General features: G+C 44.2%; 12 protein-coding genes and 1 long non-coding RNA gene across 25 annotated transcripts in view; 4 read left to right on the forward strand and 9 right to left on the reverse strand.

Annotated features, from left to right (window-relative positions):
- Positions 1-21: 21 nt before the first annotated feature.
- On the reverse strand, positions 22-5,275 carry LOC124032095 (testis-specific Y-encoded-like protein 5). 2 transcript variants are annotated; one of them, XM_046344192.1, is made up of 8 exons: positions 3,829-5,275; positions 3,648-3,725; positions 3,432-3,543; positions 3,107-3,261; positions 2,828-2,904; positions 2,417-2,601; positions 2,095-2,160; positions 22-1,610 (listed from the first exon to the last, which is right to left on the reverse strand). In XM_046344192.1, exons 1-8 carry the CDS (start codon positions 4,807-4,809, stop codon positions 1,444-1,446), a joined length of 1,821 nt encoding a protein of 606 aa, XP_046200148.1. In that variant the 5' UTR covers positions 4,810-5,275; the 3' UTR covers positions 22-1,443. The 2 variants fall into 2 exon arrangements, with proteins under 2 accessions (XP_046200148.1, XP_046200149.1); XM_046344193.1 differs by having other exon boundaries at positions 2,095-2,145; positions 3,829-5,271.
- A 2,575-nt stretch (positions 5,276-7,850) lies between these two features.
- On the forward strand, positions 7,851-26,614 carry si:ch211-167b20.8. The gene is made up of 4 exons (XM_046344194.1): positions 7,851-9,038; positions 14,826-14,872; positions 15,123-15,208; positions 23,935-26,614. Exons 1-4 carry the CDS (start codon positions 8,191-8,193, stop codon positions 25,777-25,779), a joined length of 2,826 nt encoding a protein of 941 aa, XP_046200150.1. The 5' UTR covers positions 7,851-8,190; the 3' UTR covers positions 25,780-26,614.
- A 6,815-nt stretch (positions 26,615-33,429) lies between these two features.
- LOC124022534 (probable G-protein coupled receptor 173) lies at positions 33,430-38,087 on the forward strand. Of its 2 annotated transcripts, none has more exons than XM_046337406.1 (2): positions 33,430-34,316; positions 35,607-38,087. In XM_046337406.1, the coding sequence occupies exon 2, from the start codon at positions 35,811-35,813 to the stop codon at positions 37,011-37,013; it is 1,203 nt and encodes a 400-aa protein (XP_046193362.1). In that variant the 5' UTR covers positions 33,430-34,316; positions 35,607-35,810; the 3' UTR covers positions 37,014-38,087. The 2 variants fall into 2 exon arrangements, with proteins under 2 accessions (XP_046193362.1, XP_046193363.1); XM_046337407.1 differs by lacking the exon at positions 33,430-34,316 and adding an exon at positions 34,421-34,771.
- Positions 38,088-40,726: 2,639 nt separating this feature from the next.
- On the reverse strand, positions 40,727-45,704 carry LOC124022560 (histone-lysine N-methyltransferase SUV39H1-like). 3 transcript variants are annotated; one of them, XM_046337409.1, is made up of 7 exons: positions 45,490-45,704; positions 44,941-45,128; positions 44,242-44,574; positions 42,209-42,535; positions 41,872-42,018; positions 41,599-41,728; positions 40,727-41,355 (listed from the first exon to the last, which is right to left on the reverse strand). In XM_046337409.1, the coding sequence occupies exons 1-7, from the start codon at positions 45,506-45,508 to the stop codon at positions 40,934-40,936; spliced, it is 1,566 nt and encodes a 521-aa protein (XP_046193365.1). In that variant the 5' UTR covers positions 45,509-45,704; the 3' UTR covers positions 40,727-40,933. The 3 variants fall into 3 exon arrangements, with proteins under 3 accessions (XP_046193365.1, XP_046193366.1, XP_046193367.1); XM_046337410.1 differs by lacking the exon at positions 45,490-45,704 and adding an exon at positions 44,736-44,821 and having other exon boundaries at positions 44,941-45,079; XM_046337411.1 differs by lacking the exon at positions 45,490-45,704 and adding an exon at positions 44,730-44,821 and having other exon boundaries at positions 44,941-45,079.
- Positions 45,705-46,086: 382 nt separating this feature from the next.
- On the reverse strand, positions 46,087-52,492 carry LOC124032097 (WD repeat-containing protein 13-like). Of its 4 annotated transcripts, none has more exons than XM_046344196.1 (10): positions 52,433-52,492; positions 51,741-51,835; positions 51,163-51,394; positions 50,695-50,804; positions 50,398-50,528; positions 50,004-50,311; positions 49,623-49,803; positions 49,344-49,485; positions 48,225-48,343; positions 46,087-46,910 (listed from the first exon to the last, which is right to left on the reverse strand). In XM_046344196.1, the coding sequence occupies exons 2-10, from the start codon at positions 51,779-51,781 to the stop codon at positions 46,726-46,728; spliced, it is 1,449 nt and encodes a 482-aa protein (XP_046200152.1). In that variant the 5' UTR covers positions 51,782-51,835; positions 52,433-52,492; the 3' UTR covers positions 46,087-46,725. The 4 variants fall into 4 exon arrangements, with proteins under 4 accessions (XP_046200152.1, XP_046200153.1, XP_046200154.1 ...); XM_046344197.1 differs by having other exon boundaries at positions 51,741-51,838; positions 52,428-52,471; XM_046344198.1 differs by lacking the exon at positions 51,163-51,394 and adding an exon at positions 51,595-51,636 and having other exon boundaries at positions 52,433-52,451.
- On the forward strand, positions 52,407-57,453 carry LOC124032099. Its single transcript, XR_006838206.1, has 4 exons — positions 52,407-53,337; positions 53,908-53,939; positions 54,028-54,097; positions 54,357-57,453. It is a non-coding gene; the product is annotated as an uncharacterized LOC124032099 (long non-coding RNA).
- LOC124032098 (protein-serine O-palmitoleoyltransferase porcupine-like) lies at positions 56,164-66,808 on the reverse strand. Of its 3 annotated transcripts, none has more exons than XM_046344199.1 (15): positions 66,661-66,808; positions 65,683-65,861; positions 65,302-65,494; positions 65,113-65,156; positions 63,182-63,363; positions 62,962-63,092; positions 62,711-62,731; positions 62,432-62,446; positions 61,725-61,850; positions 60,517-60,617; positions 60,201-60,277; positions 60,064-60,127; positions 59,731-59,816; positions 56,922-57,029; positions 56,164-56,780 (listed from the first exon to the last, which is right to left on the reverse strand). In XM_046344199.1, exons 2-15 carry the CDS (start codon positions 65,819-65,821, stop codon positions 56,679-56,681), a joined length of 1,389 nt encoding a protein of 462 aa, XP_046200155.1. In that variant the 5' UTR covers positions 65,822-65,861; positions 66,661-66,808; the 3' UTR covers positions 56,164-56,678. The 3 variants fall into 3 exon arrangements, with proteins under 3 accessions (XP_046200155.1, XP_046200156.1, XP_046200158.1); XM_046344200.1 differs by having other exon boundaries at positions 66,530-66,808; XM_046344202.1 differs by lacking the exon at positions 66,661-66,808 and adding an exon at positions 66,314-66,520.
- Positions 66,809-74,610: 7,802 nt separating this feature from the next.
- Positions 74,611-76,819, reverse strand: LOC124022596 (myeloid zinc finger 1-like). Its single transcript, XM_046337412.1, has 2 exons — positions 76,693-76,819; positions 74,611-76,163 (listed from the first exon to the last, which is right to left on the reverse strand). Exon 2 carries the CDS (start codon positions 76,138-76,140, stop codon positions 75,295-75,297), a length of 846 nt encoding a protein of 281 aa, XP_046193368.1. The 5' UTR covers positions 76,141-76,163; positions 76,693-76,819; the 3' UTR covers positions 74,611-75,294.
- A 28,188-nt stretch (positions 76,820-105,007) lies between these two features.
- On the forward strand, positions 105,008-142,432 carry LOC124032100 (PDZ domain-containing protein 4-like). The gene is made up of 8 exons (XM_046344203.1): positions 105,008-108,183; positions 131,058-131,111; positions 135,510-135,826; positions 136,152-136,242; positions 136,394-136,492; positions 136,576-136,638; positions 136,750-136,851; positions 139,076-142,432. Exons 1-8 carry the CDS (start codon positions 108,124-108,126, stop codon positions 141,053-141,055), a joined length of 2,766 nt encoding a protein of 921 aa, XP_046200159.1. The 5' UTR covers positions 105,008-108,123; the 3' UTR covers positions 141,056-142,432.
- Positions 142,433-142,671: 239 nt separating this feature from the next.
- Positions 142,672-164,356, reverse strand: LOC124032101 (lysine-specific demethylase 5C-like). Of its 4 annotated transcripts, none has more exons than XM_046344206.1 (28): positions 163,677-164,356; positions 161,977-162,124; positions 161,666-161,743; positions 161,391-161,513; positions 161,028-161,198; positions 160,684-160,815; positions 155,500-155,559; positions 154,332-154,455; positions 153,936-154,207; positions 153,336-153,494; positions 152,331-152,450; positions 152,050-152,208; positions 151,672-151,853; positions 151,301-151,463; positions 151,072-151,191; positions 150,758-150,952; positions 150,327-150,508; positions 150,103-150,227; positions 149,818-149,965; positions 149,621-149,705; positions 149,113-149,486; positions 148,818-148,956; positions 148,396-148,575; positions 148,036-148,155; positions 145,870-146,722; positions 145,479-145,678; positions 144,081-144,269; positions 142,672-143,923 (listed from the first exon to the last, which is right to left on the reverse strand). In XM_046344206.1, exons 1-28 carry the CDS (start codon positions 163,679-163,681, stop codon positions 143,915-143,917), a joined length of 4,815 nt encoding a protein of 1,604 aa, XP_046200162.1. In that variant the 5' UTR covers positions 163,682-164,356; the 3' UTR covers positions 142,672-143,914. The 4 variants fall into 4 exon arrangements, with proteins under 4 accessions (XP_046200162.1, XP_046200161.1, XP_046200160.1 ...); XM_046344205.1 differs by having other exon boundaries at positions 153,936-154,204; positions 160,684-160,818; XM_046344204.1 differs by having other exon boundaries at positions 160,684-160,818.
- Positions 164,357-165,396: 1,040 nt separating this feature from the next.
- On the reverse strand, positions 165,397-231,514 carry LOC124032102 (IQ motif and SEC7 domain-containing protein 2-like). The gene is given in 16 exon segments (XM_046344208.1): positions 165,397-170,261; positions 170,699-170,748; positions 171,128-171,319; positions 171,548-171,709; positions 171,935-172,034; positions 172,210-172,335; positions 172,533-172,672; positions 173,019-173,185; positions 173,334-173,456; positions 174,023-174,184; positions 174,356-174,681; positions 174,806-175,015; positions 175,017-175,403; positions 175,586-175,906; positions 176,071-176,377; positions 229,529-231,514. Coding segments are annotated over 16 exon segments (4,632 nt in total). The 5' UTR covers positions 230,011-231,514; the 3' UTR covers positions 165,397-168,884.
- Positions 231,515-257,342: 25,828 nt separating this feature from the next.
- LOC124017792 (membrane-associated guanylate kinase, WW and PDZ domain-containing protein 2-like) lies at positions 257,343-275,713 on the reverse strand. Its single transcript, XM_046332999.1, has 11 exons — positions 275,710-275,713; positions 275,058-275,225; positions 273,233-273,977; positions 271,046-271,610; positions 270,874-270,937; positions 270,315-270,731; positions 265,720-265,920; positions 265,440-265,516; positions 265,138-265,284; positions 264,830-264,968; positions 257,343-257,795 (listed from the first exon to the last, which is right to left on the reverse strand). Exons 1-11 carry the CDS (start codon positions 275,711-275,713, stop codon positions 257,599-257,601), a joined length of 2,724 nt encoding a protein of 907 aa, XP_046188955.1. The 3' UTR covers positions 257,343-257,598.
- Positions 275,714-281,296: 5,583 nt separating this feature from the next.
- LOC124017796 (membrane-associated guanylate kinase, WW and PDZ domain-containing protein 3-like) overlaps positions 281,297-288,358 on the reverse strand; it is a 25,780-nt gene continuing 18,718 nt past the window's right edge. Inside the window, exons 3-5 of the mRNA XM_046333010.1 lie at positions 286,011-286,130; positions 281,524-281,689; positions 281,297-281,321 (exon numbers count right to left, since the gene is read on the reverse strand). Coding sequence (XP_046188966.1) covers positions 281,297-281,321; positions 281,524-281,689; positions 286,011-286,130 — 311 coding nt within the window. The remainder of the gene's footprint in view (positions 281,322-281,523; positions 281,690-286,010; positions 286,131-288,358) is intronic.

A 288,358-nucleotide genomic window follows, 5' to 3' on the forward strand; every position in this document is an offset into this window, starting at 1 on the left:
ACAAAAACCAGAAAGCAAAAATAAATAACTTGCTATTTAATTAAATTGGATTCAAAATGCAGACATTATATCTTAAAAAACAAAACACGTTTTCTTCAGAACTATAGCATACTATAAAATAATTCAGCACACAAAATATTACTTTTTGTTAATATACCGTATTTGTCAAATTCCAGATGGCTCCTGGTAATGATTTAAGCTTAACAGATCCAAACTCTGCACACAAAGTTAAGTTTAAATATGTACATGCCAATGCCATCAGTCTGTGTGGAAAAGAAACAACATAAAACCACTAGCTAGCATTGTTACAGTACTTTAAGAGCTGCCCTGGGCTACAGTTCTGTTACTTTGTCGGACCACACTCATCAATGCCTTTGAGGCAACAGTCACTGCAAATATTTGCTCTATACAGAATCTTTCAAACTGTTAAAGGTCATCATTCTGACTTACTTTGATAGACACTTATTTATTTAAAAAACACAAAAATGTGACGATAACAGATTCTAAAAGTGACACAAAAGCAAAAAATGTTGAATGCATTCATGTTACAAAAATGTGGGATTCCACCCAAATAACTCAATGAATGTTAAAATATACTTAAAGAATTGAAAAACATAAACATGTGTGAATATTAATTAATATGGGTGCACAGCTACACACTAAGTTTATGATAGGAAAGGCGTGAAAACACAGAAAATATTACCTATATTTACCTTATTAAAATAACACAAACTACTGTAGAGTAAACTTATTTTACACAGATACACCCAAACAATGGCAGGAGTGTGAGAAAACATTATATAGTATACGGTTTCCTTCCATGAAAACACTCACGACTAGGTCATCCCTGAGAACAAGATTTGGTTCAGTAGGAAGTGCATCCGAGATGTGTTGGGAATAATATTACAACCTCTCCGAAAATCTCCCTTTTACCTCGTCAAAGATCAGATTTACAATAGGAAAAGTCCAAGATAAATTGAGTTGAAGACGTGATCACTGATACCTGTCAGTAAAATATATAGTATTGTTTTATTGGACCATTTGCAACAAGAGATTCTACCAAATCTTGGCAGTATTAACAACATTCAATCAGGGGTCTCAAATCTCGTAGAATATTATTGTACTGGTATTATTTTCGTTTTGTGTTGAGTAGCCCTAACAATAAGAGTAAACTGAATGAATGAGTCAAGATCTAATGCATGATTAAGTTACAATCCTTCGAATTTGAGACCCCAGTAATAAAGAATCTTTACCAAAATTTTTTTTTTTTTTTCTTTAAATCCAACAAAGATTACAGTAAAATATACAGTCAAAACATGGTGTCCTGGATTTTTTTTTATTTACCCTGATTTTAAAATGCAGTCAAGCATTTAGAATTTATTAACAATAATTGATATTTTGTGCATAATAAGAAAAAAAGGAAATTGGAAAGAACAAACGATCTTAGCCCTCATCCTCTTCTTCGTCCACCTCAACATTCTCCTCTTTATCTTGGTCTCTGACATCGCGACCTCGTGATTCATCCACGTCTTCCACGTCCACCTCTTCATCCTTCTCTCCATATGATGAGTCCTCATCCTCTCTGGCATCCTGGTCGCTGTCATCAGAGCCTGGGGAATGGAGATGATCAGACCTTTTATAATGGGCTTCCCACTCTGAGCCAATGGGGTGATTAGTATGGGATATAAACAGAGGGGTTTAACACTGGATTATGGTGAAAGCCCAGGAGTAGGAATATAATTCTGTTGTGCAATTTTGTGTGAATGGTGAAAACAGTAAGTGGTGGATTGAAGTATCAGGTAACCAAAATGGATACACAAATAGACAAAGCACCCCTTAATCCAATAATCTTCCAAAATAGAACTTCCAATGATTGTACAAAACGGCTCTTGCATTTAAATTAAAAACAGTCCTTGAATTTTTTGCAGAATATGCTGCTGAGTTGGCATTTCAAAATCACAGTCTTCCTGAACCATTGAAATAAATAGACTTTCATCTAAACAATGACTTCATGTTCTGAACTGAGCTGCAAAGCCGAGCAACAGATCCAACAACCCTCCATAATAACATTTCTGCTCGTGGATAATGTCTTACCGTCTATTGCAACCTCTCCGTCATCATCCTCCTCTGGGCTTTCATCTGATTCTGAGGACATATTCGCTGTTTATTCAGTTTCACCTGGATTACTCATACAAGGACATCTTACTACACACGTATACATATTTCTCAGGAAGCAGAGGTAAACCAGCAGACACTGTGGCCCTAAAGGACTGGAATCATAGCATATGTTGTGTACATCTGTGTTGGAGCATAAAACCTGACTCATCACATTGTCTTTTCTGTAAACCAGCAGACAGTGTAGCCCTAACGGACTGGAATCATGGGCTTCTAAAGCTCTATTACAGTACTGACTAACCTGCATCTCGGCCCCCATGCTCCTCGTCCTCATCCTCATCCTCATTCTCCTCTTCCCTGCTAAGACCTCGTCCAGACTTAGCCTGCTCTTCTTCATCATCATCATCATCATCATCATCATCCGAGTCAGAGATCACCACACAATCCTCCCTGTTGCTGTTGTCAGCTGGCTTGGGCCCACTGGTGCTGTTGGAACCATATGTTGTGATAGTTAGAACAATCAAAAGACCTCCCATTTCTTTTTCTTTTACACAAAATGCTTAATAATAAAGGGTTATAAAAGTGTTTGGCAGTGTTTTAGGCTACATTACAGCACATAATAAAGTGGTAATAAAATGGTAATAGTATCATGAAGATGGAAAGTCCTTATTGAGCTAAGTTCCACGACAATAGGTTTTGTTGGGCTGCTTACCTGCCATTCTGCCTGGGTTCCCACAGTGGAGTCAAATAGTATCTGAGAGGATTTCTGAAAAGGTCATCTTTCAGAATCTATAGATTCACACGGAACAAAGAGAGAAGAAGAGTGTGTTGGAATAGTGCAGTAACCGTAAATGCTATATACAGAGCCTAAAATAAAGTCAGTTGTGTGATCACCAGTGGATCTGTGCAATGAGTCTTTGCTGGATTACTCCATGCATGTTAGACTGTGCACCAGCACTCAACCTATGCCTGGCAGTGAGCATGCCGTTACCTGTGCGATGTCGTCCCGGCCAGGACTGGCGTGGTCGCTGAACCAGCTAAAGAAGGTCTGATAGATGCCGCGTCCCGACCTCCTGGGCTCACTGTGAAGCGTCAGGTTCTGCCCGCGGTGCCACAGGATGGTGTTGGAGAAAGACACTGGAGATCCTGTGAGAGGACATATAACAGGGGAAGGATATAATCATAATTGGCCTCATTTACACCCGATACCTGATTACACCTCTACATCTACACCTGTCAAAGATGTAGGGACACCTGGCCCATGTAAAATGTGGCATCCTAGCAAGATAGATATGACAACTGGATCTGTCCCTCACCTGTCATTCCAAGGTGGAGCTCCTTCACGATGATGTTGTTCTGGAAGTAAGGATTCCGTTTGAAGTGGAACCCGATTCTGTAACCAAGCTTGTTGGTCTTGAAGGATTCAATCTAAGGAGGAGACAAGAATACATTTTCATTTCAGGGGAGCAATAGAACATTTATTCAGAAGACTTTAAAGAATCATTACATTTTCGCTGTGATTATTTACTTACTTCAAGGTTGGTCATGTAACTGAGAGCGCCTTCATCTGTTTTGTCAATGTGAGCAGAGAGATGAGGGTGGTTCAATAACTGTTGAGCTTTGAGCCAAGGGAAAAATAAATGTGACATACCAACACACTCACAATCAACAACATACGTGTGTGTGTGTGTGTATGAGTATTCAAAAGGATACTGCCGTGACCCAGAAGCCAGGGATGGCCTGTATGATGGAGCTACGCTGGTCCACGTGTGGACGGCGCTGGCGGCTCAGTTTCAGCTCTAGCCGCTGGTGGAGCCGCGCACCTTTCTTCTCCAGAGCGTCTAGCCTCATCTGTACCTGCGCCAGAAGGGCCACTGACTGTCGGATCTCCGGGGCCATCTTCACTGACACTATAGCGCACTCCCCGTCATCATCATCATTATCTGAAGGGAAAGAGGAACTCGGTGTGGATGAAGATCCGGGTATTGAGTCGTCTTCCTCATCCGCATCGGGCACGTCCTCGGCATCCTCCCTGTCAACGCCACGCAGTGAGGTAGAGCTGTCTGCCGCTGCTGCCTGTGTGTGAAGACCCCTTTCAGGTTTTGATCGTTCCTTTGAGGACTCCTGGTCACCACGCTTACCTTTGTGTCCCATTCTCTCATAATGTCCAACTTTTTTTGAGGAAAATGACTTTTGTTTAACCTCTTCACCCCTAGCTGCTCCTGTGAGACTAGCAAGTGCCTCGGCGGCTGCTATAGCGGCCGAATCAGACTGGTCCAGTGAAGTTGAGGGTCGGCAATCTCCAGCACCAGCACTTCCCAGGTTTTTTACTTCCTTTGCATCGCTAGAGACTGGTGCACCCGAAACAAGAGCACTGTTGACGGCGCTGACATGTGCATCAGCGCTGGATGGGTTATTGGCAGTGACAGCTGCACAAATCCCCCCACCGGGTCCCTTTTTCAGATCTAGTCCACTCTCCTCATTCCCATTCTTCTCTTCTATGGCTGGTACTTTATCGCCATCTTCCCCATTTTTGTTTCCATGAGAATTCGATGGTAATTCACTGGACACCTCGCCGTCCACTTTGGCTAACTTACTTGGAAGAGGGGACTGGCCAGCCTGCTCGTCGGACTGACATCGTTTCTTCGGTGCGGAGTCTGCAGACTTTTTGCTGTACCTCGTTTTTTCGCTCATTTTTGCCAATTAGTCTGCTGCGCTAGCTAACGCAATAGCCTACAAATTAGTTAACTAGCCTAGATGGTAACGTTAGTGGAAGTGTTTAAATAGCTAGATACAACTAGCTACCTTGTTCGTTGCACAAATTACTAGCTAGCTACTACGAGCGTATTTTCTATAAACAGTTAGCAAGTTCCTTTTCCGCGTAAATTTAGCTAGAGGCCTACAGTACTGTAGCGCGAGCTAGCTAGCTAGCTTACCTTGTTACAACTAGGTCCCGTTCTCTTAAAAGCAATGTATTAATTTAGCACAAATTGTGCATTATTTAATTTTTTAAAAGTATTATATTGAATAAAATCCGGGTTTATAATTCCATAGAGTCCTGAAATGTTTTACATTTCTCCTTTCCCTCACTATTTCTCCGGCCGCGATGTTTATTACGTTACGAGATAGGAAAACAATCCGCTGATTGGTTACAGTACGCCGCGCTGAAACATATCCACCAATCATACAAAGGAGGTATGTTTGAGTGAGTCAGCTTTACCAACAGAAGCTGCGCTGCATATTTACAGTACTAGGGAGCGCGCACGTACACGTACACTGACATTGTATGCAGTACCCCGACACTCGATCTATTTTCATAGGATTATTTTTTTTCTGGCCTACAATGTAGCCTTACCTTGAAAAACACGTTGGGTTAGGAATCATTTTGCACTTCATTGTAGGCCTACCAGCAATTTAAACTTGCTCATTATTACCGATTATTAAAATATAGTATATGGAGAAACAATGTCAAGTTGCATGTGCTGCCTGCTCGAAAGATGAGAGGCTGATTTTCGAGGACAGAGAAAGGAAAGCAATATCAAATTCAACATCAATTTATAACACCGGCTTCCCCTTATCATGCTAAATGCTTGCACATGGCACCTGACAAGGGAGTATAGTTACATCAATGTCATGACAACAATGTTATCACTGTAGTAACTTAAGTGTTATAACGCAGGTATCGAGCAACTTGGCCCTGTTTTTGTTCCAGTCCATGTTATGGTCTCTGATAATATTGAATATGATCAAGTTGATAAGAGTCTTGTACCAATGATGTTCTCTTTAATTACATTATTGCATAGCCAACCTACTAGCTTTCCATTCATGTAGTCAGCACTTCATGTAGTCAGCACAAAATTTGAAATAGGCCTATTATTTTTGCCTGACGATTCAACCTGAACTGCATTCAGTTGCTCAGGTGGCAGAGCAATGTGGATGGATAGCCAGGCAACTATTATTGGATCATAAACAGAGACACAAAGGTGAATGGCAGCATTACTTATGCCACCTAGTGGATCAGATGGAGTAATGATCCAAAACAAGGAGTCTATGGAGTATGAGAATGATAACCACACCATTCATTTACCATCAATAACTGAGCACAAGACAGTATATTATTTTGTACTAGGAAGGTCTACAATATGCTTGATTATCCACATAGGCCTAGCTATGATTATTTAGATCAAACATGTCATACAACCTACACACACCGGCACTTTTATCAGGTACACCATCCCATTCACGAAAATGGTTTGCTCCTACAGTGAGTCATGTGGCCATGGCTCTATAAAGCAGGCAGACAGGCATCGAGGCATTCAGTTACTATTCGATTGAATGTTAGAAGGGGCAAAACGAGTGACCTAAGTGACATTGAGCGTGGTATGATCGTCAGTGTCAGGCGCCGGATCCAGTATCTCAGAAATAGCAGCACTCCTGGCCTTTCACACACGACAGTGTCGAGGGTTTACTGAGAATGGTTTGACAAACAAAAAACATCCAGTCAACGGCAGTCCTGTGGGCGAAAACAGCTCGTTGATGAAAGAGGACGAAGGAGAATGGCAAGAATGGTGCAAGCTAACAGGTGGGCCAACAACAGACAAATGACGGCGCAGTACAACAATGATGTGCAGAACGGCATCTTGGAACGCACAACTCATCGATCCTTGTCCTGAATGGGCTATTGCAGCAGACGACTAGAAGAAGCAGCTACAGTGGGAACGCGATCAACAACACTGGGAGAATTGAGAAGTGGAAAAACATTGCCTAGTCTGTCGAATCTCGGTTCCTGTTGTGTCCTGCTGATGGCAGAGTCAGGATTTGGCGTAAGCAGCATGAGTCCATGGACCCCTCCTGCCTGGTACAGGCTGGTGGCGGTGGTGTACTGGTGAAGGGAATCTTAATTGGACCTATATTGTCACAGCAAAATAATCCTGCTGTAACAGGATTTGAACGTTTAGATGTTACTTGATCGGTGGTTAGGCTATTAGCTGGCCAAAAGTAGGCTACATGAAAAATGCAATACTGTTATAACCATGTGTTAGCATGGGTTTTCAGTGAATTTATGTCAATCACAAAGCTCATCTGCATTTCAAGAAAATTCTCAGCAACAAAAGAATGATCAAATACAAATTCCTGTAGAATTATGAAATTAAAATTCCCTACGTATTATATTGTAACCTATAGCCTACCCTGGGTTATGTGCTTATTGTCGTATGTTTAAATACAACGATGTAATGGAAAACATGGCTATTTGAGGAAGAATCACATTATGATAGGCATCCCAAGAGCCCTTTAAATACACTGTAGCCCATTGTGACACAATGTGACGTTACATAATCAAAAAGAACACGATGTGACATCATGGGAATATTCCATTCACAGAGAGTAAAGGACTGAAAAATCATAATACAACAACAACAAACATCCTGTGGTTCGATCAGAAGGGAAACCCTTCAGGTAATGTAAAGGAACTTAAAAACACATCTAACATTGATGTACAATACTGTTGTAATTTGTTATGGCATATTACATAGCCCAATAATAAGAATAATACAGAAGAAAACGTTAGGATTGACCATAATATCCTTTTGCACTGTTTAGGCGTGGTTGATTTCCGTCTAATATGAGTTATGAATATTAAAGCATGTTTCCGAACAGAGTGTAGTAGCCTGGAGGTGGGCGTGTACGTTCTCGGCAAACCGAAACAGAGGGTGGAGTCGCCAGTCCAGGGTTGTACCAACTTCAATAGCAAATTTGGAGCAGGCAATACACAGCTAAAATTAGACGGTTATTCCTCTGGGAATAAGACCTAACTAAAGTTCCAGCTAAGGTCTTCTAAACAAGGAGGACTACCCTGTACGAGCCACAAATGTTGGTATTATAGAGACTAGCACATGCTCCTCAGTGCTCCATTGCCGCCATGCTGTACAACACGTTCTGAAACTCAGGATAAGTGGCAGTTCTGTTCGTAACGCTGGGTTAAAGCTGTACAAACCCATACCACTTGATTCTATTGGATTCTATCCTCTGACCGGTGCTGTTGACAGTCGACTCGAAGGGTGAATAGCCTAGAAAATGTCTTTTTTAACCATACCATCCCAGGAGGGTCTTTTCACCAAGGTGAAGAAAGAGGGGTCATCCGGAGAAGGAGGGTGTTATGACGAAGGCCAGTGTAATTCGGATGAAGAATACGAAGACAGAGAGGAGACAAACGTGCGTCTCATCCCCAGGTGCTCTCCTATCCCAAGGAAACGCGGACGGTCCATCTATGATGAGACCGCAGAGTATCTGAAAATCAAAGATGCAATTCCCAGCAGGAGAGTGTCGTTTGCCGATACAACAGGTAGAGACCTAACCGATGTTAAGGAATTCGTCCAATTTGATTCGGATGATGAGGATGATGCCAGGTGGGAAGAAGAGGAGGCAAAATACCGACCGAAAATCCGTGAACCGACCTACCGCATAAACCCGGAGTGGACCATTCCCACTGCGGCTGCCCTGACGAAAGCAGTACACATTAATAAAGTAGAGGTGGAGAGTGTGTCACCTATTGAAGACGAGCCCTTGGCATTTATCGTGTTTATCCGAGTGCTTAATATTTCATTTAACAAAACTGTGTGCATTCGATCAACTATGGACAGCTGGAGCACCTACTTTGATTGTCCAGCAGATTATGTCCAGGGCGACGGTGAGACTGATAAATTTTCCTTCAAGCTCTCCTTCTGCCCACCGTATCTTCACCATGGGGCTCGCATTGAGTTTGTTGTCCGTTACGAAACTCCAGATGGCGATTACTGGGCGAACAACTCGCAATTGAATTACTCGGTAACTCTTCTCGTGTCCTACGAAGACGATGTAGCACAAGCTAGCCCTTTTGATATGCCAGACCTTACAAGTATCCTGAAAACTGAAAGCAGTTACAGGTAAATTCCCTTGATCATCATCCAAGCATCCTATCAATCTGTTGACGTCAAACAAAATAGACATAGGCCTACTTACTGTAGGCTATGTACAGTAGGCCTATAGCCTAAGCCTAAGGAATGCAAACATGGAAAGGAATGGAAGATAATAGCAAGCCTATAATAAGATGATAATACAATCTGCTATTACACTTTCACATGAATCACATTTGATAATAGTTTTGAGGGACTACTGTGGTTGCTACTACAGTGAGGAAAGTTGTCTAAGGGGTTGTGAGGAAGTCAGGGTGAATGGTCTCAGGACCACTTCTTCCAGGAACACTTGTTCTAGTGCACTGTAAAAATAGAAATACTCAAAACACCATGATTGTGTGATGAAACCATGAGAAGAAGTGCATATTTCCTGAGAACTTCAATTGCTAGGGGTCTGCCACACGTGAGGGAAAATGGCGCAGAACAGCTTCCAGAAAAAAACATAGCTTCCAAGCTAATTGAGGTACACAGTGATTCTGCGCAGAGATTGTGCATGTATGAACTACACATTGACACATCCAGCCCAAAGCGGGAGGTTAAAAAAAGATGTATTTATCGCCAAAGTTCCGGAGCATGTCTTTAATAATAATTAATTCAACTAATTTCAATGATTTCTTAATTTCATTTTACCAAATAAATCATCCAACTTAATATCTTTCTCAAAATGTAAGTAGATTTATTTATGAGGATAAACGAAGATAGAGAACATTTAGTGATTGAACTAATTAGCCGTCTGGTTTTAATCTCCTTGCATTTCCTATCTTGCCGAATCATGGATTGTGAGTAATATATATATAGTTTTACTTTATGATTATTTTACACAATGTTGTATGCACGTTTGAAGAAAGAAAAGTATACTTATATATTACTATTAAGCAGATTTTTTTGTCATGAGGTGTAATGGATCATGATTAAATTATATCAAAACCCTCAGGCAAAATGATGATCAATAATGAGACGTCCCATTCCCACATTTCCAACTTTTAATGGTAGAGGCAAATACAGTATCCTGCAATCCTTGCTTTAAAACCTCCAGCTACTGCTGGTGGATTGAGCACTGTGCTCAGCAGTGCCTGCGAAAATGGGATAAACTGGCAAATGATCAGATACATTCATCAGCTAAAATGCTCCCGAAGAAGGTATCTAATTCTGCGCTAGACAAGATGTGAAACATCATAATATTGTTTTGAAGCTTTAGAGAGAGGAAATGGCACCAAAAGAGAAGGGATCTAATTCTGAACTTAACAGAATTTGAAATACCAACACAGTGTTTTCAACCTTTTCTGGTAGTGCTCCCGGTCCTGGCAAGGTGTTGCACAACACTTGATTAAGTGAAGTTACAACACACCCCATGTCATGTTTCAAAACATCTCAGGATGATGTGTCTCAATACACCTGCAAAGGTAAAGGGATACTTCGGGATTTTGTCAATAAAGCCCTTCATCTACAATACTACAGAGGTAGTTTTGTGAGTCAATGCTAACTAGCATTAGACGCATTGACTGGAAGTCTATGTGTGTACTAGCATGCTAGCAGTTACCATAGACCTCCAGTCATTGCGCTAATACTAGTTTACAATTGCACTAATGCTGCACGCAGAGACAAAAATGGTATCCACAAACTCATCTGACTGTGGGAAAGTAGATTGCCAGAATCCTGAAGTATCCCTTTAAGGTTTGTCCTCCTTTGAGTGAGTGGCTGCTCAGTTATCACTAGTTTTTACAAAGCACCTCATTTTAACAGAGTGGTTGGTTGCAGACAGTGACTTACATTGCAATATAATTGGCCTACCCAACCAGTGCAGTTACGCAAAATCAGATTGGTTTGCATCAGTGGTTTTTGTGGGACAATCTCATAATATTTCAACCAGGTTATATTTTGTGATCCAGTCTCCAGTACATTGAAGGGGGGCGGAGATGGCAGACACATGCACACACACACTCTCAGAATGCCAGCAATCCAGGGGTGTATGAGCTGTGAGGGGGATCGAAATAGCTTGTACAAGGCAGGTGTCACTTTCAGCCCCGCCGTTCTCTGACACTTACCCCTGACCTTTCAATGGAAAACCACAGTTGACATCAACCCAATCCGGTTTCAATGGAATAGGTCATCTCTGAGGCTCTACCTGACTCTTCCCCTTATTGCTCTTTTTGGCCTTATTCCTCCAAAGCAATCTGATCGTCTGCAGGGCTCTCCTTTTCATTGACAGGATCATTTCATTCACAGTGTAGCCTGATAGATAGGCTAGATGGATAGATAGAAAGTGCCCTTCTCTCATAAATGACCAATTGTCTAATTCACACCTCTATTCTTAAAATGATGGTTGTTGCACTCGTATTTGGCAGTCAATTGTGCATCACAGTGTATGCATCAACTGCCACCATGTGATCAATGGAAAACATCACCCCATCATTAAACCCCAAGGCATAATATAAAAACAGTATCTAGATTTCTGTAGTTTTCCACTGCCTCTCAACACTTGGCATCTGTCTGCAATGGCGGTTTGCCATTGAGAAGGATGGGAACATAGGCTACTGAGTTATTGTTTGGCATCTCACACTCACAAGCATGGAACACATGATGAAACTTGTGATCCTGGGGGGTCATCTCCCCCTGAAAACCCTTAAAAAGACTGTATTCCTGGGATATAGGACATAGATGGATCCAGTCACCTGGGTCTTCATTACTCCTGTATGCAGCCTTGAGAGGAGAAAAGGTGGGACAAAGAAGTGAGGCAGCGAAAAAGGTGTTTGGTGGGGGGCACGGAAAACCCCCCTATTAAAAAATGGGTTCCGTAGTTAACTAAACGGAAACCTTTTGAGTGAAATCTGCCATCCTATGCGGGATGTTCGGGAAGTAAGTAAGTAGCCTTGTCTGAGCAACAGCTATAGGGCAGGATTCTATCTCCTATTTCTGTAGCTTTAGGCAGCTTGATATACAAGTACACCCCCTGGACAGGAGAGTCATGAAGAGAATCTCCAAAATAGCTTGCTTTATCAAGGTCATTAGGCCACAGCATCAGTTACCAATACACTTGTGGCTGTTATTTTCCACCTCCTCTGCCAGTTGTTTTGTCACAATTTGTTATATGCAATATCTTATTTCACTACCCCCTGACACTGGAGACCCTTGCTAATATCAGGTTTTCTGCCAATGTCTCTAAATTGATTTTGACTGAATGATGAAGCTAATTTCAGAAGTGACTTTTCGGGGGCCTCCCGAGTAGCACAGTGGTCTAAGGCCCTCCATCGCAGTGCTAGCTGTGCCACTACAGATTCTGGGTAAGAGCTCAGGCTCTGTCGCATCCGGCCGTGACCGGGAAACCCATGGGACGGCGCACAATTGGCCGAGTGTCGTCCGGCTTAAGGGTAGGGTTTGTCCGGCAGGGATGTCTTTGTCCCATCGCGCACTAGCGACTCCTGTGGTGGGCCGGGCACAGTGCACGCTAACACAGTTGCATGGTGTACAGCGTTTCCTCCGACACATTGGTGCTGCTGGCTTCCAGGTTAAGTGGGCATTGTGTCAAGAAGCTGTGTGGCTTGGTTGGGTTGTGTTTCGGAGGACGCACGGCCCTCAACCTTCGCCTCTCCCGAGTCCGTACGGCAGTTGCAGCGATGAGACGAGATTGTAACTACCAATTGGATACCACGAAACTGGGGAGAAAAAGGGGTAGCAGGTTAGGAGAATTTACGTGGCAGGTTTGGAGAATTAGGTTAAGATTAAGAAAATAGTTAGGGTTAACTAAAATGTGAAAATTCACCCAGATGCGACTCGAACAAGCAACTTTTGACGTCACTTTGACATGAACTGCATCCCTTCTAGCCGCGATCCTCTAACTCATGTCAAACCCATTCCACAGAGGGCCAAGTGTCTGTGAGTTTTCACTTCATCTTTGTACTTGATTGATCAATTAAAGTCCCTAATTAGTAAGGAACTCCCCTCACCTGGTTGTCTAGGTCTTAATTAACACCCCAAACTCTTCAGAGAAATGACAAGTGAATGGTAGGTAAAGGGAAAACGCGAAGATCAGGAGGAAGGCGTATCAACTCGCATTTCCAAGAGTGATCATGAGGTATATGTCTTGTGCTATAGTATAAGATTATCTTGGCTTCCATCTTGTAGGCTATGACTCAACAAGTAGTGACCAACACTCCACTCCACTAATGTGTGAGAGTAAGGCTCTGTGAGAACCATGCTTTCTGTAGGCCTACAGTGCATTTGGAAAATATTAAGACATTTTTCCACATTTTGTTACGTTAAAGCCTTATTCTTAAATTGATTCAATTGTTTTTTCCCTCTCAATCTACATACAATACCCGATGATTACAAAGCAAAAACATTTTTTTAGACATTTTTACAAATGCATAAATAATAAAAAAATTCACATTTACGTATGTATTCAGACCCTTTACTCAGCACTTTGTTGAAGCACCATTGGCAGTGATTATAGCCTTGAATCTTCTTGGGTATGACGCTACAAGCTTGGCACACATGTGTTGTGGGAGTTTCTCCCATTCTTCTCTGCAGATCCTCTCAAGCTCTGTCAGGTTGGATGGGGAGCGTCGCTGTACAGCTATTTTCAGGTCTCTCCAGAGATGTGCGATCGGGTTCAAGTCCAGGCTCTGGCTGAGCCACTCAAGGACATTCAGGGACTTGTCCCAAAGCCACCCCTGCATTGTCCTGTTGGAAGATGAGGTTTTCATCAAGGATTTCTCTGTTCATCTTTCCTTCAATCCTGACTAGTCTCTCAGTCCTTGCCACTGAAAAACACCCCCACGGAATGATGCTGCCACCACCATTCTTCACCGTAGGGATGGTGCCAGGTTTCCTCCAGACGTGACACTTGGCCTTCAGGCCAAAGAGTTCAATCTTGGTTTCATCAGACCAGAGAATCTTGTTTCTCATGGTCTGAGAGTAAATTTTGACAAACTCCAAGTTTGTCATATGGCTGTCATATGCCTTTTACTGAGGAGTGACTTCCGTCTGGCCACTCCACCGTAAAGTTCTGATTGTTGGGAGTGCTGCAGAGATGATTGTCCTTCTAGAATGTTCTCCCATCTCCACAGAAGAATGCTGGAAACTTGTCAGAGTGACTATCGGGTTCTTGGTCACCTCCCTGACCAAGGCCCTTCTTTCAAACTTCTTCCATTTAAGAATTATGAAGGCCACTGTGTTCTTGGGGACCTTCAATGCTGCAGACATTTTATGGTAGCCTGCCCAGATCTGTGACTTGATACAATCCTTTCCCGGAGCTCTACGGACAATTCCGACCTCATGGCTTGGTTTCTGCTCTGACATGCACTGTCAACTGTGGGACCTTATATAGACAGGTGTGTGCGTTTCCAAATAATGTCCAATCAATCTACAGGTGGACTCCAATCAAGTTGTAGAAAAATCTCAAGGATGATCAATGGAAACAGGGTGCACCTGAGGGTCTGAATACTTATGTAAATAAGGTATTCTGGTTTTTATTGTTGACACATTTGCAAAAAGTTCAAAAAAACAGTTTTAACTTTGTCATTATGGGGCATTTTGTGTAGGTTGATGAGGAAAAATAAGTCTGTAACGTATCAAAATGTTGATTAAGGGAAGGGGTCTGAACACTTTCCGAATGCACTGTATGTCTCGTGTTCTGAAAAACATTAACATAAGATCATGCTGATCAAATGTATATTTACATTTATCTTTACAATAGGATCATGAGTGTCTTCATTGCAGTGCCATTGGTTAACAGTCATGTTCTGTCTTTGCTTTCAGTATGGAGGATTCTGACTACTTTGCACAGTTCCCAGAGAAGGGTGAAGGTAAAGCAGGAGTGCTGCATATGACTATCACACAGAGTTATTACAAAGTTGTAAAAGGATGAAACAAAAGAGAGAGAGTAAGGAGACATTTTTCTATCCCTATTTTGACTCTCGCTATATTCACTGTTTCAATCATACTGTTTCCTCTCAGGCCAGTCCAATGCATACAATGTACGTACAGAGTTTTACATGAAAGTGTACATTTAGAATAATGGGTAGTGTGATTAACTGTTGACCTTTGTTTTTGAAGATGAACCGGTGACTAAGCCAGTGCCAGACATGTTGAAGCCCAGTCCTCAGTGTCCAGTCATTCTTCAACCAGAGCTTGACATAGAGGTAACGGTGGAATAACTCATCAGTATTTCTTACCAGTTATCTTTGAACTTGTATTCATATATTTGTACTACATTCTCTATGTTGTACATTTAATCTTGGTACATTTAGGGATGACACACTCTCGGGTTGTGAAAGTGTAGAGGAACACTTTGTGTACAGTTAAAGGAATTCAGTTTTCTTGAACTGTTCAGTCAATTCAGCACCTGGAAAAGTTCCATTGGATATGCACATCTTAGGCCTCATACGTGTTTGGAACAGTTTGTCATCGCCAGGACGAGGATTTAATGGGGCACACACCATCAGAGGCATTGTTGTGATAACATGTTAGTACAATGTTGATGCTAGTATAATAACAGGGTTACCGTACAGTTACAGCAACTTAATATGAAGTGTAAACCGGTAGATACAGTATAACAGAACTGCAGAAATGATTTGTAAGAATGGTCGTAAATATTTTCATCAGCTAATTGAATAGAATGGCAATATGGATATGAATGAATATGGCACATAGCTAGCAGAGCCATAGATGTATGAATCTGTAGTTAATGCCTTCCCCTCAGCAGATCGGCTGAAGTCATAAACTTCACTGTAATTTCTATGCATTCAATCTCATGCATGTTTAGCTATCTCCTTATTGAATCCCAGAGTGTGTTGGTTAGTGTTACAGTTTAAAGTTTCAGGTTAAATAACTAGACTATGTTATTTTATTCAATTATGGCTGAATCCTAACTTGAGAACTGTACTTCCAGTTAAAACTTTCACATAAATCTCCTATTGACATCAATGCATGATTTTCAGCGAAACTGCAAATTCATTAGATCTTAGGTTTCAGCCCATATTAGATTTTTCGTTCATTAGGGCATAAAATAATTATATTAGAATTGTTCTTAATTTGACATGCGACAACAAGTAGTGGCAAATATGTTCTGTTCTTAAATATGGGTGAATTGACTAATAAAGTGCAATAATTTTCAAACTAATATTTTTTTTCTCCAATGACAATTCATTTCACAGCTCATTGAAGCTTCAGCCACAATTTAGGTAATGTGCACGCTTGATGGCCACAAACTGCATGAGCTGTTTTTACTACTTGTATCATTTGTATTTCAGTTCTTATTAGGGTTGAATAGTGGTAACCCAGTTACCAATATTTACTGGAATTTACCACTCAAAACCACCACTCCCTTTTCCCAGGATAAATAACTGGGATAAATAACTGTGAGAAACTGGTAGATTATAATCAAATCCAATCAAATTGTATTTGTCACATGCGCCGAATACAACAGGTGTAGATCTTACAGTGAAATGCTTACTTACAAGCCCTTAACCAACAATGCAGTCTGGGTAGCCATTTGATTAGCTGTTCAGGAGTCTTAAGGCTTGGGGGTAGTGCTTGCCAAGCTGTAGCAGAGAGAACCGTCTATGTGTAGGCTGGCTGGAGTCTCTGACATTTTTTAGGGCCTTCCTCTGACACTGCCTGGTATAGAGGTCCTGGATGGTAGGAAGCTTGGCCCCGGTGATGTACTGGGCTGTTCGCACTACCCTCTGTAGTGCCTTGTGGTCGGAGGCCGAGCAGTTGCCATACCAGGCAGTGATGCAACCCGTCCGGATGCTCTCGATGGTGCAGCTGTAAAACCTTTTGAGGATCTTAGGACACATGCCAAAACTTTTCAGTCTCCTGTGTGGGAATAGGGTTTGTCATGCCCTCTTTGCGACTTTCTTGGTGTGCTTGGACCATGTTAGTTTGTTGTTGATGTAGACTCCAAGGAACTTGAAGCTCTCAACCTGTTCCACTACAGCCCCATCGATGTGAATGGAGGCGTGTTCAGGCCTCCTTTTCCAGTAGTCCACAATCATCTCCTTTGTCTTGATCACATTGAGGGAGAGGTTGTTGTCCTTGCAACACACGGTCAGGTCTCTCACCTCCTCCCTGTCGTTGTCAGTGATCAGGCCTACCACTGTTATGTCATCAGCAAACTTGATGATGGTGTTGGAGTCGTGCCTGGCCGTGCAGTCATGAGTGAACAGAGAGTACAGGAGGGGACTGAGCACGGACCCCTGAGGGTCCCCGTGTTGAGGATCAGCGTGGCGGATGTGTTGTTACCTACCCTTACCACCTGGGGGCGGCCCGTCAGGAAGTCCAGGATCCAGTTGCAGAGGGAGGTGTTTAGTCCTTAGCTTAGTGATGAGCTTTGAGGGCACTATGGTGTTGAATGCTGAGCTGAAGTCAATGAATAGCATTCTCACATAGGTGTTCCTTTTGTCCAGGTGGGAATGGGCAGTGTGGAGTGCAATAGAGGTTGCATCATCTGTGGATCTGTTGGTGCGGTATGCAAATTGGAGTGGGTCTAGGGTTTCTGGAATAATGGCGTTGATGTGAGCCATGACCAGTCTTTCAAAGTGTTTCATGGCTACAGATGTGCTACTGGTCAGTAGTCATATAGGCAGGTTACCTTAGTGTTCTTGGGCACAGGGACTATGGTGGTCTGCTTGAAACATGTTGGTATTACAGACAAATTATAAGAATGTATTTATAGCAACAGCATGGCGTGAAATGGAACTGTTAAATGATATGCAATGCCTAAATCTGTCTACGGCCTCTGCATGATGAATCAACGCTCAGGGTCAACTCATCTTGATAACTTTATTCATTGTGATAGGTAGGCATACATTTGCTGCAGTATAGCCTATTTTACACTAATATAAAGACAGAATCCGTGTCTAATTTACCCATCTACATCTGGCATTGTTTTTTAATTGTAAAGATGATTATGTTTTTTATTGCAGCTCCAGAATTTAAAACAGCCTTTCACTTGAATATTGTTGCTTTAAATCAGTGCACGAGGGAGCAGTCTCTCTCAGTCTTTCTCGCTCTCCATCAACTCCATTCATATTGCATCCAAATAGATAATTATGTTCTATATTGATATATACCCTATATATAGATTTCCTAGCCTACCTCTTTTAGGTAACACATTCAATGCAGTATTTGCATTATATTTAGCTAAATAATGATGGGTTATTCATGAGAAGCGTCTAACTTATAGCCTCTGTCTCTGCGCAATATGCTAGCACCTGTGCCTCGCTGGCCTTTCCTTAAAAAAAACGCTCCTTAGCTCTTGGAGTCCAATGCAGGACAAGCTAGACTAGAATAGCTTGTTGGACATACAGTGGCACGAAACAGTATGTGAACCCTTTGGAATTATCTGGATTGCTGCATAAATTGGTCATAAAATTAGATTGGATCTTCATCTAACTCACAACAACAGACAAACACAGTCTGCTTAAACTAATAACACACAAATTATTGTATTTTTCTTGTCTATATTGAATACATAGTTTAAACATTCACAGTGTAGGTTGGAAGAAGTATGTAAACCCCTAGGCTAATGACTTCTCTAAAAGCTAATTGGAGTCCGGAGTCAGCCAACCTGGAGTACAATCATTGAGACGAGATTGGAGATGTTGGTTAGAGGTGCCCTGCCCAATAGAAAACACTCACAAAAATTGAGTTTGCTATTCACAAGAAGCATTGCCTGATGTGAACCATGCCTTAACAAAAGAGATCTCAGAAGACCCAAGATTAAAAATGGTTGACTTTCATAAAGCTGGAAAGGGTTTCCAAAGTATCTCTAAAAGCCTTGATGTTCATCAGTCCACAGTAAGACAAATTGTCTATGAATGGAGAAAGTTCAGCACTGTTGCTACTCTCCCTAGGAGTGGCCATCCTGCAAAGATGACTGCAAGAGCACAGTGCAGAATGCTCAATGAAGTTAAGAAGAATCCTAGTGTCAGCTAAAGACTTACAGAAATCTCTGGAACATGCTAACATCTCTGTTGACGAATCTACGATTCGTAAAACACTAAACAAGAATGGTGCTCATGGGAGGACACCACGGAAGAAACCACTGCTGTCCAAAAAAAACATTGCTGCACATCTGAAGTTCGCAAAAGAGCATCTGGATTTTCCACAGCGCTACTGGCAAAATATTATGTGGACAGAAGAAACTACAGCTGATTTGTTTGGAAGGAACACACAACACTATGTGTGGAGGAAAAGAAGGCACAGCACACCAACATCAAAACCTCATCCCAACCGTAAAGTATGGTGGAGGGAGCATCATGGTTTGGAGTTGCTTTGCTGCCTCAGGGCCTGGACAGCATGCTATCATCCTTGGAAAAAATAATTCCCAAGTTTATCAAGACATTTTGCAGGAGAATGCAAGGATTTCTGTCTGCTAATTGGAGCTCAACAGAAGTTGGGTGATGCAACAGGACAACAACCCAAAACACAGAAGTAAATCAACAACAGAATGGCTTCAACAGAAGAAAATACGCCTTCTGGAGTGGCCCAGTCAGAGTCCTGACCTCAACCAGATTGAGATGCTGTGGCATGACCTCAAGAGAGCGGTTGACACCAGACATCCCAAGAATATTGCTGAACTGAAATAGTTTTGTAAAGAGGAATGTTCCAAAATTCCTCCTGACCGTTGTGCAGGTCTGATCTGCAACTACAGAACACGTTTGGTTGAGGTTATTGTTGCCAAAGTAGGGTCAACCAGTTATTAAAACCAAGGGTTCACACACTTTCCCCACCCTGCACTGTGAATGTTTACACGGTGTGTTCAATAAAGACATGGAAATGTATAATTGTTTGTGTGTTATTAAGCAGACTGTGTTTGTCTATTGTTGTGACTTAGATGAAGATCAAATGCTATGACCAATTCATGCAGAAGTCCAGGTAATTCCAAAGGGTTCACATACTGTTTCTTGCCACTACATTTGTTTTTGCATTTCTTATACCAATAGACTATTCCAAGAGGGACGCAAGCTCTTTTTTTGCTGAACGTTAAATACAGCAGCCAATAGAACGGGTAGTTTGAAAGAAAAGCGAACGTGTGATGGCGGAAGGCTATGTCAATTATTTATTCAGACCCAAAACCATTCAATCTTCGTGAAGAGAAGTGAAAGCCTTCTGCGTCTAATTCTAGTCCTATATTTTTCAAGGATGTCATTAGAATGATGAAAATAAGGAAAACGAAATGTATTAAATTTAACTGTTGAAAGCGAGGAAAGAATGAAGCAACAATAGAGAGAAAAATGAGGTAGGCTAATAACATTAGGGGGAATGCTATGTCAGCTTACTAATTATACAAATATTATATTTCTAAATGAAAATCAAATTCGCTAGTCTATACTTGTAACTTTGTAGGTCGAATATGCTCCACCAGAATCACATGTTGTCTTCTGCTTTATCATGGTTTGAACAATGTTTTTTATTTTTTTATTTTACCTTTATTTAACTAGGCAAGTCAGTTAAGAACAAATTCTTATTTTCAATGGCGGCCTAGGAACAGTGGGTTAACTGCCTGTTCAAGGGCAGAACGACAGATTTTGTACCTTATCAGCTCAGGGATTTGAACTTGCAACCTTTCGGTTACTAGTCCAATGCTCTAACCACTAGGCTACCCTGCCGCCCCGATGTGTGTTAGTCCAGTCCATATAATAAAGTATAATACAGTACAGTAATGCAGTTCACACTCAAAAAGACTAGCCTACTGGAGCTAGTTTAATTTATTTTCCCAAGAGCGCATATAGCTAGCTACATCTATGGGCTTTTATGTTTTTCTGTCGCAGGTAATGTGCAGTAGCCAATATCATATATGTATTGGATAATGGCACAATCATTTAGGATATTTTGGTCTCGGGCTCATTAAATGTTGTTAATGTCGGACTCATTAAATGTCGTTAATATATGGCTCATCAGGGTCAGGTAGCATCAGGTTTTACATTTCAAAGCTGATGAAAGCTCTAATCAAATCCAGACATATTTACAGTTGAAGTCGGAAGTTGACATACACCTTAGCCAAATACATTCAAACTCAGTTTTTCACAATTCCTGACATTTGACCCAAGTAAAAATTCCCCCTCTTAGGTCAGTTAGGAGCACCACTTTATTTTAAGAATGTGAAATGTCAGAATAATAGTAGAGAGAATGATTTATTTCAGCTTTTATTTCTTTCATCACATTCCCAAGGGGTCATAAGTTTACATACACTCAATTCGTTTTTGTTAGCATTGCCTTTAAATTGTTTAACTTGGGTCAAACATTTTGGGTAGCCTTCCACAAGCTTCCCACAATAAGTTGGGTGAATTTTGGCCCATTCCTCCTGACAGAGCTGGTGTAACTGAGTCAGGTTTGTAGGCCTCCTTGCTCGCACACGCTTTTTCAGTTCTGCCCACACATTTTCTATATGATTGAGAGGTCAGGGCTTTGTGATGGCCACTCCAATACCTTGACTTTGTTGTCCTTAAGCCATTTTGCCACAACTTTGGAAGTATGATTGGGGTCATTGTCCATTTGGAAGACCCATTTGTGACCAAGCTTTAACCTACTGACTGATGTCTTTTGATGTTGCTTCAATATATCCACATAATTTTCCATCCTCATGAGGCCATATATTTTGTGAAGTGCACCAGTCCCTCCTGCAGCAAAGCACCCCCACAAAATGATGCTGCCACCCCCGTGCTTCATGGTTGGGATGGTGTTCTTCGACTTGCAAGCTTCCCCCTTTTTCCTACAAACATAACAATGGTCATTATGGCCAAACAGTTCCATTTTTGTTTCATGAGACCAGATGACATTTCTCCAAAAGTACAATTTTTGTCCTCATGTGCAGTTGCAAACTGTAGTCTGGCTTTTTCTATGGCTGTTTTGGAACAGTGGCTTCTTCCTTGCTGAGCGGCCTTTCAGGTTATGTCGATATAGGACTCGTTTTACTGTGGATATAGATACTTTTGTACCTGTTTCCTCCAGCATCTTCACAAGGTCCTTTGCTGTTGTTCTGGGATTGATTTGCACTCTTCGCACCAAAGTATGTTCATCTCTAGGAGACAGAACCTGTCTCCTTCCTGAGCGTTATGACAGCTGTGTGGTCTCATGGTGTTTATACTTGCGTACTATTGTTTGTACAGATGAATGTGGTACCTTCAGGTGTTTGGAAATTGCTCCCAAGGATGAACCAGACTTGTGGAGGTCTACAATAGTTTTTTTGAGGTCTTGGCTGATTTCTTTTGATTTTCCCATGATGTCAAGCACAGAGGCACTGAGTTTGAAGGTAGGCCTTGAAATACATCCACAGGTACACCTCCAATTGACTCAAGTGATGTCAATTAGCCTATCAGTAGCTTCAAACGCCATGACATCATTTTCTGAAATTGTCCAAGCTGTTTAAAGGCACAGTCAACTTAGTGTATGTAAACTTCTGACCCACTGGAATTGTGATACAGTGAATTATAAGTGAAATAATCTCTCTGTTAACAATTGTTGGAAAAATGACTTGTGTCATGCACAAAGTAGATGTCCTAACCGACTTGCCAAAACTATAGTTTGTTAACAAGAAATGTGTGGAGTGTTTAAAAAACTAGTTTTAATGACTCCAATGTAAATGTATTTAAACTTCCGACTTCAACTATATATGCTTTATAATGCGTTTAATGACACTTCCAGATTTGGTGGGAAATACCAGGTTACCTGGCAGAAAAGTGATTTATTCTCGGGATGGAACATTTGTAAAATACCGGGACATTTTTCAACCCTAGTTCTTATTCACCATGTGCATGATTTTGCATCAGAGTTTGAGTGTTTCATCATTTGCCACCTATTTCTTAATAACACAAATGGCTCAGTCATGACAGACGATCTTTCTGTAACAGTAGCCATTCTATTGTAGTATATCAGTGGCCTACCAGTGGAGGCTGCTGAGTGGACGACAGCTGATAATAATGGCTGGAATGGTATTGATGGAATGGTATCAACAAACACATTGTTTTTATGTGTTTGATATCATTCCATTCACTCCATTCCAGCCAAAAGACTCTGTTCCAATGTCCGTCCTCCCCTCAGCAGCCTCCACCGTAGCCTACATACAATATATTTACTGATATTCTTATAAAGAATATCAATCTAAGGGTATCATGCCTTAGAAAATTTGAATTAGCAAATGATCCATCGTCTTGGTATGGATGTTTCAACAAGTGTCATGTAAGTGTTTACTCAATCTAAAACATATGACGTCCATATGGTTTTATCTATACAGCCTGTATATGTGTGTGCGTGTTTCTTTAGAAGCCATATATGTAATGTTTCATCCTTATCATCCACTGTCCTTCGAATGAACAATTGCCATATTTTAATGTCTAAGATCATTAGTAGTTTTTTGGGGGGGGGAGAGTTGCACAGTCTTCCATTGAGGGTAAGTGTAATTGTTAATTTGGTACCATTTATTTTGGATGAACAGATAAACACAATTATTTTGGATTTAAGATTGATAGATAATTATTGGTTGTTGATTGCTGTCAGTGTATTTTGTCTCCTACATAAATGCATGGGTCATGTAAACATACATTTGACCTTTTATGATATGTCCTCCACAATGTTTTATAACATCAGCATGGATTCCAAACGTTCAGTATGCATTGAGTTGCTTTTCCTCTGTGGTGATATTAGTGTTCAACACAATTTGTGACTCGTCCCTGTGCCTCAAAGCTAGCCTGGTACCAGATCTACAGTATTTGTGCTGTATAGCTAACTCTTAGATTCTTTGTCATGTCAAACAACAACCTTAGCAGTTGGCTGTACAGAAAAAAACAGATCTGCAACCATTCTACCCAAAAGCTCCCATGGTGGTCACTGTTATTTCTTTATTTTTGTGTTATTCCTACAGACTGCCGATGACATACCCAGTTCTCCTCTCCCAGCCAACCTAGACATTCCATTAGCAGATGGAACACTGTCCAGTGCCACTGTATCCCTGGGTAAACAATCACCTCATGTGTTTTCCACATCCACAACACAAGCCAATGAAGTACTATCCAAACCTGTAGCATCTGAAGCCAACCAACTGACAACTGAACCAGAGCCTTCACAGGAACTGGACTGTGAATTACTAAAACTGGATTGTGAAATACCCAAACTGGACTCTGAATTAGAAGAACATGTTCCACCACCACTCCACATCAGCATTGCTGAAGCATCAGATGGCAAGAAGGAGGAAAAGGGAGGAACCTTCCAGGTGGAGCCCAAAGATAGTAGTCAACCCACACCTATGCATGTTCCTTCACCTCTCCCCAGCAATATGGAAGAAGTCTTAGATGGTGAGAAAGAGAAGGAGGAGGATAGTAGTCCCTCTACACACCTGCACATTCTAACACCACCTCATGTCAGCATTGCTGAAGCATCAGATGACAAGAATGAGGAAAAGGGAGGAGGAACATCCCAGGAAGAGCCCACAGACAGTAGTTCTTCCACACCTCGGAGCTCGTCTCCAACACCTCTCCACAGCAGCATGACTGAAGCCTCAGATGTTGATGAGGAGGGAAAAGAGGAGGAGGAGGGAGGAGCCTTCACACTGGAACACACAGAACCACACTCCGAACTTGACCCCCCTCTTACGGAGATCCAAGCCAACATGCCTTCTTCACTGGAAGATGTTTTATATCAGAGTGTGCTTTCTGCAACACCAAATGTAGTGGTGGGGAAGTTGGTGGAGGAGGAGGAGGATGTTGAGGAGGTGGAGATCGAGGTGCCGGAGCATGGGTCAAAGGTGGAGGAGGATCCAAGGCAGGAAGCAGAGAAAGATGCCGAGGAGGAAAATGAGAAGTCCTTCAGAATTCAGGAGACAAGCACCAGCTCCTCAAGTCGCCTAGAACATCCCTCAGATTCCACCCACTGTAAGCTCAGCAGAGCTGAAGAGGGTAGCAAATCCCAGATAAAGGTTTTCTCTGAGGCCTCCCCATCTCTCTCTGAAGAGTCTGATGATAAGCAGCTGACATCAATGGATGACGGCATGGCCAGAGAAGATGGAGTCCTGATGCTAGAGGCTGTTGGGCCCAAGCTAGAGAGCTTCCAGGCAGGTGGCGAAGTAGGTGTAGTTGTAGATGTAGTAGCCATCTGTCCGTGGCACCCTCCCATGGTGCCCGTGACACACCTTGGGCCCACAGGAGAGGACAGAATGACCCAGAGTCTGGCCAGCGACACTGCTGAGCTGCCCAATGACATCTCACAGACATCCCACCCTGTGTCTCACCAGCGCTTCAAGCGAGGGGTGGCAGCCGGCCTGAGCGAGCTGGCAGCTGTGCTCTCTGAGGACTCAGGCAACTCTAAGCAGCAGGATGACATCACTGCTAGGGAACACACCACTCCTGGGTTGGAGAGCCAGACACCTCTGGGAGTTCAGTGCAAAACCTTATATTTTGCAGTCACAGAGAACATCTCAGAGTCATCCATGACCATGACCCAAGATGGTACTAGCAGTTCAAATGAGGAAGACGCTACTTCGGCTGACGAAGAGGAGGAGACTTTCCAGGTTTCCTCAGAAACAGGTCTACCAAGCAGATCATCAGAGGCTCAGATCACCAAGCCCCTAAGCCCCCAGGCTGAACCGACCCTGGACAGGACACTGATCCCATCCATCATATTCCTGAGTGTGGCTATCGGTCTCGTCGTCGGGCTTCATGAACCCAGCACCTTCCTCTTCATGGGACTATTCCTTGTCTCCCTCTGTTTCTGAGGTGTTTTGAGGGGTTCCTCCTTTTAAAATGTGTGAAGTGACTTAACCCCTTTTTAAGTGCCTTTTCATGTTACCAAACAATGTTGTATTATGTGCACAATTGGTTCCTGGTGTTTTATTTTAAATGTGTGCCTGTGGAAGTGTGTATATTTTTGTTTGTTTTCACAAAAGAGAAGGGATCTTGTTCGTTAAAAGTAGCGAGAAGTTAATTGGATTTCCAGTGTAACCATGCCAAGAGTTAGTCAAAAAACTGTTTGAGTTCGTTAAAACATAGCCATGCAAAACTAAGGCCTAATTTTGTTCTTAAAGGGTTTGATTTTGTGTATAAAACATGGAAATCCAAAGAATTGTTGAGAAGTGTGACTGTCGGCTGTTTGGAATGGGAATGTATGTTCTAGATTGGGCTGGGAGACTGAAACTGGTGAAGCAGTAGATTGTAAGGTAAACACAGGTTCCTTGGGTAAGGACAGTAGCTACAAGATAAAGTATGTTTATATGACTGCCTAATGCAAAATGTTGTCATTTGTGCTCTGAGAATTGCCAGTCCTCACATTTTAGAATAGTGGTGTGCTGTGGTAATCCTTTTACAGTAGTCTACTGTTGCTGCTACCAGATGGTAGTTCATGCAAGTTAAAGCCTACACAGTTTCACAATTTATCTAGCCACAAATCTAGATAGACAGAAATAAGACTGACTTAGTTTTAACAACTCTTCACTGTGATGATACCTGAAAGGATGTTTGAAGTGATTTATGTGTTTGCAGTGTGTGTATGTCTGGGTATGGTGCGTTATGGTTCCCATAAAATCAGATGAATAAACTATGTGCTGATCTTTATTTCTGTCTTATCTCTTTCTTTTCTTCTTTCTTTCTTTCGCTCTGTTCTAATTAATATGATTCTAAATACTGACACACAAAATCACACCTGTACTCATTTTGAGGTAAGCCATTTTCATCCACAGTCACAAGACAAATTACTAACTGATAAAAATCTACCACGCATAAAGTTGTGACAAACATTAAAGACACTTTTTGATATAGTATAAGACTATAGTTTAACAATAATATGTTTTATCAGCCTCTAGCTCAGGGATCATGATCTAGATTCAGCCGTGGGCTGATTTTTCTTGAACGGATGGTCAGGGGGCCGGAACATAATTACAAATCATTTGTGGACTGCAAATTGACTGCAATTGAAGCCCAAATAGAATCATAAAACACGGGACGAGATGTTAAAAACTGTCCATTGTGCCAATAGATGGAATGCACTCGCATGAGATTTGCCGTGATGTTGACAGAGTGGCATGGGAGGTTTATTTCTTAGACTGGGGTAAGATGTCAATTTTTGGGACACATCCTCAGTAGTGTGCCTTCGAATCAGTGGGTGTTTCGGCCTTTAATCACTAAACACCCTCATCAAAGGTGGCCAGCTAAAGGGTGATCAAGCCTTAGCTTGTGTCCCATGCCCAATTAAGATGTCCCACAGGACTGTGCAAGGCAGGGGCGTCCTCTTCCCTGAGCCAGCCATACAGCTGACCGCATACCGCATATGCCCTCCTCAAGTTGGAGGGATCTGAATTGAGTTCTCAGGTGGGGGTGAGGGGTCATGAAGTTATAGCCCAGCAAGTGTCCTTCCGTTTGATCCAGATCCACTGGCTACCTCTTTCAGCTTCTTGAGAAACTGCTCTGACGGTCTGCCGCAGAGCCTGTCCATGGATTCCAAGTTCTTTCAGCAACCTGATGATGGAAGAAGCCACGAATCCTCTGCATCCCACTTCAACTGGCCAGACTTTTGCATTCCAGCCACGCTGAGTTGCGTCTGCTGCCAACTCTGTGTAACGCAGTTTCTTACGCTCTTAGGCCTCTTCAACAGAGTTTTCCCACGGGACTGTGAGCTCTATGATGTACACAGTCTTTCGTGAAGGGGACCAGAGTACCATGTCTGGCCTAAGGTTGGTAGAAGCAATCTCAGGGGGAAAAATGAGTTGCTGGCCAATATCGACAAGCATCTTCCAGTCCCGGGCCATGGCTAGGTGTCCAGTTTCTGGCTTTGTAGGAGGATACTTGGGCCTTTTCTGTCCCTCCCGGATGAATGTTGTTGTTTTGACGGGATTGCTTGTTTTTGGAGGTAATGAATTGGTTGCACTCCTCTTGGTCTCAAGTGCTGCAGCCAGGCTCTTGAGGACCTGATTGTGCCTCCAGGTGTAGCGGCCTTGTGAGAGGCTGGTCTTGCAACCTGTCATATGCCTGAGAGTCGCTGGAGCTGGGCAGAGGGGGCAGGTCGAGTCATCGCCATACCATTGATGTAGATTTTTTGGTGATGGAAGCACATCATAAACAGCTCTTATGATGAAGCTGATGTTGCTTGCCTCCATTTGCCAAAGCTCACTCCAGTTGATCTTTCTCCTCTCCAGGCCTTCCCACCGCGTCCATTGCCCTTGTTTAGCAAGAGAGACAGCCTTTGTACTTCTTGCAGTCTCCTCCTGTCTGCGCACCTCCTCGACCACCAGCTTCCTGCGTTCAGATGTTGTTGTCTTATGGAACGTTGGTTTGCTTGCTGCCAGGCCAAAGCCTCCTCTTCCATGCTGGATATTCCCCACAATGTCTTGGTGTCTCAGGGCTGATGTTGCTTGCTGCACAGCCTTGGATGATGTCCATTTCCGTCCAGTTTGTAGGGGAGGTGCAGCCTTGCTAATGGTCTGGTCTTTGGAGTCCTTCAATGTCATCTGAAGTCTTACTTTAGAGCACTTGTACTCCTCCGTTAGACTTGTAAGAGGTAGTTCAAGGACCCCTTTGCCATAGAGGCCGATGTTACTCAGGCATCGTGGGACACCCAGCCATTTCTTCACGTATGAGGTAATGGTTCGCTCCATCTTCTCCACTGTTGTTATTGGGACCTCATAGACGGTGATTGGCCACATTACCCGGGGGAGAAGTCCAAACTGTAGGCACCAGAGCTTGAGCCTCCCAGGCAGTAGGGTCTTGTTGATGTTCTCAAGACCGTCGGCGATGTCCTGCCTTACTTGCTGCACTTGATCTTTATCCCGGAGGCTTTCGTTGTACCATCTACCCAGGCTCTTGATGGGTTGCTCAGACACCGTTGGTATCGGGTCATCTCCAATGCAGAACCTCACATCTTTAAGCTGTCCCTTGACTATGGAGATGCTTCGAGATTTGCTTGGCTTGATTTTCATCCGTGCCCACTTGATGTTATCCTGCAGTTTTGCAAGTAGCCGCCTGGTGCATGCTGCAGTGGTGGTCAGTGTAGTCATGTCATCCATGTATGCTCGGATAGGTGGGAGACGGAGCCCTTCCTTAGTTCTCTCACCGCCGACCACCCATCTCGATGCCCTGATGATGACTTCCATGGCCATAGTGAAGGCCAGAGGAGAAATTGTACAGCCTGCCATTATGCCTACTTCCAAGCGCTGCCATGTTGTTGTGAAGTCAGGTGTTGTGAAACACAATTGCAGATCTTGGAAATAGGCCTTTACCAGTGTAGTGATGGGTTCTGGTACGTGGAAAATGTTGAAGGATTCCCAGAGGAGTTCATGCGGAACTGAGCCAAAGGCATTGGCCAAGTCGAGGAAGATGACATAGAGGTCTCTCTTGTCCTTCTTAGCTGTTTGGATCTGGTGCCAAATCATACTAGTATGTTCCAGGCAACCAGAGAAATCAGGAATGCCTGCTTTCTGTACAGATGTATCAATGTACTTGTTCCTTTCCAGATAAGTGGACAGCCTCTGTGCTATTATACTGAAAAAGATCTTCCCTTCGACGTTGAGAAGGGAGATTGGTCGGAATTGACTGATGTCTGTCGCATCCTTCTCTTTCGGGATTAGCACACCACCAGCCCTTCGCCATGCCTTTGGTATTATTTCCTTCTGCCACACTATCCTCATGAGCCTCCAAAGAAAGCGTAGAACATCCGGGGCGTTCTTGTAGAGCTTGTATGGTACTCCATTAGACCCAGGAGCCGAGGCCGCTCTTGCTCTTCGGACAACGTTCTCTACTTCCCTCCATTTTGGAGGGTCAGTGTCCAGATTGAATTCTGGTGGTTGAATATGTGGGATGTCATGTGGGATGATTATCTGCTCATGCCTTTTCATGTCCTGGTGGACCTTTTCCAGATGTTCTTCCAGTTCAGGCTTTGTAGTTTTTAGGATTATGCACTTTTCCTTTGCGAAGAGATCTTTGACAAACTTAAAGGGTTTTTTATAGAACCGTGTTCTTGAGTGTTCCTTCTTCCTACGAAGTTTCCTTAAGTTTTCCGCTCTTCGCAAGGTTGCCAGCCGACATTTAATGTCTGCTTGGAGTAGCATGAGACCTTCTCTCTCTGCATCAGAGGCCTTCTTCCACTGCTTCCTCAGCTGCCTTCTCTCTCTGACAAGTATCTCGATCTCCTGCTGTCTCCTAGATTTGGCTGGCGTGGGAGGTGTCTTGCCACTTCTCCTTTCGTTTACGCCAAAGCGCTCTTCTCCATAGTAGTAGATAATGTCTCCCATCCTTTCAAGCTTTTTCTCTGCTGTTCCTACCTGTTGTTCCAAGATTTTTGTCAGGTCGTTGTTGATTGTTTCCCACTCTCTCTTTTCAACGGCTTTGGGCCACTTCACACTCGGTCTGTGCCCTTTGATCTTTTCCTCTTTTAGAGGTCTCTGTGGTTGGGTGAGTTCATCCACCGGCATTTCTGTGCTTGTGTTATCCTCCTCAGTTACAGGGGTGCTGATGCTCTGCGAACTTTGGTTTGCGTCCCGTCGCTGTGCTTCATTCGACTGATTTGACTGGCTGCTTCGTAAGAAGTACTGGTCAATGCGAGGTCCCTGTCTCTGCTTCTCTAACAAGCACCTTTTCCTCCCTTGATGGATCCTTAACCCCCTTGCCGATGTTACTCTCTCCCAACCACAGCTGCACACCTGAAGTGTGTGTCCTGCTGCTGTTATGGTTGTCTCATGTGCTGTGTTCCTACTCGTAGTCGTTTCCGTTCCTGGGTCCGTAACCGTGTGATCAGTCGTTGAGCCATCTTGCGCCCCAGCTCTCGCAGGCTCTAGGGGTATGTTCCTTTGTTGACTTTCAGTAGCACTTAGCGGGTGTCTCCAACATACTGAAACAGCGTCGGAGACTGCCAACATGGGTAGCTAACCCATGACAGCCCCAGTGGGGTCTATTCCCTCCGGTCAGCTGTCTCTCCAAGCTGTCACACAGACTTTCCTATGTTGTCAGCTGTCCTTTCACAGCAGTCACTGGACTGGTCCAGATAATCAGAATCATAAAACACGGGACAGATAGACAATTTGACTAATTCATAATCATTTAGGAAATCCAAGTGATTTTAATTAAGGAAAACTGTTCCCAAGTATTTCCACGCATGTGATCATATACAAATGCAAGCAAGGTTTGAAATGATTATGTCTTGTGTCCAACAATGAAAATTCACAAGAAAAATATATTAAATATAATGTTTTGCTCAGAATAATTGGGGAACAAAATAAAATCACCAGTGGGCAAAATTCAGTTGGGGAACCCTGCTCTAGCTGATTGGCCAGCTAGAACAGAGGGTAATCACAAAGTGTCTCAGGCCTGGATCAAATGGAAATATCCCCAGGCAACATGAGCTGCTAATATTACTGAAAAGGTCATGCATTGCAGTGAAGTCACGGTGTCATGCTACAGAGGCCAGAGCCGCCATTATAAACTGAGATCAGTCTTTAAAGGTCGATAATTTGCCAGGGTAGCCCCCCAGCGAATGTTGTTGACTACACAGACAAAAGTGATGGCAGTCTTGTCCCTTTTTGGCTTGTTAACATACAGTATGTTTGTATAGCTATAAAATATCTAACCTTTAAGATATTTTACTCTTATAGAGGTGTTTTATAATCACTGTTGGTCTTTGTAACCGTTTCTATGACACATAGGTTGTTCAGAATTGATTATAGTCACAATGTATTTCCACTCCGAAGTCCTGATGTTTGATCTTTCACACATACCGTGCCTTCGAAAAGTATTCAGACCCCTTGACTATTTACATTTTTTTGTTACATTAAAGCCTTATTCTAAAATGTATTAAATCGTTTTTTCCCCCTCATCAATCTACACACAATACCCCATAATGACAAAGACAAAACTTTTTATTTTATTTTATTTTTTTAAATGTTTGCACATTTATAAAATATCAAAAACTGAAATATAATATTTACATAAATATTCAGACCCTTTACTCAGTACTTTGTTGAAGCGCATTTGGCAGTGAATACAGGTAGTCTTCTTGGGTATGATGCCACAAGCTTGGCACACCTGTATTTGGGGAGTTTCTCCCATTCTTCTCTGCAGATCCTCTCAACCTTTGTCAGGTTGGATGGGGAGTGTTGCTGCACAGCTATTTTCAGATCTCTCCAGAGATGTTCAATTAGGTTCAAGTCCGGGCTCTGGCTGGGCTACTCAAGGACATTCAGAGACTTATACTGAAGCCACTCCTGCATTGTCTTGGCTGTGTGCTTGGGGTCGTTGTCCTGTTGGAAGGTGAACCTTCGGCCCAGTCTGAGGTCCTGAAGCGGTCTGGAACAGGTTTTCATCAAGAATCTCTCTGTAATTTGCTCCATTCATCTTTGCCTCGATCCTGACCAGTCTCCCAGTCCCAGCCGCTGAAAAACATCCCCACAGCATGATGCTGCCACCTATGCTTCACCGTAGGGATGGTGCCAGGTTTCCTCCAGACGTGACGCTTGGCATTCAGGCCAAAGAGTTCAATCTTGGTTTCATCAGACCAGATAATCTTGTTTCTCATAGTCTGAGAGTCTTTAGGTGCCTTTTGGCAAACTCCAAAAAGTGGCTTCCGTCTTGCCACTCTACCATAAATGCCTAATTGGTGGAGTGCTGCAGAGATGGTTGTCCTTCTGGAAGGTTCTCCCATCTCCACAGAGGAACTCTAGAGCTCTGTCAGAGTGACCATCGGGTTCTTGGTCCCCTCCCTGACCAAGGCCTTTATCCCCTCCCTGACCAAGGCCTTTATCCCCTGATTTCTCAGTTTGTCGTGCTACTCAATCCTGTCTCTGAGCTCTACAGACAATTCCTTCGACCTCATGACTTGGTTTTTCCTCTAACATGCACTGTCACAGTGGGACCTTATTTAGACGGGTGCAAGCCTTTCCAAATCATGTCCAATCAATTGAATTTCCCACAGGTGGACTCCAATCAAGTTGTAGAAACATCTCAAGGATGATCAATGGGAACAGGATGAACCTGAGCTCAATTTCAAGTCTCGTAGCAGAGGGTCTGAATACTTATGTAAATAAGGTATTAATGTTCTGTACTTTTAATACATTTGCAAAAATGTATAAAAAGCTAAATTTCGAGCCTCATAGCAAAATGTCTGAATTCTTATGAAAATAATGTATTGCTGTTTTTGTTTGTAATACATTTGCAAAAATTCCCCCAAAAATGTTTTCGCAATGTCATTATGCTGAATTGTGTGTAGATTACTAAGGATATTGTTTTATTTAATCAATTTTAGAATAAGGCTGTAACATAACAAAAATGTGGAAAGAGTCGATGGGTCTGAATAGTTTCTGAAGGCACCTTACAAGGGAAAATCATGAGTTGATAGGGATTAGCCCCCCATCCAAGAAATACCAAACATGAGTTAATCACTTTTTTTCAGGTGTTTATCTAAATGATTTTTAATTTATCGCGTTGTATTTCATAGATTTAGTTATGACCCTGACGCTCTCAGTCTCTCTCTCTCTCTCTGACGCTCTCTCTCCCCTACGAATAGAACCGACGAACTCCGCGAATAGGCGAGCAGCATCCACACAAGCAGCCATTTAATTAATTGGGATTACTTTAAAATCATTCATTTAAATACTCAACCTTTTTTAGTTTGACCGTAATGCGATAGGAATTCCAATAATTATAATTTTCAATATGCCAAATCAAATGCGGTCCGCTAGAATTAGGCAGACAAATGCAATGTGGACCTTCACCTGACAAAAAAAAACAGACTGGCTACAAATGACGGGGTTAATAAATGCACAGCGTTCACTTCTAAATAATGAAAATAGAGATTCATCGAGGTTATTTTGAAGACGGATGGATGGAAATGCATAAACAAGGAGCGTCAAGACGTTCATCAAGGGAAACTCGATATTTCACCGCTATGAAAATCTTAGATCTGACGATATAGAGGAAGATAGGTTGTATTGCAGGCTACATAGAAGCTAGCCGCCTACGTGCTGTAACCTCTCCTAAATTGTCTTTAGACTCTATATTTACCTCGACGTGACAATACATCCGAAGATCGTACAAATTACATGGAATGATGGACACGAAAATTGGACACAACCTTTGTCTGTGTGAAACTTATGTTTAAGAGGCTCAGTGAACATTAGGCTACCTGTGGCCGAATCGTATCATCGCTCAGAGGACAGACATAGCCTATCTTGAGTGTGGTCGTTTCAATATTGACTGAAGAATGTGTTAATATCAGTGTCAGTGTCGCCTCTCTGACTGAGGTTTCCCGCATCTTTACAAATCCCAGAAATCGAAGGTAAGTTATTTCTGTATATGAATCAAATTACCAAATGGAACATGATGATCCACCTGTTTATATCTCTTTCTCATGCTGGATGCTCACGGGGCATTACTTAAAACATATAAAAAGTCAACGCATTGATTAAGTGATTTGAGTTAATGCAGAAATATGTTTCTAATCAAAGCTAGTCATTAGTAGCAAGGCCTATGATTAAGATTGCATAAATCCACAGTCTTATTTGGGATGAAAGCAGTATTGCAATAATCTTCCATTTATTTAGGCCTCCCTGCAGACCCAGCTCCAACAACAGGTGCGTCCTTATCGTTATATGAGTTGCCTGGGCGCGGCGCTGTTCAGTGGCAGTGGTGCTGATAAATCTGCGATCAGTCCTTTGTTTTAGTTCGCGCTGGTGTGGCGCTGTCCATGGTGCTAAATGCTTGAGTGCTGGGCACAACAAAGAATTCCCGAAGGTCAGTTAGTTAGATTTCTTTATTGTACCTGCGGCTTCTACAATTAAGTTACAACATGTTTGGGTTATGGTATTCTAATATGCAAAAAATAATCTAGTTTCCTCTTCAATGCCCTGCATGCAATGTAAACATTTCCTTGCTATATTGGTATTACGTTTAGGCCTACATTGTTCATGGCCTATGTATTCAAATATTAGGGTATCGTTTATATTCTATGAAGTCAACAGGTTAATCAATCACTCTCAGATATACTCATAGACCCACATCTGCTTCCCAACTCCTTTGTTCAGCTGTAGGCCCAAATGGAATCTTTATTTCCATTTTACAGTGTCTTTTTAATCACATACAATCAATTTTAAGTACCCTTTTTTGGCACAAACACTATTTTCACATTTAGAATGTGAATTAGTTGCTCTATTGTGGTCTGTCTTATTGTACCTGATTGATTGTCCTCTGCTCCATCCCCTATACACCCCCATGCATGCACTCAAACACCTACACTCCTGAACAAAGTATGTGAGCTGTTGTATCTTAGCAACAGGCAAGGTAATTATTGAGAGCGCCAAGGAGCGGGCATGCTGGAGAACTGCTGATTTGATCCCAGCAATAGAAAGACAGGAAGGTGGAGTTATCCTCACTGTTGCCCAACACACGTTTCTGGAAGCCATGTTTTAGTTTTCCATGTTGTTTTTATGGATCCGAATCGGTCTGACAAAGGTATGAGCCAAGGCTGCCTGTTTTACAGATGATTGCTCTCTGGTAAATGTATAAATATGTTAGCTATGTCCTCCTGGAGTTAGTGTCAATGCACTGTCTTCTGTTCCTTTGTTCACAGGTGCTAAATGTAATGGAGACAAATGAGCCTGTTATCTAGAATGGATCCTCACATATCCCTGTAAGAGGCGGGACAAAGGAAGAAAACCCCAGGACGGACGATAGGAGGGCTGCCGTACCATAGGCGGAAGAGTGGCGTCGGTCCGAGAGAGAGGGGGTAGAATTACCCTCGCACCCCTACCCCTAGAATCAGAGAGTTGAAGGCATGTCTAACCAGACCCAGATCTTTGGCATAGATGGCCCAGGGAGCCTGCTGGCAGTGTTGGCCTCACAGAGGGCCAGTAGTATTAGCAGCACCAGCAGTGAAGGAATCTCAGCTGCGGCCGTGTCCACCTATATCAAGTTGGTGTTCCTGGGCCTGATCCTCTGTGTCAGCCTAGCAGGCAACCTGCTGGTGTCTCTGCTGGTCCTCCGAGACCGGGCCCTTCACAAGGCCCCCTATTTCTTTCTGCTGGACCTTTGCCTAGCTGATGTCATCCGTTCTGCTGCCTGCTTCCCCTTCGTCCTGGTGTCTGTCCACAACAGCTCAGCATGGACCTACAGTGCCTTCAGCTGTAAGCTGGTGGCCTTCCTCGCTGTGCTCTTCTGTTTTCATGCTGCCTTCATGCTGTTCTGTGTGGCTGTGACCCGCTACCTGGCCATCACCCACCACCGCTTCTACGCCAAACGCATGACGGTCTGGACCTGCGCTGCCATCATCTGCATGGTCTGGACTTTGGCCATTGCCATGGCGTCTCCGCCTGTCTTTGACGTGGGGACATACAAGTTCATTCAAGACGAGGACCAGTGCATTTTCGAGCATCGCTACCTTAAGACCAATGACACTCTGGGCTTCATGCTCATGCTGGCCATAGTGGTCCTGGCCACTCACGGTTTCTACACCAAACTCCTGCTGTTTGAATACAAGCATCGCAAGATGAAGCCTGTCCAGCTAATGCCAGCCATCAGCCAGAACTGGACCTTCCACGGCCCGGGTGCCACGGGTCAGGCAGCAGCCAACTGGATCGCAGGCTTTGGCCGAGGCCCAATGCCCCCCACCCTGCTGGGCATCAGGCAGACTTTGCACAACCAGCAGCAGCAGCGCCTGCTGGGCATGGAGGAGGTCAGATCTGAGAGGAGGCTAGGCAGGATGTTCTACATCATCACCCTGCTCTTCCTGGTGCTCTGGGCTCCCTACATAGTGGCCTGTTTCTGGAGGGTGTTTGTCAAGTCCTGCTCCATCCCTCACAGGTACCTCTCCATCACAGTGTGGATGAGCTTCGCCCAAGCAGGAGTCAACCCTATCTTCTGCCTCCTGCTCAATGAGGACTTGAGGAAAGTGCTGAGGGCCCACCTGCCCACCTACAGCAGGACTAGACAACACCAACAGCTGCACCGCCATGAGCTGTTTGTGTTCACCATCACATGATGCACTACTATATCGTGTGATTGGGGTGTTTTGTTTGTAGCATACAGAAATGCCTATCTGACCTTTTTTTGTAAAGAGAATGTTTATCAGACGCTACTATTTTTGCAAATGTATTATGACTTTGTTTCATTTGTAATGTGCAGATGATGTGTGTGTGGAGACATGCAGTATGAGAAGCAGGTTTGTAGTAATACTAGTAAGTACATTCTCAGTAGATTATCTCATTAACATGTTAAAACTGATTTTCTTTAGTTCAATAGAGGGGATTGCAACGTCACCATGAATAGCAGGATATACTGTGTACAAAACTTTTGAGTTGCACTCCCCCATATTACCCTCAGAACAGCTTCAATTCGTCAGGGCATGGACTCTACAGGGTGTCGAAAGTGTTCCACCGGTATGCTGGCCAATGTTGACTTCAATGCTTTCCACAGTTGTGTCAAGTTGGATGGATGTCCTTTGGGTGGTGGACCATTCTTGATACACACGGGAATCCGTTGACCATAAAAACAAACAGCAGCGTTGCAGTTCTTGACACACACAAACTGGTGCGCCTGGCACTTACTACCATACCCCGTTCAAAAGGCACTTCAATCTTTTTTTTTTTACTACCATACCCCTCAATGGCACACATACACAATCGAGGTCTCAATTGTCTCAAGGCTTAAAAATCCTTCTTTAACCTGTCTCCTCCACTTCATCTACCTTGATTGAAGAGGATTTAACAAGTGATATCAATAAGGGATCATTGCTTTCACATGTATTCAACCGGTCAGTCTAGGAAAACCTGCTCTTTCCATGATATGTTTTGTACACTCAGTGTAGGTTATGATCAACTGCAGTCTAGACTGGAAAGAATCTCATGTGCATTGGAACAAGATCCATTTGATTTTGTAGTTTATTTCACCATCATGGAATGTTTGAAATTCAGTGTTAATTAGTTCTGACTTGAAACCTCTACAGGATCGGCGGGTCCCCCACGGGACGGTTGAGCTAACGTAGGCTAATGCAATTACCATAAGGTTGTAAGTAACAAGATTATTTCCCAGGACATAGACATATCTGATATTGGCAGAAAGCTTCAATTCTTGTTAATCTAACAGCACTGTGTAATTTACAGTAGCTATTACAGTGGAATAATACCATGCTATTGTTTGAGGAGAGAGCACAGTTATGAACTAAAAAATGTATTAATAAACCACTTAGGCACATTTGGGCAGTCTTGATACAAAAGGTTGAAAATAAATGCAATGGTTCATTGGATCAGTCTAAAACTTTGCACGCATACACTGCTGCCATCTAGTGGCCAAACTCTAAATTGCAGCTGGAATAATACATTAAGGCCTTTCTCTTGCATTTCAAAAGTGATGGTACAAACAAAATACAAAAAAGCATGTTTTTTTCTTCGTATTATCTTTTACCAGATCTAATGTGTTATAGTCTCCTACATCCATTTCACATTTCCACAAACATCAAAGTGTTTCCTTTCAAAAAGTATCAAGAATATGCATATCCTTGCTTCAGATCCTGAGCTACAGGCAGTTAGATTTGTGTATGTCATTTTAGGCAAAAAAAACTAAAACTGAGAAGTGAACTGGGGTTGAAGATTAGGGGCCTGGCATTCTTTTGTAATATATTATCTTGTAGAGCATTTGAAGTGGCAGTTGTTTTTCCACTCACCAATAAAGTCTACTTTTGATGCATTTTGATCTGGCTTCTGAGTGCTGACTTCAAGTTTCAATAGGACCCATATCCTTAGCAATTAACGAAAGAAAAACAACTTGAGGTCAACATTCAGTGGGTATAATAAAATATAAATTTAGCTAGTTTTACTCTTAAAAATAAAAAGGACATTTATTTACAGAATGATCTGGACCAAGATGAGTAGCATGCTCAATATACAGTGTAGCTTTGGCAACTGAATGACATCCTTTATGGAATGTCTGGTCAAATTACATGACTGGAATGCACACTGGGAAGAGTTCCGACAATTGGAATGTGGCCTTTGTAACATATTGCAACCTCAATGAGGGGCGGTAGCTCCATCCACCAATGAAGGAGGCCTCAAACAGTGAGAGACAGGCCTACAGCGTATAATTGATGCCTTGCCAGCCTATTGCAACCCAGTCATAAAGCACTTTCCAAACTCTATCAATGGCTCCTGTTCCTAAGAAGCCGTAGGACACACCTTTTTAACTTTCACACGCCAGTGTTGTACAACACATGATTACATGAAAAGGAAGAGTAGTTATTCAGCATGTATATGCATTTCTATATACACACTACCATTCAAAAATGTTTGGGGTCACTGATAAATATCATTGTTTTTGAAAGAAATGCACATTTTTTCCATTAAAATAACATCAAATGGATCAGAAATACAGTGTAGACATGGTTAATGTTGTAAATGACTATTGTAGCTGGAAACGGCTGATTTTTTATGGAATATCTACATAGGTGTACACAGGCCCATTATCAGCAACCATCACTCCTGTATTCCAATGACACATTGTGTTAGCTAATCCAAGTTATCATTTTGAAAGACTAATTGATCATTAGAAAACCCTTTCTCAATTATGTTAGCACAGCTGAAAATGGTTGGGCTGATTAAATAAGCAATAAAACTGGCCTTCTTTAGACTAGTAGAGTATCTGGAGCATCAGCATTTGTGGGTTCAATTAGAGGCTCAAAATGGCCAGAAACAAAGGACTTTCTTCTGAAACTCGTCTATTCTTGTTCTGAGAAATGAAGGCTATTCCATGCTTGAAATGGCCAAGAAACGTAATATCTCGTATAACACTGTGTATGACTCCCTTCACAGAACAGAGTTCCTCTGTCCAGTGTGTGTGTTCTTTTGACAATCTTAATCTTTTCTTCTTATTGGCCAGTCTGAGATGTCTTTTTGTTTGCAACTATGCCTAGAAGGCCAGCATCTCAGTCGCCTCTTCACTGTTGACATTGATACTGGTGTTTTGCAGGTACTATTTGATGAAGCTGCCAGTTGAGGACTTGTGAGGCATCTGTTTCTCAAACTAGACACTAATGTTCTTGTCTTCTTGCTCAGTTGTGCACCGGGGCCTCCCACTTCTATTCTGGTTAGAGTTTGTTTGCGCTGTTCTGTGAAGGGAGTAGTACACAGCGCTGTACGAGAGCTTCAGTTTCTTGGCAATTTCTCAAATGGAATAGCCTTAATTTCTCAGCACAAGAATGAACTGACTAGTTTCAGAAGAAAGTCCTTTGTTTCTGGACATTTTGAGCCTGTAATTGAACCCACAAATGCTGATGCTCCAGATACTCTACTAGTCTAAAGGAGGCCAGTTTTATGGCTTCTTTAATCAGCCCAACCGCTTTCAGCTGTGCTAACATAATTGCAAAAGGGTTTTCTAATGATCAATTAGCCTTTTAAATTATAAACTTGGATTAGCTAACACAACGTGCCATTGGAACACAGGAGTGATGGTTGCTGATAATGGGCCTCTGTAGATTTTCCATTACATTTTTAAAAATATAAATCTGCCGTTTCCAGCTATAGTAATAGTAATTTACAACATTAACAATCTCTACACTGTATTTCGGATCAATTTGATGTTATTTAATGGACAAAGTGTTTTTCTTTCAAAAACAAGAACATTTCTAAGTGACCTCAAAACTTTTGAAAGGTAGTGTACATTCAATGAGATCGGATAGCAAACAAATTGGATTTGAGTGTTGTATACTAAAACCAAATAACTTTCTTTTATTTTTTTAAACATGTAAGAAACAAATAAAAGATGCCCCAAACACTAATGAATAGATTATGATCAAATAGGGCAAAATATTCACAGACATCATAGTATACATTTAAAATGCCAGAAATAAATTAATTGTCATGATGACAATCGTGGAAAAGTCAAATGTATAAATTTGTCCTTGCTGCAACCCTAAAACAAGTACCCCCTGCAATTGTCTGTCCCACACTTGCACTCCATGCGCGCACGTTTTTTTGGTGTTCCAGCCATGAGAGGATCCTTTTTGGGTGATCCAATCATGAGAGGATCCTTTTTGGGTGATCCAATCATGAGAGGATCCTTTTTGGGTGATCCAATCATGAGAGGATCCTTTTTGGGTGATCCAATCATGAGAGGATCCTTTTTGGGTGATCCAATCATGAGAGGATCCTTTTTGGGTGATCCAATCATGAGAGGATCCTTTTTGGGTGATCCAATCATGAGAGGATCCTTTTTGGGTGATCCAGTCATGTGAATCTTCTTGGGTGATCCAGTCACAAGAGAAGCCTTTTTGGGTGAAATAGTCATGCTGAAATTGGAGTCCATCTTTGTACTCTCCACATCTATTGGATCAACTAGAAAAAGAACAGAAGACAGACAAATTATAGATTGTGTTATCTTGAAACAGGTTGCTCTATGACCTAAATGGGTGGTCCTTAGTCTTACCCTGAGTCCTTTCCATCTGCTCTATATCAGGCATATGAATTCCTACTCCATTTTGTATCCTCTCAAAAATGCAGTTCTTCACTGTATTTCCATATCTTTAATTGCAGTGATCTTAGGATCTGTGGAGATATGATATATCAGATGAAACCTACTCTGCATATTGTAGTCGAAGGTGAGCTCTTCCCCAGCGCTGATACCACGGTTTGAGAAGAAAGCCAGACGTGGCAGTCGCTCATCCAGGTTGTCTATGAATACGTTATACACCTGCAGGTTAGGGTTGCACTGTGGGATAGAGGTAGGAAAGGTGAAGATGATTTTTAAATTTATTTTAGGACACTCAAACATAGCCTTATCACAGAGAAATTCCAATCTAGCCTATGTACTTGTGCCTACAAACGCCAATAAATGGAACTTGAACTACTCACACTGTGGTTGACGAAGTGGGATACATTTCCATAGTGAGCAGCATCAATGGTGTACTCATCCTCCACATAGTCCAGGTCAAACAGGTACGTTGCTCCCTGTCTGTCATAGACCTGACCCCGCCTCTCTGCCTCCTCTGTAGTGATGATCTGGATGGAACACAGCACAGCCAATCACAAGAGAGAACCACCCTACACTATAACACAGCCAGGATACACCAAGTCCTGCATGAGATGAAATCTACGAGTTAGTATGTTGATGTTCGCTTGTCAAATGTTACTGATAATAGAAACCAAGCACCAAATATGTGGTCTCTATAACCAAAGTTGTCTTTTTTACCTCTCCAACATACTCCATGACAAAGGAATGCCTTCTGATACGCTCAGAGGTCCGTACTCCCCACCCCCGCCCGTTGTCTGTTTTGAAGATGCAGAGGATATGCTGGATCCCTCTCTGTACCACTCTGTTGGGGCAGTTTGGTCCACAGCGACACATATTGTTGCACTCATAGATGGGCTCCCCAGGCTTAACCTTCACCTGCCCACACTCGTTGTAGGCAAAGCCATGTCCCGATACTCCTGGGCAGCAACCACCCACAGGGTTCTCCAAACAGTTGGTACACTCACACCCCACTGCCATCGTCGTCATCGAAATGCCCTCACCCACCTAGGAAAAAAGCTTTGATTTCTATATACACTACCGGGCAAAAGTTTTAGAACACCTACTCATTCAAGGGTTTTTCTTTATTTAAAACTTTTTCTACATTATAGAATAATAGTGAAGATATTTAAACTATAAAATAACACATATGGAATTATGTAGTAACCATAAAGTGTTAAAAAAAATATATATATATATATATATTTTTAGATTCTTCAAATAGCCATCCTTTGCCTTGGTGACAGCTTTGCACACTCTTGGCATTCTCTCAACAAGCTTCACCTGGAATGCATTTCCAACAGTCTTGAAGGAGTTCCCATATATGCTGTGCACTTGTTGGCTGAATTTCCTGCACTCTGCGGTCCAACTAATCCCAAACCATCTCAATTTGGTTCAGGCCCAGGGATTGTGGAAGCCAGGTCGTCTGATACAGCATGCCATCACTTTCCTTCTTGGTCAAATAGCCCTTACACAGCCCGGAGGTGTGTTGCGTCATTGTCCTGTTGAAAAACAAACGATAGTGGGACTAAGTGCAGACTAGATGGGATGGTGTATCGCTGCAGAACGCTGTGGTAGTCATGTTGGTTAAGAGTGCCTTGAATTCTAAATAAATCAGACAGTGTCACCAGCAAAGCACCCCCACACAATCACACCTTCTCCTCCATGCATCATGGTGGGAACTACACATGCGGAGATCATCCATTCACCCATAACGCGTCTCACAAAGACATGGCAGTTGGAACCAAAAATCTCAAATTTGGACTCCAGACCAAAGAACAACATTTCCACCAGTCTAATGTCCATTGCTCATGTTAGTTGGCCCGAGCAAGTCTATTCTTATTATTGGTGTCCTTTAGTAGTGGTGGTTTCTTTGCAGCAATTTGACCATGAAGGCCTGATTCACACAGTCTCCTCTGAACAGTTGATGTTGGATGTGTCTGTTACTTGAAATCTGTGAAGCATGTATTTGGACTGCAATTTCAGAGGCTGGTAACTAGTTAACTTATCCTCTGCAGCAGAGGTAACTTCCATTCCTGTGGTGATCCTCATGAGAACCAGTTTCATCACAGTGCTTGATGGTTTTTGCTGCACATGAAACTTTCAAAGTTCTTGACATTTTCCAGATTGACTGACATTCATGTCTTAAAGTAATGATGGACTGTCGTTTCTCTTTGCTTATTTGAGCTGTTCTTGTCATAATATGAACTTGGCCAAAATAGGGCTAGCTTCTGTATACACCCCCTACTTTGTCACAACACAACTGATTGGCTCAAACACATTAAGAAGGAAAGAAAATCCACAAATTAACTTTTAAGAAAGCACACCTGTTAATTGAAATCCATTCCACGTGACTACCTCATGAAGCTGGTTAAGAGAATGAATACCAAGAGTGTGCAAAGCTGTCATCAAGGCAAAGGGGAGCTATTTAAAGAATCTCAAATAAACACCATTTTGGTTACTACATGATTCCATATGTGTTATTGCATAGTTTTGATGTCCTCACTATTATTCTACAATGTAGAAAATAGTAAAAAATAAATTAAAACCCTTGAATGAGTAGGTGTTCTAAAACTTTTGACCGGTAGCGTATATTTTTTATATTTGTACTCCATTGCTGATGCATAATACCGCAGGCATAAAGAGGGCAACATCACTACAGTTGAAACATGTCATTGATACAAAGTACTGGATATATACAAGCCCTTGTACACCTTGTAGTTGTTGATGTAGGTGAAGTTATTCGGAGGGCCCTCCAGGTCCACACGGTTGCGGACCAGGATGCGTTTGGTGAGGCCTCCAACACTGTTGATCTGGGCCTCCCACCTCTGCAGGCTCTGCCTATGCCTGGCCCTCTGCTCCAGGTAAGAGGATAGCTCTGTTTCAAACCGGTTGGGGACTACAGTCTTTTTCTGTCTCTGCAGCTCCAGGAAGACATCGTCCCAGAACTGACGTAGAAGCTCCACACACCGCAGGTTTTTCCTCTGCTCCCAGGTGTTCATGTGATCTGGGTAACCCTTCCATTTAACCAAGTAGAACTCTCGCTCCTAGGAAGAAAAACAGCAGTTGAAAGGAGTCATACTGAACTCTGGCGCCCCTATGACAAGGTAGACAAAGATCACTTTAGACCTCCAATTGTACACAAGGCCAACAGAAATGTGACTTCCGGCTTTATCCCAACCACTCCGAAGGACACACATACACATACAGGTTGGAGGTTGGAGCAGGGGAGCAGTTCTCTCTCTCTCAAGTACAGATGGATGCTTTCAGTGACAGCACCACATCAGTTAAGAACTGAAAAGAACAAGTTCATGTTGCCTGTGATGTCCGTCAGAGTATAGCACTGCAAGCTGGATCAATTGAATATCTAGCTACCAAAATCAATCCAAAGTTTAGCTAGAACTTGTTCTAACCTTTGGTACTCCTGTGGCATTGGCTCTCTTCCTACCAGGAACAAGTGTCCTCTTGTAATCACACAGGTACTCCACTTCGAAGTTGTGCATTTGTTTCCTGATGACCCCCAGATCCAAGCACACAATCCCTTCATGACGACAGAGTGTCTGCAACTGGCTCGTTGTCACTTTACATACAACTTGGCACCCTGCAGTGAGTGACAAGCCAGTTAATTAACGTTAGCTAATGTTACACAAAGAACACAACTGTGGTCGCTTCGATCATCAACTATCATAACTCCATTTAGTTATCAACATGTTCAACATTATGTATGTGCATAACGTTAAGTAGCAAGGTTGCTAACTATTTAAAATGTGATAGTAGATAGTCACTATTTTATCAATGAAAATCAAACAATCAGCATGGCATAGCTACGACCACTGTGGTGCATCATCATTTCGCTAATCAACTCCGCGTTATATGGTATTTAAAAAAAAGCGTGATTGTCGTATAACCGCTATTGTTACGGAAGGAAAATAAGCAAAATACAACATTTTCCCTAGAATTACCTTTTAAATCTTCCGCCATGTTTACTCCACCGCCAAAATCCCAGGAAGTCTAGCTAGCCAATGGTTGGATCCGATTATAGAATGACAGGCAGCCCAAATGACCAATAGACTTCTAGCGCACGTGTGGAAAAACATAAACATTTATACTTTGCTACAGAGCAATAGTAATGGCGTCTTTTTTGTAGGCACTAACTCTGCCATGGTTCTTTGGACAAAGCCTATAGGAAAATGTTTTTGTAGGGTTTTAGGATAAACGCGGAAAATAAGGTCTATGGTAAAAACAGGCGTAGAGCGCTTTAACGTGTTGTTCCATGAGATCATCATAATCAGCGAACGTCTTTTTTTTGTGAATTTTGAAGCATTTATGTAATCAGAAAAAGCAAAGGCTTCATAATGGTCAGGTTAACTGATATCTAATAGAACCAAACGTGTAAGAGCTCCTAAACCTGTCTTAACCTCACACCTTATTTTCGGCGTTCTTCCCAACACCCTATTCTTTCCCCCTTTGTAAAGGTTGTATGATCCAGGGGTAACTCATTTCATTCTTTTTAAACTACAAGCTGTCTAGCTCTATTGTAACACTAACACTCAACTCTGTGATATATACAGTGGCTACTTTATTCAGTATGTGCATATCATAAATATATTACATTTCTTTGCAACCATGACATTAAAATGACACCACAGGCACATACAAACACACAAATTCTCACAAACACACAAGGTGTTCTTTTGAGTTTCCATCAAGTTTTTTTGTGTTAAATATATACACACACACAGTAGTTATTCCAATATGTCAGTACTGATTTCTATGATGGGTTCTTGATAGAAAGCCATGCACATCACAGTAGAACAATAAACATGTGAATGATTGAAGGAAAATGGGCAACTTTAAAGGAACAAAGCTGTCATTTAATACTACTGTATTGCATTTTGCTATATTAATGCTTTACAATAAGTAGTTAGCACTATTACAGGTCCTACTTGATACATGCAAACCTCTCAGGACCCTCCGTGAGGAGCAGTGCTCCCTTAGATCGCACTTTGTTGACTATATTTAAAAAGGCTATTTTCCTGCGTTCACGGGTACCACACTCACAGTAACCACTAAATCCCAGCCTTAAAAACACAGATATCCTTTCCCTGCCCCTTGTATTTAGCATTCTAGTGATTGGATGGTTCAAAGTGGTAGTTGCTTTTTTTTGTAGTGCATGGAAGGAAGCTTTTGGTGGTTGGTCACTTCTGCTCCCGCCTCCAGATGATAACCATGCCAGTGGAGTCTGCAGAAGCCAGCAAGCTCTCGTCACAGTTGAAGCTGACATCCAGCACTGGGCCACCGTGACCCTGCAGCTTGTTGACTATGGCCTTAGTGTTGCGTTCCACGTCGAAGAAGTAGACACAGGCATCCTCACTGCCAGTCACTGGGATACAGAGTGGAGAAAAGGCGTGGAAGAGAAAAATAGGGAAGAGAGACGAGAGAGAGAATACTTGTGAAAACCAATCTGTTATAACCAAAGTTCCCTCTAAACTGCACGCTGGGTAGGTAAACTGTTGTGAATTTTGAACCATGTCATGTGTCTGAAGGTACAAACTCTGCCTTCCAGGCGGGCCCAGAGAGCAAATCAAGTGCACTATAGGCCTACCGCTGGCCAATCGGATGGTTCAGATTACCATGTCTGCAGTAACGTAGCAGGCATAAAAGAAAGCTACAGAAAAGTTGATACTGTGAGATTTCAAAACGTTAAAAGCCATGATTAGTGAGATACGGTCAACAAATACAACAAAGAGCTCCTGTTTTTGCTTGTGAGTTCATTTTGAAGTTTGTATTCAACACTTTTATAAGCCATAAAATTATACGTTCTTCCCATTTCCACTCAGTGCTACAACAAGCAGTCCAGCAGTAACACTGGGCCAATTGTGTGTCTCCCTATCGGACTCCCAATCACATAGTGAATTATTAGCCCAGTTATAGATCATTTGTAGTCAGCAAAAGTGGAGTGATTGCTTCAAGCACAAAATATCTTTGAAAAGCCAGTCCGGTAAAGTGGCAGTGTTGTATTTTGAGACAGTATTGAACAAGCTAAGTAGCCAATATGCAGAGGGTAGTATAATTTGTTTGATTCTCTGTAATAATGGTATGGGAATAATAATGCATTTTATTTTGTAAAGTGGTTTCTTGCATAAAAGAAAACATTTTCAGTCAGCTCCTTGTCTGAAGGACAAGTGGATTAACAGGTTACTGTCAAGCCCTGCATGTTTTTTTCAAGTCTCATGGAATGTAGGCCTACATTGAACACCACACATTGGCTGCTACTGTAGTCTGGATTATAGAACAGCTATTTCCATGTTAAAATGTTATGGGATGCATTTCCCCATTGTTTTTGATGGTATACATTATGATCAAATAGCGACGGTAACCGACATGGCCACTGTTCAAACTGTAACTTAAAGTGGGTACAGCCTCAATGTTCACAGTAAACGCATGCTGGAAATTGCACAGAATTCAGCAGACCTGAAATTTGCTCAGTGGTTAGAGGGAACATTGGTTATAACTGATTGTTATGACCTGCTATAACTGAGTGAAGATGGTTACATATAGTAACTACACCATGGCTTCAGTGAGTTGACGTACTGGCAACCAGTACACAATCAATATTCTTAAGTGTGGTGCACTTTCATTTATCCCATTTATAGCAGATAGAGTGAAAGTCAGAGTAAGGCTGAAGGGCTCATACCAACACAGGCACCCTGTCTGAAGGACATGAGAGGGCAGAAGATGCTGTGAAGGGGCTGAGAGCCATGCTTGATGGGGAAGCTCCTCTTAAGCTGCAGAGTGCCTTCATTATCCACCACTCTATAAAGACGAGAGGAACAGAGAACCAGTCAATCTCAACTCAGCATGCAATGTGCAGAGTGGATCATGCTCTCCTTGTTCAATCAACAGCACATTAATGGTAGAACATACACACATTCCAGAGCACGACACAGTAGTTAATCAAGCTATACTGAACCAAAATATAAACGTAACATGTAAATTGTTGGTCACATGTTTTATGAACTGAAATCAAATATCCCAGAAATGTTCCATATGCACAGAAAGCTTATTACTCTCAAATTTTGTGCAGAAATGTAAATCTCTGTTAGTGAGCATTTCTTTGCCAAGACACTCACAGTTGTGGCATATCAAGAAGCTAATTAAACAGCATGATTACAAAAGTGCACCTTGTGCTGGGGACAATAAAAGGCCACTCTAAAATGTGCAGTTTTGTCACACAACACAAAGCCACAGATATCTCAAGTTGAGGGAGCATGCAATTGGCATGCTGACCGCAGTAATGTCCAACAGAGCTGTTACCAGAGAATTTAATATTAATTTCTCCACCATAAGCGCCTCCAACTTCGTTTTAGAGAATTTTGCAGTACATCCAACCAGCCTCACAACCTCAAACCACGCGTTACCATGCCTGCCCAGGATCTCCACATCCGTCCTTTTCACCTGCGGGATCGTCTGATCAGCTACCCGTACTGCTGATGAAACTGAGGATTATTTATGTCTGTAATAAAGCCCTTTAGTGGAGAAAACTCATTCTGATTGTCTGGGCCTTGCTCCCCAGTGGGTGGGCCTATGCACTCACAGGCCCATCCATGGCTGTGCCCCTGCCCACTCATGCGAAATCTATAGATTGGGACCTAATTAAATAATTTCAATTGACTGATTTCCTTATATAAACTGTTACTCAGTAAAGTCATTGAAATTGTTGCATTTATATATTTTTGTTCAGTATATGTATAAGCATTTTGAGCATTATGGAGCTAATGGAGCACGAGTAGCTCTCTGGCTCTCTCTGACAGACCTGTAGAGTAGCAGTTTGTTGACACAGGCATTGATCAGCAGGGAGGGGTCTCGAGCCTCTCTGCTGATCCAGGAGCGGGCAGATATGCTGCAGATTGGGCTGCCCTCACTCACCACAAGCCGCTTGGCTTTGGTCAGCTTCCCTATGAGTTGAAATTCAGAGTTGTCACACACACACACAAACACTTGTCTGTCCCATACTTGTGGCCTAGCACTTTGGGTTTCATTAATACAATTATTATGAATTAATCAAAAGTAGCCATGTTTTTCCTCAGTATACCTGTGGCCATGTCAAACAGGAAGGAGAAGACGCTGCCCCTGTCGTCCCCGGCCCACAGGATCCTCCCAGGGGCATCAAAGGACATAGACAGTACCCGTCCCGTCAGCTTACTGGAACCCCCCTTCACCTTCTTCCCAGTGGAGATGTTCACCACCTGCAGGAGGTGCTTACTGTTCCCTACCTGAACAGAAGTCAGAGTGAGCATTGGTAAAGGTCAGGAAAGCCATAAGGAAGAGAGTTTGGTCATTGTAGGGACAGCTAGCATACCACTTAGAATAAAGCAATGTATTGGCCTTGGCCATGTATTCTAAGTGATATGCTAGTGTGGATATTGTGTGGGTATGAGTTAGAATCTTTGTCTGAGCTTCTATTAGGACTCACCACTGTGAGGTTGTTATTCATGGGCTGGAAGGTGCAGCAAAGCAGTTCGCTAGATTCCGGGTCTCTGACCTCACGGATACACCTCCCATCTTCCGTGTTCCAAATACGCAGTGTTCCATCCTTTGATGTTGACACGATGACGTCGTTGCTAAGGGACCAAGCAAAGTCGGTGACGGGACCTGCATGACCCTTCAGGACGACCTTCACACTGGGCGGGGACGGGGACAGGATCATGATGGATAGGGTGCCGTCCAATGAGCAGCAGGCTAGGAGGTGCTTGTCATCATTAGCAAACTGCAGCCGTGGAACTAGAAAGGAGGGAACCCAACAAAATTTGAGAATAAGACACAAAAATACTCACTCCTTGCAGTCACATACTGTACTTTCCACTCACCTGCAGAGTCCACATGTTGGTCGAATATGTGGTGCATGCCAGCAAAAGCATAGTTCTCGCTCAGAGTGGTGTCCCCAGCCATGGCACGGCTAGCTTCCGCCACAGAGGTTGGCACCAAGGCACCTGGGGTCCTGCACACCCACATTTCCAATCAGGGAGAATAATTTATTACAAATCGGACCATCACTCAAGGAAATTCTGTGCTAATAAAGATAAAAAAACAATGCAGTGTTTCAAAAGCAGTGACGAAAATATGAATGGGGTCAGTAGGGTTGAGCGAGAGGTTGCTGGGGTTACCTCTCATCATAGACTGCCCTGTTCATCTGGGCCTGAAGCTGGTAGGAGCCTCTGCTCACAGATCGACGGTGACCACGAGCCCCCTGAGCACGGGGGTCCTCCTCAAAATCCTGTCAAGAAAGAGGGAAGTAGAGAAGGAGAAATAGGGAGATAGAAAACCACAAGTAGTGAGTGTGAGGAACTTGCCGTCCATATAAAAAACAAATAATCTTAGCCAGAAACAAAAGTAGGCCTATATGAACTCACCAACTCTTTGAAATCCATCTATTCCTCCCAACTAAAGTGGTCAGTTTAGTGTGCCTACTACGCATCCTTATTAGTGTCAGTTACACCATCTGTCTGCCTCCAACCATCTCAACTGACCTAATGTGTATTGACAGTAGCCTATTGTCTTTGTTTGTCTGTCTGTCTGTCTCTCTCTCTCTCTCTCTCTCTCTCTTTCCCTCTGCTCCTTGCTCTCAGTCTAACCTCCATGCGGTCCAGTGTGGTGCGGGAGCTGCGCACACTGCTGGCCCTGAAGCTGCTCTGCTCAGACAGTGGCCCGTAGCGCAAGGCTAGCAGCTGGCTGCGCAGCCTCAGGTAATGCCTGCGCAGCCCCGGCTCAAAGCCACACTTGGCGTTTTCCCTGAGTAGCTGGCTGCGCCGCCGGATGTATTGCGTGCGGAACTGTGGGAACGTAGGCGTGCGGTATGCATTGTACCTGTGAAAGGGATTGGGGGAAGTGAGAGAGAAACAATTCCTTAGATTTGTTTTGCCTGGACAGCAGACTGCTGTATAAGCTCTACATAACATGGAGTCATTCATTATTCAAGTATCACTTTTTACTAATACAAACAGCAGTTAAATTACAATCAAGGTGCTTGGCAAGCCTGGTTTAACCAGACTGACTTCTGCACTCACCATTGTTTCAGCAGCGGTCAGTCTGGTTTATCCAGGCTAGCCCTAGACAGCAATCAATGCAAGATGTGTATCAGTAAACATATTTGTATCAGTACTGTGAGGCCACCAGGCAATGCCATGCCACCAGTTTATTGAATGAGACTTACCTTGCGTCCACTGCCAACACCTGCTGCCAAACTGCAGCCATTCCACAAACAGTCAAGGTAGAGGGGAAGCCACGGCCAGGGCAGATGTCAGCTATCTATAAACACATAAACATACCTATATAAATGGTAGGGGAGTAGGCTACACGATGGCTAATATTTTTTACCTTAAGAGTACAGACAGTCGAGTTATTGGCTGGTACAGAACACTGCCAGCTAGATCGACATTAATCAAGCGATGAATGTCTCAAAGAAAGCCTGCATTGGGTAGTGTAATGTGTTCAGAGGGTAGCTAGTTACTAAGTCAGTCAACTAGCTAGCAACAGACGCCATCATCAGAGATGGAGCCTGCTAGCTTTAACAGTGAGAAAGAAAACGGCGTTAGCTAGCTAGCTACCTTGCTAGCCATGTCTTTGAGACATAATTGGACGCCCAGCTCTCAAATGTTACTTAGCAAACTGATTTTGTTTAATTCTCTAAATGCAATTCAAACCACGTCATTTTCCATTACGTGTGTAAATAAAGACGTCAAAGAAAACGTCAGCAACAGTCTATCTAAATGACAATATATCTATCTATCTATCTATCTATCTATCTATCTATCTATCTATCTATCTATCTATCTATCTATCTATCTATCTATCTATCTATCTATCTATCTATCTATCTATCTATCTATCTATCTATCTACCTACCTTCCTTCCTTCCTTCCCTCCTTCCTTAGCTTCTTGCCATCGATGTAATTGGTCGAACTGTCAAATCATGACACTATTGATCCCGCCCACGTGCGCAGCTACGCTGACTTGTATAACATGTTTGATGCAGCTTTATGTTTAAACCTAATCAATATGATTTACAAATCAAATAACATGTACGTACACCAAAGATGTACGCAGAGTTTGTCCAGTCTTTGATGAGCCAGGAAACTATGGCAACTATGGCGTATTTCTAAATAAATATACTGTCCCTGATAATGATAAACAACGACAATGAAATGTTGCAATGTAATGACGCTCTGTTGGAAACAGCCTAGCCAATGTTCACTCATATTAATAATTTAACGAAACACGGTTGAGGACATCAACTGCCTGGTTTGAATGTAGTTGCAACATTTAGAAACTTTTATAAATCACATTTGGAAATAAAACAATATATTAAGGCAATCTTCAGCTTTAAAAACGTCTTGCAAAAGATAGGCAAGAGAGATTATGCCAACTCATACTTTACACAACTCACACACGCGCACATGTACGCGCGTACCCACACACACATATAGTCTATGATGAAAACTCTTTATTGTTGTTGTACTTGAGAACAATTAGATCTACAGCGCATTGTCCATACAATGATGGGATTATGAGTTTGGGTCGAACATTCAAACGTTTCGCCTGAGCTCAGCAAAGGCCAGAAGGACCATGTCCCTCTCGCGCAGCTGACGGGGCTCTTTGCTTGTTCACCGCGCTTTTTCCCGAAAGGGCTCTGGAGACGGGACCATTCAGGAGCCGGAACAATAAATGAGCGAGTTGGACGCCTCATAAGCACTGAGTTTTGTAAAAGACACACAGACTATGGAGCGCAGCCAAAATGCCAGGAACAAAAGGTATTATTTGTAAAGTTAAATTTTATGATTTGGTTAGCCTATATATTTTTTAATTATAGCCTATTTTTTATATATAAAATAAATATTATCATATATAAATGCTTTTCTCGGGGTAGTGTATAATGTAGTGAATTCATGCCTGTGTGTCTTTTTATTCTATTCAGTTAAAAGCTGAATATGGGACTATCCATCTAGTTGGGCTAAGACAATGTATCTCAGTGCAAGAAGTGTCACTACAGTACCTGGTTCAAATCCAGGCTGCATCACATCTGGCTGTGATTGGGAAGCCCATAGGGTGGCGCACCCTAAGCATTTGTTCTTAACTGACTTGCCTAGTTACATAAAGGTAAAATCGTGTGTTATTTGTGCCCAGTCACCTCTACAGTCATACATTGCCTATATGAACATTACAGTGGAGGCTGAGGGGAATCCATTTGTTGTATTTAATGTCATTACCACGAGCCCATCCTCCCCAGTTAAGGTGGAAAATAAAATACACCATCCCTTTTCCTGGATCATGGGGAGTTATTTTTAAAGACTAATAAATCAACATCCGTTCATCGTTTGTAGGCAACAAATCTGACAAGAAATCAGCCACCAAGGTAAGAACAAGAACTTCTCATTCATTGTAGATTAAAACATTCAAGTTTGAGTTTGTCTAAGTTATTTCCCCCCAATGAATCTCCTCAGCAACCTCAGAGTCCTAAGGAGCAACCGAAGAAAGCTGATCAGAAAGGAGATGACAACAAAAAGCAAGGAGGTAAGCATTAGAGTAAGAGGATTGAGGTTAGGAGGATGATGCTCTAAAACAGCCTCATGTATATGAGTTGTCATTTTCTAAGTTTAAGTCAACTCAATCCAGTCCTTGCTCTCCAAATGATTGAGAGCTGGACCAAGTAAATTGTAGTCGGCTATTTCTTCCCACCCAATGCTACAGTATGTGATAAGCAGGGTCTTGTCTACTTTGCATGTTGTGTGTCTGCATTGAAGGTATCTTTCGGTGTTCCATCCCCTCTTAGGACAGCCGAAGGGAGAGAAGCAATAATTTCCAGGTATTTGTAAAGATGGCTCTGGAGACTCTGCTGAGATCCTGCCATCACAAGCATGGGGGTCCTTGGGGTAGACAAGGCTGAAGAACCTCCCTTGGACCTGCAGACAGGCCATCGCTACACAACTACGCTCACCTCTTCTCACAAGGGCAGAAAGTGACCCACATTTCCATCCGTGATCCACTGGGTATGCCCTTTCTTCCCACCCTGTTTCCCCTCCCTCAGTCTGCTCTGGATTGTAGGAAGCTTGGAAATGGATGGTCACGAGGTCAAACTCAGCCAATGATCTGAGCTTCCCGAGAAACTGAGACCTTCATCTACCCAATTGTTCTCTCTTCCCACCCAAAGTTCCTTATTTTGATCAACTGTAACAGTCCAAACCATTCTTGTAAATAAGCAAAATAACTATTTCCTAAAACAGTCGTTACATGTTCACACAGTATATGTTTTTGAATTCTATGTAAGAACATGTCTGCTTGGCAGAAATTGCTTACTCAAGGTAGCTTCCTTTAACAGTACTTCACATAAACTTGAACCAAAGATGAATAGCGATTCAGGTTTGATACAAAATGTATTAAAAGGTATCACATAGCTCCCCCAGTAGCTTCACACATATTGTATGTAAAAGTTTGACAAAACAAACCCTTGAGATTAATATTTCACTAGGACAGTGGTGAAAGGTGGTGTGCTAAGGCTGTGCACTTGTGCCACAGATAGAATAACGAGACAGATATTTCACCAGATGTATAAAGGTGAAGTATCCGTTAGCCGTTTCCACTCACTACCAAATATGGTAGAGAGGAAGCCCAGCGGCCAGCAGTGGGAGAAGATGGAAGGAGATGGCCATTCTGCAAATTAAACATTTGATCAATACAGTTCTGCTACAAAAACTATAAATCAGTTAAGAACAAAGTGGACTAAGTTTTGTAGACTTTCCCGTTTATCAAAGTAAAATACAAAAAAAATGCTTTGTTTAGGTGTGCAAAGGCAAATTGAGTTATTGTACACTTCAGAGTACGCATTCCCTAACCGAAATGTGCAGATGCATGCTAGAACAGGCCAATAGGATCTCACTAGCTCGTGCTTGGCTCTGCCCACCTCCTTGCTTGTTCTGCCCACTATGACTAATTTGTTTACATTGGAAACAGGCTGTGGTCTATAAAAATATTTTATTGTGCATTGCAATGCAAATGAGTTGAACCTTGTATTCTACAGGAAAGCCTACTAAATTATAGTATATTTAATATCTCGTGGACAGATGTACGTAAATATAACAGATACTGTAGAATCTGTCGGTAAGGAATGGGATGTGTGGGATAACCAGCAGCAGTACGATTCAGTTTATGTGCAGTGTTCAGGAGCAGTATGCATTCCATTAAAAATAAATTTCCTTAAAAGGCATGTTTTTTAAAAAAGAGCAGGATATAGAAAATGACCAAAGCCTTTAGTTACTGATGCAACTTCAAACATCATCTTAATTTTGCATCGAAAACAGGAAGTTATGTATTTTCATAATCTGCTTTACAGCAACATGAAGAACTCTGACTGACCAAGTAAAGACTTTAGTATTCCTTCTTCACTGAACTACAATAATTTGTAAACTATATCACAGTTACATAGTTATTAACAGGACAATGGGAAAAACTGGCTAACATTTGGCACTGATTGACATGATTATTTCCATAAATAAAATAAATTATATTTCTACTAAAATCCACAAAAGGAAAGTTGCTGCCTAATAATTATGTTTTGTGCAGTCATACAAACAGAAACTTTCTTAATCTCCAACCTGGGTTTTATTTACATACTATACAGATGTAATAACTAATTAGGTTGTATTAGAAAAATATATAGCCTAATATAGAGAAACAGGAAAACAATACTTAAATGGCATATTCTGGAATCACTTCTGAAAACGAGTTCTTAGCAGTCCATAAGAGTGAATGAATGACCACTGCCATGCTGACAGGGTGGGTATCGATTGAGAATCACAGTGAGATGTCAGATAGCAGATCCTGATCAGTCTTTCCACAAGGGACGAATGCAGCAGCTCAAAGAAAATGTGATTAAAAACAAAATTAAGCGATTAATGAAGAGTGGGGCATTATTTTAAGAGTATCAAAAATAGTTTGTCACCAGCAGGTTACAGTAAGTAGATAGCCCAATCTCTTAGGCGGTGTCCTGAGCACTGCATGTTGGTCTTGAGTAAAATAGTTTCTATACTGTACAGAGGGGTGGTTCATTTCTCTCCACGTCTCTATCCCCAGCTCGCTCTCTCTCACAGACACACATTTAGAGGATGATGCGGTAGAGCACCCAGCAGCCAAACGTCACCCAGTGGCTGGCCCAGCTCAGCTCCGACCACTTCTGAATGGTGTGGTTGGCCACGTCACTCTGTAAAGGGAGAGAACGTAGACATGGGTTTGAAATGTCTAACTCAACCATAATGCTTCGTTCTAAAAGATCTGACGATGACGCAAAGTCATGTATGCATTTGACCATCTTAGAGACTGACACCATTTAGTAAATAGTTACCTTTTCATCCATGTAGTCAACACTGGAGTTGAACAGAGAGCCCAGGTATGCCAGGTGGAAGACAGCCAGGGTGCTGAAGGCTACGTTAAAGACGTACACCCACAGGACCTGTGTGGATGGGCGGAGCAGAAGAGATTGCAAACATTCTTATTGGTGATTTTTTGGCATTGGTTAAAGGAAAGGTTCACCCATTTTGAACATTGTGTTTTTGTGCATCTTTGAGTGATGTTCCCTGGGTCATCATTTTTATTGGCGTTCAAGCAGGCAGACATCCTTGCTGCACCCTGACAGTCGCTCTCACTACACTGGAAGGTAACAGGAATACAACTTCTAGATTATGACAGACGTTTTCACACGTCATATTTCAATACTGGTCGATGTCAGAACTCCGGAGGACATCTTTCGAATGAGCCATTGATCATATTTTTGCGATATTCCTACCTTGAGAAATACAGTGGGGTAAAAAAGTATTTATTCAGCCACCAATTGTGCAATTTCTCCCACTTAAAAAGATGAGGCCTGTAATTTTCATCATAGGTACACTTCAACTATGACAGACAAAATGAGAGAAAAAAAAACAGAAAATCATATTGTAGGATTTTTAATGAATTTGGAAATTATGGTGGAAAAAAAGTATTTGGTCACCTACAAACAAGCAAGATTTCTGGCTCTCAGACCTGTAACAACTTCTTTAAGAGGCTCCTCTGTCCTCCACTCGTTACCTGTATTAATGGCACCTATTTGAACTTGTTATCAGTATAAAAGACACCTGACCACAACAAACAGTCACACTCCAAACTCCACTATGGCCAAGACCAAAGAGCTGTCAAAGGACACCAGAAACAAAATGGTAGACCTGCACCAGGCTGGGAAGACTGAATCTGCAATAGGTAAGCAGCTTGGTTTGAATAAATTAACTGTGGGAGCAATTATTAGGAAATGGAAGACATACAAGACCACTGATAATCTCCCTCCATCTGGGGCTCCACGCAAGATCTCACCCAGTGGGGTCAAAATGATCACAAGAACAGTGAGCAAAAATCCCAGAACCACACGGGGGGACCTAGTGAATGACCTGCAGAGAGCTGGGACCAAAGTAACAAAGCCTATCATCAGTAACGCACTACGCCGCCAGGGACTCAAATCCTACAGTGCCAGATGTGTCCCCCTGCTTAAGCCAGTACATGTCCAGGCCCGTCTGAAGTTTGCTAGAGAGCATTTGGATGATCCAGAAGAAGATTGGGAGAATGTCATATGGTCAGATGAAACCAAAATATAACTTTTTGGGAGAATTCATATGGTCAGATGAAACCAAAATATAACTTTTTGGTAAAAGGTCAACTAGTCATGTTTGGAGGACAAAGAATGCTGAGTGGCATCCAAAGAACACCATACCTACTGTGAAGCATGGGGGTGGAAACATCATGCTTTGGGGCTGTTTTTCTGCAAAGGGACCAGGACGACTTATCCGTGTAAAGGAAAGAATGAGGCCATGTATCGTGAGATTGAGTGAAAACCTCCTGCAAGGGCATTGAAGATGAAACGTGACTGGGTCTTTCAGCATGACAATGATCCCAAACACACTGCCCGGGCAACGAAGGAGTGGCTTCGTAAGAAGCATTTCAAGGTCCTGGAGTGGCCTAGCCAGTCTCCAGATCTCAACCCTATAGAAAATCTTTGGAGGGAGTTGAAAGTCTGTGTTGCCCAGCAACAGCCCCAAAACATCACTGCTCTAGAGGAGATCTGCATGGAGGAATGGGCCAAAATACCAGCAACAGTGTGTGAAAACCTTGTGAAGACTTACAGAAAACGTTTGACCTCTGTCATTGCCAACAAAGGGTATATAACAAAATATTGTGATGAACTTTTGTTATTGACCACCATAATTTGCAAATAAATTCATTAAAAATCCTACAATGTGATTTTCTGGATTTTTTTTTCTAATTTTGTCCGTCATAGTTGAAGTGTACCTATGATCAAAATTACAGGCCTCTCATCTTTTTAAGTGGGAGAACTTACACAATTGGTGGCTGACTAAATACTTTTTGCCCCACTGTATAGTATTTAATGGAGGGTCTAGCACAGTTTTCCTATTTAGTTCAGGGTGTATTACATGGTGCCATTGCCAGAGATATTATAGAAAGGAGATAGGAATCCAATGAATGAAGGAATGTATAACACCCCACCCAGCAAACTGTCAACCAATCGCGTTCACGTTATCATGCTGCATCAGGCGGTTGCTAAGCTAATCGTCACGCAATCCCTTCTCAAAGTCAGTGTATGTTGAGAAAGGTGCGGATTTTCCTCGAAAGTACGTAATGTCACGATCCCAAAGCTATGCGATATCACGGATAGCAAGTTAATTATCTCACATCTCGGGAAATATTTGTAATGTGTTACTTCTTGTTGACGGAATTGGTGCTAATGTTGAGTTTTGAACTAGCGCTCAATACTCCCATTTACTCCTTGCAGGAGAGAACTCCTTGTCCCAGAATGCACCGCACGGCCCATTGACCTAGCATGGGCAACGTCTCCTCAAAAGTATATCTGCCATTGCAAATGTTTCTACCAACCTTATAACGTCAAAATGAAACATTTGTTGACAAAAAATATTGTTCTCAGTGTTATTAAACACTGTAAATTACAGGACTGAATGGATTTGGGTATATTTTTCCTTTAAGTATAAGAGATATTGTGAAATGTTGAATGGACCATTTGCATGGAGACAATATTGACACATTTTTTAGACTTTACATATGAAAATTCCATTATGCATAAATATCACACAAATAAAATATTTAAACCATACCTTATTGTTCTTGTGAGAGCAGTTTGGCTGGCATTTCTTTGACAGAATACACGCATTAAAAATGGCTGCCAATCTCTTCCGCAAAACTGGAACAGAGGAAAATAAAATTAGTCTCAGGCAGATCAAATATAATTCATCCTGTCATACATACTCAGCATTTGCTGTGCTACAAAGCCAAGTTAATTCATTGTTCATTAGTAATAAATCAACTATGTCACCAAAGGTTATTCTCCAGATGTAAATAGGTGTTATTATTGAAAGGTAACGTGGAACTTAAATAAAATTAGCAAAGGGCCATTTTTGAATAGCAGGCCATTTATTTTATAGACATACCATGCTCAATATACGTGATGAACCCGAGAGACAGTAGCACTGCACCCAGGTGGAAGCTGAGACCCTAAAGGCCAAAGGAGACAATGGTAAGAAAATCTCTTACACACCTGCACTCACACCTGCGTGCCCATACTCACATGTAGAAGTGCACTGGCTGTGTATGTCACTAGGATGGCTGAAAAGGTTCCAAGGTTGCGAGCACTGGTAAAAACATCTGGGTGATCAGACAGAAACAGTTATAGGAATCAAGTTTGTATTCCGGCTCAAATGGAGTAATTGAGTTGGGATTTTCACTGCTTTACATTTAAAATTGTAGAGAGGCAACTGAAGTTTATTAAATGTATTTTTAAAATATAAATAACAGTGGTATTAATTGTGTATTTGGTTCAAAGTAAGTTTTTTTTAGGCAGAGTAACAATGCTGTAAATGTGTTCCATTTCACAGAAAGCTTACAGGTGTGGAGCCATTTGGACATGGGCAGATTCCACGAGGTGGCCACCTCCACCATAGACCTGGGAAACTCCACATGCAAGGGCCTGGCAATCGTCATATCCCTGGAGAATAAAACATAAGCATTTCAGTTGGGCTGTTTGAAGGGGGAAAGAGAACTAGGAGGGGGCCAAATAAGGTATTTACAGTGCATTTGGGAAAAATAGAAATCTTATTTACACAAGTATTCAGTCCTTTAGCTATGAGACTCAAAATTGAGCTCAGGTGCATCTAGTTTCCATTGATCATCCTTGAGATGTTTCTACAACCTGAAATTGATTGGATATGATTTGGAAAGGCACACACACCTGTATATATAAGGTCCCATAGTTGACAGTGCATGTCAGAGCAAAAACCAAGCCATGAGATTGATGGTATTGTCCGTAGAGCTCTAAGATAGGATTGTGTCGAGGCACATTTCTGCAGCATTGAAGGTCCCCAAGAACAGTGGCCTCCATCATTCTTAAATGGAATAAGTTTGGAACCACCAAGACTCTTCCTAGAGCTGGCCACCCGGCCAAACTGAGCAATCAGGGGAGAAGGGCCATGGTCAGGGTGGTGACCAAGAACCCGATGGTCACTTTGACAGAGCTCCAAAGTTGCTCTGGGGAGATGGGAGAACCTTCCAGAAGGACAACTATCTCTGCAGCACTCCACCAAATCAGGCCTTTACAGTAGAGTGGCCAGACAGAAGCTACTCCTCAGTAAAAAGGCACATGACAGCCCGCTTGGAGTTTGCCAATAGGCAAGATCAGGGTAAGATCAGGCCACGTTAAGGTTTATGGCCCATATCACCTAGTGCCCTGGCTAGCAGTGATACAATATTTGTTCAGATGTGTAGGAGACTCAGCCTAGGCGGAAGGGTTAAATATCAGTGCTTGTGTGAAAATGTGTTTGGCTAATGCAGCTATATTAATCCTCTGAAGAATAAACTTGGTTAATCTTTCATAGTGTCCATTGAGTTTTTTTACTCTGAGAATTAGAACCTAACAGTCATTATGGGGCATTGTGTGTAGATTAATGAGGGAAAAAAACAATTTGATTATTTTGAGAACAAGACTAACATAACAAAATGTGGAAAAAGTCAAGGGGTCTGAATACTTTCCAAATGCACTGTAAATTATGGCACGTCTATGCCAAGCCTAGTCACCATGATGCTTTAATGCCCTGACCATTTCAGGTTGTCTTTCTCCTCAGTAAAGCCTGCTCCAGCCAGAGTGGTGGTAGTCTCACTCAGGTAACCCACAAAGTAGTTGCTGAAGTGGAATGAGAGTGCATTCTCATAGGCCAGGAGCCACCTAGAGGTCAATGGAAGAAGGTTAGATTAAAAGACACCTGTCAAAATAAAAGCCTCAAATCACACTTCCGGTATTATCCTGTGCTGTATATATTTCCACACTGAGGTTGGTCTAATACTGTGAAATTGTTTTAAATATTTGATAATGCCCTATTAGTGTAAGAGCTGTTTGGTGGGATGTAGTTTTGGCCTGCCTGGTAATGTGGTAAATAGACCAATAAGAAAGTGTTCCCAACCTTTCTGCCAATAACAGCTAGTTCTCCTCCCCACTCAAATGTTTACTTGTTCTCCCACCAGATTCCCCAACCAAACGCATTTGATGTGAGCAGAGGTGCATACGAGCACTTCTTTCCCACTGTCGCACCTTCACACTGCACTTTTCCACCTTAAATCCATTTTTATTTTTCTTGCTTGAGAAATTGCTCTTCTCTAGGTTACTTTCTGAACATTTAATTGAAAACAATCACAGTAAGGAACTTAATTGTTAAGCAGAAATGATTTAATATTGAGATTAAAACTACTGCATTGGACCTAAAAATAATACAATTTTCCATGGTAATATAAATACCGTTAAAAACATACCTTGCCACAGAAGCTCTGCGCAGCAAACAATTGAAGGAAAATGTTAATCAGTTATCACCATTTATTTTATTTAATACATTTAACTGATACACACTCACTCTTAAGTCTCATGGCATGAGTGGGCAGGACAGAGACGCGGTTGTAGGAATGATGGGGATAAAGAGGTACAGGTGTCAGGAAGGTGGAAGAGCTGGTGAGTTAGAAATGGACATGCAACAAAATAAATTACAGAGACAGATGGAGGATGTTGTATCGTCATTAAATCGGATAAATATTTACCTAATCTTCCGTTTTGTTTTGCTGGGGATAGAGCCATGGCAAGGGAAGAACATTTATTTCACGGGAGAAAAAGAAACAAATAAGAACGTGCACATTACACTACAGAAAAACATTACTCAAACATCTTTCCTACAAAAAGACATTTACGTTGCACTCGTCTTTGAACGATCACACATCAATGTCTGTGGATGCATTCTATGACCTACAGTAAATCATTACAAGAGCAATAAGAGGTTAGGTCATCCACTTACTTGCGTAGCAGCTCGTCTCCGTAGATGGGGATGAAGTAAGGGAAGAGGTAGGGAGCAACACAGTTAGAGGTGATCAGACACAGCTGGCTCTTCACCCAGCTGACACACACTTTCCATATCCAGGAGAAACTCTGAGGAAGACGAGGAGAATCTCTCAATATCCTTCACCCATCTTCTTCCATATCCCTCCGCTCTAGACAGGACTTAACATTGAACTTACCAGTTTGCGGCCCTCTATAGCCTCTCTGTAGCTGTTAAAGCTGATCCAGGGCCCAAATATGATCGTCCCAACAAAGTAGATATAGCCCATGAACTCCACAGGAGAAGGCACATTAGCCACCACACCCCGATCCAGGTCAAAGGCTAGAGAAATGGCCTTCATGGCAACCACCATCTGGGAACCTGCAGATACAGAACTCAGTGTGACTTGAAAACATTAACAATGATATTTCATGTACAACACAATAGCTGTAACCTGTTAATTAATCTTTCACTGAGTTTTGGGGGATACACAGTACCAGTCAAGTTCAGACACCTATTAATTCAAGGCGTTTTCTTTATTTTTACTATTTTCTACATTATAGGACAATAGTGAGGACAAAAACTGAAATAATATAGTTGAAGTCGGAAGTTCACATACACTAATTAAAACACGTTTTTCAAACACTCCACAAATTTGTTAACAAACAATAGTTTTGGCAAGTCAGTTAGGACATCTACTTTGTGCATGACAAGTACTTTTTCCAACAATTGTTTACAGACAGATTTCACTTAATCACAATTCCAGTGGGTCAGAAGTTCACATACACTAAGTTGACTGTGCCTTTAAACAGCTTGGACAATTCCAGAAAATTATGTCATGGCTTTAGAAGCTTCTGATAGGATAATTGACATCATTTGAGTCAATTGGAGGTGTACCTGTGGATGTATTTCAAGGCCTACCTTCAAACTCAGTGTCTATTTGCTTGACATCATGGGAAATTCAAAAGGAATCAGCCAAGACCACAGAAAACATTTTTTAGACCTCCACAAGTCTGGATCATCCTTGGGAGCAATTTCCAAACACCTGAAGGTACCACGTTCATCTGTACAAACAATAGTACGCAAGTATAAACACCATGGGACCACACAGCCAACATACTGCTCAGGAAGGAGACGCGTTCTGTCTCCTAGAGATGAAGTTACTTTGCTGCAAAAAGTGCTAATCAATCCCAGAACAACAGCAAAGGACCATGTGAAGATGCTGGAGGAAACAGGTACAAAAGTATCTATATCCACAGTAAAAAGAGTCCCATCTCGACACAACCTGAAAGGCCGCTCAGCAAGGAAGGAGATCATTATTTTTGGAGAAATGTCTGAAATAAAAATCCGGTCTGAAATAAAAATCCGGTCTGAAATAAAATAGAACTGTTTGGCCATAATGACACGAGCAATGGACATTAGACCGGCGGAAATCTGTCCTTTGGTCTGATGAGTCCAAATTTGAGATTTTTGGTTCCAACCGCCGTGTCTTTGTGAGACGCCGTCTGGGTGAACGGATGATCTATGCATGTGTGTTTCCCACCGTGAAGCATGGAGGAGGAGGTGTGATGGTGTGGGGGTGCTTTGCTGGTGACATGGTCTGTGATTCATTTAGAATTCAAGGCACACTTAACCAGCATGGCTACCACAGCATTCTGCAGCAATACACCATCCCATCTGGTTTGCGCTTAGTGGGACTATCATTTGTTTTTCAACAGGACAATTACCCAACACACCTCCAGGCTATATAAGGGCTATATGACCAAGAAGGAGAGTGATGGAGTGCTGCATCAGATGAACAGGCCTCCACAATCACCCGAAAAGCAGCCAACAAGTACTCAACATGTGAGAACTCCAAGATTTTTGGAAAAGCATTCCTCATGAAGCTGATTGAGAGAATGCCAAGAGTGTGCAAAGTTGTCATCATCGGCAAAGGGTGGCTACTTTGAAGAATATAAAAATATTTTGATTTGTTCAACACATTTTTGGTTACTTCATAGTTTGTCTTCACTATTATTCTACAATGTAGAAAAAAGTAAAAATAAAGAAAATCCCTTGAATGAGTAGGTGTCCAAACGTTTGACTGGTACCATATATATAATAAAAACAAATTACAAAGTATGAACCAACCTCTCATTTTGTGCCAGGTGGTGGTGTCCATCATATGCAGCTCTCTGGTTGGATAAGTCAACAGTAGACCAATTAGAGGCTGTTTACTCCACTAGGAGCTAAAAGGACTAAGTTAAGTTGTTTATCATCAAGCATCTTTGCTTAAAAAGGTTGTATGATGTTGCCTGGTAACAGAGAAGGCCTACCTACCCCATGAACAGGTAGATGAGGATGGTGATGGATAGGAAGGTGGCCCGGTTACTGGAGTGTCGACAGAGGAAGAGGATGAGGTAGCACAGTAGACTGAGCAGTACCACCCACACCATGTGGAGCTCAAAGAACAGGTACAGGGTGTAGAACCCTCCTGCCACAGTGCTCAGGTGTTTCACATAGGATGGGAGGCCTGACCAGGCCAACAAAACAGAAGAGAATAAGAGCATGTAGTTGTAGACAGTCATAAAACATGCATGTAGTTCTTCAGTACTATATAATCTTTTTTCAAAAATGTAAAAGACTATCCTATTACTCATCATGTCTGCGACAATGAAATTCCGAAAGTGACGTTTCAAACAAAGGAATGTGAAATCTCACCCAGAATCCAGAGAAGTCGGCATAGAAGGCAGATGACCAGAAGCTGCCAGACCTGCTCCAGGCCCTGCTGAGCGGTGGGCAGAAGACAGCCCTCCACAAGCTCATGGAAGAACTCCTGTCGGCTGAAGGACCCCATCATCCTATTCACAGAACCTTGGAAGGTTCACTCTTCGTGCATGCTGACAAAGTAAGCAGAGCAGGGTTACTGGCTAAACTATATTAACTTTTTAAATGCAAGTTCTTTAGCAGATGCTGTTATCCAGAGCGACTTACAATTAATACATTAATCTTAATAGCTAGGGGCACAATCATATATTACAGTCGTTCCTCAGTAAAGTAGTTATCAAGTCTGTGATAGTAGGAAAAGACAAGCACTGTTTCTCTTTTTTTTGGGGGGGGGGGGGGGGGGGGCATCTGTGCATCAACAAAATGCATATGATTTGCAGGCAGCTGTGTGCGTTCATGGACAACTACAGACAGTACCAGGCAAGCTGTTCTGCTATATCAATATATCGTACATTTAATCTATAAGTGGCCCAAATGGTCTTCCACAAACGGACAGGTTTATGTTGTTTCCCAAGCTACAACACACAACATTAATTTGCATGCTGGTTTACAAGGCACAACTCACAAATAGCTAGCTAGCAGGCTGGCGCCATACAAATCCGTCCTAATCCGCAGTGCAGTTGTCTTCACACTGACGTCAGCTGCGGTTTGCAAAGGTCGTAGCAGTACAGTCTTCCATTATTGTGCTCACTTGATAACGATAGCTATCCGCTATTAATGAAATTCGCTGACCATGCTTTCTCACCAATCATCGACCATGATCAGATAAGGAAATACCTACACACAGTGGTGTCTGGATTGTCAGCCGAGCCCAACACGCTACACCGCCAGAGGGAGAAAGACGCTTTTTCACGAGACGCAGCATCATTCCAGATTTGCTTATATTTTTGAGAGGAAAATTATGTGTTTTACCTCCAAACCCTTCAGTCAGTTGTTCCCTCAAATGGGGTTACTTGTCGGTTTCTTCTATCTGTAACCACTTGACACAATGTTATGAGCTTCATGCACCGCCGGTCCAGATGTAGCGTGACGCCGAAACCAAGCACCAGGTCATAGCATCAGCAGCAGTTGCTTTAGCAATTATATGCAGCCAGTGCTACTATACAAACGGATTAACCAATCAACTGCGTCGCTTTAGAGGAATCAGCCAATTATTGGAGTTGGTTACCCCGATACAGTTAGTTAGCAAATCAACTGCAACTGTTACCAGTGGTGGCGTTGACTGTATGCCCAATCACAAAGGGGACATACGGTACAAGTATTATGCGACCAATGGGACGCAATACAGCGAAAAATACGCTCCGCCTGCAGATATCCTTTTGGTCATGGATTCGCAAATGCGTTCCAGGGAGCATAGCTTTGTCTCAGACAAACCATATCGATAGATAATAGATCAATTGATTTGCAAAAAAATCTAACAAAGTTGATCAAATGTACAAATTAATTGTGAGTAAAGTAATAACTCTACTGTGGCTTTGGGAGACCAGGGAATTTCAAATTAGTGACAATATCTATGGTCTATGTCTATATACAGTGCATTCGGGAAGTATTCAGACCCCTTGACTTTTTACACATTTTGTTAAGTTAAAGTTATTCTAAAAATGGATTCAATTCAATTGTTCCCTCAATCTACGCACAATACCCCATAATGACAAAGTGAAAAAAGTTTTAAAGATTTTTTTGCAAATGTATTCTTTGGTACAAGTCTCAATGACCATGAGTGGCCCAGCCAGAGCCCAGACTGGAACACGATCAAACATCTCTGGAGACTTGAAAATAGCTGTGCAGCTTGAGAGGATCTGTAGAGAAGAATGTGACAAGCTTGTACCATCATACCCAAGAAGACTTGAGGTTGTAATCGCTGCCAAAAGATGCTTTAACAAAGTACTGAGTAAAGGTGATATCTTTTACTGAGTAAAGGTGATATAAATGTGATATCTTTTTTGTTGTTGTATACATTTGCAAAAAAAATAATATATGTTTCTTTGTCATTATGGGGTATGGTGTGTAGATGGGGGGGGGGGGTTTAATCCATTTTAGAATAAGGCTGTAACGTAACAAAATGTGGAAAATCAAGGGGTTTGAGTACTTTCCGAATGCACTGTAACTAAGAAACTTGGGCTTAAAAATAAATAAAAAATACTAATTGGTATTTTGATCAATCAGATCAGCTCTTTAAAAATTCTGATGTGAAAAGATCTGATGTGATTGGTCAAAAGACCAATTAGTGACAAAAATATCAGAATTTGTCTGCCTTTGTAAACACAGCCTAGTTTACATTTACCACATGAATAGTACTTCAAACTCAAAGTAGAAATTCAGTTTAACCAATATTTATATGAGATATAGGAATCATTAGCTGCTGCCAAGGCAGTATCTACTCTTCCTGGGGTCCAGCAACATTAAGGCAATTATTACATGACATTACATTTTATAACACCTTTCACCTCAGCCCACATATCTATGATAAAAAAATCAATGCGTGTGTCTGTGTCTCTTCATTGTCCCCGCTGTTCCATAAGGTGTATTTTTATCTTTTAAAATAAAAAAATAAAACTATACTGCTTGCATCAGTTACCTGGTGTAGAATAGTTCCATGTAGCCATGGACTATTTAGTACTGTGTGCCTCCAATAGTCTTTTCTGGACTTTGGGATTGTGAAGAGACCTCTGGTGACATGTCTTGTGGGGTATGCATGGGTGTCGGAGCTGTGTGCTAGTAGTATTAATAGACAGCTTGGTGTCAATAGTGCAGATGCGATAAAACTAGGGCCTGTAGGACCTGCCTTGTTGATAGTGCTGTTAAGGCAGAGTAGAGCTTTATTATGGACAGACTTCTCCCCATCTTAGCTACTGTTGCATGAATATGTTTTGACCATGACAGTTTACAATCCAGGATTACTCCAAGCAGTTTAGTCTCCTCAACTTTCTCAATTTCCACATTATTCATTACAAGATTTATTTGAGGTAGAGGGTTTAGTGAATGATTTGTCCCAAATACAATGCTTTTACTTTTTGAAATATTTAGGACTAATTTACTTCTTGCCAGCCATTCTGAAACTGACTGCAGCTCTTTTTTAAGTGTTGCGGGGATTTCACTCACTGTAGTAGCTGAGGTACATAGTGTTGAGTCATACATAGACACTCAGAGCCAGTGACAGGTCATTAGTAAATATTGAAAATGGTAAGGGGCCTAGAGAGCTGCCATGGGGAATTCCTGATTCTACCTGGATTATGTTGGAGAGGCCTCCATTAAAGAACACCCTCTGTGTTCTGTTAGACAAGTAACTCTTTATCCACAATATACAGTGGGGCAAAAAAAGTATTTAGGCAGCCACCAATTGTGCAAGTTCTCCCATTTAAAAATATGAGAGAGGCCTGTAATTTTCATCATAGGTACACTTCAACAATGACAGACAAAATGAGGGGAAAAATCTAGAAAATCGCATTGTAGGATTTTTAATTAATTTATTTGCAAATGATGGTGGAAAATAAGTATTTGATCAATAACAAAAGTTTATCTCAATACTTTGTTATATACCCTTTATTGGCAATGACAGAGGTCAAACGTTTTCTGTAAGTCTTCACAAGGTTTTCACATACTGTTGCTGGTATTTTGGCCCATTCCTCCATGCAGATCTCCTCTAGAGCAGTGATGTTTTGGGGCTGTTGCTGGGCAACACAGACTTTCAACTCCCTCCAAAGATTTTCTATGGGGTTGAGATCTGGAGACTGGCTAGGCCACTCCAGGACCTTGAAATGCTTCTTACGAAGCCACTCCTTCGTTGCCTGGGCAGTGTGTTTGGGATCATTGTCATGCTGAAAGACTTGAAAAATGCCCTTGCTGATGGAAGGAGGTTTTCCCTCAAAATCTCACGATACATGGCCCCATTCATTCTTTCCTTTACATGGATCAGTCGTCCTGGATCCTTTGCAGAAAAACAGCCCCAAAGCCTGATGTTTCCACCCCCATGCTTCACAGTAGGTATGGTGTTCTTTGGATGCAACTCAGCATTCTTTGTCCTCCAAACACGACGAGTTGAGTTTTTACCAAAAAGTTATATTTTGGTTTCATCTGACCATATGACATTCTCCCAATCTTCTTCTGGATCATCCAAATGCTCTCTAGCAAACCTGGACATGTACTGGCTTAAGCAGGGGGACACGTCTGGCACTGCAGGATTTGAGTCCCTGGCGGCGTAATGTGTTACTGATGGTAGACTTTGTTACTTTGGTCCCAGCTCTCTGCAGGTCATTCACTAGGTCCCCCCGTGTGGTTCTGGGATTTTTGATCACCGTTCTTGTGATCATTTTGACCCCACGGGGTGAGATCTTGTCTGGAGCCCCAGATCGAGGAAGATTATCAGTGGTCTTGTACCTCTTCCATTTCCTAATAATTGCTCCCACAGTTGATTTCTTCAAACCAAGATGCTTACCTATTGCAGATTCAGTCTTCCCAGCCTGGTGCAGGTCTACAATTTTGTTTCTGGTGTCCTTTGACAGCTCTTTGGTCTTGGCTATAGTGGAGTTTGGAGTGTAACTGTTTGAGGTTGTGGACAGGTGTCTTTTATACTGATAACAAGATCAAACAGGTGTCATTAATACAGGTAACGAGTGGAGGACAGAGGAGCCTCTTAAAGAAGAAGTTACAGGTCTGTGAGAGCCAGAAATCGTGCTTGTTTGTAGGTGAACAAATACTTATTTTCCACCATAATTTTTGCAAATAAATTCATTAAAAATCCTACAATATGATTTTCTGTTTTTTTTTCTCTCATTTTGTCTGTCATAGTTGAAGTGTACCTATGATGAAAATTACAGGCCTCTCTCATCTTTTTAAGTGGGAGAACGTGCACAATTGGTGGCTGACTAAATACTTTTTTGCCCCACTGTAGCTGTGGGTTTAAAGCCATAACACAAACGTTTTTCCATCAGCAAACTTTTATCAATAATGTCAAAAGCCGCACTGAATTCTAACAAAATAGCTTTTTAATCGACAATTTATCTCAGCCATCAGTCATTTGTGTAAGTGCCGTGCATGTTGAATGTCTTTCCCTATAAATGTGCTGAAAGTCTTTTATCAATTTATTTACTGTAAAATAGCATTGTATCTGGTCAAACAATGTTTTCCAAAAGTTTACTAAGGGTTGGTAACAGGCCGATCGGTCAGCTATTTGAGCCAGTAAAGGGGGCTAACTATTCTTGGGTAGAGGAAAGACTTTTGCTTCCCTCCAGGTCAGAGGGCCCACACTTTCATGTAGGATTAGATTGAAGATATGGGAGTGGCAATAGTGTCTGCTATTATCCTCAGTAATTTTCCATCCAAGTTGTCAGACCCAGGTGGCTTGTCATTGTTGATAGACAACAATAATTGTTTCATTTCTTCCACACTCACTTTTTGGAAATCAAAATTACAATGCTTGTGTTTCATAATTTGGTTAGTAATACTTGGATGCATAGTGTCGGCATTTGTTTCTGGCATGTCACGTTGCTGGCATGTCACGTTGCTGGCATGTCACGTTGCTGGCATGCCTAAATGTACTAATCTTGCCAATGAAAGTCATTAACGTAGTTGACAGTATCAATGTGTTTTGTGATGAATGAGCCATCTGATTTAATGAATGATGGAGCTGAGTTTGCCTTTAAGGGGCTCCAAAGCTTTTTATTATCATTCTTTATATAATTCATCTGTTTCATAGTATAGTTTCTTCTTTTTATTCAGTATAGTCACATGATTTTTCCATTTGCAGTACTTTTGCCAATCGGTCGTGCAGCCAGACTTATTTGCCATTCCTTTGACCTCATCCCTCTCAACCATAATTTTTTAAATTCTTCATCAATCCACAGGAATTTAACAATTTTCACAGTCATTTTCTTAATTGGTGCATGCTTATTAGTAACTAGAAAAAGCAATTTCACAAATGTGTCAAGTGCAGCGTCTGGTTGCACCTCATCACACAGCACAGACCAGCAAATATTATTTCCATCATCAACATAGGAATCACTACAAAATGTATTGTATGACCTCTTATACACTATATTAGGCCCAGCCTTTGGAACTTTGGTTATCCTAGATATGGCTATTATATTGTGATCACTACAGCCGATGGATTTGGATACAGCTTTAATGCAGATTTCGGCAGCATTAGTAAAGTTGTGATCAATACATGTTGATGATTTCATTCCTGTGCTGTTTGGTTGACTGACAACCTGAACCAGGTTGCTGGCACTGGTTACAGTTTGAAGCTTTTCATTGAGTGGCCAGCTTGATGAATGCCAGTCAATATTAAGGTCACATTGAAATGTTGTTGATATCACATACATTATCAAGCATTTCACACATATTATTCAGACACTGACTGTTAGTACTTGGTATATAGCAGCTTCCAAAAAGAATGGGCTTTAGGTGAGGCAGGTGAACCAGTAGCAATATTACTTCAATAGTATTTAATGAGATCCTCTCTAACCTTTACAGAAATGTGGCTCTGTATATAGGCCGCAACACCTCCCCCATTGGCATTTCTTTTGATGTTATAGCCATGTACTGCTACCACTGTATCACAGGTATTATCTAAGTGAGTTTCAGAGATAGTCAGAATACGAATGTCATCTGTTACTAGCAAGTTGATTTTCTGAACCTCGTTTCTTAGGCTGTTTATGTAGGCTATTTTTCACACTTTTCTGGGATGCTTTGTTGTATTTATTGCTTTACTGGGAGGCTTATCAGAAGTAGACATGAGAATGTTATTTATGTTGGAGCTGATAGTGCAGGGTGAGCTGCACACAGTGGACTTCCTACTAGGGCACACCATAAGAACATAATTACTGTATACAATAGCTGTAGGATCGACAGAGGCATTCAGGGGAGTTAAGAGGGACATAAACTAGGTTACTTACATTGTGAGTGCTACCGCCCCTGGGATAATGTATATTTGCTGCAGCATTACTACAACTCAGTGACACAATGGTATCGGAGCTGGGCTTGGGTCATTGATAAGTCATTGTCTCAACGCAGCCTTGAAATGCGTGGACAGAGTCCAGGAGCCAAGATGATTTAGATGTACTCTGTCATTCCCGTAGAGCATCTTCTGTTTCCAGGTGTCAAAGTTATCTATGAAAGTTATTCCAACAGAGCTATAGTAAACGTTACTCCGTCCATATCTCTGGACGATATCCAAACAGGGATCTAACTAGAGCTAGTCAAGCTCATAACCCAGAACTAGATCCATAACAGTTGGTGATGGTAATAACCCACTTCTAGCACTGCTGATGCATATCAAATGTTATGTTTCACATAAGCACAATTTAGTGTTTACATGTTGTTGCAAGACAAGCATAATATAGCGAAGCAAGATGGGTGCCTCTAACCTTTTTTAATACTGAAGATAAGTGATAGACATGTCTGCTGTAATACAGAGGCTGATACAAAGTACTTTACAGTATTTATCACACCAGTATTTTATGTTAGCTGAGCCAATATTTCTAAGCATGCCTACATTCACTTTAAGGGGAGTCTCGTGACATGATAGAAAGAAAAACAAATACACTACATGACCAAAAGTATGTCGAACATCTCAATCCAAAATCATGGGCATTAATATGGAGTTAATTAATTAATATAATATTCATTATAAATAATTAATTCAATTATTAATTAATTATTAATAATATTCATATCTCCCTTTGCTGCTATAACAGCCTCCACTCTTCTGGGAAGGCTTTCCACTAGAGGTTGGAACATTGCTGCAGGGACTTGCAGCAATGCAGAGCATTAGTGAGGTCGGGCGATTAGGCCTGGCTCGCAATCAGCGTTCCAATTAATCCCAAAAGTGTTCGATGGCGTTGAGGTCAGGGCTCTGTGCAGGCCAGTCAAGTTCTTCCACACCAATATCGACACAGGGGCATTGACATGCTGAAACAGGAAAGGGCCAACCCAAGCTATTGCCACAAAGTTGGAAGCATAGAATCATCTAGAATATAATTGTGTGCTGTAGCGTTAAGATTTCCCTTCACTAGATCTAAAGGGCTTAGCCTGAACCATGAACAGTCCCAGACCATTATTCCTCCTCCACCAAACTTTACAGTTGGCACTATGCATTGGGGCAGGTAGCGTTCTCCTGGTATCCACCAAATCCAGATTTGTCCGTTGGAATGCCAGATGGTGAAGCGCAATTCATCACTCCAGAGAACGCGTTTCCCCTGCTCTAGAGTCCAATGACGGCGAGCTTAACACCACTCCAGCCGACGCTTTGCATTGCGCATGGTGATCTTATGCTTGTGTACGGTTGCTCAGCCACGGAAACCAATTTCATGAAGCTCCCGATTAACAGTTCTCATGCTGATGTTGCTTCCAGAAGCAGTTTGGAACTTGGTAGTAAGTTTTGTAACCCGAGGACCGACGATTTTACACTCTTCAGCATACGGCGGTCCCGTTTGGTGAGTTGTGTGACCTACCACTTTGCTGCTGAGCAGTTGTCGCTCCTAGACATTTTCATTTCACAATAACAGCAGTTACAGTTGACTGGGAAACTCCAGCTGGGCAGAAATTTGACAAACTGACTTGTTGGAAAGGTTGCATCCTATGATGGTGCTATGTTGAAAGCGCTTCAGTAAGGCCATTCTACTGCCAATGTTTGCCTATAGAGATTGCATGGCTGTGTGCTCGATTTTACACGCTTGTCAGCAAAGGGTGTGTCTGAGGTAGCGCGATCCACTAATTTGAAGGGGTGTCCACATCATTCATTTATATATATAGTAAAGTGTTATAGCAAGAAATTAGTAAACCCATTATCAATTTTTTTAAAAATACATATTTACAATCTACAGCCTGAGGTAGTTATGCAGAACTCAAATCAGAGACAATATATCATTTCATAGCAGTTTGACAGACTCTGGAACTTTAATTGTTTCTCCAATTCAACAGAATTATTCACTTAACACGGACTATAGATATTCCTAATTCATAAACAAAAAAACTCAGGATTATTTACATGTACATACATTGGTGAGGGCAATTTCTGGACAATTTAATGGTTGAGAACCAGCAAGAAACACTACAGGCCTATGATTGTAATCTAAAAAGTGGATGAACATGATTTGTTATAAAAATGAGTTTTGAATGTGTAACAGAAGATTGTCTCTACATTAAATGACTTGCTGTTAAACTGTCTAATTAGCCCTTTCTTCACAATGGATTAAGTATAATTGAATGAATCATAAACCAAAAAATATAGACACTAAAGTAACACCAACAAAAACTTGTTACGATCTAAGGCAAAACCATAACATTTCAGAGGACTGTTAACCATTTTAAATGCTTGACAAAATATTTTCTAATCATTATCACTGGGGAGAGAAAGTTCTTATTTTCTCAAACTCAATGAAGGAATAAATACCAAAATCATGATGTGATGCAAAACAAGTGTTTAGGTATAAGTCCTTTTATGAAACAGTGCATCCACATGGGTGGAGAAGAAACAGAACAATGTTCATATTGTTTAAAAAAAAATCATGATCTAACTGATTATCCCATTTGTTTCATCATGCAGGATCAAAGAATAACCTCGATGTCATACGCAACTTTTTGCAATTTTTCTCTAGTTAACAACACAGGCCAAAGTTCCTCTTGAGGCACAGAATGTACTTTCTCTGCTGTGCCTGGATGCTTGACTCTCCTCTTTTTCTTTTTCTTCTTAGAATGATCATGTTTGGTTGAGAGATTATGGCTCTTCTTGTTAAGCTTCTTAAGCTGCTTGGGTGTGAGTGTGACCTGAATGGGAGGTGTGGGTTGCATCGTGGGCATTGATTCGAACCCAGGTCGAGGCTCGAGGTCAGGTTGAGGTATGCCATTGGGGTACTCGTGACGCTGGCAGAAGAGTACGCCACACTTTCGGCAGCGGTACGCCTCCTCTTTGGCATGGATGGTGTGGTGACGCTTTAGGTTGTGGTGTGTGGTGAACGAGCGCTCACACTGGTCGCAAGGAAAGGGGCGCTCCCCAGTGTGAACCCGCTGGTGCTCAGTGTAGTGGCTGCGGCTCAGGAAACGTTTCCCACACACACCACAGGGAAAGGGCCTTTCTTCGTCGTGGAACTGTTTGTGTCTCACCATCTGAGGAAAAGAGAAGAAGTTCTGGCCGCACACCTCACAGGTAAATCCTCCAACTGGGATGGCATGGTGCGAAGGTGGCATTAGCAGAGTGGGGGGCCGCTTGTATGGTTTTAGGGAAGGTTCTGGTACGATAAAAGGAGTCGATGGGACACTCCGTTTTTGTACTTTCAGGTTACCAGTAGATTCTGTTTGAAGAATAGCCATTGCAGCCTCACGCACTTTGAAAACTGCAGCACCTGCTGCAGCCCTCTTGCCCAACCCAACGGGCCCAATTTCTTGGTCAGCCATGTCTACCTACTCCACCCAAAACCCTGGCAAAAAAAGATGAGTCAGACAAAATAAATTAGAGGTAAAAGGACAGAAAACTCTAAAGTACAGTAAAAAAAAAAGAAAGAAGTTTGATGTTAACAATGAAACATGTGCCCATACCATAGGACAAATATAGGATATATATTTAGCCATTTGTAATACTGCAATGTAGCTAACTAACAGTATTAAGATATTGTTCACCTAGCTAGTTACCCAGTGTATCTTCGTACCTTCAAACAAACTTACTGTAAACTGAAATGCGTGTCAAGTACAGAACGACACTGCGACTGGTTGTAACTAACTATCAAGAAAGAGCGTGGATTGTAGCTAACGTTAGCTTCCTATGATAGCTTGCTAGAATAGCTAATAACATTTGTGTTGGCTCGTTGTAGCTAATCGTTAGTTAGCAAGCAGCTAAAGCGACGAGGCAGATTTTTCAAGAGGGTTGCTGGACCATCAACATTTGCACGTCTGCAATTCATATACACATATGTTATACAAAGAGGTGGCAGTTAATTGAAAAATACTTACAAAAAATAACGTTTAAACACTATAAAGGTGTCAGATGAAATTACACAAACGACAGCAAACTATGCAACTTTCATGGCAGTGTCGAGCGCTTTTTGTATGTTAGGTGCATCACTTACACACTCCCCCAGAAACTTAAGCACCCAATTTTGGTCCCCGTGTATGGCTGTAATGGTTCCGTTCCTACAGTACGTAATGGCTGTACTGGTTCCGTTCCTACAGTACATGCATACGCCTTTAAAAATATCGATGTGGATCTATTATAACAAGTTACAATATGATGATATCTATATAACAGGTTTTGCGTAGTTTTTTTTTACACGTCAACACACCTGCAACTAGCCTAAACAGCCGATAGAGGTCACCATTGATCTGTTTCTAGACGGCTCACTATAAAAAATAGAAAATAAACGACAGGTAAATAACGACCACTAGCGCCTGTGCAGGCTAACTTGCAACCTGGCCGTGAACGTGTTGTCTTTGCTGTGTTTGAGAGCATCAATTCTGCGAGCATCAATTCTGCTCAGGCGTGAAAGTAAGATGTTTTTAAATCACATCTGTGTGTAGACTAATATAATTGAACAAATAATTTAAGAACCATTTTTTAAAATTCAGTCTCCCTCACAAGTTGGTGCTTGATGCAGTTCTTCGAGTATTTCGCCAGGTGTCACTGTTGTCTGAACAATACAAATGGTTGTGAAAAGATTTATACTCCCTATCATTTAGGATTACACAAATTGCTTAATTTTTGACCCAAATAAGCCGAGAGGAAGCACACCATTTTTAAAAAACAAGGCATATCAGTTAAGAACAAATTCTTATTTTCAATGACGGCCTAGGAACAGTGGATTAACTGCCTGTTCAGGGGCAGAACGACAGATTTGTACCATGTCAGCTCGGGGATTTGCACTTTCAGTTACTCGTCCAACGCTCTAACCACTAGGCCACAATAAAGTGTCTATAAACATAGACATAACCTATCGCTGGGGAATTCATATGGTATAGTCATAACCAGCACTGCACAGCACAAAACATCAGAAGGCAGTACTGTTCACACATTTGTTTGTTTGTTTGTGTGTGTGCATGCCCGAGTGTGTGCTCGAGTGTGTGTGTGCATGAGAGAGAATGATAGGAGTAGTTTAACACCACCCCTCTGCACCTATGCCCCTGGGTGATCTTCACAGTACTGTTCTGGGTGAATGCAACTGGGACTTCTGATAGACTGCACTCCAGACACAAGTGTGAAAATTGATCTATCATGCTGCTTCTGAAAGTTAAATCAATATATGTTTCATTTTATTCTCATTGTCATGCTGGGAGAAACAGCAGACCCCTACTAACACTAGTCTAGAACAAAACTGTGTCTTAAACTACTGTAACATTCTGTGTAATACATTATCTATTGAATGTGTTTGGAGACATAGCTGTGGAGATGCATAGATAATCTGCCTCTTGTAGAGTATGTTGTGTGTGTGTGTAAATATTTATTCAATTGTGTTTACATAACAATCCAAACCAGAATTTGGTTCAGTGGCTCATTCAAAAAAGGACTGTTGTGTCAGCTTGTATCTGAAGAGAAACAACTAGGCAGCATTAACCCCTCCTCCCTCTATCTCAAGGTAACACTTCCATCTGCCCCTTCCTCTTCTTGCCAATCTAAAAATTCCCTCAATAGCCATGACTCTGTTATCCTTATTGTTGTTCTGTGATTCTATCTCCATCTCTCTATCTATCTCCTCCTTTTAAAAAAAACATCCCCATCTGTCCCTCAATACCTAAACAGTGGTCTGAAAGGTATTTCAAATAACCAATATTTGATCTCCATTTCCCATCTGGCCAGATGGCACCCCGACTCTGTTGTTTTATTGCGGCATTTTTCATGCCATAGTCAAGGTGATTTCCCATCTGGCCAGATGGCACCCCGACTCTGTTGTTTTATTGCGGCGTTATTCATGCTATAGTCAAGGTGATTTCCCATCTGGCCAGATGGCACCCCGACTCTGTTGTTTTATTGCAGCGTTATTCATGCCATAGTCAAGGTGATTTCCCATCTGGCCAGATGGCACCCCGACTCTGTTGTTTTATTGCAGCGTTATTCATGCCATAGTCAAGGTGATTTCCCATCTGGCCAGATGGCACCCCGACTGTTGTTTTATTGCGGCGTTATTCATGCCATAGTCAAGGTGATTTCCCATCTGGCCAGATGGCACCCCGACTCTGTTGTTCTATTGCGGCGTTATTCATGCCATAGTCAAGGTGATTTCCCATCTGGCCAGATGGCACCCCGAATCTGTTGTTTTATTGCGGCGTTATTCATGCCATAGTCAAGGTGATTTCCCATCTGGCCAGATGGCACCCCGAATCTGTTGTTTTATTGCGGCGTTATTCATGCCATAGTCAAGGTGATTTCCCATCTGGCCAGATGGCACCCCGACTCTGTTGTTTTATTGCGGCGTTATTCATGCCTTAGTCAAGGTGATTTCCCATCTGGCCAGATGGCACCCCGACTCTGTTGTTTTATTGCGGCGTTATTCATGCCATAGTCAAGGTGATTTCCCATCTGGCCAGATGGCACCCCGACTCTGTTGTTTTATTGCGGCGTTATTCATGCCATAGTCAAGGTGATTTCCCATCTGGCCAGATGGCACCCTGACTCTGTTGTTTTATTGCGGCGTTATTCAGGCCATAGTCAAGGTGATTTGCCATCTTTCTTTTCTCTTCCAAGTGTGATCATTCATACATGGTGTTTCCCTCCATTGCTCTCTCCATCTCTCAAAACAGTCTGGTCTCATATACTAAATGTAACATAGTAAATGTAAATTCGGGACACTCAAACTAGTATGATATGTTAGGTTTGGTGTGGTGTGGTTACATAACAGAAGGTTACTGAAGGTAAAAAGGAACGTAGGGTGGTTGGTCGGGGTGGATGGATGAGCATATAATGTGATCATATGAATCTCATCATGGACAACTTTTGCATTTTATCTAATCAGCAACTTTGCAACTAATTACTACTTCTTAGCAACTTTACTACTACAGTGCCTTTGGGAAGTATTCAGACCCCTTGACTTTTTCCACATTTCTGTTACGTTATAGCCTTATTCTAAAATTCATTCAATTGTTTTTTCCCCTCACCAATCTACACTCAATACCCCATAATGGCTAAGCAAAAACAGCCCCCCCCCCCCCAGAGCCGTGTCTTGACACAATCCTGTCTCGGAGCTCTACAAACAGTTCCTTCGACCTCAGTACTTAATTTTTGCTCTGACATGCACTGTCAACTGTGGGAACATATATGGACAGATGTGTCCCTTTCCAAATTATGTTCAATCAATTTAATTTACCACAGGTGGACTCCAATCAAGTTGTAGAAACATCTCAAGGATGATCACTGGGAACAGGATTAACCTGAGCTCAATTTCAAGTCTCATAGCAAAGGGTCTGAATACTTGTGTAAATAAGGTATTCATTTTTGTACTTTTAATACATTTGCAAAAATGCATAAAAATCTGTTTTCGCATTGTCATTATGGGATATTGTGTGTAGATGGCTGAGGAACTGTTTTTATTTAATCAATTTTAGAATAAGGCAGTAACGTAACAATATGTGGAAAAATTCAAGGGATCTGAATAGTTTCCGAAGGCACTGTACTTAGCATGTTAGCTAACCCTTCTCCTAACCCTAACATTAACCATTTAACCTAACTCCTAATGTTAACCGTAACCCTAATTCCTAACCTAGTTAGCATTAGCCACCTAGTTAACGTTAGCCTTAGCCACCTAGCTAACATTAGCCTTAGCCACCTAGCTAACATTAGCAACAATAAATATGATTTCATAACATATTGTACGTTTGTAAATTCGTAACATATTATTGTCACACCCTGATCTGTTTCACCTGCCTTTGTGATCATCTCCACCCCCTCCAGGTGTCACTTATTATCCCCGGTCTATATATCCCAGTGTTTCCTATCTCACTGTGCCAGTTCGTCTTGTTTGCCAAATTAACCAGCGTCTTTCCTTGCTCCTATTGTTTCCCCCATTCTCTTTTGTTTCTAGTCCTCCTGGTCTCCTCTTGCCTGTCCTGACTCCAAACCCGCCAGCCTGACCACTCTGCCTGTTCTGTCTTCAAGCCTGCCTATTTTTAAAATGTTATTTTACCTTTATTCAACTAGGCAAGTCAGTTAAGAACAAATTCTTATTTTCAATGACTGCCTAGTGGGTTAACTGCCTGTTCAGGGGCAGAACGACAGATTTGTACCTTGTCAGCGTTGGGGTTTGAACTTGCAACCTTCCAGTTACTAGTCCAACACTCTTACCACTAGGCTACCCCCTATTCCCCTATTCCCTTGTATTGTTTGGACTCGGATCTGGTTACTGAACCCCTGCCTGGCCTGACCTCGGGGCTGTTGGACTCGGACCAAAACAGAGTTGATGAACTCTTGCCTGTCCTCGACCTACCTTTTGCCTACCCCTTGGATTAATAAATATCGGAGCTCAATGACTATTGTAGCTGGAAACTGCAGATTTTTAATGGAATATCTAAATCAGTGTACAGAGGCCCATTATCAGCAACCATCACTCCTGTGTTCCAATGGCACATTGTGTTAGCTAACCCAAGTTTATCATTTCAAAAAAGGCCAATTGATCATTAGAAAACCCTTTTGCAATTATGTTAGCACAACTGGCGAATTCATTAAATAGTCCCCGCAAAACACAAGTCTCAACATCAACAGTGAAGAGGCGACTCATCCACCTCTGGCCTGCTCGCCTCCCTACCACTGAGGAAGTACAGTTCCCGCTCAGCCCAGTCAAAACTGTTCGCTGCTCTGGCCCCCCCAATGGGGGAACAAACTCCCTCACGACGCCAGGACAGCGGAGTCAATCACCACCTTCCGGAGACACCTGAAACCCCACCTCTTTAAGGAATACCTAGGATAGGATAAAGTAATCCTTCTACCCCCCCCCTTAAAAGATTTAGATGCACTATTGTAAAGTGGCTGTTCCACTGGATGTCATAAGGTGAATGCACCAATTTGTAAGTCGCTCTGGATAAGAGCGTCTGCTAAATGACTTAAATGTAAATGTTAAATGTGGATGCTGGCCTTCTAGGCAGAGTTGAAAAAAAAGCCATATCTCAGACTGGCCAATAAAAAGAAAAGATTAAGATGGGCAAAATAACACAGACACTGGACAGAGGATCTCTGCCTAGAAGGCCAGCATCCCAGAGTCGCCTCTGTCATGTTTGTCATTTATTGTCATGTCTTGTCCCTGTGCTCCCCATGCTATTCGTTTCCCTCTGCTGGTCTTGTTTGGTTCTATCCCTCTCTCTCCCCCTCCCTCTCTCACTCTCTCGCTCTCTCTTCTCTCTGTCGTTCCGTTCCTGCTCCCAGCTGTTCCTATTCCCCTAATCATCATTTAGTCTTCCCACACCTGTTCCCGATCCTTTCCCCTGATTAGAGTCCCTATTTATTCCTTTGTGATCCGTTCCTGTTCCGTCGGTTCCTTGTATTGTATTCACCATGCCGTGATTGCGTTTCGCCCTGTCCTGTCGTGTTTTTGCCGTGATTGTGTATCACCCTGTCCTGTCGTGTTTTGTGCCTTCATCAGATGCTGCGTGTGAGCAGGTGTCTCAGTCGACTACGGCCTGCGCCTACCCGAAGCGACCTGCAGTCTGTGGCCGCTTCTCCAGTTGTTTCCCCTCTACAAGTCTAGAGGAATTCTGTTATTCCGTTTTGGACTTTAATAAACTCTGTTTCTGTTAAGTCGCTTTTGGGTCCTCTTTTACCTGCATGACAGAAGGAACCGACCAAGGAATGGACCCAGCGACTTCAGACGCTTTACACTGCCGTCGAGATCCAACCATGCTCGGCAGACACGAGCAGGAATTGTCTGCTGCTCGCCATGCCGTGGAGAACCTGGCCGCTCAGGTTTCCGACCTCTCTGGACAGTTCCAGAGTCTACGTCTCGTGCCACCTGTTACTCCCTGGCCTGCCGAGCCTCCAGAACCCAGGGTTAATAACCCACCTTGCTACTCCGGGCAGCCCACTGAGTGCCGCTCCTTTCTCACGCAGTGTGAGATTGTGTTCTCTCTCCAACCCCACACATACTCTAGAGAGAGAGCTAACACTCCTTACTGGCCGGGCTCGAGAATGGGGCACAGCTATCTGGGAGGCAAGGGCTGATTGCTCTAACAGATTCCAGAACTTTAAAGAGGAGATGATTCGGGTTTTTGACCGTTCAGTTTTTGGTGGGGAGGCTTCTAGGGCCCTGGCTTCCTTATGCCAAGGTGAACGGTCCATAACGGATTATTCCATTGAGTTTCGCACTCTTGCTGCCTCTAGTGAGTGGAACGAGCCGGCGCTGCTCGCTCGTTTTCTGGAGGGACTCCCTGGTTAAGGATGAGATTCTCTCCCGGGAGGTTCCTTCAGATGTGGACTCTTTGATTGCTCTCGCCATCCGCATAGAACGACGGGTAGATCTTCGTCACCGGGCTCGTGGAAGAGAGCTCGCATCAACGGTGTTTCCCTGCTCCGCATCGCAACCATCTCCCTCCTCTGGCTTTGAGACTGAGCCCATGCAGCTGGGAGGGATTCGCATCTCGAATAAGGAGAGGGAACGGAGGATCACCAACCGCCTGTGCCTCTATTGCGGAGTTGCTGGACATTTTGTTAATTCATGTCCAGTAAGAGGCCAGAGCCCATCAGTAAGCGGAGGGCTACTGGTGAGCGCTACTACTCAGGTCCCTTCATCTAGATCTTGTACTACTATGTCGGTCCATCTACGCTGGACCGGTTCGGGTGCTACATGCAGTGCTTTGATTGACTCTGGGGCTGAGGGTTGTTTCATGGACGAAGCATGGGCTCGGAAACATAACATTCCTTTCAGACCGTTAGACAGGCCTACGCCCATGTTTGCCTTAGATGGTAGTCATCTTCCCAGTATCAAATTTGAGACACTACCTTTAACTCTCACAGTATCTGGTAACCACAGTGAGACTATTTCTTTTTGATTTTCCGTTCACCGTTTACACCTGTTGTTTTGGGTCACCCCTGGCTTGTATGTCATAATCCTTCTATTAATTGGTCTAGTAATTCTATCCTATCCTGGAACGTTTCTTGTCATGTGAAGTGTTTAATGTCTGCCATCCCTCCCATTTCTTCTGTCCCTACTTCTCAGGAGGAACCTGGCGATTTGACAGGAGTGCCGGAGGAATATCATGATCTGCGCACGGTCTTTTCCCGAAAACCGGTCGTTGATTGTAGTATTGATCTCCTTCCGGGGACCACTCCTCCTCGAGGTAGACTATACTCTCTGTCGGCTCCCGAACGTAAGGCTCTCGAGGATTATTTGTCTGTGTCTCTTGAACCATAGTGCCTTCTTCTTCTCCGGCCGGGGCGGGGTTCTTTTTGTTAAAAAGAAGGACGGTACTCTGCGCCCCTGCGTGGATTATCGAGGGCTGAATGACATAACGGTTAAGAATCGTTATCCGCTTCCCCTTATGTCATCAGCCTTCGAGATTCTGCAGGGAGCCAGGTGCTTTACTAAGTTGGACCTTCGTAACGCTTACCATCTCGTGCGCATCAGAGAGGGGGGACGAGTGGAAAACTCGTTTAACACTCCTTAGGGCATTTTGAGTACCGGGTTCTGCCGTTTCCCAATGCGCCAGCTGTTTTTCAGGCATTAGTTAATGATGTTCTGAGAGACATGCTGAACATTTTTGTTTTTGTCTATCTTGACGATATCCTGATTTTTTCTCCGTCACTCGAGATTCATGTTCAGCACGTTCGACGTGTTCTACAGCGCCTTTTAGAGAATTGTCTCTACGTAAAGGCTGAGAAGTGCTCTTTTCATGTCTCCTCCGTTACTTTTCTCGGTTCCGTTATTTCCGCTGAAGGCATTCAGATGGATTCCGCTAAGGTCCAAGCTGTCAGTGATTGGCCCGTTCCAAGGTCACGTGTCGAGTTGCAGCGCTTTTTAGGTTTCGCTAATTTCTATCGGCGTTTCATTCGTAATTTCGGTCAAGTTGCTGCCCCTCTCACAGCTCTTACTTCTGTCAAGACGTGTTTTAAGTGGTCCGGTTCCGCCCAGGGAGCTTTTGATCTTCTAAAAGAACGTTTTACGTCCGCTCCTATCCTCGTTACTCCTGACGTCACTAGACAATTCATTGTCGAGGTTGACGCTTAGAGGTAGGCGTGGGAGCCATCCTATCCCAGCGCTTCCAGTCTGACGATAAGGTTCATCCTTGCTTATTTTTCTCATCGCCTGTCGCCATCTGGAAACAACTATGATGTGGGTAACCGTAACTGGCCATCCGCTAGCCCTAGGCGAATGGCGACAGTGGTTGGAGGGGGCGACCGTTCCTTTTGTCGGGACAGACCATAAGAACCTTGAGTACATCCGTTCTGCCAAACGACTTAATGCCCGTCAAGCTCGTTGGGCGTTGTTTTTCGCTCGTTTCGAGTTTGTGATTTCTTACCGTCCGGGTAGCAAGAACACCAAGCCTGATGCCTTATCCCGTCTGTTTAGTTCTTCTGTGGCTTCTACATCCCGAGGGGATTCTTCCTTATGGGCGTGTTGTCGGGTTAACAGTCTGGGGAATTGAAAGACAGGTTAAGCAAGCACTCACGCACACTGCGTCATTAACCTCCTTTTCGTTCCTGTTTCCACTCGTCTGGCTGTTCTTCAGTGGGCTCACTCTGCCAAGTTAGCTGGTCATCCCGGTGTTCGAGGCACTCTTGCGTCTATTCGCCAGCGCTTTTGGTGGCCGACTCAGGAGCGTGACACGCGCCGTTTCGTGGCTGCTTGTTCGGACTGCGCGCAGACTAATCGGGTAACTCTCCTCCTGCCGGTCGTCCCAGAAAACCCCATTCCTTCTCGACCATGGTCTCACATTGCCTTAGACTTCATTACCGGTCTGCCTTTGTCTGCGGGGAAGACTGTGATTCTGACGGTTGTCGATAGGTTCTCTAAGGCGGCACATTTCATTCCCCTCGCTAAACTTCCTTCCGCTAAGGAGACGGCCAAATCATTATTGAGAATGTATTCAGAATTCATGGCCTCCCGTTAGACGCCGTTTCAGACAGAGGCCCGCAATTCACGTCACAGTTTTGGAGGGAGTTCTGTCGTTTGATTGGTGCGTCCGTCAGTCTCTCTTCCGGGTTTCATCCCCAGTCTAACGGTCAAGCAGAGGGGCCAATCAGAATTGGTCTCTACGCAGCCTTTCTTTCAGAAACCCTGCGTCTTGGGCAGAACAGCTCCCCTGGGCAGAATACGCTCAATCGCTTCCTTCGTCTGCTACCGGGTTATCTCCGTTTCAGAGTAGTCTGGGTTACCAGCCTCCTCTGTTCTCATCCCAGCTTGCCGAGTCCAGCGTTCCCTCCGCTCAAGCGTTTGTCCAACGTTGTGAGCGCACCTGGAGGAGGGTGAGGTCTGCACTTTGCCGTTACAGGGCACAGACGGTGAGAGCCGCCAATAAACGCAGGATTAAGAGTCCAAGGTATTTAGATGTGGCTTTCCACTAACCTTCCTCTTACGACAGCTTCTCGTAAGTTGACTCCATTGGTCCGTTCCGTGTCTCCCAGGTGTCAATCCTGTCGCTGTGGTGACATCTTCGCATCCTGTCTTCCATGTCTCCTGTGTTAAGCCCTTTCTTCGCACCCCGTGTCTTCCCTCCCCCTCCCGTCCTTGTCGAGAGCGCACCTATTTACAAGGTACATAAGATTATGGACATGCGTTCTCGGGACGGGGTCACCAATACCTAGTGGATTGGGAGGGTTACGGTCCTGAGGAGAGGAGTTGGGTTCCGTCTCGGGACGTGCTGGACCGTTCGCTCATCGATGATTTCCTCCGTTGCCGCCAGGATTCCTCCTCGAGTGCGCCAGGAGGCGCTCGGTGAGTGGGGGGGTACTGTCATGTTTGTCATTTATTGTCATGTCTTGTCCCTGTGCTCCCCATGCTATTCGTTTCCCTCTGCTGGTCTTGTTTGGTTCTATCCCTCTCTCTCCCCCTCCCTCTCTCACTCTCTCGCTCTCTCTTCTCTCTGTCGTTCCGTTCCTGCTCCCAGCTGTTCCTATTCCCCTAATCATCATTTAGTCTTCCCACACCTGTTCCCGATCCTTTCCCCTGATTAGAGTCCCTATTTATTCCTTTGTGATCCGTTCCTGTTCCGTCGGTTCCTTGTATTGTATTCACCATGCCGTGATTGCGTTTCGCCCTGTCCTGTCGTGTTTTTGCCGTGATTGTGTATCACCCTGTCCTGTCGTGTTTTGTGCCTTCATCAGATGCTGCGTGTGAGCAGGTGTCTCAGTCGACTACGGCCTGCGCCTACCCGAAGCGACCTGCAGTCTGTGGCCGCTTCTCCAGTTGTTTCCCCTCTACAAGTCTAGAGGAATTCTGTTATTCCGTTTTGGACTTTAATAAACTCTGTTTCTGTTAAGTCGCTTTTGGGTCCTCTTTTACCTGCATGACAGCCTCTTCACTGCTGACGTTGAGACTGGTGTTTTGCAGGTACTATTTAATGAAGCTGCCAGTTGAGGACTTGTGAAGCGTCTATTTCTCAAACTAGACACTCTAATGTACTTGTCCTCTTGCTCAGTTGTGCACCGGGGCCTCCCACTCCTCTATCTATTCTGGTTAAAGACAGTTGTGAAGGGAGTAGTACACAGCGTTGTACGAGATATTCCGTTTCTTGGCAATTTCTCGTATGGAATAGCCATAATTTCTCAGCACAAGAATAGACTGACGAGTTTCAGTAGAAAGTCCTGTGTTTCTGGCCATTTTGAACTTGTAATTGAACCCACAACTGCTGATGCTCCAGATACTCAACTGGTCTAAAGAAGGCCAGTTTTATCGCTTCTTTAATCAGAACAACAGTTTTCAGCTGTGCTAACATAATTGCAAAATGTTTGTCTAATGACCAATTAGCCTTTTAAAATAATAAATGTGGATTAGCTAACACAACGTGCTATTAGAACACAGGAGTGATGGTTGCTGATAATTGCTTCTGTACGCCTATGTTGATAGTCCATTGAAAATCAGCCATTTCCAGCTAAAATAGTCATTTACAACATCAACAGTGTTTACACTGTATTGCTGATCAATTTGATGTTATTTTAATGGATGAAAGATGTGCTTTTCTTTCAATAACAAGGACATTTCTAAGTGACCCCAAACTTTTGAACGGTAGTGTACCTTTACAATTTACATACATTAACATGTAGTGTGTGTTTATTTAAAAAATATATATTTCACCTTTATTTAACCAAGTAGGCTAGTTGAGAACAAGTTCTCATTTACAACTGTGACCTGGCCAAGATAAAGCAAAGCAGTGCGACACAAACAACAACACGGAGTTACACATGGAATAAACAAGCGTACAGTCAATAACACAATATAAAAAGTCTTTATACAGTGTCCAAATGGCGTGAGGTGGTAAGGAAATAAATAGGCCATAGTAGCAAGTAATTACAATTTAGCAAATTAACACTGGAGTGTGCAGATGATGTGCAAATAGAAATACTGGTGTGCAAAGAGCAGAAAAGTAAGTAAAAACAATATGGTGATGAGGTAGGTAGATTGGATGGGCTATTTACAGATGGGCTATGTACAGCTGCAGCGATCGGTTAGCTGCTCGGATAGCTGATGTTTAAAGTTAGTGAGGGAAATATAAGTCTCCAGCTTCAGCGATTTTTGTAGTTCGGTCCAGTCATTGGCAGCAGAGAACTGCAAGGAAAGGCGGCCAAAGGAGGTGTTGGCTTTGGGGATGACCAGTGAGATATACCTGCTGGAGCACATGCTACGGGTGGGTGTTGTTAACGTGACCAGTGAGCTGAGATAAGGCAGAGCCTTACCTAGCAAAGACTTATAGATGACCTGGATCCAGTGGGTCTGGAGACGAATATGTAGCGAGGGCCAGCTGATTAGAGCATACAGGTCGCAGTGGTGGGTGGTATATGGGGCTTTGGTGACAAACGGATGGCACTGTGATAGACTGCATCCAGTTTGCTGAGTAGAGTGTTGGAGGCTATTTTGTAAATGACATGGCTGAAGTCGAATATCGGTAGGATTGTCAGTTTTACTAGGGTATGTTTGGCTGCGTGTGTGAAGGAGACTTTGTTGCGAAATAGGAAGCCGATTCTAGATTTAATTTTGGATTGGAGATGTTTTAATATAAGTCTGGAAGGAGAGTTTACAGTCTAGCCAGACACCTAGGATTTTGTAGTTGTTCACATATTCCAAGTCAGAACCGTCCAGAGTAGTGATGCTAGTCGGGCGGGCAGGTGTGGGCAGCGAACGGTTGAAAAGCACTAGTTTTACTAGTGTTTAAGAGCAGTTGGAGGCCACGGAAGAAGTGTCGTATGGCATTGAAGCTCGTTTGGAGGTTTGTTAACACAGTGTCCAAAGAAGGGCCAGATGTATACAGAATGGTGTTGTCTGTGTAGAGGTGGATCAGGGAGTCACCCACAGCAAGAGCGACATCATTGATGTATACAGAGAAAAGAGTCGGCTCGAGAATTGAACCCTGTGGTACCCCCAAAGAGACTGCCAGAGGTCCAGACAACAGGCCCTCCAATTTGACACACTGAACTCTGTCTGAGAAGTAGTTGGTGAACCAGGCAAGGCAGTCATTTGAGAAACCAAGGCTGTTGAGTCTGCCGATAAGAATACGGTGATTGACAGAGTCGAAAGCCTTGGCCAGGTCAATGAAGACGGCTGACGGCAGAACAATCTTTTATCGATGGCGGTTATGGTATCGTTTAGCACTTTGAGCGTGGCTGACGTGCACCCGTGACCAGCTCGGAAACCGGATTGCATAGCGGAGAAGGTACGGTGCGATTCGAAATGGTCAGTGATCTGTTTATTAACTTGGCTTTTGAAGACTTTAGAAAGGCAGGGCAGGATAGATATAGGTATATAACAGTTTGGGTCTAGAGTGTCACCCCCTTTGAAGAGGGGGATGACCCCGGCAGCTTTCCAATCTTTAGGAATCTCAGACGATACGAAAGAGAGGTTGAACACACTGGTAATAGGCTTTGAAATAATGGCAGCGGATAATTTTAGAAAGAGAGGGTCCAGATTGTCTAGCCCAGCTGATTTGTATGTGTCCAGGTTTTGCAGCTCTTTCATCTGCATCTGCAATCTGGATTTGGGTGAAGGAGAAGCTGGCGAGGCATATCTGTTCTTAGTTCTACATTTTTTTGAAAGGCGTATGCTTATTTAAGATGGTGAGGAAATTAATTGTAAAGAATAACCAGGCATCCTCGACTGACGGGATGAGGTCAATATCCTTACAGGATACCCGGGCCAGGTCGATTAAAAAGGCCTGCTCACAGAAGTGTTTTAGGGAGCGTTTGACAGTGATGAGGGGTGGTCGTTTGACCGCGGACCCCATAGCGGATGCAGACAATGAGGCAGTGATCGCTGAGATCCTGATTGAAAACAGCAGAGGTGTATTTGGAGGGCAAGTTGGTCCGGATAATATCTATGAGGGTGCCCATGTTACGGATTTAGGGTTGTACCTGGTTGGTTCCATGATAATTTGTGTGAGATCGAGGGCATCTAGCTTAGATTATAGGACTGCCGGGGGGTAAGCATATCCCAGAATGAACTCTGAAGATTGATGGGGGGCAATCAATTCACATATGGTGTTCAGGGCACAGCTGGGAAGGGGGGGTCTATAACAGGCTGCAACAGTGAGAGACTTATGTCTGGAGAGATACATTTTTTAAATTTGAAGCTCGAACTGTTTGGGCATAGACCTGGAAAGTATGACAGACCTTTGTAAGCTATCTCTGCAGTAGATTGCATCTCCTCCCCCTTTGGCAGTTCTATCTTGACTGAAAATATTGTAGTTGGGGAGGGAAATCTCAGAATATTTGGTGGCCTTCCTAAGCCAGGATTCAGACACGTCAAGGACATCAGGGTTGGGGGAGTGTGCTAAAGCAGTGAGTAAAACAAACTTAGGGAGGAGGCTTCTGATGTTGACATGCATGAAACCAATGTTTTTTTGGTTACAGAAGTCAACTAATGAGAGTGCCTGGGGACACGCAGGACCTGGGTTAACCTGGGTTAACCTCCACGTCACCTAAGGTACAGAGTAGGAGTAGGGTGAGGGTAGGGCTAAAGGCTATCAAAACTGGCTGTCTAGTGCGTTGGGGACAGAGAATAAAAGGAGCAGATTTCTGGGCATGGTAGAATAGATTCAGGGCATAATATACAGACAGGGGTGCGGTGTGTGTGAAGGGAGTCCATGCACTCATGGCTCTGCATAATACTATACGTTTCTTCGAATTGATTCTGGACCTGGGGACTGTGAAAAGACCCCTGGTGGCATGTCTGGTGGGGTAAGTGTGTGTCAGTGCTATATGTAAGTTGACTATGCAAACAATTAGGAATTTCCAAGACATTAATGTTTCTTATAAAAACAAGAATTGATGCTGTCAAGACAGACTCATATGCATAATATTAATATTAGAACAAGATGTGCTGTTCTGGTCAGCTGCAGCTTAGCTAAGTCTTTCTTTGCAGCACTTGACCATATGACTGGACAGTAATCAAGATACGTTCAAACTTGTATAAGGATACAAGGCGAGTCCCAGATGCAGACATGGGAGGCAGATGGTTTGAGTCTTGATATTTGTTAAACAATCCAAAAGGGGTAGGCAAGAGAATGGTCGTGAACAGGCAAAAGGTCAAAACCAGTTCAGGGGGTATAGAGTGGCAGGCAGGCTCGAGGTCAGGGCAAGCAGAATGGTCATGCAGGCAGATATGGAGTCCAGAAAACAGGCACGGGTCAAAAACCGGAAGGACTAGCAAAAGAGAACAGAAGCAGGAGTACGGGAAAACCACTGGTTGACTTGAAAGGCATACAAGACGAACTGGCACAGAGAGACAGGAAACACAGGGATAAATACACCAGGGAAATAAGCGACACCAGGGGGGGGGGGGTGGAGACAATCACAAGACAGGTGAAACAGATCAGGGTGTGACAACTAGAACCTGCAGGACTTGCTTTGTGGAGTGTGTGTGTGTGTGGTAATGTGTAAGGTAACAGGAGGGAGGACAATCATCCTCTCCATGCTATTGTTCCCTCATTGCTGCCACACTCCCCACTTGCCTGGCTGATTAAGTCAGTATTTCCCTTCTCTCTTGTGCTTTACGGTTCATTTCATCAACCTTACTCTTTCCAGTCAATGACCGAAAGGACCCCAATTTATATAACACCTCTACCTATGAGCCATCAATGACCTTTGTGCTTATTCTCCCATTACCTGTCTGCCATGCAGTCTAGAGGTGTTGTTACCTCGTTGTTATGTTAAAGTATGTTGACAGGCTGTTGTGTTTACACAGGCAGTCCCACACAGCCCACAGGCTCAGCCTCAGCCATGTCTGCCCCGCCAGGAGAGACTGAGCTGTCTGCCACGCCATCAGTCAGCCATGTGCTGAAGGGGTTAGCCACTACAATGCAATTACAAATTCATTTCACCCAGGCAAGGCAGGCAGTCTTCCCTCCCTCTCCATCACTCTCCTCCATCTCCCTCCCTACCTCCTTCTCAGGCACCCCTGTCTTCCTCCACTGCACACAGAAATCCTCTCCATTTCCTCTCTCTTTTTGCCTCCTCATCCCCTTCCCCTCTGCTCCCTCATCTCTCATTTTCCCTCTTGATTTCTTGTTAGCCTCTCCCCTGTCAACTGTAGGTTCAGAGAAATCCACTTAATGCAGCATAAAGGCCAACAGTGGAAAGGAGAGGTAGAGCATGAAAGAGGAATAGAGAAGATATCAAAGGGGAGGGGAGCAATAGAAAGAAACCTGAATAAACATGAACTGCAGGGGAGGAAAGACATGGAGAGGAACGCGCGAGGAAGAGGAGGGGTTTGATATTGCCGAGCTTTCTGGGGTCCCCTGAATGAGGAATGAAGGGTTGTAATTTGGTGCATGTGACGAATAACATTTGATTTGATTTGCTTTGAAGCAGAGGCTGGCGCTAATGATATATTGATCTGACACAGCCTGGGGTCACATAACTCTGACTGTGGGACTGGCTGAGAGAGAGAAAGACAGATGTTTATTTTCCCTTTTGTACTATTTGCACATAATGGACATCTGAAATGTGTGTAATGTTTACTGAATAATTGGTTTATTTTTATTGTTTATTTCACTTTTGTTTATTATCTATTTCACTTGCTTTGGCAATGTAAACATTTCCCATTCTAATAAATCCTTTAAATTGAATTGAATTGAATTGAATTGAGAGAAAGAGACAGAAAAAGCTATTTTTTAAGAAAAACAGAATGTGTAATTTAGCCTATTAAACAAACACAAAAACAATGTTTCAAGTGAAAAATAAGCAGGTCTGATGCCGAAAAATGAAGTCAAATTCTTGCCTTCTTCACCCATATTTTATTTTTGTACCGCTACATGGCATCAAAGTAATGAACTACTGAAAACACTACCTAGATTTAAATTGAGTTCAACTCCCACCAAGCTACTACTAAATGTAGTTCAATTACTATTTGAAATACATGTTCACTACTCCCCAATACTGCAATTGACATCCCATCATGCTTAGGGTCATGTATAAAAAGGCCCAGGTGTCTGTTATTTTGCTTACCATGGCTAGTAGAAGAGATCTGTAACTTTGAAAAAGGGGTCTCAAATGAGCATAGGAGGTTTAAAGAGTGTGTGTGTGTGTGTGTGTGTGTGTGTGTGTGTGTGTGTGTGTGTGTGTGTGTGTGTGTGTGTGTGTGTGTGTGTGTGTGTGTGTGTGTGTGTGTGTGTGTGTGTGTGTGTGTGTGTGTGTGTGTGTGTGTGTGTGTGTGTGTGTGTGTGTGTGTGTGTGTGTGTGTGTGTGTGTGTCTTAGTCACCAGATTTCAACCCAATTGAACTCTTATGGGAGATTCTGGAGCAACGCCCTGAGGCAGCGTTTTCCACCACCATCAACAAAACACCAAGTTATGGACTATCTCATGGAAGAATGGTGTAACATCCCTCCAATAGAGGACCCGACACTTGTAGAATCTATGTCAAGGCGCGTTGAACCGGTTCTGATGGCTTGTGGTGGCCCAACGCCCTATTAAGACAATCTATGTTGGTGTTTCCTTCATTTAGGCAGTTACCTGTATGAAGGTAAGCGAGTTAAACCTTTTACCCTGTCAAACATTCAAACATAGAGAGAGGGAGGTCATGACCAGATGAGCTCCCACATTTTCCAGTAGGTTTTGTGCTGCTACCATGTTGTGTTATATTGTCTTGCTACCATGCTGTGTTGTCATGTGTTGCTGCCTTGCTATGTTGTTGTCTCAGGTCTCTCTTTATGTAGTGTTGTGTTGTCTCTCTTGTTGTGATGTGTGTTTAGTCCTATATTTATTTATTTATTCTTATTTTTAATCCCAGCCCCCGTCCCTGCAGGAGGCCTTTTGCCTTTTGGTAGGTTGTCATTGTAAATAAGAATTTGTTCTTAACTGACTTGCCTATTTAAATAAAGGTAAAATAAAAAATAAAAAAACACCCATTGGGTTGTTAACAGCCTGCTGTTTGACTGAGAGCTGAATTACTCTGGTGTTCTGTTGTCATGCTGTCAAGCGCTCCAGCTCTTATGCTACACTAACAATCTGTACTAATATTATGGACCCTCAGTTTGACAGCTACTCAGTCTCCACCCCCACCATGTATTTGGCTCAAGCTAATAGTAGAGCCTTTCAAATAACATGACATTTTGTCTGAGGCATGGTGTAGGCCTATGCTGCAGTGAATTAAAATTAGTCCATTTATGTTGCAGTGAATTGAAATGAGTTCAGGGTCCAGGTCTGTGTTCAGTATCATTAATATCAGAGCAACTCCCTGCAAGAGCTGGAGATCAGGCATTTAGGAGGAGGAGAGTGTCTGGGGAGCACATTAAGGTGAGATCACTGTAAAGGGAGAGAGGGTGGGGGAGAGGGGATTAATGGTATATTTTTTCTCAAGGTTCCCTCTTCATGTGCCGGTGTGTGTGTGTGTGTGTGTGTGTGTGTGTGTGTGTGTGTGTGTGTGTGTGTGTGTGTGTGTGTGTGTGTGTGTGTGTGTGTGTGTGTGTGTGTGTGTGTGTGTGTGTGTGTGTGTGTGTGTGTGTGTGTGTGTGTGTGTGTGTGAGAGAGAGAACAGCAAATGTATTCACCAGCAGAGGTGTTGTCATCAGAGTATTGATTCTGGAACCCTCTGCTGAAATATAAATGAAACAAACAGATTGGAAAATACATCAGTCTACAGAGGCGATGAAGAGATAGACTCTTTAAGAGAAGATGTCATCGGAGTTCCTGAAGTCGTAGACGTGTTTATACACTTAGATGAGTCTGGGGTCACAAGGTTCTAGGTCTCCCTTGGAAATCTAATGAGCTATTCATTTAAATAGTAGCTGTAGTTCATTTCATAAAATGATCCCCTCCTATCCTCCAATTGTGTCCATAGAACCTGATGTGGTCGTACCTGTGGCTGTTTCTTAGGGTCTATGTGGTTCCGGATACTGTGAACAGGGGTCAGAGTAGGGATTAATCCAAGCATAGGAGTTAAAGACTCTTGCATGTTGTGGTCCCTCTAAGCACTTCCTTTCATTAGTCATTTCTCTCTAAGCCCTCATCCTTTTGCCTGCTACTAGTAATCTCTATCCCCACCGGAAGGAGAACTCTAAAGCTGCCACCTCCTTACTTTCCACTTTTCACTTTTCTCTCTCTGTCTCGTTGTTTTTTCATGCTGTGCAGTCTTTGCCATCCACAAACATTCTCTCACCCCGCTACTTCAGTCTCTCCCTGCTCCTGTCCACCCACCTCTCTTCCCCTCTCTCATGGTCTCACTCTCCGCCCTCTCAATTCCCCTCTCTCATAACTTCTCACAGTACTTCTTCCTCTTTCTTTTCCACTTTCCTTCCCTCTCTGTGCTAAGATGCCATGAGCAGTGTTCACAGCTGGGTTCTAATTTAAGGAAATGTGGTCATATGTACTACATATTGGATATCACTCATTTAAAAGAACTCTGAAAACCATATTTCTCTCACCTCTCTCTCTCTCTCTCTCTCTCTCTCTCTCTCTCTCTCTCTCTCTCTCTCTCTCTCTCTCTCTATCTCTCTCTTTCTATCTATCTGGCAGAATCTTGATACAATCAAAAAAGGCCCGTCTATCCCTTTTCCCTCATTTCTCCTGTCGACCCCCCCCCACCTCATCCCCCCAGAATCCTGTAACCACGTTACATCTGTTGTGACACAATTATTAAAATGAGATGGGAATAGGGGACTGGGAAGAGTGGTGATAAACAAGGAATGGAGAATAGTGATGGATTGGCAGTAGGGAATAGTCTCCCCCTCTGTTTTGTCTCTCAGACTAATTCAGTTGGCTTGATGGGCATGCAAAGCTATTAAGTGGAGCAAAAACATTTACATGACCCAAACAACAGTCTCTTCATTTTGCAGTGATACACATGAATAATCCAATTTCTCTCTGTCTGATGCCACTCTACTGTGCTCTCTCTCACACACTATCTCTACAGTATCATCTGTCCTCTCCTCCTCTATATCAACAGTGTGACTCTGAAATAAGATCACTCTCTCTGTTTCAGGGAAGTAACTGTTCTTAGACCTTTGCTAGGCCCTCTTAGAAATGAATGACATCGTAAAGACTATAACCATTGAACTGAATCGGATTGAATAACTTCTTTTGAAAATGTGTTCCTTGCCTGGCATGAATATATAACATTGTCCTCTTTCCCCAACTTCCCATATTCACTGACTGACTGGGGCTTTGCCCTGATCTTCTCTCTTAAACTATTAATCAATAATAGATCCTATTTCCCTAGACAATTAATTACTGTGAATCCTCCCATCTTCTGTCCAAAGCTTCCTCTATTCAAGGTGGATTAAGCCAATGTACTCTGGACCCATCTAAGAGGTAGATTTCCTCTCCTTGCACTTCACCATTCATCTTGACTCTCACTTCATCATTCCTCTTTTTCTCTCTCTCTCTGTCTTTCTCTCTATCTAGGTGGCAGGTAGCCTAGTGATTAGAGTGTTGGGCCAGTAACCGAAAGGTTGCTGGATTGAATCTCTGAGCTGACAAGGTAAAAATCTGTCGTTCTGGCCCTGAACAAGGCAGTTAACCCACTGTTCCCCGGGTGCCGAAGACGTGGAAGGTGATAATGGCAGTCCCCTGCACCTCTCTGATTCAGAGGGGTTGGGTTAAATGCGGAAGACACATTTCTACGGAAGATGCATTCAGTTGTCAGTTTAGGTATTGTCATGCCCTGATCTGTTTCAGCTGTCCTTGTGATTGTCTCCATCCCCTCCAGTTGACACTTATTCTCCCCAGTGTATTTATCCCTGTGTTTCCTGTCTCTCTGTGCCAGTTGGTCTTGTATGTTAGTCAAGTGAACCATTGTGTTTTTCCCCGTACCCCTTTTGCTATTCTCTTTTTGATAGTCCTGCCGGTTTTGACCCCTGCCTGACTCTGGACTACCTTCCCACCTGCTTGATCATCCTGCCTGGCCTGACCTTGATTCTGCCTGCCCTTCGGTACCTTTTGGACTTGACCCTTTTGCCTGTACACGACCATTCTCTTGCCTTTCCCTATTGGATTAATAAATATTGTAAGACTCCAACCATCTGCCTCCTGTGTCTGCATCTGGGTCTCATCTTGTGTCATAATAGTACGAACTGGCCATGACAGGCCCAGCAGACTTGGACCAGCTTTGCCACACTGTCTCCCTGCAGGGAGCCACCATTAGGAGACATGAGGAGTCAGTTCCTTGACGGAACACCACAACCATGGGTTAAAGGCTATTATGGAGCAAATCAGGACTTAGCTCAGAGGCTGCCTGCCACCTCTGAAAAACCTCAATCACCCAGTAATTTATATCTGTGGTGAGTTTGTACAGCCTATCCCGACTTCCCGTGAACCCTGCTTACCTCCTCCAGAGCGATATTCGGGACATCCTGGTACCTGCCGGGGTTTTCTTTCTAAGTGCTCGCTTATTTTTGAGCAACAGCCATCTTTTATTTACACTAATGTTGGGAAGAGTGCTCTCCTGGGCTACGGCAGTTTGGGAACAATAGTCTGCCATTTGCGGTCATTTGGAGGAATTCATGGCAGAGGCGAGAAGTTTTTGAGTCTCCAGTATCCAGGAGAAAGGCAGCCAGCAAACTGCTTGACTTAAGTCAAAACTCCTGTAGTGTGGCAGACTACGCGGTGGACTTTTGCATGTTGGCTGCCGAGAGTGCCTGGAATCCAGAGTCTCTTTTCGATACCTTTCTGCACAGATTATCTGAGGAGGTAAAAGATGAGCTAGCTACTCGGGAACTGCCGGTGGACCTCGACTCCCTTATCGCATTAACTATTCAAATTGATGGACGCCTAAGGGAATGCAAGAGTGAGAGGAGGTCTGGTCATGGGCACACTCATGCACCCGATATGGCACGTTCACCTCCTATGGAGTCCGGAAGTTTCCGAAGGCAGCTCTTCCGACAGGAGTCGAAGCCACCTGAGCTCTCTCGTGAATCTACGACGGGTGAGTTGGTGTTATGGGATTTATTTGAATAATGACTAAATTATGTATACATTCAACGTAGAACTAAAACTAAACAGAATACTACCCTGTCACTGTATGATTGTATGAATCTTATTATAATCATAACACTGAATATAAAGTTTGTAGTTTTAGTCAAGAATTAGAACAAGGACTTTCTGTTCCTTGCTAGAAACGAATGGAGCTATCGTCAGACCGGCTGGAATACTGTGTTTCTTACAGGACATTCTGTCCAAACCCAGGGAGGGGAGAGACCTTGGGCTTGAGGTAGATTGTTTAACAGGTGGCCGACAATGTGAGAAGGCTTGTGAACTATATTGCCATTGTATCTAAGAGGAGGAGGGACATTTATGACGAAATGTGAGGTATATAAACTAATGTACATGGTATTATGAGCGGAGCTCTCGAGAATAAACGCTATTGGTTAATGTTAATGACTGGTCTCTGTCTATTTTATGTAAATAAGAACCTTACAAATTCTTATAAACAGACAGAGTGTTTTAATTGAATTTGTTAATGAACACATGGGAACTAAATTCCTCTAACAGTTGGATACTCCTGAGCCTATGCAGTTGGGAAGAACTAGGCTATCAGTTTGGGAACGCTCACGGAGGATGAATAATAACTGTTGTCTGTACTGTGGTGGGGTAGAACATTTTATAGCTACCTGCCCTATTAGGAAACCCTTGTCACTAGTGGGTGCTGTGGGGAGACCAATCTTAGTCTCTCCGAGTACTCATTGACTCTGGGGCTGATGAGTTTTATGGATGCCACTATTTCTTCGGAGCTTGGTATTCCCACTAAGCCTCTCTCTGTCCCCATGCATGCTAGGGCACTGGGCGGCCACTCTATAGGGGAAGTCACCCATAGTACTTTGCCTGTTCAATTACGGGTTTCGGGTACCCACAGTGAGACCATACAGTTCCTCCTCATTACCTCTCCCCATGTTCCGGTTATTTTGGGATTTTCCTGGCTCCAAAAGCACAATCCTGTGATTGACTGGACCACAAGCTCCATCCTGGGTTGGAGCCCATTTTGCCATTCCCACTTCCTTAAAGCAGCACAGCCTAGTCATCTTCCTCAGGAGGTTAGCAAGACTGTGGATGTCTCTGCTATCCCCATGGAGTACCATGAACTCCTGGAAGTGTTTAGCAAGGCACGTGCTACTTCCTTTCCCCCGCACCGTCCTTATGATTGTGCCAATGATCTTCTCCCAGGCACTACACCACCTCTGGGTCGGTTGTACTGTCTGTCCGGAACAGAGGCCATTGCTATGAAGGAGTCCATAGAAGAATCTCTGGCCCCTGCACCATCCGTCTGCATCTCCTGTCGGCGCAGGGTTTTTCTTTGTGGAGAAGAAGGACAAGATCCTGGCCCGTGCATTGACTACCGGGGACTTAACGATATCACTGTCAAAAATTGTTACCCTCTACCTCTCCTCTAACTCTGCGTTTGAACCTTTCAGGGGGCTACCATGTTTTCCAAGTTGAATCCTCGGAATGCCTACCACCTGATTCGGATACGCGAGGGGGATGAGTGGAAGACAGCCTTCAACACAGCCAGTGGACATTATGAGTACCAGGTCTTGCCATTTGGACTCACCAACGCCAATGTCTTCCAAGCTTTGGTCAATGATGTGCTTTGAGACATGCTAAACCGGTTTTTGTTCATCTACCTGGACTACATCCTGTTTTTTCCCCGATCTGCACAATAATATGTACTCCATGTCAGACAGGTCCTTCAGCACCTCCTGGAGAACCAATTGTTTGTGAAAGCTGAGAAGTGTGAGTTTCACTGCTCTTCTATCTCCTTTCTGGGATATGTCATTGCTGAGAGTAATGTTCAGATGGATCCTAGAAAGGTGAAAGCAGTGGTGGATTGGCCTCAACCAACGTCCAGGGTGCAGTTGCAACGGTTTCTTGGTTTTGCAAACTTCTACCGCCGTTTCATTCAGGATTCCAGCACCCTGGTAGGCCCCCTCTCGGCACTCACCTCCCCCAGGTACCGTTCAAATGGTCTCCAGCTGTCAACAAAGCCTTTATGGACCTGAAGCATCGGTTCACTACAGCACCCATCCGGACCCCTCAAGTCAATTTCTTTTTAAATATTTTTTTTAACCTTTATTTTACTAGGCAAGTCAGTTAAGAACAAATTCTTATTTTCAATGACGGCCTAGGAACAGTGGGTTAACTGCCTGTTCAAGGTCAGAACGACAGATTTTGATCTGGATCTGGTAACCACCCTGAGGTGTCTGGTCTCAACTAATCCCACTACCTGGAGCCGACAGCTGGTCTGGGTGGAGTATGAACGGAACACCCTTGCCTGTTCGGCCACGGAACTCCTTCCATTTGAGTGTTCTTTGGGGTATCAACCTCCACTCTTCCCGAAACAAGAGGTCAGCGTACCCTCGGCCCAGATGTTTGTCCGCCGCTGTCGACGTACCTGGAAAAGAGCTCGGGCAGCTCTTCTCAAGACCAACTCCATGTATCGTTGACAGCCCTGATCTGTTTCACCTGTCCTTGTGATTGCCTCCACCCCCTCCAGGTGTTGCGTATTCTCCCCAGTGTTTTTATCCCTGTTTCCGGTCTCTCTGTGCCAGTTCATCTTGTATGTTATTCAAGTCAACCAGGACCTTGTGAAGATGCTGGAGGAAACAGGTACAAAAGTATCTATATCTGTCACGATCGTCGTCGTAAGCATACTCAGACCTAAGCGCAGCGTGGGATCGGTTCAACATCTTTTTATTTTAAGGAGAACCGAACAACAAAACAATAAAGCATAAACGATATGTGACGTTCGGTAGAGCTCACAGGCATCAACACAAAAACAAGATGCCACAAAAACCCAGTGGGAAAAGGCTGCCTAAATATGATCCCCAATCAGAGACAACAATAGACAGCTGCCTCTGATTGGGAACCATACCAGGCCAACATAGAAATAGAAAAACTAGAGTACCCAGCCTAGTCACACCCCGACCTAACCAAATTAGAAAATAAAAGGCTCTCTAAGGTCAGGGCGTGACAATATCCACAGTAAAACAAGTCCTATATCGACATAACCTGAAAGGCCGCTCAGCAAGGAAGAATTCACTGCTCCAAAACCGCCATAAAAAAACAGACTACGGTTTGCAACTGCACATGGGGACAAAGATTGTACTTTTTGGAGAAATTTCCTCTGGTCTGATGAAACAAAAATATAACTGTTTGGCCATAATGACCATCGTTATGTTTGGAGGTAAAGGGGGAGGCTTGCAAGCCGAAGAACACCATCCTAACCCGTGAAGCACGGGTGTGGCAGCATCATGTTGTGGATGGGCTTTGCTGCAGGAAGGACTGGTGCACTTCACAAAATAGATAAAATCATGAGGGAAGAAAATTATGTGGATATATTGAAGGAACATCTCAAGACATCAGTCAGGAAGTTCAAGCTTGGTTGCAAATGGGTCTTCCAAATGGACAATGACCCCAAGCATACTTCCAAAGTTGTAGCAAAATGGCTTAAGGACAACAAAGTCAAGGTATTGGAGTTGTCACGACTCCGACCGAAGGACACTCCCCTTCCCGTTCGGGTGGCGTTCGGCGGTCATCGTCGCCGGCCTACTAGCTGCTACTGATTATTTCCTCCCCCTCCTTATGTGTTGATTGAGTGCACCTGTTTTGAATTAGGTAGTAGGCTTTATTAGTCAGCCGGCCCGCAGAGTTCCTTGTGCGGGATGAATTATTGTGACCATCTGTTTAGTGTACTTGTGTGCACGTCTATGGGGTTTTGTGTTTTCCCATTTTGTGGGTTTTTCCCTGGACCGTTTAAGTCCCCCTGTTTGGGGGCATTTGTTTGTTCATTACGCCCTGTGTGTTCGTGAGGGTTGGATTATGTTCGCCGTTTGTCGGTGCATTAAAATAGCACTCACCTGAACTCTCTGCTTCCTGCGCTTGACTCCTCACCCACTACACTCAGATCGTTACAGGAGTGGCCATCTCAAAGCCCTGTCCTCAATCCTATAGAAAATTTGTGGGCAGAACTGAAAAAGCGTTTGCGAGCAAGGAGGCCTAGAAACCTGACTCAGTTACACCAGCTCTGTCAGGAGGAATGGGCCAAAATTCTCCCAACTTATTGTGGGAAGCGTGTGGAAGGCTACCTGAAACGTTTGACCCAAGCTCTACTATTATTCTGACATTTCACATTCTTAAAATAAAGTGGTGATCCTAAGACAGGGCATTTACTAGGATTAAATGTCAGGAATTGTGAAAAACTGAGTTTAAATCTATTTGGCTAAGGTGTATGTAAACTTCAGACTTCAACTGTATATGCATTTTCCAATGTTAGCATTTGTGTTACATTACCTATTCAACGCTGAGACATCTGGTCTGTATGTACACACTATATTTGGTCTGTATATGTACACAAGTACTGCATGTGCAAATTCAGAAATGGTTCCATTATAGTTGGTTCCATTATGTGCATATTTGCAGAGTGTAAGGCAAAATGCACAGCAATGTCAATGCACCACACTGAAATTGCACTGCACTGGAGGGCAATAGAAAGCAGACACACATAGAGGACTGGTAAAGTGCTGACAGACATACAGAACCCAGAGGTAATGGTGACAAAATGCAGACATGGTACCAACAGACACACTGTAGACATGCAGAGCAGAAACACAGTGTGAGCATTGCCAGAGCAGAGTAAGAACTGAAGTCATGAGATGAACCACAGACAGAAGTCAGAGCTGCAGAACAGACAAGGCCCCATTATCTACACCTGCCCTTTAGATAGATGAAGAGGGCAAGGATAGTGAAATGGCAAACATTAATATTTAGGATAGACAAGAATGCACTGTGATGAAATAGATCCCTCTTTTTGTTGTCTTGCAGAATAGGCAGTTGATATGATAATATGGTATTTTGACATATTTTGTCAAGATAGAGATCTTCAGCAGCCTCACGTTTTGGAGAGGGTGACGCATAAGGATAACCGAGTCTGACTGAGGTCTGACTGTAAGTGTGTGTGTGTTTAGTAAAATGTAGGGAGCTCTGCAGCTTACTCAGACACGCTGAACTGAACTGTCTGTAAGCCTGTTGGGTCAGTCAGACAGACACAGACAGCGTGAAATCCTGTTTCAAATTGGCTCAGACAGACAGAGCGGGTCTATGGCTCCATTTACCAAATACATAGCCAGTCAATGAGTACATTTATTATGTGTGGTCTGTATCGGACAAAGGTTTGTGATGGTATTTCAGTGTTATGGAGAAATACATGCTTTGATTTATGCATTTGTATAAGAGTAAGCGCATTGAGGTGTGTGTGTGTGTGTGTGTGTGTGTGTGTGTGTGTGTGTGTGTGTGTGTGTGTGTGTGTGTGTGTGTGTGTGTGTGTGTGTGTGTGTGTGTGTGTGTGTGTGTGTGTGTGTGTGTGTGTGTGTGTTAGATTAACACAGTGTCCTGACTATTGACAGGGTATTTATGTTGGTCAAATGACTCCCTCTGGTGAGAGAGAGGCAAAAATAGAGAGAGGAAGACAGGAGAGAGGAAGACAGAAGAGAGGAAGACATGAGGAAGACAGGAGAGAGGACGACAGGGGAGAGGAAGACAGGAGAGAGGAAGACAGGAGAGAGGACGACAGGGGAGAGGAAGACAGGAGAGAGGACGACAGGGGAGAGGGGGAGAGAAATACCGAAATAAGGTAAAAAATATCATTTTTTAAATAGTTGTTTGTAGGCTATAATTTTATTTTTAATATTTGTTCTTTCTTACAGTGCTCAGTTTACAGGGATTCACTGATTTAATCCGCCCCGTCCCCTGGTCTGTGTCTCATAGCTCTACTTGGTTCTAAAACAATTGGCAGTGTGATTGTTGCAAATGTGCAGACAGAGCTGTGTTTAAAATTGAAATTAGACAATGAACAGCACTAAAATGCAGCTTGATATTCAGAGAGGGAGAGAGGGTCAAGGTAAGTCAATGAAAATATATAACTTGAGGGAATACACAAGTATTGTGCAAACAAAACAGGTGCATATACACATCATTTAAACCTTTTTGTTATCCACATGATTGCAGCATTTACAGGTTTGTATTGTTTGCATTTTGAATGCCGTACTGCTGAAAGCCCTCCCTGTCTCCACCCCACCCCCTCTTTTTCTCCATCTCCCACTCTCTCCCACACAGTCATGTACTTCACATTCCTTGGCTGTGTTCCATCTTTAAATCCATCCCATCATACACCTGTTATCCAATTGTTCTGTCCCCCTCTCTTTTCCTTCTCATTTTCTTCCTTCTGTGTGTCAGCGCTTCAACCCATTTCAATTCACAGGCGGTTAGAGGCTCTCTACCTCCTTTGGCCATTTCTGTTTGTCTAGTACAGTACATTATCCCATATTATTATTGGTACCTTATCATTAAGCAATTGATACTTGTAGGGATACATACAGTATGTCACATTATATATGAATATTGACAAATGTTTATTGATAGTGCTCCTTGACTGTTCATTATTTCATGTAGATTGTAGTAGCTTACTCTCTCTCTCTCTCTCTCTCTCCTTCAGCTCTGTTCTACCTGCATAGTGAAAACCGATCATCAGGCTTTCTGGAGCATGCCCTGTGTTTCCCACAGAGAGAGAGACAGAGAAAGAGGGAGAGAGAAGGGAGCAAGAGAGAGAGCAAGAGGGGGAGGAGGGGTAGCAAATGGGGGGACTAGGGGAGGGGGCCAGAGCCTACCTCTGGAAAGCCAGAGAGAGAGAGAGAACAGTGTTGCATCCAGTAGAATCCTATTCAGCAGTAGCAGACATGCTTGATAGTGCTGTGCGCGGATCAGCAAGCTCCTTACCGCTGGGCAGGAACGCCTTTGTGTTCCCCTCTGCAGTGGGGGAGTGCATTTACTGTCGTGCCTGAGGGGAGAAGCCAAGACAATCCCCCAATCAGCCGTCAGTGATTTCTATCATCTTCTGAGTGTGGTGATTGGGATTTATGTCCAACCTGAGGGAGGCAGTGTGCTTTACACTCTGGCTCTATAAACCACCTGGATGGATGCTTTTGTCCCTCCCAACGCTTTTGTTTCTAATTGCGGATTTTTTAAAGAATGACCAACAGACAAAAGGTGGATTATTACTGCAGATCTGGTACCTCACATTCTTGATTTGATGTTATTTTCTTCCTGCAGTAGAAGATGGATGAACTTTCTTTTTCTGGGCTCTAGTTTAAGCTTTGTTTTTGTTTGTGAGGACATAGAGTGGCAGAAGTCCTGCAAGAGGAAATGCTCTAATTTTCTGTCATTTCTCATCACTACATTTTACATCTCCTCTCCTTCTTTCCTTCGTGGATCTGTAGAGTCCATACCTGTTAGACTCAGATCATTCACATGACAGACTGTGGGTCTCAAACTAGAGGTTTTACAATAGTGGCCAGGTAAGAATTAGAATTCGCGTACATCCTCATGCGATGAAAGGCTCAATGTGGGACTGAACATGGAGAGAGTAGGAACCGTTGGGACATTTGACACGCCTGTTTGGCTTTCAGCACCTGCTGTGACTGTCTGACACAGTTCTACAGCTAGACTGGCATTGGCTCTGGTGCTTACTGCCTAGCCTGACAGACTGGGAGTTTTTTTTTACAAGTGTGTGTGCATGTCTCTGTGTGTGTGTGTTGATCTTTTATATTGCAGTTGGTTATATACTGTGAGTATGTGCCAGTGTCAAGGATAACACTGAGTATCTGGAGATAGTACAGGTAGGTGCAGTCAGTGAGGCTTTGAGGAAGGATTACAGAAGCTAACACCTTGTTTTTGACAGTAGCTTGGCTGGGCAGAAGTGAACCTTTGAAAGCATAACATGTGGAGTGATGTCCAGATTGCAGGGCCTTCTGGAGGAAGTGCTGATGAGACTTAAACGTTTAACCTGTTAAAGGTAATGAGACCGAGACAGTCAGGAGAGATACAGGCTGTAAATGGTTACACGGTTACAGTATAATGCCGTACGTTTCCACTTCAGCATGCATTATCTTAGGGGATAATGAGAGAAGGAGTGCAGGATGGAAGTCAATACACTGAATTAGTCCACTTAAACAGGTGAAGGACGGATTGAATGATAGATAGCAATGAGAGAGGAGCAAGAGGCATACCTTCAATCAACACATTTTAATGAGGAAAACAAAGACCCTTAAACCTTCTATTTCTAATGAAAAGCCCATTGTTTTACACATGGCTTATCATTGGTGTTCTTAATGTTGACTCGTCCTGATTTCACCAATAGTCCTGAAAACACAACATGTAATTGATCCCTTAGAGGTTTTGACGTAGATTATTGCACATGACTGAGTAGGAGGGCTCCTGTTCCCTAACAGGCCTATAATTTAATTATAATTTTCCATTCAGTGACACCCCAGATCAATAGCCTCCAGTGTTTCGGTTGATTGGAAATGCCCTGGTTTAGCTTATCAATGAGCCATAACTGTCAAAAGACCTGGATAGAAACCTGAAAGAACACCTGAAGCTGAATCTACCCGTTTGTCTCACACACCTTCTGCAGACAACTGTCTAGTTTCCTCAAACACTCCACAGTGATAATTGACATGATATACATTTTGTATGTAGACCAGTGTCAGTGAAACAGTTGTATCCTAAAAGTGGTTCTTAGCGTCTGTTATTCTGACAGATACACAACATCAAGCAGAGAGGTGCATTTGAGACAGCAGTTTCCAGCAGTTTCCTCTGTTGTTGCCTCACTGGGGATTCGTGTGCAGGTGTGCGTGTTATTGGGTTTCGTGTAGCCAATACATACTGCTAATCTTAGCTCAACAGCCAGGGCTTGAGATTCAGGCAGTAGGATAGATTGTTCAGTGGGCAGATTATCTCTCTCTCCTCTTGGTCTGTTTCAATGGAGGTAAACCAGAAGATGTCACTGACCCCAAGCACCAATGAAAAAGTACTGAGGAGTCCATTGATCCTGAAAAGGTGAAAGTGCCAGAGCAAAAGAAAAGTGAAACCTGAGAAAAAGGCCGGCAGAGGGATAACTTATCACACAAGCCAGACTTGAACAATCCTTCTAAACCTGGGAAGCGAAGAAGGTGGGAAAATTGAGAGGGAGTGTTGGGGGAAAAAATAGGGCAAGAAGTTATTTGATATCTGTGCCTGATTGCATCTGAAAGTTTGAAAGAGTTTCTTTAAAAGAGTGCTGAGGATTAGCTGAGCTGAGCGTGAGACCAGGGAAAGGAGTGGGCGAGTTCATGTTGAGTTCCATTGGGGAAAAAGTCTCAGCTAGTTGAGAGAGACAGCTCAAAAGGTGACTGTTCAACAGAAATCATGCAGAATTAGGCTGCATACACTTTAGGTCTAGGTCCCATGCATGATTATTATTGACAGGTGTTTGAATCATTATTGAATAGTTATGATGGACTGTCTTAAATACAATACAACCCAATAACACTGATCAACTGTCAGTCCTTTCAACCCATCCTCAGCTCCCCTGTCAACTTACTCATCTCTGAGTCCCACCCCCCTCCCTCCCTCTGAAATCATGATGAAGTCACGCAAAACCTAACCTGAACATAACCACTCCACGCTTACGAAGACAAACAAAGATATGTGTACTCTGCAATGGGGACAGAAACAGATGGGAGGACACCCAAAACCCTTTTTTAAATGTAGGGATTAGGTTTGGATTGTAAAACTTGACATCTGGAACGAGGATAGGAACAGGACACAGGGACACAGCCTGTTTTTGGGGACAGAGAAACTCTGATATCCATAATCCACAGTGCCCTGAAATAAGAGGGGTTGACACTCAGGACCTGTAGGTCTGTGGGGAGCTCTCTGACTGCCACACCGAAGGGAGAGAGAGGTGTTTTAAGGTACTGTTCTCCTGGACTAGTTTGGCCTCGCCTGGCCTGAGTCCAGGACACCATGGGGTGTAACATGTGTATGATTCAGAAGCCTGAGGAACAGTACAGGGTCATGTTCCAGGTGAGTTTCTCTCTCTCTCTCTCTCTCTCTCTCTCTCTCTCTCTCTCTCTCTCTCTCTCTCTCTCTCTCTCTCTCTCTCTCTCTCTCTCTCTCTCTCTCTCTCTCTCTCTCTCTCTCTCTCTCTCTCTCTCTCTCTCTCTCTCTCTCTCTCTCTCTCTCTCTCTCTCTCTCTCTCTCTCCTCTCTCTCTCTCTCTCTCTCTCCTAGCCTACTGTAGTACCAAGCCTTTTAACATTCTCCCCTCTCCTCCTCTCTTGCTCTCTTGATACTGTCACAGCTTATTCATGTTGACACCTTTCTGATACAGTGTCTGTCTGTCTGTAATCTAATGACAGTATGTGTTGTTGTATTCAGACCCATTGAATTTTCCACATTTTGTTACTTTTCAGCCATATTCTAAAATGTTTTTTTTTTAACAGTTCCTCAGAAATCTACACACAATACATAATGACAAAGCGTAAACATGTTTTTAGAATCTTTAGCAAATGTATTAAAATTAAAAACAGAAATACCTTATTTACATAAGTATTCAGACTCTTTACTGTGAGACTCAGGTCCATCCTATTTCCATTGATCATCCTTGAGATGTTTCTTCAACTTGATTGGAGTCCACCTGTGGTAAATTTAATTGATTGGGCATGATTTGGAAAGGCACACACCTGTCTATATAAGGTCCCACAGTTGACAGTGCATAAGGTCGATGAAATTTCCGTAGAGCTCATAAGGTCGATGAAATTGTCCGTAGAGCTCAGAGACAGGATTGCGTCGAGGCACAGAACTGGGGAAGGGAACCAAAAAATGTCTGCAGCATTGAAGGTCCCCAAGAACACAGTGGCCTCCATCATTCTTAAATGGAAGAAGTTGGGAACCACCAAGACTCTTCCTAGAGCTGGCCACCCGGCCAAACTGACCAATCAGGGGAGAAGGGCCTTGGTCAGCGAGGTGACCAAGGACCCGATGGTCATTCTGCCAGAGCTCAAGTTCCTCTGTGGAGAGGGGAGAACCTTCCAAAAGGACAACCAGCTCTGCAGCACTCCACCAATCAGGCCTTTATGTTAGAGTTTCCAGACGGAAGCCACTCCTCAGTAAAAGGCACATGACAGCCCACTTGGAGAAGTCACTTGGAGAAGTCAAAAGTCACTCTTTGGCCTTATTGCCAAGTGTCATGTCTGGAGAAAACCTGGCACCATCGCTACGTTGAAGCATGGTGGTGGCAGCATCATGCTGTAGGGATGTTTCTCAGCGGCAGGGACTTGGAGACTAGTCAGGATCGAGGGAAAGATGAATAGAGCTAGTGTAACGGATGTGAAACGGCTGGTTAGTCAGCGGTGGTACGCGCTAAATAGCGTTTCAATCGGTGACATCACTTGCTCTGAGACCATGAAGTAGTGGTTCCCCTTGCTCTGCAAGGGCCGCGGCTTTTGTGGAGCGATGGATAACGATGCTTCGTGGGTGACTGTTGTTAGTGTGTGCAAAGGGTCCCTGGTTCACGCCCGGGTATGGGTGAGGGGACGGTTTAAAGTTATACTGTCACACAAAGTACAGAGAGATCCTTGATGAAAACTTGCTCCAGAGAGCTCAGGACCTCACACTGTGGTGAAGTTTCACTTTCCAACATGACAACGACCCTAAGTACACAGCCAAGACAATGCTGGAGTGGCTTCGGGACAAGTCTCTGAATGTCCTTGAGTGACCCAGCCAGAGTCCGGACTTGAACCCGATCGAACATCTCTATAGAGACTTGAAAATAGTTGTGCAGCAACGCTATCCATCTAACCTCACAGAGCTTGAGAGGATCTGCAGAGAAGAATGGGAGGAACTCCCCAAATACAGGTGTGCTAAGCTTGTAGCGTTGTACCCAAGAAGACTCAAGGCTGTAATCGCTGCCAAAGGTGCTTCAACAAAGTACTGAGTGAAGGGTCTGAATACTTATGCAAATGTAAAATCAGTTTTTTTATTAGCAAACATTTCTAAAAACCTGTTTTTGCTTCGTCATTATGGGGTATTGTGTGTAGATTAATGAGGAAAACATGAATAAGGCTGTAACCTAACAACATGTGGAAAAAGTCCAGGGGTCTGAATACTTTCCGAAGGCACTGTATCTCGAGTCGTGCTCAGCCACAACTCAGTCACAATGCTCTGGTGGCACCACCACCTGTAGCAACAGAGACGGGCATCAATATGCTGACGTCATATCGGTCTAATGTCAGTCATTCAGCAAACCAGCTGACAGATCATTTGTATGCTCAATGGTTTCAACACCCCATCCATATGAACAAGCCATGCATGTATTAATTAAAATGATCAAACTATTGATTAACAGTTCAAAGTAATAACACCCACAAGCAATTACAGAGGTGCACACAGTAAAATGACCATGAACAATGTAACTACAACCACCCTAATGATGGACTATTAGAAAACAAAAACACAAAGAGAAAAAGAAAAAGAACAATAACATCAATCTAAAGAGTCTGATTATTATTGTAAAAATACGAATAATGCAGGAATATTCATGATTATCTTTTTATCTGACAAAGATGCATAATTCATTAAATGTAGGCATTTTAGCTCAGCACCAAAATAGTTTTTGTCCAGGGGGTGCACTGAAGGGTTGCCACGGTTACAGCCTCAGCAAACAGCAACATTTGACAACTGCAAGATCTAGGTGTGCTCCCATGTACCATGTGAATATAGTTTTTGCTTCATGAGTTTGTGGTAATGTCTGTGAGACTGAATAAACACCCCATTTAAAAAGATAATGCCCAGGAATCAGCTTCAATATCTATATGTTCTCATGTATCAGACGTGTCACAACAAGCATAGGGATGTATACTGTATGGATTGTTATTCTATTGCTATGGTCGTATGTCAAAGAGTCAGGACATGTGAGTCTGTGCCAGTTATCAGAGTTGCATCTGGTGCCTGAAGCAAAGCCAAGAAAGAGAACAACGGGCGACGACATGAATGCAAGTGGTAGACTAATGAGTCAGGCAAAGGAAAGGAAAAGACAGAATGGGAAAAAGAAAAAGGGGAGGAAAGGAAAGAAGGAAGGAAGGATAAAGAGAGCTATTTTTCTGCTGTTTGCCCTCAAAAGATGACAGGAGTAATTGATTTGAGCGCTTGACAGAGCAGAGATGAATAGGTGGGCTTGAGTGACTTCGCTGATCCCCCGGGTGTGTGTGTGTCTGCGTGCTTGTGTGTATGCTTGGCTGCCTATGTGTGTGTGTGTCTGTGTGTGTGTGTGTGTGTGTAGTCTGAAGCATGCAAGGGAGACTGGCGGTAAATTCATTGACCCTTTTTCAGAGGTCAGCCTTGATGACAGAGACCACATGCCGGGTCAGTGTGTATTGATATAGTGTAAAATCAAATCACTTCACTGATCAAGCGTTCCAACAATTGTGTAATAAGCGATACATAAAGGTATGCCCAAGGGAGGGAGCTCTAACCACACAAAAGGTGTTCAGCTTTTATAGACAGCAAAGTTCTCTGGCAGACTGTGTGAGCCACTGTCTGAGACCCAAACAAGCAGGGGTGGGGAGTAAAACAGTGGTGGTTTATCACTGAGTCTTCTGTTCTCTGTCCCGTCTGGGTGATGTAGCATGGAACCTGTTTGTATGCACTGTGGTCCAATCAGTCTGTACCCAATGCCTCCAAAGAGCACACAAGAGAGCCTCTGCCTGGATAAATGGAGGATACACCGACAGAACTGAGACACATACACCACTGTTCTATTGGCAGAATCATGGTTACCACCAGTGCTCTCATGCAACCTGTGAAGGCCAGATGGCAAAGGGTGTGTCAAGATGATCACATAGGCATGTAGCTAGACCATCAGCATTCCAAACAGAATATACTGACAGTTTGATAGTAAAGCATGTTTTCCTTTCATCCAAAGGCTGAAATTTCCGTTTAAGGAAAATTCTTAAATTAAAACAACTCACCACATGACAATATTGTAAATACAGAATTTCTAAAAACTCCATGATGCCAAATAAAATAGATCAATTTCACAGTTTTCTAAAACACTGCATGTCTCTTGAGGTTTTGTGCTTTGTTCTGGGACCGGTTTCCCAAAAGCATCTTAAGGATGAACTTAGCCTTAAGGATGAACTTAGCTTTAAGATGCTTTTTGGAAACCGGTCCCAGGGCTTTCCACAAAAATGCATAAATACACATCCAAATTAGACTCAGTTAAATGAGAAGTGATCTGCTATTCATGTACATTGCAACATTACACTGACACTACAATGCCACATTACACTGACATTACATTGCAACATTACACTGACATTACAATGCCACATTACACTGACATTACATTGCAACATTACACTAACATTACATTGCAACATTACACTGACATTACAATGCCACATTACACTGACATTACATTGCAACATTACACTGACATTACAATGCAACATTACACTGACATTACAATGCCACATTACACTGACATTACAATGCCACATTACACTGACATTACATTGCAACATTACACTGACATTACAATGCCACATTACACTGACATTACAATGCTACATTACACTGACACTACAATGCAACATTACACTGACATTACAATGCTACATTACACTGACACTACAATGCCACATTACACTGACATTACAATGCTACGTTACACTGACACTACAATGCTACATTACACTGACACTACAATGCAACATTACACTGACAATGTTTACGGCAACGCAAGAGAAGAACAGACAGTTTTGTCTGTCTGAACCCATGATTTATACACTAGATGACTGATAGGGATGCTGTGTTGAAGCTACTGTGCCTCCATCTTGGCACTCCTTCACTAAAATATATTTTGGAAGCTATAGAAATAAATGTAATGTCCTCATTTGTTTTTGTCACATTTATTCTGTTAGACACCTTAATGCATCCTTTCTAAAGTATGCTACATTTACATTTTAGTAATTTAGCTCCAGAGAGATTTACAGTTAGTGCATTCATCTTAAGGTGAGACAACTGCATATCACAGTCATAGTAAGCACATTTTCCTCAATAAAGAAGCATATCCTGAAAGTAGGGAAGGGAGGGGCAGTTCCCCGTCCTGATTTGAACATAGCCTTAATTAAAGTAAGAAAGGGAGGGGCAGTTCCCCTTGCTGCTCCGTAGGCAAGCACCATGTTAATGTGGGTCGTGACATATCAGAGTGAACAAATTAAAAATAATTACTGTTGAGAGTTAGAATAGTAGAATACACAAGATGCATTTAAAAAATGTGGTTGCGCCTCAGCAGTTTTTCTCTTGTTATGCCAGTCACTGACAGCCACTCAATTAGCCATATTAACCTTAATGCATAAATTGAAATTAAATTATGTGAGCGTAACATAAAAAAGCACATATATATATATATATAATATGTGTGTTTTTGTTATGTTTAGCTCACATAATTTAATACATGTTTTTTTACAGTTTTCTAATTTTTAAAATTTATTTCACCTTTATTTAACCAGGTAGACTAGTTGAAAACAAGTTCTCATTTGCAACTGCGACCTGGCCAAGATAAAGCATAGCAATTCGACACATACAACAACACAGAGTTACACATGGAATGAACAAAACATACAGTCAATAATACAGTAGAACAAAAGAAAACAAAAAGTCTATATACAGTGAGTGCAAATGAGGTAAGATAAGGGAGTTAAGGCAATAAATAGGCCATGGTGGTGAAGTAATTACAATATAGCAATTAAACACTGGAATGGTAGATGTGCAGAAGATGAATGTGCAAGTAGAGATACTGGGGTGCAAAGGAGCAAGATAAATAAATAAATACCAGTATGGGGATGAGGTAGGTAGATAGATGGGCTGTTTACAGATGGGATATGTGCAGGTGCAGTGATCTGTACAGTATATATACAGTTGAAATATGTATATTCAGTTGAAGTCGGAAGTTTACATACACTTAGAGTCATTAACACTCGTTTTTCAACGACTCCACACATTTCTTGTTAACAAACTATACTTTTGGCAAGTCAGTTAGTTAGTATCACGCCCTGACCATAGAGAGTCTTGTTATTCTCTATTTTGGTTAGGTCGGGGTGTGACTAGGGGGGTATTCCTATCTAGTTTAATTATTTCTATGTTGGCCTGGTATAGTTCCCAATCAGAGGCAGCTGTTTATCGTTATCTCTGATTGGGGAGCCATTTCCCCACTGGTTTTTGTGGGATCTTGTTTGTGTGTAGTTGCCTGGGAGCACTGCATTTGTGTCATGTATCGTTTATTCTTCTTTGTTGTTTTTGTGAGTTTCATTTGGTTAAACATGTGGAACTCTACGTACGCTGCGCCTTGGTCCGTTAATTCATTAGACGATTGTGACAGAAGATCCCACCACAACAGGACCAAGCAGCGTGCCCAGGAAGAGAAGGTATCCTGCGCTTTGGAGGAGTTAAAGGAAGAGAAGGTATCCTGGGCTTTGGAGGAGTTAAAGGAAGAGAAGGTATCCTGGACTTGGGAGGAGTTAAAGGAAGAGAAGGTATCCTGGACTTGGGAGGAGTTAAAGGAAGAGAAGGTATCCTGCGCTTTGGAGGAGTTAAAGGAAGAGAAGGTATCCTGGACTTGGGAGGAGTTAAAGGAAGAGAAGGTATCCTGCGCTTTGGAGGAGTTAAAGGAAGAGAAGGTATCCTGCGATTTGGAGGAGTTAAAGGAAGAGAAGGTATCCTGGGCTTGGGAGGAGTTAAAGGAAGAGAAGGTATCCTGCGCTTTGGAGGAGTTAAAGGAAGAGAAGGTATCCTGGACTTGGGAGGAGTTAAAGGAAGAGAAGGTATCCTGCGATTTGGAGGAGTTAAAGGAAGAGAAGGTATCCTGGACTTGGGAGGAGTTAAAGGAAGAGAAGGTATCCTGGACTTGGGAGGAGTTAAAGGAAGAGAAGGTATCCTGCGCTTTGGAGGAGTTAAAGGAAGAGAAGGTATCCTGGACTTGGGAGGAGTTAAAGGAAGAGAAGGTATCCTGCGCTTTGGAGGAGTTAAAGGAAGAGAAGGTATCCTGGACTTGGGAGGAGTTAAAGGAAGAGAAGGTATCCTGGGCTTTGGAGGAGTTAAAGGAAGAGGAGGTATCCTGCGCTTTGGAGGAGTTAAAGGAAGAGAAGGTATCCTGGGCTTTGGAGGAGTTAAAGGAAGAGAAGACATCCTGGACTTGGGAGGAAATTATGGCTGGAGACAAAAGCCTCCCGTGGAAGCAGACGCAGGGAGAGAAGGGAGGATAGCGACGATGCCGGGGTTCGCAGCCACAGAGTAAGCCCAAAAGACAGCCCAGAATTCTTTTTTTGGAGTGGGGGCGGCAAACGGGTGGTTGGCGGAGTCAAGGAATGAGCCAGAGAACGTCAGGGAGTAGATGGAGGAACTTGATGAAAGATTCCGGAGAGAGGTGGTGGCGATGAGAGTGCTGCAGCGTGAGCGTGCTAAGGAGCGTGACACCAATCCGGTGTCATCTGCACCGGTTTCACGCATCTGGCCTCCAGTGCGCCTCCCCAGTCCGGTACGTCCTGTGCCTGCTCCCCGCACTCGCCCTGAAGTGCGTGTCACCAGTCCCGGTCCCACCTGTGCCGGCCCCACGCATCAGGCCTCCAGTGCGCCTCCCCTGTTCGGAGCTTCAGGCGACGGTCCCAGGCCAGTCCCGCTCCATGGCAGGAGCCTTCCTCTGCGCCGATGCCCAGTCCGAGCACGGCGTCCAGTCCCGCTCCATGGCAGGAGCCTTCCTCTGTGCCAATGTCCAGTTCAGGCACGGCGTCCAGTCCCACTCCATGGGAGGAGCCTTCCTCTGCGCCAGTGCCCAGTCCAGGCATGGCGTCCGGTCCCGCTCCATGGCAGGAGCCTTCCTCTGCACCGGTGCCCAGTCCAGGCACGGCGGTCAACTTAGCTCCATGGCCAGAGTCTTCTTCCACGCCAGTACCCAGTCCGGGTGCGGCGTACAACCCAGCTCCATGGCCGGGGCCCTCCTCTGCGCCGATGCCCAGTCTGGGCACGGCATTCTACCCCGCTCCAAGGCCAGACCCGTGGTCTGGGTGGGGGCAAAGACCTGCACCGAAGCCGCCACCAACACTAGTCACCCCCCTGCCCTCCCCAGTTGGTTTCAGGTTTTGTGGCCGTAGTCCGCACCTTTGTGGGAGGGGGGGAGAGTACCTTCACACCCTGACCATAGAGAGCCTTGTTATTCTCTATTTTGGTTAGGTCGTGGTGTGACTAGAAGGGGTGTGACTAGGGGGGGGTGTTCCTATCTAGGTTAATTATTTCTATGTTGGCCTGGTATGGTTCCCAATCAGAGGCAGCTGTTGCCTGGGAGCACTGCATTTGCTTCATGTATCGTTTATTCTTCTTTGTTGTTTTTGTGAGTTTCATTTGCTTAAACATGTGGAACTCTACGTACGCTGCGCCTTGGTCTGTTAATTCATTAGACGATCATGACAGTTAGGACATCTACTTTGTGCATGACACAATTCATTTTTCCAAAAATGGTTCAATCACAATTCCAGTGGGTACATTAAGTTGACTGTGCCTTTAAACAGCTTGGAAAATTCCAGAAAATGCTGCCATGGCTTTAGAAGCTTCTGATAGTCTAATGGACATAATTTGAGTCAATGGAAGGTGTACCTGTGGATGCATTTCAAGGCCTACCTTCAAACTCAGTGTCTCTCTGCTTGACATCATGGGAAAATCAAAAGAAATCAGCCAATAATTGTAGACCTCCAAGTCTGGTTCATCCTTGGGAGCAATTTCCAAATCCCTGAAGGTACCACGTTCACCTGTACAAACAATAGTATGCAAGTATAAACACCATGGGACCACGCAGCCTTCATACCACTCAGGAAGGAGACGCGGTCTGTCTCCTAGAGATTAATGTACTTTGGTGCAATCAATCCCAAAACAACAGCAAAGGATCTTGTGAAGATGCTGGAGGAAACAGGTACAAAAGCATCTATATCCACAGTAAAATGAGTTGTATATAGACATAACCTGAAAGGCTGCTCAGCAAGGAAGAAGCCACTGCTCCAAAAAAGCCAGACTACAGTTTGCAACTGCACATGGGGACAAAGATTGTACTTTTTGGAGAAATGTTCTCTGGTCTGATGAATCAAAAATTGAACTGTTTGGCCACAATAACCATCATTATGTTTGGAGGAAAAAGGGGGAGCCTTGCAAGCCGAAGAACACCATCCCAACCGTGAAGCATGGGCGTGGCAGCATCATACTTCCAAAGTTGTGGCAAAATGGCTTAAGGACAACAAAGTCAAGCTATTGGAGTGGCCATCACAAAGCCCTGACCTCAATCATGTAGAACATTTGTGGGCAGAACTGAAAAAGCGTGTGCAAGCAAGGAGGCCTACAAACCTGAGTCAGTTACACCCGCTCTGTCAGGAGGAATGGGCCAAAATTCACCCAACTTATTGTGGGAAGCTTGTGGAAGGCTACCCGAAACGTTTGACCCAAGTTAAACAATTTAAAGACAATGCTACCAAATACTAATTGAGTGTATGTAAACTGCTGACCCACTAGGAAAGTGATGAAAGAAATTAAAGCTGAAATAAATAGTTCTCTCTGCTATTATTCTGACATTTCACATTCTTAAAATGGTGAAAGTGGTGATCCTAACTGACCTAAGACAGGGAACCTAAGACAGGGATTTTTACTTGGATTAAATTTCACTTCTGTGAAATCAAACTGTCCACTTAGGAAGCAACACTGATTGACAATACATTTCACATGCTGTTGTGCAAATGGAATAGACAACAGGTGGAAATTATAGGTAATTAGCAAGACACCCCCAATAAAGGAGTGGTTCTGCAGGTGGTGACCACAGACCACTTCTCAGTTCCTATGCTTCCTGGCTGATGTTTTGGTCACTTTTGAATTCTGGCGGTGCTTTCACTCTAGTGGTAGCATGAGACGGAGTCTACAACCCATACAAGTGTCTCAGGTAGTGCAGCTCATCCAGGATGGAACATCAATGTGAGCTGTGGCAAGAAGGTTTGCTGTGTCTGACAGCGTAGTGTCCAGAGCATGGAGGCGCTACCAGGAGACAGGCCAGTACATCAGGAGACGTGGAGGAGGCCGTAGGAGGGCAACAACCTAGTAGCATGACTGCTACCTCCGCCTTTGTGCAAGGAGGAGCACTGCCAAAGCCCTGCAAAATGACCTCCAGCAGGCCACAAATGTGCATGTCTGCTCAAACGGTCAGAAACAGACTCCATGAGGGTAGTATGAGGGCCCGACGTCCACATGTGGGGGTGGGGTGGCACTTCTTTGGGGGGCCGCACAGCCCTCCATGTGCTCGCCAGAGGTAGCCTGACTGACATTAGGTACCGAGATCAAATCAAATCAAATATATTTATATAGCCCTTCGTACATCAGCTGATATTTCAAAGTGCTGTACAGAAACCCAGCCTAAAACCCCAAACAGCAAGCAATGCAGGTGTAGAAGCACTGTGGCTAGGAAAAACTCTCTAGAAAGGCCAAAACCTAGGAAGAAACCTAGAGAGGAACCAGGCTATGTGGGGTGGCCAGTCCTCTTCTGGCTGTGCCGGGTGGAGATTATAACAGAACATGGCCAAGATGTTCAAATGTTCATAAATGACCAGCATGGTCAAATAATAATAAGGCAGAACAGTTGAAACTGGAGCAGCAGCACGGCCAGGTGGACTGGGGACAGCAAGGAGTCATCATGTCAGGTAGTCCTGGGGCATGGTCCTAGGGCTCAGGTCAGTTGAAACTGGAGCATGAGATCCTCAGACCCCTTGTGAGACAATATGCTGGTGCGGTTGGCCCTGGGTTCCTCCTAATGCAAGACAATGCTAGACCTCATGTGGCTGGAGTGTGTCAGCAGTTCCTGCAAGAGGAAGGCATTGATGCTATGGACTGGCCCGCCCGTTCCCCAGAACTGAATCCAATTGAGCACATCTGGGACATCATGTTTCGCTCCATCGCTCCATCCATTGATGCTTTAGTCCAGGTCTGGGAGGAGATCCCTCAGGAGACCATACGCCACCTCATCAGGAGCATGCCCAGGTGTTGTAGGGAGGTCATACAGGCACGTGGAGGCCACACACACTACTGAGCCTCATTTTGACTTGTTTTAAGGACATTACATCAAAGTTGGATCAGCCTGTAGTGTGGTTTTCCACTTTAATTTTGAGTGTGACTCCAAATCCAGACCTCCATGGGTTGATAGATTTGATTTCCATTGATCATTTTTGCATGATTTTGTTGTCAGCACATTCAACTATGTAAAGAAAAAAGTATTTAATGAGAATATTTCATTCATTCAGATCTAGGATGTGTTATTTTAGTGTTCCCTTTAGTGTTCCCTTTGAGCAGTGTATATAAACATTTTCCTCAAAGTACGCTGAACAATAATATAAACGCAACATGTAAAGTGTGGGTCCCATGTTTCATGAGCTGAGTATTTCTGTCTGTAATAAAGCCCCTTTGTAGGGAAAAACTCAGTCCAGTTGTGTGAAATCCATAGATTAGGGCCTAGTTATTTTATTTCAATTGACTGATTTCCTTAAATGAATCGTAACTTAGTAAAATCTTTGAAATGGTTGCATGTTGCATTTATATTTTTGTTCAATATATAATTTTTTAGAGATGACTAATTCTACTGTCCCCACTACAACAAAAAATATTTCAATACATGTCATTTTGTCCTTTTTAATTGAAATACGTTCCTATGGAGGGCTGGTCCTACTGGGGAGTGTCGATATGGCTGACCGATGGCTTCAATACATGGTTCATCAATCCATGGTTTACATACAGCGTTGGTCTGAACACACGCTTCTCTTGCTGGAGGAACTTATTCATGTGTTGCTGGCTGGTGCCATGTCTTGCACAGTACACACGCATATTTTTATGTCTGCCTATGTGTTTGTAGTAAGCATTAGTTGTACTATATGTGTAATGCATAGCAAATTAACCAGAAAATGTATATACCTACACAACACGGTAGGAGCACAGTATCCATTTTGTGCTGCACCCAACACACACCCACCCCCCTTCAGTCTACCCCTCCATCTACCCATCCTCCCCTCAGTCTTTCCCCCAATCCTGTCTATCTCCCTCTTCTCTCTGTAGAATGGGTTTCAATGGGAGGCTGTTGCCGTGGCAACTGAAGTCATTAAACAAGCCTAAAATGTTATTTTTCACACTGACACAGGCATGTTCTGACGTACACACTGTGCAAACACACAGACAGCCCAATGACATATTTACTGAGAGCGAGTACGTATGGGCATGTGTATGCACATACACACACACAAGCACACACATAAAGATCACAGATTCTTTATATTGAAACATATGGAAACCATGTTTGACTCCGTTCCATTGATTCCATTCTAGCCATTACAATGAGCCCATCCTCCTATAGCTCCTCCCACCAGCCGCCACTGGAGTACAGTGATATGACAACTTGACAATGAAATGAACTTTTCCCTCTGACAGACTATCTAAGCCAATATCTGTCTCTCACATTCTCTCCCTTTGCTATCTTTAGATTGAATCTGATCTGCCCCTTTTCTTCTCTTCCTCTCAGTATCTGTGTATTGATTGACTTTTTCTCTTGCTACAAATATCCAAATGGCTCCACATGGTCACACACACACGCCCGTACTACTTTCTGTCTCTCTCTCTTCCATCACTCTCTCGCTCTGAAATACTAAGCCTCAACACAGCAATGTTTGTAGGGAATTCTCCCATATATAAACCGGAGCAACCTAATTCCAAAGTGAATTATCTGTAAACAGAAATACCTGTTGACTCTCACTAATTGCCTTGGTACTCACCTCAAAACAGACCTATTATTAGTCAACTCATCTGCCTCTTTATCGTGGTGGCTGCACATTTTCCCTTGGGAACACCTCTCTCTGGTAAAGCTTATTTTTATGATTGTGTGTGTGTGTGTGTGTGTGTGTGTGTGTGTGTGTGTGTGTGTGTGTGTGTGTGTGTGTGTGTGTGTGTGTGTGTGTGTGTGTGTGTGTGTGTGTGTGTGTGTGTGTGTGTGTGTGTGTGTGTGTGTGTGTGTGTGTGTGTGTGTGTGTGTGCGTGCGTGTGTGTGTTTGTCAACAGCTTTGTTCTAGTTCTATCACCTTCCTGCTCGACAGGTTTGTGATTCGTTTGGAGGTCATAAAGTGAGGAGAGTGGGTTTATGGGTGGTATGGCTGGTCTAGTCAGACATGTCTGTTTCAGCAGAGGGAGAGAGGGAGAGAGGGGTAGAGAGAGGGGGTAGAGAGAGTTAGAGAGAGAGAGGGGAGAGAGAGAGGTAGAGAGAGAGGGGTAGAGAGATAGAGGTAGTTAGAGGAGAGAGAGGCATGGAGGGAGAGAGAGGTAGGAGAGAGGGGTAGAGGGGAGAGAGAGGAGAGGAGAGAGAGAGAGAGAGAGAGAGAGAGAGTAGAGAGGGAGAGAGAGAGGTAGAGGGAGGGGTAGAGGGATAGAGGAGAGAGAGTGAGGGGTATAGAAAGAGAGAGAGAGAGAGGTAGAGAGAGAGACAGAGGTAGAGAGAGAGAGAGAGAGGCAGGGAGAGGGGTAGAGAGAGAGAGAGAGAGGGAGAAAGAGAGGGGTAGAGGGAGAGAGAGAGAGAGAGAGGAGAGAGAGAGAGAGAGAGGGGTAGAGAGAGAGGAGAGGTAGAGAGAGAGAGGGAGGGGTTGAGGGAGAAAGAGAGGGGGTAGAGAGGGAAAAAGAGAGTGATAGAGAGAGAGAGAGAGGAGAGAGAGAGAGAGAGAGAGAGAGAGAGGGGTAGAGAGAGAGAGAGGGAGAGAGAGAGAGAGGGAGAAAGAGAGAGAGAGGGAGAGAGAGAGAGAGAGAGAGAGAGAGAGAGAGAGAGAGAGAGGAGAGGGAGAGAGAGAGAGGTAGAGAGAGGGTAGAGAGAGAGAGAGAGGGTTGAGGGAGAAAGAGAGGTAGAGAGGTAGAGAGAGAGAGAGAGAGAGAGAGAGAGAGAGAGAGAGAGAGAGAGAGAGAGAGAGAGAGAGAGAGAGAGAGAGAGAGAGAGAGAGAGGTAGGGAGAGGGGTAGAGGGAGAGAGAGAGAGGGGTTGAGGGAGAAAGAGAGGGGGTAGAGAGGGAGAGAGAGAGAGAGAGAGAGAGAGAGAGAGAGAGAGAGAGAGAGAGGGGGTAGAGGGAGAGAGAGAGAGGTAGAGAGAGGGTAGAGGGAGAGAGAGAGAGGGTTGAGGGAGAAAGAGAGGGGGTAGAGAGGAGAGAGTTAGAGAGAGAGAGAGAGAGAGAGAGAGAGAGAGAGAGAGAGGGAGAGAGAGAGAGAGGGTGAGAGAGAGGGTAGAGGGAGAGAGAGAGTAGAGAGAGAGAGAGAGGTAGAGAGGTAGAGAGAGATAGGGGTAGAGGGAGAGGAGGTAGAGAGAGGTAGAGAGAGGGGTAGAGGGAGAGAGAGAGAGGAGAGAGAGAGAGAGAGAGAGAGAGAGAGAGAGAGAGAGAGAGAGAGAGAGGTAGAGAGGGTAGAGAGAGAGAGGTAGAGAGATTGGAGATAGAGAGGAGAGAGGGTAGAGAGAGAGAGGGAGAGATTGAGAGATAGAGAGAGGTAGAGAGAGAGAGTGGTAGAGGGAGAGGGGTAGGGAGAGAGAGAGAGGGGTTGAGGGAGAAAGAGTAGAGGGAGAGAGAGAGAGAGAGAGAGAGAGAGAGAGAGAGAGAGAGAGAGAGAGAGAGAGAGAGAGAGAGAGAGAGAGAGAGAGAGAGAGAGAGGGGTAGAGGAGAGAGAGAGGGGTTGAGAGGGAGAAAGAGAGGGGTAGAGAGGGAGAGAGAGAGAGAGAGAGAGAGAGAGGGGTAGAGGGAGAGAGAGAGAGGTAGAGAGAGGGTAGAGGGAGAGAGAGAGAGGGGTTGAGAGAAAGAGAGGGGTAGAGAGGGAGGAGAGAGAGAGAGAGAGAGAGAGAGAGAGAGAGAGAGAGAGAGAGAGAGAGAGAGAGAGAGAGGGAGAGAGAGAGAGAGGGGAGAGGAGAGAGGGAGAGAGAGGGTAGAGAGAAAGAGAGAGAGGTAGAGAGAGGTAGAGAGAGATAGGGGTAGAGGGAGAGAGAGAGAGGTAGAGAGAGGTAGAGAGAGGGGTAGAGGGAGAGAGAGAGAGAGAGAGAGAGAGAGGTAGAGAGAGGTAGAGAGAGAGAGGGGTAGAGAGATTGAGAGATAGAGAGAGGTAGAGAGAGGTAGAGAGAGAGAGGGAGAGATTGAGAGATAGAGAGAGGTAGAGAGAGAGAGTGGTAGAGGGAGAGGGGTAGAGGGAGAGGGGTAGAGAGAGAGGGGTAGAGGGAGAGGTCGAGAGAGTTTGAGAGAGAAATAATGGGGGAAGGAAGATAGAAGAAGAGGAAATACATTTGTTTACTTGGACAGTAACAAATACATACAGCTCCTAAAGAGGTTTGCAGAAACCAACAAAAATGCATCTGCTTACTAATATGCCTCCAGTATGGCTATTTACCCAAAATACTCGTTAGTTTAATTTGTCCAATTGTTTTAGCAGTACTTTAATCAATAGCAGCTCATCGTTGTCCATGTGTCGGCGCTCCACCACTGCCCACTGTCCACTTGAAATGTTCTCTTGTCATATCAAATATCTGGTTTGGGACCAGAGGGCACTGAACATGTCTCCAGATTAATTGATTTTGTGAAGAGGTGACTTTTACAACCTTCAAAACATGGGAGATGAGAAAAATCACTTGTCCAACAAGTAGAATTCAATATGAGGAGGGCACATGCAGGGCCCGGGCAGCATAAAGTCTGAACACAAATATGGAAGAAATATTGTGAACTTTTTATCATGTATTTTTATGCATAATTGTATAGTATTTTATAAGTATTAATTGGGAAGAATACGCTTCAGCATAGAGTTTATGATGCGATACATTTGACAAATACTCATTTACTGCTGGGTGGGTGTTTACCACCCATTCCCAGTCTTTGTCTTCATTTTTTAAACATTTTAGTCTTTAGGCAGACGCTCTTATTCAGAGAGACTTAAGAGGTCAACATTCTTCAGTTTGGCTGGCGGTTAGCCGAAGTCGGCCAGGCAAACCGAAAGTGTTTGCTCCCATAAGACATTTGCTTGAAAAACGAGAAAAAGGCGGCGATTGTACTATTTGTCCATTTTGAGACGCCGTAGCCTGTATGCACTTGGCAGGCTAAAATACTCCGAATGAATCTAATCTGTGTCTGGCTTTGATTTGGACATTTTTGGCATTTTCTTAGTTGCGCAATTTTGATCCGGTAAAGGTACCTGCATGCCTCCCAGCCTAAACATTTCGGAAGAGTTTGTGCATATATTATGACAACATTTTGTGACGTTTTTGTCACAATTTTACTTTGATGCAGTATTTCTAAATGTAAAATGTGGATGAAAACGAGTCATCTCTCATTGAATACCAACAAAGACTTTACTGATGAATCCCTACTGTTGACCAATCACTGACGAAGGGGAGTAGACTTTGGCTATCGACTTCGGCTTGCCTCAAGAAAAATGTTGTGTTCCTGAACACCCGAAAAAACTCTTACCGAAGTCCAAAACAAACAAAAAAGTCACAAAATGGGGTCATAATATATGCACTAACTCTTCCAAACTGTTTTCACTGGGAAGCATGTGGACACCTTTACAGGAGCATTTCTTCCCCTCTCACAGTCTGGTGTACTGTAGATATTATATCAATCTACAGCTAAAATGGCTGAGATAACACCTCATTAAGACTCAACCACCAAGACACCTCCCTGGGGGCTCCTCTGTGTGTTTCAAATATTTACCAACAAGCATGGAGTTGTGAGACATTCACACCCTCATTATCTACTATTCCTCGAAAGCTCCTTCCTTCCCTCTCTCTTTGTCCTTGTATTTCACTCGTCTTTCCTCACCTCCCCTTCCCCCTGTGCTGCTCTCCATCAGCATCACTCACCCCTTTGAACTCCCTGTTTCTGTTTCATCTCCCTCTCTATTTCTCCCCCTCCCCTCGGTCCACCTCCTCCCCCATCCTCCCCCCTACTGTGCTACTCCGAATATTGTACCTTATGATAGGAATATATAATGGAATGGAACTCAGTATCTATTCGCCTGTTATTACATACACCTTTAGTGAAGGAGTTAACCATAAATATTCTTCTCTCTGTCACCCGCAATTTGACTTGACTGTCATTGGATAAAATGGGACACTGCTACACTCTAAGAAAAAAGGGTTCTTTGTCTGTCCCCATAGGAGAACCCTTTGAATAACCCTTTTTGGTTTCTGGTAGAACCCTTTAAGGTTCCACGTAGAACACTCTGTGGAAAGGATTCTACTTGGACCCCAAAAAAGGTTCTACCTGGAACCAAAAAGGGTTCTTCAAAGAGTTCTCCTATGGGGACAGCCGAAGAACCATTTTAGGTTCCAGACAGAAAACAGGTGCTAAGTGTAAAGTCAGAGGTTATAGCTAATGAACTTAGCTGACATAATGGACCAGTGGATGTATAATGCATCACAACATGTCAAGATGAATTATCCTTCCAATCTAATGCACAACAACCATTAACCTATACAACGACAACCTCAAAGCCATCTCACTGCCTCTCATTGATAATTAATGCAGAGGCACCCCCCCCCTTACATATTTTTTTCTGAGTGTTCTCAGACATGTCAGTCATGACCATACGGCTATTCTTCTGTACACCCAATCCCTCATTGGTCCTGAAGATGGTGTCTCCTGTGTAGACAAAATAAGGGAATAGGAACCAGCCAAAGAGAGGAGAAAATACAAGAACAATGCTTGATTCAGTGGCATGACAAGCGTTTGTCGTGGACAACTTCATTAGACTTGACAAATGAAAAATACTGTTAACTCCATTTGGCATTGCCTAAGAAGCCATGCAAGTTTCTTATTTGTCTTCAATTGAAATAACAAATGAAGAGAGAGAGAGAGAGAGAGAGAGACAGACAAAGATGTATGGCAGGCCATTAGTATGGGAAGGACAACCAGGCAGAGGAAAGAAGTGGCTCAAAGAGAGGAGCGTGTTTTGTCTCCTCTTGGGAGGGGATTGAGAACGAGAAGTGTTGTGACAGCATTCAGAAGAGAGATAGTGAAAGAGAACCTGGAGATGGAGAGAACAGAGCAATGTAGAGTGCACGAGAGAGAGAGAGAGAGAGAGAGAGAGAGAGAACTCCCCAGACAGCCAAGGTCAGTGTTTGACCACTAACACAATGTCTGTCTGGGTGTCTGTCTGTCACTTAGACCACCTCAATACTGTCTATAGTGCTCCATTAAAACACACACAAACACACATTCATAAGCACATAGTCTATGCACACTCGCACAGCTGTGTGCTCATGACATCAACCAATGGATTCTATGAATGCCAAAAAGTGCATTACCATTTTATAGAAGAGGGGGGCATAAAAGGTTGTAAGATTTTTCACCTCTGAACAGATTCAATGTTGTGGGGTCTTGCGTCAGTTGACCAAGATCACTGCTTCTCCTCTGAGCCAGTTTAGTCACCCCCGGAGCAACATCCCTGCTGTTTCAATCATGTTCCTCAAGCAGATCTACACCCACTAATCCCTAATATTAAACCCTCCTCTATCTGTAGCAGACACTCCTTCAAATGAGGAAATACCATGGTTGAACATGCCCAGTGGTATAACTACCTGGGACAAAAAGTATGTGCCTCTGGTGGATTTGGTTTAGCAGTGAATGTACTAAAAGAAAAAAGCATTTTACTTCATAAAAAGAAAATTCTCAAAAATAAACATGAATATCCAGATCTGGTGCAAAATATTCAAGTGTAATTTTACCAATTGCACTGTATGGAAGTGAGGTTATGGGTCCAACCTGTGTTTACGATTAGAACAATTGGGAGAAAAAAACAAATATAAAACCTACATACAGAATTCTGCAGAATTATCTTAAATAGCCAAAAGAAATAACCAAATAATGCATGGAGAGTGGAACTCTGAAGATTCCATTTAAATTTAAATATAGCCCAAAACATCCTTACAATTCAAAGCACTGGAAACCCAAGAGCTGAACCCTGAAAAGAGTCCCCTAAAAACACTAAACAACTGTATTATTCAAACACACAGAGAAATCAATCAGATTGTTACAGAAATGAACTTTTTCCTCCGCTGCGAGAAATACTCCCAAATAAGAAGATATTTTTTCAAGAAAACATCTCTATCAATATCCAACTTCTGTGCATTTCCTAATGACGTAAAACTGGGAATTATTCTGGGTGAGGGAGAAACCGCAAATATTATTGCCAGATATGTACAGTATATGATTGCCAAAGCCTGAGGAACATCCCATAAACATTAATTATCTGTAGTTTTTCAATTGTATATAACCTAAAAGGATGCATAGTGTAACCATCATCCGTGTTAATTTTGTTGTTTATTTATTTGACATTTTCTGTTTAGAATGACACAATATAACAGTAGTAGTGTTGTCAACACCATAGTACCCTCCAAGCACATCATCAAGCTCGAGACCCTGGGTCTCGACCCCACCCTGTGCAACTGGGTACTGGACTTCCTGACGGGCCGCCCCCAGGTGTTGAGGGTAGGCAACAACATCTCCTCCCCGCTGATCCTCAACAATGGGGCCCCACAAGGGTGCGTTCTGAGCCCTCTCCTGTACTCCCTGTTCACCCACGACTGAGTGGCCACGCACGCCTCCAACTCAATGATCAAGTTTGCGGACGACACAACAGTGGTAGGCTTGATTACCAACAACGATGAGACGGCCTACAGGGAGGAGGTGAGGGTCCTCGGAGTGTGGTGTCAGGAAAATAACCTCACACTCAACGTCATCAAAACTAAGGAGATGATTGTGGACTTCAGGAAACAGCAGAGGGAACACCCCCCTATCCACATCGATGGAACAGTAGTGGAGAGGGTAGCAAGTTTTAAGTTCCTCGGCATACACATCACAGACAAACTGAATTGGTCCACTCACACAGACAGCATCGTGAAGAAGGCGCAGCAGCGCCTCTTCAACCTCAGGAGGCTGAAGTAATTCGGCTTGTCACCAAAAGCACTCACAAACTTCTACAGATGCACAATCGAGAGCATCCTGGCGGGCTGTATCACCGCCTGGTAAGGCAACTGCTCCGCCCTCAACCGTAAGGCTCTCCGAGGGTTGTGAGGTCTGCACAACGCATCACCGGGGGCAAACTACCTGCCCTCCAGGACACCTACACCACCCGATGTTACAGGAAGGCCATAAAGATCATCAAGGACATCAACCACCCGAGCCACTGCCTGTTCACCCCGCTATCATCCAGAAGGCGAGGTCAGTACAGGTGCATCAAAGCTGGGACCGAGAGACTGAAAAACAGCTTCTATCTCAAGGCCATCAGACTGTTAAACAGCCACCACTAACATTGAGTGGCTGCTGCCAACACACTGACACTGACACTGACTAAACTCCAGCGACTTTAATAATGGGAATTGATGGGAAATTATGTAAATATATCACTAGCCACTTTAAACAATGCTGCCTTATATAATGTTACTTACCCTACATTATTCACCTCATATGCATACGTATATACTGTATGCTGTATCATCGACTGCATCCTTATGTAATACATGTATCACTAGCCACTTTAACTATGCCACTTTGTTTGCATACTCATCTCATATGTATATACTGTGCTCGATACCATCTACTGTATCTTGCCTATGCTGCTCTGTACCATCACTCATTGATGTATCCTTATGTACATATTCTTTATCCCCTTAAACTGTGTATAAGACAGTAGTTTTGGAATTGTTAGTTAGATTACTTGTTGGTTATTACTGCATTGTCGGAACTAGAAGCACAAGCATTTCGCTACACTCGCATTAACATCTGCTAACCATGTGTATGTGACAAATACAATTGGATTTGATTTGATTTGATTTGACCTGTGTAACAGTATAACTTTAGTCCGTCCCCTCGCCCATACCCGGGCTCAAACCAGGGACCCTCTGCACACATCAACAACAGTCACCCACGAAGCATCATTACCCATCACTACCCATCACTCCACTATTTCAAGGTCTCAAAGCGAGTGACTTCACCGATTGAAACGCTATTAGCGGGCACCACTGCTATCTAGCTAGCCATTTCACATCAGTTACACCTGTATACCCATTATTATTACTACTGAAATTAACTGTATTTCATTATCCTCATTGCATTGTACTGTATTTACTGAAATTCTGTACCACTATACTGCTTTGGCAATATCTACACATTGTATTTCATCAAATCAAATCAAATGTATTTATATAGCCCTTTGTACATCAGCTGATATCTCAAAGTACAGAAACCCAGCCTAAAACCCCAAACAGCAAGCAATGCAGGTGTAGAAGTACGGTGGCTAGGAAAAACTCCCTAGAAAGGACAAAACCTAGGAAGAAACCTAAAGAGGAACCAGGCTATGTGGGGTGGCCAGTCCTCTTCTGGCTGTGCCGGGTGGAGATTATAACAGAACATGGCCAAGATGTTCAAATGTTCAGAAATGACCAGCATGGTCAAATAATAATGAGGCAGAACAGTTGAAACTGGAGCAGCAGCACGGCCAGGTGGACTTGGGACAGCAAGGAGTCATGTCAGGTAGTCCTGAGGCATGGTCCTAGGGCTCAGGTCCTCCGAGAGAGAGAAAGAAAGAGAGAAAGAGAGAATTAGAGAGAGCACACTTAAATTCACACAGGACACCGAATAGGACAGGAGAAGTACTCCAGATATAACAAACTGACCCTAGCCCCCCGACACATAAACTACTGCAGCATAAATACTGGAAGCTGAGACAGGAGGGGTCAGGAGACACTGTGGCCCCATCCGAGGACACCCCCGGACAGGGCCAAACAGGAAGGATATAATCCCACCCACTTTGCCAAAGCACAGCCCCCACACCACTAGAGGGATATCTTCAACCACCAACTTACCATCCTGAGACAAGGCCGAGTATAGCCCACAAAGATCTCCCCCACGCACAACCCAAGGGGGGGGGGGGGGGCGCCAACCCAGACAGGAAAATCACATCAGTAACTCAACCCACTCAAGTGACGCACCCCTCCTAGGGACGGTATGAAAGAGCCCCAGTAAGCCAGTGACTCAGCCCCTGTAATAGGGTTAAAGGCAGAGAATCCCAGTGGAAAGAGGGGAACCGGCCAGGCAGAGACAGCAAGGGCGGTTCGTTGCTCCAGAGCCTTTCCGTTCACCTTCCCACTCCTGGACCAGACTACACTCAATCATATGACCCACTGAAGAGATGAGTCTTCAGTAAAGACTTAAAGGTTGAGACCAAGTTTGCATCTCTTACATGGGTAGGCAATAAAGCAGTCGCAGAGAGACAGAGAGACAGGGAGACGCAAAGACACAGAGACACACAGAGAGAGAGAGAGAGACAGGGAGACGCAAAGACACAGAGACACAGAGAGAGAGAGAGAGACAGGGAGACGCAAAGACACAGAGACACACAGAGAGAGAGAGAGAGAGAGAACTGACTTCACAGACATTTAGATATAGGGAACTAGAGAGGGTTTATATATTAGGCTGGGTTGGTACACATGTTGATTATTGCAGTTTTGAAACTGCAGTAACTGCAGTCGACTGTGGTATTTTGAACTGCAGTTTATAATGCACTCTGACTGCAGTCTTTTTTTTCTAAAGGATGTAACTGAGTTGTGTTGTTTCAAAGAGAGAGGATAATTTACAGCATGGTTAGACACATGCAGAGGGAGTTAGGATTAATACAGGGATTAGCCTGCCAACAGGCAATCTATGATCTGAACCAATATTAACCCATTTCCTTACAACATACTGTAACACTTTCATTTTTCCCACTGAACCAACCCTATTAACTTTCATGTTCTCTTCTCTAATGATTCCATTCCTCTCCCTCTCTCTCTCCACAGAAGGGTCAAATAAGTAACATGCTGTGCTCTTTAGATGGAGAAGGTCGATTGAAGGTCTAAGTATAAAGTTTTTCTTCTACCCAGCTGTATGTGATTTCAAAACCTTTTTAGTTGAGCTAAATGTCCCAAACACTGTGATGTGCCTTTGTATGTGTGGGTGTGTGGGGGAGGTGTATTAATAATATAGAGTACATTTGGAAAGTATTCAGATCCCTGACATTTTTCTAAATCTTGATACGTTACAGCCTTATTTCCTAATCAATCTACACACAATAACCCATAATGACAAAGCAAAAACAGGTGTTTAGAATTAGTTTCAGATGTATTACACATTTTAAAAAACATGAATACCTTATTTACATAAGTATTCAGACCCTTTGCTGTGAGACACGAAATTGAGCTCAGGTGCATCCTGTTCCATTGATCATCCTTGAAATGTTTCTTCAAATTGATTGGAGTCCACCTGTGGTAAATTTCATTGGTTGGGCATGATTTGGAAAGGCACACACCTGTTTATATAAGGTCCCACAGTTGTCAGTGCATGTCAGAGCAAAAACCAAGCCATGAGGTCGATAGAATTGTCTGTAGAGCTCAGAGACAGGATTGTGTCGAGGCAAAGATCTGGGGGAGAGAACCAAAATATTTCTGCAGCATTGAAGGTCCCCATGAACACAGGGGCCTCCATCATGCTTAAATGGAAGAAGTTTGGAACCACCAAGACTCACCCAAGAGCTGGCCGTCCGGCCAAACTGAGCAATCTGAGTAGAAGGGCCTTGTCAGGGAGGTGACCAAGAACACGATGGTCACTCTGACAGAGCTCCAGAGCTCCTCTGTGGAGACGGGAGAATCTTCCAGAAGGACAACCATCTCTACATCACTCCATCAATCAGGCCTTTATGGTAGAGTGGCCAGATGGAAGCCACTCCTCAGTAAAAGGTGCATGACAGCTCGCTTAGAGTTTGCCAAAAGTCACCTAAAGACTCTCAGATCATGAGAAACAAGCTTCTCTGGTCTGATGAAACCAAGATTGAACTCTTTGGCCTGAATGCCAAGCCTCACGTCTGGAGGAAACCTGGTACCATCCCTACGGTGAAGCATGGTGGTGGCAGCATCATGCTGTGGGGATGGGGCAGGGAATGGGAGACAAGTCAGGATTGAGGGAAAGATGAACAGAGCAATGTACAGACAGATCCTTGATGAAAACCTGCTCCAGAGCGCTCAGGACCTCAGACTGGGGTGAAGGTTCACTTTCCAACAGGACAACAACCCTAAGCATACAGCCATGACAACGCAGGAGTGGCTTCTGGACAAGTCTCTGAATGTCCTTGAATGGCCCAGCCAGAGCCCGGAGTTGAACCCAATCTAACATCTCTGGAGAGACCTGAAAATAGCTGTGCTGCGACGCTCCCCATCCAACATGACAAAGTTTGACAGGATCTGCAGAGAAGAATGGGAGAAACTCCCCAAATACAGGTGTGCCAAGCTTGTGGCATCATACCCAAGACAACTCGAGGCTGTAATCACTGTCAAAGGTGCTTCAACAAAGTACTGAGTAAAGGGTCTGAATACTTATGTAAATGCAATGTCAGATTTATTTTATATTATATATTTGCAAAAATGACTAAAAACCTGTTTTTGCTTCATCATTATGGGGTACTGTGTGTAGATTGATGATAGAGAAGGAAAAAAACAATTTAATCAATTTTAGAATAAGGCTGTGATTTAACAAAATGTGCAAAAAGTCAAGGGGTCTGAATAGTTTCCGAATGCACCTTTCTGAATGGACCTATACATTTCTCTATTTGTTCAGGTGTATTGTGCTTTTCTCTGTTCACTTAATTGGTTGTGTTGACTGACTAACCCCTAGCTTTGTCTTTAGGTCTGTCTGTATGTGTTGTGTTCATCTATTCTCCTCAGTCTCTCTGCTGTGGTTAATTCTAATACAGTGAACTAACCTGTTCTGTCTGTATGTCTAGTGAGAGCTCTGCTAATGTGGCTCAATAAATCTACTATCTATTATCCTGTTTAATCTTTATATACACCTGTATTGTAATCACACACCAGTCCAATCTCTACCACCCACCCATTGCCCTTTCTCGCTCTATAAATGGCTTGTTTTCCTTTGTGTTGCTCTCTCTCACATCTTCCTCTGTATGTTCCATGTCCTTGTTCTCCTTTGTGTTGCTCTCTCTCACATCTTCCTCTGTATGTTCCATGTCCTTGTTCTCCTTTGTGTTGCTCTCTCTCACATCTTCCTCTGTATGTTCCATGTCCTTGTTCTCCTTTGTGTTGCTCTCTCTCACATCTTCCTCTGTATGTTCCATGTCCTTGTTCTCCTTTGTGTTGCTCTCTCTCACATCTTCCTCTTTATGTTCCATGTCCTTGTTCTCCTTTGTGTTGCTCTCTCTCACATCTTCCTCTGTATGTTCCATGTCCTTGTTCTCCTTTGTGTTGCTCTCTCTCACATCTTCCTCTGTATGTTCCATGTCCTTGTTCTCCTTTGTGTTGCTCTCTCTCACATCTTCCTCTGTATGTTCCATGTCCTTGTTCTCCTTTGTGTTGCTCTCTCTCACATCTTCCTCTGTATGTTCCATGTCCTTGTTCTCCTTTGTGTTGCTCTCTCTCACATCTTCCTCTGTATGTTCCATGTCCTTGTTTTCCTTTGTGTTGCTCTCTCTCACATCTTCCTCTGTATGTTCCATGTCCTTGTTCTCCTTTGTGTTGCTCTCTCTCACATCTTCCTCTGTATGTTCCATGTCCTTGTTCTCCTTTGTGTTGCTCTCTCTCACATCTTCCTCTGTATGTTCCATGTCCTTGTTCTCCTTTGTGTTGCTCTCTCTCACATCTTCCTCTGTATGTTCCATGTCCTTGTTCTCCTTTGTGTTGCTCTCTCTCACATCTTCCTCTGTATGTTCCATGTCCTTGTTCTCCTTTGTGTTGCTCTCTCTCACATCTTCCTCTGTATGTTCCATGTCCTTGTTCTCCTTTGTGTTGCTCTCTCTCACATCTTCCTCTTTATGTTCCATGTCCTTGTTTTCCTTTGTGTTGCTCTCTCTCACATCTTCCTCTGTATGTTCCATGTCCTTGTTCTCCTTTGTGTTGCTCTCTCTCACATCTTCCTCTTTATGTTCCATGTCCTTGTTCTCCTTTGTGTTGCTCTCTCTCACATCTTCCTCTGTATGTTCCATGTCCTTGTTCTCCTTTGTGTTGCTCTCTCTCACATCTTCCTCTGTATGTTCCATGTCCTTGTTCTCCTTTGTGTTGCTCTCTCTCACATCTTCCTCTGTATGTTCCATGTCCTTGTTCTCCTTTGTGTTGCTCTCTCTCACATCTTCCTCTGTATGTTCCATGTCCTTGTTCTCCTTTGTGTTGCTCTCTCTCACATCTTCCTCTGTATGTTCCATGTCCTTGTTCTCCTTTGTGTTGCTCTCTCTCACATCTTCCTCTGTATGTTCCATGTCCTTGTTCTCCTTTGTGTTGCTCTCTCTCACATCTTCCTCTGTATGTTCCATGTCCTTGTTCTCCTTTGTGTTGCTCTCTCTCACATCTTCCTCTGTATGTTCCATGTCCTTGTTCTCCTTTGTGTTGCTCTCTCTCACATCTTCCTCTGTATGTTCCATGTCCTTGTTTTCCTTTGTGTTGCTCTCTCTCACATCTTCCTCTTTATGTTCCATGTCCTTGTTTTCCTTTGTGTTGCTCTCTCACATCTTCCTCTGTATGTTCCATGTCCTTGTTCTCCTTTGTGTTGCTCTCTCTCACATCTTCCTCTGTATGTTCCATGTCCTTGTTCTCCTTTGTGTTGCTCTCTCTCACATCTTCCTCTGTATGTTCCATGTCCTTGTTCTCCTTTGTGTTGCTCTCTCTCACATCTTCCTCTTTATGTTCCATGTCCTTGTTCTCCTTTGTGTTGCTCTCTCTCACATCTTCCTCTGTATGTTCCATGTCCTTGTTCTCCTTTGTGTTGCTCTCTCTCACATCTTCCTCTGTATGTTCCATGTCCTTGTTCTCCTTTGTGTTGCTCTCTCTCACATCTTCCTCTGTATGTTCCATGTCCTTGTTCTCCTTTGTGTTGCTCTCTCACATCTTCCTCTGTATGTTCCTTGTCCTTGTTCTCCTTTGTGTTGCTCTCTCACATCTTCCTCTGTATGTTCCATGTCCTTGTTCTCCTTTGTGTTGCTCTCTCTCACATCTTCCTCTGTATGTTCCATGTCCTTGTTCTCCTTTGTGTTGCTCTCTCTCACATCTTCCTCTGTATGTTCCATGTCCTTGTTCTCCTTTGTGTTGCTCTCTCTCACATCTTCCTCTGTATGTTCCATGTCCTTGTTCTCCTTTGTGTTTAATCATTCTCCACCACTCCCCTACTCTTCCTTTCTCCTCTCTAACCTCTGATCTCACTCTTCTCCTTCTTCCCCCACCTTCTGCTGGCTAACCTCTGAACCCTCCCTCCTCTAGGTGAATGTTAAAGAGCTGTCTCGTCTCTCTGGGGATACCACCCTAAATGTGAAAGACCCCCTGCTGTCTCACGTGTTAAGGAGGGGGACCCGGAGGCGGGCGGGACATGCAGGGCGACTAGCGGGGCTGGACGGGACAGTAGCAGTGACAGGGGGGCTGACTGACTGTGTGGACAGCGGCACTCAGACTGACATCAGCTTCCAGCACATCCTGACCCTGGGAAGGACCGCCCACAACCCATGTGGAGCCCCGCCCCCTCACCCTTCCCCCTCTCCACCGCTGCCACCCATCCTGGAACCCTACCTGCTCAATGAGCTGTGAGTGGAAAGAGAATGTGTGTGTGAGAGACAAAGAGAAGGATAGAGAATGATAGCGAGAGAGAGTGTGTGAGAGAAAGGGACAGACATGGATTTACTGTTTATTTCACATTCGTTTATCTACTTCACTTGCTTTGACAATGTTATCATATGTCCCATGCCAATGAAGCCCTTAAATTGAATTGAGAGACAGAGAGAGGGGGGGGGGGTGGAAGAGTTTGAGATTCAATTTATCCGAGATGTTTGAAAGCGCTGCATTCTGTATGTCTGACAAACAAACAAAGTTGGGACACATGGCATATTTTCTCATATGTTTTATTCTCAGTCTCCTAGAGCCTGAATATTATGAACCCAACAACTACTTTGACATCCCTCAGCAGGAGGGGGATCTCCGACAGGACGAGTTAGAATACGAGGTAAGTCTCAATTGCCTTGTCAAAACAAATAGTCTACCATCTAATCCAACAGAAATCCCATTCTTCATGCCCTCTCTATCTCCATTACCAGTGTTCAGGTGTTTAACTTGTCACTCAAAACGTGTGTTTTTCCTGCCACACATTTCAATAGGAGGTTGAGCTGTATAAGTCTCGTCAGCAGGACAAACTGGGGTTAACGGTGTGCTACCGGACAGACGATGAGGAGGATCTGGGGATCTATGTGGGCGAGGTGAGGAGGATGGGAGTGAGGATGAGGGTTATCCTCGCTCTGATCGCCTGTTTGCCAGCTAACCTAATCCTCTCTCACTCCAGGTCAACCCCAATAGTATAGCTGCTATGGATGGCCGCATCCGAGAGGGGGATAGAATATTACAGGTAAGAGAACATTAGGATTGTTAAGATAACATTTCAGACAAAGTTCTATATTATAGCAAGTCTATGTAGAAAAAAGGATCAGAGTACAGATATGATGTGATTCTGAATCAGATAAACGGGGTGGACATCCAGAACAGAGAGGAGGCGGTGGCCATTCTTACCAGGGAGGACAGTACCAACATCTCCCTGCTCCTGGCCCGGCCCGAAATAGAGGTGAGAACCTCTCCCAGAACAAAACACCCAGCATCTGACATACAAGATGTAGGATCTTAATTTGATCACCCTGTTACATGATAATATTCCCGCAAAGCAGGACATTTAAAAAGGTATAAAAATATTTCTGAAGTTTGTAATTTTCACTTGGAAATTTGACTTGAATTTCCCTTACGAAAAATGTATCCTCTACAAAAATGTCTATTCATTATAATCCACATAATAATCCATATTTCCTGTTGCTAAATGATTATTTTCTTGCTGTAGCAAACTGGATCAAATTAAGATCTTACATCTGTATCGAGCGTACAAAACATCCACAGCGCCACCCACTACAGTTATTTATTTTCACAAGACCCCCATTTACAATTTTCCGTCAAGTACAATTCAACATAGATCACCAAATTGATCAACATAGAATCAAAGGCAGATCCGATTGGTACCTCTATAACAAGGGGACATTGATGTGAAGGAAATAAGACTGGAGTTCTGCATCTCCCCCTACCCTGTTTACCCAGGAGACAGGAAAGGTGAGAGGAGTGAAGAGGGAGACAGATGAGGACAGATAGAGGGAAATGGAGCAGGGGTGGGAGGGATGGACAGCGAGCGTTAGAACGAGGACAGCCTGCTTGTTTTCATTACGTGCCAATGTGGCATTGCTTTGTTTCCCTCAAGGTCACAGCTCAACAGATCTGAGGACACAGTCCCAGGACATCCCATAATATACACGCATACACACAGCAAATGGGTAATCACTGAACACACACCTCCAGATGGGGCAGAATAGTTTACCCTTTTCATACTGAGAGTGGTGCATAAGCCACAGACACAAACACACGTCTGTACATGTGCTCTGTGACACAGTCAGTGTTGAAATCGGAATGCAGCCCACATTCAGCTAGAGGGCAGATTTAAGCGAGGGCCATTACAATGTAGGTTGCTACCCAGTCAGTCACGCACTGCACGTACCCTCATCTTCCTTTACTCATGTGGTGCCCTCCAATCTGCAGAGAGAAATGAGATGCAGGGTAGGCTAAAACTGAGATAGACAATGCTTTATCAATATGAATCCTCACAGAGGGAGTTGATGAGAGGGGGATTCATCAGAGAGAAATATATGAGCAGAGATTAAAGGGGCAGTGCAGTCAAAATCATTTTGTGTGTTTTATATATATTTCCACACTGAGGTTGGAATAATACTGTGAAATTGTGAAAATGATTATCCTTTTAGTGTAAGAGCTTTTGAAGAGGCCAGCTGACATTTCAGCTCGTTTGCTGGGTGGGTTTTCTGGACCGCCTGGAGACATCAGGAAGTAGAAGTTAATAGATCAATAACAAAGAGACTTTCCCCTCTCTGCCAATAACAGCTAGTTTTCAGGTTACATATCCCTCCCATTAGGCTCCTCCAATTAGGACTCTCACTCAGGCCACTCCCATACAGTCCTAGCAATATTCTTGCTTGAGAAATAGCTTTTTGCCAAGAAGCTATTATTGATTTATTTTTGACCATTTTAAATTGAAAACAATCACAGTATGGTATTTAATTGTTACCCAGAAATGACTTGATATTCAGATAAAATTGTCTGTATTGGACCTGTCTTGGGGATAGGGGGAGATACATAAAGGGGTTGTTAGATAAGAATAATCCAAAAGCCTGAAACGTATTAAAATTTAAACAATTAAAATGTATATCAATGAAATGTGGTCAACTCCACTCTGAGGCGTGAATTGTTTGTGGAATTCAACCAGAATATTTACATACACATTATCAATATCTCAGAGGGTCTGAGTAAAGGAATGAATTTGTAATTTTCCTACCTACTCTATTCACTAGTAGTAACAACACACTAAACAAAATCATGACAGAACAGACTGGTAATGTGTGTGTGCGCACGCATATAGCTGGGTGAGTGGGTGTGCATATATTTACCTTTAGGCCCAATTGACCTATTCATCCAGACAGGTCAGTGGAAAATACCCCCAAGTACAAAAATGTCTTTAAAATGGTAATGAACTCACACATTAAGTTGGCTCCTGCGCCATCTAGTGACTGAGATGAACAATAAGACATTCGTCTAACATGTTGTATGAGGTTCAAAAGAGTACAATAAAATAAACCTGCTTTATACTCATGTGTTTCTTTTCCCACTTCAATGACACCTTCAACTCAACAACGGCCATCAAAACAACAAACACAATATGTGAAACACATTCTACAACTCAGAATGACAACCAGCTGGACCCAGATGAGCTGGAGCTGGAGGTTCTGGATAATGCCGTCCATCTTCCTAGCCCCCATCAGCTGAGGAACGGGGCCTCCGTGCTCGATGCAGAACCAGGGGTCATGGGTGGGTTGGGAGGCCGTGGGTGGGGTCACCGTGACTCTCCTAGCCTGCTCCACACGGTGCTGAGTAACAGCCAGGAGCTGGACAGCGGGGTTGGCCGTACGGACGAGAGCACCCGCAACGAGGAGTCCTCAGAACATGACCTGCTGGGAGACGACCAGACCAGTGCCCCCACCACCAACGCCACCAACACCCCTGGCAGCATGCGCAGGTTCCACTCTGGCCAGGGGGACAGGGACACCCCACCCCTGCTCCATGGTCACTCCACAGAGTTCCACTTCAGCACAGACTCTCTGCTGGGGCTGGACTGTCTGGGTGGTGGAGGAGGAGGGGGGGGTGTTGACCTGGCAGGGGAGAGGGTCTACACAGCTGACCCAGTGAGGATGATGCCTGGACTGACGGAGGAAGAGTGCGATAGGTACAGGGAGCTCCTGGAGATCAAGTGCTACTATGAGAAGAACAGCAACACTCTTCTGCTGCTGGGGGAGCATGGGGGTCACGGGCAGGGGGGCGATGGGGGGATTCCTCTGGATGTGAACAGGAATGAGAACCTGATGCAGCATGAGATGGCCCTCCTGGAAGAGGAGCTACGCCATCTGGAATTCAAGTGTCGTAACATCCTGAGGGCCCAGAAGATGCAGCAGCTCCGGGAGCGCTGTCTGAAGGCATGGCCCCTGGAGGAGGAGGAGGAGAGCGGAGCCGGAGGTGGGGCCGGGGCTGGGCGGCTGGCTCTTCTGGTTCTCGAGGAGTCCTGTATCCATGAGCTGTCAGACATTAATGAGCTCCCTGAGAGGGAGCGCTCTGACAAGGACAGCACCAGCGCCTACAACACAGGAGGGGAGAGCTGCAGGACCACTCCTCTGGTCACCGAACAGTACCCCTCCCTCTCTGCACATGGCCGCAGCAGCCTGGAGGGGGGAGACTCAGCCTCTTTGCAGTGTCGGACCCCCAGCCGACACAGGGAGAGGGGAGGCAGGAGGGAGGAGAGGGGGCAGGCTAACCTGAACCAGCCCTACTCCCCTAACTCACACAGAAGGGGAGCGGAAGCCAAGACCTCCAGCCCGGGAGGCGCCAAGTTCAGATCCCTATCCCGCGACGGGGCAGCCAGGAGGGGGTCGGACGGAGGTGCGGGACGCCCCAAAACCAACGGGATAGTAGAGGAGAGGGGAAGAGGACGTAGTGCTGAGAACAGCCCTTATCTATCCCGCCGCCACTCTGGCCCCAGAATCCCCCAGCGCTACCAGAGCTGCATGCAGCTGAGGTCTCCCTGTACCTCCGAGGGCCTGGAGCGACCCAGGGAGGGTAGCGACAGTCCCATGAGTCTGGGGAGCACATGCAAGAACATGCCCTCCTCACCCATCCTCCCTCCCCTCCCGCCGCCAGCCTCACCACGTATGGAGTGGAAGGTCAAAGTAAGAAGCGACGGCTCCCGCTATGTTGCCAAGCGTCCCGTTAGGGACCGCCTCCTGAAGGCCCGGGCCATGAAGATCCGGGAAGAGCGCAGTGGCATGACCACGGACGACGATGCCGTCAGCGAGATGAAGATGGGCCGCTATTGGTCAAAAGAGGAAAGGAAGCAGCAGTTGCTGAGGGCCAGGGAGCAGCGCAGACGCAGGGAGTTTATGATGCAGAGCCGGCTGGACTTCCTGAGGGATTCGCATGGCGGTGGACAACACGGGGCTACACAGGGACAGGAGCCCACTACCATCCTGGAGCTGAGCCACAGGAGGAGCCAGAAGAAACGGAGCCGTAGGATCCTAGATAACTGGATCACCATCCAGGAACTACTGGCTCACGGGACCAGGTCACCTGATGGGAAGAAGGTCTACAACCCTCTGCTGTCAGTCACCACTGTTTAATGTAGAGGGGAGAGGTGATGGGTATAGAGGACAGAGAAAGGAAGACCGAGAGGACGAGAAGAGTGGAGAAGTAGTTTGTGGAGGGGTTGATTTAGAGGAAAATAAATCCACCTCAATCTTGTATGTCACTGCCATAGAGGAATCATCTTTATATCTGTGCCATTATAGGGTCTGTGACAGCCTGGGCAGCTCCCAGGCTGTCACTTGAGGCTATAACCCATAGGAATCACCACCCAGTTGACTACTTTATAGCGGAAGCCTTCAATGGTAATATCCACGCTTAAACAGGTATATCCACTGAGTTTTTGTTATCTCTATGGTCACTGCACATAGGAGAAGGAGAACGGGTGAGATCGCACCACGTGCTGCATAGTCACCACAGCCTGTGAGGAGAGGAAGAAAAGAATGGTGCAATGTAAAAGAACAGAACATAATTAAGCAATAAGGCCCGAGGAGGTGTGGTACATGGCCAATATACCACAGCTAACGGCTGTTCCTATGCAAGATGCATCCTGGCGTGCCTGGACACAGCCCCTAGTGGTATATTGGGCAAATGCCACAAGCACTCTAGGTGCCTTATTGCTATTTTTAACTGGTTACCAACGTAATTAGAGCAGTAAATAGTATTTTTCTTATACCCATGGTATACGGTCTGATATAACACAGCTTTCAGCCAATCAGCATTCAGGACTCGAACCACCTACTTTATAATTACCAATATTGCAACCTGTCATTTCTGCCTGAGAGAAAAGGATAAACATAGGGAGGCAAGACAAGTAAAAAGAAAGCTCTGGTGAAATAAACCATCCTGTAGTTATTGACCATGCTTATAAGGACAGTGCCTTGTATGCCAACTAATATGCTTGTGTACGGCATTTACAAAGCACATTGGTTAAGAACAGAGCCTGGGCCTTATTGACTAACGACTGAAATGGACATTGCGGTAAGATCTGACAAGCATGCGTTTTCATAGGAATAAATTGAGAAGCACAGTGAGAAAAAAGGCACACCAAATGCCACAGCACACGACAACTACATATCTGGTGGTGGAAACGTGAGGAAATGTTCTGGAGTTTTCTGATGACTGGTACAATCGTATGGAGTTACTTACTCATACAGTATGACAGAACAATGAGGAGTGGTAAGTGGTTCTTTGACATTTAGTTACTTGCATGTTGACTATAAATGTAAAAAGGAACAACTTAAAATAGACTTTAGAAAGTTCAAAAATCTTAGTGTGAAATTGTGGATGTGATAATGTGACATGTTCTTCACTTGTTCAATTCTTAGACTAGAAAACTGTGTGGCCCTGTTTGTTCAGTATACTGTGATGTCTAGTCCATAAGCGTTTTACAATAAAAGCTTTTCTATATAAGATTTAAGTGATTTTATCCTTTGAATATTTTGCATTGTTTGTCACACTGCAATACAGTAACACGCTCAAAATGATCTCAAGGGAGATGCAAGGAGCTCAGGACCACCACGACAGGACCACCACGACTACCCCGGTGGTTTAACTTGACGTTCATGCAACAGAGAGGGTGTACTGATCCATTCAGCAGCAGAAATATTTTTCAATATGCGAATAGAAAGGACAAGAGGGACAGGAGTCAAGATTCCTAAAACAATTCTAAACCTTTATTTTCTAACAAGAGTGAAAAACAAAAAAAAAAGGTCAACATTGAAATGAAAAGTTTATACACAAACTCGACAACGGCGTGTCTGCAATATCAATAATAATAATAATAATAATAATTTGAACCCAGAGGAGACAAAGTAAATTGTGATAGAAGTGAATTGTTACTTTAGTTTGGAAGGAGGGAAGAAAGTTGAGGAACAGACTGAAAAACAGGACAGAGAATCAAATAATTAGTCTGAGGGGCAAAATCATAGAATTAAAACAAATGAGTCAGAGGTGACAGAGAGAGAGAATGTGAGAGAGGTGACAGAGAGAGAGAATGTGAGAGAGGTGACAGAGAGAGAGAATGTGAGAGAGGTGACAGAGATAGAATGTGAGAGAGGTGACAGAGATAGAATGTGAGAGAGGTGAGAGGTACAGATACCTATTTTGGGAAAGTAGCACCAAAAACATGAATGCCTGTTTTTCACACTTCCCAAAATGGGCTTTATAGAAAATGCAAAGTCCCCCCCCAACAGCCCAGCCTTAAACAAGAACCAATACAAAAAAATACAAGCATTACCACGGTGACCATTATCACCTAGGATACAATGTCATTCACAACCTTCCAACGAACTGAACTTCAGCTTTAAGTTAGCTTCATGTCCAAAATCCCAAGAAAAATGGATCATGAAATAATTCATTCCTACTTCAGTAAGTGGGTAAACAACTGGACCTCCTTGTCTGTCTGTGTTCGACAGGCTTGTGTCAAACTAGCATTTAATATAGCTGAGAACACATAGCATATTGACTGACTGAGTAACAGACTGACCTCAGAGAACTGGATCCCTAATTAAGACCAAGATACCTGCTCTCCTATGACAATGCCAGCCAGCTCACACTCCAAAACACTTTCACAGGGAGGGTGGAGGGAGGTAGATAGAGAGAAAGAGGGAGGGGGTGTAAAGTACAGGGCAGAAGAGAGGAATGTGCTGGTATGTTCAAGGAGGATGGAGAATGAGACAGGAGTGTAGAAACTAGATGTAGGATCTCAGAAAGAGAATCAGTGTTAGTGTTTGAATGTGATAGGCAGGGGAGCTGTATAGAAGGGGGGGTAGGCAGGGGAGCAGCCTGCATTTCTTTCCACAGTTTGACAATGTCTTTCCGCCCAGAATCTGTCCATTCTATCCCTCTCCAAACGTTTGACCATTCTTTACTCCAGAGCTGCATCCATAACCATATCACAAGATCTGAGAGAGAGAGAAAGCGAGAGAAGCATAGAGTTAAACTGGTTAACCTTTTTTAAAATATGTATTAGAACTAATGGATACATTTCATGAACAAAATTGAGGTGGGTCTAACAGAATATAAACAAAAATAAGAAAACAAAGTGAAGAGGTCAGTTACCTCGGGGTGTGTCTGGATGGGTATGTGAGGGGGTGTGTGGTTGAGGGGACAGGTCTTCTTGCACTCCGAGGCCTCCAGCGACCGGGGTGTTCCCTCCACCCCTGTGACGCCCCTCTGGCTCTTCCTCTTCCTCTTGGAGTCTTTAGTCCGCCCCCCACGGCCTGCTCCCTTCTGCTCCTGGAGCTCAATCTAAGGACAGGGGTCAGGACAAAAACATGATCCACTACATAACGAAAAGTATGTGGATACCTGTTCATCAAACATCTCAGTCCAAAACCATGAGCATTAATATGGAGTTAGTCCCCCCTTTGCTGCTATAACAGCCTCCACTCTTCTGGGAAGGCTTTCCACTAGATGTTGGAACATTGCTGCCGGGACTTGCTTCCATGTAGCCACAAGAGCATACATGACGTCGAGCAGTGATGTTGGGCGATTAGGCCTGGCTCACAGTCGGCGTTCCAATTCATCCCAAAAGGTGTTTGATGGGGTTGAGGTCAAGGCTCTGTGCAGGCCAGTCAAGTTCTTCCACACCAATTTCAACAAACCATTTCTGTACGGACATCACTTTGTGCATTGGGGCAGGAAAGAGACTTCCCCAAACTGGAAGCACAGAATCGTCTATAATGTCATTGTACGCTGTATCATTAAGCTTTTCCTTCCCGTCTCCCGAAACATGAAAAACCGCCCCACACCATTATTCCCCCTCCAAACTTTACAGTTGGCACTACGCATTGGGGCAGGTAGCATCCTCCTGGCATCCGCCAAATCCAGTCGGACTGCCAGATGGTGAAGCATGATTCATCACTTCAGGGAACACGTCTCCACTGCTCCAGAGTCCAATGGTGGTGAGCTTTACACCACTCAAGTCAACGCTTGGCATTGAGTATGGTGATCTTAGGCTTGTGTGCAGCTGCTTGGCCACAGAAACCCATTTCATTAAGCTCCCAACAAACAGTTCTTGTGGTGACGTTGCTTCCAGAGGCAGTTTGGAACTGTGTTGCAATCTAGGACAGATGATTTGTGTGCGCTACGCGCTTTAGCGATCCCGTTCTGTGAGCTTGTGTGACCTACCACTTCGCGGCTGAGCAGTTGTTGCTCCTAGACGTTACCACTTCACAATAACAGCACTTACAGTTGACCGGGGCAGAAATTTGACGAACTGACTTGTTGGAAAGGTGGCATCCTATGACGGTGCCACATTGAAAGCCACTGAGCTCTTCGGTAAGGCCATTCCACTAATTTGAAGGGGTGTCCACACAAACAAGTATCTTCCCACACTTCAGTGTTTTAAAGTAATTGAGCTACTAACTATTACTAAATTGTACATTTCAACACCACCATAGGAGTTAAGCTAATACAACATACACAGCTAAAGTTAGAGGTTTCCTAGTCTCTCACCAGTATGAGTGTTCTGAGTGTGTGTCTGTGTGGCTCTAAAGCAGCCTGCAGGACTCTGTGAATGGTGCTGGTCTGGTCCAGAGACACCTCCAGCAGGTCTCCCTCTAGCTGTAACTCCTCTAGCTGGGTCCTGGTGGTCAGGGACAGCTCTATCACCGGGCCTTTTAGTGATGGGACCAGCGGCAGCAGAGAGCCCACACCTGGGTGGAGGTACGAAGGGATAGTCAGATACATGGCACACGTGTGTGTGTGTGTGTGTGTGTGTGTGTGCGTGTGTGTACACACACACAGGAGTACAGTCAGATACATGGTATGAGTCTACAGTAAAGGGGTACATTCAGACAGGGAAAAAGTTACATCATGGACTGGAGTTCAAATGTTGTCTACTAACCTGTAACATTGTGGTGAGACTTTACTTTTTTGCTTACGCCGTTTTCACATCCAGCCTGCATGCTGCCATTCATCTCTTTCTTTAGGGTCTTCTTAGGAGAGTTCTCCTCTGTGAGGTCTATCACTCCATCTCCTTCTCCTCCCTCTGAATCTGATAGCACTATCACCGACTCACAGTTCACTTTCTTCCCATCCTCCTCCTCCTCCTCTTCCCTGCGAGGCTGGTTCTGTTTAAGCTCCTGCAGCTTCTCTAGTGCCCCCTGTATCTCTGGGCTGTCCAGTGCCTCCTTGGCACGCCCCTGCCAGGTGATGGCCCTCTCTGTGAGACACTGCAGAGCCTCTCCCTCTGGCAGACGGACGGGCAGCCTCTGGAGCGCCACCAGCAGGGCCAGGATGGTCTCCAGACGCGGGCGCCGCGAGCGCTGGCACCGCGGACACAGGAAGCGTGAGTCCCAGTCCCACCAGCAGAGGGGGTTGGTGGGGTGCCCTGAGGAGGGCAGGAGGGAGGGGAACGGGACACACCCACCATGGAACCAGTCTTTACACAGGTGGCAGCGCAGCAGAGGGGGGCGTGGCGCCTGGCCACACACACACACTGACTGAGGAGGAGTGCTGCTGCCTGTCGTTGTGTGGTTACTGTCCCCGTTCTCCTTTCCACAGTTCTCAGAGTGGAGGGCTGTGTCTAGCTCCATGGGGTCCTCCCCCCACCTCCCACCTCCATTCTCCTTGTCCTCCCGCTCTGTCTTGATCTCTTTCTCAGCCTTCTTCTCCACACCTGGTTTAGACAGGTTGACCTTCTGGAGCCTCAGCAGAGCCTCTTTCTCCTGGTGCTCTCCCTCTTTAAACGCCATCACCTAGAGGGACAGACACGGATTATGCACTGCCCTGTACTTTTAAGTAATTGTCTCATGTCTTGTCTAGTTGTCATCTCTGCCTTTTGTTTGTATTAGTCTGAGGCCCCGTTGTATCCCTAATAGAAACTGTTGACAAATCAAGTTGTTTGAATTTGGTTATGACATACCGACACCTGCAATGTTCCCTCAAAATTGTGAAAATTTGCAACTTCCAAGCGTTTACAGTAAACACTGAGGTTTTATCCACTTGAAGTTAGTTTCAGACGGTGGTTGAGTAGGCTACTGTGGCTATTTGATCATAATGTAGGCCTGCCAGTGGACTACCATCAAAAACAATAGAGAAGATGGCATAGCAAAACATTTTAACATAGAAATAGCTGTTCTATCATTCAGCCTACGGTAGCAGACAATGTGTGGTGTTCAATGTAGGCCTACATTCCATGAGACTTGAAAGAAAACATGCAGGGCTTGACAGTAACCTGTTTATCCACTTCTCCTTGGCTGAAGGATGTGACTGAAAATGTGTTGCTTGATGCCAGAAACCACGTTACAAAATAAAGTGCATTAATATTCCCATACCATTATTACAGAGAACAAGACAAATTATACTACCCTCTGCCTATTGGCTAAATACAACACTTCCCCCTTGAAGCCAAAAAAAGCTCTGTACCGGACTGGCTTTTCAAAGATAGAAATCTACACGTGTTGTGTTCCTGTAGGAAGCAATCATTCGCCTATTGCGGACTACAAATCTATAACTGAGCTAATAACACACTAACTAGCAAAGGATATGAACAAATGTGCACATGCAGCTCTCGACTTTGATCTCAAAACAAGCACATCTACTCACGACCGCTCATCCTGTAAACACAGTCCAGTTGGCTCAGATCCATATATAGCAAGGGTCTAGTTGCATATAGTCCTACTGCAGCTCTGATTAGTTATGCCAAACAGGTCTGTGGAGGGTTGAATCGTGCCTGTCAATGCAATAAAATCCTCTCATGGGTTCTGCCTTACTAAGTTTGACATACTAAGCCCTGCATAGTTAGTTTTGTTTCGATGTGTCGTATTGAAAGTGGCTAATGTTGATTCGATCACAATTCCCACAGTAAAAAGAAACATTGATCATTTTAACTAAGGAGAAAAACTCTAGAAAGTTGAGTGGAATTCAATCTCGTGCTTCTTTGCGCAGGCTAATATTACTACTGCGTGGCAGTCCCAGGATGCTGCGCGCCCGTGTGCAGTTTAGAGGGAACATTGGAAACACTAAATAACACACTTGACAGCCATAATGTCTGGCTAGGCAGACTCACAATGGCACCAGGGTCTCTCAGGTCCTGAGCAGAGAGGCCCAGAGTGTTGGTATCTGGGTCACCTAATGGATCCGTCTCTTCTCCCCTCTCCTTACGTTTCTCCACACACGGACACAACACCTGCAGCAAGAAAAAGATGTGATAATGCTGTTAGTGAAACCCACACATTCACAGACAAATTAAAATAAGGGCTAACACTAACAATATTCACATGCACCCAATTCACAGCCAATCTCTCACTCTTTCTGGTGTTCCCTGAAGTGTTAGTGATTGATTGTGCGGCAAATACCAATCTTTTAACCACTGTAGATAAATAACTAAAAAGGCTCAAAAACACGCTCCACCCCTGGCCTCTCTGACCTGTAGTAGGCTGTGCTGGCTGCTCTTCTTCAGGAAGGTCTTGGAGGCCTTGTCTCTCCAGGAGTGGGCGCTGGCTACCTGCAGCTCCAGCTGCCTCAGCTCCTCCATCCTGACAGGGAGGTCTCTCCCTATCGCCACCAAGCCCTCCAGGTCATCCAGACACGGGTAGTGCTCCCCATTCTACAGTACACACACGGGAGAGGAAGAGAAAGGGAGGTTAATGGAAGACAAGCCAGGGTTACATTCAGCAGGGCACAACATTGTGGAACATTCACATGTTGAACAAACATGCCTCTGACATTTACAATAAATAATGCACATCCGCTGTATTTATGCATTTTCTATCTGCGACACTACACAACGTTTGCCTATTGAACGTGGTTATAAGTTTATAATAGACAGCAGGAGTTGGTTCTACTTGCCTGGATCTCCTCCAGGTCAGTGACCCAGGCCTTGGCTCGGCTCAGACAGCCCTGGAGAGACAGGATGTTGGGCAGCTTGACTGGGATGAGCTGGGCCTCGTTTACTATGGCATCCAGGGTGGACAGAGGGTGCTTCTGCCTGCAATCACACCAGGAGAGAGAGGGGACATTAGGAAGAGCAGACAACCTGAGAACTTGTGTGTAAGTGAGAGATGAGAGAGAGAGAGAAAAAGAGTGACCGATTGAGTGAGACAGTGAGGAGAAAGAGATTCAGTATGAGTCATGTGTCCCTCACCGTTGCTCTAGGCAGATCTGGGCCTTCTCCTCCCATCGTTCTGCTATAGTCAGGAGCTCCTGAAGCTCTGCCATGGCTGTTTCCACCGAGACGCTCTGGGGAACATTGCAGCCCACCTCCATCAAGTTCCTGAGGACCGCCAGGGTCATCTCACCGCCCTCGGGCCCCAGGGTCTGCCGCACCTCGCCCAGCCAGCGGCCCTGCTCCTGCAGCCCCTTAAGGAGCTCACACTCTGGGGCATCGACCGGCAGGCCAGCCCCCTTCTCCAACAGGGCCTGCAGTTGGTCTGGGGGAGCGGAGTCTCGCCGCCAGTCCCGGTCGCTCACTAGAGCTCGGGACTGAGTCTGGAACTCTTCTATTGTACGCAGGACTGCCTGAGAGAGAGGGAATTAAAAAAGGAATGAAAGGAAGTAGGGGAGGAAGAGCGGTGTGGACATTAACAACGTTCCAGCTACAGGAGGTTTACTGGTTTCCGCTGGGGGCTCAGATCTAGCTGGTGGATACTGACCTGTACGTCCTCCAGCTGGCTCATCACACAGGGCAGGTTCTCCATCTTCTCCACTAGAGCCTTCAGCTCTGCCAGAGTCATCCTCCTACAAACACATACCCACAGTAGCACACACTATTATGTATCTCATTGAGCAGTCCAATGCAGTTGTGGGTATGGCAGTGTTCGATATGATTTAGGTCATGCGAGTGTGTTACCTGGTCTGTGTCTTGTTGAGAAGTTCAGTGCTTGTCTGCTGACAGTTATGTGTGTCAGTGAGGACAGTGTTGAGTCTCTGGAGCAGCTCGTTGTCAGGGAACTTCTTCTCTGCTGCCTCTGCCTTCAGGACCTCCAGGTCTGTGATGCCTAGAGTTAAAACACAGTCCGTGTCATTACACACCTTCTGGAACAGTTGTTATTCTCACCATTCTAACTCACACAATTCTAGAACAGTGTGTTCTACCTTCCCCCATCTTATGGGTTGTGTCTATGGCATGTCTCACCTATCTTGTTGCCCTCTTCCTGCTCCAGAGCCTCTTTCACTCTGTTGGCCCAGGAATCAAACACCTCGGCTCGCACTTTGAGCCGATGTAACATGGCAAACAGCTCATCCAGAGTGTACCTGTACCTGGTAGGGAGGAGGAAGAGACAGGTGAGGCGCTAGTGGTAAACAAACGAAACATGGAGAGAAAGAGAGACTCACACAGAGACAGTGGGTCAGTAGTACCTGAGGTAGAGCTTGTCTGTGGGGCAGCTACAGAGGTCCTGTGTGTGGTAGAGACAGACGAGGCGTTCAGGGCAGTTGGAACAGGCCAGGGCAGACAGGAAGCAGGTCGTCTTGCAATTATCACACTGCCTCTCGTCATCAGGCAGCAGCTCGAACGCCTCCCTCTCTGCCTCTGTGATACCCTGAAAGACCACGACACACAGGGCTTTAGGAAACCACGACACATGCAAGAGCAACACTGTATACCTTGATGACAGTCAGTATTATGCAAGATACCACAACAAACACCAACATATCTAAGAAACTCATAAACCAAACAAACCACAACAATCAAATGGCTCCCACAAACCAGTCATTTTACTTACTGCTGAAGTCAGTGACCAAATCACAGATAGTCCTGTCTTTCACACGCTCAAGATTAATAGTCTCACCCTCTCCAGCAGGCCCTTGCGTAGCTTCCTTTCCTCCTGGACGATGATGAACATCTCTCTGTGCGTGGCAGCGGCCAGGTTGAGGTCCAGCTTCTCAGGGCAGGCGGCCATCTTACAGGTCAGCTCCTCGTGAGAGAAAACACAGTACCGCCGCAGACGACGGTAGTGCTCGATACAGGAGCGCCCCGCAGGCAGCTGGCGGAGGGAAGGGAGAGAAACAGACAGAGGGAAACAGAGGGAGAAAGAGAAAACCAAGGGGAAATTAAGAATTTTGAAAAGACTACATAAAAACACCCATTGGAATAGAGACATACCCAGTCTGCAGTGCAGAAGTTAACGGCTTCAGCAAAATTATATCCCTGATTGAAGCCACTGTGGTAAGCCCTGGGGAACGTGATGACAAACTCGCCAGCACACTGGTTGGTGCGTACAACCTGTCAATCAAATGGAAAGGAGGTTATCAGCATGGACATTTTTCACAGTATTATCGATCATCACTAGAATATGAAGAGGTGTGTGATGTGTACATGCGTCATTACTCACTGGGACCCCGTGAGACATGAGGATGTTGGGGTTCATAATAGTAACCAGCTGGTGGAGGAGGTCAGGCTGGGACTCAAACAGCTCTGGGGTCAGCTTCTTCATCACCTCCTCTAACCGTTCTGCTGCTACAGAGGGAACCCCGTACCACGTCTTAGGCTCACCCCTGCAGGAGGAGGGGGCAGAGAAGGGAACAGCTTTAGTCACACTAACAATATCTATCAGTCAGTACATCTAGAATGCTGTATAAAGACAGTGGACCTAAAAGGACAATCATCTCAACCATCTACAGATGAACTGCCTATTCATTTCTTATGTCTCCTGTACGGTTTGTAACATGTCCTGTAGTGTGTGGTAGTTAGTGTCCTATTTACCAGTGCAGGTAGTTGATGGAGTAGCTCCAGTGGTCTTCGATGTGCCAGCAGAAGGCTGAAAATACCATGCCCACGTACAGCCAGGGCACCTTCATACCAGAGATATCGGCGTTGATGTGGCACAGCACCGACTGCTCCAGCACCGGCATCACATTCAGGTTCCAGCCGCTGCGGGCATAATCCTGCAGACAGAGGACCATGTACAGGTAATGGTTTAGAGGAACTGTATATAGTGTTACATGAAGTAATAGTAAATAAATCCCTCAATTAGGGGAAACAGAACCATGTAGAGAAACTGGCATATGAAGACCTACAGGAGTGAAATGATCAGTTGAATTAAGGAGAGACAGAAAGGAAGATCGTTTAGTAGCTAGTTACCGCTTCCTCTTGTGAGAGGTTCTTCTTGCCATTGTTCATGGGGAATCCACTGCCAAACTCTTTAGAGTGGATGTCAGCGCCATACTCCACTGTCACATCCTCCTCTATGCTACTAACCAAGCGCCAGAACTCTTTCTCCACCAGCTCTGTAGGAACCATCTTCACACACAAAGGTTGTTACTAACAAGATAAAAATTCAACCGATGTTCAGAATGAAATAACAGTTTCTGTCCACATCAGAGTAAAGCATTTTTCTTTTAGGTTTGTACAGGGCTACGTACATGGACAGGCATATTGAAGTAGTCTGCTTTGTATGTGTCTGCCATCTCCCCAAAACTCTGCAGGGTGTATTCTCTGGTAGCCTGCTCAAAACCGAAGGCCTCCGCTGGTCTTTTACACTCCTACAGGGAAGTAGAGGAGAGGCAGACATGAGGGCATTGAAGAGATGGATTGGACAGAGGCAAAGAAAATAATTACAGATTAATATAATGCTAAGTTGATTCCCAGTGATTTTCCTAACTGGTTTACTTAAGTGATAATGGCCTCGAAGCCGGTGTTTGAAGGATATTGGCACATGTCAATATATCTTCCAAAACACCAGCTTCAAGGACATTATGACTTTTAGACAACGGGTTACCAACATATTAAAATAATGATTGACATATTTTTCATTAAAAACATTATTTTGATTCATTTAATTAATACTATTTCATCATTCCACGAGATATAGACCCACCTGTTGTATAAACGTCAAGCCTGTGTTTTATTTTGTGTTACAATTTTATAAATCACTATTTGTTCGTTCGACATAGTGGGATTGTGTCTTAAATTAATCATGTGACGAATTGCAGTGAAAATTATTTCTTGCGCAATTGCCAATAGAATAACCATGGTAAATGTAGGTACATTTACAGTCAAGCAATGTCATGTCGTGTGGTCCTAAAATCAATAGTCTTCATTTGTGCTTTTATCGCAACAGTTTGAGACAAAACTATCGGTAGAGTGGAAAACGTAAATACATAAAATATATGCAATTTTTTTTTATGTGCACCACGTCATCACACACAGCCTTTTATTTACAACAAAGTCAGCCTGAAAGAAACACCTCTGGTGGGGATATTTTTGTATGCAGATTTTATAATATTCACACAAAAATCTGTCGCAAATTGGATGGAAACCTAGCAAACTAACTCCCCAGGTTAAAATAGACTGGCTGGCTGCACCCACATAGAATGATGTTTGTTTGACACAACAGGATGCTGTGGTTCTCCATGACTCTCTCTCACCTCAGCCACACATTTGGGGCAGCGCCAGTTGCCCTTGGGGGCTTCAGTGAGGGGGGGCAGTAGACAGAAGGTGTGGTAGTTGTCGTCACAACCGTCACACAGCAGGAGCTTCTCATCCTCGTCGCCACGGCCACACATCCGACACACAAACGAATCCACCTTAGCAGAAACCAGAACAGATGAGTGAGATGGAATTTAAGTTCTCCATTTAAATTGACAGTAAAAAGCATGAATTGGCGTACACCCAGTTGTTGGAAAGTTTCTAACTAACGGAATAGTAAATGTAAATGTTATATCCATTAAATTATTGGGTGCATATACAGTGAGTATACCAAACATTAAGAACACCTTCCTAATATTGAGTGGTAAATCCCCCCCACCACACCCACTCAGTGTAGTGTTCAATGATCTTTGTTTTTCCATTTAAAATTTCCATCCTTATGATTAGATTATCTATAACATCTAATTTAGGATCAGATAATAGAGGATTCGATTCCCAGACAGAGAATCTCCACTGATCACGCTCCTCAGTACAGGATTAGTCTTAATCAGTCTCTGGGCAACCGGCCCATAAGGGTGAATTGAAACTAGGCCACTTACAAACTGGGGGTTGCTGAGGTTACGTCTCAACCTCATGGTCATCTTTGTGCAGGGCCCATCACCGTTAGGGTCATCTTGGTCCTTTTCATCATGTCTGTCTCCACCATCATCATCTTCCTCTTTCTTCACTTTATTCTTGACCGTGACATCAGAGGGAGGCGGTGGCGTGGGGGTGACTGTGCTGGAGTCTCCCTCTTTGACCTCTCCTGGTTCCTCCTTGTCCTGGACCGCAGCAACTGCATCACGGACAGTCACAGTCTGAGGCAGCTCTTCTGGAAGGAGACCAGCAGTAACCTTACCCAGCATTCAACACAGACTGACTTGATAAGAAACTGCACCGTATTCTACTTTTTCCAGACACACCCAGTGGTGAGGGAGGGGGGTGAGTTGTGTTACCTTTCTTGGGGATGCTCTTATTCCTGGGAACCAGACCTAGCCCCATCATCTTAGGCCCTGCCCCGTAAATTTTTAGTTTCTTCAGCTCAGGGTTCTTCTCTATGTCCTCCTCTGTGGGGTCAGGCTAGGAGACAGAGGTTGAAGGTCAGTAAGGAGATGTGGAGGTAGCAACTCCAATACACTTTCAACTATACTGAGAGGGAATGGAGAAGCAGAAGGGACAAGGAATCAGGAGAGAGTGAGGATGAGGGAGAATATCAGCAACTGACGTACTAGAGGAGAGGACTGGCTAAGAGAGTAGAAACACTACCAGTACATCTGTGACAATTGAGTTATTAAACAAAGGTAAAGACACACCACTCTTATAGCAAAAGCAACAAAACACGCACCTACACACACTTAGCAACAAAGGAAACTAATTTGGGGAACCAACATACAAGTTAACTGCGCTAAACAGTGGTAACATTTTTATATAAAAATACCAACAAAGCGGTAGTGAGGTGTCCTCGGCCTCAGATCCTAAATCTGTAAAATTGTGTTTCTAACTTCTGAAGGGGCAATGCTTGAGGACATGAATGTAAAAGGCTTCTTTTGCATATTCCAAATATTTGACTTACTCCCAAATTAAAAACTGTCTAACAGGGTTTTTTTACAAACACAACCTACCGGTTAACTGAGTGATGCACTAATAGAACACATGCAGTCACAATAGCACTGCAGCAGACCGGGGTATGAAAGCGTTAACAGTCAACAGCAACGCAATGATGCACAGAGACCTAGCAGTAAAGCCACCCAAGAAAAGTACAAATGAGAGCAAGAGATCAAGAGATTGAGAGAAAGATCAACACTGATTTCACAAACAAGGACAGGTGAGACCGCTTAATGCTGATGCATTTACACAGGCTGTTTTCAGGAACAAACAAACAGTCTGAGTGGGTGTGTGAGTGGAATAAGGGCTAAACACAGATAAAGCTTGATGCCAGGCTGATGAATGGAGAGGTTTGTCAATAGTTATAAAACGAGAGCAAAGGGCGCCTGGCACAAAATGAAGGTCAAGAGACAGGGGGGTTTGTTTCTAAAGAAACAGAGCCAGCTAGAGAGACGGGCGAGAAGAGAGCCAGGAAGGAGCGAGAGCGGGCAGGCGCATTGCACTCAAGAGAGACAGTACCGATGCAGAGATGTGTTGAGAGCCAGTAGTGAGAGGGTGGGAGGCAGAATCCTCTGGACCCTGCATGGGGAGACAACAGCAACAATGGACTGAGACAGGAGGAGGAAAAAGAGGAGCTGAGAAAAATAGGAAATAAAGTAAAAAAGGCATATGGAGAGAGATGGATAACATCAAATATATAGGCCAAGGTGTGGGACAACAATGTGCTAGCCAAATATAATTTTGCTTGTATTGATAACGTCAGAAGCACTTTTTTATCTGTATATACAGTGGGGCAAAAAAGTATTTAGTCAGTCACCAATTGTGCAAGTTCTCCCACTTAAAAAGATGAGAGGCCTGTAATTTTCATCATAGGTACACTTCAACTATGACAGACAAAATGAGAAGAAAAAAAATCCAGAAAACCACATTGTAGGGTTTTTAATGAATTTATTTGCAAATTATGGTGGAAAATACGTATTTGATCACCTACAAACAAGCAAGATTTCTGGCTCTCACAGACCTGTAACAACTTCTTTAAGAGGCTCCTCTGTCCTCCACTCGTTACCTGTATTAATGGCACCCGTTTGAACTTGTTATCAGTATAAAAAGACACCTGTCCACAACCTCAAACAGTCACACTCCAAACTCCACTATGGCCAAGACCAAAGAGCTGTCAAAGGACACCAGAAACAAAATTGTAGACCTGCACCAGGCTGGGAAGACTGCATCTGCAATAGGTAAGCAGCTTGGTTTGAAGAAATCAAATGTGGGAGCAATTATTAGGAAATGGAAGACATACAAGACTACTGATGATCTCCCTCGATCTGGGGCTCCACACAAGATCTCACCCCGTGGGGTCAAAAGGATCACAAGAACGGTGAGCAAAAATCCCAGAATCACACGGGGGGACCTAGTGAATGACCTGCAGGGAGCTGGGACTAAAGTAACAAAGCCTACCATCAGTAACACACTACGCCGCCAGGGACCCAGATCCTGCAGTGCCAGACGTGTCCCGCCTGCTTAAGCCAGTACATGTCCAGGCCAGTCTGAAGTTTGCTAGAGAGCATATGGATGATCCCGAAGAAGATTGGGAGAATGTCATATGGTCAGATGAAACCAAACTGGAACTTCTTGGTAAAAACTCAACTCGTCGTGTTTGGAGGACAAAGAATGCTGAGTTGCATCCAAAGAACACCAAACCTACTGTGAAACATGGGGGTGGAAACATCATGCTTTGGGACTGTTTCTCTGCAAAGGGACCAGGACAACTGATCCGTGTAAAGGAAAGAATGAATGGGGCCATGTATCGTGAGATTTTGAGTGAAAACCTCCTTCCATCAGCAAGGGCATTGAAACGTGGCTGGGTCTTTCAGCATGCCAATGATCCCACCAAACACACCACCTGCGCAACGAAGGAATGGCTTCGTAAGAAGCATTTCAAGGTCCTGGAGTGGCCTAGCCAGTCTCCAGATCTCAACCCCATATAAAATCTTTGGAGGGAGTTGAAAATCAGTGTTGCCCAGCAATAGCCCCAAAACATCACTGCTCTAGAGATCTGCATGGAGGAATGGGCCAAAATACCAGCAACAGTGTGTGAAAACCGTGTCAAACGTTTTCTGTAAGTCTTCACCTCTGTCAATGCCAACAAAGGGTATAACAAAGTATTGAGATAAACTTTTGTTTTTGACCAAATACTTATTTTTCCACAATAGATTTGCTAATAAATTCATAAAAAATCATACAATGTGATTTTCTGGATTCCCCCCCCCTCATTTTTGTCTGTCATAGTTGAAGTGTACCTATGATGAAAATTACAGGCCTCTCATCTTTTATAGTGGGAGAACATGCACAATTGGTGGCTGACTAAATACTTTTTTGCCCCACTGTAACTGAGCACTCAGTAACAGCACACAGTTCAATAATTAGAGCAGCAAATGAAAACAAGTACGGGATGCACACAGGTAGCTACAATGTTCAATGGTAGGTGTGACAATTAACAACCAGTGGGGGGACAGGACAAACAGAGACAGGAGAAAGAGAGACAGGTAGTATAGAGCAGACCTACCCCACTATTAAATGAGTCAAAACAGGAACATTTTACATCTGGCTAGAAATTAATGAGGAAATTATCTCAGAGAAAAAATGTCCTCATGTGTGCTACCCTTATAGAATCCCCATACTTTAACAATGACAGCTTCTCCAACCCAGGCTTAAGGACATTTACTAGTCTGTGGCAACCTAAATGACTAGAACCTGACACCCTCAGAACACAGGGAGACAAACACCCACCTGGAGGTGACAGCATTCCCTCCTCCATATGCCCCCCTAGACACAACTACGACAACATAACCAACAAAGACGGATCATAACTCCTGCAGCGTTGTCGGACACTATAGTAGTCCCCTTGTCAATGGTAGGCTTTGAGGTGACTAGTATGGTAGGTACACCTATAGCTCATCTCTTGGCAGTAGTACTGTAGACTACTTTATCACAGACCTCAACCCAAACTCTCTTCGAGTGTTTAGTCAGTCCAGAGACACCCCTATCAGATCACAGCAAAATCACACTACTTGAACAGAGCTATGCTCAAATCATGAGGTATCAGAGCCAAAGGAACTGAATAATGTTAAGAGATGGAAGGAAAATAGTGTGGAAATTTACCAAAAAACTATTAGGCAACAACAAATTCTAGACAATTTCCTGGACAAAAGGCTTCACTGTAATTAGTGAAGGAGTGGAAGAGCTGGGACACAAATTAAATTAATTTGTATTAATGACTAATTTGGCCTATTGACATTTAAAATAGATTATGTTATGAATACAACAATAACATACACTACATGACAAAAAGTATGTGAACACCTGCTTGTCGAACATCTCATTCCAAAATCATGGGCATTAATATGGAGTTGGTCCCCCCTTTGCTGCTATAACAGCCTCTACTCTTCTGGGAAGGCTTTCCACTAGATGGAACATTGCAGCAGGGGCTTCCATTCAGCCAGAAGAGCGTTAGAGAGGTCTGGCACTGATGTTGGGCGATTAGGCCTGGTTCGCAGTCGGTGTTCCAATTCATCCCAAAGTGTTTGATGGGTTGAGGTCAGGGCTCTATGCAGGCCAGTCAAGTTCTTCAACACCAATCTCAACAAATCGTTTCTGTATGGAGACTTCTGTGCACACAAGCATTGTCATGCTGAAACAGGAAAGAGACTTCCACAAACTGTTGCCACAAAGTTGGAAGCACAGAATCGTCTAGAATGTCATTGTACGTGGTATCGTTAAGATTTCCCTTCGCCTAGCCCGAAACCATGAAAAAAAAACAGCCCCAGACCATTATTTCTCCCCCACCAAACTTTTCGATTGGCACTATGCATTGGGGCAGGTAGTGTTCTTTTGGCATCCGCCAAACCCAGATTCGTCCGTCGAACTACCAGATGGTGAAGCGTGATTCATCCCTCCAGAGAACGCGTTTCCGCTGCTCCAGAGTCCAAGGCGGCGTGCTTTACACCACTCAAGCCGACGCTTGGCATTGAGCATGGTGATCTTAGGCTTGTGTGCGGCTGCTTGGCCATGGAAACCCATTTCATGAAGCTCCCGACAAACAGTTATTGTGATGACGTTGCTTCCAGAGGCAGTTTGGAACGCTGTAGTGAGTGGACTGAAAAATGTTTTTACACGCTACGTGCTTCAGCACTCGATGGTTCTGTTCTGTGAGCTTGTGCTGCCTACCACTTTGAGGTTGAGCTGTTGTTGCTCCTAGGCATTTCCACTTCACAATAACAGCATTTACAGTTGACCGGGGCAGCTCCAGCAGGGCGGATATTTGACAAACTGACTTTTTTGGAAAGATGCCACCATATGACGGTGCCACGTTGAAAGTCACTGAGCTTTTGAGTAAGGTCATTCAAATGCCAATGTTTGTTTATGGAAATTGCATGGCTGTGTGCTTGATTTTATACACTGGTCAGCAACGGATGTGGCTGAAATAGCAGAATCCCCTGATTTGAAGGTGCATCTTCACACACACACACAAAAGTATCTGCAAAATGAAAAGTGAGGTGTTTATTGCCAAAAGAAGAGACATGTATAATTATACAAATGTAACAATACATTTATTGGGCCTTATTCTATGGATTTCACATGATTGGGAATACAGATATGCATCCGTTGGTCACAGATAACTTCATAAATGGGCAACAGGACCTCATGATAAAACGCAATTGTATTCGCTGTCCATAGCTTATGCCTGTCCATTCCATAACCCCACCAAGGGGCACTCTGTTCAAAACGCTCACCCACACAACGCCATACACAGGGTCTGCGGTTATGAGACCAGTTGGATGTACTGCGAAATTCTCTAAAAACGAAGTTGGAGACTGCTTATGGTAGAGAACTGAAAATTAAATTATCTGGAAAAAGCTCTGGTGGCCATTCATGCAGTCAGAATGCCACTTGAGACACCTGTGGCATTGTGTTGTGTGACAAAACTGCACATTTTAGAGTGGCCTATTGTCCCCAGCACAAGGTGCACCTGTGTGATGACCATACTGTTTAATCAGCTTCTTGATATGCCACACCTGTCCAGTGGACAGATTATCTTGGCAAAGGAGAAATTCTCACCAACAGAGATGTAAATAAATGTGCGCACAATTTGAGAGAAATAAGCCTTTTGTGCATATGGAAAATGTCTGGGATCTTTTATAAGAGCTCATTAAACATGGGACCAACACTTGCATGTTGCATTTATATTTTTGTTTAGTGTACATGATTATATGGGCGTATGATACAAGTTTAACTCCATGACTACTATTCAAGTACTAACAAAATCCATCACTGATAGTCTACATAGATAATAACATCTACGAATGCAACATGATTTGTGTTAATGGCAGGTGTTGTTCTCCCCAAGGTATTACACTGACAGCTCTGTAATAACCAGAGTAGAGTACTATTTTTTTCCACTTCCTGTTCTCAGAAGGCAGCACATCACCCAATGAATAGATTTGGCTATTTATAGATTATGGGTGTTGATTATTCAGTGGTGGAATGTGAGTGCTTACATGAATGATCAACACGATCATGGCAATGGGTAAAACACTTCTGTTAAGATCTGTGAAAAAGGTTTTTAAATAGCACACACACAAAGGGTGACAGTGTTAAAAGGGAATATATTAAGTCATTGTGGACTGTGTGCCCATAACTCACGTCTGGCTGGAGGCGATTGGCTCGGCGTCCATAGCTGCTCATCTTGGAAGGCTGGACAGACTGGCGTAGGGGGATGGAGTGGGGCTTGTATTCTCTATCCACCTCTTCCCCATCATATAGCTTTGGCTTAGTCTGCTACACAGACAAATCCTTGGGTTAAACCCTGTTCTACTTCATGACTATGGATGGACACCATTTATTAACAGCGCAACTATCTTAACAAATAATGAATGCAAGTCATGTAGGTCAATGCATGTCAAATTCTATTTGATAGATCATAAGTTGATAGATCTCATGTGTAAGCACAAAAGAGCAGGAGCAAAGTGGGTGAGTGTAGCGTTTACCGGCAGGCTGGCCCCAGCATGAAACACCTCAAAGGGGTAGACAATCCTCTCGTAGTGTGAGCGCAGGAGGGAGCCAATGTTCCTGCCAGTTGGGTAACCAAGCTTCTGGGCCACACGAGCCCAACGCCGCTCCTTACTGACTATATCAAACCCTCCCTCCTCTATCACAACCTACAGCACAAAATAATACAGTAAGTGTACAGTCAGCTCAGTTTTACTGGCTTAATAAGTACAGTTGAAGAGTGTTAGCAATAGTAAGATCTATCACAATTTTGAAAAGAATGTCTTTTTTTTGTTATACTGAAGTAAGACATGCAACAGGGGGTTTATTGAGAAATGACATGAGTCAGTCAGCTCCAGCACCTTGGACAGGCTGAAAAGGTCCAAGATACGCCTCTCGATGTTTGGGATCTTGAGGGAGGATCCCTGAATCTCCCAGAACTTGGCAATCCGGTCCAAGTAGTTCAGCTTGACTCGGGTCTCCGCCTGAAGAGAGAGGGGGTCAGGAGTTAATATGATTAGATGGAGTGAAAAAAAATGAATCTTTGAATCAACCAGAACAAGTGACTTCTAGAACAGTTATTCAATATCAAGACTCAACCATTCAGTGATACAACATAGGATGGAGAGAGACAAACCTCTAGCTCATTGAGTCTCTGTATACGGGGTGTGAAGCGGAAACTATCCACCTCCACAGCAAAGGGAGGCTGCCAGTCCTGTAGGGGAAAGGGAACTCTTTGATCAATGTCTGTTTGATGTAAACACTTGTCATTCTGTCTCCTGCAATATAAAGCTTGTAAGTGAGAAAGAAGACATTACTGTTGTGGTGTTCTGGACACAAATAACAGTGAGACTACGTCAGATTGGTTATGGTTGGAGGAAAACAACCGCATTCAACTCTACAGGTTTCAATGGGTTAAATGATAGATGGGTATCAATAAACACTTACAGCAGGAGGACGAATCTTGCAGATTCCAGACTTCTCTGCAATTGGACGGATCTTGGCAATATAGCCCAGGGGATCCTGAAACTCCTCCCATGATGGCTCGAACACTGGGCACTCAGGAGGCGGCACAAAGTCTTCCCCCTCCATCGCCCTGGCAAAAGGTAAGGCCAAGAATCAGCATGTCAAGTCACCACACAGTGAAGCAACTTATTTTGCAACTGTCTTAAGTGCTAATCAGAGTCCAAAGCGTGTACACGACCGCAAAGCAGTGTTCTAGAATATTGGATGGTTGCTTTTCATACTTTTAGAATTCTCTGCGCGGTTCAAGCAATTTCTCCAGCTGTCACCACTTTCAAATGATAGAGGACGCGTACGCAGAGAGGCGTTTGTTGGGAAGGTGTGCAGTTGGGCTATGAGTCTCCCACAGACGGTGGTCTCAGAGCTGTGTAGCTGTGTCACAATGTGCCGCCAGACTCCCTGCGTGGGCTTTGAATGACGCTTTATCAAATCACCCAAATCTAAGATTGTTTATGTAATATTTGTAAACACATTAATATCTATCATAAAAATATATTTTTGTAACATACAATCCTATCAATAGGGGACAAGAAACATGTTGAGACAAGTTCAAAATTAGGCTACAGGTCAAACAATCACATGGTCTTTTTCCCGTGGGATTACCCATTATTAAAAAGTTCATAAGTACAGCTCCATAAATCTAATTGTATACATTAACAGAGCTTCAGAGTATGTTTTTCATCAGCTCAAACAAAGAGAAAGGGGCCCAAGGGAGACAACCAACATTTTTGAATGGCCATTGTTTCACAAATCTTACATGATCCTTCTACTTGTGGATAACATTTTTGAATAGAATCCTGTTCTGATATTTGGAATAAGTAAACAGAGTATCATATAATCTAGTTAAACTGCATTTAGACATGCAGTCCAATTATTTTTTACACTAATTGGTCTTTTGACCAATCACAACAGATATTTTCACATAACTTTTTCAGAGCTGATCTGATTGGTCTGCCTAAGACGTCAAAAACCCAAGCCTGTTAACCCAAGATGGGGGAGGAGTTCTATGTAACTGGTCACCCCTCCCCCTACCTTACAGCCACATCAAATAAAGCACTTCTTACATGGTGTCATGGATATGTCTCATAAGATGCATCAAGAGGTCAAATTGGTGTTCGGTCATCAATAGAAAATAACACACTAACAAATAATGGTGATGTGAAAAAGTCCTACTGTCTGGGATGTGTTTTGTTTACTACAATTGATTTCACAAGAACTGAGGTATGTTATCTGAGAGGCCTCCTACATTTCCTGTCAATAGAAAATAATGATAAAGACATTTGAGGAAGCTTAGTACTCAAATGTAGGGACAGACTCTCAAATTGTAAAGTCCCTAATCTCAACATACAGACGTCACAGGAGTTAAGGCTAAATTACTAAAACGGAAGGCCTGATTGCACCCATCCACTTAACAAGACCAAGTATGGGAGCAATCCATCCAAGTTAGGTAACAAATTCATGTTGTCATTGTCAAACACTACACAATATGGGCCATTTGGCACATATGGGTCCTTGGTGACAAGCTAGGAAAATCAAGGAGTTTGATTTTTAGCAGCTTAACTAGTTAGCTAACTTACTTGATAAGATGTATATCTAACGTTATTAGACGAACTATATAGACTTACATCATATTAGATAGCTGGTACTTGGACAGCAACTCTTCCTGACACGTTCAGCGTGGTCAAAGACGAAATAATGGATTCAGATGTCACCAATAATGGGCCGTTTAGGTGTCTTGAAAGCTCACGGGGTCTATTGTTCAGCACTGGGTCACGATTAGGGTGGCTGAAGCGAACGGTCGTTATGGCCTCCACTTTTCAGCCCCCTCCCAGGCAGCACCTCCGGTCTCAGATATCACTGCAAATTGGCGTGGAAGTTTAACTTGACATATTGGTTACTTCTGTTTTGGACATGTCCCAAGCCAGATGTGAATTGATTAATTTTCTATCAAAATATTCCGGACAATCCCGTAGACACTTCCTTCTCCTGAGACTATCCTCCTTACTTTGTTGTTGTTTAGCTAGCTGTCGTTGGTTAGCTAGCTAACGTTAGCAAGCTAGGTCCAGTTAGCTCACGTAAAGTTGGCCGTTTTCAGCCTCGCTTCCCCCTTAGACCCACTTCTATTGATGTAGAAGTGTAAAGATTATGCACTTCAAAGACTCGTTTGCTTGTACAACGAGTGACTGTGAGAATTACGTCCCCATCAAATCAATTTGTGACCAATTTCGCTATCCCCCGTTCATCCTGTCCGTGTTAGACGCCATCTTAGTTTCATCATTGCCTAAGCACAACCTTAAATCTCTCAACTACTGACTACGACAGATTAGTTATTTGAGCGGAAGAGAGGGTAGGAATTAATCCCTCCACATTCGCTCGTTTATAGAAAGTAGTTCATAGACACATGTTCTCTTATCTTGATTTATTTCACGAATTATGATGCCCATTCACTGAATTGTATCACCAATATACGCATGGCTACATACAGTTAGTATATAGTTTAAAATGTGTGCCAATATTCAATGAATAAAAATGGCAGCAGACGGTACTGCACATTCATTCAGATGTGGAGGATGGCAGAGTTGCATGATGCAGGTACGTGACACGGAGTAATATACATACTGGCACCTCTTGCTATCAAAATGCCGTTGACGGTGATGATGATCGATTACTTTTTTTAAAAGTCATTGGTGATCTGCTTAATGCTGGGAATTGTTTGCCTGATAAAATTAAACATGAATGAAGGACATTTTTCCTTTCCTGTTTACCTTACACATTTACACGACTGGATGAGTGAGCCATGCCTATAATAATCTCGTTTTAAACTGAAGTCATAAATCAGTACCCATTTAATTGTTTTTATTTAACGAGACAAGTCGGTTAATAAATCTACCTTATTTACAATGACGGCCTACCTGGAACAGTGGGTTAACTGCCTTGTTCATGAACAGAATGACAGATCTTTACCGTGTCAGCTCGGGGATTCAATCCTGCAACCTTTCGCTTACTGGCCAAACTCTCCAACCACTAGGCTACCTGCCTCCCCATAATAGGAATTAGGCTTGTGTTGGAGACTTTAAAAAAAATGAAGTACAAAGAAAAAGATATGTTGTCCAGTCCTAGGGACCGCATTCAGTATCACACCTACAATCAGTCTCAAGAATAATACCTGTTCCAAGAACATCACGTCCCAGGGACATCATGATCATGGGTGGCAGAAATTGCGTTTAGCCACTAGACGGTGCTGTTGATCACATTGTAAAACAGGGTTTAGAAAGCCCAATGATAGAGCTGTGATCCATCCATCATTTGCTGTCAAGAAGACGTCAATAAAAGACAGAAGATCACTCACTGCAAGGACACTTTTTAATATGTCAAAAGCAATAAATATTCACATCTCAATTCTCTATTCTTTCAGTTTACACTTACTACATACACAAATTAAATTCTTAGGATCATACTTGTTGTATGTTTAAAATGATATCAATTAGAGCTCTGACATACAAACATTTCAGTTCTTCAATTTATTATCTAACCTTCAGTCTAAAATAAAAATAATTCAATATTCAATCGGACCAAAGTCCCCCTGCTCCTCTTTCTTTCTCACACACGCAGGCATGCACGCGCACACGCACACACCTTAATAACAAAATGGAAATATTTATTTCCAAAGTTATGAAGTATTTGTAATATAATATGTACATTCATGTTTATACAGTACAATCCATTCAATAAGTGCAGATATATTCATGCAAGAGGGGTCACAAAGGTACAATAGAGGATATTAGACAGGAAATAGCCAACACAAAGCTTCAACATTAACCACCCCTGAAACCTCTTATTTTTCCCTGACTACACATACTCCTATTCAATCTGTATCTTAGTTTGAACAAGTATTGTCTAACATTTCTAACTACATCTTCCCATCCTAAAATGTAATCATTCCCTTTTGTCCCTTCCTTTATCCCTTCTCAAACCCAGCATTGTTCTAACACAGTGCAATAGAAGGACAGAGAGAGGAGGTTCAAAAGGGGGTCGACAGAGATGATAGAGGAGAAGATGAGCAAACTTGTTTGATCTAATGACAAGCACATTTAGTAAGGTTGCTGGGGTGAAGGGTATTTGAGTGGTGGTGAGTTCTCTGAGGACTGGCAATGGGGTATGGGAGGAGCGTTTTTAAAATAATGCCATTTCTGACTTTAAGACACCACGTGTGCAAAATCACAAAACTGCATTACAAAGCGTGCTTGTTCAAAGACATATACTGTCCAAACACACACCATGTGAGAAACTCTCAACAAGACCAGATGCTTGTAAGCGAGTCTCCTGATAATAGAGAGAACATAAACGGCAGGGTCACCGATTAAATGAGGGTCATTGTACATGACCAGGTCAAAGGTCAAAGCCCTTAAGAGGATATTTCGAAGGGGTCTGGAAAGAGTTGATTCAAAACACATAAGTCTACATAGACATAATTTAAAATGGTCACCAATCTGTTAAGGTGAATTTAGAATCCAATGACCCCATTTTTAGACACTGCCACTGTAAGTTCAGAAGAAAGGGAGGGAGATAGAGAGGGTACACAACTATATTATAACAAAAATAATCATAAATATGAACTAATATTGTCAACAATCAATAATAATAACTGATAATAGAAGTTACCGATGGCAATCATCATAGAGAACAAAAAGAAATCACACTTTATAACACCCTCGTTACATATCAAATGTATGAGGGAATTAATACATGTGTATATATCCTCTGTTTAATCATTTATAATCAAACATCTAATGAATCAATTATTTATATATAATTAATCACTGGATCAAAACAGTTATGTTATTAGACAATATTCATCATACTCATAGCAAGTATATATGTAACATTTATTCAACAGCAAAAAAAAGCTTAAAAACATTCAAAAATATGATTTGTAGTATCATTAATCCACACACCCCATAGGGAATGCATGTAAATCTTATGAAATTAGATGACTTCTCTTAACATGTAGAAGACCATAGAGCCTAAGACTGCTATTGAACCGTGCAATAGTCATAAAAGTTTAAGACAAAGCAACATTTCTCTGAGGTCTACATTCAAAAAGGATACCTTTCAGTGATGAAGACCTGCCATGGAAATGAACAAAGACATTAAGCTGAATAAATTATTGCAAAGTCAAGAGACATTTTTTTGCAACTATCCTCAATGGCTGTTTACATTGCACAACCCTGCTGGAATGTATTTAGTGTTGAAGACTTTTTCAGCTCCAGGTGGGTGGGGTTGCTCTTACTATTGGTCAGCATTATCCGAATCTCCACGACAGAGAACCAAATCTTGGTTGCTTCCTTCATTACGAGAGACTAGATTTGTCCAATTAATAACGTTGCACAATTACATGTTGGTACCTGTGTTTAAAAAAGTTTCAAGCTCATGTCTTGGCAGTGTCCAGAGTTTCCAATAATACTTCAGACAGTGAAACACTGGGTTATAGGCCCTCTACTGTACATTTACTACTAGCATCCGTTCTATGGCTATAGAAATGGTTAATTGTATGTGTGTGATGCTTTTTCCTGCCTGCTGCCAACTTCAACAATCTACCTCATTGCTCCTAACTGTGACTCTCCCTTATGAGTTTGTGTGCTGAGAGCTTATAGAATACACCTGAGAAACTGCAACGGAAACTCTATACAACTGCAGTATACACTCAGTGGCCAGTTTTATTAGGTAAACCACCCGTTCAGAAAAATGTATTGTTTCTACAGAGAGCGAGTCACGTGGCTGTGGTTTGCTCTATAAAGTAGGCAGACAGGCATCGAGGCATTTGGTTACTGTTCGATCGAACAGAATGGGCAAAACGAGTGATCTGAGTGACTTTGAGCGTGGTATGATCGGCACGTCGGATCCAGTATCTCAGAAACGGCTTTTCATGCACTACAGTGTCTAGGTTTTACAGAGAATGGTGCGAAAACATCCAGTTAGCTGCAGTCCTCTGGGCTAAAACTTGTTGGGCGAAAGCTTGTTGATGAGAGGTCGAAGGCAAGCTAACAGACAGACAAATAATGGCGCTGTACAACAGTGGTGTGTAGAACGACATCTCGGAACGCACAAGTCGTCGATCCTTGTCACGGATGAGCTACTGCAGCAGACAACCACACCAGGTTCCACTCCTATCAGCTAGGCTACAGAGGGCGATCACCAACACTGGACAATTGAGGAGTGGAAAAACAATGCCTGGTCTGACTAATCCTGATTCCTGTTGCGTCATGTTGATGGGAGAGTCAGGATTTAGCATAAGCAGCATGAGCCCATGGATCCATCCTGCCTGGTGTCAACGGTACAGGCTGGTGGTAGTGGTCTACTGTTGTGGAGAAAGTTTTCCTGGCACACGTTAGGTCCCTTTAACCTAATTGAGCAACGACTGAACGCCACAGTGTATCTGAACATTGTTGATGACCAAACCCAATGTACTGCCGTCCAATCTGCAGCAACTGCGTGATGCCAAATGTTCCCTGTGGAACATTTCCGACACCTTGTAGAATCCATGCCCTGAAGAATTCAGGCTGTTCTGAAGGCAAAGTGGGGCCCGACCCAGTACTAGTACTAGATGGGTGTACCAAATAAACTGACCACTGAGTGTATGTGTTATATACATGATTGTGCTAGCCTTTGCCTATACTATACACAAACATATTTGTGTGCATACATGTGGGTGTTTTTTGCTTTATGTGTGTTGATTCTGCCTGTGTGTCCTGTACTGTATGTGTGAAGGTATGTTTGTCTGTTCAGGTATATACATGCTATCCAGCTCCAACTCTCTCTTCTGGTCTCTCTGTCTACATGTGTGGGAAGCGGAGATGAAAGTAGCAGAGGCGAAATAAGTTGCGTTTCTTTTTGTCACTGGCGCTGTTGTTACTGCTGCTGCTGTCCTGCTCACCTCTACAAGCCCTGGCTCTATCTCTGGCCCTAGCTCTGCCCACTTCCTCCATCGTGCCCTCTGACCTCTGCCCTCTGTGCCCCCATGTTCTGTTCCTCACACTACCGTGCTGATCCGGTTGATAGGTTTGGATTTGGAGCTGACCCCTGTGCCAGTCGCCCCAGCCCCCGTCACCTGGGGCCCCTGCTGAGGCTGCCCGGGGTGCTGGGGGGGGTGAGGGCAGAGAGGCGTAAGAGGGGTAAGGGGGATAGAAGGGGGGTAAAGGGGAGTGGGGGGGGAGGGGGATGGAAGAGAGAGGAGGGTACTGGGGCTGATACTGGGCGGCGGACGTAGCGTGATGGGCGTTGACGGAGGCGGGCGGCTGCTGGTGCTGATGTTGGTGGGGCAGCGTGCCAAAAATGAAGTGAGACTGATGTGGGTGGGCAGTGGGGTGTGGCGCGGCACTGAGTGGGTGCCCGGGGTGGGTGTGGGAGTGTGCGTGGGGGTGGGAGTGAGACAAAGTCAGAGGAGGTTTGCTTGGCACAGCGCCTCCCCTGATAGATTGTGGGGTTTGCGTGTGGTACAGGGCGAACTGGGGGTTCTGGGAATGTTGGGAGTGAGGAGAAAGGGGGGGAGGACAGCCCACCGCTATGTTGCCGTAGCGACCCTGCATGCCATGCTGGGAAAACTGGGAGAGATGGGCCAGCTGCTGGAGCTGGGCGTGAGGGGGGCCAAAAGGAGGGCGACAGGGGAGCGGCCCTCTCTGAAGGATATGAGGGGGCACGCCCCCGCCTGGCAAGGGAGGAGGGCCAGCTTGGACGTGGTAGCGATGGTGATGGTAGTAGGGGGGAGGGGGCTGCACGACGGCTGTGTGGCAGTACTGAGCATGCAGGGCCTGGATCTTGGAAGGGCCCCCCTCTGACTGGCACAGAGATGATGGGGAGTGAGGAGGGGGCCCTCCCGTAGTGGGTGGGGGGACAGGGGCGGGGTAGGGTGGCCCCGGTGGTATAAGGGGACTTGGCGGTTTGGCGCGTTTGCTGCCGAATAGAGAGCCCAGGAAGGAGCCCGTATTGCCCCCCCCAGGGCCGCTCCCCACTCCTGCTCTCTCTACACTGCTGGGAACCCCTCCAACTCCCATCCCAGCAGCGGTCTGTTGTTGCCCCGGCCCACCCCCCACCCCTGTTCCGGGGCTCAGGATGGGGCGATGCGGCCGGTAGTCTTCTGTAGGGTAGCAGCCTGGGATCACGCCCGGAACCGGGTAACACTGGTGGGGCCGGGGGCTGCTAATGATGGAACCCTGAGGAAGTGGAAGGACAGTTGAGGAGGAGCTCTGCAAACATACATACAGTATGACATCATATCACAAATCACTGGAACACTGCAATGAGTATGTCAGTTTACAAACACTACAACACCTGCACATCAACAACAAACCATTGAAACAAACAAACAATGCAAGAATGGAGAAGAACGAGTTGAGAACAAAAACATGCGCAGGCAGTTGTGAGAGCCCAGAGGCAAAGAACATTCCAGAACACACGCATACACACGTCAGTCACACACGTCAGTCACACACGTCACACAGAGAACATGCTAATGATGGGTCAGGGTCAAAAACGAGGGGAATGACTTCACATTTATGGCTCTATTAAAGGAATGTACTGGGATGGCTATGCTTGAGTGGCAGGTATTAAAGGGGTAGGTGCACAATTCAGTTAGTCCATTCAGACTTACTTCCATGGTACTGTCGAGGGAGCCAACACTGTTACTGCGACCACGTTTCCCTGCACCCAGCCAGGAAGATGCAGGTTGCGGAAGGGGGGAAATACAGAAACAGAATGTTTCCGAGTGAGCTTGCAGAGATGCAGCACATACTGTGTATTCATGTGCCAGAGGAAATAGAACACGATGCAACCAGGAGGCGAAGCAAGGAGAAATCTAAAGCAGTCCCATGGGTAGTGTACTCTCTCAGTGTCTAGACTATAGTGTCTGAAGAATTTCAGTTAATTCTTAGAAAGAACCCAGTCAGTCAGAAAAAATAACATATCACTATCAACCAGCAGGATTAGTGAAAGTATTTTATTAGAAAAAGACACAACTTTCAAGAGGGAGTGGTTTGTGCGTGTGTGTGTGTGTGTGCGTGTGTGTGTGTGTGTGTCTCACCTCCGTCTGATAGGTCTCGGAGGGATGAGCTGAGTGCGGAGCGTTTCAGTCCCTCTCCCGCAGAGTAGTTGTCATCTAGACTGGGCCTTCCCAGGGTGCCGTTCACCACCTCACCCTTCACCCCCACTCCGCCTCCGACCAAGCCGGTCAGCAGGCCAGTCCTCATCACCCCTTTCTGCTTCTCCAACTCAGCTACGGATTGAAGGAGAGCGAGGGAGAAATCGAGAGAAGATTGACAATATAAGTAGTTAAAAGCAATACTCCCACATCACTGCCTGTCTTCCTGTAATTCACTTACAGGTGGATAGGGTAAGATACAGGAAAGCAATAGCCACTCTGTTACTCCATCGAGCCACACACAGATACGCCCACACACAGCTGTAGTTCCCCATAATGACTAACAGGGGGATGTGTACTCACACTCTACTCTGTACTTCTCCATCTCCTGCACCTCAGCTATACTCTCTCTCAGGTCACTGACAAAGCGGGTGCGGTCCTGCTGACTGGGAGCCATGAACACGATAAGGACCTTACTGTCCCCACCCAACACTGCTGAGGTCAGGCGGATACCGTGGAGGTAGTCTGGGTGACAGACAGAGAGGAACATAAAAACACAACATTTATTGTATGGCTGTTAACTTTATGACCTATGATGACAGGCATAGACATATAGATACACACACACAGAGTGAAGGGAGTGAAAGGGAATCCTAGTGTACAGAGGGGACAGTTAATGTAGTATCTAGATGGATGGTTGAGTTGTGTAAGGCATATGAGGAGCAGGCAGAGATGGGAACAGGGTCTCACAGGAGTTCTGGAACATGTGGACTTGCATCTCCACTAGAGGGAAGGACTGTCTGAAACTGTACGTCACAGAAGTCTTCTTCTTCTGGAAAATCTTAGTCACCTGAGGAAGCAAATGGAGAAGATATAGTTGTTTAGGTAGGGGAAAAGAGGAAATCACTCTTACATATTTCTATATTGTTTAGGATAGCCTGGTGGTCTCCAACTCTACATAGCCATAGTAGGACACTCTCATAGGAATTCCCATTGTTATGAGGACGTGTTACAGGAAGCCTTACCACCAGCAGGTCGTTGAACAGGAAGACCTCCCGTTGGTGAACTCCTGTCCTTTGGGGTCGGTTGGGGTCAGGCACCTCATAGAGCTGACAGCAGCATACCAGCCTGCGGTGTGGCAGAGACATCACCTACACAAAGCACAAAAAGAAAACGAGTTTAGTATTAAATCTCCTTATGGCTGACAGTAACACAAAGAATGTACTAGTATTACAGCTTGTCAAAGATGTAACACATAACAACAACAGCTAGTACTATACAGCTCCTCGTAGGCTAAACAGGGAAATGACACGGGGCTACAGTTACATTTCAAGCCCAGACAACTCACAGGCTTTTTGCCTACTATGACTCTCTCCACCGCCTGCACTTGAGACACGTGGTCATCATTGGTCCTTAGCTCCCACTTCTGGATGCGCTGGTAGATCCCAACCAACAGATCCCTGGGAATGTCCTGGCCATTGTCCACTCCTAGAAGACATGCAGAGAAAGAGACAGGTTGTTATGTGTTCATGTATAAATGCCTATTTCAGTCTATTTCCTGCTGTATTATGGTGCTCATTTGATTAAAAGGCCCAAGACTTGCATTATCTGGGAGGTATGAGTCATGACTCAGAACTCATACAAGCCAAAAGGATTAGACAAACGCAGTGGCAATAGTCATAATTTATCACAGTACCCTGCTAATTTATAGTCTGTGCGACAGCCTGGGAATTGTATTTCTCCCAACACCAGGGGGAGCCATATGCTAAATTTAATGTTACATGATTATTTTGTTTGTGCGCATATGTATGGATGTGTTTGTTCCAACAGGCACCTCTGAGGTTCTTGATGAAGTCCTCTATCTTCATCTTCCTCTCTGCCTTAACGTTAGGGCTGTACATATCCGTGTTGAGGAGGATGATGGCGAAGGCCAGGATGAAGATGGTGTCTGGGTTCTGGAACTGGCGGACCAGTGTTGGGTTACACACACAGTACCGCTGACTGGGAGAAAGAAGAATATGTTGTGAAAACTTAAGAGAGATTTCCAAAAGCAACACACATTCTCTATCACTCTAACAACGTAGTAGAACCATGAGTTTGGCAAAGCAGGACTATTGTACACGTAAACAGGAATACATTGTAAACACACCTGAAAGCCTCTATGAGCCTCTCTACTTTCTGGGCTTCTCCTTGAACTCTGATCTGGGCCTGGAACTTCCTCAGAGCATCGTCCAGGTCCATCCCAGAGAAATCCATCTCGTCCACCACACAACTACAACACACACCACACAGGAGACACAGTCAACACTAACAGTAGCCTCCCCAAGGACTTTTTAAACCCCCTCCCCCCCACGTCTCGGCCGACAACATTTTGACATTTCTGTTTTATATTTTTGTTTTCACAGCTTTTTGCCACACAAACAAAGTACTTAGTAAAGGGTTTGAGTAGTTATGTAATATTTCAGTTTTTTATTTTTAATACATTTGCAAAAATGTCTAAACCTGTTTTTGCTTTGTCATTATGGGGTATTGTGTGTAGATTGATGAGGGAAAAAATATATATTTTAGAATAAGGCTGTAACATAACAAAATGTGGAAATTGTTAAGGGGTCTGAATACTTTCAGAATGCACTGTATCAGTAAGAACCTTAACTACCAGTAATACCCTAAAATGAGGAAATATCACAGGATTAAAATAAAATAAAAGGATAGAATAGATTTATAGAAATGTATCCCCTCTAAATGAAGGATTTAGTAATCCCTGTTATCCCGTTACTGTATATTCCCATTCTGAATTATACCCGTCTACCTCTCTCCCTCCCTCATTCCCAGACTTACTCCAGTACGTCCTTGTTGAACTGTTTTTGCCGGTTACCAAGGAATTCTCCAATCATCTGTCTGCTCAGGCCCTTCCTCTCCAGGATGAAGCGAGCGATCCCGACTGGAGTGTCGGACACAAAGCCTCTCTCGATCAGGTACTGGATCCCTTTCTCTGGCTTCCTGAGAACCAGAGAGACCAATCAGAAAAGGACAAGTCACAACAAAGAGAACGACTCCCCTGACGCTATATCCTACCTATTTTGAAGGTTTTATTTTCAATGATTGGGATACGTGGCTGTTTGTTTTATGTAGTTTATGTAGTAAAATATGAATGGATTGCAAAAGTCTTACTTGTTGAATAGGTTGAGTCCGATGCGGTACTGGCGTCTTTGCACCACGTCGTTGTTGAATGGCGGTGAGTCCCAGCTGTGTCGACTCTCTCTCTGGTAGGTCTGCTTGCCCAGAGGGGGTAGGGGCTCCCTCAAGCTGTCCTGAGACGAGGAGCCAGAGCTGCAGTTCACCGTCTCATTGGAGTTGGTGGTGGAGTTGAGAGAGTCGTTGTCCCCGTCAGACAGACAGGGCTGCTCTAGGCCACCAGGGGGGCAGCGCAGCAGAGGAGGAGGAGGACAGGGGGGTGGTGGGGGGCTGCTGGGGGGAGGACGATGACGAGGGGGTGTCTGGGTACTGGTGGTGGTGAGGGTGGTGGTGATGGTGGTGTGCCACGTGATGGGGGATGTGAGTGGGCAGGGGGGGGCCCCGGCCAGGGGCCCGGGTCTGGCCCTGCGCTGCTGTTGTGGAGACAGGGCGGGGAGTGTTAGGGGAGTGTTTGAGTGTTCCCTGAGGCGAGCCTGCTCCTCCTGCTGGCTCCTGCTCATAGATCTGTCTGCTGAGGGAGCCACGGTCTGAACGGTCGCTAGTGTCCACGGAGCTGTCGCTGGGAGGCTCGATGGTGAGCAGGGGCAGGTGGGCGCCCCTTAGACGGTAGTCTCGACACTCCGTGCAGGGGGGTGCTGCGACGGCTGTTACTACTACCCCCTCCCTCAGTATCCCTGCTGTCCTCACGGCCCCCCACGCCTCCCCTGGGGCCCCAGTACTCTGTGTCTGTGCTGCTGGGGGCCCGGTCCAGAGACAGGGGCGAGGAGGGCATGCAGTCATCCATGTATAGAGTGACATCACTGTAGGAGGTGGCTGTGCTGTCTCCGTGCATGCTGAGGCCTCCTCCACCTCCTCGGGATCTCTCACCCAGGCCTCTGCGGGATGAGGGGTTACTGCTGCTGCTCCACACACACTCCCCAAAGTCATCACTGATGCCTCCGCCCTCCCTGCTACCCTCTTGGGAGTCATCCCGTCCTCCACGGCAGGTCAGGGCGTCATCTATGGAGTCAGCCAGGGACTTTACCTGTACATGGTGAGAGGAAGCTCAGTACAGTTTTTAGGTACAGATACTCAACCGGCAGTGTGACAAAACAAAGACTCAAACAGGAATAGAATTGAATAGAATCTCCAACTGAGGATTAATTTAACCAGCCACCTGATTCAACATATTACTGCTGTAGTTAAAGAACCAGCTGTCTGACTGACCTGTTTGGAGAAGGAGTCTTCTAGGTGTGTGTAGTCTCCTGTCCGCTCTGTGTCAGGTGAATGAGGAGGGCCGATACCCACACTGTGTGTGAAGTTTGTCTGTGTTCCGGTCCCCTGCTGCTGCGCCTGGCGGTCGTCAAATGAGTACTGCAGCCGCATGTTGGACAGGATGATGCGTCGTGTCATGCGGCTCTCGGACGCGGAGTTGCGGAGGCGCTCAAAGTTCTTGTTCATACGGTACTGGCGGAAGGCCGTCTGGATGGTCCGGGCTGCTCTGCGGCTCACGAAGGAGCCACCGTACTTTCTCTCCAACATCTCCACCTGACAGAGGAGACAGAACAGGGGACAGAGCAGTTGTAGACAGGGCTACCACAACACTCACTGCCAGTAAAGTAATGCATGTTGTCATGCTTGTTCTTTCTCTTTCACAGTTCAAACCATAGTTTATGTACTCTAACCACACTTCAGGGCAGGCCTACATGTACCTTCTTGTCCTGTAGGTCTGTGGAGAGCTCATAGCTGTCAGAGAGACTGGCCTTGCACCTCTTATTCTCCTCCTCCTCTTGCTTGCGGAGGGCCAGACTGGCCGGCTGATGACGTGTTCGCAGTGCCCAGGCAAGGCTGGCCGAGCTGGGAGGGGCCACACACGGAAGTCCACGGGGGCCTGGAGGACCAGGACACCTGCTGTTGTCACTGTAGCGCTCGGTGCCACGCAGGTACGCTGTGGTCTGGCTGTAAGGGCCGTCTATGTGGGGCCCTGGCGGCTCCACACATCGGGTTTCTGCTTCCACACTGGGTACAGAAGGATGAATGAGAGGGGAAAGGGCTTGATGAAAAGGGACATACTTTACTGCAGTAATCCCCAGCCCCAAACCATCTCCAGTCCCAAACACAGTTGTATTGTCACTAACAGGTAAGTCACATACATGCAGAAATTAGACCGGCGTAGCAGGAAACTTCTCCTGCTGGATCTCATGATGGAAGAGGAACGACTTACACACACACATTCACACACTCAAGTTGGAACTTTGTACTTAGCTTCTCACCACAACAAAGATCATAATTGACTCCAGCTATTCTAAATAGGTGACTTTATGTGCAGCAACCCTTTCAGTCACACTGATGGTAATAAAACAACATGTGATCAAAGCTACAGACTGGATTAACATGACCCATTCCACCAAAACAATATTCCTTCCACTGGAGCTGACAGAATCATGTGAAGGTTCCTGCCTTGTGAACCAAAGTCCTGCAGGTGACAGGGTCTCTGCCCTTTCTCTCTCTCTCTCTCTCTCTCTCTCTCTCTCTCTCTCTCTCTCTCTCTCTCTCTCTCTCTCTCTCTCTCTCACTTTCTCTCCTCTCTATTTCTTTGTCTTTTTAGCAGCGAGTCTCTCTCTCTTTCTGTCTCACAGTCTCTCTCTGACATACAGGAAAATAACAAGTATTTTCACATTAGGGCAGTCATTAGCCATAAACACACTCCACTGCCACATGCCACTAACTCCATACCTGACCGGAAAGACCCAGTCTTTACAATAAGGTCACACGCATGGACGCACAGGACTGTACTTTTGAAAAATACAGTAGATTATGAAACAAACACTTATACATATAAAAATATAAACGTCTCCCACTAGGCCTGTACAGTACTACAACATATACGTGTCTGATGTAACCTACATAATGACCTACTGCACAAAATAACTAGAGATAGGCATGTAGAAACAGAAACTGTCTCATATACAGTAAAGCCCAACAGTCTTCTCAGGCCTGATCTTCCAGGTAATCCAACACTATCCTGCTCTCTATCCCATGTAGCAACCGTCAGCCAGTCCGGTCAGCCAGTCAGTCAGTCAGTCAGTCAGGCAGTCAGTGAGTAACCATTTCACCACAGTCATATGCTCCTGCCTTGACTTCCTTCCCTTGCCACACCCCCTCTGTCCAGGCGCTGCCCTCTGGTTCTTTCTCCCTCCCTGAAGAAAACATAATGACAGAGCAGAGGCACAGGGCAACTAAAACTGGCAGTGTGCAAATGTACGTGGTAAAAGCTATATTCAGACTATGAGGCAGACAAACGTCATTGTAAAATACCTAAGTGATTACAACACATTCTGTAGGACTAGGGTACAACAATTTGGAAAGACATGTTCTTTCTCTTTTTGGTCCTCCCTTTTTATTGTTTATCTCATTCTCTTCCCCTGAGAAGCAGTGATTTCCTGTGTTGGTGTGGAGCTGACAGAAAATATTTGACAGGAAGGAACACTTTGGAGGACTATGGAAACAGAACACCAATGCTCCTTACACAGCCACAGTAGACACATTAGTTGAGGTTGAGAATACTATGTTATTTGTGCAATAGCAACAGAGTGTTGATGTTACAACACCTTAGTAATCAGAACATCAGAGGAGGGGAAGCTGTGTACCCACGTCAATGTGGTTTTTAACAGCATTTCCTGTACCAAGAAATACACATTTTCTCTGATAAAGAGGGTGAAACAAGGCCACAATACTGTGAAAGGCCGTTTGAAACCATGGGACCCTAGCATGTTATGTAATAACAACAGGAGTCACTCTGGAGCCAGATGTACAGCGATACATCTATGACCACTGCTGGAAAGTTCACCTCACTGCAGCTCAGTTCAGATAAAGATTTCAGTTGGGATGTTGATTTTGTTACTTGAGAAATGGTAGTGGCCAATAAGTGTTCATCAGTTACATTTGTACTGTACTTCACATTGATGTACATTGTGTTTGGACTATTAGAGGTACTGTATTGATGTACATTGTGTTTGGACTATTAGAGGTACTGTATTGATGTACATTGTGTTTGGACTATTAGAGGTACTGTATTGATGTACATTGTGTTTGGACTATTAGAGGTACTGTATTGATGTACATTGTGTTTGGACTATTAGAGGTACTGTATTGATGTACATTGTGTTTGGACTATTAGAGGTACTGTATTGATGTACATTGTGTTTGGACTATTAGAGGTACTGTATTGATGTACATTGTGTTTGGACTATTAGAGGTACTGTATTGATGTACATCAAATTGTATTTGTCAAATGAGCCGAATACAACTTACACTGAAATGCTTACTTACAAGCCCTTAACCAACAATGCTTTAAGAAGATAAGAAAAATAAGTCCTCTACTGGCAGCTTCATTAAATAGTCCCCACAAAACACTAGTCTCAGCGTCAACAGTGAAGAGGCAACTCTGGGATGCTGGCCTTCTAGGCAGAGTTGCAAAGAAAAAGCCATATCTCAGACTGGCCAATAAAAAGAAAAGATTAAGATGGGCAAAAGAACACAGACACTGGACAGAGGAACTCTGCCTAGAAGGCCAGCATCCCGGAGTCACCTCTTCACTGTTGACATTGAGACTGGCGTTTTGCGGGTACTATTTAATGAAGCTGCCAGTTGAGGACTTGTGAGGCGTCTGTTTCTCAAACTAGACACTCTAATGTACTTGTCCTCTTCTCAGTTGTGCAACGGGGCCTCCCACTCCTCTTTCTATTCTGGTTAGAGACAGTTTGCTCTGTCCTGTGAAGGGAGTAGTATACAGGCGTTGTACAAGATCTTCAGTTTCTTGGCAAATTCTAGCATGGAATAGCCTTAATTTCTCAGAACAATAATAGACTGATCAGTTTCAGAAGAAAGTATTTTGTTTCTGGCCATTTTGAGCCTGTAATCGAACCCACAAATGCTGATGCTACAGATACTCAACTAGTCTAAAGGAGACCAGTTTTACTGCTTCTTTAATCACGACAACATTTTTCAGCTGTGCTAACATAATTGCAAAAGGGTTTTCTAATGATCAATTAGCATTTTATATGATTAACTAGGATTAGCTAACACAATGTGCCATTGGTACACAGGAGTGTTGGTTGCTGATAATGGTTCTCTGTACGCAAATGTAGATATTCCAGAGAACAGAGAACAGTCTATGACTAGGGTGTCTTGAGTCTTAGGGCCTTCCTCTGACACCGCATGATATAGAGGTCCTGGATGGCAGGAAGCCTGGCCCCAGTGATGTACTGGGCCATACGCACCACCCTCTGTAGTTCCTTGTGGTCATAGGCCGAGCAGTTGCCATACCAGGCAGTGATGCAACCAGTAAGGATGCTCTCGATGGTGCAGCTGTAGAACCTTTTGAGGATCTCAGGACCCATGCCAAATCTTCACGACTGTCTTAGTGTGTTGGGACCATGATAGTTTGTTGGTGGTGTGGACACCAAGAAACTGGAATCTCTCAACCTGCTCCACTACAGCCCCATCGATGGGAATGGTGACGTGTTCAGTCCTTCTTTTCCTGTAGTCTACAATCATCTCCTTTGTCTTGATCACATTGAGGGAGAGGTTGTTGTCCTGGCACCACACTGCCAGGTCTCTGACCTTCTCCTCCTCCTCCTCCTCCCTATCTCATCGTTGTCGGTGATCAGATCTACCACTGTGGTGTTGGAGTCGTGCCTGGCCATGCAGTCATGAGTGAACAGGGAGTACAGGAGGGGACTGTGTTGAGGATCAGCGTGGCGGATGTGTTGTTCCCTACCCTTACCACCTGGGGGCGGCCTGTCAGGAAGTCCAGGATCCAGGTGCAGAGGGAGATGTTTAGTCTCAGGGTCCTTAGCTTAGTGATGAGCTTTGAGGGCACTATGCTGTTGAACGCTGAGCTGTAGTCAATGAATAGCATTCTCACATAGGTGTTCCTTTTGTCCAGGTGGGAAAGGGCAGTGTGGAGTGCAATAGAGATTGCATCATCTGTGGATCTGTTGGGCAGTATGCAAATTGGAGTGGTTCTAGGGTTTCTGGGATAATGATGCTGATGTGAGCCATGACCAGCCTTTCAAGCACTTCATGGCTATAGATGTGAGTGCTATATGTCGATAGTAATTTAGACAGGTTACCTTATTGTTCTTGGACACAGGGACTATAGTGGTCAGCTTGAAACATGTTGGTATTACAGACTCAGTCAGGGACAGGTTGAAAATGTCAGTGAAGACACTTGCCAGTTGGTCAGCGCATGCTTGGATTACACGTCCTGGTAATCCATCTGGCCCTGCGGCCTTCTAAATGTTGACCTGTTTAAAGGTCTTACTCACATCAGCTAAGGAGAGCGTGATCACACAGTCATCCTGGAACAGCTAGTGTTCTCATGCATGTTTCATTGTTACTTGCCTCAAAGCGAGCATAGAAGTAATTTAGCTCGTCTTGTAGGTTCTTATCACTGGGCAGCTCGTGTCTGTGCTTCCCTTTGTAGTCTGTAATCGTTTGCAAGCCCTGACACACCCATCGAGCATCGGAGCCGGTGTGGTACGATTCAATCTTAGTCCTGTATTGACGCTTTGCCTTTTTGATGGTTCGTCGGAGGGCATAGAGGGATTTCTTATAAGCTTCCGGGTTACAGTCCCGCTCCTTGAACACAGCAGCTCTACCCTTTAGGTCAGTGTGGATGTTGCCTGTAATCCATGGCTTCTGGTTGGGGTATGTACGTAAGGTCACTGTGGGGACGACGTCATCGATGCACTTATTGATGAAGCCAGTGACTGATGTGGTGTACTCCTCAATGCCATCGGAAGAATCCCGGAACATGTTCCAGCCTGTGCTATTAAAACAGTCCTGTACCTTAGCATCTGCTTCATCTAACCACTTTCTTATTGACGAGTCACTGGTGCTTCCTGCTTTAGTTTTTACTTGTAAGCAGGAATCAGAAGGATAGAATTATGGTCGGATTTGCCAAATGGAGGGCGAGGGAGAGCTTTGTACCTATCTCTGTGTGTGGAGTAAAGGTGGTCTAGATTTTATTTTCCCCTGGTTGCACATTCAGCATACTGATAGTAATTCGGTAAAACTGATTTGAGTTTCCCTGCATTAAAGTCCCTGGCCACTAGGAGCGCCACCTCTGGATTAGCGTTTTCCCTTTTGCTTATGGCCGGATAGAGCTCATTGAGTGTGTTCTTAGTGCCAGCATCGTTCTGCGGTGGTATATAGACAGCTACGGAAAATATAGATATAAACTCTCTTGGGAAATAGTGTGGTCTACAGTTTATCATGAGATACTCTACCTTAGTTGAGAAAAACCTCGAGACTTCCTTAGATTTCGTGCACCAGCTGTTGTTTCCAAATATCCATAGGCCGTCACCCCTTGTCTTACTAGAGGCCGCTGTTCTAACCTGCCGAAAAAGCTTAAAACCCGCTAGCTGTATGTTATTCATGTCTTCGTTCATCCACGACTCTGTGAAACATAAGATATTACAGTTTTTAATGTCCCATTGGTAGGATATACGTGCTCGTAGTTTGTATATTTTATTATCGATTGACTGTACGTTGGCTAATAGGACCGATGGTAAAGGTAGATTACCCTCTCGGCAACGGATCCTTACAAGGCGCCCGGACCGTCGTCCATGATCTCTCCGTTTTTCCCTCCTGTAAATGACGGGGATGGCGGCCTCATTGTGTTTGAACTATAAGAGGTACTGTATTGATGTACCTTGTGTTTAAACTATAAGAGGTAATGTATCTAAAGTTACGTTAGAACTACAAGATGTTCTGTATTTATGTATCTTGTGTATAAAGACAACTTCCTTTTAGTCTATTTATGTTTAATCAGACTTCTCTAAGAATGTAATAATATTTAGCAGCTCTGTACAGATCTCAAGCTTCGTTGAAATCCACCCTCTCAGCATCTCCACTCTACTTAAAAATCTGATTTTTCTGGATGTATCATCATCTCACTCCAGCTTCTCTAATCCCTCTTTCTTTCTCTGCCCCCGCATCCTCACAAATGGAGAAACAGAGAAGGAGGAGGGGGTTGCATAGTGACGGTTGCCGTGAGACCTATGTGGGTGGGGAGGCAGTTGATGGGATGAGGAGCATAGTTGCCATGACGATGGATTGACCGTTAACATCGTTTAGGTGGGTGTAGATGCATTGTGGGCTGTGAGTGACGGACAGTCATCATAACCATAATGCTACAAGTGTGTGTTTCAACAAATCTTCTCAGTGTTTATACATACAGCACATAAATGTATAACACTGGGCAGACTACTGTAGTTAGAGACTAAACTCACACACCCAGTCTCTATTGCAGGTCTGTGTTCCCTTTTACTGTATAAATAGTCTGCGACTTACCACAGTGCACCACGAAAACCAGTGCCCCTTTTATGGAGTGGAAAACATGGACAGTTTGGACACAGAAGTTGGTGACAAAGCCACACAGTTATACACCAAGATAGGGACACCACGCTGGCTGCCACATCACACAGGAGGGCACAGATGGCCTTTTCATGTCTGTCACCCAGCCATATCTAAACATAGGTTACATAATATCACACATGAAAAAACAACCTAAGCTTTCTAGGCTACTGATGATAACTGTCTGAACATCCTCTTTCATTGTATTCCTCTCCTCATCTCAGCTCATACTCAAACCCAGGGCAGTTGCCATACCCTATTTAAAGACCAAAAATGTAAAAGTAGGCTACAAAAAAACTAGACAAATCATTCCAATACCGATTAAAATGCAAAGGCTGTTTAGCCTATTGCTTGGCTGGCTTTGGGAGAGTAACTGCCAGGCTGCACGCCTTACTCTCATTTGAAGAAAGCAGAGAGCAGAGAAAGTGCCAGACAATTTGCTGCCTGAACGGTCAGCCGTTTAGGCAGTGCACCGATTGCTTTGAATTTGATGTTAGCCTTCGAACTCGGCCTTGTAAACATGCCAGCTGTTTTATGCATAGGATACTTTCACATTGATGTCGGCAAAGGCAGTGCATCCAATAGGCTTGTGTAAGATTATCTTCCCCTAAAGTAAGTTTAATTAAATTGGTCAAAATTAGCTTTAGAATTACTTGTGCCTATGTATAAATAAATAAAATAATTCAAAATACAACGCCAGAAAGCATGATATGGCCACAGAGTGTCATTAGGTTAGTAAAAAAATTAGCTGTGGATTGTTTTAAGCATGAAATTTGGATAGTGTGCAGGACAAATAGCCTACCAAATAGCTGATTGTTGAGTTTCAGGGGTCAGTGAAAAGCAGTTAAATAGGCCTAGGCCCAGGGGTGCAACTTTCACTTGGGACAGGGCGGGACAAGTCCCCCCTACATTCTGAAATTGCAAAACGATACAAAAAAATACAAAACGAGACAACGGTGTGCCTTAGGACCATTTGGACGCCTCAGAGCGGTCGGGTAGGCTTTTTGGAGTGTTTACGCGACCCCCCAAAAGTGATGTCCCCCCACTTCTAAAACCAAAGTTGCAGTATGTCTCCAGTCATATTAAGTGTAGTAGAATTGCATGAAATGTATTTATAAAATGCCACATTTTTCCCATGCAAAGATAGGAGAAGAAATATCTCTCATTAGGCCTACTCTATGTCACGACACTCTCAGGCATACATCGTTCAGAACTGTCTGTTTTGCTAACAGTGACATAGTTTTATTATTAGCCTAAATTATGACTATGCAATCTACTTATCACATTAAGAATAGCAGCCTGTCTTACATTACTATGCAAATGGTGAAGAAAAAATTGCTTCCACAAACTTGAAACTCACACGCTGCCTATGGATGAGAGCATTTGAAGTCGGCCTTGCTCTGTCTTGATAATTCCATGGGTGCTACAGCATTTTCATGTTTTTCCCATGGTAAAACTGTGTCTGTGTTTACATAATACACTTAGAAAACAACAGATGTGTGAGTAAAACGCAGTGGTGGGCCGTCAGAGCCAGCAAGGCCTTCTCTGCTGGCCTAAACATCATCAGAATAAATAAAAAAATTAAATATATTTTCCCACAAATATGTATTAAATTATTCCCCAGAGTAAGAGTTATTTATACTCTTCATTTCATAGCTTTCTTCTTGGTTGCACTGCTTCCAGCCCCAGGTTGAGATTTGCAGGGCTTATGTTAGATCTTTTATCCAATCATATTCAGCCATCATGTGTTGCCAGGGGTCTAAAATCTGCCCTCAGGCCTTCAGAATCAACAGTGCGGGCGCTTGTAGCTTAAAGTGAATGGAAATTAAAATGTAGTGTCAACCAATCAGCTTTAGAGTTGGCTATTGTACGCCTGCTGGCTAGCTCCAGTGTTACACAGGAGCCAGCTAGCAGGCGTAGTGCGTGCACGTATTTTGATTGGATTACCAATATTGAGAGGCAGGTCCTATATGGGCAGGTCTATGCAGAATCTCAGAAATAGGAAACTGAATTTGATAAACAATGGCGGAAGGAGAAGATATCGATTTGGTCGAGGATATAATTATAACGCCATTCTCCAGACATTGTCAGGAGAGGTTGACGCTGACGCTACAAGGCCTGTCACAGGCGGGAAAGGGGTTCGTTCGCCACATTCAAAGTTCCAACTACGAGCGCTATCAATGGCTCACAGGCTCCTAGAAGCACTGCAAACTGTACTGCTGGGAACGCCTATTATTTGCAAGTGATCGATTTGGTGTTTGGAGCCACACTGGCTTTGCAAACTTGAGTTGTCTAACCAAGGCAGCAACGAGAAACCAAAGTACGGCTGGGCACTTACAAGCAATGGTGCTTTTGAAAACTTTTGGGGAGACCCGAGTGGATCTACAGCTCAACGAACAAGCGCGCAGGGCAACGAAGCTGCACAATGAAAAGGTATTGTACTCTTCCCCTGCAATTCTCTGAATAAAAATGTCAATTTCAAGGTGACGCAACGCCTGCGTTTCTGTCTATATGTACAGTGTCTAGAGCCATGGCACCATAATGATGGTAATAAGAGGTGGATTAATTTGGCTGTGACTGTGTAGGACTTCACTGAAGGCCCCAGGCCCCAGGCCCACGGCACGCCACTGTTGAAACTGTTGTATAAATCATGAGGGTGGCCATAGCACAGATGACATCAGAGCCTCATGTCTGATGGATGAACCTCCTGTAGTCCTGTTACAGTGCTGCTACTGACTGAGGCCGCCTGTGGTGCTACAGGTAGGTTACACTCATAGGGTCCCAACATAACTCTCTTCACCTCAGATTCATTTCGGATTAGAAACCGATGGGAGGCTTTCTGGGGGAACAGATGTGTGACACCGCAGGTGCTTTTGACAATATGTGATGAGAAGCAGAGAGGAGAGGAGGAGAGAAGTGAGTGGGGAAGAGATGTGTTGGCTGCAGTGTGAAACACAGTGTCACCTCCTCGCTAGTTGGCCCCTGCTGCCTGTTCCATCGTGTCCCACCTTATTCATTATTGATGGGCAGCCTGCCTGCGTGTGTTGCGGAGGCAGGGCAGCAGCATATCTCATGGGTCCACAACAGGTCAGAGTGAATGGGACTTTAAAACCACATGAGCTCCCTGCCATCGATGAGAGACCATGATAGTCTATTGATCTGCACTGTGACTGACCACAGGTCACTTTAACAGCCTCCTCTCACATGCCACCTCCTTTGTCTCCTCTGTCTCTGTCTGTCCTTCACCCCTCACTTGTCCCTCACCTCTTCCTTGTTCTGTCTCCACAATAGAGCTCACAGACAGACACCGGAGTTGAGAGTAACCCAAGCATTATGCTTTAGCAATAGTGATAGAATAAAACAATCATTTTCAAGACCCATCAAAGGAAAACACCACTGACCAGCCATCCAGAGAGAACAACAACAGACTTTAGTTTATGTAAGCTACACTGTATATACCAAAGTATGTGGACACCTCTTCAAATGAGTGGATTCGGGCTATTTCAGCGGACAGGTATATAAAATTGAGCACACAGCCATGCAACCTGACAGAGCTTGAGAGGATCTGCAGAGAAGAACTGGAGGAACTCCCCAAATACAGGTGTGCCAAGCTTGTAGTGACATACCCAAGAATACTTGAGGCTGTAATGGCTGCCAAAGGTGCCTCAACAAAGTACTGAGTAAAGGGTCTGAACACTTATGTAAAAGTGATATTTCCATTTAAACAATCAAAAAAACTGTTTTTGCTTTGTCATAATGGGGTTTTGTGTGTAGATTGATGAGGGAGATAAACAATTTAATCAATTTTAGAATAAAGGCTGTAACGTAACAAAATGTGGAAAAGGTGTGAATACTTTCCAAATGTTTTATTTATTTTACCTTTATTTAACTAGGCAAGTCAGTTAAGAACACATTCTTATTTTCAATGACAGCCTAGGAACAGTGGGTTCAGGGGCAGGACAACAGATTTGTACCTTGTCAGCTCAGGGGATTGAACTTGCAACCTTCTGGTTACTAGTTCAACACTGGTTACTAGTTCAAGCCACTAAGCTACCCTGATACCCCCGAGCGTACTGTATGCACTGTATTTACCAAAGTATGTGGACACCCCTTCAAATGAGTGGATTTGGTCATTTCAGCCACACCTGTTGCTGACAGGTGTATAGAAATGAGCACACCGCCATGCAATCTCCATAGACAAACATTGGCAGTAGAACGGCCTTACTGAAGAGCTCAGTGACTTTCAACTTGGCATTTCAACAAGTCAGTTCATCAAATGTCTGCCCTGCTCGAGCTGCCCCGGTCAACTGTAAGTGCTGTTATTGTGAAGGAGAAACGTGTAGGAGCAACAACAACTCGGCCGCGAAGTGGTAGGCCATACAAGCTCACAGAACAGGACAACCGAGTGCTGAAGCGCGTAGCGTGTAAAAATTGTCTGTCCTCAGTTGCAACACTCACCAAACTGCCTCTGGAAGCAACGTCAGCACAATAACTGTTCGTCGGGAGCTTCATGAAATTGATTTCCATGGCCGGCCAGCTTCACACAAGCCGAAGATCACCATGCGCAATGCAAAGCGTTGGCTGGAGTGGTGTAAACCTCGCTGCTATTGGACTCTGGAGCCGTGGAAATGCGTTCTCTGGAGTAATGAATCACGCTTCACCATCTGGAAGTCCGACGGACAAATCTGAGTTTGGCGGATAGCTGGAGAAGGCTACCGGCCCCAGTGTATAGTGCCAAATGCCAAACGTTTGGTGGAGGAGGAATAAAGGTCTGGGGCTGTTTTTCATGGCTCAGGCTCCTTAGTTCCAGTGAAGGGAAATCTTAACGCTACAGCATACAATGACATTCTAGACAATTCTGTGTTTCCAACTTTGTGGCAACAGTTTGGGGAAGGCCACAGACTTATGGCAATGTTGTGTATGAACCATCACCGCTATTTGGTGATAATGTCACATCATATTCTAGTAATGATGGAAACATAGATACAATCGCTCTTACTGTATACTGGAAATTAACACATTTACCCATGAGTTGAATAACTTTCATTGTAGAACTCAGAAGAAGTGAATACTGTGAGAGAACAAACAAATCATTCATCTGTCAGATTCCAGCATTCTCCTGCCTCCTACACTCCATCCACTAATTCCACTCCTCCATCTAACTGACTCTCTGAAAATCTCCAACATAAAATATGTTCCCTCACAGACATTACTCACATAGTGATATTGTACATACAGTTGAAGTCGGAAGTTTACATAGACTTAGGTTGGAGTCATTAAAACTTGTTTTTCAACCACTCCACACATTTTTTGTTAACAAACTACAGCTTTGGAAAGTCGGTTAGGACATCTACTTTGTGCTTGACACAAGTAATTATTCCAACAATTGTTTACAGACAGATTATTTCACTTATAATTCACTGTATCACAATTCCAGTGGGCCAGAAGTTTACATACACTAAGTTGACTGTGCCTTTAAACAGCTTGGAAAAGTCCATAAAATCATGTCATGGAAGCTTCTGATAGGCTTATTGACATCATTTGAGTCAATTGGAGGTGTACCTGTGGATGTAGTTCAAGGCCTACCTTCAAACTCAGTGCCTCTTCGCTTGACATCATGGGAAAATCAAAAGAAATCAGCCAAAACCTCAGAAACAATTGTAGACCTCCACAAGTATGGTTAATTCTTGGGAGCAATTTCCAAATGCCTGAAGGTACCACGTTCACCTGTACAAACAATAGTATGCAAGTATAAACACCATGGGACCACGCAGCTGTCATACCTCTCAGGAAGAAGACGCGTTCTGTCTCCTAAAGATGAACGTACTTAGGTGCGAAAGTGCAAATCAATCCAAGAACAACAACAAAGGACCTTGACAAGATACTGGAGGAAACAGGTAAAAAAGTATCTATATCCACAGTAAAAACAAGTCCTATATCGACATAACCTGAAAGGCCGCTCGGCAAGGAAGAAGCCACTGCTCCAAAACCCGCCATACAAAAGGTGTAATAACCAAACCCGGCAACAAATACCCAGGAAATAACCAGGAAACAGAGGGTTAAATACGTGAACAAGTAATTGGGGAATGAAAACCAGGTGTGTAGAAAACAAAGACAAAACCATTGGAAAATGAAAGGTGGATCAGCGAAGACTAGAAGACCGAACAAGGAGAGGGACCGTCTTCGGCGGAAGTCGTAAGATGTATACACACTACTGTACCAAACGTTCAATGTTTCACTTTTCCCTCTCAATACAGAACATTTGAAAGGCTGTAAACCCTAATTCCCTCTTCTCTTTCTTTACTTTCAGCAACATTGGCCCAATTTCCTTACAACATACAGTAACTATATCATACCTATGCCTTGTGTGTGTGTGTGTGTGTGTGTGTGTGTGTGTGTGTGTGTGTGTGTGTGTGTGTGTGTGTGTGTGTGTGTGTGTGTGTGTGTGTGTGTGTGTGTGTGTGTGTGTGTGTGTGTGTGTGTGTGTGTGTGTGTGTGTGTGTGTGTGTGTGTGTGTGTGTGTGTTTGCGATGGCAAAACAGGGACTAACAGTCCCTGACATAACCCATCTGCTCTGGTATCACCAAGTGCTCTCTTTCATTTTAACGACATACACTACGTCACAGGTAACGGCTATTCATTATTACACTCCTGCATTTCACTCAATCTACTTCCACCCTCGGCTCTATCTATAGACAGTGAACACGACAGGTCTGCTTTCATCACTACTGAATGTAACCTTTCACTGTCGCAAACATGAACTTAATGTAATGAACACTACCAATAACTGTCACGCCCTGACCTTAGAGAGACGTTATTTCTCTATTTGGTTAGGTCAGAGTGTGATTTGGGGTGGGCATTCTATGTTTTCTATTTCTTTGTTTATGGCCGGGTGGATCCCAATCAGAGGCAGCTGTCTATCGTTGTCTCTGATTGGGAATCATACTTAGGCAGCCTTTTTCCCACCTGTGTTTTGTGTGTAGTTATTTTCTGTTTAGTATCTGTTTACCTGACAGAACTTTTCGCTTTTGTTTTGTTACTTTGTTTGAGTGTTTCTTTGATCAATAAAATCATGAACACTTTTCACGCTGCGCTTTGATCCACTCATTCCGACGAGAGCCATTACAATAACCCTGATGTATCCTCACATCGCTACATATTTGTCGCCAAACCCTCTGGCTCCAGGTCATCTATAAGTCTTTGCTAGGTAAAGCTCCGCCTTATCTCAGCACACTGGTCACCATAGCAACACCCACCCGTGGCACGTGCTTTAGCAGGTATATTTTACCGGTCATCCCCAAAGACAACACCTAATTTGGCCGCCTTTCCTTCCAGTTCTCTGCTGCCAATGACTGGAACAAATTGCAAAAATCACTGAAGTTGGAGACTTATATCTCCCTCACTAATTCCAAGCATCGGCTGTCAGAGTATCTGTACACAGCCCATCTGTAAATAACTCATCCAACTAACTACCTACCTCATCCCCATATTTGTTTTTGTTGTTGTTTTTTCTGCTCTTTTGCACACCAGTATTTCTACTTCCACATCCTCATCTGCACATCTATCACTCCAGTGTTAATTGCTAAATTGTAATTACTTCGCCACGATGGCCTATTTATTGCCTTACCTCCTTACTTCATTTTCACACACTGTACACAGATTTTTCTAAAGTTTTATTGACTGTACGTTTGTTTATTCCATGTATAACTCTGTGTTGTTGTTTTTGTTGCACTGCTTTGCTTTATCTCGGCCAGGTCGCAGTTGTAAATGAGAACTTGTTCTCAACTAGCCTACCTGGTTACATAAAGGTGTTCTCAACTAGCCTACCTGGTTAAATAAAGGTGTTCTCAACTAGCCTACCTGGTTAAATAAAGGTGTTCTCAACTAGCCTACCTGGTTACATAAAGGTGTTCTCAACTAGCCTACCTGGTTAAATAAAGGTGTTCTCAACTAGCCTACCTGGTTAAATAAAGGTGTTCTCAACTGGCCTACCTGGTTAAATAAAGGTGAAATCAAATAAAACATTTTAAAAAATAGACACCATTGTGTACAGTTAACTGCCCATACACAGTCATGTTATCTATAGAAGCTGTTCAAATACATCAAGGACCTAGACTGGAGTTGAGTTAAACAGCCTTTGTAACACAGTAGGTCCAGCATAGTGACTCAGTCATACTGACTCAGTGAGCTCTATAATAAACACATACAGTGCACACACACAGGTTTTTACATACAATACAATTGACAATCACTCATCATTTAGTTACAGCATGTCATCTCTGTTGCGCTGTACAGAAAGTTTGGCAGTGAAATCAAGAGTCCTTACCGTGCTGCTGCTGCAGTTAAAGAGAGGTCCCACACATACTGGTGAAGCGCGATAACAAACACACACACACTTCACAAACACACACTCACATTCGCTCACTCGCCCTTCAGAGCAGCAAGATTATATTCTTTACAGTCTTTTGACAGCTCTGAACTTACTCACCCCGCCCAAACTCTCTCACACTCCCTCCCCCTGTTTCTTTCCTTCTCGCATTACCCATCTGACTGACAGCCAGGCACACACACTATTACACAGTGACAAATAGTAAAAACACACCAGTCACAACAGAACAGCTAGGAGAGAAAGGGTCAGGGGGGAGGGATAATTTACTTCTCATTCAAATGGTACCAATGAATGGATGGAGTCAGGTCTATATAGCTTGATACCTGGTGTTATGTCACTTCATACTCCATTTCTGATTTAATGTTCACTACTATACCTTCATGAGTGTGGGGGTGTGTTCATGTGTAGGCCTAATGTGTGATTCAAGTAAAGAAAACAGGCATACATCATAAATACACACAGATATCATTTTCTATTGGTCACCCACGTTTTATTGAAGATGCCCGTGCCCACAGTTACCGGTCGATTACTGTATGTGTCTCAGAGACACAGTTGAGAAGTACAGTAGGACAACTCTACCATTGAGATTATAATCACTGTGCCCTCTGCTGTCCCGAGGTCTACACTACAACTACATTTACAGTGGGAAATTATGATGGGTGTACATCAGGACCGTTTTAAAAAATTCTTCTCTGCACCAATTATGATATGTTTATTTCAGATATGGAACAATGTCCTCTAACATTTCTAAACAAACACAAACAAATACCAGGACATTCAACCAGTTGAAATAGCTTTTTTTTGTTCAATCTCATTGTGTGATGATAAGAACTAGCTTCTCACAGACTTGGGTGGCAGTGTAGTAGCTGCTGAACACAAAGAATGACTAGGCTACTTTAAAACTGAGGAGACAGGTGTGAGATGAGCAGAGAAAAGCTAATGATCTCAGACAGTGAGCAAATAAGAGACAGAGATATACAGTATGTGAGGAAAACATTACAGTTCATGAACCTAACTACCACTGAGTCATACTTTCTGGTAAATCGCTATCACAACAACTATCACAATGAGACTAAAATTTGCATGCAACTAAAGAATGATCATTCCATTTAAATCCATCCAGACTGGGGCTCTGTCCAGTGTCATTCAACTGGAGTCCCTCATAGAGACTGACAGTCTGACTCAGGTGATTGGCTGCTGTCCAGCTTGACTCCATGAGACCAATCAGCTGTCCAGCTTGATGCCAAGAGACCAATCAAAGTGCAGGGTTATCGAGATGAGGGGCTACTGCACCCTGAGGAGGGACAACAGAACTGATGGGATGCATCATCCTCACACTCCTCACTGAGGAACCAACGGGGATGGGCAAAGCGAGAGACAGACAGAGAGAGAGAGGGATGGAGTCAGGGTGATAGACAGGGGGAAAGGGAGGTAGGGAAGGAGACATGGAAGTAGGGAGGGAGAGGAAGGAGAAAGACAAAAGATTCACAGAGAAACAGAGAAAACAGAGAGCAAGAAAAAGAGAAAAAGCATGAGATATAAATACATGACAAAACGTTGATCAAAGCATACATTGGTGGAAATGATACTGAGAGAAGAGAGGAGCAGGCGGCTGTCCAAATGTTCCTGTCATATCCTAAATGTGTAAAAAGGAAACAATTTGAAGTAAAGGTTCTGTGTCTATGTGTCAGCTGAAGCCAGAGCTCAGGATCATCATAGTAAATCTAAGGGAGTGAATGTTATTTATAATAATGGTTACATGGAGAAAATCGGACCTCTCTGAAATGAAAATGTATGCCCTCCCTTCAGCCAAATATCTTTGACCTAAACCCTCCCTAAATGCTTGAAAAATAAACAAGTGACCCACCCTATACCCCAAATAATAATTCAAATAAAGTGGATAGCAGAGAAAATGTCTACCATTTACCCTCAAATCTTGGACAGACCAGAGCCTTAGATTTAGACACTGTTTTTGTCCTGTAAGCATTACATGGCAACGCAGGAATTTAATAGCGCACAGGGCTGCGGGTCAGAAGGTTGTGGTTTCGCAGACCACCATAGACAAGAGTAGGAGTGGAAAGATTGCATGAGTCGATCATCGTATTTGCAGGTCAGAGAAAAATAGCCTTTAATAAAAAAATCTCCTACAATTCTGTCCTTTTACATATTAGCAAAATATTTTTGAATACCACACATATTACTGAAATTACAGCCTACTCATTTAAGGGTTTTTCTTTATTTGTACTTTTTTCTACATTGTAGAATAATAATGAAGACATCAAAACTATGGAATCATGTAGTAGATTTTTTCAAATCTAAATATATTTTAGATTTTAGATTCTTCAAAGTATCCACCCTTTGCCTACAGCTTTGCACACTCTTGGCATTCTCTCAACCAGCTTCATCTGGAATGTTAAATAGCCCTTACACAGCCTGAAGGTGTGTTGGGTCATTGTCCTGTTGAAAAACAAATTATAGTCCCACTAAGTGCAAACCAGATGGGATGACATATCACTGCAGAATGCTGTGGTAGCCATGCTGGTTAAGTGTGCCTTGAACTCTAAGTAAATCACAGACAATATCACCAGCAAAGCACCCCCACACCATCACACCTCCTCCTCCATGCTTCAAGGTGGAAACCACATATGCAGAGATCATCCGTTCACCTACTCTTTGTCTCACAAATTTGGACTCCTCAGACAAAAGGACATATTTCCACCGGTCTAATGTCCATTGCTTGTGTTTCTTGGCCCAAGCAAGTCTCTTCTTATTATTGGTGTCTTTTAGTAGTGGTTTAAATTCGACCATGAAGGCCTGGTTCACGTAGTCTTCTCTGAACAGTTGATGCTGAGATGTGTCTGTTACTTCCATTTCTGAGGCTGGTAACTCTAATGAACTTATCCTCTACAGCAGAGGTAACTCTGAATCTTCCTTTCCTGTGGCGGTCCTCATGAGAGCCAGTTTCATCATAGTACTAGATGGTTTTTGTGACTGCACGTGAAGAAACATTCAAAGTTAATTAAATGTTCTGCATTGAATGACATTCATGTCTTAAAGTAATGATGGACTGTTGTTTCTCATTGCTTATTTGAGCTGTTCTTGCCATAATATGGACTTGGTATTTTACCAAATATGGCTATCTTCTGTATACCACCCCTACTTTGTCACAACACAACTGATTGGCTCAAACGCATTAAGAAGGAAAGAAATTCCCCAAAGTAACTTTTAACACATATGTTAATTGAAATGCATCCCAGGTGACTACCTCATGAAGCTGGTTGAGAGAATGTGTGCAAAGTTGTCATCAAGGCAAAGGGTGGCTACTTTGAATCATTTTAAAATGTACAATATGTCTTCACTATTATCCTACAATGTAGAAAATAGTCAAAATAAAGAAAAACTCTTGAATGAGTTGGTGTGTCCAAACTTTTGAATGAGTTTCAGGTTTCTTCCTAGGTTTTGTTTCCAAACTTTTTGTTTGCTGGTTTTACTGGGTTTCTGTACATTTGAGATATTCATCTCATCTCATCATATTTATCCAATGCAAAATCAGTGTGTCTTGTTTACAACAAAACTGTCCCTGTTTGCAAATAATTAAATATAAGACGTCATTAAGAATCTGAGCATGTACTTTCAAAAGTTAGACCTACCTATCCACCCCAAACAAAGTAGCCCTACCGACACAGAAAACGACATGCTTTAACTGCAGGCTACTCTTCAGTGGGTTAACCCAATGAGAGGAGGTCGCTAGTGTTTCCCTAAAAGATACCTGGGTTAAAACATCTTCTATTGTACAGAAAGTGAATAGCTAAATCAGTTGATAGTGACAGAATAAGAGGGCTATAGAGGGTTGTAGCTCAGCCTCTGAATGTCAAAGAAACTAAACAATGATATTCCCATATGCATCCGGATATTTTACAGCTTGTTTCTAGCATAAAGCATCAAGGGAAAAAGTACTGTTATATATCATTAATATATCCATTTTATTTTCTTCAAAATTGTAAGCTAACAAGGGTTTAGGCCTGTGTGTCATGTTTTGTCATATATTGTCATGTCTTGTCCCTGTGCTTTCTCTTTTATTCGTTTCCCCCTGCTGGTCTTATTAGGTTTCTTTCCCTCTCTCTCTATCCCTCTCTCTCTCTATCGTTCCGTTCCTGCTCCCAGCTGTTCCTCATTCTCCTAACGACCTCGTTTACTCTTTCACACCTGTCCCCTATTTTGCCCTCTGATTAAGTCTCTATTTCTCTCTCTGTTTTTGCTTCTGTCCTTGTCGGATCCTTGTTTGCTGTTCGCTGTGTACTTGTTCCGTCGTGTCGTGTTTTTGCCTTCATCAGATGCTGCATGTGAGCAGGTGTCTCTGTCAGCTACGGCCTGCGCCTACCCGAAGAGACCTGCAGTCTGTGGCCGCTAATCCTGTTATTCCCCTCTACAAACTATAGGATTTCTGTTATCCCCGTTTGGACATTTCCTGTTAAGGATTCAGGATTTGCTATTTTTCTGTCTGGACTTGAATAAACTCTGTTTCTGTTAAGTCGCTTTTGGGTCCTCACTCACCTGCATAACACTGTGCTTTTTGCCATTTTCTTTAATAAAATGTAGGCCTATGGCATACCCTCTCATACCCCCCAATTCAAGTCTAGGGTTTAACTTAACAGCCCTTCACTGACATGGAGGTAGGCTATTTAAAGAGTGCATGGTGGGTTGAGGAATTGATTATGCCTACTTACGGCACCATGAAATGCTTCAAGTTTCAGCACCGCAATGTAACTTACTCGAATCTGACTTATTGTGAGGTCAATAACTCTGAGAAATAGATCATGGGCAAGAAACATTGTTTTCCTTCAAATCAATTATAGTAGTAGCAAGCTATGAAAGCTGACCTCCGGTCCTCCTTCTCATCTCTGTGCTCTCCTTCTCAAACTGTACAGAACATTGGCACTTTACAGGCTAGTCTCCGAGCAAGATTTTCTGGACCAGGCCTAATCCCAAAAATATTTTCAGAAGAAGCCTCTATCCTGAAATGCCAAAGTAGTCCTACACAGTACAACCATTGCTTAGGAGGCACACAAAAAAGTTTTTGATCAGAAAGAGCAGAGCAGGCTGGGACTTTGTATATCCCATTGCCCAGTTGTATTCCAACCATCCCAGCAGCTATCTTAGAAAAATAACTCTGCTCTGTGCTTCCCCCGAACATGTACTTCATAGCCTATAGCCTACAGGCTGTGTATAATTTGATTAAGACCACACTACATAGCCTATAGCCTACAGGCTGTGGAAAATTTGATTAAGACCACAATACATAGCCTATAGGCACACTTAATATTGCGCGCCCAGCCGAGAATCAGAGATAAGGTGTGGTATCTGACACACATTGATATATAGCTTAATAAGCAAAGAATTCTAAAACACTGAGAAATGTTTGAATGTCATCTATTACAGACTACATGACCCTCCCCTGGACTAGATTTAAAAAAATACTAAACATTCCCCTTGACTGAAATTGAAAAAGCATGACTCTACCATTTTCCTCCAGGTAACCATTCTGTACATTTCGATCCATCCGTAAATGGATAACATTTTAAATATTCAACACTAGGCAACTCTACATGAAAATGAGCCACCCTAATGTGTTACATTGGCTACATTATCATGTGTGTTGCTTAGCCATCAACTGCTGTATTCTATGTCATATTTCCATAAAACCCTGTCCAGGCAAAAATGCTAACTAGCACCCACTGACTGCACACTAGGCCTGTATATCCTCCCCCAATAGATGGCAGTCCTGGAGCATGATGCACTGAAGAGAGAGAGAGAGAGAGAGAGAGAGAGAGAGAGAGAGAGAGAGAGAGAGAGAGAGAGAGAGAGAGAGAGAGAGAGAGAGAGAGAGAGAGAGAGAGAGAGAGAAGAGAGAGAGAGAGAGAGAGAGAGAGAGAGAGAGAGAGAAGAGAGAGAGAGAGAGAGAGAGAGAGAGAGAGAGAGAAAGAAAGAGAAAGAAAGAAAGAAAGAAAGAAAGAAAGAAAGAAAGAAGGAAAGAAAGAAAGATTTAGTGGGTTTAGTGGTGACTCAAAACACCTTCAGACCCTCCACTCATTAAAGATGAATGTTCTTTCTCTTCTCTAAGTGAGGACATCTCTCCATTTGTATAAAGGCCCTATTTAAGTGAGCTCTCTGGCTCTCTTTGTTAATCTGTTTAAGAGGTAGCCCACTCTCTTCCCCTCTCAGACACAGCAGTTAAGATGGAGACAACAGTGAGGACTCCTGATCGAAAGAAAGATGAGGAGGCAGTATGGCACAGGCTAGGGTCAGGGGTGAACTGGTGACACATTCCCACAGGTGTATGGGAGGCAAGGTGATGAAAGGCAAAGCAGGTGGTGAAAATGGTGAGAGGATCAGGGGATATAGCAATGGAGGGTTCTTACACAGGTCAGGGGCTGGGTATGAGGTAAGGGTGTTAGGGTTAACCAGAGGGTTAGAACCAGTGGATTGAAGGGGATTTGTAGGAAGGAGTAAGGGAGGGCAAGCTTTGAAGGTAGGGTTGGTGACCAGGGCAGGGGAGTGGTGGACTGGGAATCTTCCAAGGGTTCCAAGGTTCTTTCAGGAGGTAAGGATTGTTGTGAGGTATTCACGGGTTCTTGGGGATCTTTTGAAGGCCTTTAGCTGGCCCTTACCTTGCCTGCTGCGAGTGCTTGGCAGACGAGGGGCAGCAGTACTGATGGAGGCTGAAGAAGCTGTTAACAGTCAGACTGGTGGGGAGGAGGGTGGCATAGGGGCTGGCTGCAGTAGGGGTTGTGGGAGCAGAGATTGGATAGCTTGAGTAAGATGGTGACTGCCTGACACTTAAGAAAGACCAAAAAAGAGACAAAGACACACACAGAGAGAGGAAAAGAGACAGAGAGATGAAGCAAACATGAAGACAGAAAGAGAACATTGAATTGAAGCAAGAAACAACATTGACATTGAGTGAAGCAGCAATGGTAGTAAACGTGAGATACATATCCTGTAGATAGAGCGAGATTAAAAGAAGCTGATGTACAGTGAATTGCAATGTACATGACCATCATACTGAAGTTACTAACAACCTCAGGGAGTGAAGGACAACAAAGGTACAGAGCTGCTGCAAACAATGCCTCTCCTCAGAGGCAGTGAGGCAGCCAACCGCCCTGACCTCTCAAAATCATCTTCTATTCTATTGACTGTCTGAGAAAAAGTGCAGGGGTGGAATCCAACTTCACAAGCTTTTGGTTTTATTAATTTATTGCCTCCGGGGCTGGTGTAACTGCTAAACTGATTGCTGCTGACTACACTGTACTGCATGATTGTAGTGGGTTTACTAACGCGTTAGTTCTAGTAACTATGTTGACAACGAAGCAGGCTGTGTGTAGCGGTTAGCGTCATGATATGAAGGTTTGGCTTTTTTTCCCGCCTAGTCATAGACAGCTGATGTGTTGTGCCCTGAAGTCCACAGGTGAAGGGAAAAGGTGAGAGGACGAGAAAGCGTAGATAGAAGCGTGGATAGAAGCTTAAATAGAAGCGTAGATAAAAGCAAACAGAACAAACAGGGATAAACAAATTCTCGTTTGAAACTGTTGGACTAATGATTACACCCTAGATCAGCTCGATATAGGCAAGAGTTTGCATGACTGTATGGAACGTGTAAATGTCTGTCACCTTGATTGCTCAACATTCTCTCGACCGATGCAACTACGTTATAAACTCCCATCATAGGCTAGGTTGAAGCAACTTCATGATGGGTACAGGGAAAATTTGAGTATCATATAGTAGCCTAAACCTATCGATGTTGCATTGAGCTGGGTGAATGGAATATGAATGACAGTCATCCAATATGCTGTAAAAAAATAAAAATAAGAAAAATAAGGCCATGTTCATTAAAACATATCATCCTCCCTCATCTTATATGGCTCTGACCATCACTGATATATACAGTGGGGCAAAAAAGTATTTAGTCAGCCATCAATTGTGCAAGTTCTCCCACTTAAAAAGTTGAGAGAGGCCTGTCATTTTCATCATAGGTACACTTCAACTATGACAGAAAATCACTTTGTCTGATTTTTAATGAATTTATTTGCACATTATTGATAGAAAATACGTATTTGGTCACCTACAAACAAGCAAGATTTCTGGCTCTCACAGACCTGTAACTTCTTCTTTAAGAGGCTCCTCTGTCCTCCACACATTACCTGTATTAATGGCACCTGTTTGAACTTGTTATCAGTATAAAAGACACCTGTCCACAACCTCAAACAGTCACACTCAAAACTCCACTATGGCCAAGACCAAAGAGCTGTCAAAGGACACCAGAAAAAAAATTGTAGACCTGCACAAGGCTTGGAAAAACTGAATCTACAATAGGTAAGCAGCTTGGTTTGAAGAAATCAACTGTGGGAGCAATTATTAGGAAATGGAAGACATACAAGACCACTGATAATCTCCCTCGACCTGGAGCTCCTGTCGTGGAAGATTCAGAATTTGTTGGTAACATATTTAAGATGTTTTATATTCATCAAATGTGTGTAAGTTACTTCTGATCAGAATGGTATTTTTGTATAATACTGTGGCGGGGTTGCAGTTATCTGTTCTATGTCAAGACTAAGTTGCATGGGGCGCTGAGAGGGGAGAGGTCAAAGTGTCATCATGTGTAAACATATATTTTACTCCCTACCTTTTTCTAGTGGGGAAAGGAGGGTGGCAGTGTCTGGAATCATTCTCATGCTCCCTTTTATCTTAACCTATAGCCTCACTCTCCTCTCCGTGAGCTTGTCCAGGATTGGTTGTATTTAGAGTTGGTTGTATCTAAATGACAATTTGATATATGCCTGTTGATATGGAAGGTTGGTTTATGGTTCTGGGGTTGGAGTAAGGAGACAAAGCTGAACGATTTATTATGTCTATTGCTGTCTGACTATGTGTGTTCTTTGCTATTAAAGGATCGCAGTTGCAATGCAGGGGGGGCTCTCAGAGAATTCACTGAGAGACACTGAATTACCTGAGAGTCACCGGATTGTCATAGAGCTGATATAATTAAAGATGGACCTTGATAACTAACTCTGACTTGTGTGTGTGGTTTGCTCCCATGATTTGGTAAATAGAGGAAATTTCCACGACACTCCACGCAAGATCTCACCCCGTGGGGTCAAAATGATCACAAGAACGGTGAGCAAAAATCCCAGAACCACATGGGGGGACCTAGTGAATGACCTGCACAGAGCTGGGACCAAAGTAACAAAGCCTACCATCAGTAACACACTACGCCGCCAGGGACTCAAATCCTGCAGTGCCACCCGTCTGAAGTTTGCTAGAGAGCATTTGGATGATCCAGAAGAAGATTGGGAGAATGTCATATGGTCAGATGTAACCAAAATATAACTTTTTGGTAAAAACTCAACTCATCATGTTTGGAGGACAAAGAATGCTGAGTTGCATCCAAAGAACACCATACCTACTGTGAAGCATGGGGGTGGAAACATCATGCTTTGGGGCTGTTTTTCTGCAAAGGGACCAGGACGACTGATCCATGTAAAGGAAAGAATGAATGGGGCCATGTATCGTGGGATTTTGAGTGAAAACCTCCTTCCATCAGCAAGGGCATTGAAGATGAAACGTGGCTGGGTCTTTCAGCATGACAATGATCCCAAACACACCGTCTGGGCAACGAAGGAGTGGCTTCGTAAGAAGTATTTCAAGGTCCTGGAGTGGCCTAGCCAGTCTCCAGATCTCAACCCCATACAAAATCTTTGGAGGGAGTTGAAAGTCCGTGTTGCCCAGCAACAGTCCCAAAACATCACTGCTCTAGAGGAGATCTGCATAGAGGAATGGGCCAAAATACCAGCAACAGTGTGTGAAAACCTTGTGAAGACTTACAGAAAACGTTTGACCTCTGTCATTGCCAACAGAGGGTATATAACAAAATATTGAGAAACTTTTGTTATTGACCAAATACTTTGCTAATAAATTCATTAAAAATCCTACAATGTGATTTTCTGGCTTTTTCCCCTCATTTTGTCTGTCATAGTTGAAGTGTACCTATGATGAAAATTACAGGCCTCTCTCATCTTTTTAAGTGGGAGAACTTGCACAATTGGTGGCTGACAATACTTTTTTGCCCCACTGTATTTTCAGTACCGGTCAAAAATGTGGACACACCTACTCATTCATGGGTTTTTCTTTATTTTTACTATTTTCTACATTGTAGAATAATAATGAAGACATCAAAATGTTGAAATAACACAGAGCGAGAAAGAAGAAGAAGAGAGAGAAAGAGAGAGGAGGGATTATATCTGAAAACTCAGACCACTCAGGATTATATAACACAACACTGCAATGTACCACACTGCTCTTCTGGATCATTCTATAACAAAGTCAAACCACTCCCTGCAATACAGTAAAAGTGCACAAAAAATCCATAAGCTTTTTGAAGTCACTCCAAAATCTAAATGATCCTTTTCCAAAAAATCAGGAGTAATTCCATCTGCAACATTTAAGCATGGCTGGATGGAAAGGAGAAAGAGGAGAAAGTGGAGAGCTCTTGGTTGAGTTGGATTAGCATGTAATTAGCATCCCTCTCACTGAGGCGAGCAGCTGCTGTCAGACAAGGACACACAGACCCGGTCATTTAGCATGGGGGCCTGCTGCTTTGGGTGCGGAGGCCAGGGAGAGAGTCCTCACTCACTTTCACTGCTCACACACTTCAGCAGGTCACCTAGAGTACACCTGACCAGGAAAATAGTTTTAAAGTGGTCCCTCATACAGATGGAGCTAAATGGGTAAGAGGGAGTAAGTGGAGTTAAAAATATCTTGGGGAAAGAAGTTGCGGAGAACTATGAGATATTAATGGAAGAGAGTTAGCCAAGAGATGAGAGATACTGCAGATCTGAGAGAGTGCAGGGTGAGTGACAAGAAAGTTTGGCTCTATTTGAACTATGCCATGCATACTCAATATTGATACATTTCCTTCTTTTTTTAACCTCTTTTTCTCCCCAATTTCATGATATCCAATTGGTAGTTACAGTCTTGTCCCATCACTGCAACTCCCGTATCGACTCAGGAGAGGCGAAGGTCGAGAGCCGTGCGTCCTCCAAAACACAACCCCACCAAGCCGCACTGCTTCTAGACACAATGCTCGCTTAACCCAGAAGCAAGCCGCACCAATGTGTCGGAGGAAACACCGTACACCTGGCGACCGTGTAAGCATGCATTGCGCACGGCCTGTCACAGGAATTGCTAGAGTGCGATGGCACAAACCCTCTCCTAACCTGGACGGCGCTGGGCCAATTGTGCTGCACAGATGGCATACACATTTGTTATTAAGGCACATGAAAGTTCACATATTCCAGAAGGCATTTCTGGCAAAAAACGCATTTTGATAAAAAAACAAATGCCTCTCCTGTGAAGTAGTGACGTGCGACATACGCCTAGCTTCTTGAAATGGGTAACATATTTGGTTTTAATGCAGACGAGAGCCCTGACAAAGGGTACCATGAGTTTAGGGTAGGGTATTCCCTTTGAGTCAGGAACCAAAACACCTCCGTAGTGAACCGTGAATGTGTTGTCTGCAGCATTCGGCCGCATAACAGCTCAAAAGGCCGCATCTTTTCATTTTTAAGGTTAACCACATTACAATGATTTTCATATACAAAGACGATATACAGTTGAAGTCGGAATTTAAACTCAGTTTTTCACAATTCCTGACATTTAATCCTGCTAAAAATTCCCTGACTTAGCTTAACCTCCAATTATAATTTTGGCCCATTCCTCCTGACTGAGCTGGTGTCACTGAGTCAGGTTTGTAGGCCTTCTTGCTCGCACACGCTTCTTCAGTCCTGCCCACAAATGTTCTATAGGATTGAGGTCAGGGCTTTGTGATGGCCACTCCAATACCTTGACTTTGTTGTCCTTAAGCCATTTTGACACAACTTTGGAAGTATGCTTGTGGTCATTGTCCATTTGGAAGACCCATTTGCAACCAAGCTTTAACTTCCTGACGGATGTCTTGAGATGTCGCTTCAATATATCCACCTTATTTTCCTACCTCATGATGCCGTTTATTTTGTGAAGTGCACCAGTCCTTCCTGCAGCAATGCACCCCCACAACATGATGCTGCCTCTCCATGCTACACGGTTGGGATTGTGTTCTTCGGCTTGCAAGCCCCCCCCCTTTTCCCTCCAAACATAACGATGGTCTTATGGCCAAACAGTTCCATTTTTGTTTCATCAGATCAGAGGACATTTCTCCAAAAACTACAATCTTTGTCCCCATGTACAGTTGCAAACCGTAGTCTGGCTTTTTTAAATGGCGGTTTTGGAGCAGTGGCTTCTTCCTTGCTGAGTGGCCTTACACAGGTTAAGTCGATATAGGACTTGTTTTACTGTGCATATAGATACTTTTGTACCTGTTTCTTCCAGCACAAGGTCCTTTGCTGTTGTTCTGGGATTGATTTGCACTTTTCGCACCAAAGTACGTTCATCTCTAGGTATGAAGGCTGCGTGGTCCCATGGTGTTTATACTTGCGTACTATTGTTTGTAAGGATGAACGTGGTACCTTCAGGCATTCGGAAATTGCTCCCAAGGATGAACTTGTGGAGGTCTTTTCTTCTGAGGTCTTGGCTGATTTCTTTTGATTTTCCCATGATATCAAGCAAAGAGGCACTGAGTTTGAAGGTAGGCCTTGAAATACATCCACAGGTACACCTCCAATTGACTCAAATGATGTCAATTAGCCAGAAGTTTCTAAAGCCATGACATCATTTTCTGGAATTTTCCAAGCTGTTTAAAGGCACAGTCAACTTAGTGTATGTAAACTTCTGACCCACTGGAATTGTGATACAGTGAATTATAAGTGAAATAATCTGTCTGTTAACAATTCTTGGAATAATGACTTGTGTCAAGCACAAAGTAGATGTCCTAACCGACTATCCAAAACTATAGTTTGTTCACAAAAAATTTGGTCGAAAATGTGGTTGAAAAACGAGTTTTAATGACTCCAACCTAAGTGTATGTAAACTTCAACTGTATACACTACTGCTCAAAAGTTTAGGGTTACTTAGAAATGTCCTTATTTTTCAAAGAAATACAAATTGATCAGAAATGTTGTGAATGACTATTGTAGCTGGAAACGACAGATTTTTAGTTGAATATCTACATAGGCGTACAGAGGCCTATTACCAGCAACCATCACTCCTGTGTTCCAATGACACGTTGTGTTAGCTAATCCAAGTTTTTAATTTTAAAAGGCTAATTGATCATTAGAACATCCTTTTGCAATTATGTTAGCACAACTGAAAAATGTTCCGCTGATTAAAGAAGCAATAAAACTGGCATTTAGACTAGTTGAGTATCTGGAGCATCAGCATTTGTGAGTTTGATTACAGGCTCAAAATTACCAGAAACAAAGTACTTTCTTCTGAAACTCGTAAGTCTATTATTGTTCTGAGAAATGAAGGCTATTCCATGCGAGAAATTACCAAGAAACTGAAGTTCTCGTACAACGTTGTGTACTACTTCCTTCACAGAATAGCGCAAACTGGCTCTAACCAGAATAGAAAGAGGAGTGGGAGGCCCCGGTGCACAAGTCAACAAGAGGACAAGTACATTAGAGTGTCTAGTTTGAGAAACAGACTCCTCACAAGTCCTCAACTGGCAGCTTCATTAAATAGTATCCAAAAAACACCAGTCTCAACGTCAACAGTGAAGAGGCGACTCCGGGATGCTGGCCTTCTGTTATAGAGAGAGAATGGAAGATGTAAAACATGACTAAACATTATAATTATGCAGAGGCAGCAGCGCTGGTTTGCGTAGCGTGGATGATGATAAGAGTTCCAATTAAATCAAAACAAGCTGTCAGCAGGGGCTTTGATAATGCTGAATGTGGTAGCTGAGATCACAGCACATCCATATTTATTCTGATTAAATACAGGTTACAGTACTTACAGTTATTTCTGTACTGATGAGAAAGTTTTCTGCCTAAATATTAGTTCAGTACTGATGAGAATGCTTTCTGCCTAAACATTAAGACAATTATCCAATGTTTTAGAGGAAGCCTGCAGAGCAGAACACCATGGGAAAGAAAGGCTTCTACCCAAATCTGTGTGAACCCTACTTTACTATGTCATGTCATATTAGTCCGGCAACACTGATTATTCTACAGTAAAAAAGTATCATTCTAGAATAGTTCTGATTATTCAGCCTGGGGTCTGACTCTAAGTGAAGAAGTGAGATCTCAGAGCAGATGTTGTTATGCAAGACCTAGCTAGTATACAGTATGTCCTGCACAGAGAGACCTCCTGACTCCTGTTGGTTAGCAGCATCTCCTTAACATGAACAGTAAAATGAACAGTAACATTAACAATAAGAGGAACAGCATCATGAACAGTAACTAGAAAAGTAACATGAAAAGTAACATGTTATATTGTTACATGTATACACACACACACACACACACACGTAGCACTCACTTCCGTCATCATGAAGTGCTTTGAGAGACTAGTCAAGGACCATATCACCTCCACCCTACCTGACACCCTAGACCCACTCCAATTTGCTTACCGCCCAAATAGGTCCACAGACGATGCAATCTCAACCACACTGCACACTGCCTTAACCCATCTGGACAAGAGGAATACCTATGTGAGAATGCTGTTCATCGACTACAGCTCGGCATTCAACACCATAGTACCCTCCAAGCTCGTCATCAAGCTCGAGACCCTAGGTCTCGACCCCACCCTGTGCAACTGGGTACTGGACTTCCTGATGGGCCGCCCGCAGATGGTGAGGGTAGGCAACAACATCTCCACCCCGCTGATCCTCAACACTGGGGCCCCACAAGGGTGCGTTCTGAGCACTCTCCTGTACTCCCTGTTCACCCACGACTGCGTGGCCACGCACGCCTCCAACTCAATCATCAAGTTTGCGGACGACACAACAGTGGTAGGCTTGATTACCAACAACGACGAGACGGCCTACAGAGAGGAGGTGAGGGCCCTCGGAGTGTGGTGTCAGGAAAATAACCTCACACTCAACGTCAAAAAACTAAGGAGATGATTGTGGACTTCAGGAAACAGCAGAGGGAACACCCCTCTATCCACATCGATGGAACAGTAGTGGAGAGGGTAGTAAGTTTTAAGTTCCTCGGCATACACATCACAGACAAACTGAATTGGTCCAATCACACAGACAGCATCGTGAAGAAGGCGCAGCAGCGCCTATTCAACCTCAGGAGGCTGAAGAAATTTGGCTTGTCACCAAAAGCACTCACAAACTTATACAGATGCACAATCGAGAGCATCCTGGCGGGCTGTATCACCGCCTGGTACGGCAACTGCTCCGCCCACAACCGTAAGGCTCTCCAGAGGGTAGTGTGGTCTGCACAACGCATCACCGGGGGCAAACTACCTGCCCTCCAGAACACCTACACCACCCGATGTTACAGGAAGGCCATAAAGATCATCAAGGACAACAACCACCCGAGCCACTGCCTGTTCACCCCACTATCATCCAGAAGGCGAGGTCAGTACAGGTGCATCAAAGCTGGGACCGAGAGACTGAAAAACAGCTTCTATCTCAAGGCCATCAGACTGTTAAACAGCCACCACTAACATTGAGTGGCTGCTGCCAACACACTGACACTGACTCAACTCCAGCCACTTTAATAATGGGAATTGATGGGAAATGATGTAAAATATATCACTAGCCCCTTTAAACAATGCTACCTAATATAATGTTACATACCCTACATTATTCATCTCATATGCATATGTATATACTGTACTCTATATCATCTACTGCATCCTTATGTAATACATGTATCACTAGCCACTTTAACTATGCCACTTTGTTTACATACTCATCTCATATGTATATACTGCACTCGATACCATCTACTGTATCTTGCCTATGCTGCTCTGTACTATCACTCATTCATATATCTTTATGTACATATTCTTTATCCCCTTACACTGTGTATAAGACAGTAGTTTTGGAATTGTTAGTTAGATTACTTGTTGGTTATTACTGCATTGTCGGAACTAGAAGCACAAGCATTTCGCTACACTCGCATTAACATCTGCTAACCATGTGTATGTGACAAATAACATTTGATTTGATTTGATTTGACACACACACAGTAGAGGAATTTTGATGGAGGGAGGGCAGAGAGAGTAAAGAAAGGCAAGGATAGCAGCACACAGGGAGGAGTGAATAGGGCGAGAGACACGGAGGTGATGTGTATTTACGGCAGCAAGAATGGAGGGAGGAAGAGAAGAGTGGGAGGAGAGAGAGAAGTACAGGAGAGCCACAGAGGTTGTATACGGAGGAGGCCAAGGGGTGAAAATAATCAAGAGAAGAGGAGCGGAGGAGAGGAGAGGAGATTTAGAAGTGGAGGAGGCAACAGAAATATGGTGTGTGGAGGGGTGTTCATGGTACAAATAAAGGACTTCCTCCAACACACAGCAGGGTAAATAGAGTATCAGGTGTTGGTGTGTTGGTGAATCTGTCTACCTATAGAGGAGACGGAAGAGGAAGACACTCATAACAACATACGGAATGTATACAGTTTACCCATTACATACATTCATCTCTACCATTGTGTCATTATCGTTACACAACCACCTGTTTCACATCGTATATATCTTGAACATTTCAACTCTAGTGCACATTACAGTTCATGGCCAGTAAGGATTTACATTCACTATTCTCAGCCAGTAGCCAGGCACAAACCTCTTGATAAACCATTTCAGTTCACATTTCAACATTTCTATTCACTGTCCACAGATGAGAGTGCCTGCATGTGGGAGCCTTCTGCGTCATACCACCTCCAGCGTGTGACCCTTGACCCCCCTGCTGAGAAGGAGAGACGTTTAGATTGCCATTATCGCTGTGTGAGCTGCCTCTAGCCTGAAGTTGAGTGTTTTGCATACCCCCTCCCCCGATTCTGGGCTCTGAATCTCCCGCTGCTTGGCAACAGCGTGGACTGCCTGTGTGGGCGTTTGGTGCTGAGTGCTAGGCGATAGCAGCGCTCGCTCGCCAGAGAAGAAGATGGGCATGGTTACAGTTACTAGCCAGCCGACTGACTACCTATGGACCTCTCTAGCAAAGTAAACAACAACACCACTGTGCGTACTACCCTAAGATGAGGGTTTTAATACTATGCTGGCTGGGTGCTTTACCTATCAGATCTGTTTTCTGGTGGTTGTATGGACAGACACAATTAGCTTTCATTAAGAGGAGAAGAGGTGGGAAGTCAGTGACAGATTCACTCAAGAGGCTGACATTATGTTGAGTTGTTACAGGATCAGTTAGTTAGTGTGACAAGTATAATGATCCCTTATGTCATCTGAGCACAGAAACAGTGGTCCATCTTTACCAACTGAGGGGACCTGTAGCTTTTACCCTCCAATTAAAAATGACTCTCTCACTCACTTTTCAGCAGCTTTCTTCCATCTCTCTCTTTTCTCTCTATATATTGTCTGTCTTTCACTCCTCTCCTGGTCTCACTCCTACCCTCTCCTCTTCTCTCCCTCTTTCTATTCTCTCTCGCCCACAGAGTTCTTTGCAGAGGAGCTCACAGCGTTCCCACGGTAACCAGTCTTCTGCTCCACAGCACTGAGTGCAAATGTATGTGTTTCATCCGCGTCCTGTCGTCAAACTAACACTTATCTACATCTGAATGTCAAAGGCACTGAATCAATTAATAGTTAAGCAAGCCACAATGGCCAGTGGCTAAAGGACAGCTGATTAAGCCAGGATCAAGACATGTCAACTAAACAACTATAGATAGATATAATGTATGGACAGATCAGTATAGTAATAATGCAGATATAATGTCCTCAGTCAGTCAATGACGCTGAACCTTGTTTCAGCACTAACATTTCCAAATGAGGTCTGCCCCAAAGCAAGACCAAAGTTGGTATATTTGTTTATACATTTTTACCTTTATTTAACTAGGCAAGTCAGTTAAGAACAAATTCTTATTTTCAATGACGGCCTTGGAACAGTGGGTTAAACCACCTGTTCAGGGGCAGAACGACAGATTTGTACCTTGTCAGCTCGGGGATTTGAACTTGCACCCTTTCGGTTACTAGTCCAACGCTCTAACCACTAAGCTACCCTGCCGCCTGCAGATGCTCTTCTGATACACTGATCGACAAGAACAATAACACAAATGTAAGATACAACGATATACAAACAATACAGCAAAAACATAATACAAACAATACATCTAAAAAAATCAATGTTTTGCTGTTTTCTTGAGTAATTGGAGATGGAAGGGAGTTCTGTATAAAACTGCGTTCCCGTGAATTCGCTTTGGACTTGGGGACTGTGAAGAGACCCCTCGTGGCATGTCTTCTGGGGTATGCACAGTATGGGTGTCTGAGCTGAATGTTATTTGATTATGCAAACAATCTGGAATTTTTGTCACAGTAATATTTATCATAAAAACCAACAGAGAAGCAGTTAATCTCTCATCAACTCTCAACCAGGAAAGACTGGCATGCACGATGTTCTGTGTGTGCAGTTAAGGGCATGGCGTGCTGCTCTGTTTTGAGCCAGCGGCTTCTTTGCTAGGTCTTTCTTTGCTGCACTTGACCATATTACCAGACAGTAATCAAAGTGGAACAAGACCAGAGCCTTTTTTTGTCAAAAAGACATCTATGTTTCACAACTTTGGACATCAAAGTACAGCACAGTACAGCTAAGTAAAGTAGAGTTCAGTATAGTTCAGTACATTACAGTAGAGTACAGTAGCGTACAGCACAGTAAAGTAGAGTATAGTTCTGTACAGTAGGGTGCATTAGAGCACAGTAGAGTAGAGATCAGTACAGTACAGTAGAGTTCAGTACACTACAGTAGAGTACAGTAGAGTAGAGTACAGTACAGTAAAGAGAGTATAGTTCAGTTACAGTACAATACAGTACATTATAGAGTACTCAACTCTAGTGTGCTCTATTGTGTACTGTACTGAACTATACTCTACTTTTCTTTACTCTACTCTACTGTGCTGTCCAAACTTGTGAACAACTATGTTTTCCCATTGGAGCTAAGTAAACTGCATAAATTTCACTACCAATTTTTAAGAAAATCAGTGACTGAGTTGGTAACCGAATTTCGAGTTTTAATCACTTAATAATTAATCAACAAAATTGATATCAGTAAAACCCTATAACTCATTTATAGTTATACCGTTACTTGTTACTTCTGTGAACTTTCATTATCTCCCTCCTCATGAGGGAGAGAAATTTAAAAAAATACACTACATGCTCAAAAGTATACTACCGTTCAGAAGTTTGGGGTCACTTAGAAATGTTCTTGTTTTGAAAGAAAAGCACATTTTTTTGTCCATTAAAATAACATCAAATTAATCAGAAATACAGTGTAGACATTGTTAATGTTGTAAATGACTATTGTAGCTGGAAACGGCTGACTTTTAATGGAATATCTACATAAGCGTACAGAGGCCCATTATCAGCAACCATCACTCCTGTGTTTCAGTGACACGTTGTGTTATCTAATCCATGTTTATCATTTTAAAAGACTAATTGATCATTAGAAAACCCTTTTGCAATTATGTTAGCACAGCTGAAGACTGTTGTCTGATTAAAGAAGCAATAAAAGTGGCCTATAGACTAGTTGAGTATCTGGAGCAACAGCATCAGCTGTTGATGATACAGATTATACAGTTTTGTACTCAACTGGCCCCTCCCCAGATTTTGTGTTAAATTTTCTACAACAAAGCTTTTTTAGTGTCCAACAAGCTTTCCCTACCCTTAACCTTGTTCTGAACACCTCCAAAACAAAGGTCATGTGGTTTGGTAAGAAGAATGCCCCTCTCCCCACAGGTGTGATTACTACCTCTGAGGGTTTAGAGATTGAGGTAGTCACCTCATACAAGTACTTGGGAGTATAGCTAGACGGTGCACTGTCCTTCTCTCAGCACATATCAAAGCTGCAGGCTAAAGTTAAATCTAGACTTGGTTTCCTCTATTGTAATCACTCCTCTTTCAGCCCAGCTGCCAAACTAAATCTGATTTAGATTACCATCTGCTAGATTATGGATCGGTAGGTAATTGTGCTCTCGAGCGGCTAGATGTTCTTTACCATTTAGCCATCAGGTTTGCCACCAATGCTCCTTATAGGACACATCACTGCAATCTACACTCCTCTGTAAACTGGTCATCTCTGTATACCCGTCGCAAGACCCACTGGTTGATGCTTATTTATAAAAACCCTCTTAGGCCTCACTCCCCCCTATCTGAGAAATCTACTACAGCCTTCATCCTCCACATACAAAACCCGTTCTGCCAGTCACATTCTGTTAAAGGTCCCCAAAGCACACACATCCCTGGTTCACTCCTCTTTATAGTTCGCTGCAGCTAGCGACTGGAACGATCTGTAACAAACACTCAAACTGGACAGTTTTATCTCAATCTCTTCATTCAAAGACTCAATCATGGACAGTCTTACTGACAGTTGTGGCTGCTTTGTGTGATGTATTGTTGTCTCTACCTTCTTGCCCTTTGTGCTGTTGTTGTCTGTGCCCAATAATGTTTGTACCATGTCTTGTGCTGCTACCATGTTGTGTTGCTACCATGTTGTTGTTATGTTGTGTTGCTACCATGCTGTGTTCCAATGTGTTGCTGCCTTGCTATGTTGTTGTCTTTAGGTCTCTCTTTATGTAGTGTTGTGTTGTCTTTCTTGTTGTGACGTGTGCTTTGTCCTATAGTTATTTTGTTTTTATTTTTTATTTTTAATCCCAGGCCCCAGTCCTCATAAGAGGCCTTTTGCCTTCTGGTAGGCCGTCATTGTAAATACGAATTTGTTCTTAAGTGACTTGCCTAGTTAAATAAAGGTCAAATAAAAATAAAATAAAACTGGATCTCGTGCTTCAGATACTCAACTAGTCTAAAGAAGGCCCGTTTTATTGTTTCTTTAATCAGGACAACAGTTTTCAGCTGTGCTAACATAATTGCAAAAGGGTTTTCTAATGATCAATTAGCCTTTTAAAATGATATACTTGGATTAGCTAACAAAACGTGCCATTGGAACACAAAAGTGATGGTTGCTAGATCGAATCCCCGAGCTGATAAGGTAAAAATCTGTCGTTCTGCTCCTGAACAAGGCAGTTAACCCACTGTTCCTAGGCCGTAATTGTAAATAAGATTTTGTTCTTAACTGACCTGCCTAGCTAAATAAAATAAAACAATTAAAAATACTGAAGATCTCAGTGATTTTCAACGTGGCACAGTCATAGGATGCCAACTTTCCAACAAGTCAGTGCATCACATTTCTGCACTGTCAACTGTAAGTGCTGTTAGTGGAAAGGTCTAGGAGCAACAACGGCTTAGCCGCGAAGTGATAAGCCACACAAGCTGACAGAAAAGGACCGCCGAGCGTAAAAATCATCTGTCCTCGGTTGCAACACTCAATACTAAGTTCCAAACTGGCTCTGGAAGCAACATCAGCTTCATGAAATGGGTTTCCATGGCCGAGCAGCCTAAAATCACCATGCGCAATGCCAAGCATCGGCTGGAGTAGTGTAAAGCTCACCGCCATTGGACTCTGGAGCAGTGGAAATGCGTTTGCTGGAGTGATGAATCAGCCTTCACCATCTGGCAGTCCGACAGACAAATCTGGGTTTGGTGGATGCCAGGAGAACGGTACCTGCCCGAATGCATAGTGCCAACTGTGAAGTTCAGTGGAGGAGGAATAATGGTCTGGGGCTGTTTTTCATGGTTCGGGCTAGTGAAGGGAAACGCTACAGCATACAATTACATTATAGACGATTCTGTGTTTCAAACTTTATAGCAGCAGTTTGGGGAAGGCCCTTTCCTGTTTCAGCATGACAATGCCCCTTTGCACAAAGTGAGGCCCATACAGAAATGGTTTGTCAAGATTGGTGTGGAAGAACTTGACTGGCTGCACAAAGCCATGACCGCAACTCCATCGAACACCATTGGGATGAATTGGAATGCCGACTGCGCGCCAGGTATAATCACCAAACATCAGTGCCAGACCACACTAATGGGTTTGTGCCTGATTGGAAGCAAGTCCCCGCAGCAATGTTCCAGGAAAGCCTTCCCAAAAGAGTGGAGGCTGTTATAGCAGGAAAGGAGGGACCATCTCCATATTGGAATGAGATGTTCACTCATGTAGTGTATCTTAAAGATATGTGGGTTTTTGGTAATGGAATTTCAAGGCACAAGGCAATGTTTCTTAAACTTACATAAGGCAGAACATTTTCTCCAAACTAAGTGTTGATATTAGTTGGCAGGTGTCTCTACTTCAACATGATTGTGTTTTGATGTATTTTCTAATGCCTTTTCAGACTTTTTCTGGTAGATGTTTTCTCAGACCCCTTTTCCATCTGCTTCACCAGAAATCAAAGCCTTTGCTTATTCCAAATTATTAGGATTGAAAATGGTTGAAAAATGTATATATGCCTTAATTCAAATATATAGACTCTTAGCTTTCATTTCACCCCCAATTTGACATGCTCCTATAAACTTCTCATGTTGGTGCTCATTGGTCCTTTTACATGGAAATGACCGCCACATTCTAGGGGTCAACAGAGCATCTTTTACAGTAGTTAACCTACTCATGCATCAACAAAAGAATGTGTCATAGGTCATCATTTTAATGTCCTGCATGTGCTTATTACCACTGTGCATCTCTAATTGACTATGTCACCGCTCCGACACAACTGTTTTTCTGTACACAACCACTCATTTAAAGGAGGAATTGAATAATCAAATGGGTGGGTTGACGCCATCATCAACCCACCCAATGAACGTGGGAGGTGAGGCAGGCTGGGGGAGGCAGGCAGAGAGAAGGTGGAGGAGGACGGAAGCACAACATTGGAACGGCCTTAGGGAATGCTTTACAGTTTCCACAGCAACCATGTTTCTACAACATATTGTAAACCTAAGCCAAGGACAGTGTACACCAACTTTAAAATTAATTGATATCAATATTCAATTATGTGTTATCACACCTTTTCCAAGTTCCCAATAGGCTTACAGCACAACCTTATATGTGACTACTAGAGCTACAACAGAATAATACACAGTGAAGAATAACTACAAATATAATTTTATCCCCAAAAAGATCAAAGGAAAGTGGTTTTGTGACTGTAGGGTAAAATGTAGACAACGCCACCACTAAGTGCTTCCACGTAGAGGATGTAGTGGGAGGAGCTTCACTACTTGTTGAAGAGGATGCTGCTGCCTTCAGGGCATCTTTACTAGAGAGGGTCCAGAGAGATCTTATTATCTTATACAGTATACTGCTCTTTATTGGCATGGGTCAAGCAGGTTGAGCTAAAGCATATTCACAAATCTGCCCAAGGAAAAGTTATTTCAGCAGTGTCTTTGTGTAAGAGTCCCTACTTAAAGATACAAATGTCAGAATGCACTGCAACAGAGGGGAAGGGGAACAGCATGTGCATTAGTGGTTTGCGAGTCAGCTGTTTGTTCACCCGCATCCGGACACAATTGCTAATAACCAATCCACAACCGTCTGACTAGACTTTATGTGATAAAGTAAGAATCTAAGGCCCGCACCTGACCCGATCCCGCTAATATAGGAAATGCGCTGTAGGTTACAGTCAGAGACGGCGGAACCATTTTTTGACAGGGAGTGCAGATTTTCTTTTGTCTGATTTCGATATGTTTCTGCTTATAATTGGCAACATTTTGGTAGGCTACTTGTTAGTCAACTTGTCTAATATTTAAAAAAAGTTTTATACCTTTATTTAACTAGGCAAGTCAGTTAAGAACAAATTCTTATTTTCAATGATGGCCTAGGTACAGTGGGTTAACTGCCTGTTCATGGGCAGAACAACAGATTTGTACCTTGTCAGCTCAGGGGTTTGAACTTGCAACCTAACCACTAGGCTACCCTGCCGCCCCAGGGTTAAATACATGTACCTTCTCTGTCATTATATGTTGCCCTAGAAGACTAAATACACCCCTGCTCAACAGAATAATTTCATAAATCGATCGATTGAAGGCTTCAATCTAGTTGACATCCGTAAACTTCTCTGTCATCTCTGCTTCTTTGGCAGAGCAAAGACGTTTAGGGACCAGGGAGAAAATGAAATAACAAAAAGAGAAACGGGAACGATTTAAGGTGCAACATTTCTAAATGACATCAGTTTGACCGGCTGTAAGGAAATAGAGAGCTGTGAAAACAACCCAAAGTGTTTCTGATAAGATTTCAGTTCGGCTTGGATGCATATTTAGGTTAATATCAGCTTTTATGATGCTGATAAATATAGCACCTTTACAGACAGTATCTAACTGTGCATTTGCATTCTCTCAAGATGCTGAAATAAATAAATCACATTTCTATACTCCTGTTCCCGAGTAGAAATGTTTCCTACATTTGGTGTGTCATTTTATTGCAAGAAATGCTTAATTCTGCAGGAGTTAATATTAAGGCTATACAAGAGGTTATAGACCTACAGTCAGTGTCCAGATTTCAGTTTTCATTTAACCCATCTGAACAGTATAGGCTACAGTTCCCTTCATGTGTCATAGGCCTATTTGAAGTCCCCGTCTTGTGACTGTTGAATTTGTACAGCGCCTCACAATCATCACACATTACTGCCATCATCCTCTTTCACCACGTCACCAAATCTTTCCCAAACATTCCAAGGTAACATATGGAATTATTTTAAGACGGTCATACCAAAGATCATTTAGCTATTTGATTTTGAATTTCAAGACCCCTTAAGTTATCAAAAAAATATGTTAAAAAATGATTTGATGAAACATTGATTTTGGCATTACTGCTATTAGCCAAACACATTAACGAACAGATTCACTACATGGAACAACAGATAACCACAAAAAAAATCTAAATGAAGTTTTCTCTGAAGATCAGGAAACTATTTAAAAACCTTTTGGCGTGTATTTATCCTCTTATTGTAGGTACTAAACTATCGCCACATATACTTACATTTTTTTTAAAACAGGCAACGTACCAGGAACCTTTAGATTCATTTTTTGAGAAATGTGGGGGTCATAGAGCAAAATGGAGAGTCTCATCTTTCAAAGGAGTGGTCAGAATAATTTGTAGGCCAAACCGATTTCCGGGATGTCTCATGGTGTCTCAAACACCACTCTGCCACCTTTCACCACAGATGTGGAAGGGCGATATTGGCGGATTGGAATGCAGCCCATGCGAAACAATGGATTTCTCGAGCTTAACAGACAGATTTTTATATTATGTCAATTTGATTTCACCTTTTTTAAGGTGTTGTTTTGTCTATATCCAACCCACACACCATTCATCTACCCAATATTTAATGACCCTAATCCCGGCCGCACCGCGGATATCTGTGGGGACTGCGGGTAATGAGTCAACTGAGTCAACCCGCGCATTAGTAATGTGCATGTACTTCACTGTTATAGAGACTTGAGTGGCTTCTGTCAGAGAATCAAATCAATTACAGTACCAGTCAAAAGTTTGGGTTCTTTGCTGGTGACACTGTCTGTGATTTATTTAGAATTCAAGGCACACTTAACCAGTATGACTACCACATAATTCTGCAGCGATACACCATCCCATCTGGTTTACGCTTAATGGGACTATCATTTGTTTTTCAACAGGACAATGACCGAACACACCTCCAGGCTGTGTACGGGTTATTTGACAAAGAAGGAGAGTGATGGAGTGCTGCATCAGATGACCTGGCCTCCACAATCACCCGACCTCAATCCAATTGAGATGGTTTGATGAGTTGGACTGCAGGGTGAAGGGAAACCAGCCAACAAATGCTCAGCATATGTGGGAACTCCTTCAAGACTGTTGGAAAAGCATTCCAGGTGAAGCTTTAAATATGGACTTGGTATTTTATCAAATAGGGCTGTCTTCTGTATACTACCCCTACCTTGTCACAACACAATTGGCTCAAATGCGACAAATGAACTTTTAACAAGGCACACCTGTTAATTGAAATGTATTCCAGGTGACTACCTCATGAAGCTGGTTGAGAGAATGACAAGAGTTTGCAAAGCTGTCATCAAGTGAAGTGAAGCAGTGACAGGACTATGATACAGCTCACTTCACTACCAGAGATTACCCGGTGAAGAATCTCTACTTTGAAGAATCTCAAATATAAAATATGTTTTGATTTGTTTAACACTTTTTTGGGTACTACATGATTCCATGTGTGATATTTCATAGTTCCGATCTCTTCACTATTATTCTACAATGTAGAAAATAGTACAAATAAAGAAAAACCCTTGAATGAGTAGGTGTGTCTAAACATTTGACTAGTACTGTATGTAATCACAGACGACTTTCATCAACATCAATCATTTCTTCAGACTAAAAAAGGAGAAAGGGTAAACCAGATGGTGATGGAGGAGAAAAGAGGAAGTGAGTGATGGAGGAAGAGGATACAAAAGTCATTTCTGCAGCTCCTCTGAGTCATATCTGCAGCAGAGGGAAACAGAAACAGTGAGGGGGAGAAAGAGAGAGACAGAGAGAGAGAGAGAGAGAGAGAGAGAGAGAGAGAGAGAGAGAGAGAGAGAGAGAGAGAGAGAGAGAGAGAGAGAGAGAGAGAGAGAGAGAGAGAGAGAGAGAGAGAGAGAGAGAGAGAGAGAGAGAGAGAGAGAGAGAGAGAGAGAAAGAAAGAGAGAGAGAGAGAGAGCAAGTATGTGAGTGATTCAACAGAATTATCTTCCTCTGCAACAAAAGCCATTACCATCCCCTGCATTTCAAAACAGAATAAATGTCAGCCTACAAAGCAGAGGAAATGTCCACATGTACATTACATTTACATTTAAGTCATTTAGCAGACGCTCTTATCCAGAGCGACTTACACATGTAGTGCCCTCAAGAGAGGCAGAGAGAGAGAGAGAGAGAGAGAGAGAGAGAGAGAGAGAGAGAGAGAGAGAGAGAGAGAGAGAGAGAGAGAGAGAGAGAGAGAGAGAGAGAGAGAGAGAGAGAGAGATAACTCAACTTCTTTCTTTTCTTCAGCACATCAGCAATACTCAGCAACTCTAACCGGCCGTCCTAAACACCTTAAGTTTCCTACGTTCCTTCTCTACAGGGAAATGTTATGAGCAAGCCATTTTGCAAGCCATGATCAACGTTATAGTACTTGCTACCTGGTGGAATATTTCAGCATGGGGAGAACTGTCATATCATCCCATTAAAAAGATTCCATGATGGCCATAAGATGCCTGGGATGCCTACTGTCTAATATTGGACATCCCAGGAGATCATACACACATACACACACACACAGCAGTAATCACCGCCCCTTGGCCAGGAGTAATTGAACTCAGGTCACACTAATTAATCTCTCACACTCCCTCTGTGTGAGTCTCCATCTCTGTTTCACACGTAGCCAGACACTTCCAAACATTTGCACAAGCATGCAGAAATGCACACATGACAGAATACACCCAAACAGCACTCTATTCACTTGTGCACCACTTTGACCACAACCAATAGGACCATTAGGCACACAGCCACTGACATGGCTCCAGACTGACTCCTGACTCTGCTGACCCCTGTATCTCTGTCAGATTCAGTAACCTGAGGACCTGTGACTCACATTGTTCATCTTCCCATTAAGGTGCCAGAGGGAGTGGAATATGGGACGAAATATGGGAGAGCTGTTTGGGCTTCTCCGCATAGCCGCTGGAAGAGGAGATGGGCTAGTTTGTGCTGTTGTTGCTGTGGTTCAGAAGCAGAAGTGACACGGTTATCATACTCTAAGTCAGGCCATTCTACTGTACATCACAGCCCTATAACTCAGAGCAGGAGGACAGGACAGTCACATGGGCAATGTTGAGTTTTTTGGAAGAACCTTCACTAAGAAGCCATAAATACCTTATCTCTAAACCTAGTTCCTCTGCCCTGCCCTCTCCCTGCCTCCTCCATTTCTCTAGCTTGCTACCTCTCTCTTGCTTGTTCTCTCTCTCTTTCTTTCTCTCTCCCTCCATTGATCTCCCTCTACCTCCCTGTTAACAGATGGTGAACCAGTGTGTGTGTTACACGGTTTCTCTTTTAGAACGAAGCATGCTGAGTTGGGGTCGCTCTCTCTCTCTTCCCCATCCTCTCTACTCTATCTCCCTCCCTCCCTTCCACTCTATATCCCTCCTCCCTCTGTCTCTCTTTCACACTTTGATCTGAACCATATCTAGATGGCAGAGGGTGACCTGAATATGGAAGAAGTAAATATTGTGATTATTAGTGTGTTGTTGTTGACAGATGACAGGCCTCACCAGTAGCCTAAGAACGAGCTGACAGGTGAGAGTTTGGTAAGGTTTTGAGGACAAGGTCAGGGCAGAGATCTACATATAGGCAAACCTAAAATAAATCACAATTATTTACTACTGTAAATGTGGCACTTGAATTGAAGAACAGTAGCTATTAGATAAACACCTAAACCAAGTAGCTAATGTGTCACAACCAACACTACCATTAACAGGAGAATCAGCAAACTGTCCTACATTCACATAACACCCACATAAATAACTAATATGTGTTTCTATCTAATGACTAAGTCATCCCACGGGATGGAGGCAGGGGGACACAGAGGAAGGAACGGAAGAATAGACTGAGACTATGGGAGACGTTCCTGATCAATAGGGAATTTAGTCTAGTCAAGAGTCTGAATCAATTTGATGAGGGACTGAGAACAAATAAAGATCAAGTCATGACACAATGAAGGAATTATGTCGTAGTCCACCAAAATGAGAAATTAGATGATGATTTTTCTGATGTTATTATAGCTTCATAACACATTCTGTATGATGCAACTAGCTTTTTGGTCATATGTTAGAATACAACAGTATTTTCACAGGGATCTGCCTCTAGTCAAACAACTTAGATAATAGACCTAGTACCAGAACATATTAGACCAAACATTAAAATCTGTGTGTGGAAGTAAAACTGAGATGAGTTCCAGACTTTCACTTTAGCTTGACTTGGCCAGTGAAGGGCTGATCTACTTCACTCAAAAACTAACCTAACCTTCACTCAGAGAAAAATACAGAAAAGTTATGGTGTATTGTGGTTGTGATGCCGAGCATCATGGGAGTTGTACATTGAGATACGCACGTTCAGGCTAATTCCCGTCTCATCATTATTGAATTGTTATATAGGCGGGCTTATGAAACCACGAGACATAAAAGATTGGCGAAGAGTAAGTCTGAACCTACTGTAAATATTCTGTCTGGAAGAAGTTGTTTTTTAATGTTTAAAACTGTTATCTTCCGTGGCTAATTGCACATGCTAATTGATAGCAGTGGCAAGTGGGGCCAAAGACATTTAATTTAATTTACTATGCAGCCTGCTACAGCCAGACAGGCCAGGGATATTGTGAAAATACTGAAAGGACACTTTTCACCAAAACCACTAGGTATTGCTGAAAGGTTTAGATTCCACAGGATAAATCAGGAAGAGGGAGAATCAGTGACAATGTTTGCTGCTGCATTAAATAAACTATCAGAGTACTTTAAGTTTAATGATGCACTGAATGCTACGGAGTGAAGCTACACAAAATATACAACTGACTGAAAGTAATCTGATCTTGGCAATAGGCTTAGGCGGTATCCAGATTTTCATATCGTCATACTGTCCTTCTCTCATTCCGGGATTTATGGTATTACCAGCATATCACATAAGGGGGCGCTAAAAACACAAGAATTTGAACAAAATTAGCACAAACTAATAGCGAAATCACATAGACGCTGATAACTAAATGCTAACGATGCTGGCAAATCCACCTCAGTTATACAAGCATAGCTAGTAGTTACCGAATGTCATTTTTGGTGAGTGTGGATATTTACAAGTGAATGTGAACAAGAGAAATTGTGCAAATAAACAAAGTTGTGATGCATTCTTTTCAGAAGGAAGAGCAGAATGTGTACATGGAGCAGATGGGAGAAGAACAGAGAATAAAAAAACTAGTAGGAAGCACAGGGAAAAATGGAAACTGTACAGTACAGCTAACTCATCCAGAGCTCTTTGACTTCTGGCAGAAAGCCGTTATAAGATATCTGATGGCAAACATAACTTCATCACCTCATGTGCGCCGCGCAACAGAGACTCCCCCATTGTGCTATTTAAAACAAACACATGACTGGCTCAACTGTTCTGGGGAACTATGGTAAGCTTCATAATGTAAAATAATGTGACAGGTGAAATGAAGAACACAATCTGATTTATCTCCTAACGTATTAACTTAACAAGTAGCTACAAATATTCACATTTATTGAAAAACTTCAAAGAAATGGTTTTGACAGTATTAAAAAACAATCCCATGGCTTTTTCCAAGTAGCCCGGTAGCCTACTTGGCAAGGGCCATTGAAGTCAGTGTGTCCATGGAACTAGCTGCCAATGAGGCTCAGCAGTTTAGTTCATCAGGGAAAGTGCACAGAGTTGCAATTGAAAATCAGAGAAAGGGAAATCAAGGCACATGCTTCCGCTGTGGCAAAGCGGGACTTCAGGCGTCTGTCTACATGTTGGTGTAAGGACATGGATTGCTGAGCCAGTGGTAAAAAGGGCCACCTTGAACAAGCCTGCAGAAACAAAAAGAGCTCAAAGAAAACGTCAGAGACATGTTCACGCTTTTGAGAAAGAGAACAGAGAGGTGAGTGACTCATCAGACGAGGAAGTCACACGGAATATTCTGACTGTTGCTGTGGGGCCGCACGGCTACTATGTCTCTCTCTTACTAAATGGGTAGCCGGTGCATATGGAGATGTGTCAGACACAGTCTACAAAAAGACACTGAAACACCTTCCACTTCAGCTAGCACACATCATGTTAAAGACTTACACAGGTGAATCTGTCGCTGTAATAGACCTCACTGAGGTCACAGTTCAGTTAAACAGACAAACTGACAAGCTGCCACTCTATGTCATGTAAGGAAACTATCCGCTGTGATTGATATGCAGGTGAGTGAGGACCCAAAGGCGACTTAACAGAAACTGAGTTTATTCAAGTCCAAACAGAGAATAACATAATCCTCAATCCTTAACAGGAAATGTCCAAACGGGGAAAACAGAAATCCTCTAGTTGTTGAGGGGAATCGCAGGATAAGCGGCAACAGACTGCAGGTCCCTTCGGGTAGGCGCGGGCCGTAGCGGACAGAGACACCTGCTCACACGCAGCATCTGATGATAAGGCAAAACACGACAGGACGGAACAAGAACACAGCAAACAGCAAACAAGAATCCGACAAGGACAGAAGCAGAAACAGAGAGAGAAATAGAGACTTAGTCAGAGGGCAAAATAGGGGACAGGTGTGAAAGAGTAAACGAGGTCGTTAGGAGAATGAGGAACAGCTGGGAGCAGGAACGGAACGATAGAGAGAGAGAGGGGGATAGAGAGAGGGAAAGAAACCTAATAAGACCAGCAGGGGGAAACGAATAGAAGAGAAAGCACAGGGACAAGACATGACAATATATGACAATACATGACAGTGATGTTCATGGCAGAAGAAAATCCCACTAGACTGGCCATCAGTTCGTAGAATGACACATGGAGACCCAGGCCTACCCGCCATCTTAAAGAAACATGGAGAAATCTTTAATGGAAAGCTGGGTAGCATGAAAAATATTACAGTGAAGTTTAGCATGAAACCAGACAGCAAACCAAAGTTTCTGAAAGCACAACCCATACCTTGTGCTATCAGACCAAAAGTTGAGGCTGACTTGGACGCTTTAGTCAAGCACAAAGTACTGGAGCCTGTCAGTGTGAGTGAATGGGTAACACCCATAGTACCAGTCCTTAAGAAGGATGGTGGAATCAGGATATGTGGAGACTTTAAAGTCACAGTGAACCGTTACCACACACCAATGAATATCTCTACCTGTACATGACCATCTGATCATTTATCACTCCAGTGTTAATCTGCAAAATTGTAATTACTCGCCTACCTCCTCATGCCTTTTGCACACAATGTATATAGACTCTTTTTTTTCTACTGTGTTATTGACTTGTTAATTGTTTACTCCATGTGTAACTCTGTGTTGTCTGTTCACACTGCTATGCTTTATCTTGGCCAGGTCGCAGTTGCAAAGGAGAACTTGTTCTCAACTAGCCTACCTGGTTAAATAAAGGTGTTCTCAACTAGCCTACCTGGTTAAATAAAGGTGTTCTCAACTAGCCTACCTGGTTAAATAAAGGTGAAATAAAAAAATAAAAAAACATTGTGATACAGAAGAGGGTCTTCAGGTACCGTCATCTACCGTTTGGAATCAGAAGTGCGCCAGCGCTGTTCCAGAGGGCGATGATCTTGAGTGGATTGCCTGGAGTACAATTCTACCTGGATGACATCCTCGTTACTGGAAAGAACGAAAGAGGACATTCTACAGAATTTGGACTCAACCTTACAGAGATTGATGGACTATGGACTGTGAGTTCGTAAGGACAAATGGGCATTCTTCATCGGTTGAATACCTTGGACACGTCCTCGATGCTACATGCCTTCAAGGTCAAGACTCTCTTGGATGCCCCAGTGCCACAGAACGTCAGCCAACTGCGTTCTTTCCTGGGGTTACTGAATTACTATGGACGCTTTATGCTGAGGTTAGCAACAAAGCTGAAGCTGCTGAATCAGTTGCTTTGTCAGGACAAAACGTGGAAATGGACAGGACAATGCAAGGAAGCGTTTCCGAAAACCAAGGAAACACTCCTGATATCTGAGGCACTGACGCACTTGGACCTGTCATTGCCCACCCAACTAGTTTGTGATGCTAGTTGCTATGGTGTCTGTTACGTCCGTCGTTAGTGGTAGAATGACCGGACCAAGGTGCAGCGTACATTTTCTTTATTAAATGTTCCACCAAAAAAACAATAAACAATACAACGAACGTAAAGCTTCGGAGTGCAAAACATGCAACAAACAAAGAAAAGATCCCACAACCTAAATGTGGGAAAAAGGACTGCCTAAGTATGATCCCCAATCAGAGACAACAATAGACAGCTGCCTCTGATTGGGAACAACACTCGTCCAAAAACAAAGAAACAGGAAACATAGAATGCCCACCCAAATCACACCCTGACCTAACCAAAGAGAGAAATAAAAAGGCTCTCTAAGGTCAGGGCGTGACAGTACCCGCTGGAGGTTCCGGACTGGGGACCGTCGCTGCAGGCTCCGGACTGGGGACCGCCGCTGGAGGCTCCGGACTGTGGACCGTCGCTGGAGACTCCGGACTGCGGACCGTCGCTGGAGGCTCCGGACTGGGGACCGTCGCTGCAGGCACCGGACTGTGGACCGTCGCTGGAGGCTCCGGACTGTGGACCGTCGCTGCAGGCACCGGACTGCAAACTATGAAACACACCCCTTTTCTCCCTCCACTATATAAGCCCTTGACGAAAATGTAACCTCCTGTTCCAAGGATGTGAGGATGACGGTCCGATGTCAGAATGGTTCAGATAATAACTACAGAACGAAGCCAACATCAGTGTGAGCTTTGGTTGCAAATGGTATGAACTTTGAACCCTTATTCACTACAGAAGTGATACCTCCTAGCCATTGAGTTAGCAACAGCAGCTGCAAACGAGGGTTAGGAAGGAACAGACAGAGTATCCCGTCTATCACACAACAACGTTACTATAACGTATCCAATTGACCACCAGAGACAAAGGACAAAGGACTCGGTTTGGCAACACGGCCTTCCATCTACCACCAACCTAGCGAAGCGCAGCTCAGAGTAAATATTTATTGCATTTTCCTTTTCCAAATGGGCGATAATTTAGAATGCATAAAATACTGTATTTACGATAGCACAGCTTCTTCCTTTGGTCCTCAGTCTTCCTTTGGTCCTCAGTCGCTCTTTCTCTCAAACCCAGTCCTTTTCTTTTGTGTAACCAGTTGTCATATCTGTTCCTTCCGCTAGGGATATTTTCCTTTATGACGTAATTTGTAATCAAGGTATAATTAATTCTTTGTATATGTAAATCTGTGTGATTATTTTGGTATTTAGTAAATAAATAATTTTACCCAATTTTGTATTGCTGATTCAACTTGTTAGCCAGGGTTCGTGCAGATAACCAAGAATTTTCAACTTTCAGATGAGACTGAATTAAGGATCGATTAATATTGACTGCTATTGATGTAAAATATTACTAGGTCTTTAAGAGTTTATTCGGAAGATAATAGCTCTATAAATATTATTTTGTGGTGCCCGACTCTCTAGTTAATTACATTTACATGATTTACATAGCTCAATCAGGTAATATTAATTACGGAGAAATTATTTTATAAAATAGCATGTCATATCACACGACAATGCCTTCAGGTAAAGAGTAGCCGATCGCTTTCGCATCAAGGACATTGAACAAAGCAGAAAGTAACTACACACAGATATAACGAGAAGCCCCAGGCATCATATTTTGAGTGAGTATTTTTCACTAGTATCTGTATGGGAGGAAGTTCACCCTTCTTACAGCTCATCATTCGCTGACGAGCACATTTGGACTGCATATACGACATCAAGTACCCCAAGTCAGAACTGCACTGCAATGCAGGTGGACTTTCCAGGTTACCACTACCTGTGGGTCAAGCCAGAGTCATGCCTGGTGGACATCTTCTACTTCAGACAAGTGGAAAACGCACCAGTCCCTTCAACACAAGTGCAGAGAAAACACCAGAAACAACCTGATGTTATCTGAAGTGATGGACATCACCATCAACGATAGAGCCACTGGGTTGTCTAGTTGTCTGCTATGGGGGAGGAGAGCAATCATTCTGCCTTAGCTGAGGACACCAGTGTTGCAACAGCTACACTCAGAGCATTGTGGAATGGTTTGCATTGTGGAATGGTTTGCAACCCAGGCCACTTCTGGTGGCCTGGGTTGGATGGAAGCATTGAGGAGAGACATGTTCCTCAAATCAGAAGGATCTCAACGTACCGCAACTTGCACCTCTTCGTCTGTGGGATTGGCCTGGAGCAGGCATGGCAACACATACACGTCGACTTCGCAGGTCCATTTGAAGACATAATCTTTCTTGTGGTCGTGGATGCTCATAGCAAGTGGCCAGAGATTGCCATCATGAGGTCTACTACTGCTGAGAAGACAATCGAGAATCTTGGAGAAGTCAGTTCAGCTTGTTACTCCATCTTGTAGGCGACAACTGACCAATGCTTACACAGCTTCCTTCTATCCTATAGGAACAAGCTTCATGCAACCACCAAAGCATTGCTTGCATCGCTACTCATGAAGAGAGAGCTATGCACAAGCTTTGACCTACTCAAACCTCTGAACGCAAAGGAGTGCGATGTCAACAGGAAGGTTAAATCAAATGTTGTGTACTGAGAGCAAAGAGCAGAGTTTTCAATCCTGGAGAAACTGTCTGAGCTAGGATCTACCTCAAAGGACCAAAGTAGGTTCCTGCTGCAGTCATTGCTCAGACTGGTCTTGTGTCCTACATTGTCTAGACTGCTGAGGATGTCATCTGGAAAAGGCACATAGATCAGTTACTGGTGTGTAAAGCAACACCGATAGAATCACCAGTCGTGATTGACCCAGAACTGTTACTGGGTGACACTCTGACCAAGCAGGCATCACCTAAGGGCTCAAAGTCACATTCTCAGGACACTGACTCAGGCACACCCATACAAGTGTGTGATGAGACTGTAACACAGGCTACAGTCTAAAGACAGTAACCAGGTTTCCATCCAACCATTTCATGCGAGTAAAGTACATGTTGAATAAAAAATGTCATGAAACTTTCCATCAGGCCTTTCCAAATGTCGACAAAACAAAATACGCTAGACAAGGAGGATATTTTATGTTGGTAAAATGTATTTTGTGAGAAATGTCAGTGGAAATGCTTTTATGCGCAAATATTGATATAATAACCATCACATTGAAATAAACTTGGAGTCACACCTTACGTGATATCATGTTGTGTGATCCTCCCACTATGCCTAGTTGGCTACAGATTAAATAAATTATGTTGATCTTCAGAGGGTGGTGAAAGTGCAAGGTGATGAGCTCAATTGATGCTCCTTTCCAATAAATATCGAGGTTCTTATTCTGGTGACATGATCATCGATGATTGGCTGCCATTTGACAAATAAAAATAATCTTGCTCTTTTGTCCATTATAATCTTATCATGTAGGCTGGCCTATGCACACTGTATCTGTGAGTTGTTGGCTAGAGCACACGTGCCAATACCAGAGTGGGAACACTCGCTACATAACATAACATTTTTTGTAAGAAAACCAGAGAGTGTATTTTTTATTCGGTACATGGAAATTTAACCACAAAAAAAAAACATTTTTATGTGCACTGCATCATCACGTACAGATTTTTTGAGTCAATTTGATGGAAACATCACTGGTGGGAAATTTCGTTTTTACGTGGGTTTTATAATATTTGTGTGAAAATCTGTCACCAATTGGATGGAAATCTAGCTACTGTTATTGAGAGTCAGGTTGACCGCCATTACCCTACGAGTGATAGGTGGGCACCAAGACGCTTGGACTTGTTCATAATTGTTTTTAGGTGGGAACGAGATGTGGTGTATGAAACCCACGCAGAGCATCATGGGAGTTGTACATTGAGAAGTGTTTGTTCAGATTTTTTTTATTTTTTTTTTTATTTCACCTTTATTTAACCAGGTAGGCTAGTTGAGAACAAGTTCTCATTTGCAACTGCGACCTGGCCAAGATAAAGCATAGCAGTGTGAACAGACAACACAGAGTTACACATGGAATAAACAATTAACAAGTCAATAACACAGTAGAAAAAAATGGGAAGTCTATATACAATGTGTGCAAAAGGCATGAGGAGGTAGGCGAATAATACAGTTTTGCAGATTAACACTGGAGTGATAAATGATCAGATGGTCATGTACAGGTAGAGATATTGGTGTGCAAAAGAGCAGAAAAATAAATAAATAAAAACAGTATAAAAACAGTATGGGAATGAGGTAGGTGAAAATGGGTGGGCTATTTTCCTATAGACTATGTACAGCTGCAGCGATCGGTTAGCTGCTCGGATAGCTGATGTTTGAAGTTGGTGAGGGAGATAAAAGTCTCCAACTTCAACGATTTTTGCAATTCGTTCCAGTCACAGGCAGCAGAGTACTGGAACGAAAGGCGGCCAAATGATGTGTTGGCTTTAGGGATGATCAGTGAGATACACCTGCTGGAGCGCGTGCTACGGATGGGTGTTGCCATCGTGACCAGTGAACTGAGATAAGGCGGAGCTTTACCTAGCATGGACTTGTAGATGACCTGGAGCCAGTGGGTCTGGCGACGAATATGTAGTGAGGGCCAGCCGACTAGAGCATACAAGATAAATGGTTGAGCTAATTCCTGTCTCCCTTATCATCATTATTTATATGTTATAAAGATGTGGTTATGAAACCCACAAGACATAACAAAAGTGTATTTCTGAGCAGATGTGGGCGTCCAGCTATATTTTTCTGACAGGCAAAAAGCAGAACATAATCATGTCATAGGCTTTCTCCACACACACACACACACACACACACACACACACACACACACACACACACACACACACACACACACACACACACACACACACACACACACACACACACACACACACACACACACACACACACACACACACACACACACTGCACACTGTCTTCCTCTGCACAATACTGTACATATCTCACTCCTACACACAATGCATCAAAATCCCTCCTTCACACGACCCCACTAACAAAATCAGCACACTCATACAATGGAACACCCACAGAAAGAGGAACACATGAACAGCCCACACAGTGCAGTGCCTATACATTTCACTCACTGAACTAAAACTCAAACTGTATTACAGTAATAGCCAGTCGGTGTAAATGAAACCCTATCCACATAAATACACTCAGGATCCTTAAAACAAAGCCCCAAGCAGATTCATCAATATCTAATAATCCCAGTGTGTCACACACTCACCCATTCAGTACAGTAGCTACCTATCTGTGTTGCGGTCTTTACACAGTGAGCACATCGCTTCACCTCAGGAGGAAAAATATCCCTCTGGTTTTACTCAATGGTGCTGTCACTCACTGAGATACACAGAGGAGTTATATAACTGTGCGATCACAGTTAAATGAACAGCATGTCAACTCGTTGAATTCAAACAAAATGAATTAAGATCAGCAACAGGGGACATTTTGGGCATAAATCATTTGGGCATGTTGGGAACTACCATCAAGAAACAGTGACAACTAGTGACAATGGTTTACTTCAGTCAGGGAATAGGGTCATAACACCATAGCCATCAAGCAAGTGAAGCAACCCATGCTTCCATGGGCCATGGAAAGAAACTGTGGAGAAAACATGGGAATTATACGAGAGAGAACCAGAGACACATTGTAGCATAACTCACTTTCTGCGGATGGTGGAGCTGTTGGTATCGGAGCTGTCTGTGTGTTCCAGTCTCTCCCGCTGCTCCCTCTCGGCTGGGTTTGAGCCACAGGACATGCCCCGGGTCAGCCTGGTGTGGGCACGTCTCTCCCGGCTCGGCCCTGCAGGGGGCACCACCACCGCAGGGGGTGGGGCAGTGACCGGGCTGGTGGTGCTGCCATTACCTCTACTACTGCTGCCAGGGTGGATGGGCAGGGAGGGGGGCTTCTCTGATCTGTGGTTGGTGTTGCTATGGTTCTGTTCGGGGAGCTCCGGGGCTCGTGGAGGAGTGGGTCTTTCCAGCCTCAGGTCCTGGTTCTCCTGGCTGACTCGGTCCAGCTGGCCTTCCAGCTCCTCGATGCGCCGCCGCTGTGTCTCCAGGAGCTTGGCCTGGCTCTCGATTATGTTGTTGAGCTCTAGGAGGTACTCCACGGCACGGTTGGGGCTCTCGGGGCTGGTCTCCATGGTGGGAGGCCTTGCTCCAGGGAGGCTCCAGGGTACCACCACCTCCGCCGCTACGACCCTGGAGCTCCAGATCCCACCCCCCCACCAGCCCTGATGAGTGGGGGGGGAGAGGGGAGGACGGACAGGGGGGCTGGAGGAAGATGAACTTGGAGATTGTTTTTGTCCCTTTCTACTTTACGCAAAAAGCCTTTCAGAGATTCAGAGAGGTCAAGGGACACAACAGAGTGTGTCGACAGTTTCTCTAATTATTACATATCAAATATCACAATGCAAGATGGGGTTGGCTGCAATTGTTCTAGGTCCATAAGAGATGGCTAAACCAAGATAACGGTGCAAAGTTGAAAAACAAGTAAGTGGTACAACTGACTGGGGTTAGCTGAATACTTAGTGTCTTTAAATTCAGCATCTTGAAGGATGGTGGAGGGTTGAAATCCAGGGCTTTGGGCGTCAGGTGTCATTATTCCAAATTATCAACCAAAATCAAACCATAAAAGAGAGGTGGATCAAGGTAGAGAAACAAGAGACAGAGAGGTATAGTTGAAATCTGAAACAATAAATGCACCATATCCATCTTGACAATTCAATATGATTCTCTCTTATAGAGAAGCAAACATAGAGGGTTACTGTGTAATAAAAGATCAGTCAAATAAAGAGAATTACACACCAGTGGCACTTGTCATAAACCTGTGTTCTCCTTGTTAACTTCAGTCGAGATGTGTTATGATCTCAACAGCCAAGTGTTGTGGTGCAATTACATTGATTATTTCCTAAAGTATTAATGATCACTAAACGTTGTCTGTTTCTCCTGCTAAAAAGGGAAAGGGGAAAGGGGTCAGGCAAAATGGCTTGTAATGGTCTCCCACTAATAAGCAGTTTTTGTCAAAGATTATATAATAGAGAAAATTCCATGTTCCCTCCCATATAGACTATCCCCGCAGTCTCTACCTCATCCTCTTCACCCCATGACTAGATGTGTCTTTGGGGGATAAAAATGAAGACGTCGGACGACTGATTCATTTCATAGTTGAGGTCCAAGTCCTCACCCCTGCCCTGTACAGACCACATCCAACAGCTTGAGATTGCCTTTTAGGCTACAGTTTTGCCCGTGTTCCTTGTAATATCACCGCACTGCGATCAACGTCACGCATCCATAACGGATAATTGCCTACTCGATCGAGTCCTCTACAAATCTTTCGACAGTCCAGTTTCTTTCAGAAAATTGTTAGCTGAAAAATAATATAAACGTAAAATAGTTCACACGTCTCCAATATACATACTTTATCGGTATAAGGAGTTTCCACTTGCCTGTGTCGCGACGGTTCAGGGAAACCAATAAAATAATCCTCTACTAATTTCTAAAATCCCCTATAATAAAAATAAAGTGCATTTAGCAAACGATTTTCAACTACAGAGGCGGTAACTTCGCACTAGTGGTGGCACAGATAAACGAAGATATGTACTCCTTGCAAATCTGTGAACTGTCCTGAGCGCGCGTGGTGCTCAGGAGCGTTCCCGTGGCGACGCGCAAGGTATGCTGCACAATCGTTATAGACATGTAGACTAGACTCTAGGCAATTTAAAATGTATATTTTTCCAAAACGTTTTTATTTGATTGTCTGTAATGATAGATTTAACGAACATTTTATGTTGTCTTTTTAACTGCATTTATCAGCCGTTAAACTCTTTACCAACCGTTAAACTCTTTTTTTAAAATAGGTTTTAATATTATAGCCTATAGTTTAGGCTACTGGTTTGCTGTAACTCCACTTCACAAGCATTTCCCAAAATCTCCGCGGTGAAGGGACGTTCCTCAAGCCGATTCATGGTCTAATGGTCTAAAGTAACTAAACCATTAGACTAGAGTAGACCATTGTATATTACGGGCCTAAATATTGGAAGTGCACAAAAAAAGGTATAGTATGATTCGTATACTGTATATATGGCTCTAGGGCCAGGCTGGACTCAACTGAAGAAAAACTAGCTACTGCGCGCGTATAGCGCGTACTGCGCTATTACCAAGTTTAATTGCAGGACGCAATGCTGATGAGACGGGTCTAGTCTTCACCAAACTAGGCCTACAGTAATATGTCACTATTGGTAATATTGCCTACTCTCATGGCTCCCTCTGTGCATTTTCTTCAGAATAATGAAACTTGAATACTTCAATGAAGCGTCATACTATGGCAGAAAATAGCCCTCTGAAGGACCTCAGTTCCATTATATTTTTAGTAATACAGGATTTCCTTAACTGTCATTTTGTTTTAAGATCCCAGTGCCAGGTTTATAAAGGTCTTTGTGTAAATGTGCATGTCCTAAAAACTGTGTGTGTGTGTGCGTGTGCGTGTGCGTGTGTGTGTGTGTGTGTGTGTGTGTGTGTGTGTGTGTGTGTGTGTGTGTGTGTGTGTGTGTGTGTGTGTGTGTGTGTGTGTGTGTGTGTGTGTGTGTGTGTGTGTGTGTGTGTGAGACAGAGAAAGAAGGGACACAGAGAGAAAAAATATATGCATATATTATACATTTAATACATTTATATTATATACATATAAATACTTTAAAAAAATATATATATATATATAAATATATTAAATATATATAAATACATATATACATACATGCATACATACATACATACATACATACATACATACATACATACATACATACATACATACATACATACATACATACATACATACATACATACATACATACATACATACATACATACATACATACATACATACATATATATATATATATAAAGATATATGTATAAAGAGAGAGAGAGAGAGAGAGATTGCGAGAGTGAGTAAGAGAGTGAGATATGCCTGTGTGTATGTGTTACAGGTGAGGCAATTTTTACACACTGTACATGTCACGGTTCATGAATCCACTGCCTCCCTCTCTCTCTCTCTCTCTCTCTCTCTCTCTCTCTCTCTCTCTCTCTCTCTCTCTCTCTCTCTCTCTCTCTCTCTCTCTCTCTCTCTCTCTCTCTCTCTCTCTCTCTCTCTCTCTCTCTCTCTCTCTCTCCCGTGTTTGTGTGGGCGTGGTTCCCAATCTCGGCCTGATTGTCTGCGCCAGCTGGAACCACTTATCTTCCCTTTATATGTTCTGTAACCAGTGTTTCTTGTTGTCAGATCGTTGTTACTTCCCTGAGGTTGTGTTGTTACTTCCCTGAGATTGTGTCGTGTGTCAGTGCTCATCTCTCGCCGCCCTTGTGTGGATTATCTGCTGTGCTCCTTCCTTCCCATCCGGACACACTCCCCTGGATTTCTCAGCACGCTATCACCGGAAGATGCGCCCTAGTCCCTGGGTCGGATTCCGTCTGAGTACAGTCTGTCTGTCCTGTTGCTGATATAAATTGTATTCATTAAACCATCGTTGCTTGCATCTTGCATCCGGCTCTGTATTGTCACAGAACGATCTGATCAGACCATGGATGCAGCGAGTTCAACGAGTCTGACCGAATTCATTTCCCGCAGTATCACGAGAATGGATCAACAAGAGGAGAACGTCTCCAGCACAGGTCGGGCAGTACAAGCCATTGCGACACAGGTATCCCAGCTGACCCAACAATTACAACATCTGAGGGGTTCCGCTGCCCCACCTACACCGGCAGTTCAACCCGCCCCGCCAGAGCCGGATTCCCAGCTAGAGCCACGGCTACCGACACCAGAGGGTTATTCAGGTGATCCTGACTATTGCAGAGCTTTTCTTACGAGATGTTCCATGCATTTCTCATTGCAGCCACGGACCTTCAACCGTGAACAGTCTAAGGTAGCATTCGTACTCACACTGCTATCAGGCAAAGCGGCTCTTTGGGGAACGGCGGTGTGGGCGAACCAGGACCCATGCTGCACCTCTTTCCAGACACTCTCCGAGGAGATGAGAAGGGTTTTCGATCGGGCCGTGGCGGGTAGAGAGGCGGCCAGACTACTCGCTGACCTTCGCCAAGGAGACCGTTCCGTATCTGTTATGCTGGTGAATGAGGACCCAAAAGCGACTTGGCGAAAACAGAGTCTTTATTCCAGTAAAGGATATAGGCAATACTCCTGGACAATCAGAGCAGAAAACAAAACATAAAAAACTTAATTCCACTCGTAGTGACGAGGACAGACTGGAGACTCGACCATTAACTGTAGGTTGCCTCGGGAAGGCACCGACCGTAGCAGACTCAGACACCTGCTCACACGCAGCATCTGAGGGAAACAAGACACGACAGGGCGAGACAAAGACACAGCACGGCGAACATCATACAAGGATCCGACAGGACAGAAACGGAAAACAAGGGGAGAAATAGGGACTCAAATCAGAAGGCAAGATAGGGAACAGGTGTGAAAAGACTAGATGATTGAGTAGGAGAATAGGAACAGCTGGGAGCAGGAACGGAACGATAGAGAGAGGAGAGAGAGGGAGGGAGAGAGAAAAAGGGAACGAACCTAATAAGACCAGCAGGGGGAAACAAACAGAAGGGAAAGCAAAATGACAAGACAATATAAGACAAAACATGACAGTACCCCCCCACTCACCGAGTGCCTCCTGGCGCACTCGAGGAGGAATCCTGGCGGCAACGGAGGAAATCATCAATCAGCGAACGGTCCAGCACGTCCCGAGATGGAACCCAACTCCTCTCCTCAGGACCGTAACCCTCTCAATCCACTAAGTATTGGTGACCCCGTCCCCGAGAACGCATGTCCATGATCCTACGTACCTTGTAAATAGGTGCGCCCTCGACAAGGACGGGGGGGGGAGGGAAGACGAACGGGGGTGCGAAGAAAGGGCTTGACACAGGAGACATGGAAGACAGGATGGACGCGACGAAGATGTCGCGGAAGAAGCAGTCGCACAGCGACAGGATTGACGACCTGGGAGACACGGAACAGACCAATGAACCGCGGAGTCAACTTACGAGAAGCTGTCGTAAGGGGAAGGTTACGAGTGGAAAGCCACACTCTCTGGCCGCAACAATACCTAGGACTCTTAATCCTACGTTTATTGGCGGCTCTCACAGTCTGTGCCCTGTAACGGCAAAGTGCAGACCTCACCCTCCTCCAGGTGCGCTCACAACGTTGGACAAACGCTTGAGCGGAGGGAACGCTGGACTCAGCAAGCTGGGACGAGAACAGAGGAGGCTGGTAACCCAGACTACTCTGAAACGGAGATAACCCGGTAGCAGACGAAGGAAGCGAGTTGTGAGCGTATTCTGCCCAGGGGAGCTGTTCTGCCCAAGACGCAGGGTTTCTAAAAGAAAGGCTGCGTAGTATGCGACCAATCGTCTGATTGGCCCTTACTGCTTGACCGTTAGACTGGGGATGAAACCCGGAAGAGAGACTGACGGACGCACCAATCAAACGACAGAACTCCCTCCAAAACTGTGACGTGAATTGCGGACCTCTGTCTGAAACGGCGTCTAACGGGAGGCCATGAATTCTGAACACATTCTCGATGATGATTTGTGCCGTCTCCTTAGCGGAAGGAAGCTTAGCGAGGGGAATGAAATGTGCCGCCTTAGAGAACCTATCGACAACCGTAAGAATCACAGTCTTCCCCGCAGACAAAGGCAGACCGGTAATGAAGTCTAAGGCGATGTGAGACCATGGTCGAGAAGGAATGGGAAGCGGTCTGAGACGACCGGCAGGAGGAGAGTTACCTGACTTAGTCTGCGCGCAGTCCGAACAAGCAGCCACGAAACAGCGCGTGTCACGCTCCTGAGTAGGCCACCAAAAGCGCTGGCGAATAGAAGCAAGAGTACCTCGAACGCCGGGATGACCAGCTAACTTGGCAGAGTGAGCCCACTGAAGAACAGCCAGACGAGTAGAAACAGGGACGAAAAGAAGGTTACTAGGACAAGCGCGCGGCGACGCAGTGTGCGTGAGTGCTTGCTTAACCTGTCTTTCAATTTCCCAGACTGTCAACCCGACAACACGCCCATAAGGAAGAATCCCCTCGGGATCAGTAGAAGCCACAGAAGAACTAAAGAGACGGGATAAGGCATCAGGCTTGGTGTTCTTATTACCCGGACGGTAAGAAATCACAAACTCGAAACGAGCTAAAAACAACGCCCAACGAGCTTGACGTGCATTAAGTCGTTTGGCAGAACGGATGTACTCAAGGTTCTTATGGTCAGTCCAAACGACAAAAGGAACGGTCGCCCCCTCCAACCACTGTCGCCATTCGCCTAGGGCTAAGCGGATGGCGAGCAGTTCGCGGTTACCCACATCATAGTTGCGTTCCGATGGCGACAGGCGATGAGAAAAATAAGCGCAAGGATGAACCTTATCGTCAGACTGGAAACGCTGGGATAGAATGGCTCCCACGCCTACCTCTGAAGCGTCAACCTCGACAATGAATTGTTTAGTGACGTCAGGAGTAACGAGGATAGGAGCGGACGTAAAACGTTTCTTGAGGAGATCAAAAGCTCCCTGGGCGGAACCGGACCACTTAAAGCACGTCTTGACAGAAGTAAGAGCTGTGAGAGGGGCAGCAACTTGACCGAAATTACGAATGAAACGCCGATAGAAATTAGCGAAACCTAGAAAGCGCTGCAACTCGACACGTGACCTTGGAACGGGCCAATCACTGACAGCCTGGACCTTAGCGGGATCCATCTGAATGCCTTCAGCGGAAATAACAGAACCGAGAAAAGTGACGGAGGAGACATGAAAGGAGCACTTCTCAGCCTTCACGTAGAGACAATTCTCTAAAAGGCGCTGGAGTACACGTCGAACGTGCTGAACATGAATCTCGAGTGACGGTGAAAAAATCAGGATATCGGCAAGGTAGACAAAAACAAAGATGTTCAGCATGTCTCTCAGAACATCATTAACTAATGCCTGAAAAACAGCTGGAGCATTAGCGAGACCAAACGGCAGAACCCGGTACTCAAAATGCCCTAACGGAGTGTTAAACGCTGTTTTCCACTCGTCCCCCTCTCTGATGCGCACGAGATGGTAAGCGTTACGAAGGTCCAACTTAGTAAAGAACCTGGCTCCCTGCAGAATCTCGAAGGCTGATGACATAAGGGGAAGCGGATAACGATTCTTAACCGTTATGTCATTCAGCCCTCGATAATCCACGCAGGGGCGCAGAGTACCGTCTTTCTTCTTAACAAAAAAACCCCCGCCCCGGCAGGGGAGGAAGAAGGCACTACGGTGCCGGCGTCAAGAGACACAGACAAATAATCCTCGAGAGCCTTACGTTCGGGAGCCGACAGAGAGTATAGTCTACCCCGAGGAGGAGTGGTCCCCGGAAGGAGATCAATACTACAATCATACGACCGGTGAGGAGGAAGGGAGTTGGCTCTGGACCGACTGAAGACCGTGCGCAGATCATGATATTCCTCCGGCACTCCTGTCAAATCACCAGGTTCCTCCTGAGAAGAGGGGACAGAAGAAACAGGAGGGATAGCAGACATTAAACACTTCACATGACAAGAAACGTTCCAGGATAGGATAGAATTACTAGACCAATTAATAGAAGGATTATGACATACTAGCCAGGGATGACCCAAAACAACAGGTGTAAAAGGTGAACGAAAAATCAAAAAGGAAATAGTCTCACTGTGGTTACCAGATACTGTGAGGGTTAAAGGTAGTGTCTCATATCTGATACTGGGGAGATGACTACCATCTAAGGCGAACATGGGCGTAGGCTTCCCTAACTGTCTGAGAGGAATGTCATGTTTCCGAGCCCATGCTTCGTCCATAAAACAACCCTCAGCCCCAGAGTCTATCAAGGCACTGCATGTAGCACCCGAACCGGTCCAGCGTAGATGGACCGACATAGTAGTACAGGATCTTGATGGAGAGACCTGAGTAGTAGCGCTCACCAGTAGCCCTCCGCTTACTGATGAGCTCTGGCTTTTACTGGACATGAATTTACAAAATGTCCAGTAAGTCCGCAATAGAGGCACAGGCGGTTGGTGATCCTCCGTTCCCTCTCCTTAGTCGAGATGCGAATACCTCCCAGCTGCATGGGCTCAGTCTCTGAGCCGGAGGAGGGAGATGGTTGCGATGCGGAGAGGGGAAACACCGTTAACGCAAGCTCTCTTCCACGAGCTTGGTGACGAAGATCTACCCGTCGTTCTATGCGGATGGCGAGTGCAATCAAAGAGTCCAAACTGGAAGGAACCTCCCGGGAGAGAATCTCATCTTTAACCTCTGCGTGGAGTCCCTCCAGAAAACGAGCGAGCAGCGCCGGCTCGTTCCAGTCACTAGAGGCAGCAAGAGTGCGAAACTCTATAGAGTAATCCGTTATGGATCGATCACCTTGACATAGGGAAGCCAGGGCCCTAGAAGCCTCCCTACCAAAAACTGAACGATCAAAAACCCGAATCATCTCCTCTTTAAAGTTCAGGTAATTGTTGGAACAATCAGCCCTTGCCTCCCAGATAGCTGTGCCCCACTCTCGAGCCCGGCCAGTAAGGAGTGATATGACGTAAGCAACCCGAGCTCTCTCTCTAGAGTATGTGTTGGGTTGGAGAGAGAACACAATATCACACTGGGTGAGAAAAGAGCGGCACTCCGTGGGCTGCCCGGAGTAACAAGGTGGGTTATTAACCCTAGGTTCCGGAGGCTCGGCAGACCAGGAAGTAGCAGGTGGCACGAGACGAAGACTCTGGAACTGTCCAGAGAGGTCGGAAACCTGAGCGGCCAGGTTCTCAACGGCATGACGAGCAGCAGACAATTCCTGCTCGTGTCTGCCGAGCATGGCTCCTTGGATCTCGACGGCAGTGTTACGAGAATCAGTAGTCGCTGGGTCCATTCTTGGTCGGATCCTTCTGTTATGCTGGTGAATGAGGACCCAAAAGCGACTTGGCGAAAACAGAGTCTTTATTCCAGTAAAGGATATAGGCAATACTCCTGGACAATCAAAGCAGAAAACAAAACATAAAAAACTTAATTCCACTCGTAGTGACGAGGACAGACTGGAGACTCGACCATTAACTGTAGGTTGCCTCGGGAAGGCACCGACCGTAGCAGACTCAGACACCTGCTCACACGCAGCATCTGAGGGAAACAAGACACGACAGGGCGAGACAAAGACACAGCACGGCGAACATCATACAAGGATCCGACAGGACAGAAACGGAAAACAAGGGGAGAAATAGGGACTCAAATCAGAAGGCAAGATAGGGAACAGGTGTGAAAAGACTAGATGATTGAGTAGGAGAATAGGAACAGCTGGGAGCAGGAACGGAACGATAGAGGGAGGGAGAGAGAAAAAGGGAACGAACCTAATAAGACCAGCAGGGGGAAACGAACAGAAGGGAAAGCAAAATGACAAGACAATATAAGACAAAACATGACAGTATCGGAATACTCCATCCAATTCCGCACTCTGGCCGCAGAGTGTCAGTGGAAAGAGGAGGCGCAGTGGGACATGTTCCTGCATGGGCTGGAGGACCGGATCCAGAAGGAGATTTATGTTCTGGACCTTCCCAGGAGTTTAAATGGACTAGTGGAACTAGCCTTGAGGGTCGACGCTCGTCTGAGTCGTATTGGCCGCCGAGCATGCCCTAACAGACTGTATAACGACACGGAGGGCTGGCATGCCAGCGGCGGGAACACGGCCAGTTCAGCCTCCGCTCACAAACCCATGCAGCTGGGGAGAGCTCGCCTCTCTCGGGAAGAGAGGGAGAGGCGGAGATCCCAAGGACTCTGTCTCTACTGTGGTAGAGCGGGCCATTTTATCCACTCCTGCCCGGTAAAAGATCAGGCCCGGTAGTAAGCATGAGGCTACTATCGGGTGGTGTCACCACAGAGAAGACCTCATCATCTACTCTCCTCCCGGTAAGACTAAGATGGGCCACCCACACGCACGACACCCAAGCCTTACTGGACTCAGGAGCAGAGGGTAATTTCATGGACACCAAGCTCGCTCACAAACTCCAGATTCCTATCAACTCACTCACGCACAAGATATCCGTCAACGCTCTCAATGGTCAAGAACTCCCCAACATTTCTCACACCACTGAACCTATCACACTCATCACTTCTGGCAATCACACTGAGACACTATCATTTCTACTCATGGACTCACCCCATGCACCATTAGTTCTCGGCCACCCTTGGCTCACCCAACACAACCCCAGAGTTGACTGGGTTCATAAATCTATATCCATGTGGAGTAACAAGTGTCTTGAGTCCTGTTTAGTGTCTGCTTGTTCGTCTGTGTCTGATTCTGTGTTTCTAGAGGAGGCAGTGGATTTGTCTAACGTGCCCGTTGAATACCTTGATGAATACGTTGAATACCTTGACCTGAAGGTGTTCAGTAAGTCCCGTGCTGCTTCTCTTCCTCCGCATCGTCCCTATGACTGTGCAATAGAATTATTGCCAGGTGAGTCTCCGCCTAAAGGCAAGTTATATTCACTCTCTGTTCCGGAGAGGGAGGCTATGGAGAGATACATCTCTGATTCTCTGGCATCTGGATTCATTCGTCCTTCCTCTTCTCCAGCGGGGGCGGAGTTCTTCTTTGTGGGGAAGAAGGACGGATCTCTGCGTCCTTGCGTTGATTACCGTGGGTTGAATAACATCACAGTGAAGAATACCTATCCCTTACCGTTGATGTCCTCAGCCTTTGAAAGGTTACAGAGAGCATCCGTGTTCACTAAGTTGGATTTACGTAATGCATATCATTTGGTTCGCATAAGGGGGGGGGCGAATGGAAGACCGCGTTTAACACCCCCAGCGGGCACTTCGAATATTTGGTCATGCCTTTTGGGCTATCCAACTCCCCAGCGGTTTTCCAGGCACTCGTCAATGACGTGCTGAGAGATATGATTGATCAGTTCATATATGTTTACCTGGATGACATACTGATTTTTTCTTCTTCTCTCCAGGAACACGTTCAGCACGTCAGACGAGTGCTTCAGAGGTTGTTGGAGAATGGACTTTTTGTCAAGGCGGAGAAATGCATTTTTCATGCACAATCTGTTCCATTCCTAGGTTACATCGTCTCGACTGAAGGTATTCGCATGGATCCTGACAAGGTTAAGGATGTGGTGGATTGGCCTAGCCCAGATTCCCGTAAGGCCCTACAGAGGTTTCTGGGATTCGCCAATTTCTACCGCCGTTTCGTTCGCAACTTTAGTCAGATAGTCGCTCCTCTTACCGCCTTAACCTCCCCCAGAGTGACGTTCAGGTGGTCCGATACAGCCGAGGCTGCATTCGCCAAACTCAAGAGCCGCTTTGTTTCGGCTCCCATCCTCATAGCTCCCGATCCCTCGCGTCAGTTCGTGGTGGAGGTGGACGCTTCAGAGGTGGGGGTAGGTGCGGTACTTTCCCAACGTTCCTCTTCTGATGACAAGATGCACCCTTGCGCGTTCCTTTCCCATCGGTTATCACCTGCGGAACGCAACTACGACATTGGCAACAGAGAGTTGTTGGCAGTGAAGTTAGCACTGGAGGAGTGGCGCCATTGGTTAGAGGGGTCGGGGTACCTTTTATAGTTTGGACCGATCACAAGAATTTGGAATATATCAGAACCGCCAAGCGACTCAACTCCAGGCAGGCGCGGTGGGCACTCTTTTTCGGACGTTTTGACTTCTCTCTCTCGTATCGCCCGGGTTCCAAGAATGTCAAACCCGATTCCCTTTCTCGCATTTTTGACCATTCCGAACGCCCATCCACTCCCGAGTGCATCCTACCCGGGACCCTAGTGGTCTCCACACTCACATGGGAGGTTGAATCGAGGGTCAAAACGGCCTTAGAAGGGGTAACGCCTCCGCCCGGTTGCCCGCCTAATCGGTTGTTTGTGCCGGAGGGGTGTCGGTCCGATGTTATTCGGTGGGGGCATTGCTCCAATGTAGCGTGTCATCCAGGAGTCAGCCGCACTAGCTTTTTGGTTAAGCAACGCTTTTGGTGGCCACTGATGGCTCGTGACATTCACAGTTTCGTCTTGGCTTGCTCGGTTTGTGCCACTGGGAAGATTTCTAATCGACCCCCAGATGGGTTACTCCAACCGCTGTCGGTCCCTTCGAGACCCTGGTCCCACATCGCGCTAGATTTTGTTACCGGCCTTCCACCCTCCCAGGGCAAGACAGTTGTTTTGACCGTGGTGGACCGGTTCTCGAAGGCGGCTCATTTTATTCCCTTGCCTAAATTACCATCTGCCAAGGAGACAGCGGTAACTGTCGTGGATCACGTCTTTCGCTTACATGGCCTGCCGATGGACGTAGTTTCTGACAGGGGGCCCCAATTTGTGTCCAAGTTTTGGCAAGAGTTTTGTAGGTTACTGGGAGCGAGTGTCAGCCTGTCTTCAGGGTTTCATCCCCAGAGCAACGGTCAAACGGAGAGGGCCAACCAAGATTTGGAGAGAGTGTTGCGATGTTTGGTTTCTAAGAATCCCTCTTCCTGGAGTCAACAACTCTCTATGGTTGAGTACGCTCACAATTCGTTGCCAGTGGCAGCCACGGGTCTCTCTCCGTTTGAGTGTAGTTTAGGTTACCAGCCACCTATCTTTCCCAGTACGGAGTCCGAGGTCACTGTTCCCTCCGCTCACGCTTTCATCCAGAGGTGCCGTCACGCATGGAGCAGAGCCCGTGAGACTCTTCTCCGGGTGGGGGCGCGCACCAAGGCTAAGGCCGATCGCCACCGGTCGAAGCCTCCGGTATACGTCGTTGGCCAAAGAGTGTGGCTTTCTACTAAGAACATTCCACTCCGATCCGTTTCGAACAAGCTTGCCCCCAAATTTATCGGCCCGTTCAGAGTCACCAGGATCATTAGTCCGGTGGCGGTCCGGCTCAAGCTTCCTCCGGCATATAGGAGAATTCATCCTACCTTTCATGTGTCTAAAATAAAACCTGTGTTTCAGGCACGCATTAACCCGCCGGTCCCGGTTCCCCCGCTGCCACGACTTGTTGATGGGGAACCCACCTTTTCTGTCAATCGTATTTTGGACTCTAGAAGGAGGGGACGCGGATTCCAGTACCTGGTGGACTGGGAGGGTTACGGCCCGGAGGAGAGAAGTTGGGTACCTGCTAGGGACATTCTGGATCACTCCCTTATCGATGATTTCAATCGACAGGTAAATTCGCCTGGGAACGCCAAGAGGCGTTCCTAGGGGGGGTATTGTCACGGTTCATGAATCCACTGCACCCTCTCTCTTTCCCTCTCTCTCTCTTTCTCTCTCTCCCTCTCTCTTTCTCTCTCTCTCTCTCTCTCTCTCTCTCTCTCTCTCTCTCTCTCTCTCTCTCTCTCTCTCTCTCTCTCTCTCTCTCTCTCTCTCTCTCTCTCTCTCTCTCTCTCTCTCTCTCTCTCTCTCTCCCCGTGTTTGTGTGGGCGTGGTTCCCAATCTCGGCCTGATTGTCTGCGCCAGCTGGAACCACTTATCTTCCCTTTATATGTTCTGTAACCAGTGTTTCTTGTTGTCAGATCGTTGTTACTTCCCTGAGGTTGTGTTGTTACTTCCCTGAGGTTGTGTCGTGTGTCAGTGCTCATCTCTCGCCGCCCTTGTGTGGATTATCTGCTGTGCTCCTTCCTTCCCATCCGGACACACTCCCCTGGATTTCTCAGCACGCTATCACCGGAAGATGCGCCCTAGTCCCTGGGTCGGATTCCGTCTGAGTACAGTCTGTCTGTCCTGTTGCTGATATAAATTGTATTCATTAAACCATCGTTGCTTGCATCTTGCATCCGCCTCTGTATTGTCACAGTACACTAACAGTAAAAAGCCTGATATTAGATCAGTGAGGAGAGTAAATGGAGAAAAGTGAAATCCCTGCTCTTCCACAGAGCCTGGTAAATCATTAATGTGCTATGTAAAGACCAGCTGATCCTCATCTGTCACACACACACAAAGTCCCTTTGTCTATTCATTCTCTATTCAGGCACATCTAAACATTTCCCATACAGTGTTCCCTCTGCCACGCTTACACTGAAGCTATTCAGGCATCTCTTTCTTTTTTCACTTCCTCTATACAACCACATCTCTCACCTTCCATTTCAATCTCTCTTCTCACACTCTATACAACCACATCTCTCACCTTCCATTTCAATCTCTCTTCTCACACTCTATACAACCACATCTCTCACCTTCCATTTTAATCTCTCTTCTCACTCCCTCTATATAACCACATCTCTCACCTTCCATTTCAATCTCTCTTCTCACACACTATACAACCACATCTCTCACCTTCCATTTTAATCTCTCTTCTCACTCCCTCTATATAACCACATCTCTCACCTTACATTTCAATCTCTCTTCTCACACACTATATAACCACATCTCTCACCTTCCATTTCAATCTCTCTTCTCACACACTATACAACCACATCTCTCACCTTCCATTTTAATCTCTCTTCTCACTCCCTCTATATAACCACATCTCTCACCTTCCATTTCAATCTCTCTTCTCACACACTCTATACAACCACATCTCTCACCTTCCATTTCAATCTCTCTTCTCACACACTCTATACATCTCTCTATGCCATCCTTCATTCCCAGCTCTCTTCTGATAGTTACTTTATTCTCTTCGTATGTGTTTGTCAGCCTCTATCAGTCCCGGCTCTCACCCAACTCTCTGACTCAGTGGTGTTTTTGGAGATGTTGGTTTGATTGCTGTCAACACCCGTACAGGGTAGAGGAGAAGAGTGTCCTTAAGTGCTCTGAAGCAGTGCCCTCCAGTGATACTTAAGATAAGATGGATATAAACAAACAAACACACACACAAACACACTCAAAAATACACACACAAACACACAAACACATACACACACCCTGCCAAAGTTGTTTTTCACAGATGTATTTTCACCCTCACCCTCAGTACAAAATGTTGCTGCCATCTACTGCTTTAAGTAGAAAACATTTTGTCAACAAACCTTGTTCTCTCAAAGACACACAAGTATTGTCCAAATAGCTGAGAAAATTATGTCAATAAATATAAATAGTTTATTGGCAGTTTATTATATGTTTTTTGACAGTTTATTGGCGATTATCTTCTTTAGGAAAATGAGGGGAAAAAAGCATTCAAAAACATAACTTACAACAGTAACAGTCTGAAAAATAAACTGAGCTACACTGGACTGGTCTGGTCTGGTAGTCATATGCTGATGCTGATGTGTAATAATGTAGTCATACACTGGTTAATACTAGAGACGTGCTGTGTCATTTCTAATGTGACATATCTCCTGTTCCGATTGGGATGAGAATAAGAATAAGAATATAAAAACGGTATATAAAATTAGACAACATCTAGGTAATACATACTGCAGTTGCTTCCCTCACAACTTTTCTGTAGGTCACCAGGTGCTTCTGTGTATACAACATATTTCCATGCATACAGCACCATTTCCAAATGACTTGACTGGGATGTACATTGAAGCAATATGTGTCTTCCTGTATTTAGTTTTCAGTCCTTCATATTAATATACACTGAGTGTACAAAACATTTGCTCTTTCCATAACATAGACTGACCAGATGAATCCAGCTGAAAGCTATGATCCCTTATTGGGATCATTAAATCAACTTCAATCAGTGTAGATGAAGGGGAGGAGACAGGTTAAAGAAAGATTTTAAGCCTTGAGACAATTGAGACATGGAATGTATATGTGTGCCATTCAGAGGGTGAATGTGCAAAAAAAGATTGAAGTGCCTTTGAACGGGGTATGGTAGTAGGTGTCAGGCAAGAAATGCAACACTGATGGGGTTTTCACACTCAACAGTTTCCCACGTGTATCAAGAATGGTCCACCACCCAAAAGACATCCAGCCAACTTGACACAACTGAGGGAAGCATTGGAGGCAACTTGGGCCAGCCCAGAATCCCAGTGGAACACTTTTGACACCTTGTAGTCCACAAAGTGAGGATGTTCTGAGGGCAAAAGGGTGTGCAACTCAATATTTGGAATATTAGGTTCCTAATGTTTTGTTCATTTAGTGTATACAGTATATACTTTTGGTCCTCAGAACAGGCTCAATTCACCGGGGCCTGGACTCTACAAGGTGTCGAAAGTGTCTCAAGGCTTAAAAATCCTTCTTTAACCTGTCTCCTCCCCTTCATCTACACTGATTAACAAGTGACATCAATAAGGGATCGTATCTTTCACCTGGATACACCTGGTCAGTCTATGTCATGGAAAGAACAGATGTTCTTAATGTTTTTTTATACTCAGTGTGTGTATATATATATATATATATATATATATATATATATATATATATATATATATATATATATATATATATATATATATATATATATATATATATGTATAATTGTTTTACAGAATTGTTTAATATACAACCACCTGCAGTAAAGCCGCTCAAAATGTACACTACATTCCAATCATTTAGCAGACACACTCATTGACAGCGACCCAAAGGAGCAATCAGGGACTTTATATCTCTTGGTTTATCGAGTATATCTCAATACCTGAACATTTTAAAAATACATCTTTACAAAAATATAATATTTGAGCCTCTGCCATTATAACTGGCTCACAACTATCAGCCAATGGTTTGGCAAAGCGATAGCATATTGATTTAACATTGTGCCCTTACTCAATTCAGATAATTCAACGTCAGGAGGGTCGTTGATTGTTTTTACTGAAGCTCAATAGACAGGAAAAATATGTCGATATTTGACCATTTCAGACATGACAGGAGGACTATAATGACACACCCACTACTCATTCATTCAATGGCATATTTACAGTAAGAGCCAGCTTAATGGTTCAGTATGGTTTGGTTACCAAGGCAACTGTAAGTGGCACTTAACCCTGTGAGACCCACAGTTGCAAATATGCAATGTCTCCTAAATTGCATCCTGTACATGTTCTAAACCAAAAAAATCTAGTCAAACACTACATAGTGCATCTCATTACACCTAGATGTACCTCTTAGTATTATTGTTGTGTGTCAGTATGATTATTGGGGCTTCAGTAGCCTCTGAAACATGAGAAAACTGTCAACTCGTCTGAGACCATACTGGTCCCCTACACAAGCATATGTAAGCCATCCATACCAGTACATGACTTTAAATATTAAGTAAGAAATCGAGAAACAAACATTCTGAGCCAGAGCTAGAGGTAGTTTTGCAACCTTTTTAGGTAAACAGCTTAGGGATGGGGCTGGAGACATGGCTATGAATGCAAGGCCTGACATGGTAGAGAGATTGTTTCCCTTCCAAATTCTGGAAATATAGACAACCAAATACTTTAAGAGTAACATTGTTTCCTCTACACTTCAAAATAACAAAAATGAATATGTATTGTTTATATCAGATTACTGACATTGACGACTAATAACTTTATGGCAAAGCAGCAAGATAGGAGATTCTCTCTCCAAGTTAATCTAGAAAGATCAACCAAATATTACTTAAAGTTAGATGTTACATAGAAAACCCACAAAATAGTTGATGCTTTCGAAAATATACATTTTTGATAGCAAAGTACAAACAATTCGATTGGTTAAGTTGTTCAAATTGGTATTTCAGAAAAATATACCATTACACAATATTTTCCATTACGTCAATGCTCTTCATACATTTTTTATGTGATATTTATAGAGTTTAACAGTTTTTCTTTTCGCAAAATGTTCATACCATCGGAAGCTCAGTATTGCGTTTTTGCTACTTTTCCAGAACATTTTTTATAAACTTGAAATTCATGATGCAAGTATTTCTGAAAGGTAATACTCCCCCCCCCCCTCATTTGGATCAATGCTTGGGTCTCACAGGGTAAGAGGGCACATCACTTACTACAATTGATAGTGTATTTGTTCTTATTTACATGAAATAAACTTTTGGCAATGTAAATATAGAGTACCAGAAAAAATGTGGACACCAGATACTTTATTTTCACTATTTTCTACATTGTAGAATAATAGTGAAGAAAGCAAAACTATGAAATAACAAATATGGAATCATGTTGTAACCAAAAAAGTGGGGATAGCCCCCTTTTTCCCCAATTTTCACCTAAATGACATACCCAAATCTAACTGCCTGTAGCTCAGGCCCTGAAGCAAGGATATGCATATTCTTGGTACCATTTGAAAGGAAACACTTTGAATGTATGAGAATATAACACAATAGATCTGGTAGAAGAAAATACAAAGTAAGAAACAACCTACCACCATTTTTGAAATGCAACAGAAAGGTCCCTGTTCCAGCCATCACTCTGGTTGTAATTCTGATGGTGTCCACAAGAAAGCAGCAGTGTACGTGCAAAGTTTCAGACAGATACTTAAAGTATGAGCGAACTACATGACATTTAGTGTGAAGTCACCCAGGTACATTTGGGCAAATCATGGAGACATTTGCATTCATATGAAAATTTTCTGCAAGAATATCGTCAAATCTGTATACTTGGACTTTGATTTAGCTTTTCCAGTATTAGTAGATATATTATAAATTCAACATTTGCAAAACAACCAGTTTTCATAACTTCATAACTCTGAATATTCTTATAATTTTTGTCTAAAAGGAAAAGGCATACTGTCGAACAAGGTTAGTAGCTTCATTTTACAACAGATACAAGGTTTCCGGATACTACTGTAAAGCCCACCTCATTGGCTATCTAGCTAGCTTTGTTTAACCCTGATTGGTGCTTATTTTACAAAGTTAGAGTCATTCAAGTGAAGACCGCCCGCGTCATCAGCCTTGAAGCCGTTGCTCTCTGACCAAATATGGTGCCCTATAGGATATATTACACCCCTAATGATATAGAGAAGTCTCTTTATGTTCTAGGATCTTTGAGGAATACAAACAAACGTGATTGGACTGGTTGAAACAATGTTTAGGGTTAGATTTTCACAGATTTCTTTCTTTGCAAATTGAATGAGTGGAAATACCAAATCGATCGTGCATGCTATATGGACCTTTTTAGGGTATGAAAAATTATTTTATCTAACAAAATGACACTTCATGTTATCTCTGGGAGCCTTTGGATGATAATTCAGAGCAAGATTTCAGAATGTAAGTATACATTTCACCTTCAGAGGTGAATTTATCAAACCTATCGCGGTGAAAAAGTGTTTTGTTGTTAGGAGCTCTCCTCAAACAATAGCATGGCATTTTTTCACAGTAATAGCTACTGTAAATTGGACAGTGCAGTTATATTAACAAGAATTTAAGCTTTCAGCCGATATAAGATATTTATATGTACCGACATTTGTTGTTTCTCTAAAATCTGCGATGGTGACACAAGGTGCTGCATGATTTACAACTGTCCCGTTGACGGTACGCGTATACCTATTAAACAAATCAACATTTATTTTATAGTTAAGATTCTTCAAAATAGCCACCCTTTGCCTTGAAGACAGCTTTGCACACTCTTGGCATTCTCTCAAACAGCTTCATGAGGTCATCACCTGGAATGCATTTCAATTAACAGGTGTGCCTTGTTAAAAGTTAATGTGTCGCATTTGAGCCAATTGTGTTGTGACATGTGTAACTCTGTGTTGTCTGTTCACACTGCTATGCTTTATCTTGGCCAGGTCGCAGTTGCAAATGAGAACTTGTTCTCAACTAGCTGGTTAAATAAAGGTGAAATAAATAAATAAACATGGTAAGGGTAGTATACAGTAGACAGCCCTATTTGGTAAAAGACCAAGTCCATATTTAAAGCTTCACCTGGAATGCTTTTCCAACCGTCTTGAAGGAGTTCCCACATATGCTGAGATGGGATGGTGTATCGTTGCAGAATTATGTGGTAGTCATACTGGTTAAGTGTGCCTTGAATTCTAAATAAATCACAGACAGTGTCACCAGCAAAGCACCCCCAAAGCATCACACCTCCTCCTCCATGCTTTACGGTGGGAACTAGACATGCAGAGATCATCTGTTCACCTACTTTACATCTCACAAAGACACAGTGGTTACTACATGATTCCATATGTGATATTTCATAGTTTTGATGTCAGCATTATTATTCTACCAGGTAGAAAATAGTAAAAACAAAAGAAAACACTTGAATGAGTAGGTGTGTCCAAACTTTTGACTGGTACTGTAATTGATTTGATTCTCTGACAGAAGCCACTCAAGCCTCTATAACATTGAAGTACATGCACATTACTAATGCGCGGGTTGACTCAGTTGACTTATTACCCACAGTCCCCACAGATATCCGCGGTGCGGCCGGGATTAGGGTCATTAAATATTGGGTAGATGAATGGTGTGTGGGTTGGATATAGACAAAACAACACCTTAAAAAAGGTGAAATCAAATTAACATAATATAAAAATCTGTATGTTAAGCTCGAGAAATCCATTGTTTCGCATGGGCTGCATTCCAATCCGCCAATATCGCCCTTCCGCATCTGTGGTGAAAGGTGTCAGAGTGGTATACAGAAGATAGCCCTATTTGGTAAAAGACCAAGACCATATTTTGGTAAGAACAGCTCAAATAAGCAAGGAGAAACAATAGTTGATCATTACTTTAAGACACGAAGGTCAGTCAAAATAAAACATTTCAAGAATTTTAAACGTTTCTTCAAGTGCTGTCCCAAAAACCATCAAACGCTATGATGAAACTGGTTCTCATGAGGACCGCCACAGGAAAGGAAGACCCAGAGTTTCTTCTAATGAACTTATCAACAGCAGAGTTAACTGCTCTTCAGATCGCAGCCCAAATAAATTATTCACAGAGTTCAAGTAACAGAAACATCTCAACATCAACTGTTCAGAGGAGACTGCGTGAATCAGGCCTTCATGGTCAAATTGTTAAATGACACCAATAAGAAGGAGAGACTTGCTTGGGCCAAGAAACACGAGCAATGGACATTAGACCGGTGGAAATCTGTCCTTTGGTCTGATGAGTCCAAATTTGAGATTTTTGGTTCCAACCGCCGTGTCTTTGTGAGACACAGAGTAGGTAAACGGATGATCTCTGCATGTGAGATTCCCACTGTGAAGCCTGGAGGAGGAGGTGTGATGGTGTGGGGGTGCTTTTCTGGTCACACTGTTGATGATTTATTTAGAATTCAATGCACACTTAACATGGCTACCACTGCACATGGCTACCACAGCATTCTGCAGCAATACACCATCCGTCTGGTTAACGCTTAGTGGGACTATCATTTGTTTTTCAACAGGACAATGACCCATTTACATTTACATTTAAGTCATTTAGCAGACGCTCTTATCCAGAGCGACTTACAAATTGGTGCATTCACCTTATGACATCCAGTGGGACAGTCACTTAACAATAGTGCATCTAAAACTTAAGGGGGGGTGAGAGGGATTACTTATCCTATCCTAGGTATTCCTTAAAGAGGTGGGGTTTCAGGTGTCTCCGGAAGGTGGTGATTGACTCCGCTGTCCTGGCGTCGTGAGGGAGTTTGTTCCACCATTGGGGGCCAGGGCAGCGAACAGTTTTGACTGGGCTGAGCGGGAGCTGTACTTCCTCAGTGGTAGGGAGGCGAGCAGGCCAGAGGTGGATGAACGCAGTGCCCTTGTTTGGGTGTAGGGCCTGATCAGAGCCTGGAGGTACTGAGGTGCCGTTCCCCTCACAGCTCCGTAGGCAAGCACCATGGTCTTGTAGCGGATGCGAGCTTCAACTGGAAGCCAGTGGAGAGAACGGAGGAGCGGGGTGACGTGAGAGAACTTGGGAAGGTTGAACACCAGACGGGCTGCGGCGTTCTGGATGAGTTGAAGGGGTTTAATGGCGCAGGCAGGGAGCCCAGCCAACAGCGAGTTGCAGTAATCCAGACGGGAGATGACAAGTGCCTGGATTAGGACCTGCGCCGCTTCCTGTGTGAGGCAGGGTCTTACTCTGCGGATGTTGTAGAGCATGAACCTACAGGAACGGGCCACCGCCTTGATGTTAGTTGAGAACGACAGGGTGTTGTCCAGGATCACGCCAAGGTTCTTGGCGCTCTGGGAGGAGGACACAGTGGAGTTGTCAACCGTGATGGCGAGATCATGGAACGGGCAGTCCTTCCCCGGGAGGAAGAGCAGCTCCGTCTTGCCGAGGTTCAGCTTGAGGTGGTGATCCGTCATCCACACTGATATGTCTGCCAGACATGCAGAGATGCGATTCGCCACCTGGTCATCAGAAGGGGGAAAGGAGAAGATTAATTGTGTGTCGTCTGCATAGCAATGATAAGAGAGACCATGTGAGGTTATGACAGAGCCAAGTGACTTGGTGTATAGCGAGAATAGGAGAGGGCCAAGAACAGAGCCCTGGGGGACACCAGTGGTGAGAGCGCGTGGTGAGGAGACAGATTCTCGCCACGCCACCTGGTAGGAGCGACCTGTCAGGTAGGACGCAATCCAAGCGTGGGCCGCGCCGGAGATGCCCAACTCGGAGAGGGTGGAGAGGAGGATCTGATGGTTCACAGTATCGAAGGCAGCCGATAGATCTAGAAGGATGAGAGCAGAGGAGAGAGAGTTAGCTTTAGCAGTGCGGAGCGCCTCCGTGATACAGAGGAGAGCAGTCTCAGTTGAATGACTAGTCTTGAAACCTGACTGATTTGGATCAAGAAGGTCATTCAGAGAGAGATAGCGGGAGAGCTGGCCAAGGATGGCACGTTCAAGAGTTTTGGAGAGAAAAGAAAGAAGGGATACTGGTCTGTAATTGTTGACATCGGAGGGATCGAGTGTAGGTTTTTTCAGAAGGGGTGCAACTCTCGCTCTCTTGAAGACGGAAGGGACGTAGCCAGCGGTCAGGGATGAGTTGATGAGCGAGGTGAGGTAAGGGAGAAGGTCTCCGGAAATGGTCTGGAGAAGAGAGGAGGGGATAGGGTCAAGCGGGCAGGTTGTTGGGCGGCCGGCCGTCACAAGACGCGAGATTTCATCTGGAGAGAGAGGGAGAAAGAGGTCAGAGCACAGGGTAGGGCAGTGTGAGCAGAACCAGCGGTGTCGTTTGACTTAGCAAACGAGGATCGGATGTCGTCGACCTTCTTTTCAAAATGGTTGACGAAGTCATCTGCAGAGAGAGAGGAGGGGGGGAGGAGGATTCAGGAGGGAGGAGAAGGTGGCAAAGAGCTTCCTAGGGTTAGAGGCAGATGCTTGGAATTTAGCGTGGTAGAAAGTGGCTTTAGCAGCAGAGACAGAGGAGGAAAATGTAGAGAGGAGGGAGTGAAAGGATGCCAGGTCCGCAGGGAGGCGAGTTTTCCTCCATTTCCGCTCGGCTGCCCGGAGCCCTGTTCTGTGAGCTCGCAATGAGTCATCGAGCCACGGAGCGGGAGGGGAGGACCGAGCCGGCCTGGAGGATAGGGGACATAGAGAGTCAAGGGATGCAGAGAGGGAGGAGAGGAGGGTTGAGGAGGCAGAATCAGGAGATAGGTGGGAGAAGGTTTGAGCGGAGGGAAGAGATGATAGGATGGAAGAGGAGAGAGTAGCGGGGGAGAGAGAGCGAAGGTTGGGACGGCGCGATACCATCCGAGTAGGGGCAGTGTGGGAGGTGTTGGATGAGAGCGAGAGGGAAAAGGATACAAGGCAGTGGTCGGAGACTTGGAGGGGAGTTGCAATGAGGTTAGTGGAAGAACAGCATCTAGTAAAGATGAGGTCGAGCGTATTGCCTGCCTTGTGAGTAGGGGGGAAGGTGAGAGGGTGAGGTCAAAAGAGGAGAGGAGTGGAAAGAAGGAGGCAGAGAGGAAAGAGTCAAAGGTAGACGTGGGGAGGTTAAAGTCGCCCAGAACTGTGAGAGGTGAGCCGTCCTCAGGAAAGGAGCTTATCAAGGCATCAAGCTCATTGATGAACTCTCCGAGGGAACCTGGAGGGCGATAAATGATAAGGATGTTAAGCTTGAAAGGGCTAGTAACTGTGACAGCATGGAATTCAAAGGAGGCGATAGACAGATGGGTAAGGGGAGAAAGAGAGAATGACCACTTGGGAGAGATGAGGATCCCGGTGCCACCACCCCGCTGACCAGACGCTCTCGGGGTGTGCGAGAACACGTGGGCGGACGAAGAGAGAGCAGTAGGAGTAGCAGTGTTGTCTGTGGTGATCCATGTTTCCGTCAGTGCCAAGAAGTCGAGGGACTGGAGGGAGGCATAGGCTGAGATGAACTCTGCCTTGTTGACCGCAGATTGGCAGTTCCAGAGGCTACCGGAGACCTGGAACTCCACGTGGGTCGTGCGCGCTGGGACCACCAGAGTAGGGTGGCCGCGACCACGCGGTGAGGAGCGTTTGTATGGTCTGTGCAGAGAGGAGAGAACAGGGATAAACAGACACATAGTTGACAGGCTACAGAAGAGGCTACGCTAATACAAAGGAGATTGGAATGACAAGTGGACTACACGTCTCGAATGTTCAGAAAGTTAAGCTACGTAGCAAGAATCTTATTGACTAAAATGATTAAAATGATACAGTACTGCTGAAGTAGGCCAGCTGGCAGTGGGTGCGTTGTTGACACTACACTAATCAAGTCGTTCCGTTGAGTGTAATAGTTTCTGCAGTGTTGCTATTCGGGGGCTAGCTGGCTAGCTAGCAGTGTTGTTTACGTTACGTTGCGTTAAAAGAACGACAATAGCTGGCTAGCGAACCTAGAAAATCGCTCTAGACTACACAATTATCTTTGATACAAAGACGGCTATGTAGCTAGCTACGATCAAACAAATCAAACCGTTGTACTGTAATGAAATGAAGTGAAAATGTGATACTACCTGTGAATGCGACCGGGTAGTTGAGTTCTATACAGAAGACATTGGCTAGCGTTGGCTAGCTAGCAGAGTCACCTACGTTAAGGACGACAAATAGCTGGCTAGCTAACCTCGGTAAATTAAGATAATCACTCTAAGACTACACACTCTAAACCTAAACAACACAATTATCTTGGATACAATGATACGAAGACCCAACACACCTAATGACCCAATTGAGATGGTTTGGGATGAGTTGGACTGCAGAGTGAAGGAAAAGCAGCCAACAAGTGCTCAACATATGTGGGAAGTTCTTCAAGACTGTTGGAAAAGCATTCCTCACGAAGCTCGTTGAGAGAATACCAAGAGTGTGCAAAGCTGTCATGAAGGCAAAGGGTGGCTATTTTGAAGAATAGAAAATCTAAAATATATTTGGATTTGTTTAACACTTCTTTGGTTACTACATGATTCCATATGTGTTATTTCATAGTTTTGATGTCTTCACTACTATTCTGCAATGTACAAAATAGTTAAAATAAAGATAAAACCCTTGAATGAGTAGGTGTGTCCAAACTTTCGACTGGTACTGTATGTGCATAATGTATAACTTTGGTAATATATTTTTTATATAAGTTTGCACATAATACCCTGATACGTATCCAATATCACAACACAAATATATCATATTGATTCAAATGTTTTTAGTATATCTGTTACATATATTATTATATTCCACAGTATCAACAATACTAATCAGGGCTCCACTCAATATTGTATATACAATAGCATTTAGTTATTTATTTCATACAAATATCTTTACATTATATAGATTGCACACAGCACAAACTGTCTGTTGAAGTCACATTGCTCTGAAAGTCACCACGATCAAATCAATACACAGAACAACCTCATGGATCTATTTCATTCTCCAAATGAATGGTCAGAAGAATGTTACTATACAATACCACCCCTTCCCTTCTAACCATATCTACACTCGTAGAAAAAAGTGTTCCAAATGGATTCTTTGGCTGTCCACATAAGATAACCCTTTTTGGTTCCGGGTAGAACCCTTTTGGGTTTAATATAGAACAATCGGTGGAAATGGTTTTTCAAAGGTTTCTCTATGGGGACAGGCGAAGAACCCTTTTTAGGTTCTAGATAGCACCTATTTGTCTAAGAGTGTATGGTGGACTGGACATAGTATAGCCTGAGACTGTCGCATATTATTGCTCAGTAGCATGAGGTATCATTTAATGTACTGTATACTGTCTCCATTATCCCCTGAGACAGTCTTCCAGTGTCCCCAAACACGAGGACAATTCTATGGCAACTCCTGAGGGAGAGCAGAGAAGAGAGCTGCATAAAGTGAGCAAGCAGAGAAAATACAGAGTTTGTGTTCCACTGGAACGTCTTAAAATATGTACAAATAAACATGATCAACAGTTGATTAACATCAGCCAGAAACCAGCTGTTAAAAGGCACAAAGAATATTACTGTATAATAAAACATCACCAAAAAGTCACAGTAAAACAAACTGAGTGAGTAGCGTTGTGTGTAGTTTGAAAAAGCAAGTGTACGGTATATTCCAAAGGGGACATGGTTTGATACTGTCACTGATCCTGGGCCCTCAGAATGATATGATTATGCTTTCCTCAAACAGTGTGTATATGTTTGCTTCGCTACGACAGGTAACTGCCAAAATAAAGGAAACACTTGAATAAATGAGAGATACAAAGTATGTTGAAAGCAGGTGCTTCGAAACAGATGTAGTTCCACAGTTAATTAAGCAATTAACATCCCATCTGGCTTAGGACCATGCATAAAAGACGGGTCTCAAAGTAGCATAGTGGTCTGTCTGTCTCAGTCACCAGATTTCAACCCAATTGAACACTAATGAGAGATTCTAGAGCGGCGCCTGAGACAGTTTTCCACCGCCATCAATAAAACACCAAATTATGGAATTTCTTGTGGTAGAATGGTGTCACATCCCTCAAATAACGTTTCAGATACTTGTCAAATCTATGCCAAGGCCCAACGCCCTATTAAGACACTTTATGTTGTTGATTCCTTTATTTTGGCAGTCACCGCTAGATTACAAATGATTCTATGACTCCTCTTCCTCCCCCTCTTTCTCACTGTTCTCCTATAACCCTGTTCTCCTGTATGAACCCAATCCTCTGTTGGCTGGGTGTGAGCCAGGAGCCTGGGAGTAGCAGGCACGGTGCCCCCAGAACGGCCCCTTCTGTGAGGGCCAGGGAGAGGCCAGAGACACAGGCAGCAGGAATACTGCCGTCCGAGTGGCTGGCTCCACACTATGCGTTCTCCAGCTCCGAGGATGTAGTGAGGAAGAAAAAGGGTTCTCTCTGTAGTGGAGAGGTCTCACGAGACTCCAAGGAGAGCAGGTTGTTCAGGGACTGAGAGCTCTCTCCACCCATTTAATCTGCTCAGGGACTGAGAGCTCTCTCTCTCCACCCATTTAATCTGCTCAGGGACTGAGAGCTCTCTCTCTCCACCCATTCAATCTGTTCATGATCCTCACCACTGTCCTCATCATTTCTATTCTCCCACTTTATGTCCCTCAACCTCTCATCCTCCCTCTCTCTTTCCATTTCCCATTCTCTCCTGTTCCTGGCCTTCTCTTCCACATCCTCTTCCTCACAGACTTGCTTGAGCCTGGACAGACTTTGGTTAGGAATGGGGAGGTAAGCATCCTCCTCCTCCTCTTTCACCTCTCATTCCTCCACATCCTCCTACCCCCTTTCGTTCAACTCCTCTGCTTCTTCATTTCCCTCAGTTTTCTCATTGTTCTCCCTCTTCCTGACCCTCTCCTCACTCCTGCTTTTCCTCTCTTTATCTCCCTCCCTCCCTCCCTCCGCCTCTGTGTGTATATCATCATTGTCATAGTTCCTCAGTGCATCTCTGGGTAAACTGTGAGAGCCTCCCTTGTTCCTGCTCTTCCTCCTGCTATCCTTCCCTCTCACCTGAGTCCTCTCTCACACTCCACCACCCCCTGTCTCACTGCCCTCCTCCTGTCTCTCAGGATCAGGGTCTGAATCAAGGCTGTGTCTTACTGCCCCTGCTCCTTCCTCTCGCTGATCTGCTTCCTTTCTTCTTCCTTTATCTCCCCTTTCGAAGACCTGCCCCGCGTCTTCACCTTGGATCTGTGGATGCGGCCCTCCAGGCGGGCCAGATCTACTGGAGCCACACTCTGCTCCTCGGGATGCTGCTGTGGGAGGGAGGGGGAGGTGACTCTGCGATCACGGACTGATGAACACACAGAGACAGGACATAGGAAGCAGGGAACAGAGAGAGCACAATGAATAGGTGGAGAAGAGAATAAGGAGAGTTAGAGAAGCAGGTGATGTTACATAATCACTGTAGAGGAACTCCAGAGTTCACAGAGCATTTCTCTGTCAGAAGCTGTAGCTGTATGTGTGTAGGTTGTGTTGTGTAACAACAGCTGCTACTTCCCTGACCCTCAGGTAACCCTTCATTATATTACAATACTTATCAACATTGTGTGCTCTCATGCAGAATGTCAACTGTGCTGTTGAAGCATGTAAATCACTAGCTCTCTTTTACATTCAGGAACACTACTGGCAGGTTGCACACTATAAATAATTCAGGGACTGAGGGACTGAGAGGGACTGAGAGCTCTCTCTCTATTTTAACACACCTAAGGCAATGGTTAATCTAAGCGCCGGTGGTATCGCGATAGGTTAAGGGGTGTGTCAGAAATATTTTTGCTATTTTCAATATCACAATTATAGTCGCATTTACTGCATTGTCGCGAAACGGCTGGGTTTTAATGAATAAACAAGTTGTGGGTTTGTAGAGGCTTGGCCCCTCACTGGCCAATCAGAACGCCTACAATGCATAGATGAAAATTGAATGTCAGCTCACTGTTTTACTCCTTTCAAACTTTATATTTGAATGAAGCTTTGTCTCAGGAGCCAAACCCTTTATTGTCAGTCTTGACTGCTTTGAGATTGCATTGGGCAGACAAAAAAAAGCCTTCATTGAGAGGAGGCGAGGATATGCTAAGATTTTAATCAAATAAACTGAAATGGGAAAAACATCAGTTTTTTATGTTTCTAAATACGAAGTATACATGCACCAAAAGCACATTAGACTACTCTTGTTCCATGTGCATATGGGCAGAGAGCGTCACGGCTGGATAGGATGCGTTTCCGCTGTCAAAATTCATGCCATAACCAACTGGGTTACCGCTAAAACCAGCTTTTGGTTGGTCCTATCAGTGCGCATCGGAGCGCTAGGGCTGGAAAATGCCCGTGCACCAGTTTTGACATGACGAAATTGCAAACTAACGTGCGTTTGACAATAGCGTCACCTTAACCGCAGCAGAACATAGAACCCCTTTAGTTATACCCCGGTCTCAAGACAATTCAACATATGATTTCAGCACGTGGGTGATCATGGTCTCACGATGAGGATGTCGACGTACAGTGACACATAATATATTTTCAGCAACGACGACTGTAAAGACAACATAGGAAGTGAGGAGAAGAGGAATGTAGAGAGACAAATAAATGGAGGACTAACAGGAACGATCACCAACCGCGTATTCTCTGTCCGGCCGATGACATAGAAGCAAGGCTCTCCTAGCTTGGAGTTGGTCATACATAGAGACAGACTGGACAGCTCCACTGAGAGGGAGAGAAGAGGAACGGAGGAAGAGAGAATAATTAGAGAAAGATGTGTAGGGGTAATATGAAAAAGGGAAAGAAGACAAGAAATAAAGAGAGAGCAAAGGGAAACGTGTTGGTGAAGGAAAGATAGAACGTGGAGATGGAGAGTCCAAAGAATGAATGATATTATACACCCAAGAGAGATACTATACACCCAAGAGAGATATTATACACCCAAGAGAGATATTATACACCCAAGAGAGATACTATACACCCAAGAGAGATATTATACACCTAAGAGAGATACTATACTCCAAAGAGAGATACTATACACCCAAGAGAGATACTATACACACAATAGATATACTATACACCCAAGATATATACTATACAGCCAAGAGAGATATTATACAGCCAAGAGAGATACTATACATCCAAGAGAGATATTATACACCCAAGAGAGATACTATACACCCAAGAGAGATACTATACACCCAAGAGAGATACTATACACCCAAGAGAGATACTATACACCCAAGAGAGATACTATACACCCAAGAGAGATACTATACACCCAAGAGAGATACTATACACCCAAGAGAGATACTATACATACAAGAGAGATACTATACACCCAAGAGAGATACTATACATGTCATGCAGGTGAACGAGGACCCAAACGCGACTTAACAGAAACAGAGTTTATTAATGTTCAAAACGGAATAACAGAAATCCTCTAGATTGTAGAGGGGAAAACAACTGGAGAAGCGGCCACAGACTGCAGGTCGCTTCGGGTAGGCGCAGGCCGTAGTCGACTGAGACACCTGCTCACACGCAGCGTCTGATGAAGGCACAAAACACGACAGGACAGGGTGATACACAATCACGGCAAAAACACGACAGGACAGGGCGAAACGCAATCACAGCATGGTGAATACAATACAAGGAACCGACGGAACAGGAACGGATCACAAAGGAATAAATAGGGAGTCTAATCAGGGGAAAGGATCGGGAACAGGTGTGGGAAGACTAAATGATGATTAGGGGAATAGGAACAGCTGGGGGCAGGAACGGAACGACAGAGAGAAGAGAGAGCGAGAGAGTGAGAGAGGGAGGGGGAGAGAGAGGGATAGGAGGGAAAGAACCAAATAAGACCAGCAGAGGGAAACGAATAGCATGGGGAGCACAGGGACAAGACATGATAATAAATGACAAACATGACAGTACCCCCACTCACCGAGCGCCTCCTGGCGCTCTCGAGGAGGAACACTGGCAGCAACGGAGGAAATCATAGATCAAACGGTCCAGCACGTCCCGAGAAAGAACCCAACTCCTCTCCTCAGGACCGTAACGAAAAACGATAAAAAGGGAAACTAGGGTACTACTCTAAAAAAAAAATGAGAACTAGGGAAAGACTGAGACACAGCAAGGGCAGGGACAAGAACAGGAGAGATGCGATGGCAGGGAACAGACTGAGACCCAGCAAGACCAGGAGCAGAAGCAGAAAAAAAAATTACCAGACTTCTTCTGCGCGCAGTCTGAACACGCAGCCACGAAACGGCGCGTGTCACGCTCCTGAGTCGGCCACCAAAAGCGCTGGCGAATAGACGCAAGAGTGCCTCGAACACCGGGATGACCAGCTAACTTGGCAGAGTGAGCCCACTGAAGAACAGCCAGACGAGTGGAAACAGGAACGAAAAGGAGGTTACTAGGACAAGCGCGCGGCGACGCAGTGTGCGTGAGTGCTTGCTTAACCTGTCTTTCAATTCCCCAGACTGTCAACCCGACAACACGCCCATAAGGAAGAATCCCCTCGAGATCAGTAGAAGCCACAGAAGAACTAAACAGACGGGATAAGGCATCAGGCTTGGTGTTCTTGCTACCCGGACGGTAAGAAATCACAAACTCGAAACGAGCGAAAAACAACGCCCAACGAGCTTGACGGGCATTAAGTCGTTTGGCAGAACGGATGTACTCAAGGTTCTTATGGTCTGTCCAAACGACAAAAGGAACGGTCGCCCCCTCCAACCACTGTCGCCATTCGCCTAGGGCTAAGCGGATGGCGAGCAGTTCACGGTTACCCACATCATAGTTGCGCTCAGATGGCGACAGGCGATGAGAAAAATAAGCGCAAGGATGAACCTTATCGTCAGACTGGAAGCGCTGGGATAGAATGGCTCCCACGCCTACCTCTGAAGCGTCAACCTCGACAATGAATTGTCTAGTGACGTCAGGAGTAACGAGGATAGGAGCGGACGTAAAACGTTCTTTTAGAAGATCAAAAGCTCCCTGGGCGGAACCGGACCACTTAAAACACGTCTTGACAGAAGTAAGAGCTGTGAGAGGGGCAGCAACTTGACCGAAATTACGAATGAAACGCCGATAGAAATTAGCGAAACCTAAAAAGCGCTGCAACTCGACACGTGACCTTGGAACGGGCCAATCACTGACAGCTTGGACCTTAGCGGAATCCATCTGAATGCCTTCAGCGGAAATAACGGAACCGAGAAAAGTAACGGAGGAGACATGAAAAGAGCACTTCTCAGCCTTTACGTAGAGACAATTCTCTAAAAGGCGCTGTAGAACACGTCGAACGTGCTGAACATGAATCTCGAGTGACGGAGAAAAAATCAGGATATCGTCAAGATAGACAAAAACAAAAATGTTCAGCATGTCTCTCAGAACATCATTAACTAATGCCTGAAAAACAGCTGGCGCATTGGCGAGACCGAACGGCAGAACCCGGTACTCAAAATGCCCTAACGGAGTGTTAAACGCCGTTTTCCACTCGTCCCCCTCTCTGATGCGCACGAGATGGTAAGCGTTACGAAGGTCCAACTTAGTAAAGCACCTGGCTCCCTGCAGAATCTCGAAGGCTGATGACATAAGGGGAAGCGGATAACGATTCTTAACCGTTATGTCATTCAGCCCTCGATAATCCACGCAGGGGCGCAGAGTACCGTCCTTCTTCTTAACAAAAAGAACCCCGCCCCGGCCGGAGAAGAAGAAGGCACTATGGTACCGGCGTCAAGAGACACAGACAAATAATCCTCGAGAGCCTTACGTTCGGGAGCCGACAGAGAGTATAGTCTACCTCGAGGAGGCGTGGTCCCTGGAAGGAGATCAATACTACAATCATACGACCGGTGAGGAGGAAGGGAGTTGGCTCGGGACCGACTGAAGACCGTGCGCAGATCATGATATTCCACCGGCACTCCTGTCAAATCGCCAGGTTCCTCCTGAGAAGTAGGGAGAGAAGAAACGGGAGGGATGGCAGACATTAAACACTTCACATGACAAGAAACGTTCCAGGATAGGATAGAATTACTAGACCAATTAATAGAAGGATTATGACATACTAGCCAGGGATGACCCAAAACAACAGGTGTAAACGGTGAACGGAAAATCAAAAAAGAAATAGTCTCACTGTGGTTACCAGATACTGTGAGAGTTAAAGGTAGTGTCTCAAATTTGATACTGGGAAGATGACTACCATCTAAGGCAAACATGGGCGTAGGCTTGTCTAACGGTCTGAAAGGAATGTTATGTTTCCGAACCCATGCTTCGTCCATGAAACAACCCTCAGCCCCAGAGTCAATCAAGGCACTGCATGTAGCACCCGAACCGGTCCAGCGTAGATGGACCGACATAGTAGTACAAGATCTAGATGAAGAGGACTGAGTAGTAGCGCTCACCAGTAGCCCTCCGCTTACTGATGGGCTCTGGCCTCTTACTGGACATGAATTAACAAAATGTCCAGCAACTCCGCAATAGAGGCACAGGCGGTTGGTGATCCTCCGTTCCCTCTCCTTATTCGAGATGCGAATCCCTCCCAGCTGCATGGGCTCAGTCTCAAAGCCAGAGGAGGGAGATGGTTGCGATGCGGAGCAGGGAAACACCGTTGATGCGAGCTCTCTTCCACGAGCCCGGTGACGAAGATCTACCCGTCGTTCTATGCGGATGGCGAGAGCAATCAAAGAGTCCACATCTGAAGGAACCTCCCGGGAGAGAATCTCATCCTTAACCACTGCGTGGAGTCCCTCCAGAAAACGAGCGAGCAGCGCCGGCTCGTTCCACTCACTAGAGGCAGCAAGAGTGCGAAACTCAATGGAATAATCCGTTATGGACCGTTCACCTTGGCATAAGGAAGCCAGGGCCCTAGAAGCCTCCCCACCAAAAACTGAACGGTCAAAAACCCGAATCATCTCCTCTTTAAAGTTCTGGAATTTGATAGAGCAATCAGCCCTTGCCTCCCAGATAGCTGTGCCCCATTCTCGAGCCCGGCCAGTAAGGAGTGAAATGACGTAAGCAACCCGAGCTCTCTCTCTAGAGTATGTGTTGGGTTGGAGAGAGAACACAATCTCACACTGCGTGAGAAAGGAGCGGCACTCAGTGGGCTGCCCGGAGTAGCAAGGTGGGTTATTAACCCTGGGTTCTGGAGGCTCGGCAGGCCAGGGAGTAACAGGTGGCACGAGACGTAGACTCTGGAACTGTCCAGAGAGGTCGGAAACCTGAGCGGCCAGGTTCTCCACGGCATGGCGAGCAGCAGACAATTCCTGCTCGTGTCTGCCGAGCATGGCTCCTTGGATCTCGACGGCAGTGTAACGAGCGTCTGAAGTCGCTGGGTCCATTCCTTGGTCGGTTCCTTCTGTCATGCAGGTGAACGAGGACCCAAACGCGACTTAACAGAAACAGAGTTTATTAATGTTCAAAACGGAATAACAGAAATCCTCTAGATTGTAGAGGGGAAAACAACTGGAGAAGCGGCCACAGACTGCAGGTCGCTTCGGGTAGGCGCAGGCCGTAGTCGACTGAGACACCTGCTCACACGCAGCGTCTGATGAAGGCACAAAACACGACAGGACAGGGTGATACACAATCACGGCAAAAACACGACAGGACAGGGCGAAACGCAATCACAGCATGGTGAATACAATACAAGGAACCGACGGAACAGGAACGGATCACAAAGGAATAAATAGGGAGTCTAATCAGGGGAAAGGATCGGGAACAGGTGTGGGAAGACTAAATGATGATTAGGGGAATAGGAACAGCTGGGGGCAGGAACGGAACGACAGAGAGAAGAGAGAGCGAGAGAGTGAGAGAGGGAGGGGGAGAGAGAGGGATAGGAGGGAAAGAACCAAATAAGACCAGCAGAGGGAAACGAATAGCATGGGGAGCACAGGGACAAGACATGATAATAAATGACAAACATGACAATACACCCAAGAAAGATACTATACACCCAAGAAAGATACTATACACCCAAGAGAGATAATATACACACAAGAGAGATACTATACACCCAAGATAGATACTATACACCCAAGAGAGATACTATACACACAAGAGAGATACTATACACCCAAGAGAGATACTATACACCCAAGAGAGAAATTATACACCAAAAACAGATAAACAACATAAGTTGTGAAAGTTTGAGGAGGATTCTCTAGTGGCTATGCTAAGTTGAATGTCATGATTCTCTCTAGTATATTGACACCTTATCCTCAGTCCTCATCCCACCTATTCTTTTCTCACACCTTGTCTCTTAAAATCAAATGAAACTGAGTGACAGTTTGCGCAGTAGGAGGAGTGTCTCTGGGGTTTTACAGTGTTTCCACCCCCCTGTCCTTTTCTCTATCTTACCGTAGTCAGGGACGTATCCATGGCCTTTCTTTAGAACCAGGTATATGTGGTGTCCTCCCCTGCGTATCTGCTCTACTGCTTGGCTGTGGGTCATCCCTGTTGTACTGTCCCCGTTGATCTCCACCAACTGGTCACTCACCTACAGTACACAGTGACAGCATAGTCAGTTGTTGTATGAAATAGTATCTCATAATGTACGTAATATCATGTTTTATCAACAAAACTTGATTTCCTGAGTTGAGATAACTTACAGTTTACTGTGAAATATTAGACACCCCATTCTTTAAAGAGGTACACAATACACTCACCTGTATTTTGTGGCTGCGTGAGGCAGGTCCCCCCTCCATCAGTCCCAATACATACAGACCCATGTTGTACTCACTGCCCCCTCGCAGGCTGAACCCAAACCCTGTCTGCCCGCGGTCTAGATCCACGCTGTAATACCTAGAGTCATGCTATAAGAAACATGGAGGGAGAGATGGACAGAATGAGATCGAGATCTCAACTTAAAGTGGAAAATACATGTCAATGTTTTGCAGATGAATTTGGGTTTACTCTTAAAAAGGTGTGGATCATTGACACAAACATAATGGATGGCTGCTGTCCTCACCTTGGGTCGTGACCTGTGACCTTTCCTGCTTGTGTAATTGGGGTCATAATCTGTGGTCTCTGATAGGCTGGAGGAGTCTGGGAAAGAAATAAGGGAGAGTGGTTAGCATAGATAGGTAAAAGAAGTTAACGCTTCAGTACAGGGAGATGCATAGTGTCTTAGTTATCCTCTGAGCATTAATGGGGAGTATGCAAGCAAGTGGATTGTGTGCATTTCAGTTTTTACTTTGTTTTTGGAAATGTGTGTGTGTATAACATTGTGTGTATTTCTCTATGCTCACAGGTGCTAGGACGGGGGATGATGGTGAGGCGTAGGGTGTTTCCAGCTCTGCGGAGGATGTGGGCGAGCTCCCGGTGTGGAAGGGTCACCACAGAATGCCCCTGAACAGCCTCCAACCGGTCACCGGGCCGTATCTGACCGCTCCTCGCTGCAGGACTGCCCCCACGCACCGTCACGAACCGGTGAGGGAGGAGGGAGGCAGCTGAAAAGAGCGTGCAAGAGAGAGCGAATAACAATAACAATTTGTATTTGTGGTAAAGTTATTAACATTATTATTATTACTAAAAGTCTAGTATGTTCCTGTCTTATTGGCCCATCGTTGTTGTATGTTTACTTTGACAATGTAAGTGTTTTACTCTCCCTGTCAAAGTATATTGAATAGAGATGGAGAGAGAGAGAGAGAGAGAGGGAGAGAGAGAGAGAGAGAGAGAGCTAATTAGAAAACCTCTTTAAAAGTAACAGTGAAGAACTAGTGAGTAAGGTCATCTAGGAGAAGAACAGAGAGACAAGTTGTAAATCATCCTGGTTTGCGGCAGAATCCCTCAAAACAAGCTGTAACTAAACCTTGGCTGTTTTTGACTGCACTTAAGTCAGTATCTACTCTCTTCCGTCTGCTTTTCTCTTTCTCTTTCCATCTCCAAAACTAATTTGTCCTCCTTCATCCCCCCCATCAATCAGTCCATCGCTCTATCCCCGACACAACAAGGACCATTTCCTGTCCTTTTGATATGACATGTCTTCTAACAGTGTTTTTCAACCTTGTGTAGTACCAGCGACAAGCAAAGAATGGTTGACTCTGATATCTATAAACTCTAGAATGAAATAATTCCCTCTGTCCATCTCTCTATTCCAATACTACAGTCCTTAAAGTCATTTCTAAACTGTAAGCAAAATGTGGTTACATTCTGCATAATTAGCCTTCTATTAGCAAAGGACACTAACAGTTCCCTGGTCTATACTGACCTATTTAAATATACTCTCTCTTTCAAGCACACTTTATTCAGTCTTTGATGTTTGTGCTTGCTTGACATTTTCCCTGACTGTGAGAAGAACACTGTCCAAACTTACCCAGCCCTCCCCCTCAACTTAGCTTACAAAACATCACTCACACTGACTCACCCTCTCTGTCATGCACAACATCAGCGACACAGAGGGCAGCTAAGGTGAAAAATATATGTGTGTGAGTATGTTTTGTGTGTGTGTGCTTCTCTGACAAACTGTTAGATCCAAAAAATATGTCAAACATAATGTTTCCTCTTAAAAACATTACCCGGGTCATACCATCACTCTCCCAGCCAGATGCAGAGAAACTCATCCATGCCTTCCTCTTCTCTCGGATCAACTACGGCAATGTTCTGTTTGGGGACCTCCCAGCCAAATCAGTACAGAGGCTCCAACTAATCCAGAACAGTGCTGCCAAGGTTCTGACCAGGACCAAGAATTCGGACCATATCACACCGATCCTGGCCCAACTCCACTGGCTACCAGTCAACTACAGGATCGACATTGTCATGTTTGTATTTAAAGCCTTGAATGGACTGAGCCACACCTACATCAGCGACCTCATCTCAAACAGCGAGCCACCTTGCAGTCTCCACCTACCACTCACCACTGCTTCAAGTCCCCAAGACACGTCTCCGAACTATGGGGGACCGAGCCTTCTGCTGCCTTGCCCCTCGCCTATGGAATACTCTCCCTGACCATCAGAGAACCACTACACCCCTCTAAACCAGCCTTGATTCTAAATGTGTTATTTTTATTGTATGTATATATATTTTTTATTCTTCGGTAGAGCTTTCAAATAACTCTAATGAAAAGCGCAATACAAATTACATTTATTATTATTATTACTGGTACTTTTACCACTACAATTACCACTTGTAGGATTACATCCACAACTACAGTACAACTGTTAACTGCTGACAGTACACCTCAGGCCATGAATGACTGAAACTCCAATGGTGCTCAAGGAAACAGTATGAGAAACATATTGCAGATGTTGAACTAATTGACAGCTTTGATGCAAATCTGTCATGTTAATTTCAATTAAACAAAATGTTCATACACACACACACATGCACGCACATACACACACACACACACACACACACACACATGCACGCACATACACACGTACGCACAAACGCAGACATACTCATACAGTGGCAGAACTCACACACACACACACACACACACATGCACGCACATACACACACACACACACACACACACACACACACACACACACACACACACACACACACACACACACACACACACACACACACACACACACACACACACACACACACACACATGCACGCACATACACACACACACACACACACACACACACACACATGCACGCACATACACACGTGCGCACAAACGCAGACATACTCATACAGTGGCAGAACTCACACAAAGCATTTTGACAGACAGCATTCAACCAATAACCAGAAAGTCGCAACATAATTACGTTTGGAGTCCTTGACAGTTCTCAAAGCAGACTGCAGTCTTTCCAACATGGCTCTTTGAATTACATATGTAGCGCAAAAAAATCCTGAATTCCAACAAAACAGCTTGGAGATGCTTACATCTAAATGAATGGGGTCAGACTAATAAAAACACAATGAACTAAAACATGTCCCTGCCGTTGCTCTGGTTCAGTGTAACGTCTAAAGCAATTCAGAGAGAGAGAGATTGAGAGCGAGAGAGGCGGGAGAGAGAGGGGGAAGGGAGTTTTAATCTTTAGAGAAACCAGACTGAATCCTTTCACTGCAGAGAAAAGGGAGGGAGAGTGTGGTATATAGAAAAGGATAGATTATGGAATAGAGAGAGAGAGAGAGAGAGCGAGGCAGGGAGATGGAGACTATGGTTATTGAGATAAGACAGAGGTGAAATGCAGGTGTGAGAGGATAATGGAGAGAGAGACATTCTTTGTGCTGTTGAGACAAGACAGCATTAATGTATGTTAGCTTTGCCCATAAAGCAAATTGAACTGCATTAGAATTGGTCAGAGGCAAATACAAAGAGAGGGGAAACTGCTGGGCAAACACTGGTTGAATCAAAGTCGTTTCCACAACATTTAAATTAAATTACGTTGAACCAACGTGGAATATACGTTGAATGGACATCTGTGCCCAGTGGGATGGATTGGTTGGTATACTGTAGCTAACCTGGTATTTAATTAATGCCCTCTAGCTAATAGTTTATCAGGTGGGATGTTTTCCCCTTCACAGCCACAATGAGAACACAAACTAGCTTCATTGTGCTGTTAAGGGTGTAGGATCTTAATTTTATCACTTATGTTGCTGCAGATGAGTTCAATGATTTACATACATTCACTGAAAACCCACACTAACACACAATTTTATTAACAGTATTGCACTTTTCATGTAGACTACTTTTGGCCAGCTAAGAGCCTAAGCACCGATCAAGCAACATTATGAACTAAACATTCAAATCCTGTTGCTGCAGGATTATTTTTCTGTGACAATATAGGTCAAATTAAGATCGTACATCTATAACGTGACAGAGTTGCAGAGGTGCAGTATACTGTAGTGTTACAGCAGGCTTAGGATTGTATTTGTGCAAAGCAGCATGTTATCATCAAAAGGTTATTCTGTTGGAGGCAAATGGAGCTGACAGGCTGATGTAGATAAGAGCACTGACACATATAAAACCTGTGTGGCTTAGCTCCTAATAGCCCTGTGGCATGGGGCTTCACGCTGGATAATCTCACTATTGATTCCATTAATTGTCACGAGGGCTAGTGTATGTAGTACACATGCAAATCCCACACACATACATATTCATAAAATGCACTTGAACACATGGGCACCATCACACAAAATATTACACTCTATAACAGCAATGTTACACTTCAACACACACACAATACACACACACAATACACACACACACACACACACACACACACACACACACACACACACACACACACACACACACACACACACACACACACACACACACACACACACACACACACACACACACACACACACAAACGCTAGGAAGGAAGCGGCGTAACAAGATCCCAGCTTCAGCATAATGGGGAAGGGAAATGGGGTAAATGCAGTGCTGTCATTGGACTGTTTTTTTTGTCATTGGACTGTTTTTGTGTTTTATGACTCCATATTATCTGGAGTGCTGGCTGAAACACTAAAAAGATCATGAGCAGTGCGCAGGCTGACATCATCATGGGGCTAGTGGAGGGGGGGGGCTGTCTTTACGTGACAGAGACCGATGACTCATCATCATCACTTAGTGACTGTTATGCAGCCATAATTATTTATTCATCAAACTACAGAACAGTGTGTCCGGTTAGGAAGCCTTTCTCTTCATGCAAAAGACTGACTTTTCACTGAGTGATGACTGCCATTGACATTTGTTGGGGACAAGATAAGGGATTTGGTCTAAAAAGTTATGATTCCTATTTTCTGCAGAAACTGCAATCCAATACCTCACCAACTTTCAAGGGAAAACTGAAACTCAATCCAATCAATAAGAAGATGCATATTTGCCAATGTAAAATGACATGTGTTCTGCTACAAATGAATTAGTTCTCACCTTTCCCCTTCTCTACATCCTGTGAAGCGATGACAAATCCGAACCCCTCTTCTGGCTTCCTCCTCAGCTCCACATCGAATCCCCGGGGTACACGATTCCGTCCCCCTCCCTCTTGCCCTGGTCCTGGGACCACCACCCCCCTGTCCCTCTCATCCTCTATGCCCGCGTTCAGCCAGTCTTTGGGCTCCATGGTGAGGGTGACTGGGACTGACTCCAGGAAACTGGTGCTCTGGACCAGACAGGAGCGCACCATGGCTGGGGGAGGGGGAGGAGGGGTGGAGGTGGGACGGGGTGGGAAGAGGACAACTGCAGGGGGCGATGGGTTCTTGTCTGAGGCCACAGGTGAAGGAGGGGGGCGAAGGAGTGGTGAGGGGACTTTCCGTATAGAGTTGGGGGAGATGGAAGAATGATGGAAACCTGAAGACGGGGAATAACATCACTAAAGGAATTGTTGAGAGACTTTCTTTAGGTTTTATTCATTACTGAGAAACAATGTAATAAATGCAGTAAATAAAACCTCCTAAAAACAAGTTTGCAGTAAAGTAACTAATGTTCTTACCTCCTCTGTGAACCAATAGGATAACTTCTTTTTGTTTGGTGTATTCCTGGAGAACTCGTTGTATCTGGAGGGAAAGGTATCAATTTAGTATATCTGATTTAACTTGACCTAATCTTATGTATTCTCCATCTCTTTCATATCTTCTTTCCCTCCACGTTTCCCTCCTCAGTACCTGTGCAAAGCTGAGACTCTGGACGTCTACTCCGTTGATCTTCATGATGGCATCCCCTGGCTGTAGGGAGGAGCACTGCCTCCTATCCCAGACCCTCTTGATCAGGGCCAGCCTGCCCCCCTGTCCCCCGGCCGTCACACTGAAGCCCATATCTCCTCCCCCCTCACATTGAGCCAGGGCTACAGGCACCAGCTCCCCTCCACCTCCGACCCCACCTCCTCTGACCCCACCTCCGCTGCACAGGCTCATCAACCCCGGAGACGAGATGCTGCTGTGACTTCCACTGCCACTGGTGTTGCTATGGAAGCCGATTTGTGGGCTGTCGGGGGTGGGAGGGGGTCTCAGCAGGGAAGCCTGGGGCCTGATGAAGCGGGAGTATACCCCTCCGCCTGGGGAGGATGAAAGGCGGGGTCTTCCTGACTGGGGCATGGGCAGTCTGGACACAGGGAGTGTGGAGGAGGTGGACAGGTCGCTCTCTGACAGGTCACTCTTAGAGGTTCTGTAGCGCAGGGGCTGAGGGGGGGTAGAGAGGGAGTTATTGTTGTGGTTACGGATCATGGATGCCCTGCAGAGGAAGAAAAGAGACAGAAAGATAGTCAGTGTTCTCCATTAAAGTAAAATACAGTTGGAGTTGGAGGTTTACATATATGGGCTTCAGTGTGACGGCCGGGGGACATGGGGGCAGGCTGGCCCTACACTTAGGTTAGAGTCATAAAAAGTTGTTTTTCAACCACTCCACAAATGGCTTGTTAACAAACTATAGTTTTGGCAAGTCAGTTAGGACATCTACTTTGTGCACGACACAAGTCATTTTTCCAACAATTGTTTACAGACAGAATATTTCACTTATATTTCACTGTACCACAATTCCAGTGGGTCAGAAGTTTACATACACTAAGTTGACTGTGCCTTTAAACAGCTTATGTATTTCAAGGACTACCTTCAAACTCAGTGACTCTGTGCCTGACATCATGGCAAAACCAAAAGAAATCAGCCAAGACCTCCAAAAAATTGTAGACCTCCACAAGTCTGGTTCATCCTTGGGAGCAATTTCCAAACACCTGAAGGTACTACATTCATCTGTACAAACAATAGTACATAAGGATAAACACCATGGGGCCACGCAGCCATCATACCTTTGAGGAAGGAGACACGTTCTGTCTCCTAGAGATGAACGTACTTTGGTGCGAAAAGTGCAAATCAATCCCAGAACAATAGCAAAGGACCTTGTTAAGATGCTGGAGGAAACAGGTACAAAAGTATCTATATCCACAGTAAAACGAGTCCTATATCAACATAACCTGAAAGGCTGCTCAGCAAGGAAGAAGCCACTGCTCCAAAACCATCATAAAAAAGCCAGACTACGGTTTGCAACTGCACATGGGGACAAAGATCATACTTTTTGGAGAAATGTCCTCTGGTCTGATGAAACAAAAATAGAACTGTTTGGCCATAATGACCATCATTATGTTTGGAGGAAAAAGGGGAAGGCTTGCAAGCCGAAGAACACCATACCAACTGTGAAGCACGGGGGTGGCAGCATCATGTAGTGGGGGTGCATTGCTGCAGGAGGGACTGGTGCACTTCACAAAATAGATGGCATCATGAGGATGGAAGATTATGTGGCTATATTGAAGCAACATCTCAAGACATCAGTCAGTAGGTTAAAGCTTGGTCGCAAATGGGTCTTCCAAATGGACAATGACCCCAAGCATACTTCCAAAGTTGTGGCAAAATGGCTTAAGGACAACAAAGTCAAGGTACTGGAGTGGCCATCACAAAGCCTTGACCTCAATCCCATAGAACATTTGTGGGCAGAACTGAAAAAGCGTGTGCGAACAAGGTGGCCTACAAACCTGACTCAGTTACACCAGCTCTGTCAGGAGGAATGGGCCAAAATTCACCCAACTTATTGTAGGAAGCTTGTGGAAGTCTACCCGAAACGTTTGACCCAAGTTAAACAATTTAAAGGTAATGCTACCAAATACTAACTGAGTTTATGTAAACTGAAATAAATCATTCTCTCTACTATTATTCTGACATTTCACATTCTTAAAACTTGGATTAATTGTCAGGAATTGTGAAAAACTGAGTTTCAATGTATTTGGCTAAGGTGTATGTAAACTTCTGACTTCAATCTGTATCTGAAAATTACATTATGTGTGGGTGTGCGTGTGTGTGTGTCACCTGTGTGAGCCGATGGCTGAGACCACCTCACTGTCACTCTGGGAGTTATCCGGGGCCTGCAGGTGGGCGAGACCCCTCAGGGAGCGGGGTGGGCGGACCGGGGGGGTGGTGACAGTGATGCTGCCACTGGAACATCTATAAGATGGTGTTGTAGGGGAGGTGGAGTCAGATAGATAACGCCTGGAACGTCTGTAGGAGGGCGGCTCGGCGGAGTCAGCGGGGTGCACACTAGACCGTCTGTAGGAGGGTGAATCAAAGGCAGTGGAGTCAGAGAGATGTCCACTGGATATTCTATAAAAGGGTGATGAAGGGGCCGGGGAGTGAGCGAGGTTTCCATTGGAGTGTCTGTAAGAGGGTGGCGGTCGGGTAGCTGTGGAGGTGGCATTCCCATTGGCATCCAGTCCTGGCCCCACTCCTGGACCCATATAATCCACGTCATGGTGGTGAGAAAGGACGCCATTGAGATTATGATACTGGGTCTGGGTTGGGGCTGTGGATGGGCGGGGGAGGAGCTGGTGTAATGGCTGGGGCTGGGTGGTGGTAGGCGGGAGGAGGGGATCACAGACATCAGTTGACCCAGGATGGGGCTGCTTGAGGCATCCGTCTGTGTTGTAGAGCATGGGGTAGCCCCTCCGGAGGACCATGTCCACACTGTGGCCCACAGGCACTGCCTTCAGCATCTCCACCACCTCTTTATGAGACGTTCCCAGGACACAGACGTCGTTGATGTACACCAGGATATCCGCTGTGGGGACCAAGAGGATGGGTTAAATGGCTTCTGGTTCAGTTATCCCACAGCATTAGTATACCTTTAAAACCTGCATATAGAACATCACATTTTTGTGAAATATTTGCAAATTGTTTGAGGGGTATTGTAGTTCTAGTTCATAAATGCTATGCTATTTTTGTGTGGGTAAATGTAATCTTACCAACTAATCCCTCTGTATCCCAACCTTCTAAAATGCTCAACTCTGGGTGCATGTGACAGGTGTCACAGTCTTTATTAGTGGGTGTTTAGTGTGTGTTAGTGTACACACACAGTATGTACGTGTGTTGCTGGATGTGATGATAGCTAGATTATGGCATGCATGCCATTAGGATTAGGGATTGATTGAGATCTACTCTCTGTGGGAGATCACAGAAAAATCCCACCACTATAATCCAGCTCCAGAGAGAGAGAGAGAGAGAGAGAGAGAGAGAGAGAGAGAGAGAGAGAGAGCGACTTATGTGGTAGATGTGAACACGTGCTACAGTATAATACCAACTATAGTCACATGCTTTTTACAGTATGACAATACTAAATATAGTGTTTACATTCTAGTGAGTATCGTAACAACAACAACAACAAGAATAATGTGATTCTGTGGGCTGACATCTCTGAGCAAAGTTACAAAGAGAGATGGATTATTCTCAGACTGTCTAAACAAGCCACTATTAAACCAGGTTAAAAAAACCAGACCAAGGTCAAGTACAGTGAGGAGAGAGAGTTTACAGGAGTCCATTTTCACAGTCTGCAAGTATTTAACAGTGTGTAGCTAATAGCTTTTAACAATGTTTTGCCTATTTATACATCCTGCTTTAACACTCAATAATCCACAATTCAATCTGTTGCAAACATAAAGCCAAGACTCATTTCTGTTTAATTGACATTTACATTTACGAGGAATCCGGCTTTAATGCTCAATATTTTAATGTCAACATTGGCAAAGTTATGATACCCTTAAAGAAGCTAAATGTAACATATTCCTTGGAAGGAAGTGTAAAACTGTGTAAAACTTTTCAAAAAGGATAATAATCTCTCTGTATATTGTCCCCTCCCTCCTACCTGTGTTGAGAGCTCCAGGTCCCCCTGGCGTGATGCTGTAGACTTGGAGAAACTCCCTGGCTCTGCTGCCCCCCACGATGTTGAAACCAAATCCCCCGGGACCTTTAGAGAGGCATATGTGGATAGAGAAACCCCTCAGCTCCCCTGGCTGGTCTGTGAACCCTGGTACTGAGAAAACGAGAAGGAGGGAGGGAAAGAGAGTGGGAAAAGATACGGAAAGGAGTGAAAAGTGCAAAGAAGCACAGAGAGAGATGCTTACAACAGAGAGGAAGAGCGACAGAGGTTTTGTGCAATTGGCAGGTAAAGAGGAAATAAAGGCCACCATGAAGAGGTTAGAGAAAGACAGAGAGACAGAGAAAGGTTGCACCCTGTTTGTGTGTGAATGAGTGAACTGTTTAGAATGTGCCGTTCAGAGCTGAGTTAAGAGACGCACAACACTGACAACTGAAAACTCATGGCCCGATGGCACTTAGTGCAAAACGTTTAGAAATAAATAGACATGCAGGCAAAGGTTTTTTTCCGCCCTGTCATAATGGCCCACAGAGAAGATTCAAACCTCTTGTAAAGGAAATAAACTCTCTGCCTGATCTGTATCACCTCCTACTGGGTAAAACAGTGAACTGCAACCCACTAATATTTTGACCAGCTTCACCCATGATATTCTGGCAGATGGGGCTCTAATTGCTATAATCAGCTATATTGGTCAAACGTTGTTGTATTGTGTTGTTTTATCTGTGAATCACATGACACAATTATGATTGAAGGCTGTCAGTGTCATGCCCAACACATGGCCTCTGTCATCCATTGCAGAACGGACCTGTGCCAGTGGTTCCTCCTAGCTTACATTTACATTTTACATTTAAGTCATTTAGCAGACGCTCTTATCCAGAGCGACTTACAAATTGGTGCATTCACCTTATGACATCCAGTGGAACAGCCACTTTACAATAGTGCATCTAAATCTTTTAAGGGGGGGGGGGGGGTGAGAAGGATTACTTTATCCTATCCTAGGTATTCCTTAAAGAGGTGGGGTTTCAGGTGTCTCCGGAAGGTGGTGATTGACTCCGCTGTCCTGGCGTCGTGAGGGAGTTTGTTCCACCATTGGGGGGGCCAGAGCAGCGAACAGTTTTGACTGGGCTGAGCGGGAACTGTACTTCCTCAGTGGTAGGGAGGCGAGCAGGCCAGAGGTGGATGAACGCAGTGCCCTTGTTTGGGTGTAGGGCCTGATCAGAGCCTGGAGGTACTGAGGTGCCATTCCCCTCACAGCTCCGAAGGCAAGCACCATAGTCTTGTAGCGGAAGCGAGCTTCAACTGGAAGCCAGTGGAGAGAGCGGAGGAGCGGGGTGACATGAGAGAACTTGGGAAGGTTGAACACCAGACGGGCTGCGGCGTTCTGGATGAGTTGTAGGGGTTTAATGGCACAGGCAGGGAGCCCAGCCAACAGCGAGTTGCAGTAATCCAGACGGGAGATGACAAGTGCCTGGATTAGGACCTGCGCCGCTTCCTGTGTGAGGCAGGGTCGTACTCTGCGGATGTTGTAGAGCATGAACCTACAGGAACGGGCCACCGCCTTGATGTTAGTTGAGAACGACAGGGTGTTGTCCAGGATCACGCCAAGGTTCTTAGCGCTCTGGGAGGAGGACACAATGGAGTTGTCAACCGTGATGGCGAGATCATGGAACGGGCAGTCCTTCCCCGGGAGGAAGAGGAGCTCCGTCTTGCCGAGGTTCAGCTTGAGGTGGTGATCCGTCATCCACACTGATATGTCTGCCAGACATGCAGAGATGCGATTCGCCACCTGGTCATCAGAAGGGGGAAAGGAGAAGATTAATTGTGTGTCGTCTGCATAGCAATGATAGGAGAGACCATGTGAGGTTATGACAGAGCCAAGTGACTTGGTGTATAGCGAGAATAGGAGAGGGCCTTGAACAGAGCCCTGGGGGACACCAGTGGTGAGAGCGCGTGGTGAGGAGACAGATTCTCGCCACGCCACCTGGTAGGAGCGACCTGTCAGGTAGGACGCAATCCAAGCGTGTGCCGCGCCGGAGATGCCCAACTCGGAGAGGGTAGAGAGGAGGATCTGATGGTTCACAGTATCGAAGGCAGCCGATAGGTCTAGAAGGATGAGAGCAGAGGAGAGAGAGTTAGCTTTAGCAGTGCGGAGCGCCTCCGTGATACAGAGAAGAGCAGTCTCAGTTGAATGACTAGTCTTGAAACCTGACTGATTTGGATCAAGAAGGTCATTCTGAGAGAGATAGCGGGAGAGCTGGCCAAGGACGGCACGTTCAAGAGTTTTGGAGAGAAAAGAAAGAAGGGATACTGGTCTGTAGTTGTTGACATCGGAGGGATCGAGTGTAGGTTTTTTCAGAAGGGGTGCAACTCTCGCTCTCTTGAAGACGGAAGGGACGTAGCCAGCGGTCAGGGATGAGTTGATGAGCGAGGTGAGGTAAGGGAGAAGGTCTCCGGAAATGGTCTGGAGAAGAGAGGAGGGGATAGGGTCAAGCGGGCAGGTTGTTGGGCGGCCGGCCGTCACAAGACGCGAGATTTCATCTGGAGAGAGAGGGGAGAAAGAGGTCAGAGCACAGGGTAGGGCAGTGTGAGCAGAACCAGCGGTGTCGTTTGACTTATCAAACGAGGATCGGATGTCGTCGACCGTCTTTTCAAAATGTTTGACGAAGTCATCTGCAGAGAGGGAGGAGGGGGGGAGGAGGATTCAGGAGGGAGGAGAAGGTGGCAAAGAGCTTCCTAGGGTTAGAGGCAGATGCTTGGAATTTAGAGTGGTAGAAAGTGGCTTTAGCAGCAGAGACAGAGGAGGAAAATGTAGAGAGGAGGGAGTGAAAGGATGCCAGGTCCGCAGGGAGGCGAGTTTTCCTCCATTTCCGCTCGGCTACCCGGAGCCCTGTTCTGTGAGCTCGCAATGAGTCGTCGAGCCACGGAGCGGGAGGGGAGGACCGAGCCGGCCTGGAGGATAGGGGACATAGAGAGTCAAAGGATGCAGAAAGGGAGGAGAGGAGGGTTGAGGAGGCAGAATCAGGAGATAGGTTGGAGAAGGTTTGAGCAGAGGGAAGAGATGATAGGATGGAAGAGGAGAGAGTAGCGGGGGAGAGAGAGCGGAGGTTGGGACGGCGCGATACCATCCGAGTAGGGGCAGTGTGGGAGGTGTTGGATGAGAGCGAGAGGGAAAAGGATACAAGGTAGTGGTCGGAGACTTGGAGGGGAGTTGCAATGAGGTTAGTGGAAGAACAGCATCTAGTAAAGATGAGGTCGAGCGTATTGCCTGCCTTGTGAGTAGGGGGGGAAGGTGAGAGGGTGAGGTCAAAAGAGGAGAGGAGTGGAAAGAAGGAGGCAGAGAGGAAAGAGTCAAAGGTAGACGTGGGGAGGTTAAAGTCGCCCAGAACTGTGAGAGGTGAGCCGTCCTCAGGAAAGGAGCTTATCAAGGCATCAAGCTCATTGATGAACTCTCCGAGGGAACCTGGAGGGCGATAAATGATAAGGATGTTAAGCTTGAAAGGGCTGGTAACTGTGACAGCATGGAATTCAAAGGAGGCGATAGACAGATGGGTAAGGGGAGAAAGAGAGAATGACCACTTGGGAGAGATGAGGATCCCGGTGCCACCACCCCGCTGACCAGAAGCTCTCGGGGTATGCGAGAACACGTGGGCGGACGAAGAGAGAGCAGTCGGAGTAGCAGTGTTATCTGTGGTGATCCATGTTTCCGTCAGTGCCAAGAAGTCGAGGGACTGGAGGGAGGCATAGGCTGAGATGAACTCTGCCTTGTTGGCCGCAGATCGGCAGTCCCAGAGGCTACCGGAGACCTGGAACTCCACGTGGGTCGTGCGCGCTGGGACCACCAGATTAGGGTGGCCGCGGCCATGCGGTGTGGAGCGTTTGTATGGTCTGTGCAGAGAGGAGAGAACAGGGATAGACAGACACATAGTTGACAGGCTACAGAAGAGGCTACGCTAATGCAAAGGAGATTGGAATGACAAGTGGACTACACGTCTCGAATGTTCAGAAAGTTAAGCTTACGTAGCAAGAATCTTATTGACTAAAATTATTAAAATGATACAGTACTGCTGAAGTAGGCTAGCTGGCAGTGGCTGCGTTGTTGACTTTATAGGCTAGCTGGCAGTGGCTGCGTTGTTGACACTACACTAATCAAGTCGTTCCGTTGAGTGTAATAGTTTCTACAGTGCTGCTATTCGGGGGCTAGCTGGCTAGCTAGCAGTGTTGATTACGTTACGTTGCGTTAAAAGAACGACAATAGCTGGCTAGCTAACCTAGAAAATCGCTCTAGACTACACAATTATCTTTGATACAAAGACGGCTATGTAGCTAGCAATGTAGCTAGCTACGATCAAACAAATCAAACTGTTGTACTGTAATGAAATTAAATGAAAAATGTGATACTACCTGTGGAGCGAAACGGAATGCGACCGGGTTGTTGAGTTCTATTCGGTAGACGTTGGCTAGCTGTTGGCTAGCTAGCAGTGTCTCCTACGTTAAGGACGACAAATAACTGGCTAGCTAACCTCGGTAAATTAAGATAATCACTCTAAGACTACACACTCTAAACTACACAATTATCTTGGATACGAAGACAGCAAAGACAAATATGTAGCTAGCTAACACTACACTAATCAAGTCGTTCAGTTGAGTGTAATAGTTTCTACAGTGCTGCTATTCGGTAGACGGTGGACGTTTGCTAGCTGGCTAGCTGTTGGGCAGATAGCAGTGTGGACTACGTTAGGACGACGGAATACGATAATTACGCAATTATCTTTGATACAAAGACGGCTATGTAGCTAGCTAAGAAGAAATTGCTAAGATTAGACAAATCAAACCGTTGTACTATAATGAAATGTAATGAAAAGTTATACTACCTGCGGACCGAAGTGGGGATGCGACCGCTCGCTCCCCACTTGCCGTTATGGGGTTAGGGATTAATCACTACACAGTACCTCAATTCTACTAAAAGCTCATCTAATTTCATTTGAATCTATTAACAGGCTCGCTGTGCCTATGGTCCTGTAGTTCCCATCTTATTAACCGTACAGTCTATCATTAGGCAGCCCAATGGTTAAACGCTCTAGCACTGTTTCCATAATTATAGAGTGGGAGAGAGCTCACATTGGTTCTTGTCGATCATCGTTTCTCTGCTGCTCTGAGCACGACGATCCTGCCAGCAGGTAGTCTTGGAGTAATGGCTAAAAGAGAGTGACAGACAGGCCACCTCAAAGTCACCAATCAACCACCACCATGGTGATGCTATATAACAGTATTTACAAGTCAACATCCTTGACCAGAAACAACCTAAAACATATAAGAGAGCAGTCTATCCACGTAGAACTGAATAGAATAGTCACTTTCTTTCTTTTGTATTTATTTCTGTAAAGTGTGGTGTGACCTTGTCACATGCACTTTGAATAAATTGTGATTTGATTCACTCACTCTGTGTAGAAAGGCTCTCCTGAGTTGCTGAAGGCCTTCTTCCAGTTTTTAGACATCACTGCTGGCACCCTGGCACTGGTGCTGCCATGACCGTTCTCCATGGCGCTGCCATACCCTCTTGACCGGCAGGGGGACGGGGAGACGGGATGGGCATTGCTGATACCCGCTGATCCACCTGGAACGTCAATGAAGACGACAGACAAAACACCGAAAACGAGTGTTTGACACGTTATTAAAGTTATTCTCAGTTTACAGTCAGTGAAAATAGAACCCTTGAATAATCTCTGGAATCATAGAAATGGTCGACACTGAACTTAGTTTACAGCTAGCTTTAAAGCCACATTTCCAAATCCAGACCCATTGAGTCTAGTGTAAAAACAAAAGAAGCAAAAAAGCAAGGGATGCATTCCATACATTACAGTACAGCACAGGGTCTATGCAAACAGCTTTAGCTCAACCCTCCTGTCCTTTAGAATGAACGTGGGAGGATGTGGCCTGCTGCATACCCAGAGCTGCAGTCAGCCAGTCCAGCCAACACTCCGTTCAGCACCACATAGCCATGCGATAGATGACTCAGCAGCACAGGTCAGGACCATAGACAACTCCCTGTTCCCTGCCTACCACACAGCCTGCCTCTGGTCAGCTTGACCCTCCTCTGGAGCAAATCCAGCGATCAATGTGGCCACAGCCCCGCATAGAGCCAGAAGCATACTAATCATGCTAATCATTGATTTATTTGTCCATCAAAAACTCTGAGGTACAGAAGGACAATGCAGTCTTTACAGTCTTTACAGTAGCTGCAGGCCACCATACCTGGCACACATTTTGAAAACTTAAAATCACAAAGGTTTCAAATTAAAATAATTTACTACAACTACTGTCACTACTACTACTTATACTATGCTTACTATGACTGCTACTACTAATACGCATTAACACTATACATGACTGTAGTAAATTGGTCACCCATATAGTCTTACGGGGGAGCAGCCTGTCTTTGGTAAACCTGCCTGACAGGCCAGAGACCTCCTCGCTGTTCTCTTCCTCTGCTGCTTTCTCTAGGTTGCTAAGCGACTTGCTGCGTGTCCGGAAGTTCCGAAGCAGGTTGCGGTGTTCCCGGTAGGTGATGGGAGGGCTCTCTGGACCGATGTGTACTGGCCGTGGGGTGCCGTAGTAGTTCCCTGAGAGATGGAAGAGAAAGTGAGTTGATAAGCCACAACGTTATTGTTAGAATCATATTTGTACTGTTGGTCCTTTGTGCCAAGAAAGAATGAGCGTAGAGATGGAGATCCCAAACACACATCTGAAAAGGCTATCACTATACGAAATATAGAATATACAGTCAATCCTAAATATTATGATGGAGGTGTTCCAGTGCAGTGCATTCATCACATAGATTACCATCCACCCTTAGGATCAGTAAAGTCTACTCTATTTTCTCCTTAAATTCTATCCTTCTGTTGTGGAAGCTATAATACAAATCAAATTACTTAAATGTATTCCTCCAGCTCATGCAGTCAGAGCAGGGTAAGGAGATAAGGAGAAACATTAGATTGCTGTTGTACTCAGAGGGTGTCTTTTTAATCAGAGAAAGCAGTCCAACTCTAACCCTCCTGGGGTGGAGAGACTGAGACCTGTTCAAGACCTGGTGTCATTAACTACATGGAAATAATAAGGCCTCTGAGAAAATGTTTCTATTTACATTTACATTTAAGTCATTTAGCAGACGCTCTTATCCAGAGCGACTTACAAATTGGTGCATTCACCTTATGACATCCAGTGGAACAGTCACTTTACAATAGTGCATCTAAATCTTAAAGGGGGGGGATGAGAAGGATTACTTATCCTATCCTAGGTATTCCTTAAAGAGGTGGGGTTTCAGGTGTCTCCGGAAGGTGGTGATTGACTCCGCTGTCCTGGCGTCGTGAGGGAGTTTGTTCCACCATTGAGCAGCGAACAGTTTTGACTGGGCTGAGCGGGAACTGTACTTCCTCAGTGGTAGGGAGGCGAGCAGGCCAGAGGTGGATGAACGCAGTGCCCTTGTTTGGGTGTAGGGCCTTCTATCTACCATGCATGAGAGCACCAGCAGTTCTGGACAACTGTGTGATATCTCACTCCTGAGTAAGACCTTTACCTTTAAACAGGTCAACATTCACAAGGCCGCGTGGCCGACGGATTACCAGGACGCGTTCTAAGAGCATGCACTGACCAGCTCGCGGGTGTCTTCACTGACATTTTCAATCTCTCCCTGACCCATTCTGTAATATGTGCATGTTTCAAGCAGACCACCATAGTCCCTGTGCCCAAGAATTCCAAGGTAACCTGTCTAAATAACTATTGCCCCGCAGCACTCACATCGGTGCAATGAAATGCTTTGAAAGGCTGGTCATGGCTCACATCAACACCATCATCCCAGAAACCCTGGACTCACTCCAATCCGCAAACCGCCCCAACAGATTAACGGATGACGCAATCTCTATTGCACATCACACTACCCTCTCCCACCTGGACAAGATGAACATCTACAGTATGTGATAATGCTGTTCATTAACACCAAGCTCATCACTAAGCTCAGGACCCTGGGACTGAACACTGGGCTTCCTGACAGGCTTCCTCATGGTAGTGAGGGTAAGCAACAACACACCCTGTGTTGATCCCCAAACTCGGGGGCCCCTCAGGGATGCGTGCTTAGTCCACTCCTTTACGCCCTGTTCACCCACGACCGCGTGGCCGCACACGACTCCAGCACCCTCATTAATTTTGCTGACGACAAGGCAGTGGTAGGCCTGATCACCGATGACGAAGAGACTGCCTATAGAGAGGTTGTCACTGACCTGACAGTGTGGTGGTAGGACAACAACCTCTCCCTCAACATGGGAAAAACAAAGGAACTGATTGTGAATTACAGGAAATGGAAGGCCAGGCACGCCCCCATCCACATCGACGAGTTTGAGTTTGAGTTTATTTTTATTTTTACAGGGACAGTACACATGAATCAACATTTCAGTAAAAGTGCAGGTTTTAGCCAGCCGGCTAATTTTAAACCGCAGTCCCTGGGTAGGTTATTAAAAACAATTACAATAACAATACAGACAATCAATGAGCAGTGAGGCTGTAGTGGAGCGGGTCTAGAGCTTCAAGTTCCTTGGTGTCTACATCACTAAAGAATTAACATTATCCACACACACCATCACAGTCGTGAGGCTGAAAAGGAGGCTGAAATGTTTTGGCATGGGCTCACAGATCCTCAAACAGTTGTACAACTGTAGCATTGAGAGCATGTTGATTGGCTGCATCACCGCTTGGTATGGCAGTTCTTGGCATCCGACCGCAAGGCGCTACAGAGGGTAGTGGGCCCTAGCTCCTGCCATCCAGGACCTCTATACCAGATGGGGTCAGAGGAAGGCCCTAAAAATTGTTAAAGACTCCAGCCCCCAAGTCATAGACTGTTCTCTCTGCTACCGCACAGAAAGCGGTACCGATGCACCAAGACTGGAACCAATAGAACCCTAAACAGCTTCCAACTCCAAGCCATAAGACTACTAAATAGTTAACCAAATAGCTGCCTGGACTATCTAGATTGGCCCTTTTTGCACTAACTCTTTTGACTCGTCAAATACACCGCTGGTACTGTTTATCATCTATCCTGTTGCCTGGTCACTTTACTCCTATCTATATGTATATAAACTCGGCAAAAAAAGAAATGTCCTCTCACTGTCAAATGCGCTTATTTTCTGCAAACTTAACATGTGTAAGTATTTGCATAAACATAACAAGATTCAACAACTGAGACATAAACTGAACAAAACTAACAGTTAGTATCTGGTGTGGCCACCAGCTGCATTAAGTACTGCAGTGCATCTCCTCCTCATGGACTGTACCAGATTTTCGAGTTCTTGCTGTGAGATGTTACCCTACTCCTCCACCAAGGCACCTGCAAGTTCACCGACATTTCTGGTCCAACAGGTCCCAGACGTGCTCAATGAGATTGAGATCCGGGCGCTTCGCTGGCCATGGCAGAACACTGACATTCCTGTCTTGCAGGAAATCATGCACAGAACTAGCAGTATGGCTGGTGGCATTGGTCATGCTGGAGGGTCATGTCAGGATGAGCCTGCAGGAAAGGTACCACGTGAGAGAGGAGGATGTCTTCCCTGTAACGCACAGCATTGAGATTGCCTGCAATGACAACAAGCTCAGTCCGATGATGCTGTGACACACCGACCCAGACCATGACGGACCCTCCACCTACAAATCGATCCCGCTCCAGAGTACAGGCCTCGGTGTAACGCTCATTCCTTCATCGATAAACGCAAATCCGACCATCACCCCTCACTTTTTGCTAGTCCTGTCTGGTCCAGCGACGGTGGGTTTGTGCCCATAGGCGATGTTGTTGCCGGTGATGTCTGGTGAGGACTTGCCTTACAACAGGCCTACAAGCCCTCAGTCCAGCCTCTTTCAGCCTATTGCGGACAGTCTGAGCACTGATGGAGGGTTTGTGCGTTCCTGGTGTAATTCGGGCAGTTGTTGTTGCCATCCTGTACCTGTCTTGCAGGTGTGATGTTCGGATGTACCGATCCTGTGCGGGAGTTGTTACACGTGGTCTGCCACTGCGCGGACGATCAGCTGTCCGCCCTGTCTCCCTGTAGCGCTGTCTTAGGCTTCTCACAGTACGGACATTGCAATTTATTGTCCTGGCCACATCTGCAGTCCTCATGCCTCCTTGCAGCATGCCTAAGGCACGTTCATGCAGATGAGCAGGGACCCTGGGCATCTTTCTTTTGGTGTTTTTCAGAGTCAGTAGAAAGGCCTCTTTAGTGTTCTAAGTTTTCATAACTGTGAACTTAATTGCCTACCATCTGTAAGCTGTTAGTGTCTTAATAACCGTTCCACAGGTACATTTTCATTAATTGTTTATGGTTCATTGAACAAGCATGGGAAACAGTGTTTAAACCCTTTACAATGAAGATCTGTGAAGTTATTTAGATTTTTACAAACTATCTTTGAAAGACAGGGTCCTGAAAAAGGGACTTTCCTTTTTTTGCTGAGTTACCTCAATTACCTCGTACCCCTGAACATCGACTTGGTACTGGTACCCTGTGTATATAGCCAAGTTATCGTTACTCATTGTATACTTATTCCTTGTGTTATTATTTTTCTATTTTTCTCTCTACATTGTTGGGAAGGGCCCGTAAGTCACAATTTCACTGTTAGTCTACCCTTGTTGTTTACGAAGCATGTGATGAATAACATTTAATTTGTATGAGTGACATTCACCAGCCATGAGACTGCCTGGTAACTGAGGCTGTGTGTATTGGTTTGTGGGTTAGTACTCTAACCCTATACTGTATATAAACTATCATCATTATCTATCTGCGATATACAGTATACAACGTATAGTGCATTGATCACGAAAGAATGTATGTGAAATGACAATGCATTTGAGGCCAGAGAGAGATGACTGGGTGAATGAGTACCAACCTGGGCCTCTTCTCTGCTCACCTTTGAATTTGCCGCTCTCCAGCAGCGCTGCTGACTCTTCCAGAGAGAAGAACTCTTCTATGGAGACAAAGTTGTAGTCCAGCCCAGAGATCTCCCCATCACGGGGCAGTCTGGTCGTGCCTGGAGAGGGTCGATGACAACAGACGAACAGAGCGTTACACATCCCAGTCCGTCTCCACTGTTCACATATACTCCTAATGAAATGAAACTAAGTATTGAAACTGATACCGTATATAGCATTTGCAACTAGGATATGTAGACTCCAGCTTTTCCTTTTATTTTATAAAGATGAAAGGGAGGTAAGTTCATGATTAAATTAACGCTTATTTGTGAGTTGCATGTTACTTGCTTGTAAACCTTTCTAAACCTTAGTGAAACCAGGCTTCCCCAAAAGATTGACCAATACATTATAAAAATATATATACTGTATAATTTATGTTTCATCTCACTATGTTGTAGAATTTTCCTTCATTTCACAAGAGGCTGAATGTACAGTATCTCACTGGAGAAAGCATCCGAGCAAAACAGTGCCCCTCTGTCTCTGTATGTGTAACCCATCTATCTGATGTTAGTTGATTGGACTAAATTGTTTTTGGGGTATTTTAATTGTCACTGTATCAGACAAGGCATGCGTGATTTGAGGATGTTGAAATGTTGAAGCTGAAATGGTGCTGGAATAGTGGAGGCAGCTCCTGTTTTCTTTGCGACTTGCGGTAACTCTCTGTGGTTCTAAATTAATGTTGTTTAGTTGTCCGAAAATATCGTAAACATTAACTTGATTGACCATGCTGTAGGTCATGTAACTGTATGTTACATGCAATATGCTTTGTGGACAGATGGCTCTCTGGTTTTGTGATGAAACAAAGGTGTGGTTGAATTTATTCTGCCACTGTGTCATCTTATTGTCTCGGCCTTTAGGCTTATATATCACGGTGTCAAGGCATATGAACTGACCGATTATAGAACAAACAACGCAATTAACACATAGTTTTTAATATAGCTTTTTTTCCTGGTTTGGCTTCTTCAGTACTGTACCCACACGTCGGTACTGTCCAAACAGCAAACCAAGGTCAAATCCTTGTCCTTCTCCTGGCAGTGTGGGGCCAGGAGGAGGACAAACCCAGTTACTCCATAAAACATATGATTAATGCACTGCTGTCTCACCATCAGGGAGGGCACAGCACTCCACACTACAATGACACACACAGGCAGGAGAGAGCACACACACACACACACACACACACACACACACACACACACACACACACACACACACACACACACACACACACACACACACACACACACACACACACACACACACACACACACACACACACACACACACACACACACACACAGAGAGATCACACACTCCCACACACCTATCCTCTTTATACCCTGAGAGCCTGTTAATAGGTCCCAATCAGCAACAGAAGTTGAGGCTCTGTCTGTAATGAAAAATTCTGATAGCAAAAGAGTGTGTACGTGTATGCATGTGTGTGTGTGTGTGTGTGTGTGAATGTGCGTGTGCGTGTGCGTGTGTGTGTGTGTGCATGCGCGCGTGTGTGTGTGAAGGATGGGGCTGGGACTCATTACCCATGCCCTTCTCTGAGATATATATGACAAGCCAGCAGGAGATAGCTGGGATTATTGACATATTCCTCTATGCATCTCCCTTCAGGCCCCCCCCACCGATCCCACTGGGCCAGGCAGACAGACAGAGAGAGGGAGAGAGATAGCAGGAGTGTTAGTAGAAGGGTAATTAAACACCAAGACACAACTGTCAGTCAAAGACAGACCATGATCAACCCCAGAACTGGCCCTCACATAACCAAATGGAAAATAATCCAGTGTGCTTTTTCCATCTCTGAGTCATTTAGAATTCATGGAGGTCTTCCCTGACTTTGAATCATCCTATGTACAGTCAAGGGCAGATACCATATACCAATGCACTGATGATGCCTCTAGGGGTGGGGTGGGAGGACAAAGGCATATGTACAAACAGTTCCTAGAAGAGCACATCATACAGTATCTAGTTCCCAAATGAATAATGATAACGTTGTGTCTGTGTCATAACAACCCATAGAGACATTAGGTAGCCAGCTGTTTACTGCACCTCCCCCCGGCACGACCACATACCTGCTTTTCATTTCATTCTGCCGCTAAATTATTGATAAATGACCTGCGTTTACTTAATTCTGTTCAGCATTTCATATGAGCATTGTCCTGCTCATAGTCACTGTGTAAACATTTTCCTTGCCAGTGGCAACAGAATGGAGAGTACAGTAGAGTACACAGTGTGTTTTAAATGGTGAGAAGTGCAAATCAAAACTACATTTAAATCA

The sequence above is a fragment of the Oncorhynchus gorbuscha genome, linkage group LG03, assembly GCF_021184085.1.
Source record: "Oncorhynchus gorbuscha isolate QuinsamMale2020 ecotype Even-year linkage group LG03, OgorEven_v1.0, whole genome shotgun sequence".
In the NCBI taxonomy this organism is placed as follows: Eukaryota; Metazoa; Chordata; class Actinopteri; order Salmoniformes; family Salmonidae; genus Oncorhynchus; species Oncorhynchus gorbuscha.

What these genes read in the sequence shown, in the direction of transcription:
- LOC124032095 (XM_046344192.1), bottom strand. Translation starts at nt 4,809, where the DNA reads ATGAGCGAAAAAACGAGGTACAGCAAAAAGTCTGCAGACTCCGCACCG. An exon ending in GCTCCACCTTGGAATGACAG is followed by an intron (nt 3,262 to 3,431) that starts GTGAGGGACAGA and finishes GTCCTCTCACAG; the next exon opens with GATCTCCAGTGTCTTTCTCC. An exon ending in GCATGGGGGCCGAGATGCAG is followed by an intron (nt 2,161 to 2,416) that starts GTTAGTCAGTAC and finishes CTGAATAAACAG; the next exon opens with CGAATATGTCCTCAGAATCA.
- si:ch211-167b20.8 (XM_046344194.1), top strand. Translation starts at nt 8,191, where the DNA reads ATGTCTTTTTTAACCATACCATCCCAGGAGGGTCTTTTCACCAAGGTG. An exon ending in AAAACTGAAAGCAGTTACAG is followed by an intron (nt 9,039 to 14,825) that starts GTAAATTCCCTT and finishes CTTTGCTTTCAG; the next exon opens with TATGGAGGATTCTGACTACT. An exon ending in AACCAGAGCTTGACATAGAG is followed by an intron (nt 15,209 to 23,934) that starts GTAACGGTGGAA and finishes TTATTCCTACAG; the next exon opens with ACTGCCGATGACATACCCAG.
- LOC124022534 (XM_046337406.1), top strand. Translation starts at nt 35,811, where the DNA reads ATGTCTAACCAGACCCAGATCTTTGGCATAGATGGCCCAGGGAGCCTG.
- LOC124022560 (XM_046337409.1), bottom strand. An exon ending in TCATGGAGTATGTTGGAGAG is followed by an intron (nt 42,019 to 42,208) that starts GTAAAAAAGACA and finishes TGTTCCATCCAG; the next exon opens with ATCATCACTACAGAGGAGGC. An exon ending in CTTCGACTACAATATGCAGA is followed by an intron (nt 41,356 to 41,598) that starts GTAGGTTTCATC and finishes TTCTTTTTCTAG; the next exon opens with TTGATCCAATAGATGTGGAG.
- LOC124032097 (XM_046344195.1), bottom strand. An exon ending in CCTGTTTGACATGGCCACAG is followed by an intron (nt 49,486 to 49,622) that starts GTATACTGAGGA and finishes TTCAACTCATAG; the next exon opens with GGAAGCTGACCAAAGCCAAG. An exon ending in CAGACAGGGTGCCTGTGTTG is followed by an intron (nt 46,911 to 48,224) that starts GTATGAGCCCTT and finishes TCTGTATCCCAG; the next exon opens with TGACTGGCAGTGAGGATGCC.
- LOC124032098 (XM_046344199.1), bottom strand. Translation starts at nt 65,821, where the DNA reads ATGATGGGGTCCTTCAGCCGACAGGAGTTCTTCCATGAGCTTGTGGAG. An exon ending in CCGACTTCTCTGGATTCTGG is followed by an intron (nt 65,495 to 65,682) that starts GTGAGATTTCAC and finishes TGGCCTGGTCAG; the next exon opens with GCCTCCCATCCTATGTGAAA. An exon ending in CACCTGGCACAAAATGAGAG is followed by an intron (nt 63,364 to 65,112) that starts GTTGGTTCATAC and finishes CTGTATCTGCAG; the next exon opens with GTTCCCAGATGGTGGTTGCC.
- LOC124022596 (XM_046337412.1), bottom strand. Translation starts at nt 76,140, where the DNA reads ATGGCTGACCAAGAAATTGGGCCCGTTGGGTTGGGCAAGAGGGCTGCA.
- LOC124032100 (XM_046344203.1), top strand. Translation starts at nt 108,124, where the DNA reads ATGGGGTGTAACATGTGTATGATTCAGAAGCCTGAGGAACAGTACAGG. An exon ending in AGTACAGGGTCATGTTCCAG is followed by an intron (nt 108,184 to 131,057) that starts GTGAGTTTCTCT and finishes CTCTCTCCACAG; the next exon opens with AAGGGTCAAATAAGTAACAT. An exon ending in TGGCCCGGCCCGAAATAGAG is followed by an intron (nt 136,852 to 139,075) that starts GTGAGAACCTCT and finishes TCTACAACTCAG; the next exon opens with AATGACAACCAGCTGGACCC.
- LOC124032101 (XM_046344204.1), bottom strand. An exon ending in ATGCTGGGGCCAGCCTGCCG is followed by an intron (nt 160,819 to 161,027) that starts GTAAACGCTACA and finishes TTGTCTGTGTAG; the next exon opens with CAGACTAAGCCAAAGCTATA. An exon ending in GTCTCACCACAATGTTACAG is followed by an intron (nt 145,679 to 145,869) that starts GTTAGTAGACAA and finishes ACCTCCACCCAG; the next exon opens with GTGTGGGCTCTCTGCTGCCG.
- LOC124017792 (XM_046332999.1), bottom strand. An exon ending in TCAGCCATCGGCTCACACAG is followed by an intron (nt 271,611 to 273,232) that starts GTGACACACACA and finishes CTTCCTCTGCAG; the next exon opens with GGCATCCATGATCCGTAACC. An exon ending in CATCCCCCGTCCTAGCACCT is followed by an intron (nt 265,517 to 265,719) that starts GTGAGCATAGAG and finishes TTTCTTTCCCAG; the next exon opens with ACTCCTCCAGCCTATCAGAG.